This window comes from Cupressus sempervirens, chromosome 5 (genome assembly GCF_028749045.1).
Source record: "Cupressus sempervirens isolate cs-2001-9-10 chromosome 5, ASM2874904v1, whole genome shotgun sequence".
Taxonomy (NCBI): domain Eukaryota; kingdom Viridiplantae; phylum Streptophyta; class Pinopsida; order Cupressales; family Cupressaceae; genus Cupressus; species Cupressus sempervirens.
Genome location: NC_143122.1, coordinates 644,406,127 through 644,694,484, shown reverse-complemented (window position 1 = coordinate 644,694,484; position 288,358 = coordinate 644,406,127). Strand labels below are relative to the sequence as shown.

Sequence of the window (288,358 nt, the reverse complement as noted above, 5' to 3'; positions counted from 1 at the left end):
CTTTTCTTCTTCAACTTGTGTACTGTACTGTACTATACTTTGAAAACTGACTGTCATGAATATGAAATTCCTTTGTTACTTTGATTATATAACATATCATTATTTACAGTTGAAAAAATTTCTATCAACTTTGGCAAATGAGGCATGAGGCATAATGAGGCATGTTACACTTCAATAGTTCTACTTTTGCTTACATTCTTGGATGCTTTCATTTCAAAAAATACATCTCCATGTTACATGTATATGTTCTTCTTTGTTCCATGTTGTATCAAGCAATTGTTTCTTATCCAAGCCATTTAATTTGCAAACATTTAAATCTCTACAAAGATAAAGTTGGAGCAGGAGAATTTTTCTTCTCAAAGGTGTCCTCTGATTGTAAAGTGTCCATTGCATTATCTTTTCAACAAACAAGACATATCTAGTTCAACAGATAATGGAATGGACACTTTATAATTAGAGGACACTTTTGAGAAGAAAAATTCTCCTGCTCCAACTTTATCTTTGTAGAGATTTAAAAGGTTGCAAATTAAATGGGTTGAATAAGAAACAATTGCTTGATATAGCATAAAAAAAATTTGACCAAACATTGGTGGAAATTTCAACCAATTCTTGATAGTATTCTACCAAGACTTGGTTAAAATTTCCACCAATTATTAAAAAAAATTGACCAAACATTGGTGGAAATTTTGAGCAATTCTTGATAGTTTTCTACCAAGACTTTGTCAAAAATTCCACCAATTATTATTTTTTTTTTACCAAACATTGGTCAAAATTTTCAACAATTCTAAAAAAAATTCAACCAACATTGACAAATCAAAGCTAGCAAAAATTAAAAAAATTTGATGAATGTATTGGTCAAAATTTTGACCAAACATTGGTTGGTCAAAATTTTGATGAGAAAAATTACCACAAACTGCTTAGTCAAAATTTTGACCAACCTGCATCAAAATTTTGACCAATATTTGTCAAAAATTGAGTTCAAATTTACTAGTTGGTAGATTCATTATATCCTACATAATATATCCTAACCCTAAATTGGATGATGGAGAATGAGTGGCAAAAGATCTTAATTTCCTATTTATAGGAATGGCTGGTCAGAAGCAAAGGTTGCCATGTGAAAGAACCTAAGGAAGACAAGGATTCAAGAGTTTTGCTTCATCAAGTGACCTAAGAGAAGAGTCTACAATGACATGTTAAGCAAGAAGGCTTAAGGGTATGAATTCTTGAAGGGTGAACAAGCTATTAGAGCTACAATGATTAAAGGCCAAGCAGAATGGAGGACTAAAGTAGTGATTTGTAATCTGCAAATGGAGTTGTGAGTTGTTATTAGATCAAGCTTTATTGTTACTCTCTAATAATTGTATCAGTCTAGGGTAAATCCTTTGGATTAAGGTTGACCTAACAATCATTTGTAAATCCTTTAATTGGGTGACATTCCAAGTGAATGGTCTAAAGTCCTCTAACAAGGCTCACTTTTAGAAAAGTGATTGAAATTCTTTAACAGGGTCACATTTAACAGTGTGTATTGCAACCTTTAACAAGGTTGGCCTTTCACAAAGAATCACTCCAAAAGAGTGAAAAAGAGTAGCATGTTATTCGTGGTTTTTCCCAAATTGAGTTTCCACATAAGTCATTGTGTCAAGTGTGTTGTTGAATCTATTATGTTTCATATGTACATTTCTACAAGTTGATTTGATAGTAACCTACAAGTTTTAAGTGATTGCATAATCTTATGGATGCATGCATGAAGATAAATGTTTTATGGGTTCACTAAGCTGTGAAAAGTTTTATTTATACATTTGGACCTTGGATAACTGATTTACCCCCTCAGTTATTCTAAAGTATTCCAACACAAATAAGCTTCCACCTTCATGTGGTTGGCCATAATTAATAGAAAATACTAAACTATTCTCAAAACCAAGAGAAGCTCAGCATTAAGCTATGATTGCATGAGAACTAACTGTGTGAATTTATTATGATTCCTTGGACTCGTATTGCTTCTTGAATTATCAAAGTAAACATAAGAAATATTTTAGAGATCATTATAACTAGAGAAGCTGGGTTCCCTATCCATGATTATTAGAATCATAAAAAGAAGGCATTGACTTCACCCCGATAACCGACTTTGGAGACCAAAGGTAGTATGGTGGCTATCCATTTGTAATGTCCCTCCCCATGTCCATCAAGTGATCGTGCATTCTTATTTGACCATCTTCGTCCTCCTCAACAAGACATCTATTGAAAAGAGTTCCCCAACCATGTGTTCCATGAAACTCAATGTCCCATGCTACAAAGATCACACTTCTTCTTTCTCCAATGGAGAAACATCCTACATCCAAGAACATGTTCTTCTCTTGCTTTCCTAGAGCATCATACTGACTTTGAGCCACTTTGTGATGTCCTCATGGGGAATATGGGAATACTTATTTAACTTTTTTTGCCATTTTAAAAAATCATTCAACAACCCGTCACAATTGTGATGGCCCATTTTGACAGATAGTCATTGCTCCCACAATGCTGTTGTTGCATACGCTTCCCTCTTGCAATGGCCTTCTCTAATTGATAGGTGTTGGTCCTATAGCATAGCCATCACAATTGGGACAATAGATTCAAAGCTTAAGCCATCATATTTGTGATAGTCTACTGTCGCAATTGTGACAACATGAAGATGAACCCTTTCCCTTTTTGTCTTCCAAGTTACGACAAATTTATTCATCACAATTGCAATGGATGCCCTTGTTGTCACAATTTGCGACAACAAAAGTTTGATGCCCAACCAATGGGAGCCAATTCATAGTACTGTCTCTTGGGCAACATGTGATCATCATAATTGTGACGACATTTCATCGCAATTCGAGCGCAAATGTAGTAGTGTCTTATTAGAGACAACTTAGTGATGGTAGTGGACATGAGATCTTAGAGATATAAGTGAAGATCAACAATTAGGCTTATATCCTTAGTAATGAGACATGTCTATTGAAAATCTATAAATTTTTCTTGTAGACCAACTGATGTAAATCCATGTTCCTATGATAATTGAAGATCATTTGTTCCAAACTATTTGTAAATCAAGAGGAAAATTTTGTAAGGTAATAATGGATGGTGGTAGTACCAATAACCTTGTATTAGAGGAGATGGCAGAGAAGCTTGGATTGAGGAGACTTAATCACCCTTGTTGTAATGCCCCTCCAAAGGGAACCCAAAAGAATAGGTCAAAGTTGATAAGCTTGATGAGTAATTTTTTTTAAAAATATCCTTTTCCTATTAACTCATTAACCATAGATGTACAGTCATGTTCTAAATCCCTTTACATTCATCACTTACTACTTAAGTTATTCCATGTATTAGTGTTATTGTCATGAAATTTACATAGTTCTTAAGTATAAACTACAAATGCCATATCATCAACATAATTGACTAATATAATCTTAATTTGAGGATAATCAAGAACAACAACTACAACAAGATATACATCATGATTTACATAAAGAAAGTAGGTAACATAAGTAATCACCATCATACATATATACCTAGATGAATTTTATAAAAGAGATACAATTTTCATACATTTACTTTTCAATAACTAGCCTCTTTCTTATTTACCCAAACCTTATACATGTCCTTTCATTAAATGTATCAATTTAAATCCCCCTTCCACAATTCATCAAATTACATCATTTATATTAATGCAAATAATATGAACATCCTTAAGCAACTTTAAGCATCATCCAAGCATATCTCCAAGAAAGATCTCCAATGCAAGACACAACCAAGCCTCTTGTTTTGCCACCCACCAAGTGGAACCATAAGGAACCACTCCCTCAAGATAGGAGAAAAAACCATGATCCACCTAGGATATAAGAGATTATAAGTTTTATACCCAAAATTCAATAAAGGGTAATCTAAGGTCACAAAAAACTATATAGCCCAAATTGAAATCATAAATAAAAAGGACAACCAGAGGCATAAGTAGAGTGAGGAATTCAATTGCATCTAGGTGAGCGTCATCATACATTCCCACAATGTTGGGATCGTTCCCCTAAGCCAAGGACCATTGTGCCACACATAATGTCTTTTCCTTGAGCACTCCAATAGGATATGCATGGCCTAGTAATGTTGGGATCCTTCCCTTGAGTCGGGAACCATATTCTGCATAGATTGTCCCCTCTCTAAGTACTCCAAAAATACCTAATATTAATCTGTATTAATGTATGAAATACCAACCCATCCTATCAATTTTTATTAAGTTATCACTTGTTATCAAACTCACTTATAGAGCTAGCCTACATAGGGCACTAGTCACTATGCATAAGATCATTTGGCATCCATTTTTGGGCCCCAATACCTATGGTGAGCCACTCACCTAAGGTTTCCTACCCTACTATAGATCCAATACACAAGCCATGTAGAGTTACACAAGTCATGACATCTGAGAGAAGTCACATAATAGAAACAAGGCCAATTAGGATCAGGAAATAGAGAAAAATGACAATAGGATATCACTTCAAGAATTGCAAACAAAGAAATTAGTAAATCCACGCATTAGAAATTAGGAATGCGTTTGTAGTGAGCAATTAAATCTTTCATATTGTATATACTTAATTCACATGTGGTGGCTCATCCCAGATCCTACTGACAAATCTATTTTGACACAAAAAAAAATTGGAACTAAAAGAGGAAATTGGATTGCCAAAATCTAGGAATATGATATTGAGATTAAGCCTATAAAGTTGGTATGTGGTAAAGGCTTATGTCACCTCATGGTTGAAAATGAACCAAAATAGGAAGAACTACCTAAGGTTTCATTTGTTAGTACAACTAATGAGTGGTATTATGATATAGAATACTATCTCACATATGGTGAATGTCCTTCTTATTTTACTTACAAGCAATTAAGCAATCTAAAGCTCAGAGCTACACATTTTGTTCTTTGGGACCAAGGTCTGTATAAGCGTGTTGTCGATGGGAATTTTCTCTGATGCGTTGATAAAGCAAGACAAATTAGATTGTTGGAATCATTTCATGTTCAGTTTGTGGAAGAATTTTTTTAGCACAAGTAACCATTCATAAGAATTTGTGATCAAAGTATTACTAGTCGACCCTCTTCCAAGATACACAAAATTGGGCATATAAGTGTAAACATTGGCAAATTTCGTTGGAAAAAATATATTAGCACTTCTATTGAAGCCAGTGGTAATTGAAGAAGCTTTTGAGAAATGGGGTCTTGATTTTATTGGTGTTATTAATCCATCATCTAGTGCAAGGCATACATATGTTTTGACTACTATTTATTACTTCACTAAGTGGGTGGAGGAAATTCTTGTGAATAATGCAAAATCATTGGTGGTTGTTCATTTTTGAAAGAGAATATCATTTCTCATTTTGGAATACCCAATAAGATTATCTTGGACAATGCTTCAGTATTTTCATCTTCAGAAATTAGAAATTTTTATTTTGAGCATGGTATTATTGGGTCCCATGCATATGACTATTACCCATAAGGAAATGGACAAGCTAAGTCCAGTAATAAGAAATTGGTTAAAATTATTCACAAACTCATGAATGATAATAAGAGAACCTGTCACAAGGCATTATTAGATGCTTTTTGGGCAGATAGAATTACACCAAAAAGAGCTATTGGCATGCCACCATTTCATCTTCTTTATGGTCTAAATGTGGAAATTCCCATAACTTTAGAGTCCCCTTCTCTCAAGTTGGCAAAGGTGACAAAAGATGGAACTTTGGAAAGTTCCTTGGATAAAAGAGTTAGGTTTCTTAAGTAGCTACAAGAATAAAGAACACAAGTAGTAGATAGACTTGTTGCACATCAACAACAAGTGAAAGAATTTTTTGATTAAAAAGCTAAGCATAGAGACTTTCAAGTTGGTGATCGAGTCCTACTCTAAGATAAAAGACGAGAACCAAAATGAATGCATGGAAATTTTGATTCTCTATGGCAAGGAAATTTTACTATCCACCAAGTGACAGGAGAAAATACATTCTTTTTGGCTTGTCATGATGGAACACCTTTTGCACTTCCATGTAGTGTGCAACATCTGAAGCATTTTTTTGAATAAGCTCTAGCTAAGTACCCTTGTACATAATGTCCAAGTCTTTTTAGTTTAGGATTTTTGAGTATTTTTTTAGTCACCTAACTCTATAGCCCAACGGAGTAGATAAAGGCACTTAGAGGTCTAGATTCTACATCTCTCATTTTTTCTAAGAAAAAAAAAGGTACATTCCCTAGTTAGCACCAGTTGTTGTCCTCAAATTTGTTTTCAAAAAATTAAGGAAACCCTACACAGTTTTCTGATGGATTCATAGGTGCAACCTTTAAGTTTTAATGCATTGATGAAGTATCATAAAGACAATTTGTCATCACTGAATTGACTCTATGTGATCCTATCTCTAAATTCCTTTTGAAGGTTTCCATCGAGTTGAATCTCAAGTTGTTTGCTAGTAAGATTTTTTTCTTCTCTGACTACTCAATTTTTGACAATCATTTACATCTTTTTCTCATTTTTTGTGTGTTGTAAATAGTTTTCAATCTTATTTTTTCCTTAGGACAATAGCGATTGGAATTCCACTTGTTTCGAGCTAACATTGGTTTAAATTGAAGTTGTCTAGCTCAAGTTATAAGGGAAAAGTGAGGTTTTTTAGGATAATTGCATATCTTGATTAAAAAAACTCATAATAGTGGGTTTTTATTGGTAAAAACATGACATAAAATTATATTTAATACTTAAAGTAGAATTTGTGGTCCATTTTAAAAACTTCAACTCATTATAAGTTGATTTGACTATTTTTTTTATGTTTAATGAAAATAGCCTATTTCAAGACTATTTTCCAGTGCATACATCAACATGCAAATCATTATGTGAAAACCCACTTCCAATAAATTATAAGTCCCAATATTAAATTAAATGGACTTTTTATATAGAATAACATATTTTAATGTATTAAGTGGGTTTTTCATATTTATTTGCATATTTTAAACTTATTTAATTAATGTAAGTGGGAAAATCTAACCCATTTACATATGATGTTTCATATATAGTTTATTTTTAATGCATTTAAATGGAGTCTTTAAGACTCATTGCATATACATCTTTTAAAATTACCACTTAATGGACCTTTGAAATTAACGTGCATTTTTTTATAATATGCAAATGCTCTTCAAAATCGAAGTGATTTTTGACCCAACTACATGTGTATATCATGTTTTAAGACTCATTTCCACCTAGCCTAGGCCAAAGTGAACATTTTAAGCCCAACTGCATATGTTTAAAATACATGTAAATGACCATGAAAAATACATTTTTAATGACTTATATTTCCACTAAAGCTTAGTGGCTATTTTTGGCTTGATAGCATGTCATTTTAAACATGTTAATGGACCCCAAAAGTACATTATGCACTAAGTCATAGGTTAAAGACTCAAGAGTGGCTATTTCTTACCCTATTGCATGTGCATTTAAAAATGTGTCAATGACTTCCAAAAACACATCTAATGAAGGCATTAGTATAAAGGTTAATATTGGCAATTTTACTCGCCATTACACATGCTAAAATAACATGTGTTTTCCTTCGAATATTATGTTTTCCTCTATAAGGCTAAGAGTGGAGATTTTTTTAGTGAGAACATGTATCTTGGAATATGCATATGCCCTCTAAAAAGGCGTTCTCCACTAAATTATTAATCCAATACTTATTGTGGAAATTATTTATGGTATTGCATGTTTTGAAAAAGATGTTTTTTAAAAATATGTGTTTTCCCTAAAATAGTGGGTTTGTCATCAAACAACTCAAGAGTGGTGATTTCTTGGAGAGAAACACCTTGTTGAGTGAATGTTATTCTCTCTTAAAGTTGTGTGTTTACTCCAATGCTATTTTGAGGAAAATTTTAAACATATTTTTATATCTTTTTGGATATGACTTTGATTTGGTCAAAATTTGTTGCAAGTCTTGGGCATTTTATCACTCTTACTATCTCCACATGTCCAAATTTGAACCTTGACTATCTTACATGTTGGAATTTTGAAATCCATGTCTTATGATATTAAACAATTCTTAATCTGCAATCTCTTGGATTTATTATTAGATTTGTTCAAAATTTTGAGAAAGACTTTTTATTTTTTGGTTGGTGAAGAGAGGTATGTTTTTCCCTGAATTTCCTCAAGGCATTTTTGTCTTGAGTTTCTTATTGCAAGTCTTTCAATTTGTATTTTCAATTTTTCAAATTTTTGTATATATGTTGTCTCTTATTTTCCATCCTTCAAGTTTCATATGCAAGATCTCATTTACTTGCATATATAGTCGGGGTAAACTCTCGTTCTTATACTAAGGCAAGTTAGTCTTTTCCTGCATGAGAATGCAAGTGTAAGTCCCACCAATATGTATTCCATTAACCTCCATATGGTTGCCCTATGGTTGAAGAAGAATTTTCCACATATTTACTAGATATGTAGCATGACTTACACCTATTTGCATGCAATGCTTTCAATTCATTACACTTATCATTTGCATATTTTAAAGTTTCCTATTCACATATGCAATCCACTCCAAAAAACCCATTTTCAACCATTCTAATCATATTTGAGTCATTATGATCTTGACCCTTTTGTTCATTTACTATCCTTAATCATTCCATTCATTCTTCCTATCAAAACCTTGTCCTAAACATGTGTTTTACATCAAAAACTTCCCATGGATCCTTTAAATGAAGATGTTCTTACACTATGGGATTTTCATGTAATAGTTGTGTAGGCTTACCATTCTGTAATGTCAAGGGAACCTACTCTAGCATAAGGCAAAGATAGAAAGAAAATGAAGTACTAGCATGATCGGTATCATAACTCCATTCAACTATCACAAGTAACTTCCTATTGTGATGAAGTGTGAGATATCAACATATCTCGTATGAATATTGAAGATTTCCCTGCAAGAGTCAATGCTGTGGCTATCGAGAATATAACATGGATTAAGAAAAACCATATTCATCTACTATCCAGTTTCCCCTTGGCAGCTCATGAGCCAGAATTCATTCGTGTTAGGATTAACCTCAGATAGAAATAACAATTACATGCAAATATAAACAATATCAAGAAATAATAAATCACACAAAAGAGAACACAAGACACAAGGATTTTATGTGGTTCACCCAAACCTTGGGCTACATCCACTAAACAACAAGTCCAATATTATTACGATCCAGTGATTGCAACTTGATTACAATCCGTAATCCTTGACAACTCAATACCACCACAAGAAGCAATTTTTGCATTACACATAATTAAAGATACTTGGCCCTAAGCACTTGTATACAAGTATTTTTACTACTTTAGGGTTATAACTAATTATTACATGTCAGCACAAAATTTTGATAAAGTAGGGCCCAAAATATTTACAAAGAATTATGAAGTATGTACAATACTTCCCTGACCAGTCACCACAAACTAAAAATTCTTGTATGTGCAAGACACTTTGATGCACCTTCTTGAACCATTAGAGATCAATATGGTAGTACTATCATTAGTCTTGATCCATCTTCCTCACACTCTAGTTGTCTCAAACATCACAAGGAAAAAGGATTTGGAGTAGTGGAATGAGGATATCTCCTATTGCACCAAGTTTGTCAATGATAATTGGTTGATCACTAAAAGGGTGAATCTTTTTAGATGGACAAAGGGCATGCCACATTGTGATTTCAAAGAAGAGATTAATGATCTCATCACATTGCTCAATCGACTAGTAGGGCTCAAGGATTCAAACACTTTCGAACCCTGGATGTGCAAGTGCATCTCTCTCATTATAAGGTCAAAGAAGAATATATTTTTGGTTGAACCAGTGAGTGATGCAATTTTTGAATAGTTGGTGAATGTGTTGACTACAACTGTGTTCAACATGAATTTGTACTAGGAGAATATTATTGCTTCCCTAGGTTCCTCCTTAAGTTTATCAACCAAAAATGACAGGTTTGTGGTTCATGTGTGGGAATATTATGATCAGTATCCTCTAAAGCAAATCATAGTACACTTTCGAAGGGTTCAAGATGCCTTCTTTAAGTATTACATATGCTTGTTTGATAAATAACTCCCAAACAAGTGAGTTTCTAATGAAGCAAGGAACAAAGTCAATGAGTATGGTTGCATGTTTCTATAGTTTCCCAACTTCATATATCTGTGAGTTGGATGTTTCAAGGGAGAGCCATACACTTTGCCAAGGTATCCTATAGACAAGATTGTACTCATGGAATTGGCAAGACAACTTATGGAGGTATAAGCTTATCAATCCAGTTTACACCGACCAAGGGTGGGAATTTCATCACACAATCCCTTGAAGATTGGTGGGTACTCTTTCAATGCTATGCCAAAAGAAAAGAACATGAAGTTTGAACTTCAAAGAATCACACTATAGAAGTTTGCACCCACAAGTTTCTTTGACTAGAGAGGAATGCGTGATAAGATGAGGAAGCAATTCGTACACACATCACCTGGAAGATCCTTGGATTGATGTACACATCGAGGTGGATATACAGTGCATGGACTACCATTAGTTAGCTATGAAATAGATTGTGACTTTCAAAATTTAAAATTATCAACAATCCTGTTGGATTTGAAGATGACGATAAAATCTTGGATCTTGACTATATTCAACATGACGTGGAAAGATTACCCATTCTTCTTCATTCATGGTCATGCAAAGAAAACATGTCAATTTGAGATTGTTTTTAATCCATTCTTCCAAACACTAACACCTGGCTGAAAAGAAGAGGTCTCAAGTGCATCAAGAAAAAGTATGGAAAAGACTTTGATCTTGCTGGTCCAATTGGGATGTGATCCGAGATAAAGGGAATAGGTAAAGATGGGACATCATCATCAACATTGAACCTCCTATTCAAAGTTTTTCCAAACTATCCATCAAAGGATGAAAGGAATCAAGAGTACATGAAGCAAAATGGATCAAAACTCAAGCAATCCTAATTGACTCAAGCGATAATGATGCTAGGAGATCAAATAAGCCTTCACCACCAGTTCTGTGTACTCTTAAGGTTCTTGCAATAACCTCTCTACCAGATTCAACACCTATATCGGATGAATCCCCATATTCACTCTTGAACATAGTTGTTGATGCATTTTCCAAAGATCAACTGATTGAAGATCTCATGGTGATAACACAAGCCTTGCCTATGTCATCAGTTGCACCTGCATTGGAAATGGAAGACTATGAGAATATTTTTGACACATATTCTATGTCCATACCTTCTATTCCACCTCATTCCTTGGCTCTGATTGATGTGACTTTAGCCCAATTTGAATAATTTATGATTGAAGTTACACATAATAGTCCTTTCCTATGGCCATTCAGATTGAGGCGCTAGGCATAGTAACTACAATTATGCAAGATAATCTTGAATGGACCATGGTGACTACTACTGCAACCTACACATATTCTTTCAAAATTCCTCTATGGTTGAACACCATCACACAAAAGAGGAAGAATGAAGAAATCCCATGTAAAGAGTTTGAGAAGCAACTTACCAAAACAAGGGTTTCAAAGAATAAAAAGGCTAAGATAGTTTCTCAGGTTGTGGTTGATGATAACATCATAAAGTATGTGGAAGTCACCTATCCACTTGTTGAAAAACCAACAGAAGAAATGCAACATGTTGATTAGAACTTTTCTAGAATTGAACTTGGCAAGAAAACACATTTGGGCTATAGGCAAGATGCTCACAATGCACTCAACTCATTGGTTCTAAAAAATGACAAGTTGTGGGAAAAGAAAAATATGTTGGAAAGGGAGAATGCACATCTTTTGGAAATAATTGAAGACATGAAGAAATCTTCTTCAGGTGTTGAACATGCTTCCTCCAAGTGTACAGAAAGAACTAAAGGAAATGTGCAATTGTAGATTAGTGAGTTGTTAGTATTAAATCACAGGGTGTTTAGATCATTCAAGAAATCTACATGATGCTAAGGAAAGGAAAGGAAGTTGTTGCCAAATTAAGTGATATTCAAGAATCACTTAAATGACAATTAGAGTTGCTAGATGGAGACATTGATGACTAAAAAAGCATGATGGAGTTTGATTTGGATTCCTTGTGCGATTATTAAGTTATCTCATTTGCTAAGATGTATCATGAATACAAGCACCTAATGACTAACAAAGAACACGTTTTGCAACAACAAATGAAAGATGTGAAGGTAGCAGTAATAAAGATTAATGAGAAAAAAGATATGATCAATGAATGCTACAAAAATTTGTCATGTGGAGTTATCACTGAGAAGAGTGAACTCAAGAAAGAAGAGGATATTGTTACAAGGTTCATAGAAGCAATTTTCTTACAACCTGAAGCAGATGATTTCAATATCAGTGTGATGAATGCATTTGAAAGCTGAAAGTGCTCACTAGATGAACTATAGAGCAAAAAGAAAGTTTTTATCAAATAAATTTTGGAAGCAACAAGTACATAAAAAAATAATAATAATGGTTTTTGAATACACTGATGTGCCTAATGTTAAAGTTTTGCGTAACTCACTGTAGAAATTTGCAAAGATAGTTGAGACTATGAAAATTTCAAATTTTTATTATGTTTTAGACTAGGATGACGAAGATTACATGTAAAGAGAAATTATGTTGAAAGTATAGGATAACATGTCCCTATACAATTAGGTCATGTAGTCAAGTTGCAATCACATTAGGCATGCAACTTTGAATAAGTCAAATTAGTTAGTTAGGAGTTTGTTAGAGAATAAGTCAAGGTGGTTAAAGAGTTTACTTTTTCCCTCCACTTTTCTCTCTCCTATTTTCCTATATAAAGGAGAAATCTCAGTGTAAATAATCATCTTTTACTTTATAGAAGAAGGTTGGGCTTGTAACTTGAAGGCTTTGTATATCTTGTTGCAAATCTCTAAAGTGAATAAAGAAACAAGTTTTTCCAAAGTTTGTGTTGTGAGGCTTGGAGTCAATCTTTGTTTCTTATGTTGCATTGATTAGTTTGTCTTTGTTACTTCTCTCTTTGTGAATCATTTGAGATTTTTGTATTGTTCTTGAAGACTTTGTGCTTTAGGAGACAAGATTACTTTAGTTTAATAGTGGTTGTATGTATGAAGAGTTAAAGATTGTGTGCTTTAGTTCTTAGTACATCATTTTGAATTGAATAGTTAATAAGAGACTGCGTGCCTTGTTGGCTCTTCATCTTTTATTTAACGAGGATTGATCATAGGACATTGTAGGCTCATATTCTCAACTATACAAATTAAATGTTGTCTTAGAAGTTTTTCTTATGTCAATTTCTAAGCCACCAATATTATTGTAGAAATAGATACCTTTTGTTGATTCTCAAATAGTTGTTGTTAGAGTATAATCATTCATGAAAAAAGAGGATTTGACTAAAAAAACTACCCATTTTTTAATTCCAGTTAGGTCTCTATTATAGCTACCTAAGGTAAGAAGGGAGCCTCCCCTATTGTTGAGAGGAGAGACTTATTGCACTACACCATTGTCTAAAGTTCCCATTTGTAAGTTGTAGTTCTAGTGACTTCGAAAAAAATTAGCCAACTAAAGAGGAGGCTAAATCCTTATGATGCAAGAAGGGCAAGGAAAACTAGGGCCAAAGGCACACCCAACAATCCAAACCAACCTTGCAGAGCTAACACAATGGAAGAAAACACACATAGAGAAACAACACTACAATCACCTTAGGTACACCTATGACATCACCTAGAACAACCAACAAAATGGTGACTCCAGTGGAGAAAAGAGATGTAAACAATACTTCATCTATCCTAGAATCTCTGATATACATTTTTAAAATATACCCAATTTAGTTAGCTCGTTCGAGTCACCAACAAAGTGGTGACTCCACTGAGGGAGACTGTGGCCAAGTTGATTTAAGAAAAGAGTCTTAGGTGTTGTGAAGTGTGAAAATCACTTTTAGATTGTCAAATTATCAAACTTGGATAGTTTTGTTGCAACAATTGTAAAATTAATTTGTGTAACTTTGTTGGTAAAAGGACCTAGGAGCAAAAGAAAAATTGAAGAATCTTCATGCCTTTGAAGATTTATTCCTCTCTAAAAGAACCTAAAAATGTAAAGAAAATTTTAGATCTACAATGTTTTAAGTCAAAGAAAATAATGGATAGCTGTTGCAATTCATTTCTAGGTATTGCTCGAAGTTTCTATGTCATGGCAAAGTTCTCTTAAAAGTGAAATCTAGCACCAACACATAGAAAGAACAATAGTAATTTCATATGCTTCTCATATGTTTAATTGAATCTTTGTATGAAAAGTACTATGCATATTTATAAGTTTTATACTTATGGAATGAGATCATAAACCTTTCTGAAGTAGACCATACTTTGTGTATCACGAAATCTTAAGATCTCTAATTGTATGAGAAAGTTGTAAGAGCACTATTTTAAATTATTTGAATATATGTAGTCTCGTATGGTTCCTAGTGCAACCATAGTTTGTAATCACCCACTATTATGTAATTTGAAAAGAAATTTCAGTATTGGAGGATATAAACCTTTAAATTTCAATGGTACCCATGGTTTCCCAAATGCTGTACCATTTGAAATCAGAAGTGAGCTTCCACAATTTGGTGGACAAAAATTTGAATCAACATCCAAACATCTTCAATAGTTCAGTAATTTGATGGAGGATTATGAAATAGAGTGTGAAGATGTAGTTATGAATCTTTTTGTAAAGTCATTGGAGGACGATGAAAGAGAATGGATCTCAAATTTGTTACCAAGTTCAATCAGCACATGGGACGAGTTTGAATCAATTTTCATACAATATTTTGGTGAAGGAATATGTGAGTTTTCAACTATTGATGATTTTATCGCAATTGATATTCAGGTTGGTGAATTAGTCCCCGAGTTTAATTAGAGGTTTATGAAAGCATTGCAGAAGATTCCTGAAAAGTGCAGACCTCAAGATGTAATGGCACTAATTGTATACTTAGGATCTTTTGATAAAAAGATGAGTTGTAGATTGAGGACTAAAGACCCATCCAGTTTGTATGAAGCTTTTCAAATTTCAATAAACATTGAGATGGTTTCCAAGTATGGGGCAATTCAAAGGCTCAAACCTACGAATAGAGTTTCGTATATAGGTAAAATCAGCAGCTCCAAGGTCAATCACCGGATTCCTAATAGTTACCATCTTGCTGCAAAACAATTTATTTCATGCCAAAACGTTGGTAGTGCTTTTCCAAATGCATTATTTTAGCCACAAGTCTTGCAGCAGCAGTATTAAGATCTTGTTGATTCTATAGCACATATGCAAGCTTTGATTGACCTCGAAATAATGAGGTTTGCAAATAGTGAAGAAACTTCATCAAGGGAGTTGAGGATAAGCCATACGTGATATTATTACAAATGAAGTGCCCAATGATGCTTTTTGTCTTCATGTTCATACAATTCTTTCTGAATCTTCCTTGGAAGTATTTGGTGCCTATGACTATGAGAATGATTCACCTGACATTGATATCATTGATAATGCTGAGAATGATACCATGTTTTCATTTATGAGGTTTCCAAGTGTACACAGTGCTTATTGTGCTGGCCAAGTGTCAGTGGCAATCTCCATGGAAAATTTCAACAACACAGAAGAGCTTTCATGTGTTGAATTTCCAAATGTGGATATGAACAAGGTTATTGATATAATTGATGTAGAATATGATTGGTTCCAGTTTGACTCAAATGGTTTTCAGGACATTGGAATGGTGGTAAATGATAAATCTAATAAATCGGTACAATGAAGAATTTAGAGGTTGAACCTTGTGGTGTAAATGTAGCCAAAAGTAATCACAAAGAAGGTTGCTTCAGCGATCATAATCCAGGTGGCTCATTTCAATTTTGATGGAGCCAAACCTTGAGGTTATGCATATAAATTTGAATTGTGATTTCAAAGATGAATCAGACTCTATTCTTAATTTAGAATTTTTGAGATATTTTTGATTTATATAAATGGGGATCATCTGAATGTGATTCACTTATCAAACATTGAAGAGGACAGTGAGGTGTCTAAATCCAAATACTCATATTTGAGTTATTGCAAGTTGCAAAACAAACCAGCATATGATTGCTTCATATTTGATACCGTTGAAGATTGTTTGATGAATATGCAACAAAGCTCTTGTAGTAGTCAAGAGGACTGTGATTCATGAATATATACCTCATGGCTCAGTAATTTAATTGGCCTACCCCCTATGTACATCATGAGGAGGTGACAACTTCCAAATGATGTCACTTGTATCTGCATAAGTTATTGAAAGGTGACGATCTTACAATAACTTAATTTTCTGTTATGATGGATATCTTATGATATCTATGTAGACCATAATAGATTATACTTTTGTATGTTGGATATTTATATGGTAAGTATTATGAGAATGTGTGGGCACATACCTTGTAAATATTTTTGGGTAAATAGTAATTGTTATGCAAATTGATGTTCTAGAGGGCCATTACACAAAGTACTTTGTGAATATCATGCAACTTGATGTTCTGGAAGGCCATTACTCATAGAGTCCTTGGTGAATATCGTGCGACTTGATGTTTTGGACAGCCACTATTCACAATACTTGGTGAATATCTTGCATCTCAACATTCTGGAAGGTCATTACTCAATGAGTACTTGGTAAATATCATTGATATTCTGGGAGATCCATACTCATGATATCATATGTGATTTCAAACCTAATTTGAGTATTTGGTGAATAGCATGTGTTGATATTCTAGAATACCAATACTCTTGATATCAAACATTATATCAAAATGTTGATTTTTTTTTTTATCAAAGATATTCGTATATTACATTGAAGTAATATATAGTCATGTGTTTACCCTCCCTAGCTAAGAGGGAGTGTTGATGTTTTGTAGCCTTACTCAGATAAATTACATCAAGATATGTATGGTGCATACATATATATATATATATATATATATATATATATATATATATATATATATATATATATATATATATATATATATATCTTAAGAGATATTATATATAACTAAAAGATTTTAATTATGTTAATGAATAGACATGTCTCATGAAGAGACATGTCTCATGAAGGGACATGTCCATTCTTTCACTCTCTTATAAATATAAGAGGTGGCTGCAATTGGAAAACACATACCACATACATGGTAGTGCTTAGTACATTTGCAGCGATCTTGGAAAAGAAACAATGTGAACATAGATAATCTGAGCATGGTCATCACATGGTAAAAGTCCAATCCAAAAATGACATGTTTTGCAACCTAAGAAAAATAATGTCAAATAAGCAAAATCAAATGTGTTTGACAATGTAGTTCATGAAGAAAATAAGAAGTTGGGATCTCAAGGCATGAAATGACATTTGTAAAACTTATTATAGAAGAATTCCAATCTGTGGGAGAAGTGATAAATGTACTTGGCCATCATAGGACTTTGGATGTCGGATCACAACCTTTTTCTATAGGATTTTCTTAAGGATGTTACATTAACAGGTAATAACAGGTCACCGCCATGAGAAGTAATTCTAGAAGCCAAAGGAAGAGATCTCATATATTAAAGATAAATACTCCTCAGGAAGTTTATACTTGGATCCACAAATGATTCTTGAGGTTTATTGTTCATCAAACAGTGTGACCACAATGAATATGTCCACTTAAATTGTAGTATGGTTGTTACTCGTACAGCTGCAAGAAGTCTACAAGGATTTAAGCCATATATTTGTTTGTGGCTAGAAATTTGTCTAAATGCTATGGGGCATGTAGAGAGATGTCCAAATAATATTTTCTCTGGGAAACCTCTTGATGTGATGAGAAGGGTGGGTTAAGTGGGAGGATTTTCTTGTGAAACAAACACACGAGGGCTCTTGGGCATCCAAAAGCCCTTGAGACTCATCAAAAGCCTTTTTCCCTCAAAGGACAGAGTATGAGAATCATTTGTCAAGGGCCTCCCCTTGGTTACATGAGTATGCACATCATGTGTGTCCTACTCCATTGCAATAGTAACCCGCCAAAGTATGATAGTGGCAAGGTCAAATGACTTCCCAGGGATATTAGGTCTCTTGGGCCTTTGGCCAACAGTGAGCCAACACAACAACTATGCTAGAGGACAAAATAGGTGGACCATCATTGGAGATGAAGACACCCCTTTTTTGTGAATTCTAGCATTTCATTATGTGCATCACATTATAAATGACATAGAATTGTCTCCATTTAGTATATAGATCATTCATTAGAATTTAATAAACTAACTATTTCCTGCAAATTCAGCTTTGCAGCCTTTTACTATGATTCGTGTTTTTTATTCATTTCCTCTTCTTCAAGGAAGGAGTTAAAATGTTATGAGTAGATAATAGTTTTTGATATATATGACATGGATCCATAAGCAAGAGCTCCCAACTGATGTTAGAGGGATATCTCAATTTTAGGAATCTATATACTAAAATCCAAATGGTTCATGCCAAGGCTGTTTGTGGAAATTTAGATGTGAATTGTTATTTGACTTTGTAGCCCTAATCTTGGCATCATTCTATATATGACTATCACCTTTCTCAGTAATCATCAATGAATATTGAAATCAATTTTAATTCTTGTCTTTCGTGTCAAGCAATGGTCAATTTAGGGCTTTCAATTTGTAATTACAAAGCATTAAAATGAAGTTGAGTCATCTCAATGGTAAAATTGATAAATGTTTTGTTACATTATGTTGAACGCCATTTATAGAATTGTGCAGTATTCAAGAGATCATTCGAAATATTGCTCAAAGTGGTCCACCCTTTGAAGTTTTGCAGAGCCCAAAGTAAAGGAGATATCCCATATGTTTGGGAATTCTCATCCAACTGGCCCATGATCTTAGATTCTTGGTCAACCTGAGACATTACTTAGAGAAGGTTAAACCCTTAGGTCAACCTGAGACATTACTTGGAACAAGAAACACTTCCAAGGCCTTGGTCGTGCCTCTGTTTCTTCTTGATTATATAAATCAAGCATATGGTCTTCTTTGAAAAGGGCTGACACCAAAAATATATCTAATTCTTCTCCATGTAAAGTATGATCTCATATTTCTATAGCTCACGTTGTTATTATTATTAATGACGTTCTTGTAAGAAACATGCTTCTTGATTGTATGACTATAGTGGCTAAGTTTAACTTAATAAATAATAAAACTCCATAATCAGGTGTACATCCTATGGCCATTTGTCATTCCTTTTTATTATCTAATTGCAATAAATATAAGTTTCATCTTCTCTGAATTTAAATATATTATGACAATTCACTCTATTGTCCTTAGTTTTACTCAACATCCTTCTAGGAATTCATCATCTATCAAAATAATGATGTTTCTAGTATCTACATGTTTAAGGAGTTGGGAATGACAATAATTTTTTTTTTAAATGGGAAGAACAATTGGGCAGCTATTAAATTGCTAAAAACACCTAAATGCAACACAAATTTTGAGAAGCACAAAGAGATACATTCTATTTCTTTAATCTTTTAGGGGGTTTTCCAACTTATTCCTTAGACATAGAATTTTAGTTCATGCATCAAATAGTGGAGACTACATATTGTCTAGATTTTAGAAAGGGCATGTCCCCTCCAAGTCCTTAAACCCCCAAGACATTTGGGAACTAGGGGACATTTAACTACGAAAGGCAAAATACTCCGATGACAACTAGATGATACAAGAAGGTTGCTACGATTTTTAACAAGATGAACCATATTCTAGCTTTGGATAAGTCCTTATAAGCATTGACCAAGATTCAAGTTTTTCCACAAGTAAACATCCTTTAAACTAATTCTATAAACTTTCTGCCCCACTCCACATTGACTATTGGAAATATTTATTCAATATATTAACAACTTCATTTCTGGGGAGCAAGTACATAGGCATTATAAATTGGGATAACAAACTCAACCATATCGTTTATCTTTAGACGATAAATTTTGAACAATTTTCAAGCTTCCATTCTTAAGTAATGACATTTCTTGATTTTTAGTACCAAGTTGCAACTTTGGTATTTAGCTATACCAACTTTCATCAATTCAGATGGGGCAAACAATGCAGTATTAACCATGGGCTATTGACATTGTTAATGTCTAATAACCTAGCTACACATTAATTGCACAATAAATTCACATAATAGAAACTCTATCTGATTTATAACAATCAATACTCAGGATTAATTAACAATAAATAATAGAAAAGTTAAAAATATAGAAACCAATCACAAAAAGACAATAACACAAATATACCTAGGATAACCTAGTGTGCAGAAAAACTTGCAATGTTGTATCTTTTATTTAGCCTAATAACCAACTTTCTTTTCATGAATCTAATACAAGTTTGCAACAAAAATCTTATATACATTGATCCTAACTACTTTACTTAGCTTGCAAGAAAATAATCTTTTCTTGTTTGAATCATATATAAAATCATCCCTAGTTTTTTTCAACCTCACAAACTTAGAAATATTCTATTACAAAATTTAAAAAATAGTTGCTGCTAAATATAAAACTCAAGTTGCTTTAAAGAAACTCCACTCCACCTTTTGAGCTAAACAAAAAAATCAACACTCCCTCTTAGTGAGGAAGGTGTTCTACATAACACCCAACTTATCCTTGAAGAATACAAACTTGTTCTTCATCAAGGCCTTTCTCAAGACGTCTGCTACTTTTTTGTCAGTAGGAAAGCACTAGAGTTTCATTATCCCCTTCTCCATGCAATCTTTGATATGAAAACCTCTCACCTTGTGCAAATAGCTTGTGCTAAAAATCATCTTTGGAAGAATCTAAAAATTCACAACAAAAAGTATAACAATTTCAACCTACAAGAATAATTGCCTCTGCTTCCCTTGTTGAAATTTTCTTTCCACTTCTTCCCTATTTCCTCTCAAAAATTTCTTCCTCACAATGTACTCTTGGAAAAGCTCTTCCCAGTATACTCTTGGAAATCTCTTCCTCTTAATATATCCAAGAAATCTTTTCCTCTCAATATCTTCAGAAAATCTCTTCCTCTCAATATATCTAGGAAGTCTCTTCCTCTTGATATATCAAGGAACTCTCTTCAATGTCTCCAAGAAATCTCTTCCTCCCTCCTCAAATTTGCACCATGTTGACTCTATTCCACATTGAGGATGACCACTATAGCCACCCTACAACCTATTCTTACTACCATAGCCAATAAAGAAATTGGAAACAAAAATCTATTTTTTTCCCCAAAATCTGTCATAAATTTTAGCTATGTATTAAGAGTTTAGAAGTCCAATACCATGTTAATATCTCATAACCAAGTTGCAAACTAATTGCACAATAAATTCACAAAATAAAAACTCTAATTGATTTATAACAATTAATACTCTGGAATAATTAACAACAAATAATAATAGAAAACAAAAACACATAAGCCAATAGCAAAAAGAAAAGATTGCAAATATATCGAGGAAACCCCAATGAGGGGAAAAACCTAAAAATGTTGGATCTTCTATATAGCCTAATAGCCAACTTTATCTTCTCAATCTAATAACAAGTTTACTTTAGTAATCTTACATATATAGAGCCCATATGCTTTACAAAACTAGCAAGTAAAGAATCTTTCCTCACTTCCTTTGACTTCAAATCATATATAAAATTACTCATCATGTTTTTCAACCTAAGTAAAAAATATTGTTAATAAATATCCAACTCAATTTTCTTTAAAGCAACTCCACTCTACCTTCCCAATTGAACGAAAAAAAAATCAATATACATGAAAGCCAAAATACTTCAACATAAAAAGGCAACTCCCTATCTCACATATGAGGGACAATTTTTAAAGTTTTATAAAAACTATTAAAAAAATCATTTAAATTTCTTAGGAAAATGTATACAAGCTATTCATTTTCATAATTATAATCATCATTGGTGTAGTCTAAGTATAACAATTTTTGTGCAAATCACTAGTCATGAAACATGGGTCAATGAATTTGACTAAAAAAACTACACAATTGAATCTTGGTTGCAATATCACAAATTATTTTATAGTGTTAAGCTATCATGTAGAAGTAGATAATGAACACAGATGTTCACTATGGTGGTTTTTTCAGAAATCTCTAATTGCCTTATGATCAATTTCTTAGTAACAATTGTTTTCTAAAATTGCCCTTCATAGTGCATACAATTATACAACTAATAATAAGGAAAAAACTAGAAAGTAGGTAAATTTTATTTTAACACATAATTGAAAATTAGAAGCAAAGGGAAATGAAAAATTAACAAGTACTTTATGGTTAAAAATGAGAAAAACATGTAAAGTTGTAAATGGTGTCAATTTTGAACCTTGCTTACATCTGATATAAACATAGATGTGCTTTCTAGGTTTTGTTTAACACACATATATAATTTCAAATTAGGAGCAAAGGGGAACACAAATTTGACAAGTACTTTATGGTTAAAACAAAAAAAACATGGAAAGGTTTAAATGGTGTCAATTCTAAACCTTTCTTACATATGATATAAACATAATGTGCTTTCTAGGTTTTTTTTTTGGTAGAAAGAAACAATGCAAGAGGGTGTTGGCCCCTAGTATAGTCACAACACACTAGATACACATTAACAACATATTAATAGCATCTAGATCACATAAAAGAGAAGAACAAAAAGTCTACCTCTATCAAAAACCAGCTTAAGAAAAATAGAGCACCACCAAAAATTATCATCAAAACTAAAGTTCAGATTACCATAGTCCAGGGTAGAGTACCTGGCAAAAAAACTAAGAGCTAACAACCATAACATTCCACATAAGGTTGTAATTAAACTTACCAATCTTAGTCCTAAGGCTATAGCAAAAAAGGTAAAGACAACTGCTAGGGCTGGTAGAGTTATCTAGATAATGACACATTAACAAACTATCAATTACCTTTTCCAAACTACTATGATAGCAATATATCCACCCATCCCTCATGAAGGAACTTGAAAATCTCTTGAGCATCATCTTCCATGGCTAGATTACCTCCAGACACCTTCTCATTGAGTAGGCAGGGGGTGGTTGTGGAGGTGTCCATGACTTTGAACACAAATTTGCTAACACCCCTTAGATGGTTGCTTATTCTTGGAATTTCCTCCTTCAGCTAATTAATAGTCATTTCTAGACCTGCAATTTGGTGTTTAAACTTACTACACTACCAGAGACAAAATTGCTTTTCCTGAGCCCCTCCATGGCAGCATTGCTCACATTCATTAAAGAGGACATTAGGGGGAGGGGGAATTAGTTTTTGCTAGGGACCTAGGGGGGAGGGGGAATTAGCAGAAGGGGCAAGATAAATATTCTTTTTAGGACTATTTGAGGGTTTGTAGAAAGTGCCTCCTTCAGAATTACCCAAAGAGCCCTTTCTACTGTCAAACTCAGCCGAGGTCACTGCTCTTTCAACCATATTTTTAATAGCCCATTTCCCTTTCTATTTGGCTAGTCTATTAAAATGGTGGGTGTTACACTACTGGGTGTCCACATCTCCATCATAATCAATATTATGAATGCTATTTTTAGCTTTTTAAACAAAACAAAGACTAGGGGCCTTTGGGCTCATCTTTTTTTGATATTCACCAAATAATTTGAGGCAAAGGAGGCTTTAGAAGAGTTAGGGCTCATGGAAGGGGTATTAACAGAGAATTTTCTCTCCAACCCAGAGGGAGGAGGAAGGAGGCCATGATCCTAGGAAGCAGAAGGCAAGAGGTTGGGTTGCAATTGGGTGACAATTTGCACAAATATGTTTAGCATGGGGCACAACGAACAATGGAAGTTGTATAGCCAAAACATTAACCTCTAGTGGAGAATGATAGGCTTTTTCCCATGGGCCTTAGCTTTCACCACATTGGCAACATTACTATCCATAGAGTTGAGTAAGAAGAAAGGAATAAAAATTAAATCCTTGTGTTTGAGATGATTCAAGAATGGGAGATGATAGTAGTAAAAGACACCATACTACCCCTCCAACATGAAATACTTGATGATGAGCTTGCACATCTTTGGCCTAAACTCTGTGAGGTCTTCTAAACTATAGTTGCCTTGCTTGTGAATAGATTTCTCACTAGGGCCATTGAAGAATTGGTCCACCTTGCCTGGTCACCTAGTCAGGAGTTTTGCTAGCCTTCTTTCATTTATGACCAATAGTGGGGAGCCTAGTGGCTTTCCCAATGAAATTTTCATTTATTTTGAATGAAAAACCTTTCATCGTGACTCTTTTTATTCCAAGTTGCCACAAATTGGTAGGTAGCACCTCATCAAACCTAGTCATATTCTCCATAAAGGAGAGGTAGAATAGGTTCTATGATTCTTTATTCATGTTTTCCCAATCCTTTATCTTTGTAACCCATTTTCTTCATGATATTCCAATCAACATTCTTATTATCAAAACTAGTATTATTTGTGAACACATTGTCCTTTTCTTTTTTATATTCCTTATCATCTTTAAAAACACATTTATCAAGTAATGATTTCAAATCTTCCAAATCTTCTATACTACACGAAATATCACATACTAATTTTGTCTCCAAGAATACATTCCTCAAAGTGAGTGATTGATTTAAATCATCTTTTAACAAGCCATTCTCTTCTTCTAATTTCTTCATTTCTCTCTCCAGTTCTTCATTTCTTTTCTTAACAATATCAAATGACTTTAATTGTTGTTCTAGCTCTCCATTTGCATCTATATAAACACGAATCTAATTTAAAAAGTTACACATTTCTACACTCATTTCTTTTCTTAACTTTGTGAATTCTTCGTGCAAAAAATTCTTTTCACAAATTAAACCTATATTTTCTTTCTTCACCTTTATTAATTCTTGTTCTAAAATTGCTATTTCAAAAATTAAATTTGCATTTGCCTTTAACACTCTTTTGCCTTGTTTTCCCATTGTAATAGAAAACTTTTACTATGCCTAAGTAAGATCTTGCAAATTCAAAATTAAACTTAACTTTTCTTTAACCTTGATTAACTATCTACCTTCTCCTTGAGGCAATCTAGAAGCTTCTGCATTTTTACACAAAAATTATTTTGGATTCCTTCCAGCTGATTAGATGCTTGACTATAGTCCATGGTGACAACAAAATCCAAATCAGTTTTCTTAGTAGAGTTAGCTTGATCTTCTCTAGTGGAGGTACCTCTTCATACTCAAAGTAGCAACAATTCTTTTCTACAAACCTTGCAAGGATTTTTAACCATGGCTTAATGTTTAACAGCTTTACTTTGTAAACAAAAGTGCTAGATTCCCTTAGGCAGAAGTCTACACAGCTAGTGAGAAGCTCTTTAAACTCTTCTTCATACTAAAATAAAACAAAGAAGAACAAATTTAAATCTATTGAGAAATCAAAGTTTCTCACATACACAAGAAAACATATCACAGCCCAAGAATTTATTTTTGCTCTGATACCATGTTGAACTAGTTAAACATAAAGAGTAAAAATAGAGCTAACAAATAGAGCAGCAAAACAAGATTGAACATATCAAATATGCACACTTTATTATTAAAGCACTATAATATTTCTTCATGCAAGTACATCTGAGAGGAATGCTCTATTTATAGAGCTTATACATATTTCTAGAGACTTCTTGAGAAGCTTCAAAAAAGGAAACATTCTAGAGATTTCTATATAATTTTAAATTTACATATTGCTCAAAGAAAGAAGATTCATGAGGTAAGTAGAAAGTTCTGGAGTATGCATTAAATGCATTCCTACCACTAAATAAATAAACGTTATTCCAACACTTCCACTTGTAATGAAATATTCTCAATCTAAACTAGTCAAAACAATTGCGCTAGAGAAAATTGAATAGTATAAGAAAAAGAATAGGAATTTCTCAATGATTATTGAAGTGCTATGCAGATCTTAATTTCAGTTATCAGATATATTTCTCTTGTATTCATCCCTAAGTCTTTTGAATAAAATAAATCACAACCTCCTTTCACTATCTTTGATTAGTCTTCCAGCATAGGCATTAAACTGGTTGTTGTAGCACTCATTTTATAATTGTGTTCTTACTTATGGAAGTGTTTTTATCATTGACATTGCTTTTCTCTTTCATTAGAATTATTTGTCTCCACTATTACATCCTCTATGTACTAGATGATTTGTATTGATAAAGATTGACTAAACTTCATACAATTGACATTAATGACAATCTCAAACAATTAATAGTAGATAATATTTTCAACGGTCTCCCTAGACTTCTTTTCTTTGATAGTGACAATATCTCATTAGGCCCTTTGTTCTTAAGTGCTGCTACATACTCCTCGGGAAACCCCTATTTTCCCTTATACTGGAAAGGCTACATAATAAAAATGATTGAAGTTCCAGGTCATCCTTCTTGTAAACACAAGTTCCCCATCATTGGTTAGTTGGAAGGGGTCAGCATCGTCGAATTCATAATTCATAATTCTAGTGGCAAAAAGAGAGGGATGGTTGTAACAAATGAATTTTCATATTGAAAACAAAGATTGTTTAACAAGGAATTCCCAATGTTCATAATTATACAACTGAATCCATTTCGCATGACATTAATAGCTATTAACATTTAAGAGAAAATAACCAAATTCATGATCAATTGAAATAACTAGATTAACAACTAACAAACCATAACTGTATTCATGATCAACTGAAATAACTTGATTAACAGTTAACTAATCATAACTGTATTCATGATCAACTGAAATAACTTGATTAATGAATAAAAAATCATAACTATATTCATGATCAACTAAAATAACTTGATTAATGATTTAAATAAAGTAAATGCTTACTATGAAAAGAAGGATTGGAACATACAAGTATCATCGAAGGATCTTTAATTGGTTGTGCAAGCCTCAACTTTGGTGAGAGGAGAAGCATTGACATAAGCTTAACCTCCCAACCTTGGACCATATTTATCCCCACATATTCTATTAAATTAGAATGGCCCTCCCTACCTTGGGATCAGGCATGGGATGTTCTTTAGTCCAGCCACCTAAGCATCCTAGTGTTTTGAATGTCCACTTAGTTATGAAATGGACATGCTTACATAACTAGCACTACTCACATCAAGTGATCATTAGATGGCGAACATGCCTATAAACTACCTTGGCCAAGGATTTTTGATGGGTTCAATGACTTGATCATCATTGCTCAACTTGACAACAGGTTCATTACAAGGATGAGCATGAGCTATTAAGTATATTACCATTTAAGTTATTCATGTCTGATTTCTTCTTTGCTTTCTTGCAGATTTATTCACCTCTTCACCATACATGGCTACCTTGCCAGTGAGTCTTAGGTGTATTAAAATTTTGTGAGCATTATGCTCTTTTTACACCTCTTCACCATTTCATGGCTTCTTTGCCAGTGAATCCCAAATGTATTGGTAGTTTTATGAGCATTCTACTATTGATATCTTTTATCATCATGAATAGCAACATTATAAACTTGTTCTTGAGATCAATAACAATAATACAGGTTCTTGATTCATTTAGAAACTTTCTTAAAGGGATTCAAATCAACTCCTTATATGATGATTCTGGTTACACTGAAAGTAGGAAGACAGTTCATTATGAAATGCAATGTTTATTTAGCAAGTTAAAAAAAACATGATCATAATCAAAGGAAGAGGTTTGACTGCTAAAAAATATGGACATATTTGAAATGGAAAATACATGACCTGCTAACGAGTCAAAACTGCTTGATAATCTTGAACTTTTGATTCAATTTTCTCTAGCAATTTGAGACATCACCTATAGTGCTCTCAACCTCTAAAACTTAGCTAGAAATTTACTTGCTTGGCAAGGAATAGATATCGTTGAGTTTGAACAAGTTACTAGTCATTATTTTTGCAGGGATTCAGCAGATAAAAATATTGAAATACTAAGATGAAATTGGGTTAAGGGAGTTTGGAAACATTGCTGCAAAATGAATTCGAAAATGTGGAGAGCATAAGGGATGGTGATGCGTCTAACTCCTCTCTCGGCTTCCCTATAAAGGAATGAGCCATGACTTCTTGGATCCCTCCATTTTCAAAAGATTATAAGCCACTCAAATTCCCAAGTATTAAATCAATTAAGAAAATAGAGGGAAAGAAAATCAAATAAAAGATTGGAAGGAAGAGTTGGAAATATTATAATTTTCAATTGTTATTATAATATATACTTATATACATTCATGTAAGTATATCAATGGGGTGACATCATTAAATTATGTTATTATAATTTATTAGTGCCATTTCATTTTTATATTTATATGTACATATATAAATATTTATTATAATAATATGATGAAAGATCAATTAAAAACCCTTGAGGTATGTTTTATATTTTAAATTAGATTATTTCATGTTTTCCTAGATTATTTTCTTAATAGCTCATGTGGGTCCCATAAATGTATCCTATGATTAAGTTGTTACATCTTTTCCAAAGGAGTTTAAGGTCATACCTATTGATCCTAATGAATGAACTAAGCGAACTTCCCATTCTGATGATCTCATTTAGCAATGCATCCCCCCTCTTCATCTTCTTCTGCAATCACCCATGAAAACACTTTCACCATAATAACAATTCTATAATAATTGCATATAAACATATAAATCAAGCAACTGCTAATCATCTAATAACAATTAATGGTTAATGACCATCTTCATTAGCAATTTATACATTGTATATAAATAACTACATATCTCACATGATCATGAAAGAATAATTTGTTAAATCCAATGGTTATGAACAAGTTTAAAATTAGGTCAAAATTTTAGGATGTAATAGTAGTGAGCCCTATTGTGCGAAGCCGAGGGCTGCCATAGCATTGAGTTTTAACCATCATTGTGAGTCCCATGGTTAATAGACAGATACATGATAATCGTTACAAATTTCATTTCATTTCTCATAGAAACTAATTTTTGGATTACATAAGTTGTACAAGGACCTTTAAAAGTTGTCATTTTAAGTCCAACTTTCATTTATTTTTATTAATTCATTCCACTTTGCTCCTTGATTCCTCATTTGTTGTTATTCTATACAAATGGAGGTAAGCACTGACAAGATGGCATTTTGTTCTGAGTATCCTTTTCCATCATTTGTTAACTTCCTATTTCATGCACTATATTTGTCTTTTTGTTGTCTTCTAGAAACATGAGAATCAAAGATTAGGAATGTTAATTGATGAGCCCTCATAAAATTTGGTAGTTAGCTAGGTAAAGGAACATAAAACTTGTCATCCTTACACTTTTTAAAATATGTCATGTCTCTTCCATAACAAATTTGAAAAACTTGTGGACAGTATCTTCCCAATTCCATGATTTACAATTCAGTATATAGATCGTCTAAAAGCTCTTCTATTAAAATGAAGTGTGTTACCCGTGTAAAAGCTCCATATATTCTTGCTCAATTTTTTTCAATGACTTCCTACCTAGTCCAAGTTTTGAACTTTGAACCTTGAACTCATTCGAGTTTAATGTTCATGTTCATTAGTTCTTGTTTCGATCAGGCCTACAATGTAAACATTTTCCGTAACCTTGAACTTGAACTTTGAACTAATTAAGTTCAAAGTTCAAGGATCAACCAACTTGTCCAAGCAGTATTCGGGCTTGGCATTAACATAAAGTCCATTGAATTTTGGGCACATTTTGAAACCTAACTTTGAATTGCCATTCTTTTCAAACTTCATTTTTTGTCATTATTTTCCCCTTTGATGAAGTTTATGATTGTTTCATACACCTGATTTCTATATATTCATGGCTTTGAACTTGAACCTGAACTTCTAAATAGTTCAATCTTCAATTCACAAGCCCAGAACATTCAAGAAGACTAGCATGTGACATTACAAAGATTCATCAAAATCCTACCGAAAAGGCTGAAGTGACACCTTGCAATAAATGATTAGTATGAAGTGTGGTGGAAAGATTTTTTACGTGCAAAGGAAAATACTCTCATCAATGAAGTTAGTGTCCTTGTCAAATCGGTACTTCCATGTTAAGTCATGATGCTAGTATTTGTTTAAAGGCTTTTCTAGGCTACTTTCCTTTTCATTATGATATCAGCAAAAAGGTAAAAACTCACTCTTGTATGGAGTCATAGGTAGTCTATAGTTGGATTGATTATGGAAGTACATTGTTGTTTTTTGTACATGGTGAGTTTCTTTTATCTTTCTCAATGGTTGTTATTACTTGCTTCACTTAACTGAGTAACTTTGTTAACCACCTCTATTTCCAGCTATTCTTCACTATTTTTGAAAAGGATTGTTGAGTTTTATTTTCATGGCTAGCTCTCACCCCAAGTTACCAAAGGAAAAGCATGTTTCTTCCCTTGCCTATTTCTTGCCTGCACTAAAAGATACCTTTCTTGTCGATTAAGATATGAATAAGTTGCTGGCTAGGTTCTCTAAACTCAATCCTAGTTTTATTACTAAGAAGATAGTCAATAGTGGATTTCTACAAGCTATTGGTTTCCCAAAGCCAATTCTTTTCCCAGAACAAGTTTAAGAATGCAGGAATAGATGCGATCTCACCCAGAGATGCATAGGATCGTATCTAGGAGAAGTTTTGGTCTATATAAATATGGCTACAATCATGGGTGCTCTGAGGATTCCATCACATGAGGTATATGAACCTTGGACGATTGGCCTCTCAGATATCAAATTTTCAGCTGACCCAAACACATTCAATAATGCCATTTCCAAGAACTTGTTACTCAAGCCAAAGAAATGGGGATCCCACCTTCCTCACCCATTGACAAGAGATCACATGAGCCCTAAGATCAAAGATATGATTACTCTCCTAAAAAAAATTAAAGGAAATCAAAATGCCTTCCATTGGGAAAATTGGATGTATTTCTTTGTTCAAACCATTTTGAGTGATAAGAACAAGCACATTGATTGGGCAAAAATAATTGTCGACAGGCTGCATGAAGACCTTTCTAAAGCATCTGGAGTGTTGGGTTTTTATACGAGTTCATATTTGTTTTATGTCATGGTGTGTTGTAAAGAATGGGCCAGGCTTCTACATACTATTTGGTTAAATAATATGCCTATTTAAGAATATTTCCCCTATTTGCAAAAAGAAAATAATGGAGATGAATCCAAGAGAGTGCAAGATACATTTCTTGCTAAGATGGTTTTTGAGTTGCAAGGGAAAGAGAAGAGGAGGCTAACAAAAGAGGCAACACAATTTGTATCAATCTACGGTAGTTTCTTCACCCAATTCTCTAAGTTCACCTACATCCGAATCAACAGGTATGAAGGAAGATCACTAAAACTACCAAGACAATGGCTAGAAAAATATGTTTTTGTTACATCCAAAATCTTGACCTAATTCTAAATTTAATATAGCCATTAGATTAAATGGATTTTCTTTCATAAACATGTGAAGAAGGTAGTTAAATATATCCGTTGTATTCATTATGTTAATTGTTTAATGAAGATAGTCATTATCCATTATTTGTCATATGATGTTTAGTAGTTGCTTGATTTTGGAATTTTGGTTAATAATTAAATTCTTTATCTATATTAAATGTTATTATGAAATTATTATGGAACTTGTTATTATCACAAAAATATGGCATAGGTGATTGCAAGAGAGGATAAAGGGTGAAACATTGCTAATGGGATCAACAAAATGGGATACTAGCTTAGTCAAATTATTAGGTTGATAAGTATGACCTTAAATTGCCTTGGTAAGGACCTAGTGACTTGATCTTCAAGATACAATTGATGGACCCACATGAGCTATTAAATAAACATTTTAAAACATAAATTAATTTAATTAAAAATAATACGTACCTCAAAGGTTTTTGATTGATCTTTCCACCACATCATTATAATATATACCTATGTACATACACATAGATATAAGAATAAAGTGACACCATAATATTATTCTTATAATAATATGATGCCACCTCATAAGTATAACTATGTGCATGTAGATAGATATAAACTATAATTATTTTTTATTTATAACCTTCAAATCTTTTTTCATTTTTATTCATTTTCTTGCTAGAATCTGAATGAACACTTGGCATATTTATTTGGCATCCAAGAGCCAAGACTCTCCTTTTTATATTAGGGCTTCTTAGAAGCCAAATAGTCATATAAATTTCATATATCATGAGATGGAGAGAGACAGAGGAGAGATATAACTAATCATCTGATTTCCTTCTCATCACCTGACTTCCTTTTCTAACACCTGATCTCCATTATTTTTTACTTCTCGATAAGTCTACAGATACCATCCAATACCTCTACATTATAAACATTGCCAATCTCTTTCACATTCTGCCTTATATTATTTTCTCTTTGCTGAAGACGTGATTATATTTCACTATAAGTTTTCACCTGGAGATCATTTTGAGGAAGAGCTAAATCATTAGTGTCTAGCAAGAATCCAATATTTTCTAGATTATACTAGGTTATGTGGTCAATCACATTCCAAGTATTGCTATAAATTTCATTATCAATTGTTACTACAGTCTAATTACCATAGCAGTAAGCTGCAGTTTATATTCATCATGCTTAAGTATCATCGGTTAGACCCTCTTTAAGGAGTTGTTTATGATAAATAAAAGCCAAGTATCCATGACATTGAAACATAATTTATTTATGCCATTGATAGTTAGAATTAAATGATATTTTTCTCTGCAAGTATTTAAGAACACATTATTCTAATCACAGAATGTGATAAGTTGGAAACATATATTATTCATGAATCAGTTGAGAATCAATGGACAAAGCCGATTGCTCTGAGATCTGAACACCTAGGACTCACCGGTTATATAGCCATGGAAAAGGTGAAGAGGTGAGATGAAATTTGCAATGACATGGAAATATGTCAGATATGATACAATAAATCTAAATTAATTTCATTTAATAGCTCATGCTCGTCCATATTATTGTTCCCCTATTGTTAAGTCGAGTGGTGGTGATTGAGTCATTGAACCTATCAAAAAACCTTGGCCAAGGTCATTGTAAGGCATGTTTTCCATCTATGATCACTTGATGTTAGTAGAGTCAGTTATTCAAACATTTTCGTCCATAACTGTGTGGACATTTTAAACACCAAAATGCTTAGGTGGCTGGACTAAAAGTATCCCAAGCTCGATCTCGAGGTAGGGGGGCCTTTCTATTCAATAAATTGTGTGGGGATAAATATGGTCTGAGGTTGGGAGGTTAAGCCTAAGTTAATGCTTCTCCTCTTACTAAAAGCCAAGGCTTGCACAATCAACTAAAGACTCACCAGATATTATTTATATGTCCTTCTTTTTCATGTTAAGCATTTACTTTACTTGTATGTATGGAAAGATAGTAAATCATTATTTTAGTTAATACAATTGATCATTGTTACAGTTATTTCAGTTAATCATTATTATAGTTATTACAGTTGATCATTGTTATAGTTATTTCACTTAATCATTATTATAGTTATTACAGTTTATCATTGTTATAGTTATTTCAGGTAATCGTTATTATAGTTAATACAGTTGATCATTGTACAATTAATTTAGTTAATTGTTATTATAGTTATTATAGTTGATAATTGCTTCATTTGATCATTGATATAGTGATATTAGTTTAGCTTTGTTATTTTGGTTAATCATTGGTAGTTAAAAGCAGTTAATGTCTAATGAAAAGGAATTCAATATATTTGATCAAGAATTTGTTGAGGAAACTCTTTCTAGATTTCCTTTATTTTGTTATGAAAATCCATTTGTGTCATGCCCTAAAATTTACAAGGCAAAACATAACTTTAAAAAAAAAATTTAGGTCACATTCACACAAGACAAGTTGTGGTTAAGGTATACGGATTAGTAGACCAATAAGGTACATTACTCATGTTCAAACTAGGTTATTATATCGGGTCTCACTCATCACACTTAATATAATTATCCAAATCGAAGGTGATACCTTAATGGTTGAAAAAGAAATTGTAACATTACTTCAAGGCTCAACCTAAAGATTTCCTTAATTGGCGCAACACTAGCAACACTAGTACGCTTAGCAACAACATCTTGATCATATCCTATTTTGATAATAACATTACTGCTAGGGTAATCCTACCCTGTCATGAATAACATTCTTAGGTCTAAGTTATATTGGCATGATTTTAATTCTTTTAGGTTGACCATGGTGATTGTTCTTTTAAGGTATGTTGGGTAGTATGTGATATTTAAAAAGAAGTTGAGATTATTGTAACATTCCATGCAAGTTCCTAATCAATGTGATTCAAGTTGTATAGGTGAATTAATAGATGACCTATTGATAGGAAAATCTTTCTTTCGAACTAATGAATTAAAGTGGTCCTAAGACACAATAACAATACTAGATGGGTATACAAGGAATGAGGGAAACACAATTGAATCCTATATGGTTTGGTACCCTCCTAGGATTTTCCACATTTAAAGATGTTATGTTCTGAGTACGAAACACATTACAAATCTTGTAATGAAGGATAAGATAGATATGTAGAAGCCCTTATTAGCGTCTAAGCAGATATGTCCTACAGTACATATTATATCATTGTTACATTAGTTTTATATCTTTGAGTGAATTGATTTTGAATCATGATACATATTAATTTTAATCTAATAAATTTCAATAATAAATTAAGTACATTAAAAATCATAAAGGACTTCAATTATAACATATAATATATATAGATACATAACATCTTCTAAATTCCCAACCAACTAAACATTTACTAACCACTAACTAATAACCAAAATAAAATATTAAGTACCATCTATACTTTCCACTAAAAATGAATAATACTAAACACATTACCTACTCCTAACCACATCCCTAAAACCTTCCTAACCACACTTCATATTAATCCCTTTTACCTTTACCCAATACTAACTCTTTTCTTACATGTTTTCCTAACACATAACCTTATTAAATAAAACACTCCACTCATCTTAACATTACAACCCTACACCCATTACCAACCCATACTCCACCTTATTATTTATCTAACTAAAAGAAAGTTTTATGTTTTCAACCTGTCTACTAACTTTCGGACCTCCCCTTTCCCAATGCTTAGTCCCTCCTCCAAACTTCATGTGGGACTTGAGAGGAGGCACCTTTTTCCATGTGGCTTACCCTAGCTGCTTACTTGCATGTCCCAAGACAAAGGTGGTCTCTTTTTAATTTGTTTGGTCTTCCCCACACCCCCTCCTCCCTCCCCCCCCCCACACAAAACACTTTGTACCATAATTTTTACTCCCTAGGACATGCGCTTTGGAGGAAAAGGGAAAATTCTAAAGAGGCAAAAGCCTTGACACATGTAGGGAAGAGGGTGATGGGTACTAAGGTCTAGGGTGGTCAGCTAGGTAAGTTTTTTTTGTTTGTTTGTTAAGTTTTGAATGTATAGTGTTATAGTATAGGGTCTTTTTCCTAGGGTGGGTCATATCCCATCACATTTTATCTTATCTTTTATATATATGTATATTTCTTTACTATTATTTTTAATGTGACTCATGTATCAAACTTGGGTCCAGATCATTATAGGCTATTCTTTTCTTTTATTTATTTATTTATTGTTGCCTTTGACCAATACTTTTAGCTTATTGTTTATCTATATTCACAAGTTTCCAAGGGATATTATTTTGATTATTTTAATGGTCTATATTAGATGATGGAATTATTTCCAGCTATCCATACATATTCCAGAGAGAAAATGTGCATCTACAACCTACTTTCTCTTATGAATTTTTAAACTATGACATATGAGGAGTTATTCTCTTCTATAACATCAAGGTATTTTGTTTGTGATAAATCAATGTAATTTCTTACATCTATGTAGTCTAGGGATTCATTGGTTCAGAATACTCAAAAATTTATACATTGTCTATATTCCATTAATTAGCTATAAATCTTCTAAAGATGAATATAGTCACAAGGAGATTATTATTCTTATTATTTTTAAAGCATGTTAAATCACTATCTATGCATACATATGAACTATTCAGAACTTAATATTTCCATTGCATCAAAATGCATAACAGAGAACCATAATATTTAAATCACTTAAGCCTTCATTGAATCATTACACTTACACCCCTTACATAAAGATTCCATAAGGTTTATTTATGGATTGAATACAAGAATCTAGGGAAGGACAAGGAGCTAAACTACATAACTTCAATATGGTTCCCACAATATTAGATCTTCTCTTACATGAAATGATCCTTTTTCTTTGTACTCAACTATGATAAGGACACAATCTTTCTCTTGCAAAGACAACTATCTACAAATCTCAAATTTCACCTTACACATCTACAACAATGTATGATAGGAAGGAAATCCCCCTTCACATTTCAACAACACAACATTGGAAACTTAATATCACAATACATTATGAGATAACATGGAAAAGATTTATCTCTTTACAAAACACTTGGTTCTTCAACATTGTCAAATGGTGAGAACCTAATCTCTTCATAAGGTCTTCTTTCTCAAAGACCTGCAAAACAACACAAAACTTGGAACCATGGAGGCTCACCTCCCATCCTAGGCTTCTATGAAGCCACCTACCGAGTAGGGAAAACAAAGCCCAAACAAGATACACACATACAACATTTGCTAATGCACGAAAACATGCAACACAAAACATAACAATCCCTTCCATGGCTTGTACATTGATTCACCATTGGAATCATGATTAGATTGGGTGAAGGTGGGATCTTCAAAGAGGAGAATGCCATATCCAAAAATCAAACCGCAATTTGAAAAACATTTTTGCCTCTTAAGGATAACATAAAATATCTTCCTTCTTTCACATACACTTGTACCTCCAAAACAACAAAAGGCATATGGCTTCAATGGAACCCATACTCCATTAAATAAAACACAACTCCTTATCATGAGGTAGATTTTCTCAACTACAATATTGGGCCCAACTAACCCCTTTACCCAAGGCTTCTCTTCCCTTCGAAGGGTGAGTGAAGCCTTTGCACCCATAAACAATTTCACATTCAACCAAAACAAAGAGATCAAGGAAGAAAACCAAAACAATATGCATGAAACACAAAGAAAAATCACAACACAATACAAGATTAGAATAATAAAACATGATCCCATAGCAACACTCCATACTTGCAGCTTGTAATGCTAAAATAAAATGGACATAGTTTGAGCACCAACCTTGGTCCAAGCTAAAGGCAATGCTAGTTAATGAAGAGTTCCCCTAGTTTTCCTTAAAAACCCTAACTATCTCTAAACTTAGAGAGTGGGTGAACACCACACTAGTTTGTCCAAGATTCTCTAAAAAGGCCTTCCCACTAACTATTTTAGCAAAAAAACCAAGCCACTTCCTCTTACAAACTTGTCTCCCCCTAAGTTTGTTGTTTTTGATTTAGTGAAAACATGGGAAAGAGATCATGTGACAACTCCATTTTCGAATTGATGGAAGAAGGAATTGGTAAAGGGGCCCCTTAGGTTGTCTAGGCACTATCATGGTCAAAATCATGTCCCTAGCATGTTATACTATCATATGGGTAGCTTATTTTCACACAAAAGACACTTTGGGACCACTTAATGCCACTTCAAAACCCTAGTCAAGTATAAATTCGAATTTCCTTTGACTGTGACCCATCCCATCCCTTGTCAAGTGGGTTTACTTACTCATTAACAAGGTAATTAGTTTTAGGGTAAAATGCCACCATGACTAAAACCTTAAATGACATGTCATTAACACAAAAAGTACACAAGTGTCAAGTGACACATAAAAGCACATTCCACATCATCATGACATGTCCCTAATGCATCTTTGAGATTGACAATTTCACACACAAGAAAGCTTACATTTACAAAATAAAATACATCACAATGAGGCTTTTGAATCTTCCAAAGATTTGATTGGTTAGACCATGTTCACATAGGTTTGGAACTTGTTTCCCCCAAAAATTTCCATGGTTTCACTTTCTGCACATTAAACTCAAGCATTAGTAGTCCAAGGAGTACATATAAAATATATATCATAAATGCATATAATTTTAAATGTTATGTAATCCATATTAACATAATTTAATTTAATTTCCTTTACTTAGTCATTTCAAATAAGACATTCAAAACATTAAAATATCAAAATTTGCACATCACATTTAATCATAAATCATCATAATCAATTTAACATTTTGCATCACATCATAATCCATTTCCTATCATAATGACGAAATGTTGAATCTATATTGCTAAATCAGCCAACATGAAAATTAGTTCCGATTAAATACCTTAGATCAAAACCACCAAAATATAATCATCACAACTAGTATACTTGATTCAATTAAATATAGTTTGATTACTAACACTATCTCGTTATTATTATGAGATATTACATGATAAGGCATATGTCATTAAAATCATAATGTTAAGAAGTCGGGATGTTTTCATAATCATGTCTGCATAGGTTCGAAATCAATTATTAGGTAAACCCATTATATCTATTAGTCAATATATCATATTTTGATCTTAATCATCATTCATTATAGCCTATCCACCTAATACTGCTCGTACAACAATTGACTTATTATCATACCAAGCTCTACCAAATAGGCCTTTATCTAAATTGATAACAATTTCTTTCTATAATTATTATTAGTACTCACAAGGGTGGGTGTTAATTCATCTCTTCACATTGGCCTCCTAAAACAACTGTCCTAATAGATCATAACATACTATGAACCCATCAGCGTAGTTTTTTAAGTTATAACATCTCGAGTCTTTATTCCATAGGGTCTTAGCTTATCAACCTGATAAAATTTTGAATATGATACTTATGACAATAATGACTACAATGTATATTAGTCTTAATAAGATCTCAGGTCCAATATTAATAAGAAGGATGTCAATCATGACATACCTAAATCTTGAAAACTACTTATCATCATTCTATCATAAGATGCATGATAATAGTCTATAATTCACATACCTTGCATGAGAGCTAAAGACATGACATCACACCTCCTTACAATTCCTAGTTCTAACCATATTCATGTTATTTAGGGTTTTATAATATAGTACTAGGGAAGGGGCCTTACAGTTTGTTACATATGGTATCAAAGCACTGGGTTTGACACTGAACCTAGGGAATAATACTTTCTATGTAAACTTGAAAATTCTTAGAATAAATGTATAGGATGCAAGTACATAAAACACCTTGCAAGAAGGCACAACCCTCATCTTTTTGTACTTAATTAAAAATATGCCAAACTTTGACTACACTTGATGTTCCATGCCCCAAGACAATGAAACTTTGAAACATGCTTTGCAATGAATGGAGAAGGAAAGAGTCATGTGGACTCCTACTAGTAAAGTAGCATATAGAAAGAAACTGATTCAAAACTAGAATGGTCATTAGGGCAACTCTCTTATGCACTTCCACAGATCTTGGATGGTGCAAGATATGTACAAATCTGAATCAGAACTGAATGCTGAGAAGCAAAATTTAGATTCCATAATGTAAACATCCCCAGAAGAGAAAATTTTGTAAATAAGGCTGTCATTAATGCAGCAATAGAAGTATTAAAGTTAATTAAATAAATTGGTTTATTCGTGTGTTGAACTCTTTAAATTTTTTGTAGGCACACTTAAAAATATATATACAATAAACTGACACAATTTTTTTGTAAATTTCCAAGTTAAACCAGTAGACAAACAAAATGAACAATGATGAAAATGTTGTAAGTCATGACATGGTCCAAGAAAATAACATACAATCATCCACTAATTTATTACTTCAAATTTTACAAGAAACACAACTCAAGTTGGATAATATGGAAAAAAGAATCAATGAGATGGCAGCCCGGATGGGGCAAAACCAAGAGGAAATGAAATCCTTGCCTCCTCCCAAAATAGAGATAGAAGTCTCTTAACACAACAAAAAAAATCTCACAAGCTTCACCCACTCAAACTAAAAAATAAAAGAAACAAGAAATAGTGAGTGATCTGTCCGCAGATATTAAGAAGATCAAACCAGCCAAATTGGTTGGTTCTAAATCTGGAGAGGATGCAGAGGCCTGGTTAACTAAAATGGAATAATACTTTGTATTTAGGAACTTCTCGAAAACCTCAAAAATAGTTTGGAGAATATATCACCTTATTGGAGAAGCTACTACATGGTGGAGAAACACTAGGGTTGAGGTAAACATTAAAACCATTGAGATTACCTAGGAAAGAATTGTAACCATTTTTAGGAACTGTTGGTTACCCCAAACCTTTTATGCCCAAAAGTTGCTAGATTTCCAAAACTTGAAGCAAGGAGATATGACTGTACACAAGTACTAGGAGAAATTTACCTGATTACTAAAATATGTAACACCATATCAACAAGATAGGAATCTGAAAGTGAGAAAATTCATCATAGTTTTGAATAATAGAATAGGAGGAGTAGTTGATGTTCTCACTCCTCAAACCATGGAAGAAGCTTTAGAGAATGTTGTCTAGCAGGAATATAAAATTAAGAGAGATGACTCCATACAGGATAATAAAAGAAAAACAAACTGGAATACAAAAGGTACAAATACTGGATCTTAGAAGAAATAGTTTAAGGATTATAAATTTAGCAAACTAGAATCGAAAGGGAATTGAATCAAGGATTTTAAAAGTAATTTCAATACAAGTGAGAATAATAAGACCAATGAAAAGAAGGGGCCACCTTCAGGTTGTTTCAATTGTGGAGGTGATCATTATGCTAATAAATGCCCTATCAAGGCCAATACCAATTAGTTGTACTGACCACCCCTTCCACAACAACATGTTTATCAGCAAAGGATCTACGTAACCCTTGATAATAGACAAGTAGAACAATAGATATGCCTAATCAAAACTCTAGGTAAGATCTACGGGAACCTTGTTTCTATTTTAATTGATACTAGAGGTTCTAAATGTTTTATATCACTTTAACTATTAATTAGTAGATTTCCAAAGAGATCTATTTTTATGAAAAAACCATGGATAGTTGAGTATGCAAACCAATCAAGGGCTAAGGTAGAGTAGTGTCTATTTGAGGCTCAAGTTGATTTTTCAAATTTCTCCACTAAATTGAATATGTATGTAGCACCTCTTGGGTCTTACAATATTATTATAGGCATTAATTGGCTTAGTGAGCATAAGGCCAAGGTTGATTGTCTTGCTAGAACTGTAGATTCCTTGGATGACCAAGGAAAACCAACAAGGATTATAGGGATTAAACATAAAATTAAATCAAAACATATATCTGCCATGCAACTCAAAAAATGTGGAAGAAAACGCTATGAGATTTTCACATTAAGAGTTGAAGATATGAGAGATCCTATAAACACCACATGTGGAGATGACTACATTTTTGAAGATGGGAATCTTTCAAAGAAAAGTATCCCTACTAAAAGAATTATCAAGATGTGTTTTTCGAAGAACTCCCCAGTTTACCTCTATCTTGAGTCTTTGATTTTACTATAGATTTGTTACTAGGAGTAGAAACCATCTCTCGAGCACTTTATCAAATGACCACCATAGAATTAATGGAGTTGCAAATACAATTACAGGATATGTTAAATAAGAAACTGATTCAGCCTAGTGTTTCACTATGGGGAGCCCTAGTATTGTTTGTTAGAAAGGATGGAACTATGAGATTATGCATACATTACAGAATGCTCAATAAGGTTACTATCAAGAACCGGTACCCACTTCCTAGGATCAACGACCTTTTTGATCAAATGAAAGGTGCTACAATATTTTCAAAGATTGATTTGAGTTCAATATATCACTAGCTTCATATTAAGGATGAAGATATTCACAAAACTACATTCAGAACTAGAATGGGCATTATGAATTCATAGTGTTACCTTTCGGGTTAACCAATGCTCCAACAACTTTTATAAACATAATAAATAGCATATTCTAAGATTGTCTAGATAAGTTTGTACTAGTCTTTATAGATGATATCCTAATCTATTCAAAGAATGAGGAAGAACATCAAGACCATCTGAAAAATATCTTACAAAGGCTGAGAGAACATAAATTATATGAAAAATTGTCTAAGTGTGCTTTCTATCTAAAAGAAATTCAGTATTTAGGACACATTATATCAGCTCAGGGAATAGCTGTAGATCCATCAAAAATCAAGACAATTAAGGAATGGCCTATACCTAAAAATGTGACATAAGTAAGAAGTTTCATGGGATTGGCAGGGTTCTATAGGAAGTTTGTCAAAAATTTCTCCAAGATAGCTTACCCGATTACATCACTTCAGAGAAAGGGTAGGAAGTCTGTATGGACTGAAAAATGTCAATCAGCTTTTGAATGCTTGAAGGAAAAGTTAACTATAGCACCCATACTAAGAGAAACTAACCCACAAAAGAAATTCGATGTTATAACTAATGCATCATGAGAAGTAGGAGGTGTGCTAATGCAGGATGAGTAGGTAATTGCATACGAGTTTAGGAAATTGAAGAACTATGAGTAGAATTATGCCCCTCATGATTTGGAATTAGCAGGAGACATTACTTGATTGGAAAACCTATTGATCTAAAATCTGATCACCACGGCCTAAAATACATTTTTACTCAACCTAATCTTAATGCTAGACAAAGGAGATGGCTAGAATTTCTAGTAGACTATGAATTTGACATAAATTACATCAAGAGAAAGGAAAACAAAGTGACAGATGTCTTAAGTAGGAGAAGACACATTTCTGCAATGGCTACTATAAATTTCAAGTTAAAGGATCATATTTTAAAGCATCTAGAGCATGATGTATTTTATGCACAAATTAGCCTAGCTCTCATCAGAGACCCACAAGATCCCAAGTATTTAGAATTTAGGATAGAAAAGGATGGATTGTTAAGATATCATGATAGGATTTATATACCCAACAAAATTGAACTTCGGAGAACGATTCTAGAAGAATCTCATTCAACTCCATATTTAGGACACCCTGGAGTAACTAAAATATTGTTAGATGTAAAACCCCTATATTTTTTAAAAGGAATGAAAAGGGAAATAATAGAATTTGTGGTAGAATGTCTAGAATGCCAAAGAGTGAAAGCAGAACATCATTACCTGGCTAGCCTTTTGCACCTAAATGAGATACTAGAATGGAAATGGCAGATAATTTCCAGGTATTTTGTACAAGGATTACCTATGACATGGAATAGACACAACACCATTCTAGTAGTATTAGATAGCATGAAAAAAGTTGCTCACTTTATACCAAGAAATCTAATTGATGGAGCACAAGAAATTGCTCATAAATTCATAAAAGAGATTTTTATATTATATGGAGTTCTAGAGAAAATTATCTTAGATAGGGATGTTAGGATAACTTCCAGATTTTGGCAAATATTATTTTCACCATTAGGAACTAAACTAAACATCAGTTCAGCTTATCATCCTGAGACTAATGGTCAAACAGAAAGAGTAAATAAGGTATTAGAAGATCTTTTAAGAGTTTATTGCATGGATCGACAATACCAGTGGGAAACATATTTACCCTTGGTAGAATTTGCTTGTAACAATTCCTATCAATCCACTATTGAAATGGAAGTAGATAAATATATTCGTTGCATTCATTATGTTAATTGTTTAATGAAGATAGTCATTATCCATTATTTGTCATGTAATGTTTAGTAGTTGCTTGATTTTTGAATTTTGGTTAATAATTAAATTCTTTATCTATATTAAATGATATAATGAAATTATTATGGAACTTGTTATTATTGCGGAAATATGGCATGGGTAACTTCAGGAGAAGATGAAGGGGGGGAGCATTGCTAAACAGGATCAACAGAATGGGATACTAGCTTAGTACAATTATTAGGTTGATAGGTATGACCTTAAATCACCTTGGTAAGGACCTAGCGACTTGGTCTTCAGGATACAATTGATGGACCAAGATGAGCTATTAAATGATCATTTTAAAACATAAATTAATTAAATTAAAAATAATACGTACCTCAAAGGTTTTTGATTGATCTTTCCACCACATCATTATAATACACACCTATATATGTACACATAGATATAAGAATAAAGTGACACCATAGTATCAGTTTTATAATAATAGGATGCCACCTCATAAGTATAACTAGGTGCATGTAGATAAATATAAACTATAATTATTTTTGATTTACAACCTTCAAATATTTTTCCATTTTTATTCATTTTCTTGCTAGAAATAGAATGAACACTTGGCATATTTATTTGGCATCCAAGAGCCAAGACTCTCCTTTTTATGTTACAACTTCATGGAAGCCAAAGAGTCATATAACCTTCATATATCATGAGGTCGAGAGAGACGAAGGAGAGATATAACTCATCTTTTGATTTCCTTCTCATCATCCGACTTCCTTTTCTAACACCCGATCTCCATTCTTTTTACCTCTCATTAAGTCTGCAGATACCATCCAATACCTCTACATTATAAACATTTCCAATCTCTTTCACATTCTGCCTTATATTATTTTCTCTTTTCTAAAGACATGATTATAATTCACATTGAGTTTGCACCTAGAGATCATTTTGAGAAAGAGCTGAATCATTAGTGTCTAGCAAGACTCCAATCTTTCCCAGATTATACCAGGTTATGTGGTCAATCATATTCCAAGTGTTGCTATAAATTTCATTATCAGTTGTTACTACATTCCGATTACCATAGTAGTAAGTTATAGTTTATATTCATCATGCTTAAGTATTATCAGTTAGACTCTCTCTAAGAAGAAGTTGTTCATGATAAATAAAACCCAAGTATCCATGACATGGAAACATAATTTATTTATGTCATTGATAGTCAGCATCAAATGATATTTTTTTCTGCAAGTATTTAAGAACAGATTCTTCCAATCACAGACTGTGATAAGCTAGAAAACATATATTATTCATGAATCAGTTAAGAATCAATGGATAGAGCTGATTTCTCTAAGATTTGAGCACCTAGGATTCATCGATTATATAGCCATGGAAAAGGTGAAGAGGTGATACGGAATCTACAATGACATGAAAATAAAATTCAGATACAATACAATAAATCCAAATTAATTTCATTTAATAGCTCATGCTCATCCATATTATTGTTCCGCTATTTTCAAGTCAAGTGGTGGTGATCAGGTCATTGAACCCATCAAAATACCTTGGCAAAGGTCATTTTAAGGCATGTTTGCCATCTATGATCACTTGATGTCAGTGGAGCTAGTTATTCATACATGTCCATCCATAACTGTACGGACATTCTAAACACCAGAATGCTCAGGTGGCTAGACTAAAGTATCTCAAGTCCAATCCTAGGGTAGAGAGGACCTTTCTATTCAATAGATTGTGTGAGGATAAATATGGTTCAAGGTTGGGAGGTTAAGCCTAAGTCAATGCTTCTCTTACCAAAAGCTAAGGCTTGTGCAACCAACTAAAGACTCACTAGATATTACTTGTATGTTCTTCTTTTTCATGTTAAGCATTTACTTTACTTATATGTATGAAAAGATAGTAAATCATTATTTCACTTAATACAGTTGATCATTGTTATAGTTATTTAAGTTAATAATTATTATAGTTATTACAGTTATTTTAGTTAATAGTTATTATAGTTGTTATAGTTGATCATTGTTAGAATTATTTCAGTTAATCATTATTATAGTTATTGTAGTTGATCATTGTATAGTTAATTTAGTTAATCATAATTATAGTTATTATAGTTGATCATTGATATAGTGATATCAGTTGAAGTTTTTTATTTCGGTTAATCATTGGAAGTTAAAAATAGTTAATGTCCCATGAAAAGGAATTTAGTATATTTGATCAAGAACTTGTTGAGGAAAACTCTTCTAGATCGCCTTTATTTTGTTATGAAAATCAATTTGTTACAGTTTTGATAGAGGTTTGTAGGCAAGTAGCCAAAGTGGATGGAAGATGCAAAGTTAGGAGAGGTTCTAGTTCTACATTCCCTATAGAACTTGGTCACTATAGATGCAAAACTATTTGAGATACCTTGGCTCTCAAACATGAACTAAGTTTGATGAACTTAGAAGCTTATATTGTTTGTTTGGATTTTGATGATAAAGACTTTGTACTCCTCTTGTTTGAATTATGACCAAAGTTCTTGCATCTCCCTCAGTTAGAAGACTTCTAGACTAACTGTGATGATGATTATGAAGTTAGGAAGAGGTGGTGGTCTAGGTTGACCATGAAACATATAAAAGAATTCAAATTGCAAATGAATGTGAAAGGTGTATGGGAAAATAGAGGCAAAGAAGTGATTGATCCCTTTTATATAATGCAAGTTGAAGCCTTTACCCTCCCAGACATGGATTGGGATTTGCCCGAAGAAGATGATTTGCGGTCTCAGATTGACCTAGTCATAGTGAGGACTAAGAAATGGTTAAAGGAGAAAAGGCAATCAAAAATGAAAAATGTAGAGCAGGCTATTCATGATACTGATACTAATAAAGATGTCACCTTTTCCTCTACAGGCATTTTGAACCCTAAAGTTGAAGTTCTATCTAAGGTTCCGAGTTTAGTTCAACACACCAAGCCAACAAGGTAGACTCATTCCCATACCAAGAACGAGAAAACTCAAAAAGCTATTGAGAAGGGTACTAGTATAGGTGAAGATGATTTGTAGTCCCAGATTGACCTAGTCATAGTGAGGACTAAAAACTGGTTAAAGGAGAAAAGGCAATCAAAAATGAAAAAGGTAGAGCAGGCTATTCTTGATATTGATATTGATAAAGATGTCACTTTTTCCTCTGTAGGTATTTTGAACCTTGATGTTGAAGTTTTATCTGAGGTTCAGAGTTCAATTCAACACACCAAGCCAAAAAGGCAGACTTATTCCCATACCAAGAATGAGAAAACTCGGAAAGCTATAAGGAAGGGTACCAGTATAGGTCTAATTTAGTAAGAAGCTGAGACTGGACCTCTTGAAGAAAAGACACAAGAAGTCATGGATCAGAATTCTTAGCCAGTAGAGGTGATACTAATGCTTCTAGATTGGTAATTTCCAATTATGTTTCCCCTACTTTATAGGCACCTCCCTCCAAGGGTACCTCTTCAACACCAAATTGGTTCAATATGTTAGTGAGCAAGAAAAGTAGCTTGGTGCTTGTAAGTGTCTTAGTCGAAGACATGGTTGGGAAATGTCTAGGAAAATCAACTAAAAACAAAAGGCCAAAAATACAAGCTATGCTCAGTGTTGATAAACAAACAAGGGATTAGGTAGCTGATGTGTTCAAGCCATCTGAAGGTAAAACTCTTGAGGAAATCACTCCCCAAGACTATACGATGGAGAAAAGAGTTCTCAGACCATCCTCCAAAGCCACAAATATGAAAATCCTCAATGTAAGACATGTTAGGGTTATCCGTCATATATGGAAATATTGGAAGCTAAAGAAAGAACTAAAACAATCCATTCATATCTAATGTTCCTGTTATAAAATAAATCATTAATCAAACTATTGTAATAGGTTGATTGATTTAATGTATCTCGGACCCTTTTTGTTTCCATAGTTTCTATCACCATTGGCTATCTTTGTACACCCTCAGAAAGTTTTTCCTGATAGGTATTTAAGAACGACTTATAGGTGGTCATTAGGTATGCAATTTGGATTATTTCTTTGTACTGCGAATTCTAGTTGGAATTCTCTATTGTTCACCATTTCAGAAGTAAAAGATCTTCCCTACTTGGCCATTTCGATTTTGGTGGGATTCAACCCTCACTCTATTCCATCACCTATGATACTTAGATCTAGCAAATTGGAGCACCATCATATTGCAAATTATTGCAAATTGGAGAAAACATTGTGTTTAATTTGATCAATTCTCTATTGTATGTATTGGGTAATTCAATCTCTTGTTTTTATACATTTAAATTCTCTGTGTTACACCATCTGTCTGCCCCTCTCCATTTGCCTTCAACTTGGGACACCACCTGTACGGCCCTCCCTTTAGGTATTCCTTTCCAAACATATCGTACTACCTTAGTATAGTCCTCATTGGCACATTGTACGACCATCTTAGCACCATACGGCCTAGTCAGTCCACCCCATTGTACAACCTTCCTATATGGTTATCAACTCCACCACCACCATATGCCATTCTATCCTTCTCTACCATACACCATTCCCTCTTTCTCCACCATAAGCTAGCATAGACCATCGTATGGTTATCCTTGACCACCGTATGACCCATTTGATTAACGTACAATCTTCTAAACCACACACTCTACCCAACCTTCCACTGTACAACCATAATACAACTTCTATACAGCCACTATTGTGACCTTCACACCATACAACCCCAACTTTAAGCTTCTATATGGCCATCAAGTCAATCGTCACTAGACCTCTGCACTTGGGATCTTTACAGTGGTATTAGAGCACTTCAATCCTGCTACCCTATGGATAGTGAATGGGATTTTATAGCCAGAAGAGAATGACACATTCCATTGATAGAATGACTACTGCCGAACTCGTGGCACTACTAAGAGAACTTGCCAAGAATCAGGTATAGATCATTGATACTCAATGACTCATGAAAGAAACTCTCATGAAGTTGGTAGACAATAAAAAATATCTAGAGAATAAAATGGTCATAACACAGACTCGATGTTGGGAAAATCAAGCCCTCATCAAACACGCTCTCAACCTTCCATGTTATCTTTTCCCCCATGGACGGAGGCACCACATGGAGGGAAACAACCAAATTTTGAAGAGATTCAAGAACAACTAAGAGAAGATTGGAAGAATACAAATTTTGAGGAAGATATATCCTACAAAGTCTACAAAGATTTGAGAATAAGGTATTTAGGAGGTAGAAACTGAGGATATTTTAACAATAATCTCAGAAGGAAGTTGAGTAAAGTAAATTTATCCCCATTTGATAGATCTAAATCCATATCTATGCAAGTGTGGGTAACGAAGGCCGATACTTGCTTCTAGCTTAATCCCATGCCAGAAGAAGAAGCAATCAAATTTGTGGTTGCACTTGGAGGGAGTTACGCATGAATGGTGGCATCACAACACCATTACACTAGGGCATGATCAAATAAATATTTATGCGAAATTCACTGAAACATTGATAGATTGATTTGATGGTAAAGATTCATAACTCAATTTCAAAGATTTGGTACAGTTGAGACAAACTAGATCGGTCGACTGGTACATTGTGAAATTTTAGAAACTCTCTATTTTGGTCACAGACATTTCTAAAAGATGAGGGGTAGTGCTCTTCATGGACAGACTGACAAAACCACTGAAAGGTTGTGTAAAAGGGTTCAATCCTACCACCCTATTGGAGGCCATTAGGAAGGCGCAAAGTATGGCATCATCATCAACATCATCCTCGCAAATTTACTCTCATTCCAAACCACCGATGTTTTTGAGGGACAAAGATAATAAACTTCTGCCTAGGAAGCCGTTATTAGATGAAGCTATTAGAAAGGAATTCTGAAGGAAGAAATTATGTTTCAACTATAAGGGACCATGGGAACCTGGTCATAGATGCCTTGGAAAAGGAAAAATACACTACATTGAGATTGTGTCTGATGATGAGGATGAACAAGAAGAAACTGATGCAGGAGCATCCAAAGGTATAAGGGAAATCCTATGTCAACCAAAAAAATGTACTTAGACTTAGTTTCTATTTCATGTGTTTTCATTTCTGGATACCCATTAGGGTCAAATAAAGGTTCCAACTCTCACAGTTCCACTATCAGTGTTCTAGGATAGAGTATTTGAACACCTTGGGATACGTGTAAATGTCAAAAAAATAGGAGTATGTAATTGAGCCATCATTTTGGTGAACTAAAAGGTGTAAATTGGCCAAATGAATGTAATTGTAATTTAGAGCATTCTAGAAAAAGAATTAGGTCAAAAGGCCCCACGGTTTGAAAGTTATTACAGTTTTTCAATTTTTGGAGACCTCCTAAGAGTGCTTCAAAGTCAGGTTAGGGGCATTAAATGACCTCAAAAAGGGCCAAAAAATGGGGGACAAGAAAATTTGGTCCATAGGGCTATAGAGCACTTCGAGAGCTTTTCGAAAATGTAAATGGTTTGTCAATCAGAGCTACGGTTCAAAAGTTATGCCTCCCAGAAGTTCGATTACCGTTTCTAGATTCTTCTAGATTTGCGTCGACTTCTAACGCAGCTTTTGGAGCCTTCTATTTGGTTGGTGGATGCCAACTAGCACTTTCTAGAATTTACTCCTAATCCTTAAATCTTCGAGGTCTATTTAAGAACATTTCTGGCATTGTAAGAGGCAGTTCGGAGTGGAGTTTGAGAGGAGGTACTAAAAGGAGAAATTATCTCCAGACTTATACTATTGTAAGCCCTTAGGGAATGTTTTGAAGTCTATTTTTCTCTATACTGAATGTAATAAAATATTTACACAGTTAATACAATTTTCCCTTTCCTATTCTGTCCATTCTGTGCTTGGTTTGTGTCCCCATCAAGTGGTATCAGAGCTTGTTTTCCTGAGTGTGTAGAAAGAGCGCCAACTATGAGGCAGTTTGCACCAGGACTATGTGGTTGTGGGTTTGAGTTAAAAAGATGCCTGCACGAAGAGAGCGTGGTGGAAGGGCCGAAGCTATTAATCCTGAGGAGGTTAGAGCCCTCCAAAGGCAGGTACAAGCGTTGCAGGAGGAGCTCCCTAAAGGAACAAATGTTACCACAGATGACAAAAGTGAGGATGATAATGATGAAGAAGAAATTGGACCAGAAGGGGAATTTGATGGGGAAGTTCTGAATGAGGCAGAGGAAAGGCTTTTTAGGGCCATTACTAAGTTTAGGAAAATACCTACAATTAATGTGGGTGTATTTTCAAGAAATTTGAAACCAGATGAGTTGATCGACTGGATCAATGAACTGGAAGAGTGCTTTGAGTATGAGGATATCAGGGATCCAGATAGGGTTAAGTTTGCAAAGGCCAAACTGAAAGGACATGCCAAAATCCAGTGGCAATAGGTTCAATTGGAATGAAATAGAAGAGGAAAGGAGAAGATCACAAGGTGCGATTGTATGGTGGACAAATTGAAGAAGCAATTCATTCCTGTTGATTATGAGCTTGATTTGTTTAAGAAGATGCATGGGTTAAAGCAAGCGAGAAAATCAGTCCAAGAATATACAAAGAAGTTTTACCAACTTCTTATTAGAGCAGGGCATGCAGAAGCAAATAAGGAGAAGGTTTCTCGTTATATCAGTGGGTTGCGACCTAGCATCCAGGAGGAATTAAGCCTGGTAAGAATGACCAACGTTCAAGAGGCATACCAGTTTGCCCTACGAGTTGAAGAGAAGCTAAATAAGAGGTTTGAAGGGAGACAAAGAGGGCATGGTCAAGGAGGAAGGGGTAGTGGTAGGTCATTTGGAGGCTGAAATGAAACCCAAAAGAAAAATGAAGATGTGGGTACTAGCAGGAACTAGAGGAATGAGGGTTTCTACCGCTCCCGTGATCAAGACTTTGGAAATCAGAGAGGAAGAGGTAGAGGACATGGACAAGGAAGAGAAGGCTTCCATAGTACCTATTTTCATTGCAATGAAGAAGGTCATCGTGCCTTTGAATGCCCTCAATGACAAGGAAGGACAAATAGGAGAGCTGAGGGTCAAGCTAGGGTTGCTCATGTGGATGAGGATGCACAATCATCACATTCAGAGGATGTAGAAAGAGGAGAGACTTTAGTAAATGAAAGGGTCATACTAAGTGGTGAGATTGAACCAGGACAAAGGAGTTTATTCTGTACCAGGTGCAAGTGTGAGGATAAATGTTGTAATGTGATCATTGATGGTGGTAGCACTGATAACTTGGTATCAGAGGAGATGGTCTCTAAGCTTAAGCTCAAGAGGGAGAAACACCCCCAGCCTTATCGGATTGCTTGGGTGAAGGATGATCATAAGGTCCTGGTAAGTGAACAATGTTTAGTGAAATTCAAAATTAGGAGTTACCATGATGAAGTTCCCTGTGATGTTATTCCAATGGATGTTTTCCATCTATTGTTGGGTAGACCATGGCAGTTTGATAGGTATGCAGTACATGATGGTCATGCAAACACATACTCTCTAACAAAGGATGGAGTTCACCACAAACTGAAGCCCATGAAAAAAGAAGGTGAAAAGGTATGTAGCAGTGCTAAGATTTGTCTTGTTGATGGAAGGAAGTTTTTAGATGGCATGAAACATCAGCGTATGTGCTATGCTTTGATCTCTAGGAAAGATAAAGAAGGTAGTAGTGAAATACCACTTGAAGTTTCAAATTTACTAGGTGAGTTTGGAGATATCATCTCTAATAATGTTTCTGAAGGATTTCCACTAGTAAGGCAAATCAGTTATCAGATAGATTTAATTCTAGGAGCTAGTTTGCATAACAAGGCTGCTCACAGGATGACTCCTACTGAAATTGAGGAGCTAAACAGATAGGTTCAGGAGCTATTGAGGAAGGGCTTGATTCGGAAGAGCCTGAGTCCATGTGCAGTACCTGCAGTACTGGCACCAAAGAAGGATGGAGAGTGGAGGATGTGTACAAACTCTCATGCTATAAATAGGATAACCATCAAGTATCGGTTTTCTTTGCCAAGAATGGATGATCTTATGGATTTATTAAGTGGAGCTCAGTACTTCACAAAGATAGATCTCAAGAGTGGCTATCATCAGATATGGATTCGAGAAGGAGATGAGTGGATAACTTCCTTCAAGACCAAGGAGGGTCTTTATGAGTGGTTAGTCATGCCCTTTGGATTGACGAACGCCCCAAGCACCTTCATACGGCTTATGAATGAGGTACTTAAGAAGTTCTTGAAAAAAAAATTTATTGTCTATTTGGATGATATTTTAATTTTCAGCAAGAGTTTGGAAGAACATTTATTGCATATTCGTAGTGTCCTTGAAAGGTTAAGGGAAGAGAAATTGTTAATTAATTTGAAGAAGTGTATCTTTGCAAAAAGGGAATTAGTCTACTTGGGGTTTGTTATATCACCTGAAGGTCTCAAAATGGATCCAGAGAAGGTAAAAGCCATCTTGGAATGGCCTACTCCAAGGTTTGCTACTGAGGTAAGATCATTTCATGGTCTGGTTAGTTTTTATAAAAAGTTTATTAAGAATTTCAGTGGCATATGTGCACCCCTGACTAACACAATAAGAGGGGATAGAAGAGAGTTCAACTGGACTGTGGCAGCTGTGAGAAGTTTTGAATTGCTAAAGAAGAAGGTGACAGAATAACCTATGTTGGCACTTCCAAATTTTAGAAAGGTGTTCCAAGTGGATTGTGATGCTAGTGGCAGCACTATTGGGGCTGTATTAAGCCAAGAAGGTAAGCCTATTGCATATTTTAGTGAAAAATTGAATGATGCGAAAAGGAAGTATTCTGTTTATGATCAAGAGTTCTATGCAATAGTTCATGCTTTAAAGAAATGGAGGCATTATTTATTGCCAAAGGAATTTTTTTTGCATACTGATCATCAGGCATTACAGTACCTAAATAACCAAGGTAAATTGAATCAGAGGCATATGAAGTGGGTAGAGTTCTTCCAGAGCTATACATTTGTGTTGAAGCATAGAAGTGGAAAATCTAATAGGGTTGCAGATGCACTAAGTAGGAGACAGTTGTTGCTTACAGTAATGCAGGTTGATGTAGTTGGGTTTGATAAACTCAAGAATCTATATCCTAAGGATCCTAATTTTGTTGAAGTGTGAAAAGCTTGTAAGGAGCCTGTTGCTATAGACAGAACTAAGTGGTTAGACTATCTGATTTAGGATGGAATGTTATTCAAGGGCAGTCAATTATGCATTCCAAGGAGTTCCATGAGGGAAAATCTAATTAAGGAGAAACACAGTGGAGGGATGGCAGGACATTTTGGTCGAGATAAGACCATTTCCATTCTCAAAGAACATTATTTTTAGCCTCAAATATCATAGGATGTGAAGAAGTTTGTATAGAGTTGTCAAATTTGTCAAGTTGCTAAGGGATTTAGTCACGATACTAGACTATATCAGCCATTGCCTGTTCCATCAAAGCCATGGGAAGACATAAGTATGGATTTTGTTCTTGGATTTCCAAGGACACAAAGGGGTAATGACTCAGTATTTGTGGTAGTTGATAGGTTCTCCAAAATGGCACATTTCATTCCATGCCACAAAACTCATGATGCTATCCATATTGTAGACTTTTTTTTCAGAGAGGTGGTAAGACTACATGGTCTTCCAAGGAGTATAGTTTTTGACAGAGATATTAAATTTGTAGGGTATTTTTGGAGAAAATAGTGGAAGAAGTTGAGAACAGACTTGAAATTCAGTTCCACACATCACTCGCGGACTAATGGCCAAACAGAAGTCTGAGCAATTTGCTAAGATGTTTAGTTGGGGATAAGCCCAAGGGGTGGGATTTGATTCTACCAAAAGTAGAGTTTGCTTACAATAACTCTATAAATAGGAGTACTGGTAGATCACCATTCCAAATTGTATATGGAAATTGCCCAAGGACTGCACCAAAATTGAGGAAGATAGAGCAAGGGGAGAGGACAAGTGTTAAAGCTGAAGAATTTGCTGAACATATCAAGCATCTACATGAGGAGGTTCAGGCACACATTACCAAGATGAATCAAGAGTATAAAACTAAGGCTGATCAAAGGTGAAGACATAAAGAATTCCAAGTAGGGGATCTATTCATGGTACACTTACGGAAAGAAATATTTCCATCCGGTACTTACAACAAGCTAAAAATGAAAAAATTTGGTCCCTGCAAAATTCTAAAGAAACATGACTCAGGAAATGCATATGGAGTGGAGTTGCCAGATGGTATTCACATTTCTTCTATTTTCAACATTGCAAACTTAACAGAGTATCATGATGATGGTGTAGATGAGGAGCCGATGTTAGAGCCATGTCCAATTCTCACTTCTAAGAAGGAGGAGATAGAAGACATTCTAGATCATCGCGTGGGTAGGAGTACTAGACATAGGCAGTATAAAGAATATTTGGTCAAGTGAAAAGGATGGCCGATCGAGGACTCAACGTAGACTTTAGCAGCTGAGGATTCCCATTTGAGATTTCCTCTACCATTCATAAAGTGATAGGGTCACTTTTCAATCTACCCTAGGTGTCTAATGCAAGAGCATCCAAAGGTATAAGGGCAATCCTATGTCAACCAAAAAAATGTACATAGACTTAGTTTTTGTTTCATGTGTTTTCATTTCTGGATACCCATTTGGGTCAAATAAAGGTTTCAACTCTCATAGTTCCACTATCAGTGTTCTAGGATAGAGTATTTGAACACCTTGGGATACGTATAAATGCTGAAAAAATAGAAGTATGTAATTGAGCCATCATTTTGGTAAACTAGAAGGTGTAAATTGGCCAGATGAATGTATTTGTAATTTAGAGCATTCCAAAAAAAGAATTAGGTCAAAAGGCCCCACAGTTTGAAAGTTATTGCAGTTTTTCAATTTTTGGAAACCTCTTAAGAGTGCTTCAAAGTCAGGTTAGGAGCATTAAATGACCTCAAAAAGGGCCAAAAATGGGAGACGAGAAAAGCTGGTCCATAGGGCTATAGAACGCTTCGAGAGCTTTTCAAAAATGTAAACAGTTCATCAATCAGAGCTACGGTTTAAAAGTTATGCCTCCCAGAAGTTCGATTACCATTTTTGGATTCTTCTAGATTTGTGTTGACTTCTAACACAGCTTCTGGAGCCTTCTATTTGGTTGGTGGATGCCAATTAGCACTTTCTAGAATGTACTCCTAATCCTTAAACCTCTGGGGTCTATTTAAGAATATTTCTGGCATTGTAAAAGGTAGTTCGGAGTGGAGTTTGAGAGGAGGTACTAAAAGAAGAAATTATCTCTAGACTTATACTGTTGTAAGCCCTTAGGGCATGTTTTGAAGTCTATTTTTCTCTATACTAAATGTAATAGCATATTTACACAGTTAATACAATTTTCCCTTTCCTGTTGTGTCCATTCTATGCTTGGGTCATGTCCCCATCAGAAACACTTGCCAAACACAACCAACATCACAACAACACCAACATGGTTAGTTTGAACTATACAAAAAGAATTGCAACTTTGGTATGACATAGAGGAATTGTTGCCCTAGCTAGTAGCTTTAGGTGCACAATTTTTTGTGTATGTGGTACCCTTCAAGGACAAAGGGTTATGGTGATGTTGGATAGTGGAGCCACTCTAAATTTCATAAGCTCATCTCTGGTGAAGTGAAGAAATCTACCTATGAAGACACACGCAAAGTTTTAGGTCAAAGTTGTCAGAGGGACTCTTCTACCATGCATGCGCCTTGTTCCTCAGCTAAGTATCACAATAAAAAATCACACTGTGATCGAGGATTTCTTCATAGTGGACCTTGATGATATGGAGGTTATTCTAGGCATATAGTGAATGGAGACACTTGGTGAATACACTCAAAATTTCAAACGGATGGATTTCACTTTTTTTGTTGATGGAAAAAAGGTTGTTCTTCGTAGAATGGCAAATGAGGGTTTGAAGGAAGTTTCTATGCATCAGATGGAGGCCATTTTTTAGCGCGTTGCTTGGACTACACATTGTTTTGTTCTGATAGAACCTATAAAAGGGAAACAGACACCTCTCCAAGATGACGATCTCTAGAAGATTTTGAGAAACCATGAAAAAGTTTTTATAGACATTCCTACTGGCATACCACGCCATTAAGGGATTGAACATACTATCGAGTTGGAAGCAAGAGCCAAACCAGTCATTACCACACCATACCACCATCCAAAGAAGTTTAAAGATAAGATTGAAAAGACGATTCAGGAATTGCTAGAGAAAGGATGGATCCATCCCAATTCTAGCCCTTTCACATTGTCAGTGGTATTGGTCAAAATGGAAGGGATGATGCACATGTGTGTGGACTACCTTGAGTTGAACTAAAAAAAATAAAGAATAGATATCCCATTCCAAGGATAGATGAGTTGCTGGATGAATTATATGACACAGTCTATTTTTTGAAAATAGATCTCCATTCTAGATACCATCAAATCCACATGAGGGAGGAAGACGTAGAAAAGATGGTCTTTCGTTGTCACTACGGGAATTATGAGTTTATGGTCATGTTGTTTGGATTGACAAATGCACCTGCTACATTTCAATGATGCATGAATCACATCTTCCACAAATAATTGTGTAAGTACTTATTGGTATTTTTTGATGATCTTCTTATTTGTAGTAGGACATGGGAGGAGCACCTGAAGCATCGAGATGAAGCCCTAAGGATCATGGAGGAGCAGTCTTTGTTTGCCAAGCAATCCATGTGTGAATTTGGTATGATAAAAATATTGTACCTGGGACATGTTGTCAGTAAATATGGAGTTCAAGTTCATTAGGAGAAGATTCAGGCTATCCTTGATTGGCCTCTCCCAAAATCACTCACAGATTTGCGAAGATTTTTTGAACTATGCAATTATTACTAGAGCTTCATTAAAGGATTCTCTCAACTTAGCACACCCTTAATAGATCTGACAAGGAATGAGTCTTTTCAATGGAATGAAAAGGCACAACTCACTTTTGATAAGCTGAAAGAGGCAATAAGCACTTGTCTTATACTTGCATTACTTGATTTCACTCAACCATTCATTTTGGAGTGCTATGTATTTGAAGAAGGCATTGGCATAGTATTGATGCAAGATAGAAACCCCATAGCTTATAAGAGTAGGAAGCTTACGTAAACATAATTCTTATATTCCATCTATGACAAAGAGATGTTGGCCATCGTACATGCACTAACCAAGTTCTGATAGTATCTGGTAGGTGCCAAATTTTTTGTCCCTACAACTCACAACAATTTGAGATATTTTTTGGAGCAACAAGACTTGAACGAGAGGCAAAAAAAATGGGTAAGAAAGGTTCGGGGTTTCGATTTTGATATTGAATATGTGAAAGGGAAGAACAATGTGGTTGTAGATGCCTTATCCAAAAAACTTGCCATCTGCTCACTAAATCATATTTTAGCTAATTGGAAGACACATCTATTGGTAGAATACTCTAAAAACACATTTTCCTATGAGCTAATGGATGGAAACACCCAGGATGATAGGTATAGAGTGGTGGATGACATCATCTACTATAAGAATCAAATATTTTTAGTGTCAAAATCCAAATTGAAGCAAAAAATTTTGAAGGAAGTACATGACTCACCCTTGGCAAGATACTCGAGTTTCCTCAAAACTTACAAAAGTTTGTAGGAGAGGTTTTCATGGAAATGACTTAAAGTGGATGTGTTGCGATATGTAAGAGAGTGTGTGGTTTGCCAGCAAAACAAATTCGAACATACTCTACCTTTCGAGTTACGACAACCTCTATCGATTCCATAACATAAGTGGGAAAGTATCTCAATGGATTTCATAACAGGGCTTCCTAAGGTCAACAGAAAGGATTATATTTTTGTGGTGGTTGACAGATTGACAAAATTCGCACACTTCTTTGCCATCCCCTCATATTTTCAGCCCACAGAAGTTGTTGATCTCCTTTTTAGAGAAGTCTTTCATCTACATGGGTTACCTTGAAACATTGTCAGTGATCAGGATGGGTGATTCATCAATATCTTCTGGACAGAACTATTTTGATTTGCAGGGACAAAATTGTCACCAAGGACTAGTTACCACCCTTAGATAGACAAAAAAATGAAGATTGTGAACAAGTGGCTCGAAGGTTACCTTCGAAACTATGTCTTGGCACAACAATGGGCATAGGTCAAGTGGATACTCCTAGGAGAATATTATTACAATACCACATATCACATGTCCATCTAGATGACACCATTCAAACTCTACATAGGTATGAACCCCTCTCATTCATCGACACAGTGTTGGGAGATTGTAACAACCCATTTTCTCAAGTCTTAACTAACAACTATCATACTCTAAAAAATACAGTTATTACTTCAATTTCATAAGAAGATAGTTATATCATTCATATTCATGTGAATAAGTTTTACCGTTAAAATTAGTTAGACAAAATTTCTTAACTAAGAGCTTAAAACACCATCAATGAATTACTATAGAAATTAAATCCACATACCATGAAATTTTAACCAAGAAATCATTGTAGGGATGCTCATGCAACCACCCAGGTTAGTCCACAAATACCACTATAAAAATATCAAATAACAACTACCATCCAATACCACTATATTGAAATCAAATGACGATTACCATTAAATACCACTATATAAAATTAGGGAAACACATACCACTATATCAATTAGGGCATTGATAACCATTGAATCACTTAGGGCTTCGGATATCACTATATCACTTAGGGCTTCAATTACCACTAGATCATTTAGGGCATCAAATACCACTGTATCAATTATGGCTTCAGATACCACTATATCAATTAGAGTTTAGATACCACTATATCATTTAGAACTCTAGATATCACTGTATCATTATGTTCCTTCTGATTGCTTAACTGTGGTAATAACTCAAGATTCGAAGCTATACTCATATTTGATATTCATATAAATGAAAAAACAATCCATAAATCTATATGTTGCATCTAGGTGTAAAATAACTATAATGATGAAATAACTCAATTAATCTTACCTTCTTGCATATACATCATAAAAGTGATAATACTTGTTTTCCGACAAATAATTGAATGTATAGCTTATCTTTGTCTATTGTTTGTCCGACAACTTGAGGAGAGGTGAAAAATTGTCAAAGGCTTAACCAACCAACCTCGGATCTTAACTTATTCCCCACACAATCTTTAATGAGAAAGACCCTCCCTACTTGGAAATAGATTTGGAACATCTATCATCTATTGAGCATCGTGGTATCTAACCATACCACTAGACTTGATAGCTTGAGTTACAATAATTGGATCATGCATGAGCTATTAAATGTTTCCTTTTAAAAATGATAAACATTGTTATGTCATAATTGATTTTGTTTCATGTTATTGGAAATTCCTTTCTCTCACCTCATCACCCATTTCCTCGGCTACACAACTAGGTGAGTCCCAGGGGTTTGGAATTCTCATAACAACTGGTTCTTCCCGTTGATTCTCAACTATTTCATAATTAACATACATTCCAGCTTATCACAATCTATGATTTGAGAGATTATATTCTTTAAAGATTTCATAATTGATTGTTTGATCTTAATATCCATTGGCATAAGGGTCCATACTATGATTCTTGGTTATCTTCTGCCATGGACAAGGCTAATTTAAAGAAGTTCAATCTATAAAATGCAAACAAGATATCATCATGATAAATATTGAAGCTTGCTGAAATCCGCTCTATGCATAGATTTGTTGCTTAGTATGCTTATCACAATTGTGACCAGAAGATTATGTTCTTAAGACTATTTGGAAAATATCATTGGATAGTATATATCATTCCAAAATTTAATGCATTTGGAAATATGCTTCCATAAGGGTTGTATCTAATTTATTATGAAAGTTTAAGGAAAAATGACTTATAATAAGGACATTGAATAAGTAGCATCGCATATTGATTCTTGAAAATAAATCTGAAAAGATAAATATTTTAGATGCCTAACTTGTTGCTTTAGAAAGTAATAAAATAATATGGTAATGTCATAACATGACCTGATGTAATCACTAGTATGCTTCAATCCTTGCAACCCAAAATTAGAATCTGTTCTCATTTAGTTATTAGACGTCCCGATGTGGATTTGTCCAAGGCTGGGTTCTTATGGCAAAATTTCTATTGTATTGGATGCTTAGACTAGAAGTATAAAATGGAAACCTTGGCTCACGGGCTATTGTGGAATTCGAATGCTAGAGAGATTAATAGAGCAAAGTTCGTAGTGGTAAGAGAGGATGATGGTAACGTGGATGCAAAGTTTGAATGTCTTATTACGATAAGGCAGACAAATAAATAAAAAATGAATGGTGTCGGACTTCATTCATAGCTTAATTAAAAGGAAGGTCATGCCTTCTTGGTTTCCGTCGGTTATGAAAGATTATAGCCAATTTAAATTCTAAATGTTTTAATTCGAATACCAAGTATTAAATTGATTTATCATGCCAAGTGTTAATTGGTTAAAAAAAAAGAATATTAAAAAGAAAAGAATAGAGTTGGAAGATTATAATTCGAATATTATTATAATCTTATATTTATATATGTACATGTAAATATTAATGGGGTGACATCACTTTATTAAATTATTATAATATAATGGTGCCATCTCATTTTTATATCTATATGTATATATATAGATATATCTATTATAATAATAAGGTGAAAGATCATATTAAATCCTTTGAGGTACATTTTATATTTTATCCCAATTATTTATGTTTCTTATTGTCCTACATTTTGTCATCACAAAATATTAGTAACAGTACAAAACTTTTCCAAACTAGTTTCATGTTTCTCTAAGCTTGAATTTGATATTTAACTGTTTAATGTTGATCGATTGACCCATTTCAATTCAAATATCAAACTGTTTTACTAAAGGCCTTCATCAAGTCTTTTTCGTTTTTCTTTTTATGAAGCCTTTGCTTGATTTTTGAAGCCTTCATCGTTTGTTATTTGCTTTTGAGTTTGTGTTTGCTTTTTTTTAGTCTTTTGATTTTGCTCATGCCATGCCTTTCATTTTTTCTTTCGATTTGATCTAACCTAGAGGTCAATCAAAGTTATTAGTCAAGAGTTATGCTCGTTTTAATGCCTCAAAAGTAGACATTTTAGGTGCAACATCACAGATTAAAAATATGATATTATATTTTCAATTTGACTTTCACTTTGTGAAAAATATAACATTATATTCACTTTTTGTTATGTTTTTAAGTTACTTTTACTTTAAATTTATAACTTAAAGTGACTATAGTGCACTTTATGTTATAATTTTAAGTTGTGTTACTTTTTAAATTTTCACTTAAAGTAACTATATAACTTTATAGTTTTATTTTAATTTTTAGTATTAAAAATCAAATATTTATTTAAATGTTACTTTAAAATGGTGTTTATGTATTATATTTCATAATTTAATAAATAAATATTGTTTATGACTCTTTTTGTAACATTTTTATAATTTTAAGTGAATTAAATAACTTAAAGTCTTCATAAGTGGACATTTTATATGCAATAACATGTAAAATCCATCAAAAGTGGACTTTTTACATGCCATTGCATATAAAGTTTACTTCGGTGGACTTTTTTGATGTCATTGTATCAAAAGTTCATCATAAGTCGACCTTTTTGATGCTATGATATGAAAAGTGAAGTTTTTATATCTTAACATCTAAAGAGTAAGTTGCATTGTAAAATATGCATGCTCCTCCAAAAAATGCAATTTTACTTGGATGTATATTCTAAAACATGCTATGCACCCAAAAAGGTCTAATTTTAACTTGATGTATATTTTAAAATATGCTATTCACTCAAAAAGGTCTAATTTTGATCAAAAGCATGTTTTAAAATGTGTTGTGCCCTCTAAAAAGTCTGATTTTGAAAGAATGCATGCATTTGCTCCCCAAGAACCCGATTTTGTCATTGTGAGAGATTTATTTCATGGATTTGCATGAAATCTTCTCCATTGAAGGTGTTTTTAATTGGCAATGAGTTTCCTTGCATCAAGAATGGATTTAAGATGCTGAAAATCATTTTTGGGAGTTCAATCCTAGGGCATGTTTTTGAAGAAAACTCCAAATACCTCCATTTTTTATCAATGTCTTTGCATGAGGATGAATCGATTTGGTATTATTTGGTGATTACATTGCATATGGGTTAACATTTTGGTGTTTAAACACCAAATCGATTTACTTATGCCCCTTGGTGAAACGTGTTTTTCACCAAAACCATCCCATGAGTTTCCATTTGCAAAAACGTTGGATCTTGGAGTGTTTTTAGGGCAAGTTTTGACATTTTCTAACAAGAATTCTTTGTTTGATGCCTTCTCCCATTCAAATTTGCAAAGTTAGAAAAATTCTTACTATTTTTGAAGATTTTTTCAAACATTGGAGCATCTTTTCCCTTCATTTTTAGCACGTTCAAATATACTCTTTCTTTTTTGCTTTAAATTCATGCCGATCTTGCTAATTTTATGCATGAAATTACTTGATGGTTGCCATTTGTGAAAATACTTGCCATGGGAAGTGCATTTTTCTTTTAAATATGAAATTTTTATTCATTTTCATGTTTTTGGTTCTTTCCCAAGTCCTAATTTTGAATTTGAGTTTTGAAGTGCATTGCATCTTGGCATGTTTGAGTTATTTTCTAAAGGTACATTGTTGCTTTTGTGTTTTGTGTTTTGTGCTTGCTTGTCAGTTTTCTCCACTTGGAGAAATTGCAAGTTCTTCCCCAAGAACTTGTTTTTACTTTATTACATGTGAAAGCATCGTCATATTCCACATTCTATTTTCGTATCACAACACTTCATCTCTCACTCAATGAAATGTGATTACATGTTTTTCATCCCATTCGCCATCTGCATATGCATGTAATCCTATTTTTCACTTCTATTTTCACCCATCTCACTTTTCACTTTCATTTGTATAACATGATTACACGAAATGTCTTATGTGTAATTGCATCAATAAGGTCTGATTTTGATTAAAAGTCGCATTTTGAAAAGTCAAAAAGATGTCATTTTCACCTCTCATGTACTTTGACTTCTTCTTTTCACCAAAAGGGACTGTAAAACTCATTATCTCAGTTCCATTTTCCATTTCCATCCTTTCATATGCATTTGTGCTTTTGTGAGCAAATACATATTTTCCCTTATTTTCATGCTTTTCATCTTGACCTTCATTTGCAATACATGTGAAGTGTATTTGTCACCCGCATTTGCATCTGATTTCACCCTCCACTTCCCATTACATGTTGCATTTATATATACTCATTTTTCATGTAATAATGCCTTGAAAATGCTAAGTCACTTTTGAAATCAAAAATTTTTATTTGTATGCATTCCCATGTGTTTCACCTTCACGCATTCTCATTCCATTTGATTTTTCATTTTCTCACTTTCATTACACTTTTTGTTGACTCCATTCTACTTTCCATTCCATTGCATATGCATGTGCTTTCTCTTTGAAGTCATTTTTATGGATTTGTGAAGTCTCCAATCCATTTTTGAATCTTCATTGCAAATTCAGAATTCACTTGTATGGAGATTCCTTCTGATGATGTATTTATGTTTTGAGATTTTTGTATTGTTGTGCAAGCACACGATATGTCCTCGTCATCCAAATCCAAAGGCAAAATGAAATATCAATATGATAAAAAATTGACTCATGTAGCTCTTTCTTCAGTTATATCTATTTTGGATAACATGTTGGACACAAAGATTGGTCATGTAGATGTGGCTAATTTTCTACAAAGAGTTGAAGCTCTAGCTAGTCATGAAATGAAGCGCATTAGGAGAAGCAACATTCACTTAGTATCTATGTTTCCTATGGTAGTTATAGAACCTGACTTCATTTATGGATGTGCACGACAGTTTACTCACAAGACAAAAACTATCAAAGATGCTGACAACAAGGTTATCATTAGCCTAGATTCTGAGGTTATAGAACAAATCTTCAAGGTTTCACATAAATTAGAATATGTTGATTTGACTAAAGGATCATCATTGGCCAGTTGGAATGAGAAAAATAATAATTATCAGAAGTATGTCAACCTTTACTAGTTAGATAATAAAAGAAGCAATTTCTCTAGATGACCAAAGACTGTTCATTGGTCAAATTTCAAATAAGAGTATAAAGATCTCATCATCCTTCTCAATTAGATTTGTGGCCTTAAAGATTCTACTGATTTTGAGCCATGAATGTATAAGTTCAAGTTTCAAATTATGGAGAATAAAAAACACATCTTTTGGGGAGAACTTATCAGTACTGCACTCTGCCAGCAGATATGTAATGTAGGAACATGAGTACTTTTCTACATGAATTCTTATCTAGTTTACATCACTGCTACCATAGGATCTTTCTTTGGTGTTTCTACCAAAGGAGATCATCTTCAAGTTCCTATTTGAGATTACTATGACCAAATCACTTTGGCAAATAGTAAGTTCCACTACAAAAGAGTCCAAAATGTCTTCTTTGAACATTTTCAATGCTTGTTTGATAAATAGTTGTATATCAAAAGAGTATCTGATGCAGTATGGGAGAAGGTGAACCAATAGAGCTGTATTTTTCTTTAATTTCTCACTTTCACATACTTGAGAGTTGGATATTTCAAGGTAGAGCTGTATACCTTACCTAGGTATGCTACAAATTGAATCATCCTGATGGAGCTAGCTAGATAGCTTATGGACGTGCAAAGTGATCAACATGCTTCACATAAGCCTAGTTTTGACATTACTTCAGCTAAGCCTTTGGCTATTAGCAATTATTCAATCATTCTTGTGCCTAAAGAAAAGAATATGAAAGTAGAGTTGCAATTGATTACCTTGAAGAAGTTCAAGACAAGATTTGATTTGACTACCGAGAAATGAATTCTTAGATGAAAAGAGCTTACACCCATGTTCATCACATTGAAGACATTTGTATAGATATGAGGATAGACCTTGACATCATGAAGATGGATTATTGCAGATGAACTTTGTAATAAATAATTGATCTTAATATGTTGGAAATCCCTTCAGATTTTCAAGTTGAAGATGATGGTGGAGTTCTTGATCTGGAGTTTCATCAAGCTGGCTTTGATAAGAAGTGTCATTTTCCTATCCAATGGCAACAAAAGGAAGGTACATCTCTCATGGACAGATTTCAATCCATTCTAGTAAACACTAACGAATGGTTGAAAAGTAAAGGCCTTAAAAGAGTAAATCCTAAGATGGACTTGGATTGTGGAAGTTTTGGTCCTCCTGACAAGAAATCACAACTGGAGATTACAAGGAAAGATGGTGCCTCGTCTTCTAATGCCAAGGTTTCTCTCAAATTCAAATTGAAGGGAAAAAAAGGAACAAAATCATCTCAAGTTCTTGAGCTAATTCAAGAATCAATAGAAAAATCAGAAAAAGAATTGGAAACAAAATCTAATAAAGAAGATTCATATGAAGAAGGGGAAATCACGATTATATCTCCTCCAAAGCCTGCACAAGCCTGTGCTTCTTCTATACATGAAGAATCCTTTTTGGATGAGGTTGATGATGATGTAGATTCATTTTTCACTATTTTCACTCCTTCCATTCCAATCTCGGAAGTTAATATCATAGCTCTTCCTATTTCTTCTGCTACTCCTCATGTCCCTACACATGAACAATATGATCACTTAGCAAATGTGTTTGAAATTTTTTTGACTCTTACCAGTGGTCAAGTTTCCCAACTTGATACATCTTTGATAGGATTTAAAATTTTTATGATGGAGTCTTTTCAACATATTCCTATGCCTTCAGCAATATAGACTGAATCTTGTCAGTCACTATGGATATACAATCTGGATCAATGCCAATGGTCTCCACTGTGCCTGCTTTCGTAAATGAAAGTTTTAACTTGCCTGCATGGTTGAGTAAAATAACAAAAAAGAGAAGGAAAATGATTGTTCCTCTTGACAATCTTCCTATTAAGAAGACTAAATCCAAATCTTTGAAAGATAAGATTGTTTCCAAAATTTTGGTTGATTTTGATAAAACCAAATTTGTTGAGGTTGTTGAGCTTGGTAGATAAATTTGCTGAGAAACTTACTCATTCTAATTACAAGTTTACTAAGGTTGAAGTTGGAAAGAAAACATGTTTGGGTTGTTTGCAAGATGCTCAAGATGCATTGGCTAATGTATCAAAAAGCAATCATGAGCTTTGGGAAAAAAAGAATCGGTTGAAATAGGAGATCTCTCATTTGAATGAGGTTATCTAGAAACAATCTTCTCATAGTATTGTTGTTATGTCTCAAATGTCTAAAGAGAGAAGGTTGATTGAAGCTGCTAAGTCTTCAATACTGGAAATCATTTCTAAAGGAGTTCAAGCTATCATAGAGACATTTGCAGTTCTTAGGCATGTCAAAGAGATAAATGAAATGGAGCAAAACTTAATTTCTTCTTTGACTAAAGAATCTGATAACTTGAAGGAAATCCTTGATGATTGGGATGAAATTGTGAAATTTGATTTGGATGCCTTAGTTTCATGTAACATTCTTCCGTCATGTGAAATGTTCTTTAGATTTCAAGGGCTCATTGGTTACAAGGAGGAGACATTAAGAAAGTTGATCATAAAGTTGCAAGTGGCTTTTGAAGATTGTCAAGTAGTTGAAACAAGTGTCACTTATAATTTGAAACAGATGGGATGTCATGTTATGGATGAACCTGGTAAACTTATTGCAGTAGAGATACTAAATTCAAAAAATACCAACAAGATCAATGCTGATGTAGATTCTGAAGATTTTGGTTCACATACGATGAACATGTTTGTTTTGTATAAATTCTTAACAAAACACTTGTTAGATACTACGACAACAAGTTTCAATGTTGTGTGATCAACATATGAAAATGTAGTGAGAGTTGAAGCCATATCGAAGACTATGAAAATTGCTAATCTTCCCATAGTGTGTGACATCATTGTCAAATTCAAGGCACTAAGAAACAATCTCTAAGATTGTTGTTTTGTTTCTATTGCATGTTAATAGTTGTAAAAAATGCATTACATGAAAAAGCATAATTACATGTAATGTGAGTAACATGTATGTAAAAAGATGTAATGTGAGTTGCATGTGCAGTTGCATGTAACCTTTTATTTTCTCCTATAGTTAGACTAGGTCAAAGTTGGTTGAGTTGCTCCCACTTTTTCCTCCACCTTTTTTTCAACTCCTATTCCTATATAAAGGAGTGCCCCCTCATTGTAAAATTTTTATTATTTATATTCAAGAGAGCTTTGGAGAAATTGTGCCAACAGAACTTTGTTTGTGTAAGCACTAGTTTGAGAGAAAGTGAATACAAATGAGCATTTGAGATTAACTTTGATTAAGTGAGATTGTTATTTGTGTGAATTGTAAGCTTTGTCAATAATTCATCCAGTTTGTCTTTGATTCATGTTATCCTGTGTTATTGGTAATTGTATCTCGTGAATTGAATAGAAAAGAGTTAAGAAGCAATTGAAGCCAGAGCTTTGACTAGGAGAAATTGTGGAAGTGTATAGCTAGAAGCTTTGTCTATAGCTTATACTTCTCTCTTAATTCGAAAAATAGTTAAGTTATTTTTACTTTTAGGAGTCTTTGTGCCCTAATTGTAAAGCTTTTCCTTATAGAAGTATGACCGAACTTAGAGTCAAACTGGTACATTTTCAGCTAGTCTTTGAGGTAGTGAAGGTTTATCGGTATTATTGTTTCTAGCTCTTGAGAGAAGTGTAATTAGAGATTCACCCCGCCCATTACTTGCTCCACAAGTAAGTGGATTCTTTATTGAAAGTTAAGAAGAAAGGATATCAGTAACACCCATTTTATAAAATCTCTCAACTTCTTGCTTACCTTGAGTTGATCCAAGGAATGGTGAGAAGGGGGAGCCTTTCCTTTAACGTAGGAGAGACTTTGTCTCACACACTATGGCTGGTCATCCTATTTTGCCACTAGATTTTATAAAAAACTGTCTGTTGCAAAATATTCACCCAACATTTTTCAAGTTATTTATTTAAATAGCTCATGTGGGTCCCACAGATGTATCTTGTTTAAAGTCGCTAGGTCCTCAACCCATCTGCCCATGATGGTGATGGTCTTATGCCTAATTTTGTTCTGACAATGCTTCCACCCCTTCAATGTGTTTCCTACAAGAAAATTCTCCACAATTAAATCATATTATCATAACAAGTTATAAATAATCATAACAGCTAGTTGCCTTTTCTATTTCATAAATTTGTAATAAATAATCAACTAGCATGTTATCTTCACATGAAATTATAATGACTAACCATCTTATTATTTCACAAGATTATAACCAATTTAACTATCAACTGACTTCATGTGAACCTCAATGGCTATATTTCAAATTAGGTTAAAAATTAGGATGTAATAGAGACAACTACACACCAAGAGCAAGGGATTGGCTTCAGGAGGGATAGGACATCATATGTTACCTGAAGGAAAACTTGTAATGGGCATAGAATCAACAAAAGATGTACACCAACAGACACCAAATGGAGAGGAGTTTCAAAGTAGGGGACTTGGTTTATCTCAGGCTTGAGCCATATTGACAATCTTCATTGAAGGAAAAGGGAAAAGAAAAATTGAAGCCACGATTTTATAGCCCCTATCGCGTAGTCTGTTGCATTGGTGAAGTTGATTATGAGTTGGAACTTTCAGAGGGAAGTTGTATTCATAACGTTTTTCATGTCTAATGTCTGAAGAAGGCCATAGCACAAAATGTCACAATAGCCACAAACCTTCTACCACTCAAAGAAGAAGGCAAGATCATATTGGAACTAGCTGAGATCATCGAAGTATGTGAAAAGACCTTTTGGAACCGCACAATGAAGGAATATTTCGTGCGTTGGAAACACTTGCCATTGGATGATGCAACGTGGGAAGGTAAGCACATTTTCGAGCACCAGGTATTGCATTTTCTTGAGGACAAGCAAAATTTGGGATCAAAGGATTGTAATGTTCTCGTTATAAAATAAATTATTAATCAAACTATTGTAATGGGCCAATTAATCTTGGACCCTTTTTTATTCCATAGTTTGTGTTGTTGTCGGCTATCTTTGTAAACCTTCAAAAAGTTTTCCCTGATGGGTATTTAAGCATGGCTTATAGGTAGTCATTAGGTATGAAATTTGGATTATTTCTTTGTACTACAAATTCTAGTTGGGATTATCTATTGTTCACCATTTCAGAAGTGAAAGATCTTCCCTACTTGGTCATTCCAGTTTCAGTGAGATTCAACCCTCACTATATTCTGTCGCCTATGATACTTCGCTCAGATTTAGAAAATTGGAGCACCATCATATTATAAATTATTGCAAATTGGAGAAAACACTGTGCTTAATTTGATCAATTCTCTATTGTATGTATTGGGCAATTCAATCTCTTGTTTATTTGCATTTAATTTCTATGTTACACCATCTGTCCACCCCTCTCCATTTGCCTTCAACTTGGGACATCACCCATATGACCATCCCTCCAGGTATTCCTTTCCAAACATACCATACTGCCTTAGTATGGTCCTCATTGGCACACTATACGACCATCTCAGCACCGTACGACCTAGTCAGTCCACCCCATTGTGCAACCTTCTTGTATGGCTATCAACTCCACTGCCACTATACACCATTTTGTCATCCACTGTATGACATTCCCTTTTTCTCCACCATATGCTAGCATAGACCACCATACAGTCATCCTTGCCCACTGTACAACCCATCTGATCACCATACAATCTTCTGAACCGTACACTCTGCCCAACCTTCCATCGTACAACCATAATACAACTTTTGTATGACCACTATTATGACCTTCACACCGTATGACCCCCACTTTAAGTTTTATATGACCATCAGGTTGGTCATCACTAGGCCTCTGCACTTGGGACCCTTACATCTTATGCTGGTAGAATACATTCTTAATCTACATAATGCAAAACCTGAATAGCCTCAAGTAATTTCCATGATTAATGTGACCTCTCTGACAAATCAATAGTTCATCGAACAAGTAAAAAGGGATAGGTTGGTTTCTAAAGCTTTTGATGAGTAACTTGAATCAGTGGTTTCTCGTGAAGTTAGTTGCATAGCTTGCTTAGTGGAGACAAAGGTGAAGGCTAAATGAATGATGGCCGACCTAGAAGAAAAGTTAAAAATGCATGGACCGAGGAGAAGGTGAGATGGGAAGATGTTGTAGCTCACATCATAGAAGTTCAAGAATATGGAGCAAACAAATTCTTGGCTGAGAGGCAAAATTTTGGAGTGGATGCAAACTTCTTGTATGTGTCGTGGAGCAACTTGAAATGGAGGAATATGGTCATCGAACAATGCCTAGATGAATGTTTAGAACTAGTCAAAGAACTCAATTGTTTAAAGGAAATCTTGTAGGAATGATGTTAAATGCATCAATGGTTAAATCCTAGGCAACAAGGATCAATCTAGCAAGTACTTGAAAGAGATAGAAGCTGAGTGCCAAGAAAAACCGTGAGATGTCAAAGAGGCCAAAGAGGTATCTACTACCAGCCTAGCAGTCATCACTTGAATAGATTCCATGATCATTATCAACGAGGATCATTTGATGATGCAAATTAAAAAGATGGAACATGCACGTCGAGTCATTACTATTTGGCGGCTGAGGATAGAACAGTTGGGAGTCCCGCAGCAAAAGGAGATTGTGGATTTTGAAGTCGCCTACAAGGACTAGAAAACTACAAGTGGCAATGCAACCATGGAGCAAGCACAACTAGGAAATGCAACAATATTTCAATTACTTAGCCTAAAACCAAGGTTTTGGTCATTTAATTTTTTAGGTTCCAGGGTAGTTTTTTTTTTTTGGTTCTAAGTTTAGTATATGCAACTCTGCCTAGGAGTTAGTTTTATAACTATTTTATGGGCCCTGCAGGGCTATATATTGTGAGAATTTAAATATTTTTGGTATTGATACTCTAGTATTTCTGTGATAGTAACTTAAGTTATTAAAGCAGGTTCATACTGAACCAATTTTGTTATTCTATTTACATGAACAAGGAATATATTCAAAAATTTCTTGATATTGGTTATATGTTATTGGTCATTTGCAGTTATACGTACTAATCATCTGAACTCATTTCATATGGGATGGTTTCATGGTTATGTTCAATAATGACGTAATCTATTTTGTGAATGGTTTTGATTATATTGTTTAGGAATCAATCATCTTTATTTCAGTTATTCTTTGGTACACATTTAAATAAGTCTTTAGGCTTGTTTTTGAATCAATATTATCCTTTCAATACTTTTGCATCAAGAGACAGAAAAGTCTTTTTAAAAGCCTTAGTTCTTTATGGTTAAAAAATTTTGCCAATAAATTCTTTTGAAATAAAGGAAATCAATTCTTATCATTTAAGGAGGGAGTTGTGCCTCAAAACAGAGAGAATTCAATTGAAGGAACTCAATTGTTGTGGGAGTTTTCCTAATTCGTTAACTAGCATTATCAAAGGGAAAAACTGTTCACTAATAGTTTTTGGCGACTCTGCTAGGGAATCCATTAGGTTTCAACATTGTCATATGGAATGGTCTTACCTCATGTAAAGATTTTCCCTATTCTTCAACAAAGATTAGGTTTTGACAATACCCAAGAAGATATCATTTTAGATTTAAACGCCCAAGCCTGGAAACTCAAAACCAATATCGAGTAATTCTTGCAAGTCAGTCAGGTTCTTGAGAGAGAAGAAGAAGGAGCATAGCTCATTAGAGGAATACCCATTTCTCAAGAAGTTATGGTTGGAAGGTTATCCCAACAGCCTCTTTGAATATTAGTAACTGAAAATCCTTTCATGTTAGCAAACTAGCTGGCAGTAAATATACCCAAAGTGAAAAGAGAAAAGGATTTTTGGATCAATCCTATGAATTTGTAAGAAGTCAGAACTTTGCCCCTGATCTAACCCAAAGAAGGAAGTCTATAAAAAGTAAGAGTAGACCTACTTCCCCTAAAAAATTATCTCCAATTGTTGTGAGTTTGCAAGCCTTGATTTTCCCAGGGACATTAGTACCCACTTGTTTTGTTACATCCCAAAATTTTGACCTAATTTTGAACTTTTTCATAACCATTGGATTTAACTGATTATTCTTTCATGATCATGTGAAATAGGTAGTTATTTATATATATTGTATTAATTGTTAATGAAGATAGTAGTTAATCATTAACTGTTAATAGATGATTAGCAATTGTTTGATTTAAAACAATGATTAATATGTTTATATGAAATTATTATAGAATTGTTATTATGGAAAAATTGTTTTCATGGGTCATTACAGAAGAAGATGAAGAGGGGGGAAGAATTGCTAAACAAGATCATCAGAATGAGATGTTTGCTTAGTCTAGTCATCGGGATCAGCAGGTATGACCTTAACAAGATCATCGAAATGAGATGTTTTCTTAGTCCAGTCATTGGGATCAGCAGGTATGACCTTAAACTCTTTTGAAAAGGATGCAACAACTTGATTATAGGATACATTTATGGGACCCACATGAGCTATTAAGAAAATAATCTAGGAAAACATAAAATAATCTAATCAAAATATAAAACATACCTCAAGAGATTTTAATTGATCATTCATCATATTATTATAATTTATATTTATATACATACATATAAATATAAAAATGGAATGGCACCATTAAATTATAATAACTTAATATAATGAAGTCACCCTATTGATATACTTACATAAACGTATGTAAGTATATATTATAATAATAGTGAAATTATAATCTTCCCAACTTTATCTTCTAGCCTTTTAATTTTTTCTTTCCCTCTTCTTTGTTTTACTCGAATTAAACTCTTGGAATTTGAATCGACTTATAATCTTTTGAAACTAACCGAAGCCAAGGAGTCTTGATTGCTCTCCATTTATGGAAGCCGTAGGAGAGAGATGAGACCATATTCCTTATGCTCAAACTTCTTTCTGTCTTGCTATGTATTCAGATTTCCTTGTCTGAATAGAAATTGACCTTGCACTTTACCATTGATACATTTTCTGGTTACTTGCAAATCGATTGTTAAGATATCTCAAGTAGCTCAAATTCCATTCCTTGTCGTGAAAGAATATAGGCTAAGAACAAAGACTTTATGCATTAAAAGTGATGTCCCAATCAACTGAAAGAAAATTGACCCTTTTGCAAGTTCTTCAATAGTAACGATTTATTATTAGGTCATGAATCACCTTTCCAAGTTTTAAATGCATTTTCTATAGCAGTTAGCTAGGCATAGGAATTTCTTTTCATTATCTATGAACACATTGTTTAATATGCTAAATAATCCCTGTCTTTTGTGAATAACTTCTTCATAATTTCATTATATCAGAATCATCATAAAAGAAGTTTAGTAGTAACTCTTAAGAAGTTAAATAGTATCTCTTAAGAAGAGTTTCCAAAAGTAATAAGAATATGTATGAATGTTGATGATCTCAAGAACAAGTTTTGTTTGTCACAACTCATGATAAAAGATATCAAGAGCAGAAATGTCCATAACTTATCTAAAACACATGGGAATCACCAACAATGAAGCTATGAAATTGTGAAGAGGTGAAAAAGGGTAGAGTGCTCATAAAATTTTAATACACCTGGGACTCACTAGCAAGGTAGCCATGAAATGGTGAAGAGGTGGAATAAATCTACAAGAAAACAGATGAGAAATTAGACATGAATAATTTAAAAGAATTATACTTAATAGCTCATATTCATCCTTGTAACGAAACCTGTTGTCAAGTCGAGTGGTGGTGATTGGGCCATTGAACCCATTGGAAATCCTTGGCCAATGTAGTTTATAGGCACGTTTTCCATCTAATGATCACTTGATGTTAGTGGCACTAGTTATGTAAGCATGTCTGTTTCATAACTGAGTGGACATTCAAAAACACCAGGATGCTTAGGTGGTTGGACTAAAAAACATTCCGAGCCCAATCCTGAGGTAGGGAGGACCTTTCTAATTTAATAGAATGTGTGGGGATAAGTATGGTTTGAGGTTGGGAGATTAAACCTATGTCAATACTTCTCCTCTCAACAAAGCCGAGGCTTGCACAACCAGCTAAAGATCCTCCGATAATACTTTTATGTTCCATTCCTTCTTTTCTTGTTAATCATTTACTTTACTTGTATGTAGAAAGGATCATTAATCTAGTTATTTCAATTGATCATGAATACAATTATGTTTCATTAATCTGGTTATTTTAGTTAATCATGAATACAGTTATGTTTCATTAATCGTTAATCTAGTTATTTCAATTGATCATGAATACAGTTATGTTAGTTAGTCATTAATCTAGTTATTTCAGCTAATCATGAATACAGTTATGAATAGTTAATCGTTAATCTAGTTATTTCAATTGATCATGAATACAATTATTTTTTATTAATTTTTAAAAGAAGTTAATGTCATGTGAAAAGGATTCAGTTATATATTTATGAACATTGGGAGTTTTTAGTTTAAACCGTCTTTGTTTTAGATATGAAAATCCATTTGTTACATGTTTCAACGCCTAGGCTTTGGACCTCATTTTACCTCGAATGACTGCTAATCCTTAGGGTGCCCAAGTCAGTCCCCTTGCAATAGGTCCTAGTCTAGATCCTCTCTCGAATGGAGTTAAGGATATCTTTCCTAAATCAATGTAGATGAGAAAAAGTCCACAGATGAACACCTGAATGCCTTTAACACTTCTTGCAGAGTTCTTGCAGTTCCTACAGAGAACATTGTTGTTAGGTTGTTTGTTCAACCCTAACTGATGGTGTTGCAGATTGGTTTCACTATCTCCCAAATAGGGCAATCACAGATTGGGCTTCAATGCAAAATGCATTTGAAGCTAGGTTCAAATCAACAGATGATGAACATACCCTTTTGCTACAATTGACACAACTCAAGAAAGATGTACAAGAACCGATGCATGAATTTGTAGCCAAATTCAACAAAATACTTCATAAAATCCCTAATAAAATATTGAGTCTAAATGACCTAATGATGAAAACCACAAAGGCTTTTTTGTGAATGCAATGCCCTCAGACATCAGTTTTCACTTAAGAGATAGAGTAGTTGATGGTGTTGCTACATAGAGATTAGCAATTGAGTTGGAAGATAACCTTCTAGACACTAGTAAATGGAGAAGGGAGATCCAAGCTTCAAGCTCACAACCATCTACCTCAGGTCAAACTGACCCCTTGGTTCAGAGATTATTGAATGACATCATGACAATGAAGAGGCAAATGCCAAAAAGAAAGACTACATATCAAGACATCCTTAGGAAATTCCCAAATGTAGGCATGGGAGGAAGATAGCCTAATATGCTACAAACAAATCAAAAAATGTTAATTGAAGGCAATTCAGCCAATAAAACAAATCATTGCTTCTTCCACTCCACTGATTATCGTGATGGTTTCGCATGTCCTGAGATGATCCGTCCAAATCAATTAAATGTAAATAAGGAGACAATAGAAGAGATTCCTATTGAAGAAGACTCAAGAGGTCCTGGCGACTGTAAATTTTCTTGAATATGAGTCAAATTCCAAAAGAGGAGGCGATGTCTATGTCACCATTGAAGATCCTTCATGTATAGTAATCACAAGAGGTCAAAGAGGGAGCAAAGTTCTTGAAGATCCTTCTACCTCAAATCCAGCCAGAAAGTGGAAGACTCTACCTAACCAATCGAAGAAGGTCCCTGATACTCCAAGGGATCCAGCTCTAGTGGTAAAGATTTTTTTTTTAAAAAGATTTTGAAACTACCTTTCATATAGTTGAATTTTGTAAGTCTTCTAAAATTCAAATTTCACCAGTTGATTATCTATGTTCAAATCCTAGTGAATTGGATAAGTTTATTGAATTTGTTAAAGGTCCTAATCAGCCACAAACACCTCCATTGAACAATGTTGTGTCTATTTCTAAATCACCCGTGGAGAGCAAAGATAAAATGCCAGCTGAAGATAGCCCTATCATTCTTAAGCCTGCCCTATTTTACATGTTTTTATTTATCCATGGTCATAGTTTGAATAATTGTGTCATAGATTCTAGAGTTTCAGACAATATCATGTTGTGCTCCATACCAAAAGTCTTAGATCTTCCAATCACATAGACCTCAGGAAAATGCTATGCCATGGATTCCAAACAAGTTCCTCTTATAGGCCAGATTAAAGATGCCTAGGTTGTTCTAGTTGAGTTTCCTAAGAAAAGAGTTGTGTTAACCATCTTGGTCGCGGACATTCCTTCCGGTTATGGAATGCTATTAAGCTGAGCCTTTTGTAAAAACCTAGGAAGGAAGGTGAAGTTAGACCGGTCACAAGTGACTATACCAATTGGTAGCAAAAAGGTAGTCTTGAACCCTAAACCCAAGCCCAAATACACCCTTTGGAGATCCTAGGTCCCACATCCTATATCAAGAAATTGAGTTTGCTAATTATGTCATCCTACCATAATAATAGGTAACTCAACCTGAAAGTTCAACTGATCAAGGCATATGGATCCTAGAATTTGATGGTAGTTGTGCTTTGGCTGGCTTAGGAGTAGGGGTAGTTCTCATTTCTCCTATTGTTGAGATCACTCCCTGCGCTTTCAAACTTGAGTTTGATAATACAAATAAAATTGCTGAATACGAGGCCTTGCTACTAGGAATAGAAGAAGCTAAGAAGAAAGGCATTAAGTCATTGAAAGCCAAAGGAGATGTAGAACTGGTGGTTAAATAGGTACAAAATATTTTTTTTGTTAAAAATCCAAGACTAAAGCACTATAGGAACATAGTATAGGATGAGCTAGAGGGATTTGAAGCCTTCTCTATTGAGGCTATGCCATGAGAATTGAACACCAAAGATGATGCACTGGTCGGTTCAACATCTTTATTGGTTCCCCACCTAGATTTCAAGGAAGATCTCTATACTATAGAACTTATACATCATCCCAATGTTCCTAATAATGTTGGCTCATGGCAGACTTTCAATAATGATGCTCACATCAATGCTTTCTTACATGGGAAGGAAGGTTTTGGAAACACATCCTTTGAAGGCTCCTCTTCGGAATGCTATGAGTTCCACCCAGAAGGGAATTCAAATGAGGATACTAAAATACTCCTATTAAAGGGAAATAGGATTCCTAAAGGATTAGTTTCTTTGGAAACCTTATTTGACAAGAGAGATAGTCCTCATAGGAATGTTGCCAATGAGATAGAAAGGATAAAAAAGTCTGGAGATTACAACAAAGTCAACATTGGCACCAAAGAGAAACCAAGGATGGTTAATTTGAGTAAATGCTACAATGAGTTTGGAAAAATCAAATTTACCAAACTATTGAAAGAGTTAAATGACATCTTTGCCTTGTCTTATGAAGATTTGAAGGATTTTAGACAAGGAAAGTTTAAACACCAAATTCCACTCAAACCTGGGCCTACCCATTTCAGGAAAAAGTTGAGAAACTACAACCCCAGAGTAGTTGATGCAATCTTCATGAAGGTGGATAAAATGTTAAAGGCTTGCATAATTTATCCTATTCATCACTCTACCTGGGTGGTTAACATAGTGCATGTTTGTAAGAAGAATGGTAAGATAAGGATCTACGTTGATTTTAGAATCCCTAACAAAGCAAGTTTGAATTACAATTTTGCCTTGCCAAACATGGAGCACATTCTTCAGATGGTTGCGGGCTCCAAAATGATGTCCATGTTGGGCACCTTTTCAAGGTACAAGTAGATAAGCATTGCCCCCAAAGATCAACATAAGACTACTCTTATGACACCATGGGGTACATTTGCTTATAGTTGGATGTCTTTCAGACTAACAAATGCTAGTGCGACCTTTTAAAGAGCCATGAACTCTTCCTTTAGCCATCTACTGAATAAAATCATTGTCATTTACTTGGACAATATGACTATCTTTTCTAGAAGGAGAAAGAAACGGCTAAGAGATTTCAAGCTTGTCCTCCAGAGATGCAAAAAGCATGGTGTCTCTCTAAAATCAAAGAAGTACATTTTCTAGGTCACAGAAAGGAAACTCCTTAGTCACCTAGTTTCAAAAGATGGGTTAAGGATTGATCCTGAAAGAATCAAGACAATGCAATTTTTATGTCTTCCTCATCATCAAAATAGAGTCAAATCTTTCTTCAGATAGATCAACTTCCTAAGGAAATTTGTGCCAAAATTCTTAGAAACTACCGAACCGATAACTAATCTCCTTAGTGAAAAAGTAACTTTCAAATGAAGTGAAGAATCCATGCAAGAATTTGATAAAGTGAAGATAGCTATTGCTTAAACACCTGTTCTAGCTCACCCTGACTATAAAAAAGATTTTGTAATGCATTTCTATGGAAGTGAACACTCTATGTCCGCTGTCCTATTACCAAAAAATGAAGGAGATGAAATCCCCATTTCTTACATGAGTATTCCTCTTAAGAATCATGAATTGAGGTACTCATTGAAAAGAAGGCATTTTTAGTAGTAAAGATTGTTAAGCAATTTTTTTACTACATCCTGCACTCCCACACCACAATTCTGGTACCAAATGTCGTGGTCAAAAGTATTTTGACACAATAGGAAGTAGCAGTCAATAATTGGGCAACCTAAGTTTGCAAAGTCCAAGGATTTGATCTACAAGTAAAACCCACCAACTTAGTAAGGGGTTAGGACCTATGTAAAATCATCATTGATGATCAACAACAAAAATCCCCTAATAAAGAAAGCTTTGTGCTCTAAGTTTTTCTGAAGGATGAGTGGTTCTCGGATATTGCCTTTTATTTAACCTACGGTGAATGTCCTGAGAAATTAACTGGAAAGGTTAGGAGAGCTTTGAAATTAAAGGCAGCTAAATTTGTGATAGTGGATGATGTGTTCTACAAAAAAGGATTAGATGGCATGTTCTTGCACTGCATTGACAAAGATCAGCAAGGGAAGCTTCTCCAAGTTTTTCATAATGAAGTATGTGGGGGACATTACTCATCAACGGTCACTGCATTCAAAATTCTTTATGGTGGGTACTATTGGCCAAGTATGTTTGGTGATGCATAAAAGTGGGTAGGGTGATGTAAAAAATGCAAACTTTTTAGAGGTAAACCTAAGTTGGTAGCTCTCCTTTTGAGACCAGTAATAATAGAAGAGCCTTTCAGACAATGGGGTTTAGACTTTATTGGCCCGCTTTACCCTACCTCTAGTGCAGGGCATACTTGTATCCTTACTGCCACTGATTATTTCAAGAAATGGGTAGAGGCGGTACCTATGAAGAAGACAACATTTGAAGTAGTGTGTCAGTTCTTGAAGGAGAACATTTTAGTTAGGTTTGGTGTCCCTGAAAAGGTAGTAATAGATAATGCCCAAAAATTTTCCTCACAACAGTTGTAGCTATTCTACTATGATAATGGTATAAGATTGTCACACACTTCAGACTATTTCCCATAGTGGAATGGTCAAGCTGAATTGACCAACGAAAATCTCATCACCATCATGTGTAAGTTGGTTAGCAAGAATGCCAAAGATTGGCATAAAAGGTTATACAAAGTCTTATGGGCAGATCACAACACCTAAAAGAGCTATCAGGTGTAGAGGCTTAGCTATCACTCCAACTGGAACTAGCCGCAACAAATCTCCAGAAGACTATTGAAGATACGACTTTTAAGGATACTCTAGAGAAAAGGATCTTTTATTTGATGAAGACAGAAGAAGAAAGAGAGAAGGTCATGAATCATATTACAGAGCATCAAATGCAAGTCAAGAAAATCTTTGATAGCAGGGCCAAGCCAAGGAAATTTATGGAAGGTGATCAAGTTTTGCTCTTGGACAAGCAAAGAGAACCAAAGGGAGCTCATAGCAAGTTCAAGTCAATATGGAAGGGACCCTTTGAAATCAACAAAGCTCTCGGCCCCAATTCCTTCATGCTCTAGTATTTAGATGGAACATAACTTCCCCTATCCTATAATGGACAGGATCTTAAACTCTACCAATTTTGAGGCTTGTCATTCTCTTTCCTTTCTTGTACATATGTTTCTTTTTGTTTTCTACTTGTCTTTTTCGGTCTTTGCTTGCTTTCGATTCTCATTTTGTTAGTTTTCTTAATGCAAAACCAGAGATGTTGAATCCATTTTCAGTCTGTTACGATCCAAATCCCCAGTCAGAGCCAACTATTACCCATATAAAAGCCCCATATATTCTTGCTCAATATTTTTCAATGACTCCCTATCCAGTCCAAGTTTTGAACATTGAACCTTGAACTCATTTGAGTTCAATGTTCAAGTTCACTAGTTCTTGTTTCCGTCAGGCCTACAATGTAAACCTTTGTCGTAACCCTGAACTTGAACTCTAAACTAATTAAGTTCAAAGTTCAAGGTTCAACCAACTTGTCCAAGCGGTAGTTGAGCTCAGCATTAACATAAAGTCCATTGAATTTTGGATGCATTTTGAAACCTAACTTCGAATTGCCATTCTTTTCAAACTTAATTTTTTGTCACTAGTTTCCCCTTTCACAAAGTTTATGATGGTTTCATACGCTTGATTTCTATATATTTGTGGCTTTGAACTTGAACCTAAACTTCTAAATAGTTCAATGTTCAGTTCACGAACCTAGAACATTCAAGAAGACTGGTGTGTGGCAATACGGAGATGCGTCAAGATCCTAATGAAAAAGATGAAGTGGCACCTTGTAATAAATGATTGGTATGAACTGTGGCAAGAAGATTTGTTACATGCGAAGGCAAATACTCTCATCAAAGTTACCTTAAAAGGAAAAATATATTTATGGTATTCATAGGATCAATCTATTAAAAGAAGAATTGGTTGGTTTTTAAATCTATCTACAAAAGGGCATAATTTTTGAAAGAAAATGGGTACATAAGCTTTAAAATGACCTCCCCCTACACCGATCAGGACAACATAATTTTTTAAAGAAAAATGAGAATAGAAACTTCAAAACGACCTCCCATAATTCTTTGACCTACCCTTTTTTTTTCAAAGAAGCCACCTTACTTGTACAAATCTATCCAGCAACCAACCTTAAACTAACTCATATTGCATACTATACTGTAATAACCTTGTCTGGTTATAGCTAAAATCAAGATCAATTTCATTCACATTTCAATGGTTTGACATTTTGTCAAACACTTGGCAAGTAGCCCAATTACCACTAAGTATATGATGTCTTAAATTTTCAAACACAATACTCTGATGTACAGGAAACTGATCACAAATTTATTTAATTTTGGCCTTATAAGTTTTGTATAAATAAATACCAAATGCCAATAAACAATTCTGAAATGATTCACACCAGCCTTTGAATTCATTCATCAACAAACCATATAGCAATATAATGAAAAGGAAATTTTATTGTTGGCTGATTAAAAGTCAAAATTTGAAGCCAACCTGCTTACATTCAAACTACATAATATTAAATGAATTTTACAAAATAAGAACCTAATTTTTGCCATAGAATGTAATTTCAAAGTCAAATTGAAAGCCGCCTGGTCCAATTTCAATTTGGCATTCACAATCTACCCTTACAAATGCTGCCCAAAAAAACTCCAATCTACAGACTAAACCCTCGTCCAACAAAAAAGAAATTATAATATTCAATTGTATAAATGCTCCTCAGCCACAGTTAATACAGAAAGAGGAGACAATAATAAAAGTCAAAAGTCCACAATACCTCAATTGTGGATTCTCAGAATTAAATCTACAACACTTCAGCTGTAGATCCCAAACCCTTATACTTTAGCAAGGGCACAAACTTTAGAGTAAAAAATGTCACAAAGACAACAACAGCAAAATAAGAAAATCAAATAATTGGGTGCTTCTCTCATCAAATGTCCTCATATTTATAATCTTCAAATGGCACCGGTTTCCCAAAAGCACTCCACATAAGAAGCATATTATACACAACATTAGAATATATTAAAATGCCATTAATATAATTTATTAAATTCTTTTGGCTCCAGATAATGACCTTTTCCACCATAACATAAAATTTTGACACGCAAGGCCACTGTTTCTTGTTCCCACAATTTAGAACTTTTTGTCCCGATTCCAACAAGCTATGATACTGAGGTGACCAACAAAAATAATAACATCAACGCATTTAGATGTATAATAGTAATAATAATTCACCTATCTTGCAAAAACAACTGAAGAAGCGTTAGATTCAAAATTTGACAACACCAAAGTGATTTTGATGATGAAAGATGATGAATGAACCGGACAGGGTGACTTACTATAAATAGACACTCCCTCCAAGATTCTTGGAGCCCAAATCAGAAGCCTAAAATAAAAATCAAGAGCATCACCCAACTCCTCTAACTCAATTGAGCTCATCGAAATGAACAACTTGACTTACTGTAAATAGTAAGTTCCTCAAATGGAGCCAAAACACACCATAGGCTATTGAAAAGCCTATAACCACATAACTAAGACCCTCAAATCCTATTGTTAGCTCATGAGGGTCACGGTGGTGCACTACCTAGCCAAATGCAGGAACTTGCTAAAAATGAGGACATTACAATCCTCCCTCCCTAAGATTTCTTGTCCCCAAGCAATCTTGTAGCAAAATGGACATCACAATCCACTTGAATCCTAAAGGTAGAACTATATACTATGCATGCTATGTACAAACAACTCCTATAGCACCAACCCCCAAATAGAGAACATCAACATTAGAATCATCTAAAAATTGACCCGAGGTGTTGATGAAGGCAACAACTCATTAGAACTCAACCCAACTGAAATACCAACTTTGTCCACACCTGAGTCCCCATCAAACTAATACTCACACCCAACTACACTGTGGAGATGGTAACAACCATATATACTTGAAAAACTACCACTAACTCCAACCTCTGCCAAACTGTCTTGGGTGTGTATATATTGCAAGGGGTCTAATTTGTAGTTATCAATCCCATCTGCAAAAGATGATGTGAACCCATCCTATAATGGATGGCATGAAACTAGAGCCAACCCACATTGATGTGAAACCAAATCCTCTACTTGTGGGTCAAAAGAAAAATGATAAGCACTCATCATGGTGTAATGTTGATAAAAACTCCCAATCTTTGTCAAGGGTTCATCATCATCAAACTGGGAATCAGAAGATGGCTCCAATCTTTGACTCCAAACTATTGGTTGGGTAGGATCCTAGGCACCCCTCTCAACAAACCCAACCTCAAAATCCTTGTGAGGAAGCACAGTAGATAGAGTCTCTACAATCTTTCCCACCAACCTCTAAATAGCACAAGAGCCTTGGATTAGAGTACCCTCAGACACTCTAATTGAATCCTCCCTCACATCTGAACTCTCCAATAGATACTCTATGAACGACTTTTTGTAGTAGAAATTATATATGGAAGCATCAACCTACTCCCCTGCGACCCATAGCCGATCCCTTTGAAAATGTGGCACTACCATCTGCCTAATGGTACCATCTATATGAAATGAAGAAATAGATCTGCTTCTGGTAGAAGGAAGGAAATCACCACGAGAGCTCGTCTCCCCTTATGCTCTCACCTCCTCTGTACCTACTGCACCCATATGTTGGATGGATGTGTCAGCCAAATCATCACATCCCTCATCCCCAACAGTGGAAGCAAACTCACCACCAACCACAATATGTAACTGAACAGGGTCTGGGGCTAGTGTTGACTGTATACGCTCTAACTCCATGGTAACCTCACCCAATTGTAACTATGACTCTTGAAGGGCCAAGTGAGTATACTAAAGAGAGTCCATAGTCACCTCAAACTCCTAGGTAAGCTCAGCTACCTCCTCTTTCCTTAACATCTCATAATAGGTGCTACCCCACTCCAGAAGGTAATCCTAGTCAGCAACTAACTGAGAGTAACTATGCTTCAAGATTTTGGCAGCCTCTCAAAATGTATGAACCTCTGCTAGGGAAAGACTACTACCACTGTGCTCATCTAACATAGGAGCATCCCACCCAGACGTAGCTAGCATTTGATAGACAACATCATGATGCCCAAGAGCTGAAGAAATGTCACTGTCACTAACCTTTAGCTGACTAGTCACATGATGTCTCTATAACCCTTGACTCCTATGCAATATCTCTATCTCACAAATGACACTATGATAGGAAACTAAATCAAAACTACCCACCACAAGATCACTCATATGTATGCCATCATCCTCGCACAACTCCACATTCGAGATACAACTACAAGGTACCATAATCAACACCTCATCTAAAGATATGGAAGCCCTCGCAATATCAATATCCTTGCACGTCCCAACTTCTACCTCAAAAGATATATCATGTAAACACTAATCCTAGGACCCATCCAAAACCTTGTTGGAGTCATCAGCTGATACCTGGCAAGGGATATTGTACTCGGTGCAACTCATCACATGAACAAATGTATCATTAGATGTGTCCATACTATCTACATCCACATCTACTGACTCCGCTGTAATATACAAATCACCAACATCACAACTAGGTGACTCCATACATGCATTGGTCCCACCTAAGGAAGAAATTGCCTCTTGTATTGGAGCAACAGTATGATAACTCACATAAAAATCTCCAATAATAATCCCCTCCTCAAGAGAACCAGAAGTGTCAGTAATAACAACTGCATCAACTGTCTCTTTACTAGCTGCAAAAACTTTGGGAGCCTCAATCTACTTAAGTTCAATGCCTCTATCCACCAAGGGTATTGACACATCTACTGATCTCTGTGAAATGAGTCCATCATCAACATTGTGGATGGGGCTAGTAGGTGTTGCACTAAATATAGGTACATCAGCCTCATAGACACCTGTCGGGGAAAATTCAAGCTTCCTTCCCTACAACCTTGATGTCAGCCTTCTAAAGGGGGAAACCATATACCTCGTTGCCCTCTCAATTGTCATAGGATCTGACAAGGTCCCTGCCAACCTCTATTGGTGAAGCTTCAGTTTCTTCAAACTCTCCTGCAAGGCATTTATTTTTATGCTAACTTCCTCATTACTCCACTAACTTCTAGAACTGCTAGTCCTATGTCTGTCCATAGCTGGAAAAAGCTATTGTTGGTCACTCCACAAACAACAATAGATCTGAAATCAAAAACTATTTTCCTGCCCCACAGGATGGCAAGAAAGTGCTCTAATACCACTGTAATTACCCTGTCTAGTTATAGCTAAATAAAGCATCAATGTCTTTCACATTTCAATGGTTTGACATTTTGTCAAACACTGGGCAAGCAGCTCAATTACCACTGAATATATGATGTCTTAAATTTTCAAACACAATATCAGGATGTACAGTAAACTGATCACAAATTTATTTAATTTTGGCCTTATAAGTTTTGCATAAATAAATACCATACGCCAATAATTTTTTTTGAAATGATTCACACCAGCCTCTGAATTCATTCATCAACAAACCATATAGCAATATAATGAAAAGGGAATTTAATTGTTGGCTGATTATAAATCAGAATTTGAAGCCAGCCTATTTACTTTCAAACTATATAATATTAATTGAATTTTACAAATTAAGAACTTGGTGTTTGCCATAGAATGTAATTGCAAAGTCAAACTAAAGGTGTCTGGTCCAATTTCAATCTGGCATTCACAATCTACCCTTCTAGATGCTGCCCAAAACAAACTCCAATCTGTACACTAAACCCTCATCCAACAACAGAGAAATTATAATCTTCAATTGTATAAATGCTCCTCAGCCACAATTAATACAAAAAGAGGAGACGATAATAAAACTCAAAAGTCCACAATACCTCAATTGTGGATTCTCAGTTTTAAATTTACAATACTTCAGCTACATATCCCAAACCCTTATACTTCAACAAGGGCACAAACTTCAGACTCAGAAATGTCACAAAGAAAATAAGAGCAAAATAAGATAATCAAGTAATTGGATGCTTCTCTCATCAAATGTCCTCATATTTATAATCTCCAAATGGCACCGATTTCCCAAAGGAACTCTACTTAAGAAGCATACTCTACACAACATTAGAATATATTAAAGTGCCATAAATATAATTTATTAATTGCTTTTGGCTTCAGAAAATGACCTGTTCCACCATAACTTAAAATTTTGACATGCAAGGCCATTATTTTTTGTTCCCACAATTTAGAACTTTTCGTCCTGGTTCTGAGCTATAATACCGAGGTGACCAACAAAAATAGCAACCTCAATGCATTTAGATGAATAATAATAATTCACTCGTCTTGTGAAAACAACTGAAGAAGCATCAGATTCAAAATTTGACAACACCAAAGTGATCCTGATGATGAAAGATGTTGAATGAACTTGACGGGGTGACTTACTATAAATAGACACTCCCTCCAAGATTCTTGGAGCCCAAACTGAAAGCCCAAAATAAAAACCGAGAGCATCATCAAACTCCTCTAACTCAACTAAGCTCATTGAAACAAACAGTTTGACTTACTATAAATATTAAGTCCTTCAAATGGAGCCAAAACACACCATAGGCCGTTGGAAAGCCTATAACCACATTACTGAGACCCTCAAATCCTATTGTCAACTCACGAGAGTCACGATGGTGAATTGACTTCGCCAACTGTAGGAACTTGCTAAAAATGGGGACATTACATTCTATCGGGCCTACAATGTAAACCTTTTTCGTAACCTTGAACTTGAACTTTGAACTAATTAAGTTAAAAGTTCAAGGTTCAACCAACTTGTCCAATCAATAGGCAGGCTCGGCATTAACATAAAGTCCATTGAATTTCGGGTGCATTTTGAAACCTAACTTTGAATTGCCATTCTTTTCAAACTTTATTTTTCGTCACTATTTTCCCCTTTGATGAAGTTTATGATGGTTTCATCCGCCTAATTTCTATATATTCATGGCTTTGAACTTGAACCTAAACTTCTAAATAGTTCAATGTCTAGTTCACTAGCCTAGAACATTCAAGAAGACTGGCGTGCGACAATACAGAGATGTGTCAAGATCCTACCGAAAAAGCTGAAGTGACACCTTGCAATAAATGATTGGTATGAAGTGTGATAGAAAGATTTGTTACGTGCAAAGGCAAATACTCTCATCAATGAATTTAGTGTCCCTATCAAATCCATACTTTCCATGTTAACTCATGATGCGAGTATCCATTTAAAGGCTTTTCCAAATTGCTTTCCTTTTCATTATGATATCAGCAAAAAGGTAAAAGCTCACCCTTGTATGGAGTCATAGGCGGTTTGTAACTGGATTGATCGTGGAAGTACATTTTTTTTGTCTCGTACATGGTGAGTTTCTTTTATCTTTCTCAATGGTTACTGTTGCTTCTTTCACTTAAGCATGTAACTTTGATAACCACCTCCATTCCTAGTTGTTCTTAACTGTTTTTGAAAAGGATTGTTGAGTTTTATTTTCATGGCTAGCTCTCGCCCCAAGTTACCAAAGGAAAAGCCTATTTCTTGCCCGCACTAAAAGATACCTTCCTTGCCAATGAAGGTATGAATAAGTTGCTAGCTATATTCTCTAAACCAAATCCTGATTCTATCACTAGTACATTTCCCCTTGTTTTTCTACCAATATTTTCGACCAAAGGTCATATTGGCCTATGATTTCATGTTTTTTTAAATTTTTATCCCCGTGTTGGTCGAAATTTCAACCAAACTAGGGTTTTATGCTCAAGTTGGTCGAAATTTCAACCAACTCGGATTCATAACCAAAAAAGAAGAAGAAAATTTTTGCGGGATCTTTTTGAGAAAATGTTTGAACATAAAAATTTTGTAGTAGCTGATCTAGATTGGGGAGGAAGGACAAGAAAAAGGGATATGATTCTAGATATACGCCTTTGTGTATTAAATTTTCTGCTAAGGAGCTTGTAGATTCTGCAATGGAGAGGTACAAGATGGTTAAGGAAATTGGGGCAGGAAATTTTGGAGTTGCAAAGCTTATGCAAGATAAGAAGAGTGGAGAACTCGTTGTAGTCAAGTTCATTAAATGAGGCGAAAAGGTAGGGCTTATTTGAAACCTTTAGGAATTTATGCTTCTAAGAATTTCCTACTCTACAAAAACATTTGGTTAGAAGTTTTGAACAAATTAAAATAGAAAACATAAGAGCTCAGAAGTAGTTTCACGATTTAAGCCCTTTATAGCTGCAGACCTTGATTAATGTCTCACTTCCGATTTATCATTTGAAATTAATGATAAAAAATTGGACTAGACAATCTTTCAAACTTGTTTTTGGGTGGAACTTCTGATATTGATGATCTTCGTTCAATTGTAATTTATTTTCATTTTTTGAAAATCAAGGGTTTGAATTTCTTATTTTGTCTACAGATTGACAAAAATGTGATGAGGGAAATTATCAATCGCAGGTCTCTGTGCCATCCCAATATAGTTCGCTTCAAGGAGGTCAAAGATCCATTGAAAAATAAATAATTATGTGAGTTTTCATTTTTGAATTTGTTTAGTATTTCTGTGGTTGGATTTCAATGCATTGGGGTTTCAAGTAGTGCTCACTCCGATGCATTTGGTATACTTATGGAGTATGCTGTTGGCGGGGAGCTTTTCGAATAGATTTGCAATGCGGGTCGTTTCAGTGAGGATGAGGTTTGTATTTAGAAGCTTCTGCTAGTCATTATACATGTATATCTTCGGTTTTATAGTTCACAAAGGATAATCATAGACATCAATGTGAAAACTTATCTAAATATGTTTTCCAGTAACATTTTCTTTGATTTCTCCACATATCTTTGAAATAATGATTTTGGGTATAGAAGCTTTGTTTAGACACACTTACGGCTTGGTGACTATGTTATTATTAAATTGTGAATTCTTTTTGTTACGAGACATTAGAACTAAATATTGGTTGTAGGCCAGATACTTCTTCCAACAGCTCATATCTGGTGTCAGCTATTGTCATGCCATGGTAGTCTTCTTCATAAAATTATTCCTCTCTTTCATATGGTACTGATTTTCTGGTAGGGTTTGATTGGGTTTTTGTTGCACCATGTATACAACAAGTTTGCCATAGGGATCTCAAGTTGGAGAATACTTTATTAGATGGAAACTCTTCTCCTCGACTGAAAATCTGTGATTTCAATTATTGCAAGGTATAAATTAGGACAGAGTCTACTGGTAAAACATGTTCAAATCCTATTTATCTATTAAACAAAAGCATGCCCAAAATAGTTAAATTCTCAAATGTAAATTACCACATGATATTTATTAACATAAAAGAATCTGGCCCTAATTTTTTGAAACCCTCTTGTTTTGGTATTTGCTCTCTTATCCTGCTCCTGTGTCATATTCTTTGTTACAAAATACTTGTATCGATTTTACTAAGCATTAACTACTTGTTTGTACTAATAGACTTTTTCCTGTGATTGAAAAAGAACTTTTGGTATTAGCTGAGTGGTAGCTAATATAAATTGCATTTGTAATTCACTTTTTCTCAATGGGCACGGCCATGTTTGTCTTATCTCTCTCTATAGTATTTTCTTCAGTCTTCTTTGTTGCATTCCTAACCAAAATCAACGGTAGGAACCCCTACCTACATTGCTCCAGAAGTTCTATCCAAAAAGGAGTACAATGGCAAGGTACACTAATTCTAAAATACTACAATTCATAAGAAATTCATTTCATTCCATTCCCAGTTATGCTGATGTTGTAGACCTTGGCATCACAATATTGAAATAATCATGACACAGAGACTTGGGTGTGAATCTATGTAGATAGCAGATGTATGGTCATGTGGAGTGACTCTCTATGTGATGTTGATAGGAGCTTATCCATTTGAAGATCCGGAGGGCCCCAGGAACTTTAGAAAAACTATTGGAGTAAGCTTTGCTTATTCTTATTTATTTTTATGCCAATCAGCTTTCAAAGGGATTAATTGAGTTGTGATTGAAAAAAATTAATGGTTCTTTTGTAGAGGATATTAAGTGTGCAATATTCAATACCAGAATATGTATATGCAACAGAAGAATGTAGGCATCTGCTGTCTAGAATTTTTGTGGCTAATCCTGCTAAGGTAAATAGACATCTCTACTCTCATAGCTAAAGAAGATCTTAATTGCATGTTCAATGTATGTTGGCTAAAATGCCATATGAATATTTTCAATTTTAATATACCCCTTTATGGATTGAACTCCAAGAAAAACAAAGGCATGTCACCAACTAATTCATACTAGTTTCACAATAGTAGCAGATAAAACTAAAGAAAAATATTGTTTTAATCAATTCTATTGGCATCTCTATCGGCACTCAATCTATATGTTACTGGGAGATAGTTTTATGATAACTTTGGCATTGTATTTATAGATTGAGCCAATCATATTTAGCTCGAAGTAAGTCATGTCCTCACTGCATCACTATTTACATTCTATTGCTTTTTACTTGTATGTAACATGATTGGCCCTCTACTAGGTAGAGGGTTCAATCTTATTGCCCCCTACTAAGGATTACAATTGGTAAGAAACAAGCACACTTGGCAGAAGCTTCCATACGCAAGTTACCTGTTAAGCATCTCTCACTTCATCTTAAGAGTTTGTGGATTGTGCCACGATGAATGGTCAAGGCATGATTTATCATGAATTTGGAGATAGGTTACAAGTCTTCTAGAAGTACAAATTTGAACAATCTATAAGGCATATTATTTATCCCCACATCAAGTCTCAAACATCCATTATCTTATGTCGGTTTCTGAGATTAGAATGCCATGGTCAGTGTCAGCCGACTGGATGGTCCCGACGGTGTTTCTAGAGCCAACGAAATGATTGTCGTCGGTGTTTTGTATTTTGTAGCCGACAGGTAAATAGTTTGTAGCAGATATAATGTTTGTGGTCGACGGACTCCTTCGGGAAGGTTCAGCGGATAGTATTTATCTCTCGTCTGGGATCATTGTAAATTATCATTAATCTTCTATCAATTATTCATCTTATGAAGCATAATGTATATCTGGCATATGCGAATATAATTCTTCTATTTTGTTCCATTGTCTGTATGCGTTGATTTCTTTACCAATATGATAAACAGTCAGTGGAGAACATGACTATCAGGGAAAGGATAGTTTCTTGTTTTAGGGCTATCGATTAACTTCAATTTGCATAGTTGATCAGTCAACCTTCTATAGTGTTTTCTCTGTAAACTATATCTTTCCAATTTCTAGGTTCGTATCCCAAAAAATGGCTCGTAGGATGTTGACTAGTTCTCATTATAATTGATTTTATTTCAGTTTCAATTGCAAATAAACTAATTGAAGAAGAAGATAGAGGGAGGACAAGCCAACAAAATTTAATTTGTAAAAAACACTTATTCATTGGAATAGTTTATTGCATAAAATCTTACAAAGATTCTCTATTGCATTCCCAAAGTTTGCTCCAAATTAAAAATTTATAATAATAGTGATCACAGATACATAACCGTTATGCAGTTCTGGCACAATCCAAATTCTACTTCAAATTAAACATTTGTAACAACAGTGACCATAGATTCATAACCGTTGCAGTTTTGACACATCTGCCTAGGCAAGATCAATTTAACCTCAAGCAGTTACAATTTATCGTAATCTCATTATTGATATTTTGGAGTCTTAATGATGTTTCTTTTGATTTTTCCTATACAAAGAATAACTCTTCCTCAGATTTGGAATCATCCATGGTTCTTGAAGAACTTGCCTAGAGAATTATTAGGAGCAGAGGCAGGGTACTAGTATGATGATCCATTATACCCATTGCAGAGCGATGAAGAACTCATGAAGATTTTGGCAGAGGCAAGAAGCCTATCAGGAGTTAAGAAAACCAATGAAAAAGTCATAAACAAGATCCTCGAGGGGAATTTCTAATCTTTCCATGACTTCCAAAGAGGAGACTATGATTTGTCTCTAGATCTATGCCATGAGAATAAAATATGTAAATGTAAAATCATTTTTCGAAATAGTCGTACTTGTGGCTGATCAATCATTGTTTTTCCTTCGCTTATATCCTATATATATGCTATACAACATAAACCATTAGAAAAAACAAAAGAATTTTAGGATCTGTGGTCATTTTTGTTGAATCAAGTATCTTATCTTGCCTAGCAATTTTATGTTGGTGAAAGTATTTTCATTTTTTGATGTCTGTAAGGGTATGCAATGATTAATCTTTTACTCTGACATGCTTAAGAGTTAAAGTGTCTAGATATTTTGTATTCTGCATTGGTTCTCAATAGCTCCAGTTTTCTTTAAAAAATAATTAGCAACAATAGTTTTTCTTAATTTCGCTGGTAATTAGAAACTAGTAGTTTTAGCGTTTTGCCATTGTAATCAATATAGGTTGCTTTCATATTTTGTTTCCATTATTATTATTATTTAATTTTCAGTTTTGATTTCTTGTTGGAGACAGTTGCTTCTTAAATCCCTATATTTTTAAGTGCTATTTTATTTTAAGGTTTTGATTTTTTGTTTAATTGTATGGGAGCTACTGCTTCTTAGCTCTTTGTTTTACACAATTAGACAAACTAGTAGATTTTGGGGAGTTTTTGAATAAGAGGCACAATGTTTCCCTTGTTATCCATAGAATTATTTTTTTAATGTAGAGTACAGAAGGTATCTTTTTATGGATTTTGAAGTAGAACTCGAGCATAAATATAGATACTATGATATTGCTATCAGGACTTAAATGTGTAGTTTTTAAGTCAAACTAATTGACCCATGTTTCATTACTAGTGATTCACGCAAATCCATCTCTAATGAGAATAAATGGAACACTTAGCACTCATTGGATCTAGGTGATGCTCATAGAGGTGAAGCGTTGTGACTTCTAGGAGGTCACCCATCCCAATACTACTCCATCTTGAGCACGCTTAACTACAAAGTTTCCTCTATGGTTAAACCTACTCTGCTTGCAACCCCATTTGCAAAACCTTCACCAAGTGTAGTGCCTTATGAGCCATTCATAAAACAAACGTAAAGTAGCTTTTCGAAATACCTCGGGATATTGTCTGTGTTCATTGCATATTCCTTTCGTTCATCTTCCTTGATTTTGCCAAAGTGGATGAGCAAACTTGAAGGTGGGGACTGACACTGACGTCTCTAAATCGACTTTCTTGTTAGCTACTGGAGAATCACAATGTTTTTATTAACCATTTTAGTTTTTGCTACATGACATCACCGATTACTTTAGCTAGCAGAGAACTATAAAATGGATAATTGCCAGTTCTTCTAAAGGTGATATGAAAGTTGTAGATTGCAGTCACTGGGACATGTTATTTTGGGGTGGCGTCCCTTGAAAACAAACAATGTTGAATCGGGTAAATCGGCTCTTCAAACAAAACCTATCATTGAAAAAGTTTTTCTCATGGCAAGCTCTAGACTGAGAGCAGACTTTGAGCAACAGGTAAATTTATTATAGTTTTTATGTTCTTTAAGTCAGTCTTTTTTTGCTTTCTTGCTGAATGTCTGACTACTAATTTATAGTTTTGGCTGTCTTTTATTACAAGCAAGTACCTGTAAAATCTCTTATACCTCTTCTAATACATATCAGCAACATATTGTGTAGATGTATATATTTAGGAGGACCTCAATGGTGGCCATAAGAGTTGCATTAAACTCGCAGCATGGAGGAGTTAGATATTTCTACATATGCTCCCTCTTGTCAAGGTTAGTCTTTCTCTAATACCAATAATTTTGATTGGAAAAATAGTCCATAGATGGAGTCTATCTAGTGGCTAGCTTGCTCATGCATGTCAAAAAATGGATACTCCATAAGCAGGGATGGGAATTTTCAAGTAATAGATGGAGGTTGTGAACTCACTAGGGACTAATCTTGTGCTCATCATGTTTGTTTTGGTAAATCATCTTTTGTGGTAATACATTTAAATATGGTTGGAGAGGAACATTCTTGTATCTTTTGGTACTAAGGTAGTGTTGCTGATGGTCAATGGGGAACTAAAAAAAATTTATTTTCATCAACATTCTATACCATTTCTTTAGCTTTAGGGTAAACAGCAACAAAAATTGAGTCTGGATGGTATTTTACTTGCCAGTTCAAAAGGTCTTGTATTTTACCAATGCCAGTAGCCTTTAAAAGTCATTTCTACCAAAAAAAAGAAATGAAATGTTGGGTTTCAGCCAATTAACAACAACTCTAAACTCTAGACGTAGATCAATTCGAAAGTTGTTTTGAAGAACATAACATATTCTCTGTTACTATTCTTATCCCCAAAATGAGAGTGGTTCACCTTCCTTGCATACGAGAGTTAATTCTATAAGTAACATGGCATAAGATTGTGAAAATTTGTAAAATCCATTGATTAGCAACATGTCATAAGATTGGCACAAGTAAAAAACCATTGATTTATGAATCAATCTTGCAGCTTGAGTTTTAGTTCAATTTTCAATTGGTAAAATAGTTTCTCAAGTCTTGTGTAGGATGAGAGCATGTGAAGGGCTGTTAAAATATCAGAACCTTGCTCTTTCAAAGGATGAGATGCAGAAGCTTCTTCCTATTGTGGACACAAGCTCTTCAAATTCAGGTACTTTTAATGCTTTTAAAACTATGACTTTCCTTGATCATAGTGTGTTGTTATCTTAAATTTTGAATGTATTTTAGGGGCTTTTGATGGTGTACTAGAACTTCTTGTGCATACTAGGAGAAGTCTTTTTGAAGCAATAAGATGATGTTTCCAGATCCTGACCGAGGGACTATTGTGAGGTTCTCACACCATTGCCCCAAAATTTTGGGGACCCCCTTTTTTTAATCACCATGGCAAATTTTTGAGTCATCCAAAAAAAATTTGATTTGATTTTTGAAATTTTAAGTCTTGGACATCTTCAGGGCCAGAGGAGCGAGGGTTAGATTTATTTTCACCCGATTTTAAACTTGATTTTCCAGTACGGCCAATTCCATCCTTAGGCCGAACAAATTTCAAAGAACAACATTTGGCAGAATAAAATTGTAAATTTTGTACTTAGACAATTTTTTTGAAAATTTGGATATAATTGTATAAATTTGAATAATTTTTTAAAAATGAAATTTTGTTAGATTTAAGTTTTTGGGAAAATCTTGAATTCTTTTTGGTGAAAAAATTAATTTTGTGATGATGAAAATCAAATGAGAAAATCGATCTATGACTTTCCTTGATCATAGTGTGCTGTTATCTTAAATTTTGAATGTATTTTAGGGGCTTTTGATGGTGTACTAGAACTTCTTGTGCATACTAGGAGAAGTCTTTTTGAAGCGATAAGATGATGTTTCCAGATCCTGACCGGGGGACTATTGTGATGTTCTCACACCATTGCCCCAAAATTTTGGGGACCCCCTTTTTTTAATCACCGTGGCAAATTTTTGAGTCGTCCAAAAAAAATTTGATTTGATTTTTGAAATTTTAAGTCTTGGACATCTTCAGGGCCAGAGGGGCGAGGGTTAGATTTATTTTCACCCGATTTTAAACTTGATTTTCTAGTACGACCAATTCCATCCTTAGGCCGAACAAATTTCAAAGAACAACACTTGGCAGAATAAAATTGTAAATTTTGTACTTAGACAATTTTTTTGAAAATTTGGATATAATTGTATAAATTTGAATAATTTTTTAAAAATGAAATTTTGTTAGATTTAAGTTTTTGGGAAAATCTTGAATTCTTTTTGGTGAAAAAATTAATTTTGTGATGATGAAAATCAAATGAGAAAATCGATCTTAGACTCTAAAGAAATGATTTATTTTTGTCAAAAAATTAAAATTGCATAGCAAAATCAATTTGGATTAGATTTGCCTTGGAATTTTTAAGTCTTCAATGAAATTAGTAATTTAATATTGAAAAAATGGCTTTTGGCTAGCGAAAACCGATTTTAATGACATATTAATTACTAAATCATCATTAAATGGAAACATTTAACATCTCCAAGGCATTATTTACTTTATTTTTGTAATCTTGGTCTAATTGGCAATTTAAAAAAGTAAATTTCATCTTGGCAAAGTTAATTTTTGGCTAAGCATTTAAATGGGGGCCAGTTTTGTGTGCTAATTCTTTTTTTTTTTTTGCTCTCAGGGTCCCAGTCGACCAGCTAAAAAAAGCAAGCAAGTGGGGTATAAGAGGAAGCCCTCTCCCCTTTTTTCTTCACTTCTCATTCCTCCTCTTCATGGTGTTGGCAATTTTTGACTTGGAGCAGCCTTATATACTTTGGTGAATTCTCTTGGAAGAGCAAATTTTCATTGCTAGGCGATTTTGCTTGTAATTGTGGACATTTTCAGGCCTTGGTGATTTTTTTGTGGAGGCAGATTTTTGCATTGTTGGGCAATTTTTCTCCTTCTATTAGGGCTGTGATTTATGCCCTAGGTGACTTGAGGGGGGGACAGATCTGAAACTTTTCATTGCTAGGTGATTTTTACAAAGTCTGATTTTTGCTAGGGAGCCGGGATTTTTGCCCTAGTTTGGCAATTTTATCTAGAGGCTATTGTGATCAAAGGTCTGATTTTTTTGGGCAAGTGGTGGATAGTTTCAAGGGATTAAAATTTTATTTTTCTTCAGCTAGGGCATCAAGATTGGCAAGGGATTTGAAATTCTTAGGTCTGATTCGAAATTCAAAAGAAGACCTAGCCATTGGTAAAGGTAACTTCAAATCATTTAGAGTTGAAAGGGGTCCTTAAGCAGATTTTTCTCTTTTGTTTTTGTCTAGATTTGTTTTCCTTGGTTCTTCTTGCATTCATCATCCACCACTTCATCATCCTATCCTAGGAAGAAGATTGAAGATTGATAAGGGTAGAATTCATGATAGGACATTTGAAGAGGCAGAAATAAGGTAGACCACTCTAGGTTGAAGTTGGGAGATATAAGTGTAGTTCATCCTAAAGTAACGGCGAGGCAAAAATAAGTGGTAGTCCCACCCCTAGGTTGAAGATTGGAGATTGATAAGTGTAGTGATAGGGCATTTGGTGAAGTAAAAATAAGTGTAGAATCCATTGATAGAAAGAAGGTTGGAGATTGATAAAGGTAGTCCATATCACTTAGAATGAAGAGACAAAAATAAGTGTTTAGGATGGTAGATGTTAGTGCAAGCAAGAAGCCTAAGGGAACGAACACTAAGAAAGACAAAGAGGATATGATGCCCAAAACAACTTTCTTCTCAAAAATGAGGCGAATAACCGATACCAATGTCGAAACAATAAATATGCTATAAGTAAAAGAAAAACTAAAGGAAAATCCCCCTTGGCAAAGAAGATATACAAGAGTGGAATTGTACATGCAACAACTTTTCCTCCTACCATGCCTTGTCCAAAATTGGTTATGGAGTGCGCATCCAAGTTTGATCTGATCAGTAAATCCATCATTTTTGATGAAGGGAAGAGGGTGTTGGCCAACATTGGCGGATAAGTGATTGAAGAAACATTTAACATTCTCCAGTACAAGAGCATGATAGTGGTGATAATGGATTAGGAAGCCAAATCATTTTAGGATAATCAGAAAGCTTATTTCATGCATCTAAAATAGGATTGGCTACATGAGGCAAAGAAAGGAGTAACCAGATCATCAAGGCTTACAATGGTGGACTTCAAATCAGAACATAAAGATCTCATTGTGCTTCTCAACCAGATCATGGGCCTAGCTAAAGGCATGCAATTCAAAAATTGAATGTACTTCTTTATTGATGAAATTGAAAAAGGAAAAAGAAGATTTGATTGGGCTAGGATCATAAGCAAGAATCTAGAGTTGCAACTTAGAATCGTACAAAACCAAAAGCAATTCTACATGGGATTGATGAAGGGCCACACCACCCTTACCAACTCACAACCAAGATCACAATAGTATGGAGATAAAGACATGAAAAAAAATGCTTGGTAAAGCATGCTTCTATTATACTTGAAAATTACTTCATTACAATATTTTCCAAATGAGAGAACTCACAAATAAGAGCTTCCACAAGAAGAGTCTTCACATTAAGAGCTTCACCAAGAGAACTATCACCTCCAAGCTTTCTTACAAGAGATTACACTCGAAGAGATTACAGTTCAAGAACTTCTACTTCCAGAACTTCTACTTCTCGAACTTGATTAGAAATGCTCATATGCCTTGCTTAAATAGGCACTTACCACCCTTATCCACAACCTTCTAGAATTCCACCTACACAATATCCACAACCTTCTACAATATCTACAACTTTCTAGAATCCCACCTAAATACAACTAAGCACCACCATGTGGCCTAATTAGAAAATTACATTTCTTTTGTAGATCACAACAAATATTAAATGCATGATTTAAGGAACTTTCCACAAACTTCTAAGATGCCACTTACACACTTCAATAAATGGAATGACAACCATTTTAATTTTATTTTTCTATTTATGCCACCTATGCACCTCGAAAATAGAAATTCCTCTTTCTCCCTTTTTTCTTTTATTTATTATTATTATTTTTCCTTTTATTTTCATCACTTTCTCTCCCCTCCACAAATTTTTTTTTCTTTTTTTTTAAATTTTCCCATGCAAGATGCTCTTGCATCAGGGATCCTATCTGTTTTACCTAATTGCTAGATTGTATAAGAGTTCGAGACTTAAGGCCTTAGGAGAAGTTGGCAATGGGCTGGGGCAATATTTGGTGCATGAATGCTATCTGTAGCTTCATTTACACAACAACAAAGATTACAAAATGTTTCATGACACTTTTGCCATGAAAACAATAAGGGTATTACAAGGGACACCTACTAGGAGGCTCTCATCGGAAGCAGAAGCAAAGATAAAGAAATATGAGAGTTTGTTTATCCAATTTTCGCAATTCACCTACATTAGAGTAGCAAGAAGCACAGTTTGTCCCAAGAGGCTTCCAAGATACCCACAAGGTAGTTTTGATGGAGTTGGCTAGGCAACTTGAGCACTATGATAGAATAATGAGACTCGAGGGTAAAATAGGGATTACCTTCTCATTCGAAATTGCCAATGATAGTTGCCCCAATCGCGCTGCCTTTGTAGCTGCGGAGAAGGAATTGGAATGGTATCATCTAGGATGGTACAGAGCAAGGCAAGGATTCGATCCTAATGGTCTTATCAAGGCATCTCATGGAAATGCGTTTAAACATGTTTCCACTATAGAGGACTTTTGGGCCAATGCTAAGGATGACTTTCATATGAGAAAGCTAGCTTTCTCAAGGTTGTTGGTGAACATGATGAGAGATATAAGATGGAGAGGCCTTGATATTCCCGATCAACTGGAAGATGATGGAAATGTGTTGAGAGAAGATTATGATACAATAGAAGGAACAAAGTTGAATCCAGTAGATTAGGATGACCATCAGGATCCTTCCTTGGAAGCAGTCACAAGGGCAGTTGATTTGCATATCGAGTCATGGTATAATGAAAGATTAAGGAAGCTAAAAAGTCAAAGGATTCCCCTTACTTATGAGAAGATGAAGCCAAAAGAAGGTCCAGCGGAATCAGTCAGACAAAAAGGTAAAGGAAGTAGCCGGCAACAAGAAGTAGTTAGAAGCAAGAAGAGAGCTTTGGAGGTAGAGAAAAGAAAAAAACATCCGGAATCTCCAACTAAGAGACAACATGCAACACCATCAAGGGAAAGCATAATTGAGGCTAAAAGCCAAGAGGTTAATTCAAGTGATAAAGGGGACACAATAGAGGTGAGCTCTGATTCAAAGTCAAGTGGTTACAGTGATAGCACCAAGTACTCTCCTCTCTCAGAAAACTAACAAGGAGATGATATGGCAATTACTAGTGGAGAAGAAGATGGGTCGATTGATATTGAGGCAATAAGTCAAGCGCTAGAGGCCATTGGTGATGCTTTTTTTGTTGAACCAAATCTAGATTTGAGGAGATGCACTGCACTGCTATGGTTAAGGTAAATGCTTATGCCAAAAAGCGAGCTAGTAATTGCCCGAATAGTGGAAGACATCCAAGGATTAATAGAAAAGGGTGATAATGAGAACCAAAAACAAATGGCAAAGATGGTGGCAAAGGTAATCAAGAGTGATAATGATGGTCACCGAAAGGTTCAGATTGCTATACCAATAGTCAACAAGGCATTGGATGAGATTGCGGCCCAGGAATATGAGATAGTGGAGCATAACTTGGGAAGGAATATAGATGACATGGAGTGTGAGGATATCCAGGAGGGTATAGCTTCAATCAAAGAAAGGTTGAGGAAGGCAAATGAAAGGATCATAAAATTGTAGGCCGAGAACAAATATTGGAGAGATTGCCAGCCTATCCAATAGTTGCATCATGTAGCCCTTCCTCAAGACAAAGGGAGCAGTTTAGAAGAGATATCGGCTCAGCTATATGAAGTCCAGGATTGGATCCATGATACAATCCAAGATGGGCAAAATTTTTTGCCTTCCTTTATCTCGACATTCCGGTCATTAGTGACTGTTAGAAACAAATTCAGAGTATTTGAAGAGGAGTGGAAAGATTTCCTTCCAGTCAAGGATTTAGCTATTCCCAAGCTATAGGCGTTCATTGCGCTACTGGGGACATATTTGGAAAGGGCCAAGTTGGTTGATGAAAGAGGATTGAGTATGGTGGAGTCTTGGTTTGTTACCTTGACTACCAAATTGAGAACATTCGAGGAGATACAAAATGCAGTTGCACAACACAGCCCAAGTGTCGACACTTCCATTTCAACCATGATGAGCAACGTTGGGGTGGCACTTGATTTTGAAGACATTAGAGAAGAGGACATCAATGAGACAAGGCTTGGATCAAGATTGGATGAGTTAGGAAAGGTTGCTATCAAGAAGAAACATTTGAACACCCTTTCCTCCCTCAATGCCTTTATCGAATTTGCAAAAGAGTATAAGAAGGACCATGAGAAGACACTATAGGCAACAAGCGGCATGATGAAATCGGCTGAGCTTAAGATAAAGCATACACCTTGCCCTCCCATGGAAGAAGTCAATGAAAGGCTAGCTAGGTTTATTGCCTTAGCTAAAAGAATGAAAGAAAAGGGGAGATTTATATTAAAAGATCATTTGATGCAAGCCCAAGTGGCAATTTCTTTTTCTTCTAAGATAAGACAAGTGTCTAATTCTGATTGGCCACCATTTTGGTGCCTTCTCATTGGTTGCTACTTTTTCACTTTTTTTATTGGTCCATTGACGAGATGGCATCTTCTCATTGGCCGATGGGGTGGCAACCCTAATTAGGGTTTCTAGGATTCAATCTGGATCGTCAGTTTTGCCTCTTTATCTCTACCATCGGTTGTGCATTTTGGTCTCTATATAAGGCTATTTTCTCTCATTTGTAAGGGTCGAAGAAAATTGTTGCAAAGATAATGCCAAAAATCACTATTTCTTTCTCATTGTTGTGACTTGCATGGTGATTAAGAGCCTTTGGTATTATTGCATGGTTTCTACTTCCAAATAGTTAGAGTGAAATTTATTTTCAAGTTGTTAAAGTGGATTGCATTTCAAGTTGCTAAGTAAGAGTAAAGTAGATGGATAGTTGCATAATTGCATTAGTAGATGTTTGATAGAGATCAATACTAGGCCACTAGCATCCTAGGGGCTTGTTGGGAAGCCTTGTGTGGTAAACTAGTTCATTTTCCTTTGAATCATTGCATCTATAGAGGTGGAGCCGCCGGTTAACTTTCATTAGATTCGATTCCAGTCCATTTGCTAATCTTCCATTCATAGGAATAGGAGTAGAATAGCAAGTAGTTTAGGAGTTAGAACTTTGAAGAGGAAAGTTAGAAAGATATAAGTCAAAAGAACCATTCACCCTCCATCACCATCACCTTCTCCATCAACACCATCTAGCATTCACACTGAATCGCCATCTCCATCATTCCATCAAAGTCCAAACCATCCTCAAACAAACAACGTAAGGCCGCCTACATGATTACCACCAAATCACATTGATATACTAAGTTAGTATCCACATGTGTAAGGAACATTGGAGTTATTCTCATGTCCCATGAGTATTAACTTTTCAAGAGAGGAATTGTGTGTTTGATACTCCATATCAAATATTCAATTACTAATATGTTATGTAGTGGTACAAAAACTAACATCAATAGGGACATTATATGAATATTCCTCAGCTTTGATGAAACCACGGGATGGGCCAGCCCTTGTTTCATGTAAGTTTCTACTTGTCAATTTGTGTGAATATGCACTTTCTTGTTTTCAATAGGAGCTTTAGGTTTAGGGACGGGGGACCTTGACACTGTGCCCATATACAAGCATATAGAGTTCCCCTAAACATACCTCCATTTAGTTTTGAACTTATTTTCTGTACCCTTTCAAAAATCTCAAACACTGGAATTCAAAATCTTGTGTTTGGTATTCATAATTGCATCACATATAGTTTCCATTCTAGTAACTACATTGTCTGGTCCTGGTGACAATGTTCACATCGCACTCCTTAATTTTAATAAACTGTCCATATACTATGCCCTTTCCGTTCTTTTCATTATCTCTGCCTCGTCATATGACTGTTATTTGTTTCTATGATTCCATGCAGTGTGTAGAATCCCCTTCATTCTATTAAAGGTTTCTATGAATCTGTTATGCAATGCACTTTGAGAATGATAGATGTTTGAATGAAATGGATTCAATAAAAGTGATGTATTGAAATACTTTGACAGGAGTATGTTGTGCTTTTGCATGAATAACAACTTAAATTTTCTATTATGCATATTCAATTACTGATGGTTTCTATCTTGGAGCAACAATGGTCGAGTTATTATGGCAAGTGAATTGGGAGTTGTCAACAAGCCATAACTCTTACTTGATAGAATTCTAGATCCCCTGATTTATTCCTACACCACTTCAACTAAGTTAGAAATCACTATAGATTACTTCGGCGTACCCTATCGCAACCTATGGTGCTATTGCTAGTATATTTACAAGATCCTCGAGGGGAATTTCTAATCTTGTTGATGTTTGGGCAAAACAATATGGTAAAGATCCTTAAAACAGCTTCTTTAAGTTTTTCTTTTCAACTTCTTTTTCAAATTTGGCTAAAGAATTGATTTGAATTTGAAGAACCAATTTTGTTGTGTGTATTTTGAACTCTAAGATTTTGTGGCTGTTGTGTTTTGAACCGCAAGTTACCCCACACACTAATGCTAGGCTCTAAGTGCATGTTTATGATGAACTCGTGAGTAGAGATTGGGTCCATTGGGGGCTTAAGACTGAGGAAAAGTCCATCCTTGTTACAACTCATAGACTTGAAATTATGTCACCAGCAAAGAGAAACTGTCGAAGATGTGAAAAGTTCTAGTTCACGGGACATAGCTAAGAACATGAGTACCTTTGAAGAGAAGAAAAAGGCCTCTAACTTCTCAGCCCTTGCTCTTAGAATTGGTACATGGGAGGTAGGTGATTCATGTCTTCAATAATATCATTATTCACATAAACAACATAACCCTAAATCCTACTCAAGAAATGACTTTAACATAATGTTGATCAATTCAATTTGGGTGGTTTGTGATTTTCTTTGGGCTATTGTCCATTCAATCAATTTATTGGTATTGGTTTATTTGCAGAATATTTCAAGATATGAAGGTGACTTGGTGGCAAAATGCTATTTCTCAAAATGAAAGCTTGTTTGGGAAGTATTGGAAGGTGGGTTGAAGAGCAAAATAGAAATTCAATGGGGAGATATCTCTGGTCTTGAGGCAACATGTCCTCAAAATGGACCAGGCACCCTTGAAATAGAGGTATGATATCTAAATTGAGCATATTCATAACTTAGTAAGAAATTGAATTTTAGATAAACGCATGATATATGATATATTGCAAATGAATATTAAGTAATGAAAATTTACAACTATTTTGCATGTACAGCTATCCAGGCCGCCTATGTTCTTCAGAGAATCTGATCCACAGACAAGAAAGCACACAATTTGGCAAGCAACCTCTGACTTCACCTCTAGTCAAGCAACTCTCTACAAAGTAAATTCATCCCTTGTATACAAAACTATTAATCCAATCGAATTCTCTGTTGCATATCAATTAGAACTGTTCAACTTTCTTTTTGACATAGGATGATTTAGACATTAGATAGTCCAACAGTGATTTAACAATGTTACCCAATGACTGTTAAAGAAAGATTTGGATGAGTTTAACATTACCCATTTATCAATGGATTTAGTATTAGTTATTTTACTGTTTGAAAATTTTGATCAATTATATGTTATGTTAGAGTAGACTCAAATTCAAGACCTCTGAGAGAAAGACTCATAATAACTCTTGCCTTTGATCAATAGACTTAAAATTACCCATTCAACTGTTGAATAGGTTTAATGGGTTTAGACATTTATCAGTACATATCCTAACTGAAATTTCTTATATTTATTCAGGAGACATTTGTTGCATTTTGCCAAAGGACAGCTTGCCAGGCATTATCAGAACCTTATTGAATCTGATTCTCACCTGAAGTTGCTAAGTAAGAAAGGTTTATCAAACAGGGGTTCTCCATTGTTTGAGACAGGATTTACATATCAACGAAGTCTTTGCTTTAGATTGCTGCAACAGAACATTCAAAGACATTTTTATTTGTTAGTTGAGGAATTTGTTGTGTCAATGGTGTTCAAATATTTCTTGCAGATGTGAAAACTGCCACCAAGAATAAAGTTCCTTTAGTACGCTCTCTGATGCTAAATTGGGTAGCCTTTTGTATTGAGACAAGCAACAAAGCTGCAGTCCTGAAACTGCATAAAGACTATGTTCCAATTTGTATGGAGGTAAATACAATATTTGTCTTCTCTACAGTTGAAGTAATTTTGAAGTTGAAATGAATGCGTACGCATATTAGTTTCTTAAATACGATTGCATAAATGTTGTGTGAGTTGGGCATGCATCTCTGTCAGTGTTGACCATTATCTTAATAGTTTTTGGTTTATTATTATTAGTGCCTAGATGATGGAGCTCCAGAAGTTAGAGATGCTGCATTTTCAGTATTGGCAGCTGTGGCAAAGGTATGCCAATGTCAATATATGTTATTTTGGATTTTTTTAAGGTTGATGCTCATTGGACTTGTGGTTTTGCATTAACTTGTTGGAATGAGACCTCTAGAAAGATCATTGGAAAAACTTGATGAAGTAAGAAAGAAAAAGCTTTCAGAAATGATTGGAACATCTGGGAGTGGTCAAGCCACAGCTGCACCATCAGCAGGTAATATATGCGACTGTATTATTCTTTCTCAAGAGAGACATGGGCTGCAAGTATCTGAATTGAATTGGTGTTGTTGCCCAGGTTCATCACAAGCTGGAGCAAGTGGTGGTGTGACTTTAAATTCTGAGGTGATACTTTGGCTATATTTAGGATACATGAAAAATCAAGTCATTTTTGTGTACATTCAACATTTTAAATTTTAATGGATTCTTGTTTATTTTCATGGCGATAGCTTTGAAAATCCAGCTATTGAGAAACTCATAGTTAGAAAGGCAAGAATTGGAAATTGAGATTTTCACGGGTTATTTTTCTTAATTTGAAACCTATGTATGATGTTTGACTATCCGTCAGCACATTAAAAGCAAAAACATTGGAGCCCCAACCTTGACTTGGATTTTGTGGCTTGGCAACTTAAATCAATACATAAATTCCTTAAAAAACATAAATTATATGCACAACAGTTACAAACTGTACCAAATTTTAAGCACTGGCTAGACCATAGGGAAACAATCTATCGTGTTCTGTTTGGGCATGTTTTTACTTCAGGAGGTTTTAATAAATGTCAAATTAGTTAATTCATGTTACAGTGAGTCATGATTACTGAAGGTTGCCCAACACTATTTGGGTTCAATTTGTTGAACAAAATGGAAAATAATAGCAAGAGTTCTGATCTTATGACATCCTGGGAGGTTGTTTTTTATATTTTCATCTGTTTATAGTTGTATTCGTATTTGTGTATAATGTGCTGACTCCCATTGGTACTTCTGATTTTCTCATTTCATTGAGTTTGAAGAATGTACATATGCTTTACCAGCAACATGTCTTGTATGGCAGCAAAAACTCCTTAAGTTTTTGGTTATGATACCCCTGATTGTCATAGCACAAAAACCAATTTAGGAGAGAATTTAGAAATTGCACCAATTGCCGTACTGTTTTTGGATTGTTCGAAACACAATGGATTTTTACAAAAAAAATAGCAATTGTTCTTCATGATCTTCATCTCCATTTCTGTAAAACCACAAAAAATCTGGTAAGAAAAACGTGTTTTGCACAGTTGAATTTGTTTACCTTAGTAAGAAGAATTTCAACATCATCAAATCTTAATACACTTTCTTTCTTGCCAACTTGCTGTAGCCATAACTATGCATCCTTGTAATTATTTTGTATGTTAGGCGGACAGGCAGGTAGGTAAAACAATTGAAGAACTTCAGCACTTGTCCTATATCCTCACTTGTCATAATATGACCAATTTTTTTTATAGGTAATGGGCTGAAGTTTAGTTTATTCATTATTTTATTATTTGTTGAAATTAATTATTATTATGTGTTAAGTTCGAGGAGACTCGAACCCAAGCCTCCCATATGAGAGGCTAACTATTTACCATTGGTGGATGTTATCTAGATCAAACAAATATCAGCTATATAAACCTTATATCTGGACTACTTCAGATAATGGAGATAAATTTACATAAACAATTATATCTGTTATGTCAATTTTAGTAATATCAATAATGCTCTTAGAATAACAGAATCAAATTTAGGATGGCAAGAAGTTTGATATGTTTCTGATTCGTCTCTTTATGCATAAATGTCAATTTGTTCCATGTTGTATCAAGTAATTGTTTCTTATCTAAGCCATTTAATTTGCAACCTTTTAAATCTCTGCAAAGATAAAGTTGGAGCAGGAGAATTTTTCTCCTCAAAGGTGTCAACCAGAGGACACCTTTGAGAAGAAAAATTCTCCTGCTCCAACTTTATCTTTGCAGAGATTTAAAAGGTTGCAAATTAAATGGCTTAGATAAGAAACAATTGCTTGATACAGCATAAAAAAAAAGTCGACCAAACATTGGTGGAAATTTTGACCAATTTTTGATAGTTTTCTACCAAGACTTGGTCAAAATTTCCACCAATTATAAAAAACTTTCGACCAAACATTGGTGGAAATTTCAACCAATTCTTGATAGTTTTCTACCAAGAATTTGTCGAAATTTCCACCAATTCTAAAAAAAATTCGACCAAACATTGGTGGACATTTTGACCAACAATGACAAATCAGAGCTAGCAAAAATTAAATGTTTTTGACAAATGTTTGGTCGAAATTTCGACCAACGTCCAGGTTGATTGGAATTTTGACAAGAAAAATTACCACAAACTGCTTGGTCAAAATTTCAACCAACTTGCGTCAAAATTTTGACCAAAATTTGCCAAAAATTGAGTTCAAATTTACTAGCGTATTACTAAGAAAATAGTCAATAGCAGATTGCTACAAGTTGTTGGTTTCCCAGAGTCAGTTCTTTGCCCAAAACTAGTTTTAAAATGTAGGAATAGATACAATGTCAGCAGAGATGCATAAGATCGTATGTAGGAGAATTTCTAGTCTATATAAATACAGTTACAATCATGGGCGCTCTGAGGAGTCCACCACACGAGGTATATGAAGCTTGGACGATTGGTGTTTACTGCATAGATTAATGCACACAAAGAATGAACAAGAACAGCAACAACAGTACTCCTTTATTCGCATATGCCAAGAGATTACATAACTGATGATAAGATCTGATAAGATGATTTACAATGTACCCAAACGGGTTATAAATACTTTCCGCCGAACCTTCTTGAAGGGGTTTGTCGGCTACATAACAATACTAATCTACCCATCGGCTACAAAATCTTTACCGACGACAACACCCTGTCAGCTATAGTTTCTACCGATGACATCATCCCCCCAAAAGAAAAAGTCATCTCAGGATGACAATTACAACATATCCAGGACAAATTAACAAAACAGAATACACTAACTGGTCTCCAAAATATGTTGCATCTGCAGCCTTTGCGAACACAATACTGTCTCCTTTAGTCAAGCTGACTTTGATAGCCACCTGTGCTACAAACTGTGGATACACTGAGCCAAGTGTCACTATACTGCCTTCAACTAGATGATCAACTCCTCTCGAGCTCTCTATACATCCACCAAGACAGTCTCATGTCCAACACCTACTCCAAGTGCCTCTGGTACACAGACACTCCATGCGTGCAGTAGCTCTAGGTCTCATCAACTGGTCACACTTCCCACGAATGATAACTGTAGCGACTGGGGATCTAGGGGGCATCTCCCCCAGCAGGGTCGAGGGTCAAGGGGTAGCGCCCCTCACCCCCAAGACCAAATTAGCACTCTGAAACCCACACAAAATTGTATGAAACACACCATTTCTATGATTTTCTTCTGATCCCCCACTCTTTCTAGCAACCTCTGATGTTTTCCCTTCCTTTTGAAACCTGTGTTACTCATTTCGAACTACTTCAATCTATCGTCATTTTTTTTTTTGTGCTCCTTCCTTTGCTGGAGTCCACAGAACAAAGAGAATCCGCCAAGAACATAAAACCAACCCGCTGGAAAGCAAAGACAATGCATCACATCACCCGCGAAAGGAAGAAAGAATGAACCCGCAGGAAAAAAGTAATGTCGTGGGGAAAAGAATTAACACCACAGGGGAATAGGACCATTCACTAAAGACCAAGACTAACCACGGGAGAACATAATGCCTGTGGGGACCATGTCCTTCATCAAAACATGGATCAACACACGGAGAAATCACAACACGCCCATGGAAGGCTTCCTGCAGAAGAGAAATGCACACCAACAGTCAGCGTAAGACAAAAGAATCCATGACAAAAAACATCCGCGGGAGACAACAGACGTCCGTGGAAAAACAATAAGTGTCCGCGAGGAAATGAAAAGGTCCACGGAAAGAGAGGTAGTCCACGGAAGAGAAGTTCAAGGCGCGGGAAAAACATCCACAGAAGGCGGGAAAAAGCCCGCAGAGAATCAAGGCACCCGCGGGAAATGTTTACCGCATAGATTAATGCACACAGAGAATGAACAAGAACAGCAACAGTAGTACTCCTTTATTCGCATATGCCAAGAGATTACATAACTGATGATAAGATCTGATAAGATGATTTACAATGTACCCAGATGGGGTATAAATACTTTCTGCCGAACCTTCCCGAAGGGGTCCGTCGGCTACATAACAATACTAATCTACCCGTCGGCTACAGTTTCTACCGACGACATCATCCCCCCCAAAAGAAAAAGTTGTCTTCGGATGACAATTACAACATATCCAGGGCAAATTAACAAAATAAAATACACTAACTGGTCTCCAAAATATGTTGCATCTACAGCCTCTGCGAACACAATACTGTCCCATTTAGTCAAGCTGACCTTGATAGCCACCTATGCTGCCAACTCTGGGTACACTAAGCCAAGTGTCGCTATACTACCTTCAACTGGATGATCAACTCCTCCCGAGCTCTCTATACATCCACCAAGACAGTCTCATGTCCAACACCTACTCCAAGTGCCTCTAGTACATAGACAGTCCATGCCTGTAGCAGCTCCAGGTCTCATCAACTGTTCACACTTCCCACGACTGATAACCACAGCAATTAGAGATCTAGGGAAAAATACAACGAAATTGTAGTAGAGATATACAATACAAGACAAGGGAAAAATGAGACAGTCCGAGTCTATGCCAGAAAGTTGAAGGACTTGATCAACAAAATAGAGAATAAGCTAGCTGATGGATTACAGAAAAATTGGTTCATTGAAGGCCTACACTCGAAATTGCGAAAGAAAATGAAGATCGTGCCGTCGTCGTCATACACTAAAGCATACAATTGGGCACTGAACTTGGAGAGTGAGCAAAAGATGAAGAAGAAGAAGAGTAGCTCCTCTAAGTCAGACGTTGATGCATCCTTGGAAGAAGAAAGTAGCAATGAGGAAAACAATAGCAAGAAGGTCCAAGCCCTCTAGAAAGACATGATCCGAATGATGAAAGAATTCAAGAACATGCAAAAAGAAACAAAGTGAAGCGAATTATGGTGCACTGAATGTAAGATTCCACAAAAGAATGCCCCTTCAACATGAAAACCAAAGGCCCTCAACAGGTGTTCCTGGCACAGCAGGCTTCCATGTCTGGAGGGAGCAGGAATACAAGCACGGAGGGTGTTACGTCTAGAGGATACAGGAACAATAGACGCGGGCAAAACAGCAACAATGCGAACAATAACAATAATAATGGCAGGAGGAGTTGAATTCAGTATGATGCGAATGGACGACTGATTGTTTAGTGTCGAGCATGTAATTTGTGGGGCCACTTTGCTCGAGATTGTACAATGACAAATACACCAAAATTATTATGCAGATGGTGCGGACCCGATAATCATAAAGATGCCAAGTGCCCAAAATCCGGAGTAAACTTGATAACTGTCTGGACGGATGAAGAGGAGGTTCTGGCATTTACGTGGAGGCAAGCAAAAGAGTACCCGGACCCGGCAGAAGAAAAGAGGAAATTTGGGGAAGTGCGGGTAGAGATTGAAAAGGCATCGCACGCAGAAACATCTCAGTTGAAAGACACCACCGACACTTCGGCAAGGAGCTCCGCAAAACAAAACATCATACAAAAAATTTTGCAAATGGAGGTACTGGTCAAGATAAATGATTTGCTTCTTACGATGCCTTAGCTCTGATCTACTCTCACAAATATGATGCCAGCTCCAAGGATACCAGGAGAACAAGGTAGAGGGAAGGAGATTGCTGCCAATGGTGAGGACCCAATGTTGCTAGCGCTTGCATCCGGACGGCATCCAACAGTCGTTGAGATGAGGATTCTCGAAAGTGTGCTGACAGACACAATTGTTGACAGCGGGTCCAACGTGAACGTATTACCCGAGGATACCTGGAGGAAGTTGGGACAACCGATGCTGTGGCCACCTACATTTCAGTTGCTAACAGTAGACCAACATGGCATAAAACCTCTCGGCGTTCTAATGGCGCAACCTGTAACAATTGGGACACAACCTTTCTTGCTTGACTTTGTCATCATCCCATTGAAGAGAAAAGGATACGACACAATTCTAGGCCACGGATGGTTTATTCAGGCTAGAGTTAAGCACGACTGGAAGAAAAACATTTTATCATTGGAAAGCAAAGGGAGGAAGTTTGTCATTGATTTGCACACTTAGATGGTGGGAGAAGAAGCTTTGTCATCAGATTTTGAAGAGAAAGATGAGGGGAGACAGCGTATGGAACTGGATCAGGAGGGAGTCCTGCGGTTGGAAGGAGGATCAACAGATGACGATTTGGATTTGGTCAACGATCTCTACCACTGGCAAATAGAGGACTACGAACTGCTCCAGAGCTGCAATGTACTGACAATTGAGGAAGGTCCGAGGGAAAATGAATTTCCAAGAGAATTCACCAAGATAAAGGAGGGGGACGCCCCATTGGATGTCATACCTACCCATACATTCAGTGAGGGGGAAACAATCAAGTATAATGAAGCCACACTGTAAACTATGAATTTGGGAGACGAAGTTGAACCAAGAAACATATTGGTGGGAGATAACTGGGATCCAGTATTGAAAGCAGCAGCATTCAAGATATTCCTAGAATATAAGCATGTATTCACATGGACATACAAGGACTTGAAGGGTGTACCACCAGAGTTATGTGTACACCGCATCCTGCTGATCGAAGGAGCAGTACCTGTACGGAAGCGACCCTACAGGATGAACAAGAACTACGCTGCACAGGTTACGGAGGAAATCAACAGGATGCTGGAGGCCGAAATTATTTTCAAGGTATAGAAAAGTGAATGGGTGTCACCTATTGTTATCTCACCAAATTAAGACACCACCCAGATCTGGATATGCATAGATTTTTGATGCCTTAGTGCAATCACGATTAAGGATCCCTTCCCGATTCCATTCACAGATAGCATCCTGGAGGAGGTCGTTGGACATGAAATTTACTCCTTTATGGATGGGTTCTCCGGATACAATCAGATCTCTATAGCGGAGGAGGACAAATTGAAGATAACATTTGTTGTTGAAGATGGAGTCTATGCATACAACTGGATGCCATTTGGCTTGTGCAATGCGCTTGCCACCTTTCAATGGATCATGCTTCGCATCTTTGATAAGATGTCCATCGGCAACTTCAAAGCGTTCCTCGACGATTGGTCTGTATTTAGCGTGGAGGATAGGCATCTGGCAGCACGTGGCGAATGTATGGAGAGATGTCGAAGGGAGCGGCTAGCTTTGAACCCCAAGAAGTGCAGATTCATGGTTCCGTAAGGAAGACTGCTCGGACACATCGTCTGTAAAGAAGGATTGAAGACTGACCCGGACAAAGTTAGAGTCATCCTGGAAATGCAACCATCCAGTAATGTGACAGAGGTAAAGTCTTTCCTTGGACATATAAGCTATTACAGAAGGTTTATCAAAAAATTTGCCAAGGTGTCATCCACTGGATAGGTTAACCTACAAGGGAGAATCATTCAAATAGGAGGAGCATGATGAGGCATTTGAAGCGCTAAAGGTATGATTGTCTACGACACCCATCTTGGCATATTCGGATTGGGATAAGGAATTCCATGTTCATGTCGACGCATCCAACTATGTGATTGGAGCAACCTTGGCACAAATAGGTAACCATGGCTTGGATCACCCAATATACTTTGCCAACCAAAGCATTGGGTACGGTATACGCAGTACAGAAGTTTTGACACTACTTGCTGGTGACACCATTTGTGTTCTATGTGGACCATCAAGCTTTGTTGTACCTTGTCAATAAACCTGTCATTCAAGGAAGAATCAGCAGATGGCTGCTTCTGTTGCAAGATTTTACCTTCAAAATCATTGTACGGTCGGGGAAGAAGCATGTCAGTGTCGACCGCCTGTCGAGAATCAAAACAGGGGAACCCATGGACGGGGTGCATGATGACTTTCCTGACGCGTAGTTGTTTAAGATTGCAGTACTATCGGAATGGTACAGGAGCATTGGAGAATACTTGTCAACAGGATAGTTTCCCAGTGAGATGCCAACAAACGAAAGATGCAAATTGATAATCAGGAGCCGTACCTTCCAATTGATCAATGGATTGCTCTACAAGATGGGGCCGAATCATATTCTTAGACGGTGTGTGTTGGAGGAAGAAATACCGAAAGTACTGAAAGAAGCACATGAGGGACTAGCAGGTGGACATATGGGACCTGACACCACGGCAAGGAAGATACTACTAGCAGGATTGTGGTGGCCGATGATGTACAACGATGTGCGAGAATGGGTCGTCGGGTGTGACACTTGCCAACGGGTCGGGAAGCCGTTGAAGCGAGACTTTATGCCACTCAATCCCTCACACATGCAGGAACTCTTTGAGCGGTGGGGATTGGATTTCATTGGACCCTTGAAGGTGAGCAAGACTAGATGGTGCCAGTACATTATTGTTGCAACAGAGTACTTGACGAAGTGACAATTGGCCTCTCAGTTATCAAATTTTTGGCCAACCCAAACACATTCAATAATGCCATTGCCAAGAACTGGTTACTCAAGCCAGAGAAAGGGGGCTCCTGCCTTCCTCAACCGTTGACAAGAGATCACATGAACCCTGAGATCAAAGATGTGATTACTCTCTTGAACAGAATTAAAGGAAATCAACATGCCTTCCACTGGGAAAATTTGATATCTTTCTTCGTTCAAACCAATCTGAGTGATAAGAACAAGCACATTGTCAGCCAACTGGATTGTCGTCGGTGTTTCTATAGCCGACAGGATGATTGTCGTCGGTGTTTCTGTAGCCAACGGGATGATTGTCGTCAATGTTTCTGTATTCTGTAGCCGACGGGTAAATAGTTTGTAGCGGACATAATGTTTGTGGCCGACGGAGTCCTTCGGGAAGGTTCGACGGATAGTATTTATATCCTGTCTGGGATCATTGTAAATCATCATTCATCATTGATCATTCATCTTATCTTATCAAGCATAATGTAATATTTTGACATGTGCAAATAATCTAAGGAATTCTGCTGTTCATGTTCCATTGTCTGTATGCGTTCATTTATTTTACCTGTACAATAAACATTTGGCGTCATTGCCGTATGAACCTAGAAGGTGGGAGGAATGAAGATTAATGCCAAATCAGCTTAACAAGGATCGAAATAAGGCCAAAGGAAAAGATGGAATCCGTACTACCCAAGAAAATTTAATTTTGGCATAGCAAGCCGAATGCCAAAGGAGATTCTAGAAGATTGCCGACGGAAACTGGAGCACAGAAGACTTGTTGGAGGCAACTCGACAGCGGGTGGAATTGGTGGAAGAAGCATGGGAGGAGTTTTTGAATTTGTGTTCGCCAAGGGAAGAGAATCCAAATAGAAGAGCATCGACTCGCACGGCTCGGAGTGCCGACGAAGCAAGAGCGTGGAGTGAACTCTTCGTCCGGGATATACTTGCGCAGGAGACAACTTCAGAACACCCTTCTTTACCAAGGTTCGCAGTTGTTGAGTCCGACGGTGTAGGAAAACAGTTTGCCGATGTGGAAAAACAGTCTGCCGGTGTGGGAGACCAGTCCACAGGTGTGGGAGACCAGTCTGCCAGTGTGGGAGTGCAGTCCACCGGTGTGGGAGACCAGTACGCCGGTGTGGGAGTGCAGACTGCCGGTGTGGGAGTGAAGAGCACTAGTGTTGTAGGACCAAGCAACGCCGGTTTACAAAAACCAATCATGATGGCAAGACCAAAAGAGAAACTACCGAAATTCAATGGCGATGGTACGGCCGATCCCATTTGACATTGCAAAACATGTGAAACGATCTGGAAAGCAAATGGGATAACTGATGACGACGACTGGATGAGGCAATTTTCGGCCACCCTACGAGGCATAGCAATTGATTGGTTTACTAATACAGATCCACAAAAGCTAAACAGTTGAGATAACATTAAAAAGGAGTTTCTGGCAGAATTTAAATTGTTGCGGGATGATAATGAAATTGTAGCAGAGATCTTCAATACTAAGCAGGGAAAGAATGAAACCGTCCGCGTTTATGCTAGGAAATTAAAAGATTTGATAAATAAAATGGAAAGTAAGCCAGCAGACGGACTTCAGAAAAGATGGTTCGTGAAAGGCCTACGCTCAAAGTTGCGTAGGAAATGAAAATTGTGCCACCGTCGTCATATTCATAAGCTTATAACAGGGCATTGGACCTCGAAAGTGAGTTGAAGACAAAGAAGAAGACAAAGACTAGCTCATCTGATTCGGATGACGACAAGCCTGACGGAGATGATAGCAGCGACGATGAAGGCAATAGTAAGAAGGTTCGTGCCCTACAGAAGGACATGATCCACATGATGGAGTTTAAAAACATGCAGAAGGAGCCAAAAGGCAGTGAGCTGTGGTGCACGGAGTGTAAGATCGACGATCATACTAAAGCATCGTGTCCAAAGAACCAATTCTGTGACATTTGTCAAATCATGGGCCATTTGACAAAAGAGTGCCCCTTTAACATGAATACAAGAGGATCTTCCCAGGTGCTTCTTACACAAGAGGCTTCCCTGTCGAGCAGTAGTGGAAATACGAATAGCGTAGGTGGCACATTCGGAGGGTACAGGAATAATAACAAAGGGCAAAATAACAATAATGCGAACAATAACAATAATAATGGGAGACAAAGTCAAACCTAGTATGATGCAAATGGACGGCCGATCGTTCAATGCCGAGCATGTAATTTGTGGAGTCATTTTGCACGGGATTTTACAGCGGCAAACACACCGAAATTATTATGTAGATGGTGCGGACCCGGTGACCATGAAGATGCCAAGTGCCCAAAGTCTGGAGTAAACTTGATCACTGTTGGCACGGATGAAGAGGAGGTTTTGGCAATCACATGGAGGCAAGCAAACCTGTCGGCGGAGGAAAAGAAAAATTTGGGGGAAGCGCAGGCAAAAATTGGAAAGGCATCGTCGGCAAGGACATCTCAGTTGAAGGACATCACCGGCACCTTAGCAAGGACCTTCGCAGAACAAAACATTGTACGGCAGATCTTACAAACGGAGATACTGGTCAAGATAAGTGACCTCCTTCTCACAATGCCCCAGTTACAGACGGCCATTCTGAATCATACACCATTTCCGAAAGCAACGGAGGACATAGGAAGGGATAGTAGTCCAACGATGGCAACAGACCCAATGCTACTAGCACTCACATCCGGACGGCATCCGGCGGTCGTCGAGATGGGGATATTGGGAAATGTTCTAACAGGCACAATTGTCGACGGAGGGTCCGACGAGAATGTCTTGCCGGAGGATACTTGGAAGAAGTTGGGAAAGCCGACGCTGTGGCCACCTACATTCCAGTTGCTCATGGCAGACCAGCATGGGATCAAACTGTTGGGAACCTTAAGGGCGCAACCAATAACTATTGGAACACAGCCATTTTTATTGGACTTTGTGGTCATTCCATTGAAAAGAAAAGGATATGATGCTATTTTGAGATGGACTTGGTTGGTGCAAGAAAAAGTAAAACATGATTGGAAACGAAATACCCTATCAATGGAGCGCAGAGGCAAAAGATTCATAATTGAACTACACACACAAATGGTAGGTGAGGAGGCAGCATCGTCAGACTCAGAACGTGAAGGTGACAATGACGATGAAAGAAATGACGATGAAGGAAAGAGAAGAATGGAATCGAACGACGAAGGAGTATTGACACTAGGAGGATCGAATGATGACGACCTAGACTCGGTGAATGGCCTTTACCATTGGCAAATAGAAGACTATGAACTCTTTCCGAGTTGTAATATGTTAAGGGTCGATGAAGGTGAGAAAATAGAGGAAAATAAATGTCCGAAGGAATATAGAGAAGCGGATGAAGCAAAGGAGGTTACAGCCGAAGAAGGAAGGACATACAATACAAACCCAGGAAAAAGAAAAATTTCACTGTCCGGTAAATGGTAAACGAACCACACAAGAAGAAAAGAATGCATCGCACCATAAAATTGGTTGAAGGGTGCCGACGGCATGGAAATAAGCTAGATGCGCGACGACCACAGGCACGGTGGGTGACGAAGGTGACACAAAACAGACATAAGGCATGGCATGACAAACTCAACAGGTTTCAGCTAGGGCAGTTGGTACTCAAGTACGACGGTCGGAATGAAATCAAATAGGAAAGGTTTAAGACAAGATGGGTTGGACCATATCAGAACCAGAAGGTCGGCGACAATGGATCGATAAAATTGGAGACATTGGACGAGCAAGAGGTGCCTCCGGTAGTCAATGGATCTAAATTGCAAATATATGGTGCCAGGAAGACTCTGTCGCAGAATGGCTAGCTGACTCCCTTGTCATTGCAGAATGGCGAAGCCTGGAGGCAAAATTGAGGTGCTGTTTATTTATTTTATTTTTGAAAAAAAGAAATTTATTTAGAAAAAAAAAAGAAGAAAGTGCCATGGGCACCTGTCCGCAGAAGATGCTCCGCGGGAGGTTCTCCATGGGCACCTGTCCGCGGGAGATGCTCCGTGGGCACCTGTCCACGGAAGATGCTCCGTAGGAGGTTTTTCATGGTAACCTGTCTGCGGGAGGTGCTTCGCGAGCATCTGTCCGCGGAACCTCCTTTCCGTGGGGTTATCTCTTGGCTGCGGAGTTCTTTTTTATTTTCTTCTTTAGCTATTGTGGGAGCCATTGAAATCTATCTACTAGCTAACAAAATTTCCAGTCCGTCTTTGCGTCACCCTTCAAACTGTTATTTTCACGAGAAGGATTCCTATTTTCTGCACATCTAACTTTTCGTGGGCACTCGACTGTTACCTATCTGTTATCTCCCACGGGGACCCTTCTTGTCCGTGGGGTCTTCCTTTTCCCGCAGAGTTTCTGCACCCTGCACAGCAACCAGAAATCAATGCCACCAATCTCGTTGGAGTTTGCATTAGCTCAAAATTCTTGCCATGTTTATGTGGATTTGTTGTACCGGGATACCGTGTAGAAAGGTAGCACACAGCTTTATAGCAGTAGGGTTCTCTAAGTGCGAGTGCATGGTTGAGTGGAGATTCGAAGTGTCGAGAGTGAGAAAGGTGTGTGGAGGATTGAAAAATTTCAGTTGGAGGCATCGGAGGATTGGAATACAAAGGGGGAGAGAGGTGTGTGTGTAAGGTTGGAAGTAGTCAGAAGTGGAGGAGCATACTTTCCAAAAAAAAAAAAAACGACAATAGATTCAAGTTGTTCAGAATGAGTGACGGATAATGCCAAAGGGAAGGGGAAGTCTCAGTGGTTGCCAGAAAGAGTGTAGAATTGGCAGAAAATGACAGAAAGTATGTTTCATGCGTTTTTGTATGAGGTTCGGAGTGTGGACCTTGGACCCCCAGTCATTGCGGATATTAGTCGTGAAGTGTGACCAGTTGAGAAGACTTGAAGTTGCCGCAGGCATGGAGTGTCTGTGTACCAGAGGCACTGGGAGTAGGTGTTGGCCGAGAAGCTATCTTGGTGGATGCATAGAGAGCTCGGGAGGAGTGCATCATCTAGAAGGCAGTACAACGACACTTAGCTCAGTGGACCTAGTGTTGGAAGTAGAGAAAGCAGCACGGGTGGCTATCAAGGTCATCTTGAGGAGACAGTATTGTGTTAACAGAGGCTACAGATGTAATGGGATCAATGTGGAAGTGATGTGACAGAAGCAAATTTTACTTTTTGTAGTCACTCTGTTAATGTATTTTGTTTGTTAATTCGTCTCAAATATTTTGTTAGTCGTCAAGAGACGACTTTTCTTTTTAGGGGGGATGGCATCAACCGACTAGATTGTCGTCGGTGTTTCTGTAGCCGATAGGATGATTGTCGTCGGTGTTTTTGTAGCCAATGGGATGATTGTCGTCGGTGCTTTTGTAGCCGACAGAATGATTGTCGTCGATGTTTCTGTAGCCGACGGGATGATTGTCGTCGGTGTTTCTGTAGCCGATGAGATGATTGTCGTCGGTGTTTCTGTATTCTGTAACCAACGGGTAAATAGTTTTTAGCGAACATAATGTTTGTGGCCGACAGACTCCTTCGGGAAGGTTCGGCAAATAGTATTTATATCCCATCTGGGATCATTGTAAATCATCATTGATCATTGATCATTCATCTTATCTTATCAAGCATAATGTAATATTCTGGCATATGCGAATAATCTAAGGAATTCTGCTGTTCATGTTCCATTGTCTGTATGCGTTCATTTATTTTACCTATATGGTAAACACACATTGATTGGGTAGAAATCATAGTTGACAGGCTGCATGAAGAACTTTCTTGAGCATCCAGAGTGTCTAGTTTTTATATGAGTTCATATTTGTTTTATGTCCTAGCATGCTGTAAAGAATGGGTCGGGCTTCTGCACACTAATTGGGTAAATAATATTACTATTTGTGAATATTTCTTCTATTTGCAAAAAGAAAAGAATGGAGATGATTTCAAGAGAGTGCAAGATACATTTCTTGCTAATTTGGTTTTTGAGTTGCAAGGGAAAGAGCAGAGGAGCTTAATAGAAGAGGAGCTTAATAGAAGACACAACACAATTTGTATCAATCTACGACAGTTTCTTCACCTAGTTCTCTAAGTTCACCTACATCCGAATCGGCGGGTATGAAGGATGACCACTAAAATTGCTGAGACATTGCCTTGACAAATATGTTTTGATGGAGCTCTGCAGGAAGGTAGTCGAAGTGGATGAAAGCTATAAAGTTAGGAGAGGTTCTGGTTCTACATTCCCTATAGAACTTGGTCACTATAGATGCAAAACTATTCAAGATGTCTTGGCTCTCAAACATGAACTGAGTTTGATGAACTTAGAAGCTTATATTGTTTGTTTGGATTTTGATGATAAAGACTTTGCACTCCCCCTGTTTGAATTACGACCAGAGTTCTCGCATGTCCCTTAGTAAGAAGACTTATGGGCTGACTGTGATGATGACTATGAAGTCAGGAAGAGTTGGTGGTCTAGGTTGACCCTAAAACAAATAAAACAACTCAAATTGCAGATGAATGTGAAAGGTGTATAGGAAAACAGAGGCGAAGAAATCATTAATCCCTTTTATATAACATAGGTTGAAGCCTTTCCCCTCCTAGAGATAGATTGGGATTCGCCTGAAGAAGATGATTTGTAGTCCCAGACTGACCTAGTCATAGTGAGGACTAAAAATTGGTTAAAGGAGAAAAGGCAATCAAAAATGAAAAATGTAGAGTAGGCTATTCATGATATTGATATTGATAAACATGTCACCTTTTCCTCTGCAGGTATTTTGAACACTCAAGTTGAAGTTCTATCCGAGGTTCAGAGTTTAGTTCAACACACCAAGCCAACAAGGCGGATTCATTCTCATATCAAGGAGAAAACATAGAAATCTATCGAGAAGGGTACCAGTATAGGTCCAATTGAGTTAGAAGTTGAGACTGAACCTCTTGAAGAAAAGACACAGGAAGTCATGGATCAGAATTCTCAGCCAACAAAAGGTGATACTAATGCCGCTGGATCATTAATTGCCAATTATGTTTCCCCTACTTTACAAACACCTCCAAGGGTACCTTTTCAACACCAAATTAGTTCGATATGTTGGTGAGCAAGAAAAGGAGTTTGGTGCCTATAAGTGTCTCAATCAAAGACATGGTTGGGAAATGTTTGGGAAAATTGACTAAAATCAAAAAGCCAAAAATAGAGGCTATGCTCAGTGTTGATGAACAACCAGGGGATTTGGTGGTTGATGTGTTCAAGCCATCTGAAGGTATAACTCTTGAGGAAATCACTCCCCAAGACTATACAATGGAGAAAAGAGTTCTCGGACTAGCCTCCAGAGCCATAGATATGAAAATCCTTGACGCAAGACATGCTAGGGTCACTAGTTGTCTATGGAAATGCTGGAAGGAAAAGAAAGAACTTAAACAATCCGTTCATATGTTGGTAGAATACATTCTTAATCTACAGAATGCAAAACCTGAACAACCTCAGGCGATTTCCATGATTGATGTGACCTCCTTGGCGAATCAACAGTTCATCAATCAAGTAAAAAGGGATAGGTCAGTTTCAAAAGATTTTGATGAGTTGCTTGAATCAATGGCTGGCCTGGAAGCAAAGTTAAATGCATGGGCCAAGGAGGAGAGATAAGATGTCATATCTCACATCAAAGAAGTTCAGGAATATAGAGTGGACAAATTATTCGATGAGAGGCAGAATTTTGGAGCGGATGCAAGCTTCTTGTACGTGTCCTGGACCAACCTAGAATGGAGGAATGTTCAAAACTAGTTAAAGAACTCAATTGTTTAAAGGAAATCCTGCAGAATGATGTTAAATGCATCAATGTTGAAATCCCAGGCAACAAGGATCAACCTAGCAAGGACTTGAAAGAGATAGAAGCTGAGTGCCAAGACAAACTACGAGCTCTCAAAGAGGCCAAAGAGGTATTTGCTACCATCCTAGCAGTTGTTGCCTGAATAGATTCCATGATCATTATCAATGATGATCATCTAATGATGCAGATTAAGAAGATGGAACATGCCTGTCGAGTCATTACCATCTAGTAGCTGAGAACAAAATAGCTAGGAGTTTGGTAACAAAAGGAGATTGTGGATTTTGAAGTCGCCTACAAGGACTGGAAAACTACAGGTGGCAATGCAACCATGGAGCAAGGATGTAATGTCTCCATTATAAAATAAATAATAATTTAATTGTTGTAACAGGCCGATTGATTTATTTTATCTCGGACCCATTTTTATCTTGTTTTCGTAATTTGTGTCACCGTCGGCTAATTTTGTACACCCTCGAAAAGCTTTTTCTTGATGGGTATTTAAGCATGGCTCGTAGGTAGTCTGTAGGTATGCTTTTGGATTATATCTCTCTGTACTATGGATTCCTGTGGGAGTTCGGCATTGTTCGCCATTTCGGAAGTGAAAGACCTTCCCTATTTGGCTTGCATGGCTTCAGGGGGATTCAACCCTCACCATATTTTGTTGGTGTTCAACTGGTCTGTATCCAACAAATTGGAGTGCTTTCATTATTTGCAAATACTTATCAACTGGTGATTATTCTTCATACTTGTTCGGGAATTATTTGGTGTTTGAAATCTATAGTGATTGCCATTGATTTAATAATATTATGTATTCTATGTTCGTGTAACATTGTGTCTCCGTGTTGCACCCATCCATCCCTCTGTACTATCTTCTCTCACCCTTCCATCCTTCCATATGGCTTATTTAAGTCATTGTACAGCTTCCTTTTGCTGCACTAAACCCCGTACAGACTATAGAGCCTTCCCATCCTACCGTACTATTAGCATTGTGCACACTGGACCATCATACGGCTTTTGTAACATCACCGTACAGCAACATTAACCTGTACTGCCATCCCCTCCTAGCATTCTGTACAACATCATATTCCTTCTAACTAAATGGTTTTATCCCACACCGTACGGCTGGGTATCTCTTCTCACCATACGGCATCTTCAACACCCATACAGCCATCCTTCTATCCGTACGACCATCTTGGTCAATTTGAACTGTGCCTAAATTGAAGTACAATTTGTATCCTCTCTGGTTGAAACTTAGCTGTACGGCCTCCAATCACTTAGCATCAGTATGGTCTATTTGGCTGATCCATCACACACGTATGGCCTAACATACCTCCTACACTATTCTTCCCATCCGTACGGCAGTTGGAAGTCCTAAACTTGAACCAGTGAAATCGCTAGGGACATTACAATGGTATCAGAGCTCTTCGATCTTGCCAGCCCGTGGATGGTGAATGAGATTTTATAGCCGAAAGAGGAGAAGGACGCATTCCATTGATCGAATGGCTGACGAACGAGAACCGACAGGCATCGAACTTGTGTCACTTCTGAGGGGACTTGCCCGGAATCAGGCACAGATCACGGATACGTAGCGACTCATGGAGGAAACCCTCAAGAAGTTAGCAAAGAACAAAATATCTAGAGAACAAAATGCACACAGTGCGGACTCAGTATCAGGTAAACCACACCTTCAACCAGCACGCTCTTGACCTTCCATGCCGACTTTCCCACCATAGAAGGAAGTACATGACGGAGAGACTACCAACTTTCGAAGAGATAAGAGAGGATTGGAGGAATGCAAACCTTGAAGAGGACATTTCCTACAAAGATTACGCATATCTGAGGATGAGATACTCAGGAGGCGAAAACAGAGGAGGATACTTGAACGATGATCTCAAGAGAAAATTGAGTAAGGTGAATCTATCTCCATTTGATGGATTGGGTTCCATTTCAGCACAGGTGTGGGTGATGAAAGTCGATACCTACTTCTAGCTGAATCCGATGCCTGAAGAAGAAGCTATCAAATTTGCCACGTTGCACTTGGAAGGAGTTGCGCACGAATGGTGGCACCACGGCACCATCACATTAGGGCATGATCAAATAAAGACCTATGCAGAATTTACGGAGCGATTAATAGAACGATTCGATGGGAAAGACCCTAAGTTCAATTTCAAAGATCTGGCACAACTGGGGCAAACTAGATCTGTAGATCAATTTATTGCAGAATTTCAAAGACTTTCTGTGTTGATCACGGACATCTCCGAAAGAAGGCGGGTTGTGCTCTTTATGGACAAACTGGCAGAACCATTGAAGGGTTGGGTGAAGGGATTCAATACGTCTACCCTTTCGGAAGCAATCAATAAGGCACGAAGTATGGCATCGTCGTCGACATCGACCTCATCCTCTCGAAATCACTCACATCCGAAACCATCGACGTTTCTGAGAGACAAACCTCCACCCAAGAAGCCATCATTGGATGAAGTTACCCGATAGGAACTTTGAAGGAAGAAATTGTGTTTCAATTGCAAGGGCCCTTGGAAGCCTGGACATCGATGCCTCAGGAAGGGAAAAATCCATTACATTGAGGTAGTGTCCGATGATGAGGACGAACATGAACAAGAAGAAATGTCAATTGAAGATGACCAACCTAACACTGACACCAACATGGCCAGTTTAAACCGTATGGAGAGGATCGCCGCCTTGGTACAGTGCGGGGGATCTATTGCATTGGTTGGCAGTCCAAGGTGCATAGTTTTTCGTGTGCGGGGTACCCTTCAAGGGCAAAGGGTTATGGTGATGTTGGATAGCATGGCTGCTTTGAATTTCATAAACTCATCCTTGGTAAAGCGAAGAAGTCTCCCTATGGAAGCACACACAGGCTTTCAGGTTAAGGTAGCCAGAGGGACTTTCCTGCCCTACACGCACATTGTTCGTCAGTTGAGCATCACAATGGCAAATCACACAGTGACGAATGACTTTTTCATAGTGGACCTCGCTGACATAGAAGTCATTTTGGGCATACAGTGGATGGAGACACTTGATGAGTACACTTAGAGTTTCAAGCAGATGGACTTCACTTTTGTGGTTGACAGAAAGAAGGTTGTCCTCCGAGGGATGGCAAATGAAGGTCCGAAAGAAGTTTCCGCACATCGGATGAAGGTAGTCTTGTGGCACGATGACGTTGAGTAGGTTGCGCAATGTTTTATCTCGGTGGAACCTATGAAGGGGCACTGAACACCTCCACAGGATGATGAACTTTAGGATATTTTAAGTAGATATGAAAAAGTCTTCATGGATATTCCTCTTGGCATACTACCTCATTGGGGGTTTGAACACACAATCAAGTTGGAATCAGGGGCAAAACCAGTCATAACCACACCGTACCACCACCCCAAGAAATTCAAGGATGAGATTGAGTGGACGATTCAGGAATTGTTTGAGAAGGATGGATTCGACCCAGTTCTAGCCCGTTCGCGTCCTCGGTGGTGTTGGTCAAAAAGGACGAAACTATGCGCATGTGTGTGGACTATCACGTGCTAAACAAAAGGACAATAAAGATCGAGTATCTCATCCAACGGATAGATGAGCTGCTGGATGAACTACATGGCATGGTCTATTTTTCAAAAATATATCTCCGTTCTGGATACCATCAGATCCGAATGAGGGAAGATGTGGAGAAAACAGCTTTCTGCTGCCACTACGAACATTATGAGTTCCTAGTCATGCCATTCGGATTGACAAATGCACCTGCTACATTTCAATCATGCATGAACCGCATCTTCAACAAACAGTTGCATAAGAATTTATTGGTATTTTTTGATGAACTTCTTATTTATAGCAGGACATGGGAGGAGCACTTGAAGCATCTAAATGAAGTTCTAAGTATCATGGAGGAACAGTCCCTATTTGCCAAGCAATCCAAATGTTTGGTATGACAAAGATATTGTACTTGGGGCATGTTGTCAATAAATACGGGGTTCAAGTGCATCAGGAGAAGATTTAGGCTATCTTCAACTGGCCTCCCCTAAAATCACTCACGGATCTGCGAGGGTTCTTTGAATTGTGTAGTTACTACAAGAGATTTGTCAAAGGATTTTCTCAGCTCAGCGCACCTTTAATGAACCTGATGAAGAAAAGGGCTTTCTAGTGGAACGAAGAAGCACAACTCACCTTTGATAAGGTAAAAGAGACCATGAGCACTTGCCCAATTCTTACACTACCTGACTTCACTTGACCGTTCATTTTGGAATGCGACACATTTGGGGAAGGCATTTGAGCCGTTCTGATGCAGGATCGACACCCCATCGCCTCTGAGAGCATGAAGCTTACACCAACAGAATGCCTGTATTCCATTTACGACAAAGAAATGTTGGCTATTGTACATGCACTAACCAAGTTCCAACAGTATCTGCTAGGTGCCAAGTTTGTCATCCGTATGGATCACAACAGTTTGAGATATTTCTTCAAGCAGTGGGACTTGAACGAACGACAACAAAAATGGGTAAGCAAAGTTCAATCTTTTGATTTTGACATTGAATATGTAAAAGGGAAAAACAATGTTGTTGTAGATGCCCTGTCCAGAGAACCCACCATCTACTCGCTAGACTAGATCTCAGCGGACTGGAAGGCACAACTGTTAGTAGAATATTCCAAGAATATTTTTGTCTGTGAGATAATGGATGGCCACATCCACGATGATCAGTACAGACTGGTGGATGATATCATCTATTATAAAGATTGGATATACCTAGTACTAGAATCCAAACTAAAGCAGAAGATCCTGAAAGAAGTGCACGACTCCCCTCTGGCTGGACATCCTTGTTTCCTTTAAAACTTATAGAAGTATTCGGGAGAGATTTTCATGGAAGGGACAGAAAGGGGATGTGTTGCAACATGTGAGAGAATGTACGGTTTGCCAATGGAACAAGTCCGAACACACTCTTCTTGTCGAGCTGTTATAGCCTTTGCCAATTGCCTAACATAAGTGGAAAAGTATATCCATGGACTTCATAACAGATTTTCCCAAGGTGAACAAAAAGTACTGCATCTTCATGGTGGTTGACAGATTGACAAAATATGCTCACTTCTTCGCCATCCCCTCGGACCTTCAGGTTGCACAAGTTGCCGATCTTTTTTTCAAAGAAGTCTTTCGCCTGCATAAGTTACCCCGAAACATTGTCAGTGATCGGGATGGACGATTCATCAGTATTTTTTGGACAGAACTGTTTCGAATGGCAGGGACAGAATTATCACCGAGCACGAGTTACCACTCACAGACAGACGACCAAACTGAGATTGTGAACAAATGGCTCAAAGGCTACCTTTGGAACTACATCTCGGCACAACAACGCGCATGGGTCAAATAGATCCATCTCGGCGAATATTGCTACAATACCACGTATCACCTGTCAATCGGGATGGCACCATTCAAAGCTCTGTATGGGCACGAACCCCTCTCCTTCATCGACACAGTTTTGGGTGATAGTCGTGCTCCAAGGGTGAAGGATTGGCTACAAGAGGGACAGGACATTCTGAGGAGCTTGAAGGAGAACCTGCAGCAAGCACAAAATCGACAGAAGGTGTATGATGACAGACACCGGATAGAAATGAGTTTTGAAGTAGGGGATCTGGTCTATCTCCAGCTTCAACCATACCAACCGTCTTCATTAAAGGGAATAGGGAAGGAGAAATTGAAGCCACATTTTTATGGTCCCTATCACGTGATCTGTCGCATTAATGAGGTAGTGTAAGAACTAGAGCTTCCGGAGGGTAGCCGCATTCACAATGTCTTCCATGTTTCTTGTCTGAAGAAGGCTATAGGGAAAAATGTCATTGTCACTACCAAAATTTTGCCACTCAATGAGGAAGGGAAGCTCATTCTGGAACCTGCTGAGATTCTTGAAGTGCGTAAAAAGGCCCTATAGAACCGCACTGTGAGGGAATACTTGGTACGTTGGTGACACCTATTGTTGGACGATGCAACGTGGGAAGGCGAGCACATCCTCCAACACTCGGCATTGCACTTGCTTGAGGACAAGCAAATTTTGGGACAGGAGGACTGTAATGTCCCCGTTATAAAATAAATAATAATTTAATCTTTGTAACAGGCCGATTGATTTATTTTATCTCAGACCCATTTTTATTTTGTTTTCGTAGTTTGTGTTGTCGTCGGCTAATTTTGTACACCCTTGGAAAGCTTTTTCCTGACAATTATTTAAGCATGGCTCATAGGTAGTCTGTAGGTATGCTTTTGGATTATATCTCTCTGTACTGCAGATTCTTGTGGGAGTTCAACATTGTTTTCCATTTCGGAAGTGAAAGACCTTCCCTATTTGGCTTGCACGATTTCGGTGGGATTCAACCCTCACCCAATTCCGTCAGTGTTCAACTGGTCTGTATCTAGCAAATTGGAGTGCTTTCATTATTTGCAAATACTTATCAACTGGTGATTATTCTTCATACTTGTTCAGGCATTATCTAGTGTTTGAAATCTACAGTGATTGCCATTGATTTAATAATATTCGGTATTTTGTGTTCGTGTAACATTGTGTCTTTGCGTTGTACCCATCCATCCCTTTGTACTATCTTCTCTCACCCTTCCATCCTTCTGTATGACATATAAGTCACTGTACAGCTTTCCTTTGCTGCACTAAACCTCGTACGGACTATAGAGCCTTCCCATCCTACCGTACTATCAACATTGTGCACACTAGACCATTGTACGGCTTTTGTAACATCACTGTACGGCAACATTTACTTGCACTGCCATCCCCTCCCAGCCTTCCATATGACATCATATTCCTTCTAACCATACGACTTTATCCCACACCGTACAGCTAGGTATCTCTTCTCACCGTACGACATCTTCAACACTCGTACGACCATCTTGGTTAGTTTGAACTGTACCTAAATTGAAGTACGATCTATATCCTCTCTAGTTGAAACTTAGCCATACGGCCTCTAATCACTTAGCATCAATACAATCTATTTGGCTGATCCATCACACATGTACGGCCTAACATACCTCCTGCACTGTTCTTCCCATCCGTACAACAGTTGGAAGTCCTAAACTTGAACCAGTGAAATCTCCAGGGACATTACAAAGGACAACCAGAAATGCAACTAATATTTCAATTACTTAGCCTAAAACGAAGGCTTCGGTCATTTAATCTTTTAGGTTCCTAGGGTAGTTGTTTTTTTTGGTTTTAAGTTTAGTATATGCAACTCTGCTTGGAAGTTAGTTTTATAACTGTTTTATCGATGTAACATCCGGTTTTCTCAGGTCTAAATTAACATCTAACATACTCAAAGAATACAGCTATTACTTCGTTTCATAGGAAGAAAATTATATCATTCATGTTCATGTGAATAAGATTACTGTTAAAATAGTTAGACAAAAATTTCTTAACTAAAAACTTGAAATACCATCAAATGAAATTACTACAAAAATTGAAAACCACATACCTCGGAAAATTGAGATCAAAATCAAACTAGGGATGCTTCTGCAACCACCCAAGTTAGTCCACAATACACTATAACAATTTCACATGACGACTATCATCTAAAAACTGCTATCTTAAAAATCAAATGATAATTACAATTAGATACCACTATATTTTAAATTAGGGCATCAGATACCACTGAAATCATTAGCGCATCGATTACCATTGGAGTCTTTTAGGACGGTTGTATCACTTGGGGCTTTTGATGCCATGGATTCAATTAGGGCTTCCACTACCATGGATTCAATTAGGGCTTCCGATACCACTGATTCAAATAAGGCTTCGAATACCATAGATTCAATTAGAGCTTCTGATACTGCTATATCATTTAGGGTTCTAGCTATCACTCAATCAATTAGGGCTTCATATTCCTTTCCTTCCGATTACTTAACTGTGATAGTATTTCAAGATTAGAAATATACTTATATTTGATATTCATATAAATGAAAAGCAATCCAAGAATCTCTCTTATATTTAGGTGTAAAATAACAGTAACAATGATATAACTCAATTCAATCTTAGCTCCTCATAAATAAAAGTGATATTACCTATTTCTGTTAAACAGTTGACTGCATAGCTTATCTCTATCTGACTCACAATTGACATCTTGGGGAGCGGTGAAACATTGTCAGGGGCTTAACCACCCAACCTCGGACCACAACTTATCCCCATACGATCTCTAATGAGAAAGGCACTCCCTACCCAGAATAGATAGGGGTCATCTTGCCATCCACTGGGCTTATTGGTAATTAACTCACAATACGACTTGGCAGCAGGAGATCACAATAACAGGAATATGCATGAGCTATTAATTAATTCATATTAAATGATAAATATTGAAATTTCATAACTGATATTGACTCATATTATTGATGATTCCTTTCTCACACCTCATTACCCATCTTCTTGGCTACACAACTGGGTGAGTCCTAGGTATTCGAAATTCTCAGAGTAGACGGCTCTATCAATTATTCAAGAAGATTACATACAACCATCATTTCACATTCTATGTTTACATAAATTATGTTCTTTAAAGATTTCAAAATTTGAATGCTTAATTACTTAATTTAATCATAACTGAATTCTCTTCCGCGTTCTTGCAGACCCTCTACATCTCCTCACCATTTCAGGCTACCATACTGGTGATTCCCAGGTGCTCATGAGTCATATCCACCATACACCTCTCCACCTATTATGGCATTATCGCCGGTGAATTCCTTGGTGTGGATTCATTTATCATCTCATTATGAAAGAAAATAATGTATTAAGTTCTGATCAAAATTATTATGCAAAGTTATTGTGGCTTATTCAAGGTTGATACTCTAAGTTAAAAACAAAGATTATCAAGGAGATATTGAACAAGAATCTTCTCTTATCAAATCAATTTCAAACTGAAGGGAAAAAGGTGGGTTCAGTATTTAATTCAAAATGTAGCACATTCACTACTTGGGATTTAATTATAATTTGATTCTAACTTCAGCTAGATTCCATCAAATAGACAAGCTTACAGTTAGCATAACAAAATGATGCAGTCGGCATGGCAATTAGTAAGGTTTATGCATACAGTCGGCTTACGAAAGTATATTAAAAATGTGCAATAGAAAAGAATACCCTTACATGATTGTCCTATATCTTGTTACAACAAGTTATGGCCTGAGCCTAGCTTGATTTGTAGTTCTGAGGACGGGAGAGTATTGTGTAAGGAAAATAGCAATCAGAATACTTCGCAGGTTATCTCCTTCAAGGATGTGAGCCAAGTTTCATTGGAAACAGAGAGGAAATATGGTGTGTGTCGATAACTTGAGAGACTCTAATATAAAGTTTAATTTGATTCATCGGCTTCCCAACACTTACAAGATTTCATTTGAATGCTATACAAAACGTTTAAAGAAAAGGAGGGAAAGAAAGCCAAACCATGAGTGAGGGTAATTTCGTTTTTACCACTAAAAAGGCTAAACATTTATGTTGACGTTCTATATCCCTTGGCTCCACTCATGGCTTCCAAAACATAAAAGATGTAAAACCATTTGAATTTCCAATTAATAAATCGACTATGAAGAGAGAAAAGAATGAAAGCAAATAAGAAGTTGGAAAGAATAATTGAAAGATTATAATTTGAAAATTATAATAATTCAATTATTATAATTCGAACATTATTATAATATACAACTAAACATCACTCTATTAAATTATTAAATGATAATGGTGCCAAATCATTTTTATATTTAAATGCATGTAATTAAATATTTATTAAAATAATATGATGAAAGATGAATTAAAATCCTTTGAGATACTTTACATATTTTAACCCAATTATTTTGATTAAATTATTTATTTAAATAACTCATGTGGTTCCACAGATGTATCCTATTTCAAATCACTAGGTCCTCTACCCGTCTGCCCAATGATGTTGATGCCCTGCCTAATTATTTTCTAACAATGCTTCCACCCCTTTGACATGCTTCTTGCAAGGAATTTCTCCGTAATTAAATTTAATAATCACAATAGCTAACCTTCATCTTAATTCCATGAATTTGTGTTTAACGATTAACTAACATGTCATCTTCACTTGAAATCATAACAACTAACCATCTTACCATTTCGCCAGATTATAACAAATTAAACTGCCAACTGACTTCATGTGAACCTCAATGGCTATATTTCAAGTTAGGTCAAAAATTGGTATGTAACAATCAGCCCTATGTGGCTATATATTGTGAAACTTTAAATGTTTTTGGTATTGATACTTTGGGATTTCGGCAATAGTAACTTAAGTTGTTAAAGCAGGTTCAAACAGAACCAATTTTGTTATGCTATTTACATGAACAAGGAATATATTCAGAAATCTCTTGATACTGGTTATATGTTATTGGTCATTTGTTGTTATACGTACTAATCATCTGGACTCATTTCATATGGGATGTTTTCATGGTTATGGTCAATAATGACATGCTTTATTCTATGAATGGTTTTGATTATATTGTTCAGGAATCAATCATCTTTATTTCAATTATTCTTTGGTACACATTTAAATAAGTCTTTAGGCTTGGTTTTGAATCAATATTATCCTTGCAATACTTTTGCATAAGAGATGGAAAAGTATTTCTAAAAGCTTTAGTTCTTTCTAGTTAAAAGATTTCGCCAATAAATTCTTTTGAAATAAAGGAAATTAATGTTTATCATTTAAGGAGGGAGTTGTGCCTCAAAACAAAGAGAGTTCAATTGAAAGCACTCAATTGTTGTGGGAGTTTGCCTGATTCGTTAACTAGCATTACCGAAGGGAAAAACTGTTCACTAACAAAGTGTATGATTTATCTCGATATAGAGTAATGCTGATTCATTAAAGTTGTCAATATTGTATGCCACCATCTAGGAAGGATTTTCATCTGCCAAACATTTTCCCTATGAACAATTTACATTTCTGCTGTCAGTTTCCTATTCAGATTAAATTTAGTTGGATGCTGATGGTTTACATTGAGCCTATTATTGATTGATCTATTTTCACATTTTGTCCTTTTCTAAATACCAATTTGTGTTGGCTATTGTATTCTGAGTTGTATGTTGACTAGTAAGCAAGCATTTGTGGATACTCTAATTTATTGGAATATCATTCTTTGCTAGATGGCCACCCAAACTGCACATAAAGACAAGCTAATAGTTTATCTACTTTATGGGTTTTACTAAACATTTGGATAGGGTGGATAGGGTCTATATCCATTTGGTTGGGATCACATTGAACCCTAACCTGCATCACTGGCAAGAAAAGGTGGAGAAACAAACTTGGCTCCCTATTTATCAGTCATGGTATGAATTATTTGTTAATGGCCTAGAATTTTAGCAAACTATGATATTCGTGGAAGCCAATCCAATGTATCAATATGAATTTATGACACAAAAATGTCTAAATTTGTATTGTAGTGGTAACAAGAGGAAATCTATAGGTATTTGAATTTATTGACTTCTCATCTTGTTGGTTATGTGGATGCAACAAACTCATGACTTTCCTCTATGTTGTTTAGTTTTTTTCTCTCTATAGTTACTACAATAACATGATAAAAATTTTAGTTACTACATTGGTATCAAAGCTTACATTTCAAACTTGGGACCCTAGTGCTTGTAAACTTGCATGCATTGATCTCATTACGTGGTTTTGCGATTGCAATTTGTGAGAAAGGGGAAAAGAAAACCTTGGGGAAACATTACCCCCTACCTATTGACCCTGATGGATCTAAGAGAACTATTATGACAATACTAGAAACTGAAATTGAGACCATGTTTGAATCTAATATATTGGCAGTGACATTTTGAAAGATCCCTGATTGATCTCTTCTGCTGATCTGCTGTAATTTTATATTTTAAAATTTGTTTTCTCTATTTATTAAAATTTTCTTGCAGAATTAGACAGAAGTTGCAGAAGGGTGTGATTGTTTTATATTTTTAATGATTTTTCAATAAGTAATAACAGAAGTACAGCAACATGAACCAGTTCTGAAAATGTTTTCCAAATACATTTAAAGCAAAGTCATTTCAAACAGATTTTTTGAATATCCGCCTAATATGTAACCGGATGAAGATTTACAATAATACCCAGATGATTACAACCAAGAATAAAGCCAACCTGAAGGCGTGAAGGTGAAATATGAGCCCAAAAGGAAGCTATGGCCAGAATCTAGCTCTCATTTGCTGCATGTGGAAAAGAATATGGCTTCCAGGCGTGGTCGTACAGCTGCAAAGTACCCACACGTGGGTAAAATGCCCAAACCGCAGCTAAAACTCTGACTTAGTACTGTGTTCCCCAGAAGAAACAATGCACAATCTCCAAGATGCTTCTGACTGCAAGAATCCAAACCACTGTTTTGGGGACTACATCCCAAATAGGCAAAGCAAGTGGGGTTGGCGTCCCAAATGCTGAAAGCTCAATCAGAGCCCAAAACACAAATCCAAGATGTAATATGTCAATAATCCCTTCGAACTTTGTCTTTACCTCCTTATAACCCATCAAACTTAGCTCGAACCCTAAAAGTGTCCCCATGTAGCGTTGAGTTATAAAATAATATATTTCTCATTTTTAAAGTGGTCAAGTATCCAGAAAATGACATTTTTCCCAATAGAAAGAAATCCATTCACCGAAATGCTCCAAGTCAAAAGAGAAATATTTAGAAAAGTTCAAGACCTTTCCAATGAGCTATTACACCAAGGGATATTCACCCAAATGAGGCCAAAAAACCCCTTATTACTCCAAAATGGCTATAACTTAGCCTTATTTAAACTATTAAAATGCTAACTTAGGAGAATATTTAAATATATTTAAAATATTTCCCAAATAGCGAACTGATAGCCAAAACACCTCTACAAGGTGAAACTGAACTCGTCACCTCCTGTGACTGATGCCGGATAATCTGAAATAATTAATAGTCCCATCCCTCAAAATTAGGGACACTCCTAAAAAATAGGAACATCTCTGAATCTCCCGAAATTGAACCCATAGAATGAACTCATAGAGACTCAAGACTATAACCCATCTCCACCTCCTAAAATGTAGGAAACTCCTCCTACAATTAAGGAACTGCCCTCCTACTGTCTGAAACTCCAGATCCGAACACTATATACGCTGATTGAGTCTCTAAACACCATTGCCAGCCTACGAGACTCCCTCATAGGCTAACTCCCACGTCCTGCTAGATAGAGCTAAAAGAGGGGACATGATAGTCCTCCCCTCTCGGAGATGCTTGCCCGCAAGCAATACAACACTAATCCTCCACTACCCCATGTAATCCAAATATAGAACACTGATTGACCCCAAATCTGAAGTGACTCGTCAGGACAAACATACTCCCCACTGTAAGGTGTAGAAGTGAAGTAGATCGCATCATCACAGTAGAGTATCCACCCCTAAATACCGTCGGGCCCAAGAATCCAAAAAAATGACCACCCTGTCCTCCTGTCAGAATTCAAACCAGTAGTTGGTCCCAAAACAATCCTATTATCTAACCTGTCCCAAACCTCATACAATCTTCATGGCAAATCTACGGCACCTGCTCTTGTGTGTTGAGATGCTGAGGGACATGGGGTCATGATCAAATCACTGTTACTATCTAAGTCTTGATCAGTAATCATACACCTAGCTGATCCAACCTGAGACGGAAGAGGGCATGCCTTGAGCACGATCTTCCTTCTCCCAACCATAAACTCCAATTGTCTCTTCTTGAAATCTTGGTTGTATCTCCCCAAGTATTGCAACCATTGTACACCCAAAACTACATCTGTGCCCCCTAGATCACACATGTAAAAGTCATCTATCAAGGTGTATCCCTTCATGCCTATGCTCAACTGTGGGATACCCTTGACACATTGCAGAGTAAGACCATTGGCCACAGTCACATCGATTCCTGGAAAATTTTGTGCTTGCAGACCACATCGGTCTACCATTCTTATATTTATAAAATTGTGTAGACCCACTATCCACCAAATAATACACAGTATGCCCATGGATCATACCTGAGATGTAGAAGAGGTGAATCATCGGTGCACCTGACAATGTAGCCATAGTCCCATGTGTTGTGACTGCTACCTTAGCATCTTCGAGCTCAATTGTGACACCATCATCCTTGTCATTTATATCTCGAACCTCCTCATCGTCTACATCTAACATGACCCGAATAAGATGTGCCTTTCCTTGCCCAAGGAACCTATGTCCTGGTAACGATGGCTCCTCACAAGAAAAACATAATTTCCTCCTCCTTAGTTCATTTCTAGAATCTAGGTCTACTTTGGGAGGTGGAGGTGGCATGTCCTTAGCCTGTAAAGGAGGCCTCTATGGTGCCTGTATATTCCCCGATGGTTTCTTATTAGTCTGATAAGAGGTAGGAATATTGTCCAATCTCAATATCACATCAATAGCATCATTAAGAGTGGTCGGTTGGAAAGCACGAACCAATCCCTTAAGCCTATCCTATAATCCCTCAATGAATAGCATCACACTACGCTTCTTGGGCATATGAACTACCATAATTGCAATGTGCCGGAACTCATTAATATAAGCTTCTGCATGACCAGTTTGTCTCAGATGAGTCAACTCTCTATGGTAAAGATTTGTATCCTTATTGTCAAACCGTGTAATGAGTCGCTCAGTGAACTCAGCATAGGAATGTACTAAGGCATGATCCTGGGTAACCAATCTATGGTGCCACCAATCATAGGCAATCCCCTCTAGATGCAACACAACAAATTGAATAGCCTCACGCTCAGGCATGGGCTGTAATGAAAGATTTATATCCAGCTTGTGAACCCAAGCTTGTGCACTCGTATCTCCTGAGCCATTATATGCAGCCAATGTGATCTTCCTAGTAGCTCTATTGAGGTCATAGTTCTACTATTGTTGTGGTGGTTTATAACCACGACCTCCCCTGAACCTAACTATATCTCTGTGTCGTGCACAATATTGGGGAAGAGGGAAGACGTCCCTAACCTGAGGGGCTAGAGCGCTCCACTCAGCTGTGGCAGCGAAAATTGACTCCTGGAGCCCCACTTCTGGTGGTTCCACCTGCGCTGGCCATTCACCTGGTATGAACTAAGGAAGCAATGGTCTATTCATAGTAGGTGTATGATGGCAATGCCGCCTAGAGGAATGAAGGGAGCTCCCAACTGAAGAATGGGACTAATGGCTGGGCTGACTACCAGCCACTGAAACTGATCTACTTCGCCTGCCTCTGTGTCCACCCATCTCCAAATGCTCCAAGGTATCCTGTAATCTATCTAAAGGGTGAGCGATCCTGGGCTGAGTAGTGAATAGGGTCCGCACCATCTCTCTCTCTTCATCATCCTGATTCCCTATGCCGCCCACCTGTTCTTCTGACATAATAGGTTCTTGGTCTATTCCAAACCCTTGCTCAAGTTGAGCTCTCCTACGCGTATAAAATCTGTGTATCTCAGCACTTGGATGCATAGATTTGTAATCAAATCCATAGGCTAGCAAGAACCAGGCTCTGATACCACTAAAAGATCCCTGATGGATCTCTTCTGCTGATCTACTATAATTTTATATTTTTTAATTTGTTTTCCCTGTTTATTAAAGTTTTCTTGCAGAACTAGACAGAAGTTGCAAAAGGGTTTGATTGTTTTATATTTTTGATATTTTTAAATAATTAATAATAGAAGTACAATAACATGAACCAGTTCTGAAAATGTTTTCCAAATACATTTAAAGCAAAGTTGTTTCAAGCAGATTTTTTGAATATACGCCTAATATGTAACCGGATGAAAATTTACAATAATATCCAGATGATTACAACCAAGAATAAAGCCAACCTGAAGGCATGAAGGTGAAATGTGAGCCCAGAAGGAAGCTACGGCCAGAATCTAGCTCTCAAATGCTGCATGTGGGAAAGAATATGGCTGCCAAGCATGACTGTATAGCTGCAAAGTACCCACACATGGGTAAAATGCCCAAACCCCAGCTAAAACTCTGACTCAATACTGCATTCCCCAGAAGAAACAATGCACAATCTCCAAGATGCTTCTGACTGCAAGAATCCAAACCATTGTTTTGGGTGCTACGTCCCAGACAGGCAAAGCAAGTGGGGTTGGCATCCCAAATGTTGAAAGCTCAACCAGAGCCCAAAACACAAATCCAAGATGTAATATGTCAATAATCCCTTCGAACTTTGTCTTTACCTCCTTATAACCTACCAAACTTAGCTCGAACCCTAAAAGTGTCCCCATGTGGCATTGGGTTATAAAATAATATATTTCTCATTTTTAAAGTGGTCAAGTATCCAGAAAATGACCTTTTTCCCAATAGAAAGAAATCCATTCACCAAAATGCTCTGAGTCAAAAGAGAAATATTTAGAAAAGTTCAAAACCTTTCCAACGAGCTATTACACCAAGGGATATTCACCTAGATGAGGCCAAAAAACCCCTTATTACTCCAAAATGGCTATAACTTAGCCTTATTTAAATTATTAAAATGCTAACTTAGGAGAATATTTAAATATATAAAAATATTTCCCAAATAGCAAACTGATAGCCCAAACACCTCTACAAGGTGAAACTGAACTCATCACCTCCTGTGACTGATGCCGGATAATCTGAAATAACTGATAGTCTCATCCCTCAAAATTAGGGATACTCCTAAAAAATAGGAATGTCTCTGAATCTCCTGAAACTGAACCCATAGAATGATCTCATAGAGACTCAAGACTATAACCCATCTCCACCTCCTCAAATGTAGGAAACTCCTCCTACAATTAAAAAACTGCTCTCTACTGCCTTCCTACTGTCTGAAACTCTAGATCCAAACACTGTATACCTTGACTGAGTCTCTAAACACCACTGCCAACCTACGAGACTCCTTGCTAGATAGAGCTAAAAGAGGGGACATGACACATTTCAAGTCAAAATTTCTAGAAAGATAGGAAGTGGTTGGACCTTCCACTTTTTTTAAGCCGTCAAAGAGATACCTTCACCCTACCCCCAAGTCTAATAATACACTTGTCCTTTCTAAGGAAGCAACTGTAGAACTCAAGTGTGTGCATATTGAGTTGTCTATAGCTATCAAAACCTCAAAAGAGGAAGATCTCAAAGAGAGAACTTCTTGCTATTAAACAATTATCATTCTGTTTATGTAAATATAGTAACTAGTAATGAGAAGTAATGTACACCACTAAATATTTTTTACGAAAATAACTCCCAACTGAAAGTAAGATACGGTGCAATGTACAACTTTTTCATCACCCAATTCCCAAGATGGGCAAGGTTATGGTTTCTAGGACAGTACAATTAATTAGAACGTTGCAACTAAAAAGGAAATGCACTAGGTGGCAAGCCAGCCAGTCTAACTTACTTAGTGTAGTGCTTATGCAATTCCGAAAGAAAGAATACTGTGTGCTTGTGCAGCAAAGTGCAATTACAAATCATCCACTTATTTAGTTGGAAACAAAGGGCACTTCCACTTATTCAATGAGAAAGAAAATAGGGAACTTCAACTTCTTCAGTGGGAAAGAATTAATATAAATATAACTTCTTGTTCAATGGGGTAAGTAAATATATCAACAAGCGCTAATGAAACTCACTAGCAATAATACCATTTAATGTGTACAACATAAAATGCATAGAAATGACAAGTCTTTAGGGTACAACCATCTAGAACATTACAAGCTAAGATACTGGGTCCTCCCTTGGAACACTCAGATCCTGGTCCAGTTTGAACTTGAGTCCAGGTTTGGGTCCGATTCCCTGTAGGTTCTGACAGGGTCTGGTTGATGGACTGTGGGTTTGGCCCTGCCAAACCAGGGACTAAACCAAGTAGAATTTGGTCAAACTCAGGAAGAGTGCAGAAGCAGTGTATATGCTCAAAACAAACTTCAAAAACTGTCTAAAAGGAGACTATTTCACCTTTCTTATTCCAAAATTTCTTGGGCTGAGGCATCCTCAGTGTCAATGGAGACCTGTGGAAGATGCAGAGGAAGACCTGCCAACTATGAGTTTAATACTAAGTCTCTCAGATGCTTCATGGTGGAGATAGTCCAGTAGGAGATTTAGAATCACCTCTTTCCAGTGCTCATAAGTGCATATATAATAGGCAAGTCTTTAGATTCACGAGACATTTTTCACAAGCTTGGATTTGACAATCATTTTGGAGTGGATCCGTCTTGTCTACTATTCTCCATTCCCACTTCACAATGACATGGACCTTAGCACTGGCAGGTTCTTCTATGCTATTCCTTTTCTGTGGAGACTCGAGCACATACTTAATATTGACTCTGACAAGAGCTTATACAGAGCACTTAAAGTAGTTGATGAATTAGCTGCAGAAGTGGTGAGTTTTAGAAGGAAGTAGATCTCAGTGGATCACTCTCAAAGAAATGATCTTCTTTCCAGGTTCATAGTAGTTCTTTTAGATAGTTCATATTGGTTCAATAGAGCTTATTTGGAAGGTGATAAAAATTCAGTAGAGCAATAGATAATTTTTATAACTTAAAAAAATAATATAGATGGTGGTGCATTTTGCTATGTTCATTATTAGCATAGTGGTGTATTATGAACTTAATTACTGCTGCACATATATATGTATGCATATATTTTATTTTCTTTATATGTTTTTGTATGAGTGAACCCAAAATAAACCCAAAACCCTCCCCCGAAAAAAATGTTTTGACTGAACCTGCAAAATAGAACCTCAACCCGATCCAAACCAGACCAGCAACATAGATTACAAGGTTAGTCAGACCTTGTATGCATTATAACACTGCATAAGAGGAATAACTACTAATATAAAGTGTCGATAATAACAGAACTGCTATAATACCCCAAAAATAGTGCCAGATATCATGAACAAATCACCCAATTGTGAAACAACAATGATAAACCTTGTGTGAATGATAAGGAATTGCATGTAGGTTTATTAATGTTCCTCTGTTCCTATTTTTTTGTTAGATCAGACTTGGGAAGCATGCTGGTAATGCACAAAGTTACTGAATGGAAGCACTCTAACACACCAAAAGCATAGTCCTGGAAACCACTCCTAACTCTTCAAAAACACACTCTAAAATCACTGCTGAAGAAAGATTGCCTTGCTGGAAAATGTTGTAGACCTGCTGTAGGTCATGGATAGTTTTGCAGTTGTTGCAATTGTGGCAGCAGATAAAGTTTACATAATCCACTGAACTAACTCCACTCACCATAGTCGACCTCAAATTAGACGTTTTTGCACATTTCCAACTATAATCCACCAAACAAGGTCATAGACCTCCAATAAGGGCAGCATTTCTCTCCTGCATTCTCATGCCCTAGCTCCATGCATGGCCAATAACAATGAAATTGGACAACAACCTTCTTAATATGAACTCCTTCAAATATAAATAAGCCCTCTAGTGTCTGTAAATGGTTTCCAAACAGCAGATTAAATACAAACAACATCACCTGTATGCTTGCAATAGAGACTGTATGGCCATGTATGAAGATGTACAACCCACCAAGACGTGTATGGCCTATTGTATAAGTGATACACTCAACAGAAACGTCCTCCTATAATTGAACACTCAAATCAGTGTTAGCAATCCTAATTAACAACTCTATACATAAAAAATCTCAATACTTGCAACGTAAAAAGTGGAACTCTTCTCCGTAGCTCACTGGTGATCTTTGTATTAAAACACTCTAAACCATATTGGTATATGTTTACCCCTAGAACCAGCAACTCCAAGAGGGTTTTAATTCTCAGATTTTTGGAGGAACTTGGATTCTCCCAAAAACAGAAACAAACAACATTTCATAGCTAACCTTGCAAATGAGCTATCAATCTCCTTTTATATTTTTTTTTGGAGGGGAAAAAACAATAATTAAAAAATAATATTTCCTTTTTCCTCCACAAAGACATTTTGAAAAAAATATAATATAATTCCATTGCAAAAGCCCTTTTCCCTAGCGTTTGTCGTCAGTAGAAATTGTGTCAGCCGACGGAGTGATTGTCGTCGGTGTTTCTATAGCCAACGGGGTGATTGTCGTCAATGTTTCTATATTCTGTAGCCGACGGGTAAATAGTTTGTAGCAGACATAATGTTTGTGGCCGATGGACTCCTTCGGGAAGGTTCGGCGGATAGTATCTATATCTCGTCTGGGATCATTGTAATTGATCTTCTATCATCGATCTTATCTTATGAAGCATAATGTAATGTTCTGGCATATGCAAATAATCTAAAGAGTCCTGTTGTTCATTGTCTGTGTGCATTTCTTAATTAATCTATGCGGTAAACATTTGGCATCGTTGCGCTATGAACCTAGAAGGTGGGAGGAATGAAGATTAATGCCAAATCAACTCAACAAGGATCGAAATATGGTCAAGGGAAAAGATGGAATCCGTACTGCGCAAGAAAATTTAATTCTGGCACAGCAAGCCGAACGCCGAAGGAGATTCCAGAAGACTGTCGACAGAAACAGGAGCACGGAAGACTTTTGGAGGAAACTCGGCAACGGGTGGAATTGGTGGAAGAAGCACGGGAGGAGTTTTTGAATTTGTGTTTGCCGAGGGAAGAGAATCCAGAAGGAAGAGCATCGACTCGCATGGCTCGGAGTGCCAACGGAGCAAGAGCATGGAGTGAACTCTTTGTTCGGGATATACTTCCACAGGGGACTTCATAACACCCTTCTTCACCAAGGTTCGCAACTGTTGAGTCTACCGGTGTGGGAGACCAGTCCGCCGGTGTGGGAGTGCAAACCACCGATGTGGGAGTACAGTCCGCCAGTGTGGGAGTGCAATTCGCCGATCTGGGAGTGCAGACCACCGGTGTGGGAGACCAGTTCACCGGTGTGGGAGACCAATCCGCCGGTGTGGGAGTACAGACTGTCGATGTGGGAGTGCAGACTACCGGTGTGGGAGTGAAGAGCGCCAGTGTTGCAGGACCGAGCAACGCTTGTTTATAAAAACCAATTGTGATGGCAGGACCAAAAGAGAAATTACCGAAGTTCAATGGCGATGGTACGGCCGATCCCATTCGACATTGCACAACATGTGAAATGATCTGGAAGGCAAATGGGATAACTGATGAAGACGACTGGATGAGGCAATTTTCGGCCACCCTACGAGGCGTAGCAATTGATTGGTTCACTGATACAGATCCACAAAAGCTAAACAGTTGGGATAACATTAAAAAGGAGTTTCTAGCAGAATTTAAACTATTGCGGGATGATAATGAAATTGTAGCAGAGATCTTCAATACTAAGCAGGGGAAGAACGAAACCGTCCGCGTTTATGCCAGGAAATTAAAAGACTTGATAAACAAAATGGAAAGTAAGCCAGCAGATGGACTTTAGAAAAGATGGTTCGTGGAAGGCCTACGCTCGAAGTTGCGGAGAAAAATGAAAATTGTGCCACCGTCGTCATATACGGAAGCTTATAACAGAGCATTGGACCTCGAAAGTGAGCTAAAGACAAAGAAGAAGACGAAGACTAGCTCATCTAATTCAGATGACGACGAGCCTGTCAGAGGTGATAGCAGCGACGATGAAGGCAACAGTAAGAAGGTTCGTGCCCTACAAAAGGACATGATCCGCATGATGGAGTTCAAAAAATATGCAGAAGGAGCCAAAAGGCAGTGAGCTGTGGTGCACAGGGTGTAAGACCGACGGTCATACTAAAGGATCATGTCCAAAGAACCAATTTTGTGACATTTTTCAAATCATGGGCCATTCGACAAAAGAGTGCCCCTTTAACATGAAGACAAGAGGATCTCCGCAGGTGCTTCTTACATAGGAGGCTTCCCTGTCGGGCAGTAGCGGAAATACGAATAGCACAGGTGCCACATCCGAAGGGTATAGGAATAATAACAGAGGGTAAAATAACAACAATGCGAACAACAACTATAATAATGGGAGCCGAAGTCAAACCCAGTATGATGCAAACGGACGGCCGATCGTTCAATGCCAAGCATGTAATTTGTGGGTCATTTTGCGCAAGATTGTACAGCGGCAAACACACCGAAATTATTATGCAGATGGTGTGGACTCAATGACCATGAAGATGCCAAGTGCCCAAAGTCTGGAGTAAACTTGATCACTGTCGGCACGGATGAAGAGGAGGTTCTGGCAATTACGAGGTGGCAAGCAAAACTGCCGACGGAGGAAAAAAGAAAATTGGAGGAAGCGCAGGTGGAAATTGGAAAGGCATTGTCGGCACGGACATCTCAGTTGAAGGACATCACCGGCACCTTGGCAAGGAACTTTGCAGAACAAAACATTGTACGACAGATCTTACAAACAGAGATACCGGTCAAGATAAGTGACCTTCTCACAATGCCTAATTACGGATGGCCATTCTGAATCATACACCATTTCTGAAAGCAACGAAGGACACAGGAAGGGACAGTAGTCTAACGACGACAACAAACCCAATGCTTCTGGCGCTCATGACAGGAAGGCATCCGACGGTCGTTGAGATGGGGATATTGGGAAATGTTTTGACAGACACAATTGTTGACAGAGGGTCCGATGTGAATGTCTTATTGCAGGATACTTGGAAGAAGTTGGGAAAGCCGACGTTGTGGCCACCTGCATTTTAGTTGCTCACAGCAGACCAACATGGAATCAAACCATTGGGAATCTTGAAAGCGCAACTGGTAACTATTGGAACGCAATCATTTTTATTTGATTTAGTAGTCATTCCATTGAAAAGAAAAAGATATGATGCTATTCTAGGACGGACTTGGTTGGTGCTGTTAAGGCTAAGAATTTGCACCCTATTAAACTATACTAGTTTAACAATCTTGCCTAACATGGGAGTCATTTTTGTATGTGGGACATGCATACCTAGAAATAAAACCTCCAGATTCTAGGCCGGTTCCTATTGGATAATCTCTAGTTATTATATGAAACTACTTTAAACTTATGGGGAAAGAGTTAGAATTGTTGGAAATGAACTTATAATTTGTAACTTAAATTAAAGAACTAGGTGATACACCAAATGTGATAGGAATACTGAGAAAATAATGGCTTTCTTAAGAAGACTATATGAATTCTATAACTAAAGATGAAACGCTTCTATTCTATATAGATATGCATTAATATTTCATAATAAGGTCCTTAAACAGATTAGCAAGGAAGAGGAATTCTTCACATGAAAACCAAATTTAACTTAGACACAAATTATAACCTGCATACAACATACACTCCTGCAACAAGGTAATAGATGAGACAAAAGAAAATAAGGAATTATTAACTCACTTATATCTCTCATCAATCATGCACTTGACACACAAACACAAGAAGAAAGAAGGCTTGAATCTGATAGAAAACTGCTCCAAAATGCTGCCAGTATTTACTAGTCTCCAAAAGAGTTACAAAATTTTGCATGAAAACTGCCAAGGACATAAAAAATGTCACAAGAGCCTCTCTTTGCATAATCAAAACAACCCCCATCCAATGAGTTCAAAAAACTCCCTAAATACAATCCCCAAACTTGGGTCGAATTCAGGAAAAAAGGCCACAAAAAGGGAGTCCAAACTTATCAAGAAGATGACTCACTTTGTAACAACTGCACTAAGTCATAATGAGACCCATGACTCATGTCAAAATCCCCCTAAATGCTCTAACTGGCCATAAAAAACCTCCAAAATGCTTGGTCAAAGTCTAAATTCGACCCAAAATAAAATCCCTACAATCTCTCCTCAATAATTCAAAATATTTGAAATACCAAGTCTTCAGCTACTTTTTATCCTCCTTCTCCTCCAAACACCTGTCATAACTGACTTGAAATCCTTAAGTACAAGATTGAAAAAGATACATGACTTTGAAAAGGTCTATTCATTTGCATTTAATTAAACAAGATTATAAAGTGGTTTATAAAATACCAATAAATAACCTTATTTAAAATGCAAATATTTACAAAAAAAAAAAAACTAAGTGTTAAAAAATTAACACTTAACCTTCCACCCCATGGCATAAAACATTATACTTTTCCCTCTTTTTCAAAAACCCATGGCATTTATATATTACATTTTCACTTTTTTTAGAAAAGACTTCTTCTAAGTCGGCAGATTTCAAATTTTATATAAAAGGAGAAAGGCAAAATAGCATTTTGCTACCCTAAACTCCTTTTATTTTACATTGCCTTCATTTTGGAGAGCTGAGAGCTTGGGAGAAAACCGCGGCTAGGGTTTTGAAGATATTTTGAACTTCATCTGCAGCCGCCATGAATGAAAATATTTTTCTTTTTTGCTGGAACTGCTATAACTGGAAGCCGCTTATTAGAGAGGTAATATTGTTTCTCTCTCTTGACTTTTATCTGTTGTTCGAATAAAGACCTCGAATTTTCCCATAAAGGCCATCATGTATGGGGTTCCTGTGTATGTTTTTTTAAAATCACCATGTTTGATATTGTTAGAAGTTGTAATCTTTCCTTGGTGTATTTATAAACCAAGGTTAGAACTCCTTTCTTTATTGTTGTAATATATTAGGATATAAGCCAAGGTATCCTAATATATTTCTTTTTTGTCCTTTTTCCACTACATCTTATTTTGTCATCTAGTGGAATATGTGAGGACAAATATATATTGTAATTTCTAATTTTAGATTATTCCTCCTTAAGAGGAATCTCACACTTGGCCTCACACACTTATGAATGGTGGCATTCATAGACATGGGAGTTACATTCCAACTCCTCTCTCTCATCTCTATTTAAGAGATGACCCTCCTCTCTCATTCTACAACAATGAGGTTTCTTCCTCTTCTCAATTATTGTATGAGCATTGCTCTCTATCTCTCTCTCTCTTCCTTTTTAGGCTTTTTATGCCTCATTCATAATGTCACAAGGGGTTTTCTTTGCTTTCCCCTTTCCAAATATCTTGTCTCATGGTGTTGGAGCTTGAAGCCTTCTCTCTCCTATTTTATGGTAATATCTTTTCATGCATTTACTCACTTAGATTCTTTCCTGGTATTGTTTATTTACAGATTTCTTTTTCCATTTCTAACATGGTATCAGAGCAGTTTAATCTTTGTTTTGAGTGTTTGCATGAAGGTACGATTCGAAAGAGACTCTTGAGAGAGATTTCACTAATTTCTTCTTTAATCTTCTTAAGATGGAAGAAATTGAATTTTTTTTTGAGTTTGGCTGGTTTACCGCCAAACCTGATTAACCTCTGTTTGATCTAATTTGTGCAGGTTACTTCTTATTTTCTATTATTTTTCATCTAACCCCCTTTGGAAGGCTTGCCGCCAAAGGGTTTTCATTATGCTACAGTAGCAAACAGAACAGCAACATCAGTCACATAATTTGTTGCAGCTTCCTCAACTCTTTTGCAATACCATTCACTTTTTTATTAGTCCTTGTTACCTGTATGTGATATGATTATTTTCTTGTAAACAGAAGCTCTAGATTTTCGTTGCCTTCCCTGTATTTTTTTACGTACGTGGGGATTCTTGGCTTTAACTGCACCCTCTACCACTTAGCTATGAAGTTGTTGATGTGTCAATTGATAGCTCCTCATGTCTTGTTGATTTCCTTCGCATGGTTATGAAAAGGAAGTGGGCAACTCAGTACGCAGCATATATGGCTGCTTTTGTTGCTTCGCGAAGGGAATCTAATGCAAGTCCGAGGCAGCCCGTGAAGCGCATCAAGGCAGATGTACACGAATGTTCTTCGCATAAAAGAGTCCTGCTCAACTTTGTTTCTTTATCTTCAGCTGCCTCGCAAAGTTAGGCGAAAACCTCATAATCATTAGCCCCGAAGCTCCCGCGCAAGCAAAATCCTTTTCTTCCTCACTTTCCCGAGCCTTATCCTTTAGCGAACCGCCAACATAACCAGCAAATTTATAATTCTCCTTGAAGCTCGTTAACCACCAGGGCATCTGGTCGCCAGCAACAGTTAGCACCATGGCTTCTTTCGACGGATCCGCGTCACTGGAAATCGACTGCCATCCGTCATCAATAAGCACAAGACCAGGCGGACACCCCCCATCAGCGAGCCTTTTCACGCCTTCCCATACACCGGAGGGCGCATCAGTCAAATTAAATGCGTCCCAGGTACACCAGCCAAATTTATCCACGTTGCCAGGACATTTTCCATTGACGGGCCTAATAAGGGCACGGGCAATTTGTAAGAGATGGCGATGGCTTTCTTCACCTTACCATGAATCCGATACTCCATGGCGATCAAGGTCATGTGACCGGCCGAGTGGTTGTTTCCCGCTGTAAGGCGCAATTTTCAAGAACTACCGATGGGCAAGTGGATTGCCCACGTACTACTGCGTGCAAGATACTTTCGCAGCAGCTGCTCTTTCATTTTCAGATTTTCTGGTAAGTGATTGAAGCAGACAAAGCTATATCGTCCATGGTATTGCGAACGGATATGATTTTAACTCTCTGGTACGAGAATTTTGGTAAAATGGAAAAAGGATGGTTGTTGTGCAAGATTCTTTTTCTTTTTTTAGCTAGGCGTCAGAAGTAACTTTTCTTGTCTTTTCATGCAAGATTCTTTTTCTTTTTTTAGCTCTTGATAGAGGTATCATTTACTTTTATTATTGCCTCTTGTCAACCTATTTTTGGCCGGTAATCATTCATTGTCAAACTTTATTCAAACTTTTTTTTAGAAAAGCTTTTTAACTCATTTTAGTATATTCTTATCTGCCAGATCTGACCTCTATCATTAATTACTAAGTTTTTTAGTTATATCTTTCCTAATGTTTTATTTTTAAAAAAAAAATTCTTTTTGAATCACTTCCAATCTTGAAGGCATATTATGAGAAAAATGGGGAGATCTTTTCTTGCCCCATGACTTTATGTTCTTATTACCTTGAGGTTATATTTTTGAACCAAGGTAAATATTGTGATTTTTTATAAATTGTGACTTTCCAAAATATTAAGTATGGAAAGGTGATTATTTTCTTTAACCAATCTATTTTCGTATATTTATTTGAGTATATATGGGGGCCCACATATATGCCCAGATAAATATATTTCAAAAATTAATATATACCTTTGCAAAATGAATTAAGTACTCATGTTTACCCTTAATGGAATTTTATACCTGATATCTATATTTAGTTGATCTTCCTTAAATCATTTTACTTAATTGGATTATGAGTAATCTTACACATTTGCCTTCATTTTGATATTTTGATGTGCCCATAGTTGCACTTTTATGCTTTTATAGCATTGTTCTATGCCATGTTGGCACTTTCTGGTTTTATACCAATGATCTACATGATTTATATGATATTTTTTTGAGTTGCATAGGGAGCTTAATATTTTTTCAAGGTTAACTATGTAGGTTCCCTCAGTATAATTGATACATAGTTTCCTTATCTGGCCCATGGAGTATCCCTCCATCCTTTATTGGTATGCACTCATTTTATATGGAGTTTCCCTCCATTTGATCCTATCTGTTCCATTTTGATAGGATAATATTTTTATGGAGTTTCCCTCCATGTTGTTCCATTTTTTGTTCCTCAATGAAGAGGATGTTATTATTGGAGTTTTCTCTCTAAATTCAGATGATTTGATCCAATTTGAAGGCAATATGTTGTTATATCCTCATAATCCATTCTTTTGATTATCCTAACAAATCATGATAATTCTAATTTGATCAGCATGTCTCTCTTTTACTTTATTTTCATATATTAATGTGATAATGATCTGCATACTTTATTGCTTAGATCATGAGTCATGCATGTTATGGATTGATCACCCATTAACTTGCAGTAGGATGATTCATTAAGTGGACTGTCTATATCCACGTGATTGATGCAAGATTGATGCAAGTATCATTAGTTGGCCTTGTCTGTGGTCATTTGTGCATTAGTATAATATACTTTTCATGAGAGCATTGATCAAGTTTTTTACTCAATTGGTCCTTGTTGACAATTTTTTTGAGCATATACTTTATCTTGATATCAGGTTATCTCCATTGTTTTGTGGTAACATGTTTTACTCATTGTTTCTCTGTGAGAATTTTATTATCCTTATTCAAAAGGATTTCGAATTTGCATATATGATGGCATTCTACTTGTGGATATTTGTCTTGTTGTTCTCTTTTTTTCAGGTGATCCATCAAGGAACCTTCTTGGTTTTACACATATGAAGAGGTGTCTATGCTTCCACATGATCACATTCAAAGGACTCATGTACTTCTCTTGGATCTACAAATGTTCCATATGGCTTGAAGACAATCAAATTACTTCATATTGAAGATTAAGTTGCAGATTTTTGTAAATTATGGGTTTAATACCCTTTGATGTAATTACCCCAAGTAAAGATTAAAGGGGGGTGTTAGTAGTTGTAATCTTTCCTTGGTGTATTTATAAACCAAGGTTAGAACTCCTTTCTTTATTGTTGTAATATATTAGGATATAAGCCAAGGTATCTAATATATTTCTTTTTTGTCCTTTTTCCACTACATCTTATTTTGTCATCTAGTGGAATATGTGAGGACAACTATATATTGTAATTTCTAATTTTAGATTATTCCTCCTTAAGAGGAATCTCACACTTGGCCTCACACACTTATGAATGGTGGCATTCATAGACATGGGAGTTACATTCCAACTCCTCTCTCTCATCTCTATTTAAGAGATGACCCTCCTCTCTCATTCTACAACAATGAGGTTTCTTCCTCTTCTCAATTATTGTATGAGCATTGCTCTCTATCTCTCTCTCTCTTCCTTCTTAGGCTTTTTATGCCTCATTCATAATGTCACAAGGGGTTTTCTTTGCTTTCCCCTTTCCAAATATCTTGTCTCATGGTGTTGGAGCTTGAAACCTTCTCTCTCCTATTTTATGGTAATATCTTTTCATGCATTTACTCACTTAGATTCTTTCCTGGTATTGTTTATTTACAAATTTCTTTTTCCATTTCTAACAGATATCGGCTTTATCTTCTATGCAAATGAATTTATTTGGTTATCATTTGAAACTGAGTATACTGCTGTTTCTTCAACATAGCTGTATGCACGATTTTTCTGAATTTACATATCACTATTGTAGAAACAAAAAAGAATTTTCTAGGCATTAATTTCCTTTCATTTTTGAATGTCGTTCCTTCTTTACTCACTGGTACTGATAATGATTTTTACAAGTCTCTTCTGTAGGGTGAAAATCTGGAAATTGCATATTAATCAAAAACCCAATTGAGATTTTTTGGGGACCACCATTGAATCTTACTCGAAACTTCAAATTGGGTTTCCTTTTATTTTATTTTATTTTGTCAACTCAGATATTACGACCATGATGGAGCTTTCCCTCTTGTAATTTGATGAAAACACATCTGTAAAAAAAAAAATTTCTTGTTGAGGGTATATTGATTTTTCTGTTCTAATTCTGTTTCATAATTCTGCCTGTAATTGCTCATTATGTAATTATGTGATTTCAATCTTACCTTTTCTCAAATGGTTTTCACTGCTGATTGCTTTCCATGATGAGTTTCTAACTGCAATCTTAGTAACTCGCCCAGAACCAGTCAAATAGGACCTTCAAGGAATTCTTGCATGATGTAGGTCTTCATCACAATGCCCATATGAGTTGCCAATAGGCCTGAATGTTCAGAATTGTTCCAATGGATGCACAGATTTTGACATATTTTTAAATATCGTTTAAAAGGCATTTTAGTAATTCTCCTTATCTCTGAACAAACCTGATCTGTTGCTTCTAGATGTTCATCTGAGGGACTTGATGTTTGGTTAATTTCCTTCATAGCTTAAAATTTGCATCTCAAACTCTTTTGCTGCTTGGACCTATCATATGTGCTGTTGTACACAGTGCTTAAGTGAGTTTTCTTTGTAATTCCAAAGGCATTGAGTTATAATATATATATCCTCCTTTTCAATCCTGCTGATTTTTATTACCATCCTTGTTCAGGGCAATAAGTTTCGGTTCCTCCCTATGCAACTGTAATATATCTTTGCTCTTGTATATCTGAAGATTGTTTTTCCTTTAAGTGATCTAAAACTATCATAAGTTTCAGATGCCTCTTTGTAATACATGCTTGAAAAGTTTGAAGTCAAATCTTGAAATCTGGTTTAATAGTCTTTATTTTCCAATTAGCAATTTATGAGGTTCGAACACGGGTTCATGACACCCATAAATTACTTTAAGTGATCTGCACTTGCTCCTTGTGAAATTAATATGCTCGTCTATGGTTATAATGAAAAGTTTCATATTAAAATAATACGTCCCTTTGACATTATATTTTTCTGTTTCTTGCATTTAATCACTTAGAATACATTAACTGTTTTTATATGTATTCAAAATAAGAGAAATATGATATTTGCAGATACGTATTTGTGGATAATCGGTCATTGTTTAGATCTTTAAGATCTAACCCCACTTTTTCTTATCCAGGAAAGCGAGAACTAGAAACCACCAAAACAAAGACTGGATTAGGATCAGCAACAAAAGACGCTTAACCAGTCAAAGGCTCAAAAGGCAATGACTGGTTACCCCTGACTCATTTCTCATATGTCATATCTTTCTTTTATTTCAATATGTATAAAAAATAGTTAATGAAACTCACGACTTGTGAGAGACATCTTACTTTTAGCATTTCATTATTTTGTAAAATATTAGTTGTTTATTCAAATAAAATGAATGATACAAGGACATTTATATTCTTTCAAATATCAAATGAAAAGTATTTTTAGCAAAATGTAATTTGAATATTCAAAACTGAATTTTAACATGTGTTAAAATTAAGTAACAGGTGCAAGCAAAAGTAAAACATGATTGGAAACGAAATACCCTATCAATGGAGCGCGGAGGCAAAAGATTCATAATTGACTTGCACACACAAATGGTAGGTGAGGAGGCAGCATCGTCAGACTCAAAAGGTGAAGGCGACGGTGATGATGAAGGAAATGATGAATAAGGAAAGAGGAGAATGGAACCGGACGAAGTAGTATTGACACTAGAAGGAGGATCGAATGACGACGACCTAGACTCGGTGAATGGCCTTTACCATTGGCAAATAGAAGACTAAGAACTGTTTCCGAGTTGTAATATGCTAAGGGTCGACGAAAGTGAGGAAAAGAGGAAAATGAGTGTTCGAAGGAATACAGAGAAGCAGATGATGCAAAGGAGGTTACGGCTGAAGAAAGGAAGGACATACAATACAAACCCAGAAAAAAGAAAAATTTCATCGTCCAGTACACGGTGAACAGACTGCACTAGAAGAAAAGAATGCATCGCATCATAAAATTAGTTGAAGGGTGCCGACAGAAACAAAATAATCTAGATGCGCGACGACTGCAGGCACAGTGGCCGACGAAGGTGACATAGAACAGACATAAGGCGTGGCATGACAAACTCAACAAGTTTCAGCTGGGGCAGTTGGTACTCAAGTACGACAGTCGGAATAAAATGAAACAAGAAAGGTTTAAAGCAAGATGCGTTGGACCATATCAGAACCGGAAGGTCGACGACAATGGATCAATAAAATTGGAGACATTGGATGAGCAAGAGGTGCCTCCGGTAGTCAAAGGATCTAAATTGCAAATATATGGTGCTAGGAAGACTCTGTCGCAGAATGGCTAGCTAACTCCCTCATCGTTGCAGAATGGCGACGCCTGGAGGCAAAATTGAGGTGTTGTTTATTTATTTTATTTTTGAAAAAGATTTTTTTTTTTTTTTTTAAAAAGAAAAAAAAGAAGAGAGAGCTCACAGACTGAGTCCCTTGGGCAGCCTGTCCGCGGAAGCCTGTCCGGCAGCTGTCTGCAGGAGGTCTTCCGCGGACTGTGTCCCACAAGCAGCCTGTCCGCGGGCCCATGTCTGGCCGACAGCTGTCTGCGGGAGGTCTTTCATGGATTGTGTCTCGCGGGCAGCCTGTCCGCGGATGCATGTCCGGCGGGCAATTGTCCGCAAGAGGTCTTCTGCAGAGCCATTTCAGTTTTTTGCGGAGTCTTTCCTTCTTTCCACGGATGAGTCCAGAGGTTTTCTCATGGAGTAGCTGGGTTCCCACGGATGTTTTTCATCTTTCTGCAAAGGGTTTTTTCTCTATTTTTCATGGATGCTTTTGACCGTCCACGGATAGTACTGTTGTTGTACATTGGACTTGCATTCCATGGGAAGTCTTCTGTGGGCGTGTTTGGAGAAGGCCACGGTTCCTGCAGGCATTATGTTCTCTTCACCCTTCTGCAGGCGTCTTTCCTTCTGTGGTCGTCTTCCATGGGCATCAGTTGTCCCTGTAGATCATTCCCGTCACAATCTTTCCGCAGGTGGTTTATTCCATGAACCTGCTTCGAAGGTGTCTTGAGTTCGGCAAGGGAAGGTGGCAGGAAGCTTTCTTTAAAAAAAAAAAGGACGACAAATTCAAATTGTTTAGAATGAGTAACGGATAATGCCAAAGGGAAGGAGAAGTCTTAGTGGTTGCTAGAAAGAGTGTGGAATCGGCAAAAAATGACAGAAACAGGGTGTTCCATGCAGTTTTGTGTGGGTTTCGGAGTGTTAATTTGGTCTTGGCAGCGAGGGGCGCTGCCCCTCGACCCCGTCGGGGGTGTTGCCCCCTGGACCCCCAGTCGTTGCGGATATCATTCATGGGACGTATGACCAGTTGATGAAGACTTGGAGCTACTGCAGGCATGGAGTGTCTGTGTACCAGAGGCATTGGGAGTAGGTGTTGGCCGAGAGGCTGTCTTGGTGGATGCATAGAGAGCTCAGGAGGAGTGGATCATCCAGAAGGAAGTACAGCAACACTTAGCTCAGTGGACCAAGTGTTGGAAGCAGAGAAAGTAGCACGGGTAGCTATCAAGGTCAGCTTGAGGAGACAGTATTGTGTTAGCAGACGCTACGGATGTAACTGGATGAATGTGGAAGTGATGTGACAGAAGCAGATTTTTTGTTGTAGTCACTCTGTTAATGTATTTTGGTTGTTAATTTATCTCAGATATTTTGTAATTGTCGTCCGGAGATGACTTTTTCTTTTGGGGGGGATGATGTCGTCGGTAGAAATTGTGTCAGCCGACAGAGTGATTGTCGTCGATGTTTTTGTAGCCGACGGGGTGATTGTTGTCAGTGTTTCTGTATTCTGTAGCCGACGGGTAAATAGTTTGTAGCAGACATAATGTTTGTGGCCGACAGACTCCTTCGGGAAGGTTTGTCAGATAGTATTTATATCCTGTTTGGGATCATTGTAATTAATCTTCTATCATCGATCTTATCTTATGAAGCATAATGTAATGTTCTGGCATATGCAAATAATCTAAAGAGTCCTACTGTTCATTGTCTGTGTGCATTTCTTAATTAATCTATGCGGTAAATAGCATTCAACATGAAGCACACTCAAAACACCTTTTTATCAAATTATTACACTAATTCATCATTTTAGCATTTTCAACATTAGACAACTTCGTGAATAGTTATTTACTAGCACTTGCACCAAAAGAAGGTGCAAGGGATACGCCTATGGGTCTTTGATGTAAAAGCATAATTGAAACTTTACATAACAAAAGGAAGTGTATTAAAGTGTCCTTTTATGAACATGTTTCACTGTAGTAGGAAGTCTTGTACATAGCAGCATAGATTGTGGACGAAATATTGTAATGTTCCCTCCTAGTCTCTAAATGTCAAAGTCATATTTATTAAATGCTTTAACCTTTTTCGCATTTGATAAATAAATACTAATATATAAATATATACATTTGCAAAACATTCTAGAAGTTTGAACTTAACGGGTGCACATATATATTTATATATTAAAAGAAAAGGGGGAAAAAAGACAAATAGAGGTCAATGTGAAGATGAAATCCAGAGGCCAAGAGACAGGTCAGTTACATTCTTCGCAGTATTAAAAAGAGGAGTATCACTAAGATGATAGTTTTGGACAGGAAGAGAATCATCTATGTTATATATTGGTGTGACATCTAAGATTTCAAAGCTTGCCAAAACTAGTTTCTTCAACACTAGGAAATGTGTCTAGGGAACGTTTAATCTCCAACTGCAACAAAGAATCTTTTAGAGGCTAAATAGCTGTAGATGTTATGATTACGAGAGTTTGGAAGACGCTAACATGAAACTCATGAGCATGAGCCACAATCAACTCTTAGCTAGTCAATTTATAGAGTTGATTGAGTTGTGTTGGTTGTGTGAGATGAATCAAAGCATAAAAAAATTGGTTTAATATGAGTTTAGCAAAAGATACAATGAACGAGGTGTAACTATGTCTTTTACAGATTGGGAGTTACAGTAGGGAGATGCGGAGGTTAGTGAAGTATGGGGAATGTGCTGGAGAAGATCATGACCCTTTTCACTGGTGTGAGAATGAACATCGCACTACATATACTCAGGTTGTTCAAGGAGGCCTTGAGTTGGGGTGCTTGGTGAGGAATTCAACCTTCCCTCTCAAGTGATGCCAATATTAGAGTCGTTCCAGACAAAGTGAGGAACCAAATTAAAGCTGAAGAAAATTCTCAGAGCACGGGGAAGGCAATCAAGATGCAGAGGGTTGATTCATTGTGATAGGGTTTGAGGAGAGATTGCAGCAATGCTGGAAGTAAGGGGGGAATGTCGTGAAATGTCATTATAGTAGCAGATGGTGTAATGTCCCCGTTTTTGGCAGGTCTATGTAGTTGATAGAGTTAGCTCATCATAGCGACCCTCATGAACTGATAGGGTGTTTTGCGGGTCTCGGTTGTGAACTTACTATTTTTAGTAAGTGTATTTTTGGTAGTTGCTATTCATGGCAGTGCAGTGGGTGGCTTCAGCAATTGGTCATCATCAGCAGTTAATAAAGTAATAATTGCATGAGCTCTTATTTATTAATCATTGAGTTGCATTATTATAATAATGTTTATATTATTATAATAATGACATTAAATGATATTTCTTAAAAGTGTGTTGGAAAGTTTTAGTGTTGAGTTCTTTTGGGAAACTTTCACAATTTATGATGTGGAGTTTTTTAGGAAACTTTGGCCAACAAAGGATTACAAATGGGAGCTCATTTCATTGGGAAAGACACACTTGATTATATATTTGATTTTGTGCCTTTGTGGCTTTTTCCTGGGTTCTGAACTGTATGCCCTTGCTGATGTATAAGAGTTGGAATTTCTGAGAATTGCATTTGCAATTTAGCTGCTGAGGTATAGCTAAGATTGCCTAATTTCTCTACTGTTCATCATTGTATCTAAGAAGTATTTTTCATTCCACTACTCAAGTATAGTGGATTCGATATTTTCCTTATTACGTTCATTGTGGATAAGGAGACAAACATTCTGGAGGTTAATTAATTGCTATTGTTTGGCAATTGAGGAGAGATCGAATTGATTATAGTGACAACTGAAAATGTCATTCTGCAAATACATGTGGTATTGGGTTTCAGATTGCACATTGCATAAGCAGTGCAAGTGGTTTGTGACTATTATCTCCAAAATTTGCACCCTCTTCTGCTTTAAGTCCTAGAACTCTCAGTGATTTTGGAGAAACATTGGATCAACCAGAAGTTGTGGGTAACCTATGACCTGGTTGAACCTCCAGATTCTAGGCCAGTTCCTAAATGATATATCTGATACCTTACTTGTATTAATGGATACGTGAAAAACTTATATGAAAAAGGGTAAAAAGACAACCTTGAACATGAAAAGCTAACAGATTAAAATAAGGTGATACAACAAGATTGATAACACAAAACACTGTTATACCTGAAACACAATGAAAGTTTTTTATAGATAATCACAAAAACCCTTGCTTGAAGATATGCTTATTCATATCAATAATTTAAAATAAGGTTTATAAACTTGAAAATATACGAAAGGAAACTAATCACAATCGAATATATCAATAATGGAAACACAACTCAAAACCTATGAAACAGATATCAGATAAGGAAGATGCAAGACAAGACAAAATTCAAAAGGTCTATCAAGAAAACACAATTGAATAATATCAATCACCTTAAAGCATACAACCAAATCTTTCACTCCAAAGCTGGTTCCAATGAAAACTTTATTCCAATCAAAGGCCCAAAGAACAATATATTTGCATAATAGCTCAGAATAATGAAGAAACAGATACCAAGGACAAAATCACATAAGCATCCCTCTTTTCTCAAAATCTGAACCCCCTCTTGAAAAACAAGAGGGGTATATAACAACAATACCAACTACATAATATCAGGAAGTCTGGGTCAAAATAATGAGTTAACTCATTATCAAGAACCTCTAAAACTCCAAAAATATGTCCTACATATCTCAAACTGAGCCTTCAACATCCATGCATGAAAAAAGTCTAAAAAGACCCCAAAACTACCACAAATAACTCCATAATGTACTCCAAACTCCTCCTAAACTAGGCCTCTAAAAATATCCAGTGAAACTGCCCCTTAAAACTTGGCATTAAAAAATATTAACACCCTCTAAACCCTAGTTCAACTTAAAATTACAATGCAAAATCCTTTTTTAAAAAAATCAAACTCTCCCTTTTTTATTATTATTTATTGCATTTTATGATTATTATTATCTAATAGTTGATATATAAATTATCAACTAAAGAAAAATAATAATATTTATAATATGGAATGCAATGAATAATAATAAGTTTTTAAAATAATAATATAGACACTTAGGAGATAAAGTCTATACTATTATTTTAATAACTTGCATAAAATAAAAACAACTCCATATTACATTACATCTTGCATTGACCCGAAATCTTCTAAAATGCAATTAAGGAATTCATAAAAGGAAGAGTCGAGAGTTTTATTTTGTGTTTTGGAGTTATGAGAATGTGAAAGCAACACAATAGGGTTATTGCGAACCCTAGCCACCATGGAGCATTCACAGACCTGCGTTTTTGCTTCCATGACGCCACTATTTGGTGTATCTTGCTATATTCGGCTGCCTGGTGTGTTATCGACTGCTAGCATGAGAAATGAGGGGTTTTTAAGTGAGCCGCCATGATCCGTTGTTTGTTTGAAGCCGAGAGTTCTTTTTTATGGGTTCTTTCCTCCTTCACTGAGTTTTGGACGCCATCTCCTTTGTCTTTGCTGTTATATCTGGCCACCATGAAGCTTAGACCCTGGTATGAATGAAGGATTTTTATTGAGAAGCCAACTTTGTTCTTTTTACATTTTTCTCTTTCCCAGTTGGGTTTGACTTCATATTTGATGCTCTCTTTGGCCGCGGGCTCTGATAACATGCGGGGTTCTAAACACCTAGAGATTTTGTCATGCTTTTCTGAAAAAGAGGTGCCATGTTCAAATCTCTTCACTTGCTATGGGTTCATGCTGTTTAAATTTCATCTCTGTTGTTAGAAGATGCCTGGCACTCCGGATCGTGACAAGAAACACATACTATAGTAAGTATTATTTTTTACATCAGTTACTTATTGCAATGCAATTGTACTTCCTCCATGTCGGGTTCTGCCTATTTGAATGATTGTAGATTGTGATTTTATCAGGGTTGTTAAATGCTGAAAGTTGTAATTTCTAGGCATTATTCCTTTTAAATTCTCTGCTTATTTAGATGCCTAAAAGCTCATCTCTGCCATATTTCTTTATGAAGGTTTCTGCTGAAAGGAAACTCATTCACCATTTTCTTTATGTATTGTCTTTGCTAGAAGTTGTTATGGTGTCATATCTGCTACATATTTCTATGAGGGTTTCTACTATGTTTTGCTCTATAAGATGTTTGGATTCTACTCTTGTAGATAGTGATTCTTTGCTGAAAGTAATCATTCATACCAGATTTCTCTGTTATTGGTTCTTGCTGAGTGAATTTGGATGCCATATTTCCTCTGCAGATTCTGGGCATGACTTATTGCATCAATGGTATATTGCTGTAGCATACTTCTCCTTTTCTGTGTGTGGCTATACTACGAACTGCTGTCTTAACAGTGTTGGTTTCATTTTCAGGTTTTAGTTGCATTTTCAGGTTTCAGAACGTGAGGGAAGACATGATAAACGTTGTCATTTTTGTTTTCATCTCCATCTATTTCTTTAAAATGAACAGCACCAACCTTCCTAGCATTACCCGCCAAAACCTCAAGTTCATATTTCTTAGTCTTTTCTCGCTCGTCTTCATGATGGTTTGTACCACTCTCTCCAAAATCTTCATTCTCTTCAACATACTCTTTCTAAAGAACTATATCAATATTCTGTCCTGACAGTGCTTCTTCCTCATCATTGGGAAGTATGCATTCAACATTATTTAAAGAAGCTGGACCATGTCCTCTAGGATCATCCTTAGGTTCATACTGTCTTTTATTATCTGTAGCTCCAACTCCATGATTACTTGCCATAAAATTCATACAAAAAATTTGGATGAAGATGCATTGGACTGATCATAACAAGTATTTTCATTTTTTTAAATGGCCCATTTTTTACTGTAGCTTAAGCATTTTCTTTCAATCTTGCTTTCACATTTACACATTTGCTTTGTATGTTCCAAACATGCAAAATACTCTACAGAGCATCCACAACTTACAACTGAAAGGTGCAAATCATAATATTACGAAAGGCATTCTCTTTTCTTTATTGCATCAAAATTATGATCCATTCTTGATAAGTATAGCTGAATCTGTCCTCTCATACTATATTATTTTGCCATTCACTGTAGCATTCATTCTTTTTGCATATATGAAACAAAAGGTTTCAAAACTTAAAAAGTTCGTCTCTTTAATGTTTCATTTTTCTATTCCTGGTATGCATACTAATCCCACATGCTACGCTTATCCTGTTTTCACCAATTTTTATAAGTAAAAGGTTTCAAAACAAAATGAATTGTCCCTTTAATACTCTTATTTTTCGTAATTGGCTTCTCTATCTGCTGATGTATGCCTGTATTTTACTGAGATGAATAGCGTGTAGGATGATGAATGTGAGATGAAGTGAGCTATCAGCATTGCTTAGACCCATTGGATCTAACCTATTCTCTTTTGTGGATGCAGGGATTGGAAGCGCGGAAAGGGTGAGATCCATAACAGCAAAAAGATGGATGCGAATGGATACTACTTCACTAGTCATTACAGGCAATAACTGGTGCCCATGACCTTTTTCTCCTTTTACTCCTCTTTCATGTTACTGATTTTAGTAGAGTATAGGTGTATATCAGCACATAGGGACTACTCCCACAGTCAAATGTGTGGGAGAAATTTACTTTCAGCATTTTATTTCTATCATGACTTGTTCCATCATAAAAACATTGTATATTATTTCAATATGAATAAAATACTTTCCTTTAATGCATTTCTGAGAATTACTTGAAAGTAATAAGCATGTATGTTTTCCTCCATTTGAACATGTGTGAAAATTGAGCAACATTTTTGGCGACCTTTGCTGACTATCTGCCTTCTAGACACTTGATCAGTTGCTTTTGACATCCATTGGGCACAAGAGTCTGAAAATTATGCATTCCCGAGGCCTAGACCAGACCTCACACGACTCCTAAAGTTGCTGGTAGGGTCTGGAATGTATGCAAATGAGTCTAATAAAATCTAACAGGTTATTGTTAGACTGATTTTTATGCATGATCAGACCTTAGTATCAACTTTGGAATTCGAAATTCATAGTTATCCATCTTGATCATGCATGAAAAATGTATGAATTGGATGGATGTAGGTGGTTAGTGGATGCATATGGTTAGGGTTGACAGATATGTATGAAAGTGTGAGACTGATAATGCAGTATGAAAGAAAGACTGCAATCCTAGGTGTATGCATATGCATGTGTGTACTAACCTCTATGTATGCATTCAATCCATGCATTTGTATGTATGAGTGAGGTGGGTGGGTATGAAATGAATTTAAACCACCAAACCAACAACTTGACACAACTAAAAACTAAAGAACAAAAAACAGGAAACTACTCTAAGAAAGAAAACGAAAACTGACATGTGCTTGGACAACACTTAGGGAAAACTTAAACTAATATGTAGATGCATTTATTGAAAACATGAAACCTAACCTAGAAAACAAGTAAAAGCAAATCATACCTCAAAGCAAGCTTTGAGGTGAATCCCGTTAACAGAAATCGATAGGACATCTCCTTGAAGAGTGGCAAGTTGGAACACATTGTGTTCCTTGCATTCGACAACCTGAAAAGGACCTTCCCAAAAATGATCAAATTTAGCATGCTGCACTGGTCTTGTCTTAAGGACATCCCACTTTAGCACCATATCTCCTTCTTTAAAATGTCGATCCTTTGCCTTCTTATCAAATGTTTTTTTTACTTGTAGTTTCTGATATTCCATTTTCTGTAATGCCTCACTCCTTTCCTCCTTTAACTCCAGCAATTTAGCAAACCTTAACTTGAGGGGATCTTGTTTTTCAAATAGTATCAGCTGATCAGCAAGTTGTAGGGCAGGAAATTCAGTAGTAATAGGTAATTTAGCCTCTTTCCCATATACTAGAACATAAGGAGATGTTCCAATGATTCATTTAGGAGTAATCCTATCCAACCATAAGGCGGAGTTTAACCTTGCATGCCAATCTCTTGTTCTCCTCCAACGTTCTTTTGATGATCCTTAAAAGGTTTTTATTTGTGCTTTTTGCCAAACCATTACCTTGAGGGTAATAGTTTGATGAGGTATTCAGATATATACCTTTCTTTAATGCCCATTCAGTCACTCTAGCTCCCACAAAGGCTAATGCATTATCAGAAATGATTGAATCAGGAACCCCAAACCTCATAGTCAAATTATCATAAAAATTAAGTACAACTGATTCATTTGCCTCTCTTAGTGCTACTGCTTCAGTCCATCTTGTAAAGTAATCAGTAGCTGTAAGAATCCATTTATGACCTACACTAAAACTTGGATCAATGGGGCCTACAAAATCAATTCCCCACTTCATGAATGGCTGCTCAACCAAGATCGGTTGCAAAGGTAAGGCTGTCAGCAAACAATGCACATTTTTGACATTTTTTTGACCAATTATGGGCATCTTTGAATAGATTCGGCCAATAGAATCTTGCCCTCAACACTTTATAAGTTGTCGTCTTTGGGAAAAAGTGACCCCCTTCATCATGGAATTGTTCCAGGATCTTGCTGGTCTGATCAGCACTTATACAACACAATAAGATGCCACTGTGATCTTTTTTGAAGAAAACATCATTAACCAAAACATAAGGAATTGACTGAAGTCTGAAATACCTGCATTTTGCTCTATCCAACCTCAAAGGACACTCCCTTGTTCGCAAATAATGACTCATTTCAGTCAACCAGTATGCTAATTGATTATTTCCAGCCTGATCATTATCAACTAGCAACAAATTTTGACTATTTTCCACCTGTTGAAGGTTGTCATCTGTCAACTGTTCACATAATCCTTTACCTCTGACAAGTTTGGTGATATGGATATCAATGTCATAATCCATCACACGAGTTACCTGTTTACCGTACAGGGTAAAAAGCTCAACACATGTATAACATGATTCAATTTAGAATAGGTACTTTATTCATGTATGCACTTGCAGATTACAATCCGATTACAATGACTACAATGATCAATCGATGATTCCAAAGTCCATCTCGGACGTATACATATACCTTTCCGAAGGGGTGACTCAAGCATCACGCGTCTGTTCGGATATTACTCTACCTGTCGGCTACATGATACATTTACCGACAACATCATCCCCCCCCAAAAGAAAGGTCGTCTCCGAACGACAATATAAAAAAATTCATTACACAATTTTATTAACAACAAAATACATTAACTGACTAACTACAACAAGATATATCTGCTTCTGCCACATCACTTTCACGTTTGTCTCATGCCTGCACCAAACTAGTCTCCAAACCACGTTGCATCTATAGCCTCTGCTAACACAATACTGTCTCCTTAGCTGACCTCGATAGCCACCCGTGCCGCTTTCTCTATTTCCAACTCCTGGGTACATTGAGCCAAGTGTCACCGTACTACCTTTAACTGGATGATCAGCTCCTCCCGAGCTCTCTATGCATCCACCAAGCTGGTCTCACGCCCAAACACCTACTCCAAGTGCCACCTCTAACACATAGACACTCATGCCTATCGTCGCAGCTCCAAGTCTCATCAATTGGTCATACTTCCCACGACTGATAATCCGCAATGACTGGGGGTCTAGGGTGCAACGCCCCCAACGGGGTCAAGTGCGCTCCCTGTCGCAATACAGGGCGGGGTCGTTTTTTTTATTTTATTTTTTTAGCTCTTCTACTTCCTCTTTCCTGCAGACTTGCTTAACTGTTACCCCTTTTTCGTTTTGTGAATAAATGTCACACCGTTATGCCAATTACTGTTCACAAATTTTGCTGGCTTTCGTATTGTATGGCTTCTACAAATCCTGTGAGCAATTTCTATGGTACGGCTTTATTGGATTCAGCCTCCCAGGTGATGGTACGGCTTTACCTGTAACTTTCTCTACCTAGTACGGCTTTCTATTTAGCTCTTATGTACGGCTTGCTCCTGCTTCCTGGCCACAACCCGTATGGTGAAATTTGCTTCTACTTGTTTGAGACCGTACAGTCATGTAAACTTCTTCTCAACTCTTCTTAAGGCCGTACGGCTTGTTTCCACTGCTCTCCAAGTCCGTATGGGATAGGGCTGTACGGTCCTTTCTTCTACTTCATTATATTTTTTCCCATCGCATAAGTCTTGGGTCCGTACGGGCATCTAGGGCCGTACAATCATGTCAAATTTTAAGCTTGCTTTATTATTATTTCCAACATAACTCCATTTGAGGTCGTACGATTGTTCAATGAGGCCATACAGTCGTTCAATAAGGCCATACGGTCATCTAGGGGGGTCGTATGGTCATCAAAACTCTCACTTTGTTCTTATTTCCTCACTTTGCTTGCTTAGCTTTTTATCATGTTTATTATTTTTTAAATCTTTTCCAATAAGGTTCTTTTGAGGCCGTACGGTTCTACCTCATAATTTATTTTCATCCTTCTCACTTGTTCTCTGACTATCACATCTGACTTCTTATTTATTGCCACATACTTTTTTTTTTTTTTTAATTTAGTAAATTAAACTATCCCAACTTCGCTTCAAAATATACACTTCCTACATATATACATTATTTACAGACATCTTTTCTTCGTTCATCTGTTTGTCAGCGGAGGATCCTTTCTTTCTCTATATATTTTCAACTTTGATCCATTTACGGCATTTGGTATTTCTTTTTCGTCTAGTGTCCACAATTTAATTGCTCCGTTATACCCAACTTCCTGTATCTTGTACAGTCCAACCCATTTAACTTTAAATTTTCCAGGCCTTATTTCATTTCGTCCATTATACTTTAGTACTAATTAACCAGGTTGAAATCTGTTTAATTTTAAACGCTTCTGACGCCATACCTTCCACCTGTTTTGTGCAACTTTTGTGGCCCATGCTGCATAGTTCTTATTCCTTCGGTACGGCCGCTTCTGTACAGGTACCGCACCTTTGATTAATGGTATCCGGTGGACACATAGCTCTAGTGGTACTCCTTTTAAGTCTTTATACGTCCAAGCTGTTGCCTCCAATATTGGGTTCCAATCATCTCCTACAAGAATGTTCTTCGGATTTTCCTCATCACCCAAGTTCATTGTTTTCACTGTCGGCTCTTCATACTTCATCAGTTTATCTTTACTGAACGTATGGGCCGGTGTTTCATCCACCTACGCTTCTCCTTCCTTCAGTTTACTGTACTCCTTCAGAAACTTATGGCCTTCTTTTCCTTCCTCGACACTCAAAATATTGCAACTCAGAAAGACCTCATAATCTTCCATTTGCCAGTGTAGCAGTCCATTCACGGAATCTAAGTCGTCATTAGTTGACCCTCCTTCCAATCTTAGCACCCCTTCATCATCTAGTTCCATCCTTTTTTTCCCTTCGTCATCATTCTCGCCTTCGCCTTCTGAGTCTGACGACGCTGTTTCTTCTCCTACCATTTGTGTATGCAAATCGATTATAAATCTCCTACCTCCTTTCTCCATTGACAGAGTATTCCTTTTTCAATCATGCTTTACCTTAGCTTGCACCAACCACCCTCGTCCTAGGATGGTGTCGTACCCTCTTCTCTTTAATGGAATAACTACAAAATCTAGTAAAAATGGTTGTCCCAATTGTTACCGACTGCGCCATAAGAGTGCCCAAGGGTTTTATCCCATGTTGATCTACTGTAAGTAACTAAAAGGTGGGTGGCCACAATGTTGGTTGTCCAAGTTTTTTCCAGATATCTTCCGACATCACATTCACTCCCGATCCTCCATCTACTATTGTATCCGTTAGCACCGTGCCCAAAATGCCGATCTCCACCACTTCTGGATGTCTACCTGTCGTCAGTGTTAGTAACATCGGATCTGTAGTTGCTGCCGTGGCTTTTTCCTTACTATCCTTTGATTCCTCCGTCATTCTCGGGGATGGTGTCACATTTATAATTGTCGTACGTAGCTATGGCATGGTGAGAAGATCATTTAGTTTAATTGGCACTTCCATTTGCATTATCTGTTTCACCATGCTTTGTTCCGCCAAGTTTCTTTTTGGAGTTATAGTAGTGTCTTTTACTTGTGACTTCTCCGCTATCATCTGCTTCTCTATCTCTGCTCGGGCTTTCTGTAACCTCTCCTTTTCTTCTTGCGCATTCAGATATTTTGCCTTCCTCGCCTGCTCTTGCATGATCACCAACACGTTCTCATTACTTGTTTCAATACTTAATAAATTTACGCTTTGTTTTGGACATTTTGAATCTTCATGGTCCCCTGGACCACACCATCTGCACAATAGCTGTGGCGTCTCCTTCGTAGTACATTCCCTCGTGAAGTGACCCCAAAGATTACATGCCCAGCACTATATCATCAGCCATCCACTCGCATCATATTGTATTCTACTCCAGCCTCCATTGTTATTGTTATTGTTTCCACCCATTCCGCATCTATTATTATTTCGATAGCCACCTGAAGTTGCATCATTGCCCGCATTATTGCTATTGTTTGACGCTTCCTGCATTAGTAACACCTGCTAGTGTCCTTTGCTTTCAAGTTAAACGGGCACTCTTTCAGAGAATTCCCCGCCACCTGGCAAATGTCACAAAATTGCTTCTTCGGGCATGAAACCTTTGTATGTCTGTCCTCCTTGCAATCTGTGCACCACAGTTCTCCTTTTACTGTATCCGAATTCTTTTTCAAATTTTTGAATTCTTTCATCATCCGCAACATGTGTTTACCGTACAGGTAAAGAAAATGAACGCATACAGACAATGAACACGAACAGCAGAATTATATTCGCAATAGTAGATTCAATATGCTTTACAATGATCCCAGACGGGATATAAATACTACTGCCGAACCTTCCCGAAAGAGTCCGTCGGCCACAATTATTCTATCTGTTACAAACTATTTACCGCCGGACCGTCGGCTACAGAAAACATCGCCGGACCGTCGGCTACAGAAAAATCGCCAGACCGTCGGCTACAGAAACATCGCCAGACCGTCGGCTACAGAAACATCGCCAGACCGTCGGCTACAGGAACACCGCCGGACCGTCGGCTACAGAAACATCGCCGGACCGTCGGCTACAGAATACAAAATACCGCCGGAACCATCCAGTTGGCTAACAACATGTCTTTCTATAGCGCTTTCACCTTCTTGTTTGATTCCTCATCACTACTACTACTCTTCGAGGATGAATCATCCGAATCAGAGGACTTATGTTTCTTCTTCTTACTCGTCTTCTATTCGCTTTCCAAATACATGGCACGAGTATACACATTGGTGTACGATGTCGGTGGTACAATCTTCATTTTCTTTTTAAGAACCGATCGTAGCCCCTCCACGAACCACCATTTTTTCAACCCATCCGCTGGTTGACTTTCCATCTTTTCGATCAATTCTTTTAGTCACCTGGCATAGGCTTGGACTATCTCATTCTTTCCTTGTTTGGTGCTGTAGATTTTTGCCACTATTTCATTATCATCTCGGAGCAATCTGAATTCTGCTATAAATTCTTTTTTAACATTCTCCCATGTATTAAGTTTCTGAGGACTGGTGTCAGAAAACCAATCTATCGCCACACCTCGTAAGGTTGCTAGAAATTGTCTTACCCAATCATCCTCAACCGTCATGCCATTTTCCGTCCATATAGTTTCACATGTTTTACATGGTCTGATAGGGTCTGTTGAACCATCTCCGTGAAACTTGGGTAACTTTTCTTTAGGGACAGCCATCATTACTTGCCTTTGATTCTAAGGTACTTGTGTACCCACGCTGTTCTGAACTCCCGCGTTGTTCTGTGTTCTCGCGTTGTTCTGGACTCCCACACTGTTCTGTGTTTCCACGTTGTTCTGTGCTCCCGCGCTGTTCTGGACTTCCACGCTGTTTTGTATAACAGCCTTGTTTCCAACAACTGCGTTGTTTGGTGAGAAGTCTTCAAGTGACATTCTATTCTCCGCCTGTATCCATTCGTTCGGTGTATCAGGAATGAAGAGATCACTCTACGCTCGTGCTCCCTCGGCACTCCGAGCCATGCGAATTGCTTCCCTTCCATTCGGACACTCTCCCCTCGGCATATACAGGTTAAAGAATTCTTCCCTTGTTTCCTCCACCAAATTCAAGCATTGTCGAGTTTCTTCCAGCAATTCCTCAACACTCCTCAGCCTACTAGGTGAGTGCACTCCCTCCATCTGTGCCTCTTCACCCCTTTGGTGCCCCTCGGCAATCTGCTGAAGTCTCTGTCTGCGCTCTGCTTGCTGTGTTAAAATTAAAATTTCTTTTACTGTACTTAGTTCATTTTTTTCTTTTACCTTGTTCCTATCCTTGTTTGGCAAATTCGGCATCAATCTTCATATCATTCCTTCATTCCAGGTTCATCTAGCAATGGCGCCAAATGTTTACCGTACAGGGTAAAAAGCTCAACACATGTATAACACGATTCAATTCAATACAGGTACTTTATTCATGTATGCACTTGCAGATTACAATCCGATTACAATGACTACAATGATCAATCGATGATTCCAAAGTCCATCTCGGACGTGTACATATACCTTTCCGAAGGGGTGACTCAAGCGTCACGCGCCCGTTCGGATACTACTCTACCCATTGGCTACATGATACATTTACCGACAACATTATCCAGCGTGCCCTTTTTTCATTTAAATCTTTGCTTAATAAAAACTCCTTCACACTTGGATGGGATACCATTAGATGAATCTTGCTGTTGGAAACTAGATGTTTGTACTTTTTATGACTTATAATGACAGAAAAAGCATGCTTTTCAACAAAGTTGTACCGGCTTTGTTTGTAATCTTGCAAACCTTTGCTGAAAAATGCAACAAGTTGCTCAAATCCTTCATCATTCTTTTGCACCAGCATTGCTGAAATGGCGTCAAAACTGCCATAAGTATACAATATAAAATCTTTGGTAAAATCTGGATTAACCAAAGCAGGGGCAGCAGACAAGGCTTCTTTAATTGCTTCAAAACAGCGCTTCCCCTTTTTGGTCCAACTAAAAATAGTATTTTTCTTTAACATTGCTGTTAAAGGCTTTAAAAGATTGGCAATATCAAGTATGAAATGTCTCACAAAATTGATCCTACCAAGAAAACTTTGTAGACCCTTCTTATGGCTAGGCAATGGTAACTCTAAAATTGCTTGTACTCTCTCAGGATCTATAGTAGTACCATGTTTTGAAACAATATATCCGAGAAGTTTTCCTTTGTGAATAGCAAATACAGATTTTTTTGGATTAAGGGAAATACCGAATTCTCTGCATCTTTCTAGCACTTGTTTGAGATGAAAAATATGGTCTTTAGCCTCCTTGTTGAAAATAGTAATATCATCTAAATATACCAGCACTATCTTGTACATTAAATTTCTAAATGCCATATCCATAGCCTTTTGAAACGTAGCTCCAGCATTAGCTAGTCCAAAAGGCATCCTTCTGTAAGCCATAGTTCCCCACTTTGTGCTGAATGTTGTTTTCAACTGATCTTCATCTTTTACCAAAACCTAATTATAATCGGAATACTCATCTAATAAAGAAAACCTTTCAGAACCTGAAACATATTGTAAAATATGTTCCATGGATGGTAAGGGATGCTTGTCTTTTAGTAAAGCTCTGTTTAGGTCTCTAAAATCGATACACAAATGTATCTCTCCATTTTTTTTTCTTACAGGTACTAGGTTAGAGACCCAAGAAGTATGTTTGATAGGAAAGACAATCCCTCCTTCCAAAAGCTTGTCCAATTCTTTTAGCATTAAATGTTCTAGCTTAGGATTTATAGGTCTCTATTTTTGTCTTATAGGTTTGGCGTTAGGCTCAAGCTCAATATTGTGTTGGGTTAGCTTAGGATCAAAGCCTTTCAGATCAGAATAATCCCCGGCAAAACATCATTAAACTCCTGAAATAATTCAATAAAAGATTGTTTTTCTTGTGGTGAGTTTATCTTACCAACTTTTAGCCGTTTTCCTTCAGAAATTTTCAGCTCCTCATAATGCTCTTCCTTTACTAGCAAACTAGTTTTATCTTTCTTCACCTTATCATCCGGATCAAAGATAGTCTCTAAAGTAACCAAACCTTTAGGCAACTTGTTTGTTTTCAATTGTATAACCTGATCACCATAATGTTGATTGAATCTATTCTGATTAGCAATTGAAAACACATCTTCTTGTAATAAAAAGTTTAAAATCTGCTCATCTGAATCAAAAACTTGCCAATTTATGTTGTTATCTAGTATTGAAGGTCTAACTAGCACCTTCACACGATGTTGTTCATTTTTTTTTGTGACATTTTCAATAATATTGAACTGTGCACCTACTACTGCAAGTCTATCAGCAAACTAGTTTTTTGCTCTAGGTATGGATGTTATATTAAAAGCTTTGAATTCTTCGATAATATCCCATACCCTGTTTTTGTACAGCTTTAGAGTGTCATTTTTGACAGAAATAAAACCTCTAACTTGGTTCACAATGAGCTCGCTATCCCCAAAAACCTGCAAGCACGTTATTTTCCTCTTTCTCGCCCATTCCAAACCTTGTACCAGTCCTTCATTCTCAGCCACATTGTTAGAACATGCAAATGAAAAACGAAAAGCAGCAAAATATTTATCCTCTTGAGGTGATACTGGCATTACACCCCCATGAGCACCATTCTTACTTTGTGAACCATCAAAATACATCTTCCATACCTGTTTTTCTTGTTGGCTGATCTAATTTGTATCTTTGACCAAATTTGGAATTTCAGGGCTTTGATCTAACATCATGTAATTGCCAAAACCAGCATCATGGATAACGTTGTTTTGACTATTAATAGCATTTTCAGCGGCCCATTCATCAAGTAAAATATCTAGAACACCACTGAGAGATGTTTTAGAATCTACCACATCAGATTCATCACTATCAAATGACATCAGATTTGCATTAATGGCAGTAGGGACATAAGGTTCTATATGGTCCTTAGCTAACTTTTTAGACTTAATTGTGATTTTTGTACCATATCTTGACCTAAAGAGCATATGAGACCAATCTGATGAAAAATAGCCACCAATCTTTGCTGTGAAATTTCTCAATAAGCATAAGGCAAAATATGGCGGAAGATCTATGACATAACCATCCTGAGGTATTGAGAAATTTGGATAGGCATGCAAGGTAAGACTAGCATCTTTAATGACACCTATTGTGTTGACAAATGACCCATCCAATTGTACTACACCTTTCTTCAGATATTGATATTTCACCCCTAACTGGTCTGCTACATTTTTAGGCATAACTGAGCTTTTGGCTCCACTATCAATCATACAATTGTGAACCAAATTATTACCTATAATCAAAGACACGTAAAAAGGGGGAGGTTTGACTGTTAGGACTATTGGTTTGTTGCTATTTTCTTCATTATTTGCAAATACAACACTTGGTATATTTTCACCAACACTACCCCTTTTTGATAATTCAGATTGCAACATATCAACTTGACCAAGAATTGCCAAAGAAACCTACATACTAATAGATACATTCATCTTCTTCATATTTTCAACAACATTAAAAGGAATTGATGTATGTACCTTAGGCTATGATTTTGTAACAACATGTTGTGCTTGTTGTTGCTATTCCATGTTGGCATGTGGAAGATTTGCTAATGGAACTTGCTGATTAGTTGGCTTAGATGATCCGGCAATGGCTGCATCACTTACATTGTTGTTATTACTAGTCTTTTGGTCATCTAGAGCTCTCTTTTTGTTTCTGGAATAAACAGCAATCTTAGGATCAGCACCATTTATACCACAAAATTCATCTACTAGCCAATTTAGGAATGAATCATCCACAGGGGGTACATCTTGTTGTTGCTCTATTTCAGCCTCAGGTGTATGCTGCATACTTGTAGCATTTTATACCATCAAAGCTTGATTGATCACGCCATTGGAATAGGTAGCTTGACTATGAGGTTGATTACATAGTAAACACCACTCATATTCAGCAGCCATATTGTTTTGCATTGGTACGAGTACTATATCTTTTACCGGATTTGCAACATTTAGGGGTGCTGCATTTAAGGCCTATATGGTCTCTGATTTATAATCTATTTATTTCTAGCATTGAACCCTTGAAAATTTTGCCTATTTTTGGATTGTCCTTGGTTCTGCTGTTGATAACTTTGATTATGTTGCTGCTAGTAACCTTGGTTCTGCTACTAATATCCTTGATTTGCAGCAAAATTTTGTGTTTGAAAAGGTTGCCTTCGCTGAAACTATTTTTTTTTGAGATTAACCAATTCATTCCCAAATGTTTGCATTAAGTATTCAATCTTTTGCTGACTTTGTTTAATCTCTTGCAGCTCTTGAGAAGGCCCTGCAACCACTATCTCTTGGCTGGAAACAGCTGGCAATGAATTCAATGATGGCATTTGTAAAGGCATATCAGGCTGTATATTCGGAAAAATGGGCATAGGAAGTCTAGGTGCGATTTTACCTGCTTGTATGAGGCTATGTTCTGCCCTTACTAATATGGTAAATGAGTGCGGCAGCGTAGTACCTCCCATAGACTGAATCATGACAGAGATATCACTGTTCAAGCTCTTAAGATGATACAAAAATGCGTGATCAGCACTTGGTCTAATAGCAACAGGTATCCTATCCCACGTTTTTTGAAAATGTGTATTGAAATCAGTCATTTGTTCTTGTGGAGCCCTTTTTATAGTTGTCAGTTGTTCTACCAATGACAAGTGATCAGACTTATCTTCAAAAAACTTGGTGAATGCATCACCCAATTCATCCCATGTGCTTATTGAAGCCACCAGTAAACTTCTGAACCATTCCAATGCTTTTCCTTTGAATGAAGCTGCCAATAATTTGATTGCTACATTTTTTTGTGTCACATGATGAACATGCATAGGGTTACTACATCTCTAACATGCTCAAAAGTTGTGGTTTGGTTTTCTCCAGTGAAGTACGACACTCCTTTCAAGGCTGCCAAAAGAATGTCGTTATGCTGTTGGAGATTTAAAGGACTCCCCTGATTAAAGGGAACAAAAGCAAAAGCTCTTGGTTGTGCCATTACTGGCAACTAAGAACTGATTTGTTGTTGATGTATTGAAGCTATAGCTACTCCTGAAAACAAATTTGCTATTAAACTTGAGCTTGCTGTTGTATCTGTAAAAGATGCAGAAATTTTTGATTCAAACGGCTCAGTTCTCCAATTGGGACTTGCTGAAAGCGTGGAACGACTTTTCTTTTGATAAACTCGAGTACCCTGTGCTGATTTTTTATTTCTCTTCACTGGTTTTTTCCTAGCAAGAGTCCTCCCACGTCTTTTGGGTGTTTCGAGCTGTAGGTATTCAAATGAATTTGAGCTTCTAATTTGTATCTTTCTCATTAACAATAATGATCTGTTCTTTTCTTTCCCACAAAGTCGCCAGATATGCAGATTTTCTTGAGCAAATAATAATAAAATTCTGTTGTTCGCATATCAAAAATGCAACTTCCTTAAAAAATAAAGCAAGTATCCCACCAGGCGTGCCAAAAACTGTTATCTCCAAAACCTGCACCCTCTTCTGCTTTGATTCCTAGAACTTTCAGCAATTTTGGAGAAACATTGGATCAACCAAAAGTTGTGGGTAACCTATGACCTGGTTGAACCTCTAGATTCTAGGCCGATTCCTATATGATATATTTGATACCTTACTTGTATTAATGGATACGTGAAAAACTTATATGAAAAAGGGTAAAAAGACAACCTTGAACATGAAAAGCTAACAGATTAAAATAAGGTGATACACCAAGATTGATAAGACAAAACACTGTTATACTTGAAACACAATGAAAGTTTTTTACAGATAATCACAAAAACCCCTGCTTGAAGATCTGCTTATCATATCAATAATTTAAGAGAAGGTTTATAAACTTGAAAATATACGAAAGGAAACTAATCAAAATAGAATATATCAATAATGGAAACACAACTCAAAACCTATGAAATAGATATCAGATAAGGAAGATGCAAGACAAGACAAAATTCAAAAGGTCTATCAAGAAAACACAATTGAATAACATCAATCACCTTAAAGCATACAACCAAATCTTTCACTCCAAAGCTGGTTCCAATGAAAACTTTATTCCAATCAAAGGCCCTGTTGTTCATTTTTCACACATGTTCTTGAAAGGAAAATAAATGCTTACTACTTTCAAGTAATTTTCAGAAAATGCATCAAAGAAAAGTATCTTTATTGATTTTTGAAATAATATACAATGTTTGCATGATGGAGCAAATCAGGACAGAAATTAAAAGAAATGTTGAAAGTAAATTTCTCCCACACATCTGACTATGAGAGTAGTCCCTACGTGCTAACATGCACCTATACTCTACTAAAAATAATAGCGAGAAAGAAGAGTAAAAGGACAAAAGTTCATGGGCACCAGTCATTGCTTGTAATGACTAGTGGTGTGGCGTCCAACTGCATCCGCCTTCTCGCTATTCCAGATCTCGCCCATGCAGTGCTTCCAATTCCTGCATTTACAAAGAAAAAATGAGTTAGATCCAATGGATCTAAGCAATGCTAGTAACTTACTAAATCTCGCATTCACCATCCTACACGCTATTCATCTTAGTGGAATACAAGCATACATCAGCAGATAGAGAGAAGAATAGCGGAAAAATAAAGTATTAAAGGGACAAACTATCTTAGTTTTGAAACCTTTTTCTTTTGACAGGCGTAAAGCAACAAAATCACATTCTACAATAAAAAGAACACGCAGAATCTAGAATGGAGGAAGTGCAGCTGCAATCCAAGTAAGCAAGGAATAGGTACTACTATTTCATTACAGCGATAGGATAACAAAACATTAAAGGGACATGTATTTCATTGCATGAAACCTTTTGTTTTAATATCATCAGCTACCGTAATGAATATGAATACAAATCAGTAATATTTTTGCAAAACAGTTTAATGCAAATATCAAGCATACAACAAAGAGACAAAGAGTAAAGAAATCACAAGTTCTTGGAGTTCAAACGAATACAGATAGCATAAAGCCTCATATATCATGAATTCTTTGCAAAATCAACAGTAGATGGTGTCGAAATCTCAGAAGCAAAGAAACAGTAGCAGGGATCAGTTTATGATAACTTTCAGCAAAGAACTGTCTACAAATGAGAGTTATTTTTGCAAACATCATATGGAAATATCAAGCATACAGCAAAAGGAGCAAAAAAGAAAAGTTCATGGATATTACTTTCAGTAGACAAACCCTCATAAAGAAAATATAACGCCATGACAATTTCCATCAAAGAGCCAATAACAGAGAAATCCAATATTTTAGTTACTTTCAGAAAGGTAATCATTAGTTTTTGCAAATCATCTAAAAAATGATTAGCACACAGCAGAAAGTCCTTGCAAGTAAGGCACAGATCTGAGATAGATGCAGTTATTTTCATATATAATAATTTCCAGAAGGAAAGGTGGAAAAAGATGTTTTGAAAGGCAAATAAGCAAGAAAGCTTCATTATAAACCACAGATCTGAGGTGATAGTTTAAACTTTTTTCTAATTTTAGAACACAAATGGAGGAGGTACAGCTGTGGTATGACTTATTAATGATGCATCACTCATATAGCAAGAAATCATCACAAAGAAACCATAAATTGTGCCCAGTTATTGCAGGTCTGTTTCCAAAATAAAACCAGTATGATGAAGGGTTACCTTAGCAAGCTCACGGAGGTATCTTAAATACAACAAAGTGATAAATGTGTTCTTAGAACAACAAAGAAGTAATCCAGTTTGTAGGTCATTTATTATACCCATGGAGTAGGGAAGATGCACAAGAAAGTAAGAAGGAAAAAATCTCTTACAATAACTGAGGACCACGTTTCTTCCTTTTGTTTCGAGGAAAAGAAAACAATATAATGTGCTGGCATTCCCGCTTCCATTCTGTGTATTCAGCCCGCAGCCAAGGAAAAAAAAAATCCATGAATCTAGCAGCCGTGAGTCTTCAGACACAAATACAAGAAGTAAAAGTGAAGGGTCGTCCAAATCACAGCAAACAATAGTAAACCCGCGTCTTGGCTTCCACACGACTCCAACAAAAACTAGTCAGCTCCATTTTTAATCGAAGATAAATGCTGAGCAATGAAAGCCCTTAACCAAAAATGAGGTTGCAGCCAAACATAGCACTCACGACTCCAACAGAAACCAGTCGGCAACCAAAAACACACATACTCAAGCCCAGGTCTAGAAAAAAGACCCTCATTACGCCTTCCAAAATGGAGAAAAATACCAGGAAATGATGCGGGTGAGAGGGAAAATCACAGAAAAATGCAGGCGGCTAGGGTTTGAAATAACCGTATTTGCCGTTTTTCAACTCTAGCGATTTTCAAAAGCCAAATGACAAAATGTAAACCCTTTTTTCCTTTTAACAAGTTTCTCAATCGCATTGGAGAAAAATTTTTGGTCCGACTGCAAATAAAGAGGGTTGATATTGTTTTTATTTTGCATATGCTTGTTACAATGCATTGGCATAATGTGTCTAAGTTCTATTTTAAAATTGCATGCGCATTGTTTAAAGCTTTATTGTGCTTTAGTTGATTTAATCAACTTAAAGCTAATAATTGATTTTAAAATGCAATTTTTAAAAAAGTAGTGCAAGTAATAAGGGAAAGGTGTTTAGGATGTTTATTATTATTTTATTTTTTCTTAAATTGCATAAGTATTAAAATGATTGTAATTATTATTTTATATAATTGATAGTCTATAAATCAATTATTAAAATAATAACTTTCATGCAATTAGACAAATAATTAAAAGTCATGAAGTTAAATGGAGTTAAGGAAGGAGTTGGATTTAAAATGCCAAATTTCAAGGGACAACTTCAGTTGTTATTTTTAGAGGCACAGTTCAGACTGAAGACTTCAGAGTGCATTATGGAGTGATTTATGGCAATTTGGGGGACCTTTTTGCATTTTTCTTATGCATGGTTGGTGGAACCTCAGTTCGGAATATTTTTAGCATGTTTTTGGAGTTTTCAGAGGTTCTTAATAATGAGTTAACTCATTATTTCGACCCAGCTTTCCTATTTTGAGACAGTTGTGTTGTTGATATATACTCCTCTTATTTGAGAGGAAGGGGTTTGGATTTTGGGAGAGGATGCTTTTGTGATTTTGTCCTTAGTGCCTTTTTCTCCATTATGCAGATGTACTGTTTGTTGGGCCTTTGATTGAAATAAAGTTTTCATTGGAACTAGTTTTTGGAGTTGGCAGATTTAGTTGTATGCTTTAAGGTGATTGATGTTATTAAAATTGTGTTTTAACAATAGACCTTTCTGAATTATGTCTTATCTTGTATCTTCTTTATCTAAATAGTTGTTCATAGGTTTTGAGTCGTGTTTCCATTATTGATATATTCGATTGTGATCAAATTCCTTTTGTAGATTTTCAAGTTCATAAACCTTCTCTTAAATTGTTGATATGAATTAGCGGATCTTCAAGTAGGGTTTCTTTTGATTGTCTTGTCAAGCTTTCATTGTGTCTCGGGTATAGCAGTGCTTTGTGTTATCAATCCGGTGTATCACCTTATTTCTTTAAGTTTTCGCTTTAAGGTTGTCTTTTTACCCTTTTCCATCTAAATTTTTCACTTCTCCATTAGTACAAGTAAGGTATAAGATATATCATACAGGAACCGGCCTAGAATCTGGAGGTTCAGCCAAGTTATAAGTTACCCACAACTTTTGGCTGATCCCATGTTTCTCCAAAATCGCTGCAAGTTTTAGGACTTAAGGCAAATTTTTAGGGTGCAGATTTTGGAGTTAACAGGCCCAAAGAACAATATATTTGCATAATAGCTCAAAATAATGAAGAAACAGATACCAAGGACAAAATCACATAAGCATCCCTCTTTTCTCAAAATCTGAACCCCCTCTTGAAAAACAAGAGGAGTATATAACAACAATACCAACTGCATAATATCAGGAAGTTTGGGTCAAAATAATGAGTTAACTCATTATCAAGAACCTCTAAAAACTCCAAAAATATGTCCTACATATCTCAAACTGAGCCTTCAACATCCATGCATGAGAAAAGTTTTAAAAGACCCCAAAACTGCCACAAATAACTCCATAATGTACTCCAAACTCCTCCTGAACTAGGCCTCTAAAAATATCCATTGAAACTGCCCCTTAAAACTTGGCATTAAAAAATCTTAACACCCTCTCAACCCTAGTTCAACTTTAAATTACAATGCAAAGTCCTTTTTTTTTAAAATCAAACTCTCCCTTTTTAATTATTATTTATTGCATTTTATGATTATTATTATCTAATAGTTGATATATAAATTATCAACTAAAGAAAAATAATAATATTTATAATATGGAATGCAATGAATAATAATAATAAGTTTTTAAAATAATAATATAGACACTTAGGAGATAAAGTCTATACTATTATTTTAATAGTGACATTGAGTACGGCTAGCAAAGTGTCGAGTAAACCTTCTACAATAACATGGGTAACCCATGAGGCCACATTGATATCAGACATCCTTTATTACTGCTGTTGTTTGCATTTGGAACCAGAATTCACCATGTTAGGTATTGAGCATGAAGTCTGTAGCTGCATTTGGAATTGGAGGTGGCAACCGCTGAGTATTGGAGCCATGTTGAACATATTCTGGATGTTCTTGCTAATGGGAGGCACCTGCTAACATGTACAGGAAACAGGTTCTTGCTAAGCATTGTAATTTGGATAATAAGTTTGCTCATAGTCACTTATCTTTCTTTTACAATAATTTTTTATAAATCTGGAGTTGTGTTATGGTAATAGTGTTCTGTATTTGTGTTATTATATAATCCAAAAGAATTCCTAAAGGATATAGTTTAAAATAAAACAAAGAGAAAAGAGAAATTTGTTCATTGGCTGTCTAAGACTTGCAGAAGAAAACCAAGGGTTGTTTACAGATGGTTCAGTTGCCCAGCAAGAGTGTGCAGTTTCCATTCACATGAATGAACTGTGTGAAACCTACCATGGACTTTAAGTGATACAAGCTTTGTAAGTTTAATCTCCTGTCATTAATGTTACAAGAGTTGTTCGAACAAAGTTATTTTAAGTTTCTGTTACAATTGACATTATCAGTTGTTATTCTTACTCTGAAATAATTAAAAGATATTTGAAGTAATGTTTTGGTCCAACTAGTCTCTCTGCTAGGGTAGGTGTTTCTTATTTTTTCTTAGAATTAACATTACTGTTGAGGTTTGTGTTGAGTGAAGGAAAATCCATTTTTTCAATATTTAAATAAAATAGCCATAGAAAATGAGTAGCTTATTATAGTGGTATCAGAGCTTTGTAAAGCTCTTATGTGACTAGGTATTATGCGTCCATCAACATATCATTATTATCTTCAAAGGAATAGGTTGAATCTCAATTTGGACCAGTAACCAGAGGTTGAACAATTTGTCTTTCAAATAGGTGAACTGGATAGAGATGCTTGTAATACTGGTGGAATCAAAAAAATGTTTAGAGGAGTTGGCAAGGATCCAAAGGCAAATGCTGAGTATGTTAATACAATCTCAATAACAAATGACCCAAATGCTAACTCAATTAGTGCAGCAAAATGATAACAGGTAAACAGTGGAAACAACAAGGGCAAGAAAATAATGGAAATACCAGGAACCAAGGAGACAATGAAAATCAGGGATAGAGTTCAACTACAAATGGACATGAGCAGTAAGGAGCTTTTGGGTCTGCAGTCCATTTAAGACCATTAATGCCTACATTTTGTAATGCTAACAACCTATCGGCTGAGAATGAGCGATCAAGAGTTTCATAGACACGTTTGGGCTGTTTGGCAAGCATAGGGAGTAGATTTTCAGAATGAGATGCCTTTTACAGATTACATAGCTTTTAGGGAAAGGATTAGACCACGTAGGGGAAATGGTGGAAGATTTCAGAACCAAGAATTGCAATGAAGAGTTGGTAAGGTAACCATTCCTTTCTTTAATGGATCAAGATAAGTTACAGCGAGATCATGGGCACAAAAATTAGACACTTTCTTCCAACTCAAACCAATGGCAGAAGATGAGACTATAAAATATGCAACTTTGCATTCAGAAGTTAGTGCTCATGAATGGTGGTATCATGAACCAATTACCTTAGGCTATGATCAAATTGTATCTTATGCAGAATTTACATAGAAAATCATAAACTACTGAATTTACGGAGGAACTCATAAACCACTTTGATAAGAAGGTCCCAGAATTAGATTTCAAAGAGCTAGCTCGGTTGAAACAATGGGGAACTATAGAGAATTTCATTTTGGATTTTCAAAGGCTCTCAATTTCAGTAACTGATATCTCACAAAGGAGAGTGAGCTTTTCATAGATGGTTTAATGGAACCTTTGAGAAACTGGTTTAAGGCTATAAACCAAACAAATTTGTAGGATACTATCAAAAGAGCAAGAGAAATGGAGGCATCAACTTTAAGGAGTAAATACCACTCAAGAAATCTTGATTATAAAAAGGAAAAAGATAAAAAACAATCACACAAAGATTTTGATTAGTCCCAGAAAGTTCAAATTGGATTAGATGATGAGTAACTATTTGACTTTAAAAAGAAGAAATTATGGTTCCAATGTAGAGAACCTTGGGACCCAACTCGTAAGTGTGTTGTGAAAGCTTAAAGTAAAACAATTGGAGTACTTATAGCTCCAAAATCAACTAAAAATTCAAAGCAGCGGACTGAATCCAACACTAGTGATGGAGATTGCTCTTCAGAAGAGTTGGAAAAGGAACATGGAAAGAAGAGTTGCATGGCACAATTAACCAACTTGCAGGAAATAGGTTCTTTCAAAGTTAAAGGTGTGTTGTGTGGACAATGAATAATCACACTTATCGACACAAGTGCAACACACAAGTTTATAGATGAAGACATTCTAGCAAGAAGGGGTTTAAAGACTGAAAAATGTGGGGGGTTTAGACTATTGTTGATGGTTCTACACTCACATGCACAAGGAAGATACCAAACTTATGCATTCAACTAGGTGAATATGAATTGAAGGATGATTTTTATGTGGTTAGTGTTGGAGACACTGATGCAGTAATTGGCATCCAATGGGTCCATTCACTTGGTGAATTTAGGACGAAGTTGTAAACAATGAAAATGAAATTTGAAGTTGATGGGAAGAAGGTTCTTCTTAGAGGTATGAAAAATGGTAGTTCACAAATAGTGTGCTTCAAAAGAATGGAAAGATTAATGAGGCATGATCAATTGGAGTGGACAGCAGAGAATGTTATCACACCAGCTGAATAAAGACAACAAAAGAGGAGCTTTTGGTCTGAGATTAAGGTGTTTTTGCATAAGTACAACACAATATTTAGTGAAATCTCTCATGGAATTCCACCGGACAAAGGTATTGCACACATAATAGAGATAGAAGAAGGTGCTAAACCGATTATAACTACTCCTTACAGACATTCAAAAAGACATAAAAACGAAATAGAAAAGGTCATCAAATAATTGTTGGAAATGGACACATTAGACCAAGTAAGAGTTCTTTTACATCTTCAGTAGTTTTGGTGAAGAAGAAAAAAGGAACCATGCAAATGTGCATTGACTATAGTCTTAAATAGGAGAGCAACTAAGAATTGGTATCCCATACCTCACATTGATGAGTTGATAGATGAATTGCATGGAATTTTCTTCTTTTCGAAGATAGACTTGCGATCAGGGTATCATCAAATCAAGGATCGAGAGTGTTGATTTTCCAGGATCGCTGCAAATGTATTAACACTACCATAATGTTTGGTATGTGTTTTTTAGATGCAGAATCCTCTTGTATTTATATGAAAGTGAGTAAAGAATAGACAGGGACATGTTTGTTCAATAACATACTCACAATCTTATTGTTATTTATATACATAATATCTTTAATATATATATATATATATATATATATATATATATATATAAGTGTATATATATATATATATCTTTGCTACAGTTTATCCGAGAGCAGCTACAAAACATCAACACTCCTTTTTAGCTAGGTAGAATAAACACATGACATATATTACACCATTGGTAATATTAGGAATTCAAAATTTTAAGGATATCTTTGATCAGAAGATATCCACCATTTTGATATCACATTTGATATCATGAGTATTGGTCTTCCAAAATATCAACACATGATATTCATCAAGTACTCGAATAAGGTTTGATATCACAGCTGATATCATGAGTATTGGTCTTCCAGAATATCAACACATGATATTCACCAAATACTCTTTGAGTAATGAATTTTCAAAATGTTGCGATACAAGATATTTACCAAGTACTATGAGTGATGGCCTCCAGAACATCAAGTCACATGATATTGACCAGGTACTCTGCGTAATGGCCCTCTAGAACATCAATTTGCATATGATTCACCATGTATTCATTAAAAAAATGTTTATAAGATATGTGCACACACATTCTCATAAAGCTTACCATATAAACATCCACCATGCAAAGTATAATCTATCACGATCTGCATAGACATCGTAAGATATCCATCATAATAGAAAATTAAGTTATTGTAAGATCGTCACCTTTCAATAACTTCTGCAAATACAAGTGACATCATTTGGAAGTCATCACTTCCTCATGATGTACACAAGGGATAGGCCCATTAAGGTCATACAGTCACATACATGGACTTTTAAACTTCCTCTAAAAAACAATCATCTAAGCTCCCAACTAAAGCTTCCTTTAATGATCAATTGAAACATATAATATGATCAAGATCTTCAAAGATCAACTGAAACATATCCTCTATCTGCTTCTTCAGAAGGATGTGTTAGACTCCCTCTGAATTTCATATCAATCCTTTTCTTGCAAGAGCATCCTCAGAAAAGATCAAGGCAACTAGCTCGTATAGAAATACAAGGGAGATTTATTATATTAGGAATACAATACTTGAAAAATGTACTTAAAAGAGTACTTATCTCATGTAGTCAAAGGACAATGCCCTCTAGATGACTTCTTTTCTACTCCTCACATTTCTTCAACTACTGATTTATTTCTTTTCAAATCAAATAACCTTTATTTATACCCTATGCAATGGCGGGTGTGTCTTTTCAAAATGAAAGGTCATAACTCTTTAAATTAAATTATACTTTCTTCAATTATAATCTCGCCTTTCATTATACAATTGCTTTTACATCTTTCTTAAACATACATCGCACTAATAAATTTGAATGTAATATTATCATCAAGTTGCATAAAGACTTCCCTATACCTTAAGTTTGGATAAAACACCTTCGATAAATCATGGGCACATCGAAGCTTTTGTTATTGCTGACCTTTGACTCATTATAATGCATCGTATCACTTGTCTTAGTTTATACATTTATTCTATCACCACCTTCTATGAGGTTGCATATGGTCACCATATTTGTTTTATTAAACTGACATAGGAAATACTCTACTGCTAATATATTCGTTCATTGGAGATTTTTGATGGGTGCCCTTCCATATATTTAAAAAACCCCACATATATGAGGGTATGTCCATCCGCATTTCACCAACATCATCATTTGAGCAAGGGGCTCCGCATACAGGCATACTGTTCTGAATTATCTTTTGTCTCTGCAATGTGATTTGCATCAATCTTCAACTTCATCAACATATCTTCTTCCCAATCCTCTAAGCAATCATTATAAACATGATTTGGTATTCCATCTGAGAAAATCTCCACAGTATATGGTCACTATTCAACATTATTGTCGTGTCTCTCCACATTGTCACTTAACTTTTCCATCATCTCCATAGTGACTATTCTGAATATTAATCACACTAATACTTCATTATTTTTATCGCTCATCAAGAAAATGATAAACGTTAGTAAGCATCCGGCTGGACAATATATTAACCGGGCATCTTTATTAATATTTGTCCCAATAATGTTAATTTTCTCTTTACTAATCACAACAAGGATTATTCCATAAATATTAATCACCAGGCTGCTATAATATAGTTTTGATGGGGCAAAGTACTCAGCCTGGAAAATTGAATATTTCCTTTCAATTTAACTTCCTGTAACATATATTACAACTAAATAAACTTCAGAATTCTTCTCCAATAAATGTATCTGCTATTTGGCATTCACGACATCAGTAAAAATCATGAAAATGAGTCGTAAACCAAACATATAAATCCCACTAATATTATACTTCTTCCAAATAAAATCTCTATTTTATCCTAAATAAAATATCATTCATTCTCTAACTGACAGACCCAATATACCAGAAGCTTGAACTTTATCTTTGATTAGATGTATTATACTCTGTGTATATTCTGGGATGATAAAAAATATATGGTATCACAAATATTACTTCTGCAATTAGATTGACTCTTCAAATTAACAGTGAATGGAAAGCCCATTATTTGTCTATAGCAGAAATGGAAAACTGCAGGAATTTTTCTATAATGTCTTATAATTTGAACAAGATTCTTATAATTCCAATGTATCCTAAGATTATTTTATTCTATGAAATAGCACCTTAGCTTCACATTTCCGGGGGGAAATGTAAGTGGTTTCTATTATGCCCATTCTTCTATTTGAATAGTTTGAATGTCTTGGTCAAGATATAATATATTAGTAATTACACCCTTACATGTTTCAATTATTCCATATTTTGACTGTGTATCTTGCTTCCTTGCATTGATTGGCATGTACTCCTCTATGCTTGGCTTAATCCACACCGTGATTCAACCTTGGTTTGCGCGCTGATATAATTATTTTTGTCAGACTTTTCAATAATTGGTGCTTTCTATTTGAATGCCTTTAACCATTTTCTTACATTTGCAGCTTGCTCTTATACCATGTTGATTTTCTGGGATCACTGCAAATGTATTAACACTGCCATGTTATGTTTGGTATGTGTTTTTCAAATGCAGCATCCTCTTATATTTATATGAAAGTGAGTAAAGGATAGACAGTTTGTGCATTAACATAATCACAATTTTATAGTTATATATATATATATATATATATATCTTTGCTACAATTTATCCGAGAGAAGCTACAAAACATCAACAGAGAGAAGGATATGGAAAAGACAGCCTTTAGATGTCATTTTGGACACTATGAGTTCTTAGTCATGTCCTTTGGGTTGACAAAAGCATCAACTGCTTTCTAGTCTTGCATGAACCATATTTTCAACAAGCAGCTCTATAAGTTTGATTAAAAGATTTTGATGACATTTTCATACATGGTAAAACTTGGTAAGAGCACTTGAAGCACTTAGAAGAAGTGCTTAAGATTCTTGAGAGTGAATCTTTATATTCAAAGGAGTCTACATATGAATTTGGTTTAACAGAACTGTTGTACCTTCGTAATATTATTAGCTCTAGGGTAGTTCGTATTGATCCTGAAAAAACTAAGGCAATCGTGGATTGGCCTCCTTCAACAAATTTGTCATAGTTGAAAGGGTTCTTTGGATTATGTGGATTTTATAGAAGATTTGAGGGTTTCTCACAGGTTGCTACCCCATTGACTGATTTAACTTAGAAGGGAGCTTTTGCATGGTATGATAAGGCACCAAAAAAAATTGATCAGTTTAGAAGCTTAGTAAGTTCATGTCCTATGTTGGCTATACCTGATTTTAACAAAACATTTGAGCTGGAATGTGATGCATCAAGCAAAGGGATAAGTGTTGTTCTAACACAAAATAAACATCATATTGCTTTTGAAAGTGAATATTGAGAGGAGCTGAAAAGAGCTATTCAATTTATGACTAGGAAATACTAGCAATAATGCATGCTCTTGCCAAGTTCAGACAATAGCTTGTTGGAAGTAAGTTTACTGTCAAAACTAATCACAATAACCTTAAATACTTTTTAAACCAACAAGATTTGAGTGAAAGACAACAAAAGTGAGTGAGTAAATTGCAGGCCTATGATTTTGATATAGTTTATGTCAAAGGGAAAAGGAATGTAGTGGTTGATGCTTTATCAAGGAGACTGCATTATGTTAAATTGTGGAGATAACAGCTGATTGGAAGGACATTATAACTGAATATGCCAAAGATGTTTGGGCTTCAAACCTCTTGTAAGAAATTACACATGATGATAGATATAAGGTGTGAAATGAACTCATACTCTACAAGGATAGAGTTTCTTAGTGCCTAATTGTCATGTCCCCATTTTGGAGGCAATTTGATTTAATTAATTTAATTAATTAGATTGTCCAAAATAATGAATATTTTATGAGGATGACTAATTAATTATTTTAATTAAATAAATAAGTGGTATTAAGTTAATTATTTATAAAGTTATCAAATAAATAAATATTAAAAGGTAACTTTATATTTAATTAATTTAATAAAGTGACTTGAATTATAAAATATTTTTTATAAAGTCACTTAATAGATAAAATAAAATAATGTTCTAGAAATTTTTGGAGAAAGTGGAGAAAAAAAAAATACGCACCCCGGGCTTCATTCTAATCATCCAATTGTTTATTTCTCTCTTGACATCAAATTGTGATTCAATCACATAGTCTATTGTGGAGCCAAGTGGTTTTAGATAGTCAGTTGATCTTTGGGAACGAAAACTCCCTTGGATTTGCATAATTGAGGAAGTGAAATATCTTCTGAAGGGTTGCACATTTGGAGGTGATAATTCAGTCACTTCAGCTAGGGCATCATCGTGCCTAAGACCATTTTCAGCATTTCAGCATTTCAGGAGGCATTTTTAGCAGGCCGAAAAAGCAGTCCAAAAAAGCAGGCCAAAAAAGCAGTTCGAAAAAGAAAAACGAAAAAAGAAAATCCGGAAAAAGCAAGTGGAAAAAGCATATCAGAAAAAAAAACAAAGCAGAAGGGGCAGCATTGAAGGAAATTATTGTAGCCATCTACAATCAAGTTCTTCACTTCTCATTTGGAATATTTTCTGAGCAATGTAGGTTTTCAGTTGAGTACAAAATATAGCTTCAGCACTTCACTATTTCACATTGTACTTGTCTTTGTTTGCCATTTGGCATTATTGGTATCAAAAGAAGGCTAGAATTTTGCAATTGAAAGAGCATTGTAATTTTTAGACTATCTATATTGCAAACCTAGAGTTTGATGATCAGCTTATTAGTTTGCATGCCAATTGTTTGACAAAATGTCAATTGGCTATAAGTTCTCTTTTTGACATAAATAATGTTATAATTTTGCATACTAAGTGTTTATATTAATGACACTTGGTTGTAAGTGCATTAATGCCATCTTAGGTTGCATCCAAAGTATTTGTCATAATCACTAGTTGCTGTAGCTGCATATTGCAAGTAGTTAAGTCTCATATTTGTATTGAATATTGTCAAAATTAGTTGCACATTCATGTTAAGTCATTGTTTAGACAATCTGGAGTTTTTTTTGTAAGCATTCTCTTTGATGCAAATCGAAACAAGAGTCATTGCAGCAATCTGAAAAGTTATATCAGTCATATGACCCCTTGTATGCAAAGTGTTTGACAAAATTCTTTGAGCCTTCAATCAACATTTTAAGGTCGGAATTGAGCAGGATTATTACAGTGGTATCAAAGCGGTTTTCTTGCCATCCTGTTGGGTGAGAACAGAATTACATGAGTAATCAGCACTCTACTTTAACCAGAATGGACAGGTATAGTACAGAGTCTCAAAGGGCACGATCTTGGAAAATTGATAGACACATTATCCAGAGTCGGAATAGTAGAAAGGATGGTTATTTAGACATTTGGGATGAGCTTAGGAAAATAAGCCATAACATGTCTGAACTGTTGGTTAAGCACCACCGTATAATGAATGACATTCTGTCCGACCCAGCTAAGGTGGATAAGTTGACTGGATTTCTATTTGGCAGATCTTCTCACAAATCACCGACTGATACAGTGAGGGATGTTACCAGGAACCTTAATGAGGAGTTCGAGAAACGAGCTTGCAACCAGGCAGAGGTTTTAGTTCAGCCACAGGAAGAAGTGGTGAAGGATATTACGCTGATGGATAGCAACTATCAACTTGATACTCAAGTTGAGATAGTTGTATACAGGTTGCCAAAGGGTGATGTCTCTGGTACTCAGGATGGTTTGGTTCCAACAAGCAGTGACTACAGCGTAGTGGGTTCAGATGATGATTATGAGGATGTTATTGTGCATGATGGTGAGATACCTAGTAGAGATGAGCAGACATTGAGCATTCATGACTTTGCTGAGAGAGAGTACCAGGCACAGTTAGATGCTTCGTCACATGAGGTTGAGGCTAGTAGTACTTCACATGATTTGTCCAGCCATCTCAAGGTGAGCGAAGACAGTATTGTGACTTCATTGTCTCATCATGACAGGATGCGAGATATGATAGAGGATCACATCTGAATGATTCAGTTACAGGGTAGACATAAGGGAGTTCAGGCAAAGTCTTTTTGTGTTGACTTACAGGTGAGTAGGGAAGGAATGGGAATGATGAAGTTGAGTTATTTACATCTTCTATCAGATCGTGACCATCTTCTTAACCTTGTCGGAGACTATTCAGATGCCTTGAGGAGGAAGGAGGAGGAAGTTGACAGGCTTTCTCGCAAGCTTGAGGACACTCGAGCTTCTTTGGTGAATACTCCATTGGCATTACAGGACTGGGAGAGACATGGGGATAAGCATGGCATGGAGTTGAGTTTAGTTTCATCTTGCACTCCTAATACTCAGCTTTCTGCGACACGTAAATCATATGTGGTTGTTGATAATGTTGTGAGTTCATCTTGCATTCACATCCAGGATACAGGGACAATGTCAGACAGGTATGTGGAGTTAGTTGGTATTGGTCATATTACTCAGCTGAGGAGTTTGCTTGAGTTACCAGTTGATTCTAGTTTACGAATATGGACTCGAGATTGTTTCATTGGCGTTTGGGATTCAGTTGACTGGAGATCTTTAACACTTTTTAGTAGCAGTGATTGTTTGGGTGCTATCATGGATTTGATTAGCAGATTACACGGTGTTGTCTTTTCTTATGCCAGCAGCTTGTTCGATCTTGGTATTAGTTTTTATACACCGCTGTTGGGCTTTGTTCATATATCCAGTCGACCATTCTTGTTGGAATGTGTTGATGATCTTTCATATTTGGCAGTCTGTACAGATGAGTCCCAAGATCATATTGGCATTGATGACATCCAGGAGGATGCAGTGGGCAGTTTTGAAGACTTAGTTTCCTTGACAGTTTCTTTTGTTACAAAGGAGTTGGATAGCGGTGCTATAATTTTTGATACTCCGTATGTTGATATGAGCTTCGGAGTTGATTCGCAGGATATGGATGGTAATACTCTAGAGACCATTAACTTTGAGGATACTCCTTTAGACAGTGCGTCAGAGGAGGTTGGTAGGAGACAGTCTAGCCAGTGCCATCATGTGTCTAGTCAGTTGAGAGTTAGTGAGCGAGACATTGCCATAGCTTGTCATTATTTCGATGTTGCTCGTCAGTTGTTAGCAGTTTATGGATGGGGTTCTCCTACTAGTGATGAGCAGGGAGGCAGTTATCTTTCCTTGACAGAGTTCCACTTTCTATGGGAGGCTATCCGAATTCTGAGACAGAATTATATGCAGTTGGTAGCCGACAGAGATTATCTTATGGAGTGGGGGAGTACAGCATACGATGCTTTATTGGCCAAGGAAGATGAGGTGAGTGAGCTTACTCAGCAGCTCGAGGTGACTTCTGAGATTTTTGAGAGTACACAGTTGGCTTTCGAGGAGTCACAATTTCATTTGGCTAAGGTGACCATGGAGTTAGAGCGACTGCAGTCTTTACCAGATTCTGTACTGTCACAAGCTACGGTGTCTGGTGATCCGCGGATGTCCATGGTCAAGATTGTCAAAGACAGTGGAGATGGGGATGCATCCATCCTTGATACTAACATTGGCATATCGGGTTCGTTCCCACTAGAGCCAGGTTCAGTTGAGTTGGGTGCTGTAGCAGATTGTTGTGATATGCCTGACATGGTGGTGGCCTCTAGTACTGATGGCATGGAGACTAGAGATGTTGTATCAAAGATCATGTGTGATGTTGGTGAGCCGGCAGTTGGCATGGTTCCTGCTAGTAATACTACTCCCTTGGTGATGTCTTCGGAGGTAGTAGTTAGTTCCAACATGGTTAATGATCGATTGCAATTAGTTTCATCTGGATTGCAATCTGAGCCACTAACTGAGATTGGCGAATTCTATCGACATTACACTGTGAGGTATGCTCATCAATTTCCCTTTGATGACCATGTTGATGAAATGATGTTATAGAGATGTACTTTGGTTCCTAGTACTCGTCATTAGTTATGGGACGGTTTGACGCCTTAGGATGAGAGTTGTGATGGGCATGACATAGCGATAGGTTCTATGGTTGACAGCTTGATAATACATGACTTAGAGCAAGAGTTTGGGAGTGATGCTTCAGCGGTTGTTGTTATTGATTCTACTCCTTTGGCTATGACATCTCCTGACTTAGCTGGTGATCAGTCACAGTGGGTTGTATCACTTGTTCATGGTGAGCTGTTGACTGAGGTTGGTTCTTTTTATCAGCATTATACTGCAAGGTATGTACATCAGTTAGCATTTGATCCTTGTGTTGAGGAGTTGATGGCAAGCAAATTTGGTTTGGGTTCCATTTCTTGCTATTTATCTTGTGATGTCTTTTCACCATCAGCAGTGCATGGGAGTTATGGTTATGAGACAGTGGTTGGTGATCTGCAGAGTTGTGTTGACTGCAGGAGTTGTACAGTGTGTGGATTCTCCATACTTGGTACAGTTTCATTCGGGAGCGTTCACCATTGTTGCAGAGTTGGATTGTACATTCCGTATAGGCCAGTGGCATGCGTTGATGGTATTTACAATGTTGGCAGTTTGATTTGTCCACTATACGTTTTGATTTTCTAAGAGTTTGTGTCTCATGGGTTTCTAACTGTGGCAGTTGTGATTTTGGAGTTTGGTTGAGCTGTAATTGTCAGTTTGATTATGGATTCCTCTTGGTTATATTGCAGAGGATATTACAAGAGCCTGTGTTAATTGACAGTAGTATAGTTCATGACGACATTTGGGATCCAGGCGGATTGATTGATTTATTGTTCAGCCATTGCTTGGAGACAAGCAATTTCAAGAAGGGCGGACTGTCATGTCCCCATTTTGGAGGCAATTTGATTTAATTAATTTAATTAATTAGGTTGTCCAAAATAATGAATATTTTATGAGGATGACTAATTAATTATTTTAATTAAATAAATAAGTGGGATTAAGTTAATTATTTATAAAGTTATCAAATAAATAAATATTAAAAGGTAACTTTATATATAATTAATTTAATAAAGTGACTTGAATTATTAATTTTTTTTATAAAGTCACTTAATAGATAAAATAAAATAATGTTCTAGAAGTTTTTGGAGAAAGTGGAGGAAAAAAAAAAGCACCACGGGCTTTATTCTAATCATCCAGTTGTTTATTTCTCTCTTGACATCAAATTGTGATTCAGTCATATAGTCTATTGTGGAGCCAAGTGGTTTCAGATAGTCAGTTGATCTTTGGGAACGAAAACTCCCTTGGATTTGCATAACTGAGGAAGTGAAATATCTTCTGAAGGGTTGCACATTTGGAGGTGATAATTCAGTCACTTCAGCTAGGGCATCATCGGGCCTAAGGCCATTTTCAGCATTTCAGCATTTCAGGAGGCATTTTTAGCAGGCCGAAAAAGTAGTCCGAAAAAGCAAGCCGAAAAAGCAGAACCGAAAAAGCAGGCTGAAAAAGCAGTTCGAAAAAGCAAAACAAAAAAAACAAATCCGGAAAAAGCAAGTGGAAAAAGCATATCAGAAAAAAAAACAAAGCAGAAGGGGCAGCATTGAAGGAAATTATTGCAGCCATCTACAATCAGGTTCTTCACTTCTCATTTGGCATATTTTTTGAGCAATGTAGGTTTTCAGCTGAGTACAAAATATAGCTTCAGCACTTCACTATTTCACATTGTACTTGTCTTTGTTTGCCATTTGGCATTATTGGTATCAAAGGAAGGCTAGGATTTTGCAATTGAAAGAGCATTGTAATTTTTAGACTATCTATATTGCAAACCTAGAGTTTGATGATCAGCTTATTAGTTTGCAAGCCAATTGTTTGACAAAATGTCAATTGGTTGTAAGTTCTCTTTTTGGCATAAATAATGTTATAATTTTGTATATTAAGTGTTTATATTAATGACACTTGATTGTAAGTGCATTAATGCCATCTTAGGTTGCATCCAAAGTATTTTTCATAATCACTAGTTGCTGTAGCTGCATATTGCAAATAGTTAAGTCTCATATTTGTATTGAATATTGTCAAAATTAGTTGCACATTCATGTTAGGTCATTGTTTAGACAATCTGGAGTTTTTTTTTGTAAGCATTCTCTTTGATGCTAATCGAAACAAGAGTCATTGCAGCAATTTGAAAAGTTATATCAGTCATATGACCCCTTGTATGCAAAGTGTTTGACAAAATTCTTCGAGCCTTCAATCAGCATTTTAAGGTCGGAATTGAGCAGGATTATTACACTAATTCTACGTTCAAATTGAAGGATTTAAAATCTTTTTGTAATGCCCCTATGGCTAGTCATCCTAGTTTTTTTAAAGCTTATAAGAAGATTAGAGAGAGGTTTAGTTCGAAAGGACTAAAACTTGAAGTTCATAGATTTGTGCAAGAATGTCCAATATGTCAACAAAATAAACATGAAAATACTTAGCCTTCTGGTTTGTTACAACTCTTGCCTATACCCAATAAAAAATGGGATAGTATTTCTATGGATTTCATAATAGGTCTATCTATTGTTCAAAGAAGGAACTGCATCTTTGGTGTGGTTGATGGACTAATTGAATTTGTAGAATTTTTGCTATATCAGCTACATACACAGCAGAAAAAGTAAAAGATTTGGTTTGCAAGGAAAATTCAGACTTGATGGCCTACCATGAAAGTAAGTGACAGGGAAAGAAAATTTATGAGCTTGTTTTGGCAAAAATTGTTCAGTCTGTGTGGAGTTGAACTCACTCCAAGCAATAGCTACCATTCGTTTGGGCAAACTGAAATTGTTAACAAATGGTTAGAAGGTTGTTTGAGGAGATACATTTCAAGGCAGTAGAAAGTGTGGGTAAAATGGTTACACTTGGGTGAGTATTGTTACAACTCAACATATCATACATCAATAAAAATGTCACCATTTGTGGCTCTTTACGGGTATGCAACACCAAATTTCATGGACTTGGCGTTAAGTGATAGCAAAGTACCCAAGGATAAAGATTTACAGCAAGAGAGTCAAGACATTATGAAATCATTGAAGGAAAACATCTAGCAAGCTCAAAATTAGCAGACCAACATAGGGTGGAAAGGCAATTTGAGGTCAATGATCTGGTGTACTTGAGGTTGTGACCCTATAAGCAATCTTCCCTTGGAAGAAGCAAATCTAAAAAACTTAAACAAAGATTCTATGGACCTTATTGAATTGTCAAGTGAATCGCAGAGGTGACCTATGAGTTGGACTTGTCGTCAAATAGTAAGGTACACAATGTACTTCATGCTTCATGACTAAAGAAGGCATTGGAACATAATGTAACTCCAGCAACAGTGTTACCTTCTTTAGATGAGGAAGGAATAATGTTTCTAGTACCTGAAGCTATCATTGAAACCAAGGAAAGAAGTCTTAGGAAACATGTGATAAAGGAATATTTAGTGAAGTGGAAAGATCTACTAGTTGAACATGCAACTTGGGGGAATGAAAAAATTTGGTGACATCCAGCATTGAAATTACTTGAGGACAAGAAATTTTGGGGACGAAGGACTATAATGCCCCCTCTTGGTTTCTAAAATTTCAAAATTATATTTATTAAATGTTATACCTTTTTTTGTATTCAATGAATTAATACTAATATAAAAATATATACATTTGCAAAACATTTTGGAGGTTTGAACTTAACACATACACATATATACTTATATATTAAAAGAAAAAGTGGGAACAAAGGACAAACAAAGATCTACATGGAGATAGAATTTGGAGGCCAAGAGATAGGTCGATTACAATCTTTGCAGGATTAAAAATAGGAGAATTTACTAAGAAGGTAATTTTGGATAGGAAAAGAATCATGTATGTTGTATATTGGTGTGACCTTTGAGATTTCAAAGCTTGCCAAAATTAGTTTCTTTGACACTAGGAGATGTGTCCAGAGAACACTTAATCTCCAAACACAACAAAGAATCTTTTAGAGATTCAATGGTTGTAGTTGTGGTGATTACGAGAGTTTGGAAGATGCAACTTGACTCATGAGTGTGAGCCACAATCGATTCTCAGCTCATCAATGTATGGAGTTCAATTGAGTTGTGTTGGTTGTGTGAGATTAATCAAAGCATGAAGAAACTAGTATTAACGTTAGTTTACTAGAAACATAGTGAACGAGGTGTAACTACACTTTTAACAGATTGGGAGTTACAGTAAGGAGACACAGAGGTTAGTGAAGTCTAGTAAATGCGTTGGAGAAGCTCGTGACCCTTTTGATTGGTGTGAGAATGAAAATCATGTTGTATATACTCAAGTTGTTCAAGGGGCTCTTGAGTTGGGGTGATTGATAAGGAAGTCGACTTTCCTTGTGAAGTTTGTGTGTGAGATGCCAATATAGGAGTCATTGTTCCAGAGAAAGTGAGGAACCAAAGCAAAGTTGAAGAAAATTCTCAAGAACACAGGGAAGGTCATCAAGATACAAAGGGTTGACTTACTACAATAGAGGTTTGCGAAAAGATTGCAGCAACTTTGGAAGTAAGGGCAGAATGTTGTGAAATGTCGCTACTGTAGAAGAGGGTCCAGTTGCCTAACAAGAGTGTGTAGGTTTTCTTTGCATGACGGGACCATGGGAAACCTATTGTCAACTTTAAGGGATACAAGCTTCATAAATTTAATCTTTCATCATTATTTTTACTAGAGTTGTTCAAACAAAGTTGATTAAACTTCTATTACAATTGAAAATTTTTTTTTTTTCTTACTTTGAAATAATTAAAAGACATTTGGAGTAATGTTTTGGCCCAACTAGTCTCTTTGCCACGGGTAGGAATTTCTTATTTTTTCCGACAATTAACATTACTGTTGAGGTCAATGTTGAGTGAAGCAAAATCTACTTTTCCAATATTTGAAGAAAATAGTCAACAGAAAAAGGAGTTAAGATGCAAATTCTAGATTTGGGGGTTTTTCCAAAAATTCCGAACTTAGCCAAATTTCAAGATTCAGCGTGCCTTCAATACTCTAACCCCCCATAGCCTATCCTAACTTTGTAAGGTCAAATTGAAGCTTAACAAGGATTGCCTAAACATTTTAACTCATTCCATAATAAATCACTTGGTTTCAATTCCATATTCCTAACAGACTTAGCTTAACTCTTGCTCGCATCCCATGCAGACACTACTTTCTAGCAAACTGAAATTCCTCAATATCATTTCCTTGACTTAGAAACCTAAAAATTGGTTCCAACTAAAACCACCTAAGACCGCTACCACTATTGTTGCTATAGGGAAAAGAGGGGGTCTCCATTTGCAATGGGGCAATGGTGTAAAAACCTCACAACATCTAGCACCCACCCAAAGAAATGTTCATGAACATTTCAAGGATAAAACTTGCTTGGTTTCTAGAATCTTCGATCAACTCCACTTTCACCTATTAAACAACTAGGAATTACACTGAAAAATGGAAGAAATTACAAATTATGCCATGATTCTTCATCCTCGATTACCCATGTTTGTGAAAGTGATTCAATCACCACTCGACAAGAACCTAGAAAGCCTATTAGTTCCATTAGACTTAGCTATTTTAGTATCCTTGCTCCAAAAGCACCTTGAATAGAGCCTGGTTGGCAGTCAAGCGTCCATATCCCCAATGAGGTTATTGTTGTGGTCAACCATGAACATTGCTCTACCTTCAGTGACTTTTTATTGAGCAGCATTGGTAGAGGTATTCGCACACCCAGAGCCAAATTGTTTCATTTTTCACTTTTTTCTTTGCTTTTTCTTTTTTGCATTTGCTTCCTATTCTTTCTTTTTATATTGCTTTTCTTTTCTTTTCAACCTTTTCTTTGGCCTACAAGCTTTGGAGCCCGTAAAGGGTTTGGAAAATCACAGTAGTGTTGAGGCAAGTGTATGATTTTCACTACTAATCACAATTTCACCTTGAGAACTCTTGAAGAACTCAGAACAATTAAGTAAGTTAAATATTGTAACTAAAAGACTTAGATACTCAAAACATAACCATGATACAATACAAATTTAGGAAAAATCCTTTTCGCAAGATAAGGTTATTAGGAATCTAATCTCCCATTAGGGGTACCTCACAAAGAGATATCTAGGAATGAGCTAAACAAATCCACTAGGAGAACATCAGAATGTGTTGTCTCACACCTTGTCTTTCTCGCAAATGTAGATCCCTTCGACTAGAGTAACAAAAGTAAACTCTTGAACCAAGGCAGACTAAACTACTAAAGCAAACCACTACTTGGATCAAATGACCCAAGGAAGACCTACAATCAACTCTCTAATGTAGACTAAGCCTCTAAACAAATTTCAAGTCAACTAGCTCAAAGCAAAATAATTTCCCGGCTCTTAAGACAACTAAACTAACCAATGGAAACGAAACCTACTCTAGCCCTCTTGAACCAAGTGGTTCAAGACAAACCTACTCTAAGTATATATATCATTCTAAAGGGATAACACTGACTAGGCTCATATATACACTTGATCTAACATAGTTCCTAAAAATGTTCAAGGTCAAGAAGGCTTGGGTGATGGTTCTCAATCTTGCAAATTATCCTTGTACTATGAGGAAAATTTTGTTATCCCATTTTCAAATTTAGGAAAACCATCATGTAAAATCAACAGTTGGGGAAATTCATTAAGACCATGAACAATCCACAAGCAAGTTGTATTTCCTAGACAACCATAACGAAAATAAAAGCAAAGCAGGGAAAGATACAACATGGTGTTTCTTGAGTGGAAGTTGTTGTTTGAATCCTTAATCTGGATAAACCACAGCTTCAAGGGGTTGCAATTGATGATGGATCACCCCACAAGCATCAACATCTGTTACATCCCAAAATATTGACCTATTAAAATAAATTATAGCCATTGAGATGATTAATTAAAACCATCATTTCTTTTGATCATGTAAAAAGGGAACTTATAATTAACCATATATTTCATGTGAACTTGGTCGTTAACAATTATTATGTATAATTGCTTATTGATAATGGTAGTTATCCATTGCTTTTTATATTTACTTGTTAATTGATGATGGTAGTTAGCCGTTGTTACAATTATCTTTGTTATATTTTATATTGATTTAAAATGGAAGAACTTGTTATTATTGTGGAGATGTTGCATAGGTGGTTGTAGGAGCAGATGAAGGGGAGAAAACATTGCTAAACAAGATTCAAGGGTTGGGGTGCTAATCTAGTCCATTTGTTGATCACCAGGTATGACCTCTAACTACCTTGATAAGGATTCAGCGACTTCTCAATAGAGTACACCATTGGACAGTCATGAGCTACTTGGACAAACATATAAAAATAAATTTATAACTATCATTAACAAAATTCATGTTCGGAACCATTACGTTTGTTGTTCTGTGATGGCGTCAACATCTTTTCTTTCATCATCACCTATATATATACACATATATGTATATAAATGTATGATGCCACCATGATATTAAAATAGTACCTATAGTTCATCCCTATTAATATATGTATAAATGTATGCATGCATATAGATCAATAAGATATGAGGTTCAAATAAATCTAAATTCTCCAAACTGCGTATAAGTATTTTAATGCGACCTTAGATATAATAATAACATGATGGAATCAATTAAAAATAATAAATACATATATATATATATATATATATATATATATATATATATATAAATGATTTAAAATAAAGAATCTTTTAAAAATTCAACTTATGTTTTTCTCCATGTGAGACGACCAAGTACACTTGGTGCCACCTCTCTATTCTTTCTTTTAAAATCTTGGTAGCTTGAAACCGATGATCTTGTAACTATTAGCTTGAGTGAGCAAGGAAAGGCCGGCTCATTGAGTTGTAGGGCTGTTACATATATACATTATGGCACGACTGATGGAGGAGGACCCCCTTACTTCTCAATATAGACACTAGCTTTTTCTTATTTTACACCCCTGTCATATCACAGCAAGAGTTGTTCCAAGCCGTGAGGTTGGGGCATCAACTAAACAATCAAGGAAACACCAACCAGGTTATGAATTCTGCGTCCATGCATCGGATAGTGCACTCTTTGTCAATACATTGGATTTATGTGATTATGTATTATGCACCAATTATAGTTCTATATCTATGCTCTGTGGCAATTTGATATCAATGCTATGAATTACGTCTATGCACCCAACGATATGCTCTGTGGCAATCTGATATCAATGTTATGAATTAAGTTTATGCACCCTGATGGAGCTTCAATTTTAGTCTCCATTATTTTTATTATGAAGAGTGAGCAAAGGCGGAATCAAATGAGGCGACCAAAAAGAATTGAAGCTCTAAAAAAGTTCAAGTTTGGGACTTTTATGTGAAGCAGTCTACCATTGATGCTTTTTTGTATATAAGCAGTTGCACGGGGCATTCCAAAACAAAGAACACCATAATGGATACATCTGATGGAACAACTAAGTCATCTAAAAATATTGAAGAGGATTTTGGTGCAGGGGTTAATGTCAGGATGATAACAGGGACTCAATGTTTTTTCATGGAAGATTTGGTATTTACAATTCATGCTGTTGTGAATTCTTCTGACATAAGGAGAATTCCCTTGCATTCTACTGCTTCCAGTGAAGATTCTCAGTCATCTAGAATTAAGAGCAATCATGTTGCACAACAGTCTGGAGGAAATATGACTACAATCTTAGAAAAATTAAATGGAACTTCTTTTGAGAAGAATTCCAATGAAGATCCAAAAAATTATGTTTTCAAATCCTCCAATGGCATTGAATCAACTCAGCCATAGCATGTTACATCCCAAATTTTTGACCTAATTTTAAACTTATTCATAACCGTTGGATTTAACAAATTATTCTTTCATAATCATGTGAAATAGGTAGTTATTTATAAATGTTGTATTAACTGTTAATGAAGATGGTCGTTAACCAATAACTATCATTAGGTGATTAGTTGTTGTTTGATTTAAAATAACGATTAATATGTTTTTATGAATTATTATGGAATTATTATTATGGCAGAAGTGTTTTTATGGGTGATTGCAGGAGAAGATGAAGAGAGGGCAAGCATTACTAAACAGGATCATCGGAATGGGATGTTCGCTTAAGTTCAGTCATCAGGATTAGCAGGTATGACCTTAAACTTCTTTGGAAAGGATGCAACGAGTTCATCACAGGATACATTTTTGGGACTGCATGAGCTATTAAGAAAAATAATCTAAGAAAAACATAAAATAGTTTAAATTAAAATATAATACATACCTCAAGAGATTTTCAATTGATCTTCATCACATTATTATAATAAATACTTACGTACACATAAATATAAAAATAAAATGGCACCAATAAATTATAATAACATAATTTAATGATGTCACCCCATTGATATATTTACATGAACATATATAAGAATATATTATAATAATAAATAAAAATTATAATCTTTCCAACTCCTCTTTTCAACTTTTTATTTTATTCTTAATCTTTCCAACTCCTCTTTTCAACTTTTTATTTTATTCTTTCTTTCCCTCTCTTTTCATCATTGATTTATTACTTGAAAATTTGAATCGATTATAATCTTTTTGTAACCGGTGGAAGCCAAGTAGTCATGTTTGCTCTCCATTTAAGGAAGCCGTGAGGGAGAGTCGGGAACACCTTTCTCCTTGGTGCTTGAATTCTTCTCTCCTTGTTTCAGTCTAGATTTTTCATGTTCATTTACCAACTTGTCCCTGCACAATCTGCCTTGATACAATTTCCAATCAGCCATTAAAAAGTCTTTGCAATCTTCCTTGATACGATTTCCAAACAGTCATTAAAACAACTTTGCAATCGGCCTTGAAACATCTGCAATCCGCCATTAAGTCTTCTGCAAATTACCATTGTTATCAACCTTGTTCAGATTGAGCAATTCTAACCTAGACGAGCAAGTAATTCTGGCTAAAATACTAAGGATCAACATTGAAGAAAGCCAAGAGGGAGCCGTCAAGATTCAAGTTTTCCAAAGAATACATTTCAGGTCATGAATTAACCTTTCAAGTTTACAAATACAAATCTATAGCAGTCGGCTAGGATCAGAACTTCTTCTTATGTCTATGTTCATGATTTTTATTTTTTTACTTGCTGAATAAACCTTGTTTCTTAATCTCTTTATATCAAGTTGAGTAGTATTCCATTAAGAAGAGTTTTTGTGTACAATAAGAACTTGTATGATTGTTTTTGTTCACAAGAATAATATGTCATAACTCATGATGGAACATATCAAAGGTAGAATGCTCATAATCTTTTAATACACCTGGGATTCATCGGCAATGTAGCCAAGAATGGTGAAGAAGTGTGAAAGGTTAGAGTCCTCATAATCTTTTAATACACCTGGGAATCATCGGTTGTGAAGCCATGAATGGTGAAGAGGTGGAACAAATCTGCAAGAAAACAAAGAAGAAATCAGATATGAATAACTTAAAAGAAATATGCTTAATAGCTCATGCTTATCCCTGTAATGGAACCTGTTGTCAAGTCGAGCGGTGATGATCAGATCGATGAACCCATCGAAAATCCTTGGCCAAGGTAGTTTATAGGCATATGTGTCATCTAATGATCACTCGATGTTTGTAGCACCAGTTATGTAAGCATTTTCGTTTCATAGCTAAGTGGACACTCAAACACCAGGATGCTCAAGTGGCTGGACTGAAGAGCATCCCAAGCCCAATCCTAAAGTAGGGAGGGTCATTCTAATATAATAGAATGTCTGGGGATAAGTATGGTCTAAGGTTGGGAGGTTAAGCCTATGTCAATGCTTCTCCTCTCACTAATGCCGAGGCTTGCACAACCAATTCAAAGATCCTCTGATGATGCTTGAATATTCCTTTCTTTCTTGTTAAGTATTTACTTTACTTGTGAATCAGTTGATCATGAATATAGTTATGATAGTTAGTTGTTAATCTATTTATTTTAGCTGAACATGATCATAGTTAGGAGTAGTTAATCATTGATCTAGTAATTTCAATTGAATATGATTATAGTTATTTTTAATTGGTCATGAATACAGTTATGATACTAAGTCGATAATCTATTTATTTCAGCTGACCATGAAATTACAGTTATAAATAGTTAATAGTTGATTTTGAATATAATTACAATTATTTTCTGTTAATTGTTAAAAGTAGTTATTGTCATGTGAAAAGGATTTAGTGATCTATATAAATGTTGGGAGTTTTTAGTATAAAACGTCTTTGATTTAGATATGAAAATCTATTTGTTACATATGGTATCAAAGTGCTGGGTTCAACTCTGAACCTAGGGCACACTACCTTCCATATAAACTTGAAAAAATCTTAGAATGATTATACAGGATGCAAGTACGTAAAACACCCCACACGAAGGCTCGACATCCCATTTTCCCTTTTTTAATTAAAAATATGCCTAAATACGATTATACTTGCTGCTCCATGCCCAAAGATAATGAAACTCTGAACCAAGCATTGCAACGAATGAAGAAAGAAAAAGTCAAGCGGACCCTTGCTAGAAAAGAAGCATATAGGAACAAGTTAATTCAAAACTGGAACGCTCATCAAGGCAACTCTCTTTTGCATTTCCACAAATCCTGGATGGTGCAGGATATGTACCAATCTGTGCCAAAATTAAATACTGAAAAGCAAGAATAAATATTCTAATGTAAACATCCTCAATAGAGGAGATTTTTGTAAATAAGCTGCTATAAGTGCAGTAGCAAAGTATTAAGTTAATCAATTAGATTTATTTAATTCATATGTTTCATGCATTCACAAACTCTTTTTGTTGTGGAAATACATAAATATGTATCAATTCAATAAATTGACAATTTTTTTGTAAATTAACAAGATAAACCAATAAACAAAATAAAATGAATAGCAATGAGAACATTGTAGATCATGGCATAGTCCGTGAAAACACTCAATCATCCAATGACTTGTTACTTCAGATTTTGCAAGAAACACAACTGAAGTTGGAAAACATGGAAAAGAGAATGAATGAGATGGCAGCTCAAATGTGGCATAACCATGAGGAAACACAATCATCACCTCCTTTTAGAATAGAAATGGAAGTCTTCGGATATAACAAGAGAACCTCTGCACCCATTCAAACTAGAAAGCAAAAGAAACAAGAAATAGTGGTTGATCTATCAGTAGATATTAAGAAAATCAAATCACCCAAGTTCGTCGGTTCTGAGTTCGGAGAGGATGCAGAGGCTTGGCTAACTGAAATGGAATAGTATTTTGAAATTAGGAACTTTTCTGAAACCTCAAAAGTGGTTTGGGGAATATATCATTTTACTGAAAAAGCTACAACCTAATGAAGAAACACCAAAGTTGAGCAGAACATTAAAACCACTAAGACTACTTAGGAAAAGTTTATAACCATTTTTAGAAATCACTGGCTGCCCCAAACCTTTTATGATCAGAACTTCCAAATTTCCAAAACTTGAAGCAAGGAGATATGATAGTACATAAGTATTGGGAGAAATTTACCTGACTTTTGAAGTATGTACCACCATATCAACAGGATATAAATCTGAAGGTGAGAAAATTCATTATGGGTTTGAACAACAAAATAGGAACAGTCGATGTTCTCACTTCTCGAACTATGGAAGAAGCTCTAGAGAAGGTTGTTTGGCAAGAATACAAAATCAAGAAGGATGACTCCATCCAAGACAATAAAAAGAAAACAAACTGGAATATGAAGGATGCTAATTCTAGAACTCAGAAAAGACAGTTTAAGGATTTCAAGTATAGCAAGCCAGAGTCAAAGGGAAACAGAGTTAAGGATGTTAAAAGTAATTTTAATGCAATTAAGAATAATAAGAGTAATGAGAGGAAGGGACCACTTTCAAGGTGCTACACTTGTGGAGGAGATCATTTTGCTAATAAATGCTCCATCAAACCCAACACCAATCAGCCACAACGACCACCTCTTCCACAACAACAGCAAGTTTATTAGCAGAGGATCCATGCAGCCCTAGACAATAGGCAAGTAGAACAGCAAATAGGCCCAATTGAAACTCCAGGTAAGATCTACGAGAACCCTGTCTCCATTTTAATTGATACTGGAGCTTCTGAATGTTTTATATCACCAGGACTGTTAAGTAGATTTCCAAAGAGATCTAGTTTTATGGCAAAACCATGGACAGTCAAAAATGCAAACTAGTCAAGGGCTAAGGTAGAGCAGTGTCTGTTTGAGGCTTAGGTTGACTTTCCAAATTGTTCAACAGAATTGAACTTATATGTAGCACCTCTTGGGTCTTATGATATTATCATAGGCATCAATTGGCTTAGTGAGCATAAGGCCAATGTAGATTTTCTTGCCAAAATTGTAAATTATTTGGATGATTGAGGTAGGCTAACAAGCATTATAGGGATTAAACATGAAATTAAATCAAAACAGATATCTGCCACGCAACTTAAGAAATATAGAAAAAAAGGCTATGAGATCTTTGCAGTCAGGATTGAGGACATGAGAGAGCCTAAAAACACCACATATGGAGATGACTATATTTATGAAGATGGGGAAATCAAAGAAAAGTTAAAGGAATCTTTTGAAGAAAAATATCCCTATCTAAAGAATTATCAAGATGTGTTTCCTAAAGAACTCTGTGGTCTACGCCCTTCTCGAGCCTTTGATTTCACCATAGATTTGATACTAGGAGAAGAACCCATTTCTCGGGTACCATATAGGATGACTACCACGGAATTAATGGAGTTGCAAATACAACTATAGGACATGTTATACAAGAAACTAATTTGGCCTAGTGTTTCACCATTGGGAGCCCAAGTGTTGTTTGTTGGGAAGGACAGAACCATGAGATTATGCATAGATTACAAAATGCTCAATAAGGTTACTATCAAGAATAGGTATCCATTTCCTAGAATAAATGATCTTTTTGATCAAATGAAGGGTGCGACAGTGTTTTCAAAAATTGATTTGAGGTCAGGATATCACCAGCTTCATATCAAGGATGAAGATATTCACAGACCTGCATTCAGAACTAGGTATGGACATTACGAATTTACAATGTTGCCATTTGGGTTAACCAATGCCCTAGTAGCTTTTATGAACTTAATGAACAGCATATTTCAAGATTGTCTGGATAAGTTTGTGCTGGTCTTTATAGATGATATTCTAATCTATTCAAAGAACGAGGAAGAGCATCAAAAACATTTAGAAACTGTTTTGCAAAGGTTAAGAGAACATAAATTATATGAAAAATTGTCTAGATGCACTTTTTATCAAAAGAAAATTAAGTATTTAGGGCACATTATATCAGCTCAGGGCATAGCTGTAGATCTGTCAAAAATTAAAGCAATTAAGGAATCATCTATACCTAAAAATGTGTCAGAAGTTAGAAGTTTTATGGGATTAGCAAGATTTTATAGAAAATTTTTTAGGAACTTCTCTAAGATAGCTTATCCGATCACATCACTTCAGAGAAAAGGAAAGAAATTTTTTAGGACAGAAAAGTGTCAATCAGCTTTTGAATACTTGAAGGAAAAGCTAACTACAGCACCCATGCTAAAAGTATCTGACCTACAAAAACAATTCGTAGTTATAATAGATGCATCAGGAGAAGGTTTAGGAGGTGTGTTAATGCAAGATGAACAGGTAATTGCATATGAATCCAGGAAATTGAAGAATTATCAACAAAAATACACACCTCATGATCTAGAATTAGCAGCTATTATACATGCTCTTTAGATGTGGAGACATTACTTGATCGGAAAACCTTTTGAACTTCGATCTGATCATCACAATCTGAAATATATCTTCACACAACCAAATCTAAATGCTAGACAAAGAAGATGGCTGAAATTTTTAGCAGACTATGAATTCGACATAAGTTATATTAAGGGCAAGGAAAAAAAAGTGGCAAATGCCGTAAGTAGGAGAAGACACATTTCTGCAATGGCTACTGTAAACTTCAGATTAAAGGACCAGATTTTACAACATCTAGAATATGACGAGTTTTATGCATAAATATCAGCCTAGCTCTTATCAGGGACCCACAAGATTCTAAGTATCTAGAATTTAGTTTAGAAGAGGATGGATTGCTAAGATACCATAACAGGATTTATGTACCCAACAACCTTGAACTCTGAAGAATGATTCTAGAAGAATATCATTTAGCTCCATATTTAAGACACCTGGGGGTAACTAAAATGCTATCTGATATAAAACCCCTATATTTTGGAAAGGAATGAAAAGGGAGATAATAGAATTTGTTGTAGGTTGTTTAGAATGCCAGAAAATAAACGCAGAACATCAATACCTAGGAGGTCTTTTGCACCCTAATGAGGTACCCGATTGGAAATGGCAGATAATTTCCATCGACTTTGTATAGGGGTTACTGATGACACGGAATCGACACAATATCATTCTGGTAGTAGTTGATAGATTGACAAAAGTTGCTCATTTTATACCAAGGAATATGATTGATGGAGAACCAAAGATTGCTCATAAATTCATAAAAGAAATTTTCAAATTGCATGGAATTCCAGAGAAAATTATTTCAGATAGGGATGCTAAGATAACTTCTAGATTCTAGCAAACATTATTTTCAGCATTAGGTACTAAACTAAACATCAATTCAGCTTATCATCCTGAGACAGATGGTCAAACAGAAAGAATATATCAGGTATTAGAAGATCTTCTAATAGTATATTGTATGGATTGACAACACCAGTGGGAAACATACTTACCGTTGGTGGAATTTGCGTATAACAATTCCTACTAGTCTATCATTAAAATGGCTCCCTTTGAGGCTTTGTTGTTGGAATAGACCAAGTCCATATCTTTCTCCTATTGCAATTGAAATTGCAGTTAACTCCACCACATGTATGCATGATTGAATATGTCTCCAAACACATGGCAAGGTTGTTAAGTGTTAGTGTTGTCATATTACACTGTCCACATGTACGCTCTAGACTCCTCGTTTGTAGCTAGAAGTCCTCTATTTATAGAGGCTATCTAATCTGTATTATTGTGCAGCCAGATTAATAAATTACTTTTGTTAGCTACTGTCACCACTTTCTTTCTTAGTTCTACTTTTTAATATGGTATTAAAGCTGTTAGATTTTTTAGGCTATGATTTTATTTAAATATGTCAATGTTTGATCTTTGTTGATTCATGAAGCTGCTACTTAAAATGTGACATAGAAGATATGCTACTGCCAAATGAAAAGCAAGGCTGATTATTAAAGTCAATGTCTGGAATAAAGAGACCCTGTGAAGATACAATCTAAGCTTCTAGTGTTGAGAGAAGCCGGTTGAAGATAGAAAAGTTGCCATCAAAGGAAATCGAGACTGAACAGACTAGTTGGGTATCATGTGAGAAATGTTTAACATATTGATGAACCATATATCTGAAAAACATTCCTACAGAACTAGCGAGCACAACGGCTGGGTACTCATGTGACTTGGTAGATGGATTAATTTTTTATATGGACTCAATATTATTGTGCATGAGAAAAGTTTAGAGTTGGTTTCCTCGTTATTGGAACAATATTGTTGTGAATTATGAACGGTTCGCGGTAAGCCAAAACCACTTGTTTAGGTGAAAAACGGTTCATGGTAAGCCAAAACCATTTGTTTAGGAGAAGAACAGTTCATGGTAAGCCAAAACCACTTGTTTAAGTGAAGAACGGTTTGTGGTAAGCCAGAACTACTTGCTTAGGTGAGAAACCCAAAAGAAAATCAATTGCATTAGTTGGGGCAAATCCCAAATGGTTATGGGTTAACCGGTTAAAAACCCATATCATAATGACACAAGGAACAAATTGATAATGAGAAGAGAAACCGAATTTTTTATGTTGTAAAATGGGTACCTAACAAGGCTCAATGCTGGGACCTATTCTATTTGAATTTCTTATTGTAATTTCGTCCATATAAAGAGTCTTTAGCGGTAGAGATTAAGGGAGGGTGTTGGAATAGACCAAGTCCACGTCTTTCTCCTATTGCAAATAAAACTGCAGTTAACTCCACCACATGTGTGCATGACTGAATATGTCTCCAAACACATGGCAAAGTTGTTAAGTGTTAGTGTTGTCACATTACACGGTCCACATGTACATCTAGACTCCTCGCTTGTAGTTGGAAGTCCTTTATTTATAGAGGCTATCTAATCTGTATTATTGTGTAGCTAGATTAATAAAATACTTTTGTTATCTGCTATCACCACTTTCTTTCTTAGTTCTACTTTTTAATACTTGTATGGTTGCAAATGTAGAACTCCTATGAGTTGGAATCACTTGAAAGATAGAATCATTGTTGGACCCGAAATGCTTAAGGAAATGGAAGAACAGATAATTCAGATTCATCAAAGATTGAAGGAAGCTAATGACAAACAGAAAAGCTATGTAGATGCAAAAAGAACACCTAGAGAATTCTCAATGGGAGAAAAGGTACTATTAAGGGTAAAACCTTAGAAGAGTACTATCAAGTTTGGTAAGAATGCCAAGTTAGCCCCAAGGTATGTAGGACCCCTTGAAATATTGGAAATTGTAGACCCAGCAGCTTACAAAATTGCTTTACCACCAGCCCTTGCCAGGATGCATGACGTCTTCCATGTGTCATATCTTAAGATATACATTATCCATCATGACCATATAATTGATTGGAAACTATTACAGGTGCGAGAACCAGCGATGGTAGAGGTAGGTTTTCTTAGTATAAACTGATTAAGTTTTTTTTTAAACTTTGTTGTGATGTTCATCGAGGACGATGAAAAATCTAAGGGGGAGGGTATGTTACATCCCAAATTTTTGACCTAATTTTAAACTTGTTCATAACCGTTGGATTTAATGAATTATTCTTTCATGATCATGTGAAATAGGTAGTTATTTATAAACGTTGTATTAACTATTAATGAAGATGGTCGTTAACCAATAATTGTTATTAGGTGATTAGCAGTAGTTTGATTTAAAATAACAATTAATATGTTTTTATGAATTATTATTATGGCAAAAGTGTTTTTATGGGTGGTTGCAGGAGAAGATGAAGAGAGGGGAAGCATTGTTAAACAGGATCATCAGAATGGGATGTTCACTTAAGTTCAGTCATCAGGATCGGCAGGTATGACCTTAAACTTCTTTGGAAAGGATGCAACGAGTTCATCATAGGATACATTTTTGGGACCACATAAGCTATTAAGAAAAATAATCTAAGAAAAACATAAAATAGTTTAAATTAAAATATAATATATATCTCAAGAGATTTTTAATTGTTCTTCATCACATTATTATAATAAATACTTACATAAATACACATAAATATAAAAATGAAATGGCACTAATAAATTATAATAACATAATTTAATGATGTCACCCCATTGATATATTTACATGAACGTATATAAGAATATATTATAATAATAAATGAAAATTATAATCTTTCCAACTCCTCTTTTCAACTTTTTATTTTATTCTTTCTTTCCCTCTCTTTTCATCATTGATTTATTACTTGGAAATTTGAATCGATTATAATGTTTTTGGAACCGGTGGAAGCCAACGACTCATGTTTGCTCTCCATTTAAGGAAGCCATGAGGGAGAGTCGCGATCACCTTTCTCCTTGGTGCCCGAATTCTTCCTTGTTTCAGTCTAGATTTTTCATGTTCATTTACTAACTCGTCCCTGCACTGTTATGATTGCAATCTACCGTGATACAATTTCCAATCAGCCATTAAAAAGTCTTTGCAATCTACTTTGATACGATTTCCAAAGAGTCATTAAAATGAATTTGCAATCTACCTTGAAACGTCTACAATCCGCCATTAAGTCTTCTGCAAATTACCATTGTTATCAACCTTGTCTAGATTGAGCAATTCCAACCTATCCGAGCAAGTAATTCCAGCTAAAATATTGAGGATCAGCATTGAAGAAAGCCAAGAAGGAGTCGTTAAGATTCAAGTTTTCCAAAGAATACATTTCAGGTCATGAATTAACCTTTCAAATTTATAAATGCAAATCTATAGCAGTCGGCTAGGATCATAACTTCTTCTTATGTCTATGTTCATGATTTTTCTTTTACTTGCTGAATAAACCTTGAAGACTTACAAAGAATTTTTTCTTAATCTCTTTATATCTAGTTGAGTAGTATTCCATTAAGAAGAGTTTCTGTATACAATAAAACTTGTATGATTGTTGTTGTTCACAAGAATAATATGTCATAACTCACGATAGAAGATATCAAAGGTAGAATGCTCATAATCTTTTAATACACTTGGGATTCACCGGCAATGTAGCCAAGAATGGTGAAGAGGTGTGAAAGGGTAGAGTGCTCATAATTTTTTAATACACCTGGAAATCACCGACTATGAAGCCATGAATGGTGAAGAGGTGGAACAAATCTACAAGAAAACAAAGAAGAAATCAAACATGAATAACTCAAAAGAAATATGCTTAATAGCTCATGCTTATCCCTATAATGGAACTTGTTATCAAGTTGAGCGGTGGTGATCGGGTTGATGAACCCATCGGAAATCCTTGACCAAGATAGTTTATAGGCATATGTGTCATCTAATGATCACTTGATGTCCATAGTGTCAGTTATGTAAACATGTCCATTTCATAATTGAGTGGACACTCAAATACCGTGATGCTCAGGCGGCTGGACTAAAGAACATCCCAAGCCTGATCCTAAGGTAGGGAGGGCCATTCTAATATAATAGAATGTGCGGGGATAAGTATGGTCTAAGGTTGGGAGGTTAAGCCTATGTCAATGATTCTCCTCTCACCAATGTCGAGGCTTGCACAACTAGCTCAAAGATCCTCCGATGATGCTTGTACATTCCTTTCTTTCTTGTTAAGCATTTACTTTACTTGTTAATCAGTTGATCATGAATACAGTTATGATAGTCAGTCGTTAATCTATTTATTTCAGCTGAACATGATCATAGTTAAGAATAGTTAATCATTGATCTAGTTATTTCAATTGAATATGATTATAGTTATTTTCAGTTTGTCATGAATATAGTTATGATAGTCGATAATTTATTTATTTCAGCTGACCATGAAATTACAGTTATGAATAGTTAATAGTTGACCTTGAATATGATTACAATTATTTTCTATTAATCTTTAAAAGCAGTAATTGTCATGTGAAAAGGATTCAGTTATCTATATAAATGTTGGGAGTTTTCAATATACAATGTCTTTGATTTAGATATGAAAATTTGTTTGTTACATAGCAGCTCTTCCATTGCTAACACTTTGGGTAATCTGAAGAATACATTTTCTTGTTTTTGTTATGCACCATGATGATTATACACCTAGACATTCAGGACCTTCTAGATGCAACACGAATGTTAGTTCCAAGTGCAAGGTCTAAAGTAGGAATCAATCGATGATGCACAGATAGTAATTATATGCAGCATGTAAAAGATATCAGTTAAGAAAGAGACATTCACAATAAATAGAATGGAGTCAATTGATCATCTTTGGTGCTATGATGGAGATAATATTACATATCCCTCTCATAGTACGGATTGTGGAAGAATTTTTAAGTGTGCGAGTGCCACTGGAAGATACAGACATTGGACCTTTGGTATCACCTATCATGTTACAGGCAGAGTCAGAAATTCTAAATTATTCAGAAACAATTGATTATTATTGCAAAGCCTGGAATTGTCCCAATATCGAAAAGAATTAATTCATTTGTTTGCAACAATGCTTACTGCTCTTTTATGTTCATTGTAGGCTCGCAAGCGGAAGAAGGAACAATTGGAGAGAAGCAAATGATTCAAAAATTAGCAAACGAGAAATGTTTCAAATATATTCATGAGGGATTTAGAAGCCTGTTGAATCCTAGAAATACCTAGAGCCTCGATTCTGTATGAATTATTTGTCTCCAACAGCAGTCGCTTCTAAAGGAAAAATTTCTTTCATTCCAACACCTAAAGTGATCTTCTCATGTCATGGTCATGGGATCTTTAAGCACAAACAATGATTGTATTATGCTCAATAAATATAAGCATGAAGTGGATCATCTACCTACAGCAGGGGTTGATGAGTAAAGCGTATTCAAATGCTCTGAAAGTATTTAGATTAGATGGGTTTGAAGATCTCTTATTCTCCAAAGATTAGACAACTCGCTATCCTCATATGCGTTAGAAATATCTTGTGCCATTGAAGATATTTTATAAATAAATCACTTAGGTATTAGCCTTTACGTGAAATAAAATAGCTATATTTGATAATTAATTCCCTTTATGTCAAATTTATGATTTGCAGGTTGATTAGTTGATCAGTTATTTGTCAAGAAGAGGTGTGATGGATAGGATGTATTCTTTCATCCTCTATAAATATGTATAAGCCATAATCGGCAAAGAGACAATTCCTATTCATATTAATTTTTTACATATCTAATTCACTTTGATATATTATATTCCTTCACTGGTAAATGAATGAATTTTTTGAACTAAGCTTGTGAATTGTGCGATTCTGGAGTCAAACTGCATTGGATGGATCATCCGTAAGGAGTGTCTCCAATGCAATTTTATTTCTGGCATGATTAGTAAGAAATATTTATTTTATTTGTATGAAGCTTTAGAGTTAAGATATTATATAGTTTCATCCTTTATAATTATTATTTTAATTTTATAAATAATTTATATGATAGATAAGTGGACAGGATCAATTATAGCATTTTAAAATCGAACATCATAGATATTGAGAAATATTTAATTGTTTCTGAATCTATGTCTGGTTTGTTTCTGAACCACAAGAGTTAAAATACATTTTAGACTATTTTAAAATTGCGTCTATATATTTGATCTGTCACATCTAGATTACTAAATTGTTTATAATTAATATGCGTAAAATTTTATAAAGTTGTATGTTTTAAACTTACAATACACTCTATCACCCTTCGGCACTGGTCTTTATATTTTTTATAATTTGCAGTCCATATGCTGGCAATTATTTCATATCTTTCCCTCTGAAGAATTAATATATTCATTTGTTGCATTAATCTATACTCATTTTATTTTTAAAACAATCATATATTCATTTATTATTTGTAATTCATAATTTGCAATCCTAGCATCGAGTTGGCAAGACTCGTAGAATTCTAATCTACGGTTTTGGGAACCAACAGATTGGTGACTCTACTTGGGATGTTGCAAAATAAACCCTAAGAGTTTCTGATTGTAGACCAGTAAGAGTTAGAATTCTATTTTATTTAATAAAGTATTTTGATATATTTAAAATTATAAATTGATAAGTTTTTTACAGTACATTTAATTTCCTTGAAGATTTCAATCTCTTGTAATTATTTTATAAATCTTAAATTGCATTATGAAGATATGATCTTGTAGAAGCATTGTATGTTTTTCTTTAAGCTTTTTCTGCAGATTCGATCTTTGGTGAGGTATACTCTGTTAGAAGGAAGAACTCAGATTTTTGAAGACAATTTATTTTCTCTATTTGGAGGTGGCGACTCTATTGTATTTTGATTGGTACTTTAACAAAAGTAGTGCCTCGATCATCAGTGACTCTGCTGAGGGAGTATACTCAAAAGGAAATGATGGATGGTCTTTCAAATGTATCGATTATTTTAAAGAAAGCCTTTTGTTCTAGATGGCATCAAGCCATTGGATTTTAGCAATTTTGATTATGAACCTATCAAGTTATCTCCAAAGCTTTCACAACTGGTACCAAAGTTCCATGGAGAATGGGATGAATCGGCAATTCGACATTTGGATGCATTCTATACATTTATAGAAGATTATGAGATTTGTGCAGAAGATCAGGTAATGAAATTGTTTGTTAGGACTTTGAAGAACAATGCAAGACAGGAATATGAATCATTACCCACACAATGCATCTGATCCTGGAAACAATTTGAACAATGGTTTCTATATGAATTTCATGATACAAGCAAGGAAGATGACATGCGTTATAAACAAGATGAAAATCAAAGCTGCAACATGGAAGAGGATCCTGACATGTCTCCACTTGATGCTTTTTTCAATTTGGAAAGGTATGAGGGTGAGACTTCAACACATTTGTTTTTGAGGGTGATGAACACTTATAATGAGATTCTGTTGAGCCTCAAACCTCCTTACATGGAATTTCTAAACAAAATTGTTAAATTGAGAATCTTGCCAAAAGACCCTAATGTGAAGCTTCTTCTTCACATATGGGATCAAGCTATTAAAGATGAAGCAAAAGATGCCAAAGTAAAACAAGGACATAATGATGTTTCAAATTCAAATGTAGAACTCGAAGAAGAATTTGATAATGATGAGATCAGTAAGGAATTAGATTGTGAAGAAAATGGAAATGATGAAGAGGATTCTCTCAGTGTGGATGAGATTTCGACCTTGTTACACATGGAATATCAAAAGTATGTTGAAAAGTGTGGTCAAATTTTTCTTACCATACACAAAGAAATCAGATCAAGGAGAAACAAATTGATGTGTCCTATGAAACATTCAATAAACAAGAAAATATGTTCGTCTTTACAAATCCATATCACTTTCATGAAGAGGAAAACAATGAATCAGAAGGATCATACACTTCTCAGAAGGATGACATATTTGTTGAAGATGTGCACTCTAATCAAGGTATAGAAGGAGATTTCGAAGACAATATGAACATACATGAAGAAGAAGATGCATCCAGGAAGGACTACAAAATCATTTCAGATCTGTTATACAGTGAAACAATAGAGAATCTTGACAAAATATTTTATAAAGTTGAAACAGAGAAAAGTACAACATATGAACATGAAGAAGTTTTAAATGAAAGTTCTCCTGAAGATATGGCCGAGGTCTCTACTTTCTCAAAACCATTGTTTGAAGACAATTTTCTTTGCAATCAAGTCCATCAGCATCATGATGAAGATAGCATGTTTGATGATAGTTTTGGAGTGGATAAAACTCAAGATGTGCAAGTAGAAGATGAAATATATATTAGTTCATCTTATGATCAGCAAGCACAATCGTACGAGAGTGATTCTGAAAATTCTCCAATTGTCATGTATGATCAGATTTTTGATAAAAGAGGAATAATAGTTGCTGATTGTGAGCAGTCTTCAAAGCCTTTTTGTTATGAGGAACAACATCTAGAGAATGGAGATCAACCAAGTTGTGCAGAAAAAACTAATCTGGATGCTTGTATGACTGATCAAGAGCACAACTCAAGGGATTTTCTATATAGTGAGCAACACAGCGTACATGTGGATCTTTCAAAGGTTAAACAAGAGTCATGTGCCAAGGATTGCATTGATGAAGAAGAGTTGGTAAGTATTGCTCATAAGGACAATGTATTTGATACAGGTATAAAGGATGAGCAACATACCGAGGTAAGTATCCCAAAAGACTCTATGATAACATTTGTTAATAATATGCTTAAGGAATTGCTTTCAAGTTTTCATCATCCTTCTTTTGAGGATTTTTCTTTTGTGTATACTAATCAAATCAATGAAGTAAGAGATCAGATGTTTGGATTGAATTGTTAGTGAAATAGGATTTGAACTTGTAATAGCACTTATGGAATTTTTATGTGTTTTCCAAGTTACTATATGAATGAATATATATGTGAAATAAAGAGGCATGTCTCTTGAAGAGACATGTCTCTTTAACATATTAACTTATATTAGTTATAGTTATAACACAAGTAATATACACTCAATATATTATAATTGTTATATAACAATATATATAATAAGACATATATATATATATATATATATTTATGTTAATTATTCCATATATAATATTTGTGATATATTATATATCTCATATATATAATATAATTTATCTGACAGAATTATAACATCAACACTCCCTTTTAATGAAGAAGGATAAAACATATAGATATTACACCATAGGTAATATTTGAAAAATAATACATATAGGAAATCTTTGATCAGAAGATTTCTAGAATATGATAACATGTAAGTACTGGCCTATCAGAATATCAACATATGATATTCACCAATTACTATTTGATATCATATCTGGTAACATAAGCATTGGCCTATCAGAATATCAATCAAATGATATTCACCAAATACTCTGAGTAATGGCCTATCAGAACATCAACTAAATGATATCCACCAAGTACTCAATGTGGTAATGGCCTATCAGAATATCAAGGCAAGATATACACCAAGTACCAAAAATATATCTATACAAGCAACTTGTAGATAATCAAATTAATGATATCAACCGCCTAGTTATTGATTTATAAGATAAAGCCTTTACATGGAACAATTTTGCAAAAATGAATCATGCTACAAGTTATTGTAAGGATGTCACTTTACAATAACTTCTCCTAATACAAGTGATAATCATTTAGAAGTTGTCACTTCTTCATGATGTACGCAGGGGACAGGCTCATACATGTATAACATCAAAAGTTCGCATGGAGTCTCCACGAATACTGTCATGTAGTGTTATCACAACATTCACCATAAAACATATCAAAGAATAAGGTTTCTCCCTCAACTTCTCTGAGCTCTTAGCACAAGGTTCTCTCCGATGAAGTGTCAGACTTCCTCTAAATCTGTTATCATCCTTCTAACCTCTTGGAAGCAAGTCATGTCTTGTTTCCCTAGTTCAATGGGTATCCTGATAGCATAAAGCCTTCCAACCTACATACATGAGACTTTATCCCATGAATCATAGTCCTTTAGCTATTAAAGTTTATGACTAGTGTTGAATCCATCAACAAGGTTTACTCCTTCTGAACCAATATCATCAAAAATTTGATTTGAGCATTTTTGTTTTCTGCTCCTCTTTTTTCAAGGTTGCCTCTAATGAACTGTCAGACTCTCTCTCATAAGTTCAATCATCAAGGATATTTGCTTCAAGAAACTCACATTATCCAACCTAATCATCAGATGATTCATGAATCCTAAATCACACTTCTTAGGAGCTACTATCATAAGATTGAGTCTGCACAATATTTGGTAGCATGCCTAATGTACCAATCTTCTTTTCTTGCAAGAACATCCTCAGAGACAAAGGAAAAGATCAAGGAAAATAACTCTTTATAGTAATTATAGAAATACAAAATAAGAGAGAGACTACAATGAGTAGGTACATGTAATGTGAGTTTGTCAAACAATTTGAGTACGTCTTTTTTGCTCCCATATAAGGACGATTCAAATGGGAATAGAACATTGGTTATCATTCCTCCTTACAATGTTAGATTCCCACTCTTATATTATTGAACATACTCAAAGACAAAAGAAAAGAACAAGAGCATAAGGAGATAAATAACACTTTTAGTACATACAAGCATACATATAAGAGCCTGATTGCAAAATAAAAAATATTAGTCTTAAGAGAGAATACTTATCTCACTATTCTAAATCACATTGGAATAGTTCCAAGTGATTGCAAACCTTGTCTTTACTTGGACCCAAGGCATTTTGGATTGGTTTCCATTGCATAAATACCTCTTAACATTGTAAATTCCACCATTCCATGCTCATCTATATCAATTTTACACAATGGAGTACTTAATCTCAATACTCTCAACACAATATAGCTTTACAATTGTGGCATGAAGCTGGTTGGTATCTGAATATCATCATCTCTATAAATCATTGTCTTATCATATCAACTGCTCATAGTTTTGAGTGTTGTCTTTCTCCTATGGCTGATAATACACGATAGCTGACTTTTGAAATTCTTGTCAATTGTCTTCATTTCTTGTTTACAGCAACTTAAGAGATTCAGATAGAATTCCATTTGGATTATATACTTTATCTCGTGATTAATTGAGGGCAAGGCTTGTAGAAGTGTACATCGTGTCCGCATATCCATTCTAGATTTGATAGGAATTCATTATTACAAATTTCACTTGCATTTTATCCCTTTTTGAATCCAAGTTTAAACTGTATTCTTTGTTATATGAATTTACAAGAAAGGGAATGGTTATTCCCGATAATGCATGCTCAATTTGTTAACGTCTGATGGTGTCTAAAGATGGATATAATTTCTAATTTAGATTGATTTTTATCTCTTGATCATATATATTATATGATCTCCAACCTTATAGCCAAATCTTCTATTGTATGTGTGCTAGTCTAAAAAAAAGGATATAATTAATGATGAGTTTCTAATGTTCTCTAATTAGCACTCATTTGGACTTTGTTATTTTTCCAACGTCTGAAGAAGTATATAAAAAAATGAATGATGTTGAGATAGTTTGACTGCCTATATATTCCCTTTATAGTTGAGATCTGCTGAGTGTTCAATTGCTTTATTATTAACATGTATATCCTCTGATATTGTCGTGGGCTCCTCATGATGTATATTGGAAACCTACAATGAGATGGCATATGATATTCAATTAGTTGTTCTCATGATATTTACAAGCTTCCCCTCTTGTTTCTTGAACGCTGACTCAACTTCCATGGATACACTACCATCCACTGCTAATATCTGGCCTGCGTTTTAGTGTTTTACCCTTCTATCGTTGAAGATATTAGTCGCTGCTATTGGGAGTATGTGTATTGATACCGTTATGCATATATCATGACTACTGTATATGTTGATAGATATAATTCCTTGGTTATTGCTCCATAACATATATCGCTGCTTTCATAGGATTAATGAATATCACTGCTTTGTTATTGCTTGTCATGCCTTCACCAAACTGGGAACTCCTTTATATTTGTGTTGCCGTGAGGTTTTCTAATTTCAACGTCACTGCTTCTTTACAAACTCTGTTAGACTTAAATAAAGAATTTCTTCTGTTAGATTATAATCTTGCCTTGCATACTTTCAACGCCTTCAAACAATGAGACCATGATCGCTATATACCCAAAATATTGCCATAGTATATATGCACGATAACTATAAGCACTTCTCCATCGTCTTGTCATTTCACAAGTGGAGTCTGAAAACTAACATTTCAATCGCTGACTATACCAAGAAGGTTTCATACAAAGTTTTCTGTGTGTCAATCAAATAGATTGCTGCCAATCAATAGTCGTTGTCTCATCATTATCATCACTCCGTGGTCTTTTATTTATTTTCAACTTTATTCATTCAGAATAGCTGATAAATTTCTTGGACTAAATTGCCATTTTTCTACTTTGCAAATGTATACGGATGTTTTTCTCATTCTTAATACTTCTATGATTACTTTCCTTGATCATGGCTGTATGTTTATTCTTTATGAAATGCTGCTGTAATATATTTTAGTCTACTTATTGCTATTAATATATTTCAGTCTTCTTATTGCTATCTCTAAATGCTGACTGGATATTATAATAGATATAAATATAATCAATTCTTTTCAAAGAAGAACCACTGCTCTGTAACTTTCACATGATAAGGAATTCACTATATATAGTCAATGGTATATGCACAATCAATAATTTTCATGCTTGCTAACTGTGTGATTGTTTGATTCTATAATCTTTTATCCCAAGAGTTCGAATCTACTCTGATACCATGTTAGTGAAATAGGATTTGAACTTGTAATAGCACTTACGGAATTTTTATGTGTTTTCCAAGTTACTATATGAATGAATATATATGTGAAATAAAGAGGCATGTCTCTTGAAGAGACATGTCTCTTTAACATATTAACTTACATTAGTTATAGTTATAACACAAGTAATATACCCTCAATATATTATAATTGTTATATAACAATATATATAATAAGATATATATATATATATATAAAAGTTAATTATTCCATATATAATATTTGTCATATATTATATATCTCATATATATAATATAATTTATCCGATAGAATTATAACATTAACATGAATAATACTAAAATTTATTTCTTTTCAGATGATCCTATTGATACGGTAAAGGTTAATTCTAAACAAATGATGAAGGAAAAACACATAACATTTGGTGATTGTTTTCTATTTTCTAACAGATCAGATTTTATTCAGGAACAATATAATACCATATTAGTAAGTTCAAAATGTTCCACAATCAGAATCGGGTGTTCGATAGAGGAAAGAAGTATTGTTCATTTTTTGGGGAGCTTGGGGCCACCCAATTTCACCGTGCATCATGCTAAGTATGGGTGCTCGGTTTGCTCCTCCAGAGAAAGCCAAAATCTCACTATGCCCTCAAGGGGCATGTGTCCCCAACGAGAGCCATTGATGGAGCCTCAATTTTAATCTCCATTATTTTTATTATGAAGAGTGAGCAAAGGCGGAATCAAATGAGTCGACATACAAGAATTGAAGCTCTAAACAAGTTCAAGTCTGGGACTTTTATGTGAAGTAGTCTACAATCGATGCCTTTTTGTATATAAACGGTTGTACCGGGAATTCCAAAACAAAGAACACCATAATGGATACATCTGATGGAACAGCCAAGTCATCTGAAAATACTGAAGAGGATTTTGGTGCAAGGGTTAATGTCAGGATGATAACAGGGAGTCAATCTTTCTTCATGGAAGATTTGGTATTTACAATTCATGTTGTTGTGAATTGTTCTGACATAAGAAGAAGAATTCCCTTGTATTTTGCTGCTTCCACTGAAGATTCTCAGTCATCTAGAATTAAGAGCAATCATGCTGCACAACAGTCTGGAGGAAACATGCCTACAATCTTAGAAGAATTAAATGGAACTTCTTTTGAGAAGAATTCTAATGAAGATCCAGAAAACTATGTTTTCAAATCCTCCAGTATCACCAAATCAACTCAGCCGTAGCAGCTCTGCCATTGTTGACACTTTGCGTAATTTGAAGAATACATTGTGTTGTTTTTGTTATGCGCCATGGTGATCATACACCTAGACAAAAGTTCAGGACCTTTTAGATGCAACACAAATGTTAGTTCCAAGTGCAAGGTCTGAAGTAGGAGTCGATCGATGATGCACAAACAATAATTATATGCAGCATGTAAAAGATATCAGTCAAGAAAGAGACATTCACAATAAATCCAAATAGAGTCAATTGATCATCCTCGGTGCCACGATGGAGATAATTTTTCATATCCCACTCACAGTACTAATTGTGGAAGAGTTTTTAAGTGTGCAGGTGCCACTGGAAGATACAGACATTGGACTTTCGGTTTCACCCCTCATGTTACAGACAGAGTCAAAAAATTTGAATTATTCAGAAACAATCAATTATTATTGCAAAGCCTGGAATTGTCCCAATATCGCAAGGAACTAATTCATTTGTTTTCAACAATGTTTACTGCTCTTTTATGTTCGTTGCAGGCTTGCAAGCGGAAGAAGCAACTGGAGAAAAGTGCATGATTCGAAAATTAGCAAATGAGAAATGTTTCAAATATATTCATGAGGGATTTAGAAACCTATTGAATCCTAGAAATACCTGGAGCCTCGATTCTGTATGAATTATTTGTCTCCAACAGCAGTCGCTTCTTAAGGAAATATTTCTTTCATTCCAGCACCTAAAGTGATCTTCTCATGTCATGGTCATGGGATCTTTGTGCACGAACAATGACTATATTATGCTCAGTAAATATAAGCATGAACTAGATCATCTACCTACATTAGGGGTTGACGAGTGAAGCGTATTCAAACACTCTAAAAGTATTCAGATTATACGGGTTTGAAGATCTCTTATTTCTCCAAAGATCAAACAACTCGCTATCCTCATATGCATTAGAAATATCCTGTGCCATTGAAGATATTTTATAAATAAATCACTTAGGTATCAGCCTTTACGTGAAATAAAATAGCTATTTTTGATAATTAATTCCCTTCATGTCAAATTTATGATTTGCGGATGGATTAGCCGATCAGTTATTTGTTAAGAAGAGGTGCGATGGATAGGATGTATTCTTTCATCCTCTATAAATATATAAGCCATAATCGGCAAAGAGACAATTCCTATTCATATTAAATTTTTACATATCTTATGCACTTTGATATATTATATTCCTTCATTGGTAAATGAATGAATATTTTGAACTAAGCTCGTGAATTGTGCGATTTTGGAGTCAAACTACATTGGATAGATCATCCGTAAGGAGTTTCTCCAGTGCAATTTTACTTCTGGCATGATCAATAAGAAATATTTATTTTATTTGCATGAAGCTTTAGAGTTAAGATATTATATAGTTTTGTCCTTTATAATTATTATTTTAATTTTATAAATAATTTATATGATAGATAAGTGGACAAGATCAATTATAGCATTTTAAAATTGAACATCATAGATATTGAAAAATATTTAATTATTTTCTATGTCTGGTTTGTCTCTGAACCACGAGTTAAAATACATTCTAGACTATTTTAAAATTGCATCCATATATTTGATCTGTTGCATCTAGATTACTAAATTGTTTATAATTAATGTGCATAAAATTTTATAATGTTGTATGTTTTAAACTTATAATACTGACTCTATCGCCCTTCGGTACTGGTCATTATATTTTTTATAATTTGCAATCCATATGCTGGAAATTATTTCATATCTTTCCCTCTGAAGAATTAATATATTCATTTGTTGCATTAATCTATACTCATTTTATTTTTAAAACAATCATATATTCATTTATTATTCTTAATTCATAACTTGCAATCTTGAAGTTTTCTATAATTCTTGCCATTTGGAAAACTTTCATTGTATTCATGTTCTAACCAATCTTCTTTAAACATCTTGGATTTAAGGTTGTTGTCTAGGATCAAGTACACCTGTCTTGGTTTTGCAGAGCCAAAAGTGGAGGGGATTTGGATCGTATCAATCAATCCCATCAAAGTGGCCATAACCGGATGGATATCCTAGCATCGAGTTGGCAAGACTCGTAGGATTCCAATTTGCAATTTTGGGAACCAACACACCCGATGATATGCTTTGTAACAATGCATTGGGTTTTATGATAACACACAAACACCACTATGTGTCTAAGTTAGTACACTTGTCTTTTCTGATTTTTGAGTTCTCTGAATGTCGTTGTTTTCAAATAAAGGCAGAGTTTCTAGATGTATAAATGCTTGAGGTCTATGCTCTTCTCCATCTTACATCTGTTGTGAATTCTGCTCTATAGTCATGTTATTGTAAGAACTAAACTTATCATTGCTCAATATAGTACTCACGATTTAACCACCCATGGATAGAAATCTAGGTGATCTATTCACAAATGAGAGTTACTTTCTTTAAGGACTCATTCCAGCTAGAGTAGCCAATGAAAGGAGGTGAAGAGGAAGAACACCCTGCAAGGGAAAGAAACAGAATCAGGACCTTAATATCTGAAAATCAAAATAAGTTTGATAACACATCCAAGTAATTTCATGTTTGTCCATTTTGTACTCTGTTATCAAGTCGAACAGTGGTGATCGAGAACTAGAAACCCATCTAAATCCTTGGCCAAGGTCATTTTAGAGGCATGCTTTCCTATTATTGATCACAAAATGTCAATGGTGCCAGTTAATCAAGCGTGCTTGCCTATTAGTGAGAAAGGACATTCTAAACACCGGTATGCTCGGATGGCTAGACCAAGGTGCCCCAAGCCCAACCCCGGGGTAGGGAGGGCTTTCTTGTTAAAAAAATTTGTGGGTGTTAATAAGGTCCGTGGTTGGGTGTAAAAACCCCCAGCTGGTTATAGCTTAAATCACATCAATTTCCTCCACTAATCAGAAGTTTGGCATTTAATCAAACACTTGGCAGGCAGTGTCCATAGTTTTGGATTGGACTCCCTAATATTGGAAAAGTTGCAATTTTCACAAACCCAAATTTCCACACTCAAGTAAACAAAGATAAGTTAATTATTTGATTTGACAAAGATAATGGCCAACCATTATAATTGAAGTTCACCTCTCAGCTGATTTCAAACAGAATACAATTAATCAATTGCCAAGAACAATTTCACTTGCTAGTTTAATTCCACATTTACGTGGCCAATTCTTCGTTCCAAATTCATTTATATGTACTAACCAAAGTCATAAGAAACAACAGTAATTTAAATAACATTAAGAACCTGTAAGTGTAGTTCTATCACAAGAAGCTGCAAGTTAATCGCCTCCAAAGCATACGCACGTCACTGAATAAATTTACTGCCCCTTCTCACCAAAATGCAGATGCTAATATTAAATGCTTGGCATGATATTGAAATCGCAGACCTTCAGCTTGAAATGCAGTCCCTCTATTTCAGATCGCAGCTCTTCCTGAACACAATGTGGGCTGCCAGCCTGCAACGCAGCCCTCAGATAACTAACAAAAGACCTTGAATTTCCCAATGCAGGTTCCCAACAGCAATATGTAGACCTGTAATGATGAATGTAGGCCCTAAACAATGCCCAGCAATCTCCCAAGAAAAAAAAACACAGGTCACAGTGAATTTCCAATTGATTGGACCTTTCAATTGCAAATGAAATATAATCACTAACTCTAACCAATATTATCTTCTAAACCACAGTAAACACAGACATAGAAGATACTCCAGAACTCCTCTGAAATGCAAATCGATCTCCTCTAATTGCAAATGGAAATGAAACCAAAACTCCAACAATATCTCCTGGCCACAGTATGAAGAGTAAGGAAGTTTCTCAACTATTGACATGCAACAATCAGGTACAATAGTAATGAAGCCTCACCAACCACAGTATTCACAGCTATAGGTAGGCAATCACACTTCTCAGTATCAAACCCTTATACCTCAATAAGGGATTTGAAAATCAGAACCTCAGAAAAAGCCACAAAGGCAACAAAAACAAATTAATATTCAAGCATGCTTTTCTCAACAAATGGGCTTGTATTTATAACCTCCAAATTCCCTTTTGTTGCCAAAATGTAACTTCACTCAAGAAGCTTCACCACACAACATTAATTAGAGGCTTCCTTTAGATTCTCTCACTTGACTTGGCTTAACCAATTAATTAATGGCACTTTCCAATGATAACTCAACTCTCATCTTAAGTGAAATTATAAAGTTAAAATATAACTTTATAATAAGTCATTTAATAATTAATAATAATTTAGCCACTAAAAATATAATAACTCTCAAAATACTCATCATTTAAATATGTTGTCTAAAATAGGAGTCATACCTATTATTTCTCCATGTGATCAAATGCACTTTCCAAAAATAGAAAGGGTCCATCTTGATCAACACCAACTTACCACAAATAGTAAGTACACAAAACTAAGCCCAAACGAAGTCTGATCTGAGCCAAATGAAGACCAACCTGTAGCTTACTGAAATGTGGAGAAGATAAGACCCTACCCAGCCAAGCCACTGCCATAGAAGACCCTCTATCCACAATAATTAGCCTACAAGGATCACAATAATAGGCTAATCCCTAAAACTTCAATGCTGGGAAAAATGGGGACATTACAGTCCTCCCTCCCCAAGATTGCTTGTCCTTAAGCAATCCAACGATACAGTGAACTCCAACCTCCACCTGGATCCCAAATGAAGAAGTGTGTGACATCTCTATAGACACTAAACCAACTGGAACCCAACATCATCAGAACCAACCACATGTCCTGCAACCTCACACCCAAAACTGGTGCAAATGATGTAAAAGTTAGAATGTCACCAGAAGCCAACTCCATAGAAGATCTATCCATCCTCTTGTTCCCTGTATCCACCCACATAATATATATTGGACGGGAATCCTGATCATCACCAATAATCACTGAAAAAGATGTAGCTACAGGAAAACCATATGCACTCATGCCGACTATATCAACAATAGGTGTAGCCACATCAAAATACATGGACACAAGAACAATACTAACTGCTGCAATAGAAAACTGAACCGAATTTGTTGTTGATGAAAACTCATAATCATCAACATGTGTGCCATCATCAGAACACACATCAACAACTGCATGCATATCACTAAATTCCTCCATAGATGGCTCAATAAGCATAGAAGTAGCTGCTAATATGACAATATCCTCACATGCTCCTAATCCCACTATTGTTGCATTGCCATCAAATCCATGATCCTTAGAACTCATGCCGACAACTACATCATCTGACTCAACATGACATGAATTCTCATCACATTCCACCTCAACTACGCCTAGCTCATGCGGTGACTCATAACAAATGTCCTACACATCTATAGCCGCAACTATATCATCACATTTCACTCTTCGCAAAGCGATATCATGCGCTGCTCAAATCTCGGATTCAATATCAGTTGGGTTATGCTTTTGTGATTTTGATTCAACTCATTCACTAGCACATCCTACTGTTTCACAATACCCCGTATCTCAGATTCTCCATCCCAAGGTGGAGAAGTACGCCCTTTGCGAATATAACAAATACCAAACCTTCTGTCGCCATCCATAACCCTGAGAACCGAATCTCCAAAATAAAGCACTAATCAAACTAAGCCCAATTCTCACAGGCTAGTGGAAACCGCTCTGATACCACTGTAAAAACTCCCAGCTGGTTATAGCTTAAATAACATTGATTTCCTCTACTAATCAAAAATTTGGCATTTAATCAAACACTTGGCAAGTAGTGTCCATACTTTTGGATTGGACTCCCTATTATTGTAAAAGTTGTAATTTTCACAAACCCAAATTTCCATACTCAAATAAACAAAGATAAGATAATGATTTGATTTGACAAAGATAATGGCCAACCATTATAATTGAAGTTCACCTCTTAGCTGATTTCAAACGGAATACAATTAATTAATTGCCAAGAACAATTTGACTTGCCAATTTAATTCCACATTTACATGGCCAATTCTTCATTCCAAATTCATTCATATGTACTAACCAAAGTCATAAGAAACAACAGTAATTTAAATAACATTAAGAACTTGTAAGTGTAGTTCTATCCCTAGCCAAGCCACTGCCACAGAAGACCCTCTATCCACAATAATTGGCCTATGAGGATCACAATAATAGGCTAATCCTTGAAACTCCAATGCTAGGAAAAATGGGAACATTACATTTGGAGGTTAAGCCTAAGTCAATGCTTCCCCTCTTACCAGAAAGCCGAGGCTTGCGCAACATCTTCAAATACCTCAGCTAATTTTGTGTCTTATTTTTTGGATTTTATCTTGCAAGTTCATTTCTTATAATTAGTATATAATTCATGGAACATGTGGAAATGACTTAGTTTTTCTCTTGAGCTGTTATAGAAATTGGTTGTTGGTTATTTCAGTTATGAAAATGCAGTTGCTTTCACATGAAAAGGATTTTAAGTTGTACATAATGATTACTTCGGCAATATGGTTATGTGATTTACTTTCCTAACTACTTTTAATTTCAGAATTTAGTATTTATTTTCAGTCTAGAAAATTCGTATGTTACCGCATCAAAGTCCCGAGTGGTCAAGGCAAGATCAATCATGAAGTCAAGCCCTTGGAATACTGCCTTAGGTGGCTTGTCCTTGTGTATCCCAAACCATGCATCCTAATGAGTCTCGCTAAGTGCATCCTTCAAAATTAAATATTCCTTGATGAGTTCTCCTTCAAATACTTCCCCAAGTTGATCAAATGCAAAGTCCCACTATAGTATCATCCCAAACTATTCTTCATCTTCTTCTCCCATGGGGTTGCATGTGGATTTCTCTTTAGGAACATCTTGCAATTCCTAATGTAGATTCTTGTCAAACTTGGAACCTTCAAAAATGGAACAATGACCATCGCCAAACATCATTACAAGTTCATCCAATTCAATCTCAAGTGGCAGAGTCTCTAGGAGTCTAAGTCGATGGTTAATCATGCCACTTGCAATAACTTGATTATCATGAAATACCTTAGAACCTTCCCAAAGAATGTAGTGGTAATGACATCTTTGAATCTCCTATCAATTTTTCTTCATACCTAGATTCACCTGTGATTACTTGAATTTCTTCGTCTAACACATCTGTTTGATTGCTTTCATCCCTAAGGGTGCATGAAATTTCTTGCAATTCATCCTTTAAAACCTGGACTTGAATCATAGATGAAATTTCATCAAAGATTTCTTCTTCAAACTTGTGGTGATCTTCTTCTAGTTCTTCATGATGTTCATCTTTGTCTTCTATGTCTCCTCTTCCTTGGATGAAACTAATTGTGTCCTTGATTTTCTTTACAACACGTTGTGGTGTAATGCATAAAAGTTCGTTCTCTTGATTACCATCATCATTATGCTCATCCATGTTGCCTTAATGCAACTGATTTCTTTCTTCAACCTTTGGTTTGCAACACAACTAATGACTACCACCTTTATTCGACATCCAACATGGAAGCTAAGAGAAATTCTTTCCACCCCCCCCCATTGATATTCCCCCATACCAACCCATTTGAAACTTGATCAAGTCAATATTGTCGTGACTAGATGGGCAAGTAGATTTTGAATGTGAAAGGCACACTACACCAATTATTTCCTCCATATCCGCATCTTAGTTTCCTATTGATACCTCTTTGAACTCAAGTAATTCTACTTTTAAATTGACAAGTACTACTAGTTCATATACTTGTGAAAAATAATTTCCCCTCCGTAATGCCAAGTCCACCCTCAAAAGGAATATCAAGCAATGAATCTCTTCTGTTTTGTGGCATCATGTATCCTATACTACCTTGATGCTGCAAGTTGATTCAAATCATGTGGATGCAATTGTTTGTTGAAATCAAATCAAACAGGGAGAACATCCACATGCCTATCCATTGAGAGACCTTTACGCTTTCTCTTCTACTTTTTCAACTTCTGGGGGTTTTATCAAATTTTCCACTTTGAGGGATTTTTCACTTTAAGAGAGATCTCCTATCTCAAATATAACTTTAAACGCTCACTATTGTTGGCAACTCCATGAATGCACTTTGTTTGCCCTCGCCAATCTCAATTGTCGTGATGATGGAGAGTGTATACCAGTACCGCTCTGATTTTCTAGTGGTTCCAACAATGAATTTCAATTCAGCCATCCTTGTAGCACCACCTTATGTTGATGTGATTTTTGTTTCGCTACAACATGCAAAATCAAACATTCAATGTTTTGAAGTGAAACATCAAACACTCAATCCTCTCTTGATATAATGTCATATCTCATGCTAAGCTTGCAAAGGAAGATCATCAAATGAGTTCAAGGTCTAACAAACAAATTTTCATAACAAAATAAAGGCGATCTAGAAAGAGTTTTCCTCAACAAATTCTTGATCAAATACACTAAATTCCTTTTCATGGGACATTAACTGCTTTTAACTACCAACTATTAACTTAAAAACAAAGCTCAACTGAAATAACTATATCAATGATCAACTGAAGCAATGATCAACTATAATAACGATTAACAGAAATAACTATAACAATGATCAATTGTGATAACTGAAATAACGATTTACTATCTTTCCATACATATAAATAAAGTAAATGCTTAACATGAAAAAGAAGAACATACAAGTAATATCTGGTGAGTCTGTAGTTGGTTGTGCAATCCTTGGCTTTCGATAAGAGGAGGAGCATTGACTTAGGCTTAACCTCCCAACCTCGGACCATATTTATCCCCACACAATCTATTGAATAGAAAGGCCCTCCCTACCCCAAGATCGAGCTTGGGATACTTTTAGTCCAGCCACCTGAGCATTCCAATGTTTAGGATGTCCGTACAGTTATGGACAAACATGTCTGAATAATTGGCTCTACTGATATCAAGTGATCATAGATGACAAACATGCCTTAAAATGACCTTGGCCAAGGTTTTCTGATGGGTTCAATGACCCGATCACCAGTGCTCAACTTGACAATAGGGGAACAATAATATGGACAAGCATGAGCTATTAAATGAAATTAATTTAGATTTATTGTATCATTTCTGACTTGTATTTCCATGTCATTGTAGATTCCATCTCACCTCTTCACCTTTTCCATGGCTATACAGCCGGTGAGTCCTAGGTGCTTGGATTTCAGAGCAATTGGCTTTGTCTGTTGATTCTCAACTGATTTATGAATAATATATGTTTCCAACTTATCACAATCTGTGATTAGAAGAATGTGTTCTTAAATACTTGTAGAGAAAAATATCATTTGATTCTGACTATCAATGGCATAAATAAATTATGATTCCATATCATGGATACTTGGCTTTTATTTATCATGAACAGCTCCTTAAAGAGGGTCTAACCAATGATACTTAAGCATGATGAACATAAAATGCAGCCTGCTGTTATGGTAATCATAATGTAGTAACAACTGATAATGAAATTTATAGCAATACTTGGAATATGATTGACCACATAACCTAGTATAATCTAGAAAAGATTGGAGTCTTTCTAGACGCTAATGATTCAGCTCTTCCTTGAAATGATCTCCAGGCACAAACTTAGTGTGAAATATAATCACGTCTTCAACAAAGAGAAAATAATATAAGGCAGAACGTGAAAGAGATTGGCAATGTTTATAATGCAGAGGTATCAGATGGTATCAACAGAGTTATCGGGAGGTAAAAAGAATGGAGATCGGGTGTTAGAAAAGGAAGTCGGATGATGAGAAGGAAATTGGATGATGAGTTATATCTCTCCTCCGTCTCTCTTGACCTCATGATAGATGAAGGTTATATGACTCTTTGGCTTCCAAGAAGCCATAACATAAAAAGGAGAGTCTTGGCTCTTGGATGCCAAATAAATATGCCAAGTGTTCATTCAGTTTCTAGCAAGAAAATGAATAAAAATGGAAAAAGATTTGAAGGTTATAAATCAAAAATAATTATAGTTTATATCTATCTACATGCACGTAGTTATACTTATGAGGTGGCATCATATTACTATAAAAATAACATTATGGTGTCATTTTATTCTTATATCTATGTGAACGTACATAGGTATATATTATAATGATGTGGTAGAAAGATCAATCAAAAACCTTTGAGGTACATATTATTTTTAATTAAATTAATTTATGTTTTAAAGTGTTCTTATTTAATAGCTCATGCGGGTCTATCAATTGTATCCTGAAGATCAAGTCGCTAAGTTCTTACCAAAGCAATTTAAGGTCATACCTGTCAACCTAATAATTGGACTAAGCTAATATCCCCTTCCGTTCATCCTATTCAGCAATGCTTCCCCCCTTCATCTTCTCCTACAATCACCTATGCAATATTTTCACGATAATAACAAGTTCCATAATAATTTCATAATAACATTTAATATAGATAAAGAATTTAAATATTAACCAAAATTCCATAATCAAGCAACTACTAAACATCACATGGAAAATAATGGATAACGACTATCTTCATTAAACAATTAACATAATGAATACAATAGATATATTTAATTACCTTCTTCACATGATTATGAAAGAAAATCCATTTAATCTAATGACTACAATTAAATTTAAAATTAGGTCAAAATTTGGGAAGTAACCCAAGGTTCCGTTAATTGCAAATACTTTATCAGTCAAGTGATGTGATTTTCTAGTAACTACTTAGGGGACTTATGCTATTCATTCAATCGATATCAGCTCTTGCACTTCTAAAGATTTGGCTTCACAATATGCAATGAAAATATATTCAATTTTCAAATTTCCTCTTCAACTTGAAGTTCTGATTCTACTTCTAAGAATGAAAGGAAGCATGGATGACTTGGACTCTACCAGATGCAATCTCACCAATGACTCCACCCATCTAGTGGAAGCTTCTAATGAATACTCAAATGGTGTTCAAATTGATATCTCCTTCCTAATCCCATCAATGGATGCAAACTAAAGAATCAACACCAATTGAAGTTTAGTGCATTCAATCATCGACTTACCACACAAGGCACTCCTACCATCAGCAAGAGACTAGTGGCCTGCATTTGTTCGAGTCAAGCTAATAAACACCCACAAAAACTTTCATCCAACTAACTACTTGAACATGAATACAAATCTAATTCAAGTGATAGATTTAGGAAACCATGCAACACTTCAAAGCAATGTTAAGTAATTCGCGATGAAGAACCAACAATTATTAATCCATTATTTTGATAGCATCATAGCAACAATTTGAGGATGTCTCTCTCTTAGCTAGCCTACTCTAATCTACTTATTGCTCTCTAATCCAAACTTCTAACCCCTTACAAATGAGAAGGCCTTGACCTTTTATAGAAGACTTCCATTACAACGAAGGGCCAAGATCGATTGAAGATCAAAAGGCCAAGATGGATTCCCACAAAACCTAATTAGGGTTGCCAAATTTACAGCCTATTACATGAGGCCACCGCATTGTGAGATGATAAGAAAATTATAAAGTGTGTCATGATATGATTGCTTGCTTGTGCTTGAATCTTGAATTTTCTGATTGGAGGAGACAACATAGTGCCACCTCATCAACCCTATCTAGTAGATCTATTTAAGAACATGTGCTTTGAATCTTGACTTGTGGAATGAGTTTGATAGAACTGTAAATATTTCTTGCTCGATTGTCAGAAAGTAACCCTTGATGAAGGAATGATCTCTTGATGCCCAACTTTTCTAACTTTGATTAACTCTTTCCAAATCTACTCATCTCCTTGACAATGATCAAGATGGTTCATGTTTTCAAATTTCTTCCATCTTCTCGAATTTACTTGTGACCTGAATTGAATTGGCATGCTTGAATCCTTCAAAAAACTTGAAATTTGATCTTTCTTTTATTTCTCCTTCATGTAGTTGGATGACAATTTGATATCCTTCAGAACCTTGTGGTTGCATTTCAACTTTCTGGAATACTCTTATCCTCTCTCTTGCCTTCCAAGCCTCATCTTTAAGAATGACCTTGCAAAAACAAAGGAGAGAAAATGTAATTAAGCTTTGAAAAATTGACAAGTATGAAGAAATCTAAGAGTTTTCATGTTAGTCAACATCAAAATGAAATGAACTTTTCTTAAACATGAGATCAAAACTCACTTCCTACTGAAAATTTGGAATGGAAATTATGCTAAATCTGGGAAACAACCTGGGGTTTTTTGTGTTTTTTACCCATAACATGCCTAGATTTTGTTTTTCTGCCACCTTTGTCTCTAACTTTTCCTTGGAGAATTGTTGTCAATTGTGAAGATCCTGCAAATCCAAAATGTTAGGAAAATGGATCCCACTTCTGATGAAAAAACACTGTTTATTCCTGATGAAAAATCGCTGCCCATTCTAAGAAATTCACTGGTCTTGAAGAACAGGGAAGGAAGGCTTGAGGTGGTGTTCAAATGAATGTATTGAGTTTTTATTTATAGGTGATTTTGGGGGGCAAAAGACACATCTTTCTCAAGGGCCAAGCTGGCCATTTGAGCATTAATATTATAATATTTTAACTCCTTTCAAGGCCTACTTTGCCTTATTAATTTTCTGAGTTTTGCAATTGTTTAAATATATGTCAGAAATCTTAAGGCTCTGGGCACAAAATGCCTAGGAGAGGGCGGATTCCAACCTCACTTGGGCAACATTTTTCATTAAAATTATGACTTGCCCTTCCAAAAATCCACCCAACCCCATGCTTGCTCCTTCCCCACTCTGACTTTGGCATATAAAAGTGCAGTTTACAAAGAATTTAGTGTAATGGGGGGGGGTGCGTTTGGAAAATGCAAATGTTTGGGCAATTGTTTAAAACCCAATCAATCCCCTCTAAGTTTCTTTTCTTATAGGTCATTTTCATCCAAATTTACCACATGTTGAAGCAGATTTCAAGAAATCACAATGTTTTGGGCAAACTAAAGGTGTCGTAAATTTGGAGTTTTTGGGCATTAATGCCCAAATCAGGTCAGATTCCGACCTTATCTGGACAATTCACCCTTACATCAGAAAAATTAAGTCCCCAAAATCTCCAAATCTTTGCTTGTTCAAACTATCCCTTTATCAAATTCATTAAGTTTTAGCAATTTGCATCATGGTATGAGATATTGGGGGCAAAAGAGGTTGCAATCTCCCACATTTTGGGCATTAATGCCTAAATCAGGTCGGATTCTGACCTGTTTTGGTCATGTCTCCATTAATGCCTAAATCAGGTCGGATTCCAACCTGTTTTGGGCATTCCCAATCATCAGAAAAAGTCTCGAGTGTCAAACCCACCAAATTTTCACTCTTCAAGTCATTTTTCCATCAAATTTGGCCCAATTCAAAACAGACTACAAATAGACCAAAGTTTTTGAGTTAATGCCCAAATCAGGTCAGATTCCGACCTTATCTGGACAATTCACCCTTACATCAGAAAAATTAAGTCCCCAAAATCTCCAAATCTTTGCTTGTTCAAACTATCCCTTTATCAAATTCATTAAGTTTTAGCAATTTGCATCATGGTATGAGATATTGGGGGCAAAAGAGGTTGCAATCTCCCACATTTTGGGCATTAATGCCTAAATCAGGTCGGATTCTGACCTGTTTTGGTCATGTCTCCATTAATGCCTAAATCAGGTCGGATTCCAACCTGTTTTGGGCATTCCCAATCATCAGAAAAAGTCTCGAGTGTCAAACCCACCAAATTTTCACTCTTCAAGTCATTTTTCCATCAAATTTGGCCCAATTCAAAACAGACTACAAATAGACCAAAGTTTTTGAGTTAAAATAGCAGGGTAGAAATCATCAAAGTTTGGGCAAATGCCCAAAGAGGGTTGTATTCTGACCCAACTCAAAGGCACTAAAATTCACAAGTTTGAATAGATTCTCAAAGGCACTAATGATTTGAGCCAAAATGGAAGATTTGTGATGCCCAAAATAGGTCGGATTCTAACATGTTTTGGGCTTTCCCAGCCAGCAACATAAAATTTCTAAGTACAGAAAACACACATTTCATCCCTCTCAAATCATTTTCATCATAATTGCTAAGTTTTCAAATAGATTTGAAAGGCACCAAAGGCTTTGCCAAGAAGGGGAGAGGTGGAGATTATCAAAGTTTGGGCGAAAATGCCCAAAGAGGGTCGGATCCTGACCCAACTTGGACAATCTCAACCAGAAACCCAAAATTTTTTAAGTGTTAAGACCATTAAATCTGCCTTTCCTCCACACCATTCTCAATCCAAATCGGAGATCTTTGATCATGTCATGCATCGGAGGCTTGATGGAAAGGGGTGGAAGTTTTCCCATGTTGAGAAATAATGCCCGAAGAGGGTTGGATTCCAACCTGATTTGGGCAATCCGCTTGCAAGTTTACTGCACAGTTCAACAGAGTCATTTCCAGCTTAGGGGGGGGGAGAAATTATACAAATATAACATTGCAGTATAAATTATATCCTTTCTTATACTTAGAGTTAGATTTGTTTAGGTGTCCATATGTCAATGTCAAAAGTTGTCACCGTCAAATCAAGTGTTCTACGCCACACTATAGAAGATGACAATCCAGAACCTAGTGGAGATGAATGTAGAACAAAACCTAAACATAAAGGTATCTTCTCTAAGGAACAAGGTACCTCCTCCAAATGTTTCTTAATGACCATAGTCATGTCAAACTGAGACGAATGACCCTGTGGGTAAAGAATAAGAGAGTCAAAAGTCTCCCCTTAATCATCTGAAGAAGAAACGACAAATTCATCAAAGAAAAGATGTATGCACTCAATCTAAGTCTGTGAGATAGGACTCACAAAACAAACCAAGAATGCTATAACATACTCATCCCAAGGAGTTGTTTCTAGAAGACAATGAATGTCTTGTTGTACTGAATCAATGGAAGCCATAGCAATACAAGAATCATCAAAAACAATAGTCAATGTAGAAGATGCAATATCAACATGTCTTTTGAAAGTTGAAACTCAATTGAAAGAAAACCAAGATTCACTTGACCATATTAAATCTCCTCAAAAGTGTCCACAGTAGATGCCATAGTGTGTATATCAGCCAAAGGAACACGAGAAGAAAAGTGTGAGAAGGTGTATAATTGAGACTGATGATCTACCTTCCCAACTGCAACAATACCTCTACTATGCAAATCCCGAATAATCACAGAATATGGAGTGAACTCAAAATTTTTTCCTCCTCTACTATGTGGGATCTAATAGATAGAAAGGATATTGTTTACAATGAAGATACACAAAGGACATCACTGAATAATCCCTTGTCTATGTCAATAAACCCTTTCCCACGCTCATATATGTGTTGTTAGGCATCAAGATATTTGGTGACAAACAAATTTTAAAGGAAGAGAGCACACTCTATGATAAAGCCATGTGATGTGAAGCTCCAGAATCAAGGATCCATCTCTCTGACTTAGAATCTACAATTGCAACAAATTATTTTCCCTTTTGTTTCTTTGACTTTGAATTAGATGAAGATGGTGAATGCTTTTGTTAAGGAATCTAGGATCTGTGATAGAGTAATCTGATATAATTTACTTCTGCTATGTCAACTGGATTATGTTATTGATTTCTCTCCTTAGATCTATATTTTGAATCTTCAGAACTTATGACTGATATTGTTTCTCTGAATTGTGTTTGCAGAATTACTAATGCATACAATGTATATGGAGTATTCAATGGTTGAAGGAGATCACAATAATATGTTATACAATTTCTGAATAATTCACTGAGGATAGCAGATACAATGGATAGTAATATTTCCTTGTTATTGATATGTTCTTCATTGCATTTGTATCAATATAAATATGAGATGGAATGGACATGTCACCATAGAGGCATGACACTATGTGGCATGAGCCATGTAGGGTCATATCCCTACGTGGACATGATTTATCCATAACTAAACATACATTGAGATCATCATATTTGTTAAGGCCTGATTACAACTTGGGTGACAATAAGACAGGCCCGATTACGATCTGGGTGATTATGATAGCATCAACTCAAGATGAATTTGAGTGACAATACAGATGTAATCTGGATGATAACACAGTCTATCAAGGCTCGATAATATGAGGCAATGACTATATATATACAGGAGATAATTTCCACAGTAAGTCAAGCACGCTCAGGCTGGAGTAGTACTGGGATGGGTGACCTCCCAGGAAGTCCCTGTGCTTCACCCCTGTGAGCATCACCTAGATCCAATGTGTTTTAAGTGTTCCATTTATTCTCATGAGAGATGGATTCATGTTGAATCACTACTCATGAAACATGGGTCAATGAGTTTGACTCAAAATCACACAATTAAATCTTGATAGCAATATCACAATTTGACTTACTGTGGAAATTATCTCCTACTTATCAATTGATGAGCTTAAGGGGCTTTCTAATGTATGGTTCATAAGGCACAACACATGGTGAAGGTTTTGCAAATGGGTTTGCAAGCTTTGGGTTTAACCATGGAGGAAACTCCATAGTTAAGCGCACTCAAGCTAGAGTAGTACTGGGATGGGTGACCTTCCGGGAAGTCCTGATGCTTCACCCCTGTGTGCATCACCTAGATCCAATGAGTGTTAAGTGTTCCATTTATTCTCATGAGAGATGAATTCATGTTGAATCACTACTCATGAAACATGAGTCAATGAGTTTGACTCAAAATCACACAGTTAAATCCTAATAGCAATATCACAATTTGGCTTACTGTGGAAATTATCTCCTACTTATCAATTGATGAGCTTAAGGGGTTTTATAATGAATGGTTCATAATGCACAACACTTGGTGTAGGTTTTGCAAATGGGGTTGCAAGCTATGGGTTTAACCATGGAGGAAACTCCGTAGTTAAGTGCGCTCAGGCTGGAGTAGTACTGAGATGGGTGACCTCCCAATAAGTCCCGATGCTTCACCCCTATGAACATCACCTAGATCCAATGAGTGTTAAGTGTTCCATTTATTCTAATGAGAGATGGATTCATGTTGAATCACTACTCATGAAACATGGGTCAATGAGTTTGACTCAAAATCACACAGTTAAATCCTGATAGCAATATCAAATTTGACTTATTGTGGAAGTTATCTCCTACTTATCAATTATGAGCTTAAGGGGCTTTCTAGTGAATGGTTCATAAGGCAAAACACTTGGTGAAGGTTTTGCAAATGGGGTTGCAAGCTTTGGGTTTAACCATGGAGGAAACTTTGTAGTTAGGCACACTCAAGCTAGAGTAGTACTGGGATGGGTGACCTCCCAGGAAGTCCTGGTGCTTCACCCTTGTGAGCATCACCTAGATCCAATGAGTGTTAAGTGTTCCATTTATTCTCATGAGAGATGGAATCATGTTGAATCACTACTCATAAAACATGGGTCAATGAGTTTGACTCAAAATCACACAGTTAAATCCTAATAGCAATATCACAATATATATACAGTCCAATTTGGACATAAGTATGATATCAATCTTGATCTAATCATGTATCTGGCATCAGTTTATCAATCAGACTAAAGCTATATTTTAACACGCTTTCTTAGCAAGGGAGGATATGATCAATTTCATAATTTGTGATTAGGTTCTAAATAACCTCATCAACCTCATATAAGAGTTAGCATCAACAAAATGCTTATTAATAAGTATATCCTCAAAGGAATGTTATCTGATTTTCGGCACATTTCAAGACAATAATTTAATATAGTCTATCAAATACTCAATCTTGATCTCAATATATTTAACAAGTATCATGATTTCCGGCTCACTCCAGGACAACAAATGTATGTAGTCCATCATGATAATAGATGAAAAACTCAAAGAAATTAACAACACAAGTAGTATCGTGCTTTCTGGCTCACTCCGAGACAACAACTTAATGATACTTTTGTTATCATAATTTTCGACACATTCCAGGACAACAACTTAATGAAGCCTTATGATAACAGGTCAATCTATTGTTAAGGTTGTCACCTTACAATAGAGACCTTACATCCAATTAATGAAAGATCGGAACCTTTCATAAAATACGCATGTGCACAATAGTAACTCTCAACATAAAAAGATATATATATATATACATATATATACATATATACATACACACACAGATATATATATATATATATATATATATATATAAAACAAAACTGAGACTTAATCTCAAGAGTTACATTTACATCTTAGTCATACAAAGTTTACCTCTGAAATATTCCACTTTTAATTTTGCAAGAGGTTTGGTAAATATGTCGGCAGTTTGCTCTTTAGTGTTGATATATACCAACTTGATAACATTTCTGTCCACCATATCTTTAATGTAGTGATAGGGAATTTCTATGTGCTTGGATCTATTATGGAAGACTGGATTTACTGAGAGTTAAATGTAGCTTTGATTATCGCAATGTATAACTATGGGATTCGAGGGCTTCCCAAATAGTCCGACCAATAACTTCCTTAACCACACTACTTCTTGAGCTCCCATAGATGCCGCTATGTACTCCGCTTCAGTAGAACTTTGAGCAACTGCACATTGTTTCCTGCTAAACCAAGAGATCATAGCAGACCCAAGGCTAAAAAACATCCTGTATTGCTTTTCCGATCAGTAGAACTGTTGGCTCAGTCAGGATCTAAATACCCTTGAATTTGTAACTTAACATTGTCATATTTTAAACCAAACCCAATAGTGCCTCGTAAGTATATCAAAATATGCTTGGCTGCCATGAGATAGATCTTCTGAGGTTCACACATAAATTGACTAAATGTAGTTCAAATATCTGTAGTATATCGAAAAAACCGCGAGATATCGCGAGATGCCCAAGAAAAAGATAAAAACACCTATTAAATCGGGAACGAAATTATCAAAAAATTGCAGCGTTAAACAGTGAAAAAAATTGCAACATACAAATAAAAGTGGGAGTTAAAATTGCGGATGCCAAGTCAATGCAAAAAGACAAAAATATTTTTAGGTTTGAATGGACGACAAAGTTACGTCATCGCATAACAGACTGGGTGATTGTTCACAATTTGGCTACGGATGACTAATGACCAGTATCTTATTTGCATTTGGGATGGTGATGATTGATGACGGGGATGACTGAGTGATGATTAATGAGCAAAAACCATAGATATTTCACATCCGTTGCTTCCTCTTTTTCTTCTGAAGTTCTAAACGATTGCACAGGCATAGTCTCGACTCTCATAGACTGTTATTTGATCCTGATATCTTCAATTGTGCTCACTACTCACTGTTGTTCATTCAAGTGTGAACAATCCAGATTCTAGATTGGATATCGTTTGCATTTGAAGTTTGAGCTTTCAACAATCCAAGTTAGAATTTTTTTTTCAAAATACATGTTTATTGATTTATAATTTTATTAATAAGATGATCATTTATTTGATATCATGAGTAAATAGTATATTATTTTCTGATAATTAATTGTAATATTGTATTTATTATTATTTTATTTAAATTTAAAATTAATAAATATAAATACTAAATACTAAAAATAGTAATAGTGTACAATATTTTATGAAGTTCATGAAATTAAAACTTTCTATATTGTATTTATTTAATACAAAAACAAATGTCTTAAACTAATGAATATCAATATACTATTTCAAAACTTTATTTAATCATTAAATTCTATAAGTATATATTCATATTGTTTCAAACTTGTTCTAAATTATGTTTAATATCAAACTTATTTAATTTGTTCATTCTTATACTTGCAAAGTTCAACTGCAGACTTGTGTCAGTGACATACCCATAGAAATAGGATGACTGGTGGTGGCAGAGTTAAGGATCCTTTATGGAAACATGGGATCCAAGGGGTAATCAGTGAACACATCGAATGTATCCATTGCCATAAGAAAATGAGTTTAGGGATAAGCCGATTGAAATACCATCTTGCAAAGATTCCATGCAATGATATTACACCATGTGAGTACATTCAGAAGAGGTTACAAGAGAGGCTTTGACAAGCCAACAAAAATATGCACAAGGTAAGGCAGAAAAAAAGAGGACATTTGAGGCCATGGCAGCCCCAATGGAGACTTTTAGTTCTACACGATCAAAAACGGGTAGAGAGGGTTCTTCTTCTATTAGGCCTCGGATACGAGGATCAGAAAGTATGAGTGGGTCTCTAGTCAGACTTTTGGGTTCCACGTAACACTCTTGGTGCTCAACCTGGCTTGCTAGGCACTATATGGAACAAAGAGATGCATGAGAAGAAAAAGGTGGCAATTACAAGATTATGGATCCGTAATGATATTTTCTTCAATGCTTTATGTAGTTTGTATTGGGATCAAGTGGTAACTTCCATTTCTTTGTCTAGTAAGGGGTTCAAGCCCCCAACTCCCTATTAGGTGAGTGGGCCATTGTTACAAGACGAGGTAAGAAATATTCATTAGCTTGTGGAAAAGCAAAGAAAAGTTTGGGAATAGAAAGTTTGCGCTATTATATCTGATGGGTGGACAGATGGCAGGAACAAAACGCTCATCAACTTTATAGTTGCTTCAGGGGGGTAGTTGGTATTTCTAAAATCGGTTGATGCCTCTGATCAAGTAAAAAATGCAAAAAAATTGTGTAACATGTTGGATGAGGTGGTAATAGAAGTGGGAGTGGCTAATGTCATCCAGATTGTGATTGATAATGCAACTGCGTATTTGGCTGCTGGTAGACTTCTCATGGAGAGACATCCCACATTATTTTGGAGCCCTTATGTTGCTCATTTTCTTCACTTGCTTCTTGAGGATCTAAGGAAAGTGAGCTGGGTAGAGAAGGTGGTTGAAGATGGAAGGAATATTGCTAAGTACATCTACAATTATACATGGGTCTTAAGTCTTATGAGAGAGCACACTAGTGGTAAGGATCTTGTATGGGCAGGGTCACACGCTTTGCTACTAATTTTCTAAACTTGCAAAGCATATCTGAGACATTGCTAGACCTCAGGCGCATGTTTCTTGATAAGAAATGGTTAGAGAGTCCTTATGCCAAGAAGCCTGAAGCAAAGAAGATTGTGAGGATTGTGCTTGATGCTAGCTTTGAAAAGCTAATGGAAGAGACCCTCAAAGTAAGTTTTCAAATATTCATTGATGATTTAGTATTAAATTTTGAAATATTTTCCTTGGCTGGTTTTTGTATGTTTTATTATGACCAGGTAGTAGAATCATTGGTGAAGGTTCTACCAATCAAAGTAACGAGAATCGGAATCAAATCAAAATCGGGAAAGCTGAATCGAATCGTGAATCGCCCATGAATTGCCCATGAATCTGCGATGAATCGGAAAATTTGAAAACACCCTTTAAAGTTAGAGATTTTAACAATTTAAAACTTATTTCATGCACCCTTTATTGAATATAACTTAAACACACTATAACATCATCAAATATTAGTTAAAACTTAACATACATAAACATGGAACATAAAATCCATCACATACGTAACTATGTTATGTAAAATGTAAATTGTAGGCTAGCTGAAGTAAATAGAAATCAAATGATCATAATGATTCAAATCATAGAATGTATGTAAGATGAAGATCCATAAGACATCAAATCATAAATGTATGTAAGAATCTAAGATGAAGATCCATGAAAGTTTGAAACGTATGTCTATCAGTGATTCAATATCAATATCTGTAAACAAAATTTTTTTTAAATCAGATTTTTAGGGCAGATTCAGGCCAAGGAATCAGATCATCCCAAAAGATCCTACCAAAGAAGATAAGATATTCAAGTTTAAACCAGACTTCTTTTATTAAACATTACCCTTCCCATATTTATGAAACCAATATACTGTGCTGCACAAAAAACTTAACAAAGTGTAACTTCCAGGTTTGCTGAAGACGAAATATGGCATTTATTAACAATCAAATTTTCACCAATATAGTAGTAGTATTTAAAACACCCAGTAATCTTGCCAAGGCAATGTGTTTGTTGTGGGTTACATTAAAGAAAGCCTTTAGATTGTCCCTATATATACCTGTGATGAATATTTATATCTTAGATTGTCATCTCCATCAGTGTTTGATGTTACATATGCTCAGTGGCTGAAAGACCTCATTCAATCAATCCCGTTATTTTATGAAAACCTTGGATGTTTGGATGGTTGAAGTGTCTTATTCTTGGGTATTATCAATTATCAAAATGGGATGTGCATGTGTGACTGTCTTATGCCAAGAGTCTTATGTCTGCATTACTTTTGGTCATCAGAAAGGCAACAATATTGTAACAGTTGTGTACATGGCTAATACAATGAAGTGTCACCGCTATGTAATAGACGAGACTTCCTGTAGTGACGTTTTGATAGCTCAGTGTGATGTATTTTCTTTGGTGAGGAATTTGAACTGCTGGTGGCTAGCTTTGATACTGTAGCAAAGCGTTGTTGATGTTATGGTGATACTGATAACTATTAGCAGAGGCTCATTTTGTGTATCATTATTGTGTGTATTTGATCGTGTGGTTTATCACAATTGTAGTACAGAGGTTTTCAATTGTAAATACCCTTGTTACTCTCTTCTTCTGACAAGAAAAACAAATCACTGACAGGCAAATAATAATCTCATAAGTTACTAACTTATAGCTGATTTTTAGGGCAGATTCAGGCAATTTTTGGCATGAATCGCCTAAATTGGCGATTCAAGCGATTCATGCCAAAAAAATCGTCGATTCCAATTCAAGAGGCAAAAAAATCGGCCTAGTCAAATTGACTCGCTGAATTGGTGATTCCGGTGATTTTTGGACGATTTTTGGAACTATGCTACCAATATTTTCCTTGGCTGGTTAGAGAGTCCTTATGCCAGGAAGCCTAAAGCAAAGAAGATTGTGAGGGTTTTGTTTGACGCTAACTTTGAAAAGCTGATGGAAGAGACCCTCAAAGTAAGTTTTCAAGTATTCATTGATGATTTAGGATTAAATTTTGAAATATTTTCCTTGGCTGGTTTTTGTATGTTTTATTATGTCTAGGTGTTAGAATCGTTGGTGAAGGTTCTACGAATATTTTCCTTGGCTGGTTAGAGAGTCTTTATGCCAAGAAACCTAAAGCAGAGAAGATTGTGAGGATTGTGTTTGATGCTAGCTTTGAAAAGTTGATGGAAGAGACCCTCAAAGTAAGTTTTCAAGTATTCATTGATGATTTAGTATTAAATTTTGAAATATTTTCCTTTGCTAGTTTTTGTATGTTTTATTATGTCCAGGTATTAAAATCATTGGTGAAGGTTCTACAAATTGTGGATGGGGATAAAAACCCCATGGGGTTTCTATATGAGGCCATGGATAGGGCAAAAGAGGTCATTCAACACTTGTATAGGTCAAATGAGACCAAATATAGACCCATATGGAACATCATTGATCGTAGGTGGAACTAACAACTCCACTAACACATTCATGCAGCTGCCCACTTCTTCAACCCCAAGTACTATTTCTCCAACACTTCTAAAGCAGATGCAAAGGTTCAAATTGGCTTGGATACATGTATTCGAAGATTGGTTCCTAATACAGACCTCCGAGACCTCATACTTGATGAGTTGCAGAGCTACAAGAGGGAAGAGGGACCTTTGTTTTCTTCTCTTGATTGCAAACGTAGGAGATACACCTTGCAGCCAAGTAAAAAAGAACATGCGTTTAGTTTTATCATACCATTTATTTCGCTCGTGAAGTTTATTGGAAGTTTTACAACATCATAAATGGTATTTTTTATCCTTGCAGATCTGTGGTGGGAAGATTATGGTGCCACAACACCTAATCTTCAATAGCTTGCCATCTGAATTTTATCACAGCCTTGTAGCGCTTCTGGCTGTGAGAGAAATTGAAGAACTTTTCAAAACATACACACAAAGAAACGTAATAGGTTGACTCAAAACCACCTGAATGACTTGGTTTATGTGAAGTACAACCTTCTCTTGCACGAGAAGAAGGTCAAAGGGAAAGCTTCATATGAAGCACTAGACTTGGATGACATTGATCCATATTCAGCCGATTGGATTGCTCCTCCTGATGGTGAGGATGCAGATGTTGGTGAACCTTTATTGACAGATGAGCAATTAGCTGAGTTTGAGAGAGAAGCAGATGAGTGGAATGTAGATGTAGCAGCACGTGAGGAGGAACATGAGCTTGGTCATTTATCAGAGGCTTCTGTTGAGCATGAGGTATTACAATAATAGATAAGACGTCTATTATTAGTTAATGGTTATCTTGTAAATATCTTTAGCTTTAGTTTGCTTTCGTTTTTTTGCTTTCTCTAGAATAGAATGTTTCTATTCTTTAAGATCGTTTCCTAAGGAAACATCGTCTCATTCTTTTGTATAAATTGACCTTTCGGTCTCTGTTATTAATAAGCAAGTATATACCAATTACCTCGTAATATGGTATCAGAGCTAAATACTTAAATTTTTTTCGAAAAAATTTATAATTTCTTCTTGAAATTATTTGTTTAAATTTTTCCAAAAATTATTTCAGCTAATTTCTCCAAAACCCACCTAGGGTTTTCTGGTTGGAGAAATTCCCGAATTACGGGTCTGCAAATTGCATGGAAATCGTGGCCATTTTTTACCATTTGTGACTGGTATATGCAAATCGCGATTTCTTTTGACCGAACTCCTCTGCAAATCACGGCTTCATGACTGGAAAAATGCATTTTTTGGAGGTTTGTGTATGGTCAGCCCGCATCTAAAATTGACAGGGAAATCGCGTTTGTTGCAACCCGCACGATTTCTTCTGTTTTTTCCTGCAAATACAGTCGCGACCTTCACCTAGTACTTGTCGCCTCTGCAATCCTACCTGTTCTTAGTCATTTTTGAAGCAGATTCGACCATTTTTCATCAAGAAATTTGAAGTTTTTTCAAGCTTTTTTGAGCTAGGGCCGTTTTTTTCGAAACCCTAATTTTTGGAGTCAAAAAAATATTTTGTTTGCAGATTCTTAGTGGGTTTTTTGAGAGCTCAACTGGGTTGTCATCCGTTTTTTCTAGGTGCTTCGATTTTTGTGCCTCGATTTTTGAGCCAACGGATTCAAAAAACGACAGCAGATTCCTTCTGGGTTTTTTGAGCTCTCTTCTGGGTCATTCTCTGATTCTTCTGGGTCTTCCGTATTTTTGCCTCGAAGAACGTGCCTTCACAGATTTTCACAATTTTTCATTGAAAAACGTGCCATGGCATCTCTGACAAATATTCTGCTCGAACATAATTCCAAATTCAATGGTCGCAATTATGGAACCTGGAAGCAGCGAATTATCGCAATCTTCGAATATCGAAACACCGATCAACTTGTTCTGAGTGTTAAGCAGCGTCCGACTTCTCCGAGTCCTGATCAAGATACATGGGATCTGAACAATCGAGAGGCAGTAATGCTTCTCAAACTCTCCGTAGCTGATAACCAGCTTTCTCAGATTCCATCCGGCAAGACAGCGACCAAAATCTGGACACATCTCAAAGGTCTTCATGAGACTTCCGACAAGAGCAGAGCCTTCTTTCTGAAAAACACTGTTTTCTATTGTCATGGATGAGCGCACCTCGCTCCAGGCACACCTGAATCGGATTCAAGAAATCCGTGATCAGTTACTTGCCATCGGTCGCAAGATGGAGGAAGAGGATATTGTGGTAATCACTCTTCGGAGTTTACCAAATTCCTATGAGCATTTTATCGAGACTCTCAACATCACATCTACTGGTGTTGATCTAAAGTTCACTGATCTCTGCACCTTGCTACTTCAGCAAGATCGGTGGAAACAACAATTCGGTAGCAGCTCCAGTTCCACCTCCACTAAGCAAGCCTTTGCTGCGAAATCCTTTCAGAAGGATAAGGGCAAGTTTCAGCAACCATCTCAGCAGAAGTCTTCTGCTCCAACATCCGATGGTACCAAAAAGAAGAACATTCAATGCAACTATTGCCACAAGTATGGTCACATGAAGGTTGCATGTCGGAAACGCTTAGCTGCCCAGTCTAAGCAATCAGGTTCGCAACCCAAAGCGAACAGTGCAGAGCACACTGAGCAGGCGGAATCTGTCTTTTACGCCTTCATGGTTAAAAGACCCGCAGATCATGTGCAGCCATCTGCCTGGTACATTGATTCAGGTGCCTCTCGACATTTCACTCACCGCAGAGACTAGTTTACTGACTACCAGCATTATTCAGATTCTGTTATCTTTGGTGGTGGAGAAGAGTACACGGTTGTTGGTAAAGGCAACATTCAAATTCAGTCTGTTGGGAGGAAGCTCATATTCTTTGATGTGTACTACGTTCCAGGGATGGAACTAAATCTACTCTCGGTCAGTCAGTTGCTACGACATTCTCCACACTTGGCAGTCACCTTCAGTTCAGATCAGTGCACCATCACTGATCGGGCGACTAAGTCTACTGTTGCAGTTGGTCTTGAGGATCATAGTCTTTTCAGACTTACTAATTCTGGTGATTCTCAGGACTTAGCTATGGCTGCTCGGCGATCTTCCATCAGCACACTTTGGCATCAGCGATATGGGCACTTAAATGTGCATTATCTCTCACAACTTGCTCGGGATGAGCTTGTTCTTGGTTTGCCAGAGATTCAAACCCAACACCTTGGAGTTTGTGACGCATGTCAGGCTGGGAAGCAACATCGCACACCTTTCGCCAGTGGCAATTCTTGGCGAGCTTCTCAAGTACTTCAGCTTGTTCATGCTGATATCTGCGGCCCTATGGCCACTCCTTCTGTTCTTGGGTACAAGTATTTTCTGTTGTTTGTAGATGATTTCAGTAGAAAAATGTGGGTGTATTTCCTTAAAAAGAAATCCGATGCATTTACTGTATTTCAGAAGTTTAAACCCTTAGTTGAAAAAGAGTCTGGGAAATCTATTATTACTCTTAGATCAGACAATGGGGGGGAATTTTGTTCTAATCTTTTATCCAGCTTCTTGGATACACATGGCATCCAACGCCAGTTCACCACACCCCACACGCCACAACAGAATAGTATAGTTGAATGTCGGAACAGGACAATCACCGAGATAGCTCGTTCCATGCTCGAACACAGACATGTTCCGAAGCATTTTTGGGCAGAAGCAGTTAACACTGCAGTTTATCTGTTGAACTGGTCACCCACAGTGGCGGTCAAAGGTAAAACTCCGGAAGAGGCTTGGTCAGGTCGCAAGCCCAGAATCAGTCACCTAAAGGTTTTTGGCTCTCTTGCTTTTGTTTGGATCCCTGATGCTTCACGCACCAAGTTGGATGCCAAAAGTCAGAAACTGATGCTTGCTGGATATAGCAGTTTTCACAAAGCCTACCGCCTTATTGATGTTGAGACATCTCATCTCATATACAGCCGCGATGTAGTCTTTGATGAGCAGCGAGGACCATTCATGCCTATTTCTCCTGTTCCTGATCCAGCAGACCAGCTTATGCAAGTTCATGATTTGGGAGTTCGGCTTCCATTAGGTCCACCTGATGGGAGGGCTCCAGTAGCTCCTCCAGCTCCAGTCCTTCCAGTGATACCTGTACAGACACCTCCAGCTTCTCCTGCAAGATCACCTCGTTTTGAAGATGCTTCACCTGAGTTTGATCCAGATTCTTCTGATGAGGATCCTGCTGATCAAGCATCTCCTAGTACTACTATTGGTCATTCTCCTCTCCGGCCTAAGTGGTGGGCTAAGACACTTGCTGATCTTCATGATGATGAGCTCATTGATGGGAGAACTGCTCGGAAAAAGAGCAAAACTACAGATTCTGTTAACTTTGCTCTTATGGCCAACATTCACAGTGTGTTTGAACCTCAAACATATTCCGAGGCTAAAGGAATTCTAGAGTGGGAACAGGCCATGCAATCTGAACACCAGAGCCTACTGAAGAACAACACTTGGGTCCTTTCTGATCTTCCCCCAGGGAAGAAACCCATTAGCTGCAAATGGGTCTACAAAATCAAATACAAATCAGATGGTACTTTGGATAAGTACAAAGCTCGTTTAGTGCCAAAGGGCTTTTCTTAGCGTCAGGGCATTGATTATGAGGAGACCTTTGCTCCTACTGCAAAGATGAGCACTATCAGATTAGTCCTAGCCATGGTAGCATAGTTTGGCTGGAAGGTCCATCAGATGGACGTAAAGAGTGCTTTCCTGAATGGTGATCTCCATGAAGAGGTCTACATGACGCAGCCTCTTGGTTTCAAGGTTGCTGGTAAAGACCATCAGGTTCTCAGATTGGTAAAAGCTCTCTATGGTTTGAAGCAGGCCCCTCGGGCATGGTACATCAAGATTGATATCTACCTCAGTGATCAAGGCTTCAAAAGGAGTTCTTCAGACTCAAATCTGTACATCAAGACTACTGACAGTTACATCATCCTTCTAGTTATCTATGTGGATGATTTCATCATCACTGGCAGTTCGGCATCTTTGATTCACGGAATCAAACAACACTTATGCCAGTCTTTTGATATGACTGACCTTGGGCTCATGCATTATTGCTTAGGTGTTGAAGTTTGGCAACAGTCTTCTGGTATATTCATCTCTCAGTCCAAATATGCCAGGGCCTTGTTAGACAAATTCCAAATGCAGGATTGCAAACCTGCATCTACACCTATGGAGAAAGGTCTCAAGCTATCAGCCAAGTCTGATTCTCCTTCCGTTGATGATACTATGTATAGGCAACTAGTAGGCAGCCTCATCTACCTATCTGCTACTAGGCCTGATATCAGCTTCGCAGTCAGCTATATTTCACGCTTTATGACAGCTCCTAAGGCTGATCATTGGATGGCAGCAAAGCGTGTGCTTCATTATGTGAAGGGCACTTCTGATTATGGACTTCTGTATTCTCAGAGTTCTAATCCTAAACTCAGTGGGTTCACAGATTCAGATTGGGCAGGCTCTGTTGATGATAAAAAGTCAACATCTGGATATGTGTTCAGTTTGGGATCCAGTGCAGTCACATGGACCAGCAAGAAGCAGCAGGCAGTTTCTCTCTCTTCTACAGAGGCTGAATACAAAGGGACTGTTAAGGCAAGATGTGAAGCTGTCTGGCTTCGTCGGATGCTTGGGGATATGCAAATGTCACCAGCAGGACCGACTACTCTGTTTGTTGATAACGAAGGCATTATCAAATTAGCACGGAATCCAATCTTCCATGAACGAACCAAGCATGTGGATATTCATTGTCATTACATACGACAGCTGGTTGAAGACGGGACTATAGATCTGCAGTATGTTCCTACCACAAATCAGACTGCAGACATTCTCACCAAGCCTCTTGGTCCTAATAAGTTTGTCAAATTCCGAGGACAGCTTGGTGTGTTAGATAGATTAACCATTAAGGGAGGGTATTACAATAATAGATAAGACATCTATTATTAGTTAATGGTTATCTTGTAAATATCTTTAGCTTTAGTTTTCTTTCGTTTTTTTGCTTTCTCTGGAATAGAATGTTTCTATTCTTTACGATCGTTTCCTAAGGAAACATCGTCTCATTCTTTTGTATAAATTGACCTTTCGGTCTCTGTTATTAATAAGCAAGTATTTACCAATTACCTCGTAATATGAGGCACTTGTTGAGAATGTTTCCACAATAACTATTTGAACACCACCCCCCCAATAACAACGATCTCTTTTGAGTTTTACTCATAGACGGAATTTATAATTGCTAATTTCTATTTTCATTGATATCAAAACTTGAACTTAATATGTATTCAGAAGTAGTAGTTTCATAGAGTTTGATTTCTATGTATCAAACTTATTTATATTCAAATGTACTTTTTCTTTTGGTATACAATTCTAGCAATATGTTAATCTACTAAGTTCCTCTTGCTATGAATTATTGTTTAACTTAAAACTTTGAAAGATATAAGGTGGATATCTCAATTTTCAAATTATTACATATTCTACAAATGTGGTGTATGTTTGCATTTTTTAGAATATTTTTTAAAAGATTATATTTTCAAATGTTCGATAAAAGTGTCGAATTGTTCGCTGAGCTTTTATCGATTCTGAGTTTTTCAAAAATTTTGGGTCGGTTGAGATATTGCTGATACTGAGTTTTTAAACTATGGTTTGTAGCATAACAAATATCAAGGTGGGTATTTGCCAAGTACATTAGAGATCCAATTATTTGTCTATAGTATGTAGGATTTGTGGCTTTGGATTTAGATGCTTCACTTTTGAGCTTATTAAGATTTGTCTCCATAGGTGTGGACAATGGTTTACAATCCATCATGTCAAATTTGTTCAATACGTTAATAGTATACTTGCCTTGGTTCGGGAAAATATAGTCTTCCTTCTACCATACTTCTTGTTGGGACTCAAAATTGAAGCCACGATTTTGAGTACCATTGAAAAAAAAAGCCCTATAAGCGCTTTTTAATGCACATGTACTTGGCTATCCATTTGAGGCCTAAGAGGTGTTTAATGCTTCTAGCACCTTTTATTTAGTGCGTCTATGTGTTCCATGATGATAAATTGACATTCCAAGCTATTCCGTGAAGTCCCATTTTGAGCATTTGTCAAATCTGCATTTTTGCGTTGTGTCAAACAGCGACAAGAGGCCGTGTTTGCAATTGAATATCTCACACCTAGTAATGTTTCATGACTTGCTGCTTTGGGAGTGTTTAGTGTCCATACCAAAGAACCTATGTTTCAGCTTTTGAGTCGTTTTGAATCCATTTGACTACGTTTTGAATCGCTCAAAGTTGGTCGTTTATTGATGTCATGCTGATACAATTTGTTCTGAATTCTGGGAAGCCCTGTTTGACTTGTCATAATTTTGACCCAGTCAACCGAAATGATAAAATTCCTTTTGGTATTTTAGAGGTCAAAGACTTTCTATGTTTCAATTTTGAGCTTATGACGAATCGGTTTGATCAGTTTTCAAACGTGATTTCAAATGCAACATATAACTTTTTACTGGTGTCAAGAAGTGCAGATTTGTCAGAACCCCTGTTTGTGATGTTATATCTTGAAATCCGTGATAGGTGAGATTGAATGGATTGTACCACTGTGTTGTACTCTGAAAATACTTTAAGTGTGCCGATTTTCAAGTTTTGACGAATCCGTTTGCACATTTTTCCAAGGTCATTCCATTTGCAAAAATTCGCTTTTCTGTCAAGTGTTTCCAGTCTGCAAATTTGAGTAGCCCAATTTGACCGCCCGCCAAATGTGTCATGTTATTCGTCATGAGCCCAAATCCCAGATTTATACTCTCCTCATGACACTGAACCAACGCCCCAGATTTCATTTCCCCAAGTGTCTATTTACCCAGTTTTTGAAGCAGAATCCGAAAGCATTTATGGTTTTTTGACTTGTTTGCTTGCAGGCAATTTTAAAAGGACAACTTCAACAATCTATCTTTTGACTGGGTATTCGTCATGAGACGAGATTCGACAGGGTAAGGGTATGCAGAACAAAGAATCAGTGTGTCAGTTCCTAAAGCCCGATTATCTGTTTGGGTCAGTTTTTAAGGGCAACTGAGAAGCCCTTTTAGCTGAAAATCACAAGTTTGCAAATTAATGATAAAATGAGTTTTTAATGGCAAAGCATTGATCAAATTTGAATCCTGTCACTATTGGATGTTCAATAGGTCAGTTTGAGAACTCAGTTGTTTGGAAACGAAAAAAATTTTAGTCGGACCCGCTTTGGGGCCCGGCTAATTTCATCTGATTATATGAGATATGGAACCTAATGGCAGAGTTCATAAACCTTAACCTCTTACAAAGCACGGCACCTGTTTGCTATGACACACCCCGTCATTACAAGTTTTCATAGCAGTAATGCGTGGTCATGATTGTGGGAGGAGAATATTGCGGAGAATACGACGTGGCCCTTTTTGATTGGGCGTACAAGATGGCATAAACAAGAAGACCCTTCCATTCAGTTCCTTTATTTCTTTGTTCAATCCATCCAGTAAGAAAGATTACCCAGGATAATGGGGTATAACATGTTTTAAGGTTAAGTAATTATACAATGAAATGGAATTAGGAAAGACAATCCAAACAATAGCACTGATTGCCTACTTAATAGAGAATATGGAAAATCTCATGTTCATCGGTGACAGCGAAAGCTGGACTATCATCACATTGGGGAAAGACAGTGGCAAATAAAATGACTTGAAGTTACACGAAGACCATGAATGAATGAGTGACTCTTGAGTCAATCCCAATTGAGAGATGGGTGTCTACAAAAAAAACTAATTGTCATGTAATAGTCCAAAGCCGCACGCTGATGGATGAACAATATGGATTCCAAGGATGAGAATGGGGCCATTCCTTTTCATGATGCACGTGCAGGAGGATTTATTGATATTGTTGAGGCATTGTTAGAGTATGTCAAAAACAAAGATCAATTCAAGAAACTTCTAGTGGTGACACTCCACCGCATCATGTGGCTAGAGCATGATTAATGAAATCTTATAAACAAGGAAAGAGATCCCCACGCAAAGAGGGAACAACAGGGCAGACCTGCGAAGCTAAAGAGGAGTCAACGACATATAAAAAATTTGAAAAGTATGAAAGATATGCTCCACATTAAAGAAGGATTTACGCCCAGGCAAGGAAGTCGCCATCTATAGGAGGGTCCACACAGGCAGCGAAGGTTAAAAGGAAAGGAGACTATGTGGAACAAGGGAGACTAAGGAGCCATCTTGAGAGCACCCCATGTGAAGACAAAGGTCCATACTGAGTGGAAGCAGTAGGTAAGGAGAAGGAAGCTCGTACCATGCAAGGAATCTCACGCCAACAGCAGCATGAAAATCAAAAGAGGACCAACTTCTACAGCAGAGAAGATATGCGTTTAGAGGAGGGAGGTAAGGAAATCCACAACCCACAGCAGAAAAGGAGCAGCCATAGGGAACCCCACGTTAATGACATTTGCACTGTAAATTGAGAATCCCTACTTCCCATTTTAAGGCCATTGCTATCGCCATTGATATCACCAAGGCATACATCTCCCCCGTTTTAAACTTCACCAAACTCCTCTCTCCTTTTCTGTGGTTGAATCCACTTCTCTTGTGAGTCAATCCCCTTTTTGATATTATTTGAACAGCAACAATCCGATCTCAATTTGGTTGATGGGAGTTCACTTAAATCCATGAGAATTTAAGCATAATTGGTCAAAGATTTGGCGAAAGCTCCAAGCTTCTTCAAGACAAGAATGTAGTCTACGCAAGAAGGGAGACAGTGGATGACAGGACCTTTGAATTTTCATAAATCATTCTAAACCACTATAAATCAACTACGAATTTCTCACTGAATTTAATGTTGGTGATCAAAGTGGTGCCAAGAAGAGAAGCTCGACCATGTAGCAAAGGAGCTTCCAGCGCAGAGAGGGAGACGCTGTGAAGAGCAGAGAGAAAACTCACAAACATTATCCCACATTGCTAAAGCAAAGGTCCTTTATCATTTTTAAATACAACCCCACTCAGAAAGCATAATGTCTAAAAAGACATGCGTTTTTGAAAGCCATGACTCGCAGGTGGGGCCCGTGGACAGCCAGCTGGTGTCAACGGAAATTTTGACCAACGGAAAGTTGAAGGAGATGTCGGAAAGTTCGCTGGAATCGGTGGTCGCTATGTTGCCACCGAAAAACAAGGTGGTTTTCCGGCATGCAATATGGCGACCTGTCGAAAAACATAAAAATTGGCGAGAGGTTGTGTGGGTCCCATCTGATGATTCGGTGGTGATGTGGCAGCGTCGGCAAGTTAGAGAATGACAAATGGCATTGTGTGGTGAGCAGATATCTCTGATGCACAAGATTGCAACACGTGGCACATCCGATGGCTATCGCTATGTCGCCAAAGGAAAGTTGCAGGGAGGTTAACATAGCAACAAGGCAACTCAATAAAAAGCTGACACGTGGCAGTGAGTTGGCGGTAAGATGGACGAGTTAGGAACTGACACGTGGTGGAGGTTTCAGATGTGGCACGCTTCTCGAGGTGCTGATGTGGCAAAGAGTGACATGTCATGAGGTTGTTATGTTGCTGATGACGTAGCGGAATGTTGACTAGGATAGCGACATAGCAACTAATGACGTGGCATGGTGACATGGCATAATGGTGTGGCAAAACAGAGGGCCAATGAGGTAATGCCACGTGGTGCCCAGTTGGAAGGGTCAGATGATTGTACAAGTAACGAGCCAATCAAGGTCTGACACGTGTCAACATGGTCAAACTAAGTTTGACCCAGATGAAAAAACAGAGGAAATTTTCAAAAAGCATAAAAGTTTATTATTTTTTAATTTTCTCCCAAAAAACTATGTGCAGAACAAAGTTTTAAAATCAAATTTGAATTTATAATATAGTTTTAACTTTTGAAAAATTGAAAAATTGAAATATTTGTGCAAATGCAATCTTGAAGCATAGCAGGAGTCAGATTTTCAAATCAAGATTTTGGGAGTTCCCAATAAGCGGATATAGGCTTATTATATATCACTGGAACCGGGAGAAGACGAACTTTTCGGTTATGGAGTTTGTTTTTGCATAGGTGCTCATTGGTTCGAGTTATAGGCAAAAATGTAAATTTTGGGCCTTCTCAGTGAAATGGGTGAAAATTGAAGATGAAGTTATAGGCATGGTAAGAACACATGGTAAAATGTTTGTTCGGTCAATTTTGAGAATATTATGCCTTTTTGGTATAATTTGGCTCCAATTTTCAGTTATGATGGAAGATTTGATTCACCAGTTGTAGAGAGAGATTAGAGAGATTCTTCACACTTCTTGAGGAGGTTTTTCAAAATGGACACATGTCAGATGCAGAACAGATCCGGGAATTCCTTCCTCTATATCATTCTCTTTCTTTCTCATTGTAGGGGTTCTAGTTTTGAAGAAAAAAAAGACTCACTGCTGTGATACCATGGGTGTTCCAATCTTGAGTTTTCTCAGATCTGTGAGACCAATGGTTCCAGTTTTGATGTGTTTTCATTACTGTGACCACATTTTCTTCAGCAATTTCTCTTGTATGAACAGAAGATAATATAGATAAAGTTCAGAGCTATTAGGTGTTTCTATGTTTTGATTTCATGCATTTGAATGTATTGTTTCAAAGAAATGAATACGAATGAGCCAGAAATTTCTTTAGTTTCATTATGATTCTCGTCTCCTATCTCAGTAATCTATAGTCTTATGTGGTCTAGGAACAAAGAGCTAAGATCCATTTGCATCCCTTTAAGGTTGTATGTCAGATATGTTTTGCTATTGGAACAAAGGGCCAAGTAAATGCTTGATGTGTTTGACAGGATTGTTGGTTATTTTGAGAAGGATACTTCATAAGAATGAGGTCTTTATGAACACCGATGTCTGATTTACAAAGTGATAGGATAGATCTGATGTCTTAGTGTATGAAATATGTCATTGATATCACAGATGCATGCATTAGATTCATGGAATTGCCCAATAGATAAGGCACTGATCAGCTACAGGATCAATTTGTTCTTACTGCTGCATATTTGGAGTTTTGTTGAATTCAACATTATTAATCAAATGGTTTTCCCTTTCATGTTGAAGAGTTGAAAAGGATGCCCTCACTCAGCTTGTGAATTTCATAGATTTGCATTTAGCTACCGCAGATCTATGTTATTTCATGAGTCAATAGGAGAAATAAGGACTAAATCTGCTTATTAGATTCAAGAATATGTTTTGCACTGGTACCATATAAGTGAATCTGAGGTCCACCCACCTAGGTTTTGCAGAGCCTGAAGTAGAAGAAGGATCTAGCCTTATAGTTGGCCTGGTGTCTGAAATGATATGTTGAAAATGGGAGTTAGCTGCCCCTAAATATGTTTGGTTCTCATCGGGGTAATTTGAAACCCGTAACGTTTCAAAACACCAACACTTCTAATCCCAAAAAAAGTGTAAGAGATCTAAATCTTTCATTTTAAATTCAGATGTAAGGTCTTGTTTACACTTTGCAATAAGGTGATCTTCCCTTTTTATTAGAAGATTATCAACATAAAGAACAAGTATTAGCATGTCGCCTTCTAATTCTTTGAAGTATATATTAAGATCTGCTTCAATTCTTGAGTACCCTAGTTTGATAAGGAAACTATCTATTCTCTCATACCATCCCCTAGGAGCTTGTTTAAGACTTCAGTTTACATACATGTGTATTCTTGCCATGAATAACAAATCCTTGTGGTTGTTCCAAGTATACTTCTTTATCAATGACACTATTTAGAAATGTTGTCTTTACATCCATCTAATGTATCTTCCATCCTTTGGATGCAACAATTGCAATGATGGTGTTGACAGATGTATATCGGGCAACATGGGCAAATGTTTCTTCATAATGAATTCCAACCTTCTAAGAGAATCCCATGGCCACAAATCTAGCTTTGTGTTTTTCAATACTATCTTCAGATGCCTATTTAATTTTGAATAGCCATTTTGAGCAAAAAATGGATTTGTCTTTGGGTCTTGGTACAATGTCCCAAACATCATTTTTTAATTTGGATTGGTATTCCTCAATCATGGCATCTTTCTAGGCTTGGGATTTTAGAGCTTCTTCAACATCTGAAGGTTTTGATTAAGTGGGCTCATTTATATGAGAGACATAACATGAGTGAATTCTTGTTTTCTTGTTTTCTCTAAAGATCTCATCAGGAGTCACATTTTTTTGTTCAATCATTTTCCTTGCCCATAATGGTCTTTTTTTTAGGTAGATTTGAATCATACTTAGGATTAGGAGTTGTGGGTCCATGATCTTCTGTACAACTCTCCCTCTCAATCATAGAACTTTTAGCTAATTCTAGGATGTGACCATCATTTGGTTCTTCTATAGTTTTATAAGTTTTATATACATCTTGAAACTTAACATCTCTACTAATTTAAATTGTCCTTGACCCTGGTATGTATACTCTATAAGCTTTGGAAGATTCACTATAACCAACAAATATGCCTTTCTTTCTTGAGGCCCTAGTTTAGTCATTTTCTCTTTAGGAATATGAATGTATACAAGGCACCCAAAGATTCTTAGGTGACTTAGATCACGTTTGTTTCTTGAAAAGACTTCTTCAAGTGTTACATTCTCTAGAATTGAATGAGGGCATCTGTTTTGAATGTACACTATTGTATTGGAGGTTTCAGCCGAAAATGTTATGTGAAGATTTTGATCATGCATCATCGCCTTAGCTGCTCTAATAATGGTTTTGTTCTTCCTTTCTACTACTTCATTCTGTTGAGGATTATATGGAACTATATACTCTCTCTTAATCCCAATAGATATGCAAAAAAATTGAAGTTTTTAGAAATGTATTCTCCTCCATTGTCAGATCTTAGAATTTTAATTTTCTTCCTAATTTGATTTTCAACTAAGGCTTTAAACTCTTTGAATTTAGATAGAACTTCATTTGATTATTTTAATTTCAGGAAATAGATCCAAATTTTCCTGGAATAATCATCGATAAAGATGATATAATACAAGCATCCCCCCAGGGAAGGCACTAACATTGGTCCACACAAGTTAATATGTATGAGTTTAAGTATAATCTTTGATTTGTGTTCACTATGAGGGAAAGATGTTTTGGAGTTCTTTCCTAATGCACAGCCTTTACATGTTCCATCATGTTCATTTTTTAGGTTAGGTATGCCTTTCACAATCTTCTCTATGGAAGGCAGAGCACAAAAATGCAAGCGACCTAGTCTTCTATGCCAAATCTCATTATTTTTAACAACTTCATGATTTAAGGCTAGGTTTTGAGAGTTACATAGTTTATATAGGCTTCCATCTCTAAGTCAAATAGAGATTGCATTTTTAATATTTGAATTCTTAGGCCAAGGTAGAACCTTATCTTCTTGGAAGGTGATCCAATACCCTTGATCTGCTAGGCTTGAAATAGAGACTACGTTTGTCTTGATACCTGGTACAAATAGAACATCGTTTAGTTGCAAAGTAACTTCAGATTTCAGTTGAACTGAACAAGTCCTAGTTCCTTTCACAAGATAAGTGGAGTTATCCCATACTTTGACTTCTTCAGTTGAGTATCCTTAAAAGGTTTCAAACTAATCTCTAACTCTGGTTATGCGTCTAGATGATTCGCTATCAATTATTCAAGTATTCTTATTAGAGTTTAACTCACTTGGTAAGGCAACAAAGAATAGTGAGTTTTCAACTTCCTTGACTTCAAATGTGTTGGCAAGGGCTTTCTTTCTTTCTAGACAAGACATGTGAGTATGTCCAAAATTGTCACATTTGAAGCATTAAAATTTTGACAAACCTCTTTTCTTGTAGTTTTATTTTTCTTTCCTCTTTTCTTCTTCAAATGTCTCTTCCTTTTATTGTTTGAGTTTGCATGTAAAGCTTGAATTTCCTCCTCTTTGTTTGGAATAATTCCTCTTGTAATCAATCATGATTCTTCTGGAGTGTAGTCATTCTTGAGTTGATCAAATTTTGTTAAAGTAAGACGAGCACTAATCCCTTGAATGAATGATTCCCATGTAGTTGGCAACCCTGTAAGAGCTATCAATGATAATTCTTGATCATCTATAATATTTCTGAGTGTAGAAAGTTGATCTCTTAATTATGATATTCTCATGAAATATGATGTGATAGTTTCTCCTTTATTCATCTTAATGTGAAGGAGTTGTATTTTTAAGGTAAGCAATTTGCTTGTATTATTGATTTCATATGAATTTTCAATAGTCACAAACATCTCATATGCAGTTGTGGATTTTGCTATAAATGGAAGAATGTGATCTTTTACAGAATCAATTATAATTTTCATAGCTTTATTGTTATGCCTTTTCCATATTGTTTTATCTAGCTCATGTTGAGGCATAGTTTTGTTTTCTTCCACATATTGTTCTAATTCAACTTCTCTAAGAACTATCATGATTCAAATTCTCTAGGATACAAAGTTTGATGCTCCATCAAGTCTGTCTTCTAACTTGACTTTGTTCACCATGTTTGCGCTTTTGAATAGCTTTTAAATAGTTTTGAGATCTTGGGAGATGATTTCTCAATTGGTTTTAAACTCTATCTACAACCTGACTCGGATACCATGTTAAGGAATCTAGGATCTATGATAGAGTAATCTAATAATTTACTTCTGATATATCAACTGAATTATGTTATTGACTTCTCTCCTTAGATCTGTACATTGAATCTTCAGAACTTATCACTGATATTGTTTCTCTAAATTGTTTATGCAGAATTATTGATGTAGACAATCTATATGTAGTATTCAATGGTTGAAGGAGATCACAATAATATTTTATAAAAAGTTTGAATAATTCCCTGAGGATAGAAGATACAATGAATAGTAATATTTACTTGTTATTGATATGTTCTTCATTTCATTTATATCAATATAAATATGAGATGGAATGGACATGTCACCGTGGAGACATGACTCTACGTGGCATGAGCCACGTAGGGTCATGTCCCTACGTGCTAATACGGCTGGTACAACACATGGCCTCAAACTCTTTCGAATCAACCCCTTCTGCAACAACTCATGAACTTATCTGTTCAACTCTTCACCTTCTACTGGTGTCATTCTGTGCATTGCCTTGTTTGGAAAACTGGCCCCTAGAACCAAATCCATCTGGTGATTGATCTTCCTCATTGGGGGCAATCCATCAAGTACATTATCTAATACAATATCATAAAACTCTCCCAACATATCTACAACTTCTGCAGGTACCTCCTCTACTTCTTCTTTGCTATCTTTTGGAATTATAGCAAAACACATATGCTCACACTTTATACCTTTGACAAATTCTTTTTCATCAACAAAACATATTTTGGCAACACTACATACCTTTTCTTCTTTCTCCTTCAATGGCTTCAACTTATGTTTAACTCCATCCTTGGTCAAAGTGTAAGTATTTGCTCACCCATCATCTACAACATGCCTGTCAAACTGCCACGGCCTACCTAGCAACATATGACATATGTCCATAAGTATGATATCACAAAGCACCTCATACTAGTAGCTTCCAATCTTGAACTTCACTAAGCACTGCTCATTGACCATGACCTTGTGGTCATCTTGCACCCAAGCAATATAGTATGGATGCGGCTGTTTTTGCCTCTTTATCTTCAACTTAATGACCATCGTTTCTGACACCAAATTGCCAGTACCTCCACCATCAATGATCACATCACAACACTTATCTTCACATCTACATCTTGTGTGAAACAAGCTCCTTCTTTGATCAGGTTCATTCCCACCACTCAACAGGACTCTTCTGTTAATTAGGACTTCTCCTCTTTCAACATCTTCAGAATGTGATGATCTGGCATCTTCATCAACATGTGCAACTCTAACCTAGCCTTCTATTCTTCGATCGGTCCTTCCTTGGCGCTGGGAACATTAAAATGCTCTATGCCCTTCTTCTCTACAGTGAAAACATTTCCCACGGAAGTCTCCTCTCCTAGATCCTTGTCCTCTACCTCTTCCTCTCTGATCTCTATTGTTCTGATTATGGAAACGATTGGAATTGTTTCCCCTCTAGTTTTGACTGCTACTCCCAGCCTCATCCTTGTTCTTCTAATCATCATTACAGCCATCATAAGATCGTTTGCCAAATCTTCCACCGCAACCTCTTTCGCTATTCTTGTTGTCCAACTTTTTGCCTAGTTTTTCCTCAACTCTTAAGGCAAACTGGTATGCCTTCTCAATATTGTTCATTTGAACCAAACTTAGCTCGTCTTGAATACTTGGCCTTAACCCATTAAGATAACGAGCCACTTTCTTCTTATCAACTTCTGCATGGCCGGTTCTAATGAGAACTTGATAGAACTCTTCGGTATACTCTTGAACAGATTTTCTTGCTTGCTTCAACCCTTGCATCTTCTTCAACAGATCAAGCTCATAATCCATGGGAATGAATTGTCACTTCAGTTTAGCTATCATCCACTCCCATTTAGTGATTTTGTCCTTTCCCTTTCTATTTCGCTCCAACTAAACCTCCTGCCACTAGATCTTTGCACGTCCCTTCAGTTTTGCCTTCGCAAACTTGACCCTATCAGGATCCTCTATATCTTCATACTCAAAGTACTCCTCCAGCTCATTGATCCAATCAATCAACTCCTTTGAGTTAAGATTTCCCGAAAATATGGTAACCTCAAACTTAGGTTTTTTTCCAATCTTGGAGATGGCCCTAAAAAGCCTCTCTTCGTCTGGGTTTAGAACTGCTTTTGCTTCGGCATTTTCTCATACTTCATCTCATCCTTGCTTTTATCTCTTACGAAAAGATTTTTTTCTCTACGCATTTGTTCTTCCAATGCTTGCATTTGTCTTTGGAGGGCTCTACAACCCTCAAGTGTAACACCTACAGCTCTTACACTACGCTTTCTTTGTGGAGGCATTTTCGTGCTTCAGCTGAAACCCTAGTGCAAACTGCCTCACAATCAGCAATCTGTCTACACGCTCAACCCAAACCACAATCCTAGTGCAAACTACCTCACAATCGGCGATCTATCCACACACTCAAGAACTCTAGCTCTGATACCACTTGATAAAGGGTGCTCCCCTTAATACCATAAACCATAACAGAAACAAAGAAACAACAAATGCGAGAACAAAATATGGACTTCTTATTTGCACCGCAAATATGGAATTACAAAATTCACGAGTACAATATGCTAACCCACATGGGCACCTTCATTACAATAATCTGCAAGACAATGCTGCGAACTATCACCCAAAGCTGTCCTAGACAATGTTTGGGCCTTTCTTAAATAGGCAATTTTATGCCGCTTGGGAAGGAATGCCACTTGGGAAGGTTCTAGACAATGAAACTTAATACCTAGGGCCGACAGACCCTAACAATACATATAGAATCGGCCAAATACATCTTTGACAATTAATTTAGATATTTCAGGTAGCCCAACTTTGAAAGACCATAACTCACGAACCATTGCTCCAATCGGCTATTATAACCATTTTTCGGAAACGCCAATTTCTAATCTACAAGCTCAGAACAACACAAGCACCTCTCCATTAAGTTTTCGAACCTCGTTCGGGCACTCTAAGGTCTCCAATGGTGAGCCTGAAGATTTTTCTGCAAATTTTTCCACCAAAAATCTGCAATATCTTATCCAATACTTAAGTTGTTGTAATGAGATTTTTATGGTAGGCTCATAATTCCAAAATGAACCTTCATGTAGAAAATGAGAACATTCCGAGCTCGTATGAGAAACTTACTAAAAATAGCAAGTTCCCATATATAGTAACCACCCTATCTACTAGTCCTTATTAAAATAAAAAAGACAAATGAAAATTTTTTTGGGTGATGCAAGATTGCTCTTACACCCAGGATGCTCCTGCATCGCTTAGGCTCACTAGCAATCAATGTTTATGACTTGGAAGTCTTAATGATACCCATTTCAATTAGCTTTGCTTCCTCTTGGATTAGAAGATTTGAAAATGCATCAAAAATAGGATCAACCTATGCAATTCCCATAGAAACCCTATTGGTATGAAAGCTAGAAACAAATATAGAATACCCAAGCCCAAACTTGTATAAACATTGAGAATCACTTGCATATCCTCATTTGTAAACTTGTAATCCTTTAGTTATGTTCTTAGTTGCATAATCTTGGAGATATAGTCTTGGATTTGGTTAAAAAAAATTAGATCAAGATGCATCAGATCATTATCAATCTGATAACCCTTAATCGTCAGTTTTACCCTATGAATTTTCAAGAGCCTCCCAAGCCTCGTTAGGTGTCTTACATGATTCAAGATGAAATTGTAAATTAAAATAGACTAGTGAAAAAATGTAACCAAGAGCTCTCTCATGATTGATCTCCCATGCTTGAAGAGCACTAGCATCAACAGGTGTGGGAATAGATTCCTTTACATAGCATGTGCAACCTTTTTCCCTTAGATAATTTCATAATAATTTTTTCCATGATTCATGATTATAAAGAGTTAAGAGTTCAATTGAGTTTGCCCCATTGTACTAACACAAAAAAATGAACCAAAGCAATCAGAACAGCACAAGATCACCCCACCCCCCACCAAAATCATTTAATTAATGATCTCTTTCACAAAAATATGATTGCAGCACTTTATAAATTAGTGCGTTTAGAATTCTGGAGCAGCTTTCCAAAGTTTTACAATGTCCAAATATGGACTCAAATCCTGAAAGTACATATTACTCTAAAAATCTGAAGTTGAAAAAACTGGGATTATCCTTAAGATTTGCTGAGAACACTGATTTTTTGAAAAATCTGGATCATTGAGTAAAAAATGATTCCACCACTGTGAAGCCTGTGAAAGTATTCCCCAAATTAAAGAAAAATCTCACAAAATAGAACCCAGATGATTGAAATTGACCTCTGAAGTTCAGCTTCAAAAGTAAAACACCACCTCTAAGGGGTCCAAATTTGAAAAGTTAACCTCCGCCAAATTTAGGATAACTTCTGCCAAATTTGGAGATGTCGTTTAAGAAGCCTGCTAGATAGTTTAGAGGTCGTGCTAAACTTAACAATTACACACTAAATTTAGTTGTTCTCCAAATTTATCTATGGCGGTAGTACCACAATGTGTGGCACAACTCCCAAGATACGCGGAGGCATCCATAGGTGGGGCATATGGTCTTCTTTATGAAAACAAATTTGCCTTGAATTCAATTTTCACTGAGACAGTATTTTATATCAAAATTCTTCTGTTCAACCTTGTGGACTGGATGGCAATAACCACTTTTGCTGAAAATGCACCCAGCAAAACATCAATGCTGAATTCCTCCTAAAGTCAAGAAGGGGATTACAAATTTAGAAGCTTTGATATCATGTAAGAGTCACTGATGGACTCAATCTCCTTGCATTACCTACAAAACCAAGATCTACCTTCTACATAAGAGCAACAAGGATGATGAAATGGTGAAATGCTGAAGTATTTGCAATAACAAAATGATGATATTATCACACTCAAAACGATAGAATATGCATCAGCACTCCCCAGTACTCACTGAGCTGATATGAACTCGTATGAGTTAGCTCTAAATTAGCCTGAATAGCTCCAAGTAGCTCATAGAGAGAGGAGAGCATTAATCATATAGTAGAATATGGGCATACAGTTCCAAGAGGAATAATAACTCCCGAATAACCAAATTAGGTGGGAGTTTTACCTACTTGGTAAAAGCCAGAATGTGGTTACACCAACACAGGTAAGGACAAGAAAATGGTTATCCATTATGGGATGTGGCTAATAAATCCAAAATATGGTGATACATTCAACAACCCAAAGTTGGGAGTGAATGATACTTGTAGTTGTAGGATTTTGTCATGTGTCCTCCTAATTATTCTAATATAACCTAAGCTAGCTTAATATATGTGTAGGAAAAATAAATAATCCCAAACAGAATGTAATAACCAACACCAACATACATTTCCCTAGAATTCAAATTTTCTTATCTGGAATTGCATCCGATTGATTGACTATTATAAGAGGGCATAAACTACCCTTGATATTTTATCGCAAGATTCAACCCCATTGCAGTCCACTCTGATTTGTTTGTTTTTTTGAAATGTTGGGCAAATTATCTGCTGTTAGGAAAGAAATGTTTATGATTAAAAGGCATGTGTGTGTGTGTGTGTAAAATGGTTAAATCTGATATGTCTGTGTGTGTGGTGTGGGTGTTATGTTTATAGTGTTGGAAAGTGAAAGTCTATCTGAAAAGGGAAGGGTAGAGAGAAAATAACCAAATCTATACTTCGCTCTCAAGTTTTTTCAAACAAATAGACTCCCTCTTCAAATACGGTTATAAAGTTCTTGATGTTAAAAGGTAAACACTATGCTATAACAAACCTCAAGCACCTACACTTCACATATTAATGCCTAGAGGAGCAGTGCAAAAGCTCTCGTATTCAAGTCTAGTTACTGGCTGTTTTCCCCTACCCATCTTGCCTTGGCAGGCATTGAATACCTTCTACCAGCTTAGTCCTAATGAACCTTGAGGAAAAACAAATCACTATGTCCCTCACATCATACCCACACCAAAAGTCTGTAGGATAGCCTTACATGATGCATATCCAAGGCTGTTACCTATCAGGAATCTCTTTTACCAGTTATAGAGCTAACCTTGAAATAGCAGCTAGCTTCTAAGGCAACACAAGACGGTGGAACTAAACGAATCTACAAGGGCATAGGTAGAGGGTTATATGTCCCCTAAGATTTAGCCTATTCCTCCCCTACTCGGTGATCCCCAGTTGGTCAGTACATGATCCGCATAAGAAAAGATGCTCCAGCCAGACAGTAGTCAGAGAGCATGCTCTGCCCATAGAATGTTTTTGCCATACCCAAAGGTTTGCCAGCTTCCATAGTGGCATGCAGGTGATGGATGTTAGATACTACTTGTGAGGCTGATATGCTTTCCACCAGTGGCCTGCATGTGATGGATGGAATTTTCTATCACTTGGAACAGGTAGTTAAGAGATGAGGTAAAACCTTGTGGAGAAATCATCCTATCTCATCTTATGAATTGATTTAATCCCACTAGTGGAGAGAGTAAACCTTCATGCAGTCAAGGTTTCCTATGTCCTAACCTATCCATTGTATGAATGGATTCAATAGCACCTGTCAACTAGCCACAAAATCTGCTTGGATGGGATGGATAGAGATTATTTACACTTGGTTGGGATCACATTGAACCCTAGCATGCACTGCTGGCAAGCAAAAACAGAGGAATTGATTTGACTCTCAGTTTCAACCAAAGTATGAATTCTTTCATATTTGGCTTTTAATATCAGAAAATTACTGTACTTGTGATTGCTGATTCAATGTATTTTTATGTCTTAAGGAATGTGCATGTCCCAGAAATGTGTAAATATGTAATTCTGAACTAACAAGAGGATACCTTAGAGAAATACTCAAGTTTATTGACTTCTCAACTTGCTGGTGATGTGGATGCAACACACACATGACTTTCATCTACGTTGTTTAGTTCTTTTTTTTTCTAAAGTTGGATAGTAATGTCACACGGTAAAAAGAGAAAAAGGTATTCGAGTGATTTGGGAGGGTTATTATATGGGTAAAGTGATACATGATCCAGCTCCATTCAAAATGCTCTAACTCAGCTTAGGATTCACATAATGATAGACGTGAGTAATTAGTTTAGAAAGACAAGACAAATTATTTTCTGGGTTTTAATACCCACGAAAGCAAACTGTATCTATGATTCAGTCAGTGAGAATGCTTGATAATAACAGCTCGTGCAACTAAGTAGTCTAAACTATTTTTGAGCCATGAGACCATGCACAATTTGCAATAACATCAACTAATAGAGAAGTGTTGTGTTGTCCAACTATCCAGGTCAAGAAAAGAAGTGTATCCATATTCTGATATATGAAAACTGGAGCATACAAGAGAATTAGCTATAAGCCTATATCAAACCAATAAAGCACTAATTCATTATTTATGGTTCAGACAGTATCATATGAGGCATAAGTCAATGGAAGATAGTAAAAGACAATACTAATGTTTTTGTCAATTCTTTTGTTAAGGATTAAATGGAACGTAATAAATTTTTTAACATAGTACAACTAAACAGATTTCCTCAGTTAGCGGTTACCTCTTGATAATTTCCTGGGGTTTGATATCTATTAAAGGAATCTGTGAAAATGATTCAGTCAGTGAGGGTGCTTTGAGATAACAACCCTGCAACCAAGTAAAGTTTACTTATTCTCATGGCATGAGATCATGCAAATTTGTCTTAAAATCAACTATTGGACAAGTGCTATGTTGTCCAACTATCCATCTCAAGTAAGTGTAATTCATAAAGCCTGGGAATTGGAGCATACAGGTAGCCTTAGCCATAGGCCTATACCTAACCAATAAAGGAGAAATTCGTCAGTTATGGTTCAGATTGTGTCATAGGAGGCATAAGAGGAAGAAATAAAAGACAATACTGACATTTTCCTCTGGCATTGTGTTCAAAGAATTGACGGAAGGAAGTGAACATTTTAAAATGGAACAGAACAAATCTTCAGTTAGCTGTAACCAGCTGATAATTAGTTATATTTAGTAAACAAAATAACAATTTGCAGTAGACTAATCGGACCACCACAATAGAAAAGACTCGACTAAGAGTAGTGCAATTTCATGCTATTGTGTCCATGTGATTCTTGTCTTGCATCTTTTTATTTAATTTGAAAGACTGAATTTTTATTATATCATAATTGTTGCCAGATTTGAAATGTTTCCTTCCACATGGCCGATTGTAACAGACACAAGACGTGTCCATGAGCTTTTGGAAAGTTCTCTGTTTTTGCCATACAGTAGATTTTTAATGTTTCCATCCAAGCAATCTACATATAGTGTTTCAGGTCAAACTTGTTGCGCAGAACTTGGAGTTGTTTCAAACAACTTTCAAATGACTCCATTAGCAAAAATTCAGCTTAGAGTTCTCTGCATTTAAGGGAAACATCCACATGTCAAAAGAGATGGAATCCAGATTTCTGATTAAATTTTAAATGCATGTCCTTGAACCACAGAGTACAGCCCTAAAATCATCACAGCCTTTTCCAAAACTCCACCATTCTGACACTATATAAATGCTGGAGATCTCCATAATCTTACAACTGTCTTCTAATTTTTTAGCATGCTTATACATTCCTCACATGCCAAAATTATGTTCTTTTCTTTGCTTCTCCCAATTATTCTAACTTCCATAGGATCAGCTTTGATTCCCTCTGGACCATTCAAGGACCTACTGTAGAACCTAGGTCCTAGAAACTGGGAAAGCTAGGTAACATGAATGAAGTTAATTTTAACTCTGGTCGCTCTCAATTTGTGTCTGATCTTGTGATGACATTCAAAGACCAAAACACATTACCACCACCATGGTGCATATGTCCAGCTGACTTCTTGGCTAGAAACGCTTGGACATCAGGTTTGGAAGTAGATAACAGATCCAGTACACAAGCAACGCTGCTACTGACCCAATGATCAGCCAAGCCTTTCTCCTCATTTCTGCACTAATTCAAATTTCAATTCAATGGGCTTCCTCTCCATCTATAATTCGTTTTGAAAAACTCCCATTGCTGTGCAATATGAAATGCTGCAGCCTTACCTTTTGCACGAATCAGCATTTATAATGTGATGAAATCACCTGATTTCAATCAAGTCAGTAGGGGTTTGTCTACAAGTTGGTTTGACCTCTCTCTGGGAAAAATATCATCAACATCAGTGTGACTTCTGTACCTAATGCTTGATGAAGAATACAATTTGCGCCCACCTAGATCTTAAACAGTAGCAGAGTTTACAAAGTTTTTGATTTGATCCGTTCTCCCAACATCAAGCAGCCAGTCACCTAGTAGCCAATTAGTTGTACGATCTGGAGCACAGCCTTGTTTCACCATTTGATCCATCACTAGATATGCTTTTTCCTTCTCATTCAAGTCACGGAGACCATAAAATAATTTGTTGTATGTGACAATGTTCGGCACTGAACCTTTTTCTCTCATCTCATCCAGCATTGACAAAGCAATATCAACTTTGTTTTGCCTACAGAAAATGTCAATCAGCGTGGTGTAGGTGACAACATCTGGAGTAATGCCAGCCATTTTCATGACTTCAAAAATCCTCAAAGCCTCATCCATTTCCCCAATCTTGCGATGGCCATTAATTAAACTGTTATAGATAACCAGATCAGGGGCCAAACCTTCCTCTATCATCATGTTCGTCAGCATGTGTGCACCAGGAAGATCACCCACTTTACAAAAACCAGTAATGATCGTATTGTATGTTAATTCATCAGGTTTCAAATTCCTTTTTTCCATTTCCTTTAACATTTCCCATGCCATATTCAACTCTCCTATCCTACAGAATGCACTAATCAGAATGGTATATGTCACTACACTGAGAACATAGCCACCCTTTTCCATCTGAGAGAGATACATGCAAGCTTCGCCAATCTTGTTAATCCGACACAAACCAGCAATCAAAAAGTTATAAGTAACAGCACTTGGGGAGCAGCCTTTCCTTAGCATTTCCTTAAATAATTGCTGTGCCTTATCCACCTCATACATTTTAGATAGACCACGGATCAAGGAATTATAAGTCAATACATTGGGCTGCAGACCCTTTTTGGACATGTTAGAAAAACATTCCAAAGCCATATCCATCCGGCCATATTTCTTCAATCCCTTAATTATTGCATTAAATGTCACAACATCAGGAGGAGGACCCATTTTCATCATTTGCAAAAACAGACTATAGGCTTTATCTATTTTTGCACAGTTGCAATAGCCATTAATCAAGGTGGTATAGGTATGAATATCAGGAAATAAACCATCATGTATCATTTTGGCTACTAGACTGAGAGCTTTATCTAGCCTACCCACCTTGCAGAGTCCATCAATCAGAGTGGTATATGTTATTATATCAAGAGAACAATCAAAATGCCTCATTTCATCTACTAATTTGATAGCTTCATCTACCCCACCCACCTTGCAGAGACCATCAATCAGGGTATTAAATGTGACAATATCTGGCAAAAGATGAGCATGCGTTATCTTTCTGAAGAGTTCCTGTGCTTCCTCAACTAGACCCCACTTACACAGAACTTTTATCATTGTTGTATACGTTCTGATGTTAGGAACAAGCCCCGTCAGTTCCATTTCAGCTAGAAGCAGGTAAATCGTAGAAAAATCATCGCCATGACCACAGGCACTCAACAGTCTATCAATTATAACATTAAATGTTACTGCATTGGGAAAAGGACCTATCTTCAGCATTTGCCATAGAAGGACACATGCTTCATCTTTTTTACCAGCCTTGCAGAAGCCATATATCAAGGTAGTATAAATATGGGTATCAGGGAAACAACCATCTTGTACCATTGTTGCTACAATTCCAAAAGCTTCATCTACTCTACCCACCTTGCATAGACCATCAATTAAGGTATTATATGTAATAATATTCGGAGAACAACCAATTTTGATCATCGTAGCTACCAATCCAAGAGCTTCACTTACTCCATCCCACCTACAGCCATAATGAACTGGTGTCCTATATGTAATGATATCCAGAGAACATTGAGCATGACCCGTCTTATTTGAGAATTCTCGTTCCTTAATTTGGCCAGGTTTGCACAAAGCTTTTAACAATATTGTATAAGTTATGACATCTGGAACAATCCCTATCTCTTTCATTTCAGTTAGCAGCAAATTAATTCTGAAGAAATCACCATCACAACCAAGACCAGTAAAGAGTACGTTGAAAAGTTCTAAATCAAGATGGACGCCGTTATTTTTAGCAAAATGAACAAGCTCCCAAGCTCTGTCTGTGCTCCCTAATTTACAGAGGGCGTTGATCATTTGAGTAAATTGTATAACATTTGGAGAAGAACGTCTATCAATCATGTTAAGTATAATCATTTCTGCCTCTCCCAATCTCTTTGAATTGAATAAAGCATAGAACAAAGTAGAGAAAGTGTTATTATTTGGCATGATGTTGGCTTCCAACATTTCATGTAATAGTTTGATAGCATCATCTATGTGGCCTGAGTTAACGAAAACGCCGAAAAGGGAATTGTAAGGGTATGAATTTGATATTGGGTATGTTTTTCTCACCTCTTTGAAGACTTGAACAGATTTGTGAGGCATTCCAGCCCTTCCGAAGTAGGAAATGAGGTCTCCAGCCAAGTCAGTATTAATGGCACATCTCTGCCTTCTCATTGTATTCATCACATCTAGTATTTTCTCGGTATTTCTCTTATTTTGATTCTTTTCCCTGAGGAGAACATCAATGACGGATTGATAATAATAAGTAGAAAAACGATCAACTGCTCCTCTTCCAGGCGCGAAGCAAACACTCGTCTTTAGCTGCCCATTCCATTCCCTGAGTTTGGAGGCCATTTTTACATTGAATTGCAGTCCTGGACTGAACATGGAAATATTAAGAGTTGATCTCTCATCCTGAGACCACTCCCATTCCCGCAGCAGGCATTTCTTCAACATAAAGAGCACTTGATTTGTCGCCTTGTCACCCTTCTGCTACTTACAACTTGGTAATGCGTCTGCCCGAAAAAGCTGAGAGGGAGTTTTTTTATTGCCAAATGACAGACCAGCAAGAGTTTTTAAATGTTATCTGACCTTGATATTCGCTGGGGTGTTGCCCGTTTAATACAATGGCTTAGAGGGCGTAATTAAAAATATATTAACATTAGTAGCACATTAACCAACTACTAATATAAACAAGAGTTCTGAAAGAGCTATAGTCCCTGCCTTTGGAAGAAAGAGAAGATTGATTATTTTTTATGTGGTCAAAGTGTAGTGATTGAATGCAAAAGGGCATTCATGATTCTGAAACACGAAACTTTTATCTGAATTTACACCACCATTGGTGGTGATTCCTAAACTTGAAACTTCTATTTGAATTCTAGAAACTTCTAGCTTCGCCTCAAAAAAATGATCAATGGTATGTGTAACAGTCAGAGATATCACCAAATTTGAGAAGTGTTGGTTTTTCGTTGTAGGCTTTATCTTGTACCAATATGACCTATTAGTCGACAAAGTTAGAAGACGTGAAATCTTTGGTACATATTCATTTACAGTACCATGCTAAATTACTTATAAAACTCATTTGTTATTGTGTATGTAATATTTTAATGTATTATAATTTATAATTTTAACATATCAATTTATTATTTTATAATTTAAAAATATAAAATTTGATAGTTATTATTTAAGAATAATATTGTTATAATATATTTAAATATTAAATATAATTCATTTCTATTTTTAATTTTTTGTTATTCGTTGAAATAACCAATAAAAAGATTTTCATAATATAAACTTATAGATTATTATATTTCATAATTTTACATTTTTATTTTCAAAAATATATCATATTAAAAATACAAAGTAAACAATTAAAAAATTTTAAAATAAATAAAATGTTCTTTAACCTCTATTTGACAATGCAAAACTCATGAAAATCAACTAAAAGTTAAAACGGTTTGAAAATAAATTAAAATTTGAAACATTAAAATTTGTTTAAAACAATTTTAAATATGCTAGGAGATTAAAAATATCTTAGGTGATATGTTGACATGATATGTTTCAGGCTCAATGATAGCGGAGACGTTGGAGATGTTTCCAGAGCAACGTGACGTCAGTTTTTAGCAATTTCCTGAGTAAAAAATTAATGTTAACCCCTGGGAAAATGGGCAGCGACCAATACGAATTTATTTTTTATTGTACAAAAATATATTTTAAAAATAATCATTCGAAACCTTAGATTAACAATAGTTGTTTTTGAAAAAAATTAATAGGTGCGGCCACCGAGAACATTAGTTCCCTGCCTATAGATAGGCAGGGACTAACAAGGGCTCTGCAAAGCTCGAGCCCCTGCCTAGTGCAAGAGAAGAAGCAGCTCCTATATGGTAAGAGGTCAAGTCCCTGCCTGGTGCAAGGAAAAAGAAGTAGCTCCTCGCACATGGTGAAGGAAAGAAAACTAACGAACATGAAAGAAAATGTGCAAATTTTTTTCCTTTAACCCAAAATTACTATGATCAATTTCATAAACTAAAGTAAAAATGATCAAGATAAGTAGGAGATAATTTCCACAGCTAGTCAAATTGTGATATGAATATCAGGATTTAACTGTGTGATTTTGAGTCAAACTCGATGACCCATATTTCATGAGTAGTGATTCAACATGAATCCATCTCTCATGAGAATAAATGGAACACTTAGCACTCATTGGATCTAGGTGATGCTCAAAGGGGTGAAGCACCGGGACTTCTCGGGAGGTCACCCATCCCAGTACTACTCCAGCCTGAGCGCGCTTAACTACAGAGTTTCCTCCATAGTTAAACCCAAAGCTTGCAACCCCATTTGCAAAACCTTCACCAAGTGTTGTGCCTTATGGTTCATAAGGCACAACACTTGGTGAAGGTTTTGCAAATGGGGTTGCAAGCTTTGGGTTTAACTATGGAGGAAACTCTGTAGTTAAGCGCGCTCAGGCTGGAGTAGTACTGGGATGGGTGACCTCCCGGGAAGTCCCGGTGCTTCACCCCTGTGAGATCCAATGAGTGCTAAGTGTTCCATTTATTCTCATGAGAGATGGATTCATGTTGAATCACTACTCATGAAATATGGGTCATCGAGTTTGACTCAAAATCACACAGTTAAATCCTGATATTCATATCACAATGATCAAGATAGTTTTACAATCAAAGAACACTCATAATAAGGATGATGGTGATGTTTCTATGACTCTTCATCTTTATCAAAGGATGACACTATATTCATCAGTAAAGAGAAAAAGATGAAGATGAAGTATAAGTACCGTTAGAAACATCTTGAGATAACACCTAATAACTTTTTGGATGATTATGCAGCTTTCTCTAGAGTCTAATCTTATTACACCCACCTTTATTTTTGTTGGGTGATTCATAATGGACATGAAATTGTAATTTCATTTTAGTTTATTTCTGAAAGTGTTATAAATTTGAAATCAAGATGAGATATAAATGCAATTGATTCTTCAATTAGCATGAGCTGCCCAATTTTAAGGAGGATTCATTTTATAGTTTGCATGTATCTAGACATTATATGTCAAGATTTTGAAGAGGTTATGCAGCTTTCTCTAGAGTCTAATCTTATTACACCCACCTTTATTTTTGTTGGGTGATTCATAATGGACATGAAATTGTAATTTCATTTTAGTTTATTTATGAAAGTGTTATAAATTTGAAATCAAGATGAGATATAAATGCAATTGATTCTTCAATTAGCATGAGCTGCCCAATTTTAAGGAGGATTCATTTTATAGTGTGCATGTATCTAGACATTATATGTCAAGATTTTGAAGAGGTTAGCAAGAAATGTGAATTTGACAAATTGAAAAGTGCATTGTATAATTTTCTACATAGATTATTTACAACTAAAATAAAATCTCTACAGATACAAATTGAAATGAGAAACTACCTTGTTTCATATTCAATAACAATTTTAAGATTAAGAGAGTGAACATAAATCTAAATTCAAAAAGAAGAGATGCATTGTTGAAATTTGTATCTATGATACAATTTTCTAAAATTAGATATTAAAATATGTTCATTTTAAATTTGAAAATTTATTAAGTTATTAGTAGGAAATATTTCTAACATTTCTAAGAATCTTCCTTAGATTACTTTGTGGTACAAATTAATAAATGTAGTCTTATCTATCCAAATAATTAACTATTAGATCTTGAAAATGTTAGCTAAATTGTTCGTTATGTATTCTTACTTGACTCGTTAATTTGTACAATAGGCTTCATGTAACTTGGGCGAGAAAAAAGATAAGTAATGTTTAGGCTTTTGTGTCTGTAATGTTAATTTCTTATTATAGCTTTAATTAATTTCATTAGTGTAAGGACTAGTGAGTGAACAAATTTAAATATTTTTATTATGTATAATAATTTATTAATTTTTCTATTAATTAATGTATAAATTGATGTAATTTTATGTAAAGGATGATAATAATTACTTTATCATCTTGTAAAAACATCTTGATCTCTCATCTATCTCCCAATCAAATTGTTCATAAATTATCTTATTTTTTAACTTTCAAACAAATTCTCTCTTTGAATTTATAAACTCATTAAATGAAACAATTTAAGAAATATGATACTATATGCAAAGAAGTGATAATCTCCTTTCTACTTATGAGGAAATAATAATTCAGTAGAGTCAAAAGTTTAAATTTGTGTGTTTTTATTATAAAAGATATAAATATAACATATCATACATTCATAACTATTAACATTTGGTTTCCCTCTAACCTAAACAATTTTTACAATAACAAACTACCTAATATGAAAATTTCTACAATGTAATTATACAGAATAATTCCATATAATTGCCATAAATAAATACATCATAATTTTCACAATACAATTAATAATCTCACAATATAGAACATACCATTTAAATTATGAAAGTAAAAATAATATAAATTTTTTCATGCAGAGATGAGAGATTAAAAGAAAAAATCCATTAGAGTAAATATAAGGGATTAATGGCAAAGGCACACTCCCAGATCACAAATTTGTATCCCACGACACAACAAGAACATCAATACATTCCAAATCGCTTATGAGGTAGGGCTCAATATACCATTATTAACATTCAGAAAATGAATTTCATTGCCTTTCCCATGTGATATGTAGAAAACTATTGTGAGAAAATGCTAATCCAATGGTAACATTTATTGAGTGAAATCACCCTTTATTTGGAGTGGAGTTTTTAAAATATTGAGTCATCCTAAACAATCCTTCTCCTCCTTTGAAGATTTCATTAAGAAGTTTAAATAATTATGAACTAGTTTAGAACAGATCAACACATTGCATATAACTTCCAGTGTGAGCCTATCTAAATGTAGATTAAGAAATAGGCTAGTTAGATTGGAAGAACAGACTTTTGAGTTGATCTTCAATTTTAAAAAATAGAATAATTGGATTATAAGAAGAACCATTTTGGCCAAGTTTATGACAATTCTAATATTTATTCTTATAAAAGAGATAGGCACAACAAAGTAGATTTAAAAAAAAAAACTCACAAAATCTTTGAATTGTTGAATAAGTTATTTGGGATTGACATTTGAAATTGTTATGCTAATGAAAGTTAAAATGTTTCAAGTCTTTTGAATTATTTTCCAACATTTTTATCATAGTTTTTAATACATTTATCCGCAATGTGTCACAAATGAGATATTAGAAACACTAAACTAAAATTTGGCATAAAAATGTAGGTTAAGCTATTGATTTCCCCCTTAAATGAAATGTCAATATACTGTAGAGACTTGTAGCTAGAGATTAAAAGATAAGGCACTACATTTAAATAACATTATTATTTTATTATTAATCTTGTAGAAATTTCTACAAAAATAAACATTCCAAGTTATGCCCGATAAGATTAGTTGTTTCTCCAAATGGCCAAAGAACTCTATATAAAGAGACAACATCTAATAGTTTAGTCTAAATGCAATGAGAATGAGTTAAAAATTATTTTTGTGTACCTATTTTAGAATTCTATGATTGGTTAAGGTATTGAAAATTGATGGATAATTGTGAGTGGATAGATTAATGGATAGTTGTGAATGGATGTTGCGAACAAAATGTTTTTTGAAGGAAGAGACAAATAATAGGAAATAGAAAAGAGCAAAGAGAATACAGGGCTTGGTTGTTGAGTAGTTTAGAGTATTGAAATCTACAACTCAAATGACTATGAATATAATGTGTAAGGGACGTCCACACAATATGTTAATAAACAATGTTTAAGAAATGTCCACATCATAATGTAATAATGTAAAAAATAAAATAAGACTTAAATCTATGCTAGCTAGTTAGAAGTGTGGCATTCGACCAAAAAAATTATATAATTAAAAGGAATTTTCAATCTAATACGATGACTAACTTTGGATAACTTGAAAGATTGCACTAAATTTAGATTAGTTTGATTATTTTTATCAAAAATGGATGATTATAAAACTATGAATTTTTTGACAATGGTGGGAGTTTAGAGACAAATAATTTGCAAAACATTAGAAGTGCATTTCTAAAATAAATGATTAGAGACATCACAAATTGGACTATTGGGATTCAAAGTTAAACTTAAGACACAAAAAGACAAGCCACCAAACAACACATCCTATAAATTAAGCTCAACATATAAAAAATGACATCACTGGAAAAATTTAACCCCACACATAACTAAAAAATTTGTACTCATGTATATATATTAAACTCCACACACAAAAAATCTTACACTATTGTAAATATAAAGAAGTGAACTAAAAGAAATGTACATTGCATTACAAATACAATGTAATTATGTGTCCTGAATTTAAAGAGAACACACCAAGCATTGATTAGTCATATTTATTTACTGTTCTTTGAACACAAATCAATAGATGGGTAAACTAATTTTCAAAATAATAGAAGTAATAACAACTATATTTATAAAATGTATATGAACCGATAGGTGGTTAAACTGATTCTAAGAACAAGAGTATGAATATCCGCATTTGTTTTATATACAGGTGGGCACCATAATAATTTTGTAGAGTAAGTGGAAAATATGTGATGGTAATATGAGGAAAAATATAAAAATTTCAATTGGGTGCATGTGGGGTCGGGAATAACAAAAGATAAGGTCACAACAAATGATGATCTTGCAAACTAGACTACCAAGACTACTAAGAAAGGAAATAGTTATTAGCACCTCTTCTGTCTAGTAGAGAACATAGGCTTAAATTTTGATAGTAGATCTGTAATGTTTGTTCAATATATAACCATCTCGCATAGAAACTATCAATCTAAAATGATAGAGGCCAGAGGTTTAAAAAACTTTGAACACTCTATGGAAATTATTTCAAAAGGCTCTTGAATTTTAAGATACAATTGGCATGGAGATCTATGCAATAAATCCTTCCATTGACATCCACCTCAAAACATGCAAGCAAACCCTAATAGCCACATTTTCCTTGCTATGACATGTGACAAATATTGTAGATGGACATGTGAACACGAAGAAATGGACTCCCTTAAAAATATAACATTATGTGGAGCATGTAGGCCATCTACACATGGCACTTGCCTAACTTTTTAATTAGTTGCCACATTTTTGCCCAATATTTAGATGAAAAATGGAAAAGACTACTGAGAAAAACACAAACAACCAATAAGAAAGAAGAAATAAAAAATAAAAAAGTCACTTTAATTGGAAAATTTTCTTAGACCATAGGTTTAATGAATTTTGTGTATTGTTCTAAAAATAAACTAATAGTAGAGTTGCTACTAAAAACTATAGTCTCCTACCTTAACAATAGGGACTAAAAAATCAGCAATTTACCAATCATCCACAACATTAAAATCAATCTCATATATAATATATCACCTATATTACGAATAGTTTGATAATAAGGTTAGTTAGGGTCAACCCAATAGATATAAAAACATCTAAGTTAACAATATCACAACTAAAAACCAAAAAATAAACAATCTTAATAGTATACTCGTAAAGATAACTAGCTTCCATAAAAGTAAATAGAATTATGGAAACAATTCCTATTGAGCTCCCTTGTAGGTGCATTTGACTTGACGAAGTTTGGCGAACTAGTCCTCTACGAGGAACTTGAATAACTCCAAATTACTCTCACCATTGTCATCATCTTCTAGAACTTTCTTCTATGACAAACATAGAGATGTTGAAATATGCATTGTCCACATGAAAAATCTTGAAATGCTCCCATTTTTCCTTTCAAGTTATGAAACTCGGGTTTCAATATTTTCAAGCTCACCTATGGGTAATACAACATTTACCACATGTCCCTAACTATAGGTATCTATGAGTCTCGATAGTAGTAGGTTTAGTCACAACAATTTCTTTCAATATCATTTCAATTGTGAGGTTTACGGGTCCCACTTCTATGCTTTCAAACATATGAGAGCAGTTGTTAGAAGACTCCAAACTATCATCCATAGCCACATCCTTTTCATTTTTAATTTGGACTCATTTTCCTTTTTCTTCTTTATCTTCACTCTCACTATCTTCCCCTTCCTTCAACTTTGTATCTACATTTATCTTTCTCCATTTTCTTGTGGGGAGAGTAACAAGCCTAATAGGCTACCTGGGGGTATTGGTTTCCTGAGTTGCCTCACTATTAGAATCTATTTCTTGGATTGCAAAATTTTCTTTCTTAGCAGAGCTATTTATTTTCTTCTTATTTTGGGTTATGATTTTTTATTGTTATCTTTTGATTCCACTTTAATACCAAAATGGGTCAAGGTTTTGAGAGTACCATTGCGTGATTTTAACCTATGATTTTTAAGGCATTTCTTTTTCTTGGGAGTGGGTGTGTCCAAAAGGCTAGAAAAGGGAGAGGTTTCGTGAGCCATGGCCTCCTACACAAAAATAGGCCTATGCAAAACAAAAAGCAAAATGGAAGTGATGGAACTATAGAATGAGACCCTAGTGAAGAGAGATGGGTTTTAGTAGAGTTCATTGCTTCCTTAACCAAATTTTACAGGTAATGGTGGACAAAACAAAAATGGCATAACATTATGATTGTGAAAGTGATTAAAGGCATGAAAATAATAGACCCAAAATATTTCTTCTAGGGTGAACTGCTTCATTACCATATGAAAAACCTAGTCCCGTCACTTTGGGAATTTCTCACACTCATAAAATCTATGGTCCTATCACCTTGGAATGAGGTCTGTTTAGTTCTAATGAATTATCTCACTCTTGAAGGGAGGTATGGGGTGTGTTATTATTACCATTTTCCCTCAACCATTTAAAACATTGTGATAGTCTTTTTATTCCTTTCTTTTTGTTGCATGAGTTAGTGGACACTATTATGGATGTGAAGGAAAAAATGAAAAAGGGTGCTAATTACACTATCCTTCACTAGGCTTTGATGTTATGTCTCTACCATTTTCATTTGGCCCTGTTACCACTTAGAGTTGTAAAATTTGATATCCCTACTTATCATGACCTTCATCCTCCACATGTCCCTCTGAGAATTACTAACCCTAGGGCCCCCACCCCCCAACCCTCTCTAAGCGGGTCCCCTATGAAGATTAAGAAGACCCCACTGATGACCACTAAGAGAGAGTGAAAATGGAGAAATGAAAGGAGAAGGACTTAGTGGATTCAGAGGAGGAGGCCAAAGGGGATAGAAGAAGGTCTGGGAGACTTTAAAAAAATAAGGCCAAGAGGAGATTGAAGACCATTTCCTTATAGAAGGAGGATGAGTTAGAGTCTAATGACCCCCCGCCCCCCCCAAGTAAAGGATGAAACAAAAGATGATGACTTACATAGTGGAAAAGGAAGAGGATATGGAAATGGAGGTGGATATTTTGGATTCCTCGATGTCAGGTTTAGGAGAGGAGGAAAAGGAGAGTAAGGAGATGACTCACGTCTTTGCATCCCTCACGATGGATACAATGGATCTCACACAAGATCAATTTCTAGAGATGGAGGATAAGGCCCCCTCCCCCATGATGTGTCCTCCCCAGCTTGGGTGAATTCTAAAGGGGCAATTAGTTCTGACTCCTAGGTTTGGCAAGTTAACAACTTGGAGATGGAGAAGGGCAAGCCATGTAGATATCCGAAGGAAATGATGGCAGCTCTAAAAATAGGGGTCAAGGAGATGAGAGAGAGAAAATGATGGTCATTGAGGAAAGGTTTGGCCTTTTTTCCAAATTCACCATCAAAGTGATCCATGTGATGACTATGACCTTGCATTTGCTAAAAGATAACTAGGATGAAGATCTAAACCAAGAAGACTCCAAATTACTATTTGTGTTCCTAGCAAAAGACTGGGTGAATGTCCTCCTTAAGGGCAAAGGTGATGAAAAGGATAAATAGTGCCTTAGGCCTCTTCTAGTTTTATGTGGTTTTGGTTTTTGTGGTGGATCTCTGACTTAGTTAGTTTTAAGGTAGTTTTGCCTTTGTCTGAAAACTCTTTATGTTTAAATAGTGTTGGTTATGATTATCTTAATAGGATAACTAGTTGTTCTTATGTTTTTCATGCTATGTTTTTGGTGTGTTTTAGATTATGGTAAAAATAGGTTTTGAAGGGACCCCAAAACCCTTTCACATCCTCAAAAAAGGAAAAAACAAGCCATCCAATAGGATAGAGCCCTTAAACCTACTAAAAATTAGAACCAAAATCAGGTTTTACAAGGACTTGAAACTAATAATAATGTCCAAATAAAGTACCCAGGTTTTACAAGGACCTAGAACTGTCAGTACATATTAAAAACTAAAAGTCAGAAAATAGGACCAAACATAGGAACCAGAAGTAACAGCCAGCAAATAGGACCTGAATAGGAACCCGACCAGAAAAGAAGACCTAAGAAACTATTGCAGTTTTGTAATCCTCTTCACTGCTTCCTTACCAATCTTAGTCGTGTACTGGATGGAGTTAGCATCCGAAGAAGCAGCAACAATCAAAGCTTTCTTCCTCGAACTCTGTCTTGTCCTCTTGCTTGGGCCCTCTGAAGATATGGTTCCTTCATTTTCTCTTTTGCCCAATGTCACCATAGTTGCATAGATGCTTGAGGTTACTTGCTCCATTTTTGTTCCAGTTTCCTTGATGAGCAATCTAAGATTCTGTTCATAATCCTTTAGATTTTTTGGGATATCTCCCATTTGCAACTCCATGTGTTGAATAATAGCCTAGTCAGCCTCCTAGTTATGTTGCAAGGTATCCACTTTCTTCTTCAGCCCCATTATTTCATTATATAACTAGGAGTCAACCTGAAGGAAAGAGTCAGCTTTTTGTTTAGCATAGTGAAGGAAGGAAAGTTTGGTTTCCCTTGCCGGGGAGTCATCAACAGTGGTGTGTGGTAAGGGGCCAACTTTATCAATATGAATTCCCCCATCCAACGGCTCCTCCTCGCCAAACTCCACTTGAATATGGTGGCTCTAGCCCTCCTTATCTTGTCCCTCAATCTCCTTTATAGGAGTGGAAGCTTTCCCCATGTTTTCCTCCTCACTCAAAATGGCTAGATCATCAATTAAATTTTCTTTCTCTTTATCACCTCCCCCAGACATGATATGAGTATCCTCATTATCAGACTTGCTCTATTTCAAATTCACCTCAGTAGTATCTTCCTCTCTCCCTTCCTCATTTTTGTCTTTTGAATCCGGGTAACCATCCAATTTAGAGCTAAACTCCCCAACATCCGTCCCCCCCCTCTTCCTTAGGGACATCCTTATCTGAGCCTTCAGTGCTCTCCACCTCTGTATCCTCTTCCTCAATTTGCCTTCGAGAGCTGGAGGGTTTTAGTTTAGCCTTAATTTTCTCTTTAACACTCTCATCCGTTTTACCTTTTAAGGGTTTAGGACTCTTTTGCTTGCTAGTCGACGGAGATGAAGCAATGGACTTATTTTTACAAAAACCTTCAATGAGTAAAATTAGACCTTCATGTAAGATGGGTCGAGACTGTTTCTTTTTATGGGCATTCAAACTTTGGAGCAAAGAAAACTGCAAATAGAAAGGGAAGGAAATTTTGTCATTGTACTTGAAATGGTTAAGGAAGACAAAGTGGAATTTGTGCACCCTTTTATTTCTTCCATCAAGGATGAAATACTCACAAATACAACCAAGCACATCATGCTAAATACCTTTTATCTGTTGCACATCAAAGAAGTCACCATTCTTTTCTAATTGCATCTCCTCTTCTTCTGTCTTTGAGAATTTTCATAGGCCACATTGGAAATACTGGATTGCTTCAAAAACTTGATACCTTTAATGGGGAGACTAGTGACCTCGGTAATGAATTCCTCAGTAAGCTTTACAAACACTCCATGTAAAGTAACTTTTTCATCCACCTAGTGTTTGAAGAAGGCAGTGGTGACGTGGGGTTTGAATCCATGCAATCGCTCCAAGTAGCTGACCACCTTCCCTTTCTAGAGAATCTTCCAAACGTCCTGCCTAGCCTTCCAATCATCACATTTTTTGGGTTCCTGCTTCCTCGGTTCACCTCCCATATTGCAGAGAAAACAAAAAACTAGAGACACCCAGATATCAATAGCAGAGAGGTAGAAGTGAGACCAATTTTTTGTGACATGATATCGAGGATGCCTTTTTGAGGATACGTGTAGAGGACACATAGCCTTCACATGAATGTACCTCCTTGGGAATGGTAATCTGACAGTCATAAGGCCACTCCCACAAATCATTAATTTCTAATACAAGAAAAAGATTCCCACTCTGGAATGAATAACATCATAATTAATAATCGCTTTAAGATCCTGTTGCCCGGTTATAAAATTATTTCAATTTTATAAGCCATGGTTAATTTTTGAAACTTGGCTAGTTTTAAAGCTTTAAATTGGTCATTTTATCTCTGAATCTTTGTGAGTTTCTAAATCTTCATGTCTCTGGCTCATTCCCAGCTCCGCACAGCATTTGAAATTTTTAAAATATGACTTTTGAGCCTCAAGTTATTACAGGTTAATGGAGAGACCTAAAATATGTGTTTTCAAGTCTATCATTAACCATTAACCTCTCAAAAGGTTAATGATAACGTCTAAAAACACATTTTTCTTAACCTCTCCAAAGGTTAATGATAACGTCCAAAACACATTTTTCTTAACCTCATAAAAGGTTAATGATAACTTCCAAAAACACGTATTTCTTAACCTCTCAAACAGGTTAATGATAGCACATTTTGGAGTAGGTTAATTAACCTCTCTAAAAATGTGTGTTTCTTAACCTCTTCAAGACAGTTATTAACTTGTTTGAAAATTTCTCTAATCTATTTAAAATTCTTCTATGAGAAGTCAAATATGTGAATGAGCTGCTTGCTAGAGCAATCGGTTCCATACCAGAGCAAGGTGGGGGAAAGAGTAAAGCATTTGGTCAAGGAATTTGAAAGTTTGCTCTCACTTCCAGACAATGAAACTCCAGAGAGTCCTCAGACTAGGCCATTGGATAAGTCTATCTACAAAATATCTAATACAGATCAAGGAAAGTGCAAACCTAGTGTAGGTAAGAGTTTGAAGTGGGCGCTTCCTGGCATGCAGCTAAAGGGCTCTGAGGAGAGATCAAATGGCAACAACATCCTAGTTCATGAATACCATGATTTCTGGAATAGGAGAAATAGGGGTACTACATTTTCAGAGACAAGCTTTGTTGATTTGAAGAGTTCATACGGTCAACTTGAAAGTGTTTTCTTAAAAGAAAAAAAGTCGTATTGTTGTAGCCAATCCAATGAAAGCTCTGATGAATTCAAATTCTTCCCTATTTGTGAAGAAACTGATGCAGAGCCACACCTTGGAAAACTCAGGAGGAATCAGTCACTCAACTGAGTTGCTTCAAGAGGCGTCTACAACCTTCAGGATCACACACGATATATTATAACCACCCATTGTGATTTGAACCAACTGTTCTTATCATTATTATTATTATGAAAACACAACCAGAGATACATTAGACTCAACTCATAAGACTCCTATAACCATCCACTAGATTCAATAAACAAAACTTTGAAAATAAATCCCCCAAAATTTCTTCTTGCTACCTCCGGATAGACTTGCACTCAGACATGAATAAATTTCAAAAAAAAAATATTTACTCAATCCAACCATTGAGATTTGGCGTAACTAGGTTTCAAACAACATATAAAATTTTTAGAAAAATCCAACGGTTCAAACCTGAGATATTGACCACGCATCGGAGTACATTTTTCTGCAAAACATTGCTTCTTGTTGTCTCTAGATAGACCCGTGAACAGACATGTATAACTTTTGAACTAGGAAATATTTTCTCAATCCAACCATTGATATTTTGTATAACTAGGTTTCAAACAAGATATAAAAATTTGAAAGAAATCCAACGGTTCAAACTTGAGATATTGACCCCGCATCAGAGTACATTTTTCTGCAAAACATTGCTTCTTGCTGTCTCTAGATAGGCCTACACTCAGACATGAATAACTCTTGAACCAGATCAAAAGTCTTCAATCGCTCTAGTGAAGATGGGCATAATTAGGCCTATAATAACATATCCAAAGCTCATGAAAATCCAACGGTGCATTTGGGAGATATTACCCATGCACTGAGACTAATTTTTTGCAAACATACCGAATTCGACCCAAAACTAAAACTTTTTAATCTTCTGCAACTATCAACTTGTTTCTAGTGAGAAGATAAGAAAAATCTGTTCAAAACTCAGACCATCAGAAAATTGCACAAAGACAAAATGAAAAAACATTCCATATCTCTCCAAATTCGATTCGTCTCTTACATAGCCGACTGGCTTTATTTAAAACTGACTCTCTTTTTCTAATTAAAGGATGTGAAACGTTTTCTTTCTATCTAGAAAAGAAAAACGTCTTTTATCCAAAAAAAGGATAAGAATTTGAAATGTTCTTTTCCTACCAATATTAGATAGTCTAAATTAGGAATATTCCAAATAACTGCCTACTACCTATTATTGGATTCTGAAAATCATTAAACACTCCACCTACGAATTAAAAACTATTCTAATTTAAGATCCACACACCCGGTCCTAGGTGGCTATATCTGGAGAGCTCATCGAACTACTACTCTAGGTATGCCACCACATGTAGGACGTTATTACAAACTTCAAAAACTAAAAGCATTTAAAACATAACATTAAATTTTCTATTATATTTTCAACAATGTTGCCTCCTATAGCGTTTCTCTTCTCTGCCACTGCAGTAGAAACAACCTCCATTTGCAAATATATTGAAGATAATCCACACAATGAACAATGGACCAGTTCAGATTTATGAAGTGCCATCCTACAATTACAGTCAGTTGTGATTGAACCAAAATCTTTCGCCTTGGCATCAGATGCACAACAGAGAAAAGACCACATGATCTACCTCTGGAGATGTCTAATTTTTCATCAGAGTCATCTCTTCGTGCCTCAACACACTGAATATTCTGCAAAGCATTCAAATAAGCATTTGATAATGAAGCCTGATATGGGATCAATCTAAGGATGGGTAATTTTATGACTAGCATGTAAACTATTTGTCAGAATGTCTTCTAAAATCGTATACTTGAGACATCAAAAGATAACATGGAATATGTTTGATCAAATGTTCATAATGAAAGTATGGTGAATATAAAGATGAAACATAAAATGATTGAATGAGGTCTGTGATAGCATTCCACAAAATGCCAAGTTCAAGTCATAATTTTTAAATGAATTTGCGAAAAGTGAGAGCAAGCGCACAATAGGGGAAGCTCATTGGTGTTATCAAAGATTGGAAGAGAGCCATATGTGTTATGTAGCAATTAGAACCTTTAAAATATATCATAGTTGTGCTTATAATTCCAATTCGGTGGACATATTTTCTTTCTTGTATTCAGCTTTTATAGGTGGATGTTGTGGGTAGTAGAATGTAGAGTCTTGTGAAGGACATCATGTGCAAATGAAAGGCGCCCGATAAGTTTGTTAAGTGGGATGAACCACTATGTACATGCGACGTTAATGAAGTCCACCTTGTCATTTCGGTAATCATGATAGAAGGGGAGTAGACAGTTATTATGCAAAACTGTTATTATTCAGAATGTAAAGGTGGTGGTAGTGCTACCAGTATGAAACTGGATAAAGGGAGGTGGTTAGAAAGGTGGCAACTTCATGGTAAGAAGGAGCAGTGAGAGAACATCAAGGAGAACGCTCAGATAGTAGTTTGGGTGCTAAAATATAAGAAGCCGATTATTATCAACTTTTCATAATAAGAGAAGAGTGGTGGCTTTCTTGCCTATATAGACAAGGCACATCAATTGTTTGACCAAATTCCACACTAAAGAGCATTCATTGTAATGAAAAATTTTGTATACATTTGGCAAAGTAGATGCAACTGCGGTTGTTTAGATGGATTTTGTGATCAATAGATGTCAAGATTCTACCAAGCAAAGCCACTAACTTGTTTGATAGAGCACCAAGGCAATATACATCATTACACCAATGTAATGGATGCTTCTTAATGTTGATATCTTGTTGTTAACCTAAGAATGTAAATTATTTGATATAATGACTGCGACCATATGATAGCCTCCATAAGACATCTTTAGTAAATAATGGAAACATGGAAGTGTTTGATGTAGAGTTCATTCCTACAACTGACAAGTTGATGGGCGCCAAGAAAGCATTATTTGATAGTGGTAACCTAGGCTTCGATTAGATTCATCAGAAACAATAACTGGAGTATGGCAGATCACAGTTACAAATATTCAAAAGGAGATCAACAATGATTGATTATTCAATCTTCCTCTCCAAAGGTGTAAGATCCAAATTTCAAGTCATATTGGGTTAATTTTGTAGAGTTTAATTAACCTCACCCAAATCAAGTATTTTGGAGGTGGTTATTAACCATGAAGAGGTAGTTATTAACCTCTGTGTCTATATAAGGACACCTTTTGGCTTTGTAAAGGGACTTTTTGGCTAGCACTATGCCAAAATTTTGATTAGGAGTTGATATTTGGAAAGTATATTCAAATTTTGTCTTTGTAATCAGAAATTCCTCTTAGATTCTTGGTGCAAGAAAATAAAGGAATGTGCAGTTTGAGTTCACTTCTTCTAAATCTAAATTGTTAGAAATATGGATTCTCTTTGTAGTGAGAATTTTCATAGTATGGTGTAGATGTTTATGAATCTGTGGATTAGCATTGTGCTAGTAATAGTTTTCAAGTGTAGATCTTGATTGTTGTTATTAGCAGTTTTAATTTAGTAGTTCGAGAAAGCCTTGGAGTCATGTGGTGCATTATTCATTATGAGCTTTCTCACCTTTAGTTTTAGATTCTTTATTCAAAAAACCCTTTAAAAATTATATCATACGAGGGAGTTGCCCCTCTAAACGTAGAGGAAAGCCGCATACCAAGGGCCTATCCAACTGTTGTGAACTGTTTTCCACACACTCCGTTGGGAAAATTCTACTGTGACAAATCTGTTTACCAACAGATTTTTGGTGACTCCGCTAGGGAGACTAAACAAGAAGATTAACAGTCGCCTATAATGAAGCATGATGGTGCTACCACAGGAGAGCATTTTTCCAGTTCTCCAACCAAACCTTGGCTTCCAAGACACCCAGGAGGATATTATTTCAGATTTGAACACTCTAGCTTGGAGGTGTAGATGAAGTGCTCAACAATAGCATCTATTGAATCAAGTTCTTGAAGAAGAAGAAGAGTTTGGGGAAATCTTGCGAAGAGCTCCTGTTGGACACAACGTTGTAATTGTTGAAAGAATAGTAGTTATCCCGAGAACAAACAAGAAAAATCTTGGTCATATCCAAAACCAAGTGAACAATAATCAATAACATGGTTGATAAAAGGTACCTTTCCTAGAATGAAGGTTGGCGACTCTATTTTAAAGATTGATTATCAACGACTCTATTGAAGGTGGCAACTCAGAATCATGGTTTGGTACAAAGGAAAAGTTGAAAGTGACAGTGATAGTGATAGTGATGATGAATATTTTTCATATCCTAAGAAACAAATTCTCGATGAGCCTCTGCAAGTTGAATTCTTGAAGAATTTCTATGGCAGTAGGAGGTTAGACCCTAAAATGGTTCATCCTCACTTACTTCAAGTTTTTCAAAAGATTGAAGAAGAGGATGGAAAGAATTATGGTTTTCTTTTTCATGATCAAGAATTCTTTTTGGAAAAAGATTCAGCATATAAAGATAAAGAAGGCTTTGCTAAAAAATGTGTTTCATCTAAATCAGCAATGAGGAATACTAAAAATGTCTCTCATGCACCCATATCTTAGCAAAATCAAATTGATCCTAAGCAGGCAAGCTTCTTGAAAAGTTTCTATGGTGGATAGAAACTTGACCCAGGAGTGATTCATCCATCTTTGCTTTGAACTTTGCAAAAGATAGATGATGATGATGGTAAAGATAATCATTTTTTCTCTCACAAACCCAAATCATTTTCAAAAGGAAGTTCCACATGCGAGCATAAGGAAGAACTTGATAATAAAAATGTTTCTTGTCAATCGAAGATGGATAGTGGTGGTCAAAAAGGTGTCCCCATGCTTGCACCTATTGCTCATCAAAGTGATACTTCCTTTGATCCCAATCAGGTTGAATTTTTAAAAAGCTTCTATGGCAATGCATGCCTGGATCCTAACAAAGTACATC

General features: G+C 36.1%; 3 protein-coding genes and 1 long non-coding RNA gene across 16 annotated transcripts; 2 read left to right on the top strand and 2 right to left on the bottom strand.

The window, feature by feature from the left end:
• Nucleotides 1-88,008: 88,008 nt before the first annotated feature.
• Nucleotides 88,009-173,420, top strand: LOC149557557 (protein MOR1-like). Of its 12 annotated transcripts, XM_089832192.1 has the most exons (16): nt 88,012-88,418; nt 88,745-88,850; nt 88,955-89,017; nt 89,951-90,006; nt 90,142-90,246; nt 103,883-104,056; nt 104,184-104,245; nt 104,699-104,784; nt 104,946-105,082; nt 105,251-105,316; nt 105,414-105,512; nt 105,594-105,640; nt 151,979-152,062; nt 160,508-160,588; nt 172,349-172,638; nt 172,956-173,420. In XM_089832192.1, exons 7-11 carry the CDS (start codon nt 104,199-104,201, stop codon nt 105,441-105,443), a joined length of 366 nt encoding a protein of 121 aa, XP_089688318.1. In that variant the 5' UTR covers nt 88,012-88,418; nt 88,745-88,850; nt 88,955-89,017; nt 89,951-90,006; nt 90,142-90,246; nt 103,883-104,056; nt 104,184-104,198; the 3' UTR covers nt 105,444-105,512; nt 105,594-105,640; nt 151,979-152,062; nt 160,508-160,588; nt 172,349-172,638; nt 172,956-173,420. The 12 variants fall into 12 exon arrangements, with proteins under 12 accessions (XP_089688324.1, XP_089688322.1, XP_089688318.1 ...); XM_089832198.1 differs by lacking the exon at nt 172,956-173,420 and having other exon boundaries at nt 88,009-88,418; nt 105,418-105,512; nt 172,349-172,872; XM_089832196.1 differs by lacking the exon at nt 172,956-173,420 and having other exon boundaries at nt 88,009-88,418; nt 105,406-105,512; nt 172,349-172,872.
• A 792-nt stretch (nt 173,421-174,212) lies between these two features.
• LOC149557555 (uncharacterized) lies at nt 174,213-271,103 on the bottom strand. Of its 2 annotated transcripts, none has more exons than XM_089832187.1 (3): nt 270,304-271,103; nt 231,687-231,866; nt 174,213-174,516 (listed from the first exon to the last, which is right to left on the bottom strand). In XM_089832187.1, the coding sequence occupies exons 1-3, from the start codon at nt 270,688-270,690 to the stop codon at nt 174,481-174,483; spliced, it is 603 nt and encodes a 200-aa protein (XP_089688313.1). In that variant the 5' UTR covers nt 270,691-271,103; the 3' UTR covers nt 174,213-174,480. The 2 variants fall into 2 exon arrangements, with proteins under 2 accessions (XP_089688313.1, XP_089688314.1); XM_089832188.1 differs by lacking the exon at nt 231,687-231,866 and adding an exon at nt 266,301-266,386 and having other exon boundaries at nt 270,304-271,095.
• On the top strand, nt 208,060-271,966 carry LOC149557554 (uncharacterized). Its single transcript, XR_016364893.1, has 2 exons — nt 208,060-208,347; nt 271,799-271,966. It is a non-coding gene; the product is annotated as an uncharacterized LOC149557554 (long non-coding RNA).
• LOC149557556 (uncharacterized) lies at nt 266,714-270,297 on the bottom strand. Its single transcript, XM_089832186.1, has one exon. It carries the CDS (start codon nt 270,196-270,198, stop codon nt 267,973-267,975), a length of 2,226 nt encoding a protein of 741 aa, XP_089688312.1. The 5' UTR covers nt 270,199-270,297; the 3' UTR covers nt 266,714-267,972.
• Nucleotides 271,967-288,358: the final 16,392 nt, after the last annotated feature.

Coding starts and splice junctions, on each gene's coding strand:
- LOC149557557 (XM_089832192.1), top strand. CDS start 104,199: ATGTTCTTCAGAGAATCTGATCCACAGACAAGAAAGCACACAATTTG. Junction 105,083..105,250: donor ATGTTCCAATTTGTATGGAG/GTAAATACAATA, acceptor TATTATTATTAG/TGCCTAGATGATGGAGCTCC. Junction 105,317..105,413: donor TATTGGCAGCTGTGGCAAAG/GTATGCCAATGT, acceptor TGAGACCTCTAG/AAAGATCATTGGAAAAACTT.
- LOC149557556 (XM_089832186.1), bottom strand. CDS start 270,198: ATGTTGGAAGCCAACATCATGCCAAATAATAACACTTTCTCTACTTTG.
- LOC149557555 (XM_089832187.1), bottom strand. CDS start 270,690: ATGTTGAAGAAATGCCTGCTGCGGGAATGGGAGTGGTCTCAGGATGAG. Junction 231,867..270,303: donor CTGTTCAAGTCTTCAAAGAG/GTGAGAAAAACA, acceptor TGTTTTTGCAAG/GTCATTCTTAAAGATGAGGC. Junction 174,517..231,686: donor AGCATGCCAATTCAATTCAG/GTCACAAGTAAA, acceptor TTGTAAATGCAG/GAATTGGAAGCACTGCATGG.